This window comes from Periplaneta americana, chromosome 3 (assembly GCF_040183065.1).
Source record: "Periplaneta americana isolate PAMFEO1 chromosome 3, P.americana_PAMFEO1_priV1, whole genome shotgun sequence".
NCBI lineage: Eukaryota > Metazoa > Arthropoda > Insecta > Blattodea > Blattidae > Periplaneta > Periplaneta americana.
The window spans coordinates 44236546-44524903 of record NC_091119.1 but is presented as its reverse complement, the minus strand read 5'-3'; the positions used below and the strand labels follow the sequence as shown (position 1 = coordinate 44524903).

Here is a 288358-nt window from a genome sequence, read left to right as displayed (position 1 = left end):
TTTATTTCCATTATTATTGAAGTTTTCTCGTGCCGTATATTCCACGGAAGTTCGTACATCTAATGCACTTCTAAAAGTAGGGTCTATATATTTATTTTTATTTATTTATTATGACTTACGGGAAAGTGGGTACACAGCCTAGATGCCCATCAAAGCACCTTAATTTGATTTAGGCCTATAATTATTGATGATTCACATGGACAGCAATTATAAAATATGTACTAATATATGCAACTCTTTAGCAATAGAAATAAAAGAAATGAAAACATGAAAGAGATGTTGCTTATTATGATTAAAAAATCAGAAATTTAATAAATCGATACCGGTAATAAATTTCGGGGTCAAAACAAGGGAAAAGTTTTGACATTTGTCTCGATCTAGAGATATTAGATACTACATTTCTCCTAAGTTATATATATTTGGAGGGATATAAGCTGGAATTAGTTTGAGTATTTCAACGGAATCGGTATTATTTTTGTTCATATTTTTCTGAGAAATATCGAGTAAGTCGTTCTTGTGTCATTGAGCGTATGGGAACCAAGAATTCATCTCAGTAATTTAGTTAGGAACTGGAATGGACAAGGTATTTTGAATATCTTATAATAATATAAGAACCTAAGGGATTTATTCTGTATCAACTCGATAGAGTGGAACGTTGTTTAAGCAACGAGGATTCCAAATAAATAATTATCTTGCTTCTAACCAGGTGTAGACCTAACCTAAAAGCAGGTGGTTGCTTGAATAATTTCGAATTACAAATCCAAGTGATTTGTAAGCAGAATTAGTAATTGTTAAAATGTGGAGTGTGAAAGTTAAATTAATCTCAAATTCGATACCTAAATTAATTAGCTATTAATTTAAACAAACCATACACACACGCTATTCACAATATCTGCTTGCAAGTTGCTACAAGTTAGCATTCACACGAGGAAAGTAGTGAAGTGAAGTTGATCACTTGATGGGAAGGTGGACACAAAAGTTGACGGGTCGTCAACTCAAATTCTGCTTGACCGCCAAGTCACAACTTGACTGTCTCAACCATATCACACGGGAAAAGTCGAAGGAAAGTCGAGTTGCTTCAAGCACTTGACTCCTGTAAACTATCCCCGTGTGAATTGGCCTTAAACGCCAAGCTAGGGCATTCCCAAACCCACACCAGTTGACTACACTAAGGTTCGCTGCGTACCAAGGCTTCGGGCAGGCAACTCCACTCGTTCCTAGACCAGTCCTCTCCGTGTTTCGCCAGCGAATGTTATGGAGTGATGACGAAATGAAGAAATGTTGACGGAATTATGTAGATGCCTAATAGGATGGGGAAACGGGAGAATCGCAAGAATATCCCCAGCTGCAATTTTGTACGCCACAAGTATTACTATGGAACTTGAACTCGGCCCGTCTGCGTGACAGGCTAAAGCTCTGGACTTGTGTTTACAGTCTCAGATGCTTTATACACAGTGACCAATTTGTATGTGGAACGTAAACAGCAGTAACACTATAATCTTGTGTTATGACTGCGAGAAAGAGAGTAATTTTCCAGAAAAGCTATACCTAAGAAGACACAATTTTCTTTTGTTTCACTGGCTTCTATGATATATAGGCTATATAAATATACTTTAGACAATGCTTTATATCTTCTCCCTTCGCTGCTACATAGAAGACGTGTTTCCATACGTTGAAAAGTGCTACTGAATTTATTGCGATGACGCAATAATTTATAGAACCAAAGTCCGGCTAAATAAAAATAAATAACGAAAAATTACAACAGAAAATTCTGTTCCTTTTATATTAAGGATTTAGTCTGTGACGTTACTGTCATTGAACACTTTCTATCTGTATAGGCTAATGTATATAAGAATGAGGATTTAATATTTTTGTTTGTTTTATATCCACGAATTGCCACTGCACACAAGAATAATGAAAATGGTATTATTGCCAAAAATAGCAATATTATAAAACCTCAAGTAATGTCTAAAAGACATCTTGGAAAACACTGAGTGAAGAAGAAGAAGGTATGTGTGTGTGTGTGTGTGTGTATATATATATATATATATATATATATATATATATATATATATATATAGTTGTTCAGTCAACTGTCCGAAGACAGGTCTGGACCTCACAAGTAACACCAACAAGGCATCACTCAGGAGGCAACTAGGTCAGGAGATAATGGGGTAGGTTGGCCAATTCCTTTCCCCTTCATTGCATACATCGCCGACTAGGTATAAATTACACTAACCAGACTTCAATATATACAAACGATTGTTTTTCCTCTGACACATATCGTCAAGTGAGATGTACTGGCTGATAATAGAGATAGCTATCAGCCAACACATCAGTCAGAGGTCATATTATAATTATGTATAATGTATAATATAGAGGCATTATATATATATATATATATATATATATATATATATATATATATATATATATATATATATATATAGTATCTTCTGAGAAATGCTGTACATTGTTTATATACGTACTGTACCGGTAGTAAGTGCAAGATAATTGTAAACACTGCAGGTCTTGAAACAAAGTCACTTTCCATAGTCTTTTATTTTGCATAGCAACAATGAATTTTGTCTATTAGTCCATATCACGTCATCTCTCTGTGGGTTTGCTATTTGGAAAATGCCATTCAGAAATGAACATATTTATGATACTTGGAGAATGCCATCAGAATTGCAGAGAAGCAGCACATGTTTATGCATGTTGTCTCATCAGTCCACAGAATTCTGTGCTCGAAATATTTTATTAAAAGAAATTGCTTTTAATTTTAGGAAGAAAATATTCTGTTCGTACTTAGTATAGCTGTGTTATATTTAACAACTAGCTGTACCCGTGCGCTCCGCTGCACTTATTAGAAATAAATATAAAGTAATTACATAATTAAAATAGAACATTGGGTCCAGGAAACATTCGTGTTTGATAAAAGAATAAATCGTTTAATATGCTACTTAATTTAAATTGTATTTAAATAATTAAAATGCTATCATTTTGGTCCAGAGACCACTCATTTGCTGCAAATATAATTCGTTTAACATTTTTCTAAATTAGTCTTGAATGCATCCTTTAATAAATCACTCCAAATTAATAGAGTTGATTGTGTATGAAGATCATTTTTATGTTAACCTTACTGTGCATCTTTTTTTTGTTAAGTTTATTTTATTCACGCCTTAACATCTGTGGTCATGTCGCGTGTTTAGAATGTGTGGGTATATCAGCAGGCCGTTTTTACCCTTGTTGAGTTCCTGTTTCTATTGTGTATTGTAGATGGCTTGTGTTCATGTAACTGATTATAGACTTTGATTAATGTTTTTGGTATTGGTAATTGAGGCGGTGATGAATAATGGCATGTATCTTTCCAATCCGGCATTTGCCTTTATGACTAAGGGAAATCATGAAAAACCTCAGTCAGGTTGGTTGCCCACGGGGTTTAAACCCGGGACCCCCGAATGCGTGTCTCAAATGCTACCGCCTGAGTCAACTCGCTCGGTTGTATATCATTGTTTATGCAAATAAAAAAATGAGGTACCCTATATAAATATTATTTTAACAAACACAGGAAACGAATATGGGTAAATTATGAGCGCAGGAACGCCATTTCATGACACCTTTTAAAATAACTCAGCTCCAGTGATCTCTATGGTAAAATGAGTGTATAAAATTAGAGTATTTTATGTGGACCAAATAAAGTTGCAATAATCAAGTTATACAATATTTCGACAGAATATCAAGTTTTCTGTGCGTACAGATTTCTTTTCATCTTACCTCAGTCGTCATTTGTAGCATTACATCCATCTAGAGAAACTACAAATTTCAAACAGTGAAGGTTAATTAGCTTCTGAGATTACTTCATACAAACACACAAAATATTCTCTGTATATTAATATTGATAAATGTCAAGGCCGCCTTAAATAGATGGAGTCATTTGTTTTGATTTCATTGTAGCCATCGACGTCGTTCCTGCAATAACTCCTATGTCACATATCGATTTTCAAATTTTTGCTCTATTAAATAACTTAAATAGTGATGCAGCAAATAATACAATCTACTATGTATAACTTAATTATATTTCTTTCTTTCGAAAATGAAGAATTCACGATCTCCTATGCGCTACTGCCATAGAATGAATAAATTTGTTTTTCTTCCTACTAAAAAATTTAATATTTTGCACATAGAAGTTACGGAACAACGACATTATAATCTGAGGCGGCGGTGGAAATGTATTGTATTGTTATTTTAAAACTCTTGTATATCCTTAAATATCAGTCCTATCAAAATTTTGCCTGGAATAAAACTTATCGGAAATAATTTTTAAAGAAACTTTTGTTATGTAACATTTTTCACAAAACTCAATAATAAGCGAGATATTTGTTTATTTAATTCAGGCCCCCTTATAACTCCCCTTTTAAATAAAGTATTTTGAATGCTATATAGCCTAAAATCTAAGTTACAACGAACCTAATTTATATTCCAATTTTAATCGAAGTCCGTTCAGCCATTATCGCGTGAAAAGGTAGCAAACATCCAGACAGACAGACTTAAATATCAGTCCTATCAAAATTTTGCCTGGAATAAAACTTATCGGAAATCATTTTTAAAGAAACTTTTGTTATGTAACTTTTTCACAAAAGTCAATAATAAGCGAGATATTTCGGTTTATTTAATTCAGGCCCCCTTATAACCAACCCTTTTAAATAAAGTATTTTGAATGTCACATAGCTTAAAATCTAAGTTACAACGAACTTAATTTATGTTCCAGTTTTCATCAAAATCCGTTCAGCCATTATCGCGTGAAAAGGTAACAAACATCCAGACAGACAGACACACACACAGACAGACAGACAGACAGACATACAAACAAAAATTTCAAAAAAGCAATTTTCGGTTTCAGGATGATTAATTATACATGTTAACACCAATTATTTTTAGAAAGGCGAAAATTACCAGAAAAATTTCGCTTACAGATTTGTTATTAGTATAGATATTAAAAAAAGAAATACTTTTAATTTTTAAGGAAGATATTCTATCCGTATTTAGTAGCAGTATTATGTTTAACAATATTACGTAAAAGAACTGTTTTTAATTTTTGGAGGCAGATATCCTATCCGTATTTAGTAGCAGTGTTATGTTTAACAATATTAAAAAGAAAACTTGCTTTGAATTTTTGGAGGAAGATATTCTATCCGTATTTAGTAGTAGTAGTATTATATTTAACAATATTTTTATCATTTGCCATAATTACTTGATAATCTTCCTCACGCTGCATAATATATCTGAGAATCAAGGTGTATGATTCATTTCTAAGTATAGCAACTTGCAAGGTTTGCGATTCCTCTGCCAAGGATTATAAATGGCCGAATGAACAGGAAACGATTTGCCCCATCTATGTATATATGCATTACCTGTGGTGGTCATAAATTCGGAGAGGGCGGTGCCGATATAGCCAAGAGCAGCGAAGGGTAGGGAGGCCAGCGCCTCGCTTCTTATCGCACTGAGAGCCATTTTCTTGAACAAAATTCTTTAACTGTGGTACATTTATGATTTTAGAATGTTATCGTAACGATACCATCAGTATTAAATGTTTCCTTAGTTTAAATTATTCAGATCATCATCGTCATCGTCGTCATCAGCATTAACATCTTCATCATCACTAGAGCCAGGAAGTTAATGTCCTAAAAATCTACTTAATATGTATGGATGTATGCTTTTTGAAACTTTAAAATACGCCAATAAATATAATAATCTGTGAAGCTACAGCCCACGAAGGGCCAAGACCGACCAGCCGGCTGCTGGCCTCACGGCCACATGCCGAAGCAGAGGTGGACGATCATCCAACCAGAATGGAGGTATCGTGTGGTTAACACGATGCGCCCCCCAGCCGTTATATCTGGTTTGCGTAACCGGATTTCGCTACCTATCGTAGCTCCCCAAGTGCATCACGATGCTGGGTGGACACCGGTCCCATACACTGACCGAAATTTCATGAGAAAACTTCTTCCCCCACGAGGACTCGAACCAGAGCGCATTCCGTAACGCGAGTCCTAAGCAGGATGCCTTAGACCACGACGCCACGGCGCGGGACATGCCAATAAATATACACGATTAAAATTATAATATGTTTATTGATATATCACTAATGTAGATCAAACCAGATGGGATTAAACTTAAATTTATTATTGAGAAGTTGAAGCATGAATCATCCAAAAGAAGCGATGATTTGCAGTTAGTATAGCGCTGGCCTTCTGTGCCCGAGGTTGCGGGTTCGATCCCGGGCCAGGTATTTAAGTGTGCTTAAATGCGACAAGCTCATGTCAGTAGATTTACTGGTATGTAAAAGAACTCCTGCGGGACACAAATTCCGGCACACCGGCGACCTGATGTAACCTCGGCAGTTGCGAGCATCGTTAAAATTTAATAAAACATAACATTTTTTTTTTTTCAATCAGTGAAGAGCATCTGTTGCCTCTGAAGATGGATTTGTATCTTGAAAAGCTTCTCTCAACGTCGCAAGACGATACTGAGGCATAGTTAAACGACGGTATTTGATCATCTGAATATATGTGATTCAATTCGTGGACTTTTTAGTCTAGACCAGTGGTCGTCAGCACTCGCTGAAATGGGTAACGGGTAAGGGGTGTATCGGAATATGCACGCGTCATGCAGAAAGGAGAGAGAGAGAAACCATACCTGTGTCAGCATCCACGCATGCACGCTAGTGCATCTATTATCCGCGGATAAGAGACGCCAGTCCGAGGGTGTACTGTGCTGATGACCGCTGGTCTGGCTTACTAAATTCTGTTTTAAGCATACTTGAACAACTCGAGAACAAGAGAAACGAACACAAGCACTGGGTGAGAGCCCTTCAGCCACACGGAAAGCACTACAATGACACCACACATGAACAACCAACTGCACTCGAAAAAGAATAGAATAACCAACCGAGCAGCTGAGTGTCATGTGAGACACCGGGACTTTCCCAACCGAGCGATACACATCCCGCGCTCTACACCGATCTTCCAAGCACAGTTGTGACAAAAATTAAATTGAAGTGAACAGTAGTAAAACAGTAATGATAAAAATGTGATAAAAAGCCAAAGTATGCATTTTGAGCAACATAAATCAGTTTTAATGAGCTTAAAAGCTAAATTATGTCATAAACAAAGCTCGGAACTTGGGGACTTGTGTCTTTGAACGTGGCTAAGCGACCGGACTTCAATGTCAACAAACTCCCGCTTCCAGCACGGAGGTACTGTCAGGTCTGCTACAAAAGTGGTTTCTGGCTGCAACAACATATTGATAATATTATGGTAGGTTGAAACACGTAATTTCGTAGCATATATATAATAAAAATAAACATGAGAAATATATCAAATTTACTGTTCTGCTGTGTACATTTTATTACAGTGTATGACTACGTACAGCTGTCAAAAGAAAAAGTGGCCGTTCTCCTGAAACAAAGTTCCCTTCGGGTATCTTCGCTATAATTCGGAGACAGGCGATGTTACATGTTGTTGGACCACGTTGCCTGATATCTACAGTTATAATTGAAGTATTTTCTCTGTGATTCGATAGCGTAATGGTAGTATTCAGGCCTCTTATTCATGAGGTCCTGCGTTCGACTACAATCTCGTGCTTTTTATGTTCTTTTTTGTTATGTTTTTGAGAGAGAAAAACTACATAATGACTACTTTCTCTTTTACGATTATTTTAGTAATTAACATCAGGTTCATTAATATATTATGCCATGACTTTATCATTATGATATTGTGACTGCAAATGGAAAGAAAAACGATTTTATTCTCAATAAAAATATCTTTCGTGGCATAAACAAAACACATTTACTGGCGTCGGCCTTAAAACATTCAAACAATTAAGCGTCCAAAAAACAAAACAAAAAACCACAATTCAATATTTAGTCTATCTTCCTCTTATCTCGATCATCTTGCAGTCAAGTGGGCATGGAATCGACTAGTCTTTGCAACTAGCGACTATTCTTAGACACGATACTCCAGGCATTCTGAACATACATACATAAATGTTCTGTCCTTGGGCAGGTCTTTCATTGCAAACCCAGCAATCTCCAACCTTTCCTATTTTCTGCCTTCCTCTTAGTCTCCGCATATGATCCACATATCCTAATGTCGTCTATTATTCTTTTCAACCAGAGACCCAACATATTCCTTTTTCTCTTTCTAATCAGTTTCAGCATCATTCTTTCTTCACTCACTTTTTCAAACACAATTTTATTTCTTATTCTGTATGTCCACTTCACACGCACCGTTCTTCACCACATCCACATTTCAAATGCTTCAATTCGTTTCTCTTCATTTCGTCGTAATGTCCATGTTCCTTCCCCATACAATGCCACACTCCACACAAAGCACTTCACTAGTCTCTTCCTTAGTTCTTTTTCTAGAGGTCCGCAGAAGATCCTTCTTCTTCTATTAAAAGCTTCCTTTGTTCATGTTTGCAGTTTTTCTTGGGAAGGATAGCCCTAAATGCGGTAACATCCCGTTGCTTTCCGCACACCACTATCTCTTTCGCATCTAATTAAATTCCAGGGGACCTAAGCGTGGAGATGAGGAGAGTGGATTTGACTAATTGGCCCCGCCGGACTTCACCGAAAGTCACGGCAAGGGTTAAATATTAATTCTATCAGGATGTTTGACCCGATCAGAGACCGGGAAATCTCAATTAGCCTTTGCCCCCCGCATCCTGGACTAGCTTCTACGAATCATCAGAAAATCTTAGAGTGTGATTGGGCCAATTTTTCCGAAAATGTTTCCACACTTTTGCCCTCGTAGCTCAGCGGACGAACGTCGAAATTTAGATGTCAACGTCTGAGGTTCAATTCCTCGTTACTCCTTTTCATTTTATTGTGGTTCAAGATAGTATAATGTAATAATACAAAAAGAAAAACTAATAGCAGTATTATGCAACTGGATTTTTCCAAACCTAATATTAAATTTATGTTATTTATATCGCTAAAGAACGATTGCAATATAAATAACTTGAATATTATTTATACAGTATCACTAAAGAACGATAACAGAATATAAATTATAAATATCGGTTTGTTTAATTAATATAAGATATTATATAATACTTATTTAATTATCTAAATAAAATAACCTATTTTACAAAGAAAGATGGTTATTTGTGTTATAATAATTACTTACATAAAATACAGATTATTTATATTGCGAAAGAACAATAACAATATGAATAACTTGAATATTATTTTATAATGCTAATGAAGGAAAACAGAATATAAATGATAACTTTAATATTGTCTATATCGCTAAAGAACGATAACAATATAAAAAACGTGAATATTATTCATATCGGAATTTCACAGATTTATTACAGATGTATTAAAGAAATTGTAGAAGAATAGTAATTAGTAACAGTGTCCTATTTATTCTTCTTGGAGCCAAATTTGTAACTTTTAAAAGTGTGGTTACTATGTTGAAGTGTATGTGTTTTAACGGATGCTTGATTTGTTATGTATGTGAGTCAGTTATGTGATGCTTGTTGTCGTCGCAATGTTGTAATTATAGTTTGATTGTGTTTGTGTGACTATTGTGTATTAATTTATGATGTATGGTACGGAAAGCTGCGTATTTGTGTTATAGAAGTGTTATGTATGTGTGTTGTTAATGTTTTTGTATGTTTCAAATTGATACCTGATATTTATTTTGCAATCGCATTGCCTAATTTACGGTTTGTTTATGTTTTGTTTACATCGCGTAAGCTAATTTAATTTTCTTTTCTATTTCTCTTTATGCTTATCTTTTTTGTGTATGAAACTATAGCCCTAACATACATATGCAAAATAGGGCTAACCACCATTGGAGATACAATAATAATAATTATTATTCATATCGTTATAAAACGATAACAGAATACAAATGATGAATTGAATTTTATTCATATCTCTAAAGAACGATAACAAAATATAAATAACGTGATATCCATAAAGAATGATAACTGAATATAAATGATAATTTGAATAGCATTTACATCGCTAAAGAACGATTAAAAATAAAATGAAAACTTGAAGAAGGCCCGAACCCACAACATTTGAATCATTAAACAAGCACTCTACCGCTGGCCTACGAGGCGCAGACATGGAACACTTTGATAGTTCGGGAACTGCTTGTACAAGCACATGCATCGTGTAACATCGCCGCGACCCGAAGTGGACTTTGAAAATATTCGCTGTTCACGAGTGCGGCCACTTTTTTTTTGACAGCTGTACATTCGAAGATTTTTCGGTAGCAGACTTAAAATACTAAATATTTTCACTGTTACAGTTTTCTGTTCGATTTTCAGCAGTTGCTAGCTGATCTCGTATCTGAGAAAGATAAGTATATCCTAAATTTTTTCTCGAAAATAGTTTTCAATTAGTGTGTCACTAGTAGGGCAAGCCCCTCTACGTTTCGATCCATGGCTATGGACAGACTTTTCTACAATTTGAGGGACTGCAATGCCTTTCAATGAATTTCGTTTCCAGCCTCTAGTTTGTGTGTGGCACAACTTACAAAATATAAACTCTCCATTCGAAAAAAATAATGTATCTCCTCCGAATTCTCCACGAAATTCTGTATCTTAAATTTAAAACAAAATGTATTTTCAAACTTCTATAATACCCATTCGAAATAACACGTATTTTCTACTTCCTCAAACAGACCGTTTACCGTTAATTCTCTGAATGTCATTGGCTTCGACATAACAGTTTCTTCGTCCGTCTTCCTGTCATTAGTTGTGGCCACTTTCTTGGTACATACGACTGTCCCTGAGCACTTGCAGCGTGAGCTTTGTGTACGTTGCACCTGTAACCTTACTCATGCACACGACACAAGTCCCCAAGTTCCGAGCTTTGGTCATAAAATACAAATATCACAAAATAAGACGTATTTATATAAAAAAGCGCAAATATGGCAAGTATATGCAAAATAAAATCACGTTTCATTCATTTATAGTGTTGTAAGTCTTTCACTACAAACCCAGCATTCTCCAACCTTTCCTGTTTTATGCCTTTCTCTTAGTCTCTGCATATGATCCGTATATCTTAATGTCGTCTATCATTTGATATCTTCTTCTTTACCGAACTCTTCTCTCGTTCACCATTCCTTCCAGTGCATCCTTCAGGAGGAAGTGTCTTCTCAGCCAGTGACCCAACCAATTCCTTTTCCTCTTCCTGATCAGTTTCAGCATCATTCTTTCTTCACCCACTATTTCCAACACAGCTTCATTTCTGACTCTGTCTGTCCACTTCACACGTTCCATGTCGACATAATTATGATACTTGTGGTCATTTGTTTTCCGAGATAACTCTTTATTGCTCTATTGAAATGATTACGTTTTAAATTTGTCATTTGTGTGTATGGGTTATGTGACCAATGTAGTTAAACTCGGATACTACTTGTTCTGTAATAAAATTGCTGCTTCAAATCCGTTTTCCTCTACTTAAATTCAGGAGTACACTGCTCGTCCCAAGGTTGGTAATGTTTACCTAATCCCTGAGTACGCTCGTCCCGAAGTTGGTAATGTTCATCTTTTCCGTAAGCGCGGTTCGTTCCCGCCTTTGCATGCCACCAGTTGAATTGATCAGGTGCGGCTGATAGATGTAGTCAACTAACGTAGCGAAATCGTTCTTGTTTTAAATAATTTTAAATTTAATAAATATCGCGATCTAGCGAGTGCTGGAAGTAAGTGGCGGTGTGTGAACAAGAAGTCGAAGTCTGGAGCATATTCAAACACAAAGGGTGAGTTTAGTCTTGGATTTTTTCTGGTATTGGTCTCTTTTATTCCGGCTTCCTGTATAAGGATTTTGCATTTGTTATGTTCTAGGCAAGTCTTGTGGTAGAATCATAACAGAGAGTAGAGACTATCACAATTCACTAGCTTCATGACGAGCGAACATTAGAAAAGCAAAAAGTAGATGCTGCTGCCAAACGGAAAGCGTAGAAAACATTAGTTTATAGCCAATAAAAACTCGGAACTCCCGTTGGACGATGTAAAAACATTAGGAAATCTGCAATATATATATATATATATATATATATATATATATATATATATATATATATATATATATATATATATATACTGAAGTGCATTGATAATCGGATGGTATAAACAAATGCTACATACCACACCCCCTTCCCAGTGTATTAGTTGCAGTTGCAATCTGTGTTTACATCTTTCGACCATCAATGCCCATGACTGTATGACGCGGGAAGGAAGGTTATGTCAAATTTCCGACTAATGGGTAACATCAGTAAAGTGTTCACCGCATTTGTTAAATGAATTCTGTAATTTATTTTCTAATAATCTTGAATTTTTAACGGAATGACGAACTGCAGTATTTATATGGACGGAATATTTCAATATTGTAACATAATATATTATAATCTCTCAGTTTTTTGTCTTTTGGCAGTTGAAGTAGCAACCCACAGGAAGTGTTTTAACGCAGTTAACTTTGTCCATTGTGAAATGGTTATAGACTTTGAAGAAGCCGTTCGGAGTGCTGTGCGAATCATTTGGTCCAACGCAAGAAATAGGGGGGGGGGTGTGAACGAGTCGTTCATAATGAACGAATCATTGTTTTGAACGAACGAATCATGATCCAATAAACCAGCAGTGTCGAAAATGTGACTCACGAGCACATTGTGACTCGCAATGATAGCTGTGCATTTCCCTTGCTTCCTACCTCCCACAACCCCCACCCTCTCACTCACTGGAGTCAAATTCCGTTCCATTTGTATTTGTCTCTGACCTGCGATGTCGCAATGTCTCTCTCAAAACCATGTACTTCTACACAAACTAAAGTTTCAAGTAGGATTGGAGGACGCATTTTTTTGCTGACAATTTGATGAGAATATTAAATGTATGATTTGTTCACAAGTATTACGAGGAAAACGGTTGTATAACATAAAACGGCATTATTAATTACTACTCATGTTACTGATGAAACATTAAAAGGTTAAGTGTTATTATTATTATTATTATTATTATTATTATTATTATCATCATCATCATCATCATCATCATCATCATCATCATCATCATCATCATCATCATCATCATCATCATCTCTGTACGTCGATCCTTTTTCAGCAGATGTACGAATAATGCGGTTAGATCTTCAATTTAAACTCACAGATTTACAATGTGATGTTAAATGAAAGCTAGATGTAAGGACTTGTAACAAATGTTCAACCTTTCAAATCTTTTCTAAAAAATAAATATCCGAAGTTTCGTTCTTTCGCTTGCTCATTTGAAGCCATGTTCGCTACAACTTACGTTTGTGAAAAATTATTTTCAACAATGAAAATAGTAAAAACCAAATTTAGATCACGACTGACAGACAAATACCTTCGTGATCAACTACGACTGGCAGTAAGTGACATAATTCCTGATTTTGAAACTCTGTCGCAGAAACATTCTGAAGACAATTTTAGGTTGTGATAATGTGTCCTATGTTTTCTTGTCCATTTCTTCCTTCGTTACACGTACTAAACATTAGTTTGAGCCTTGTACTGTATAAAATTATATTTAAGTGCTTGACGTAAGGAAAATGAAAATCCGTTAATAAGTCAGACAGTTGCTTCACTTCCCCTTCAGTTGTCCGCCTCCCTCCATAGGTGCTATGCACGTTGCAGGTTACACAGTGGCTCGGCACACGATCGCATTTTCGCCACGGCTGCAGTAAACGAAACGAATCGATTCCTTTTTTAATCGAAAATACAATCGTTCGCCTTCTCGGTCGTCACTCGTTATGAATCGTTTCCTACAATGAATCTTCTGAAACAAGATTACTTCATCGCTCTGTCATCTGCGTAGGAGCGTTCACTTGTGGATGCTGACTGGAGGCACGATGTTGAGGAAGCGAAACGAAGTATTGTGTTGTGTTTGACACATCTGATGGCTCATAGAGGAACCTTATTTAGATCATCTGTTTTTATTATATGTACAAATTATAGGACGAAGATTAAACTTGTTAATGCTGTTTGTATTTAAACAAAATACTGATGTAGAATATGTACCGGTACTTTATTAATGTTTTGAAATGGTAGAAAATGATAATCGCGCAGTATATAAACTATCTTTTATTTTTTTAATTAGTTATCCAATCGAAATCGTGATTGACTCTTAATTGAATGTATATAGTCCAAAATATTCATATTTATACATCTTATTCATAAGGGTACGAATGTTATTATTGCTTATCACGTTTTTTTCTTTTAAATATATTTGTTGTAAACGGAATAAGAGACAATCTCTAACCATTTGAAATAAAATTGTACTTGAAGTTTAAAAACATAAAGTTAGGCCTGTTCCGTTAAGTCTACAGAAAAAGAAAACTTGTGAATACTATAACACGAAATGCCTAAAAGTACCATTTTTAGAAAATTTTTAGGCACTGAAATATTAAAAAAATCATAAAAAGACACACACACAGACAGACACAGAGAGACAGATAGACAGACAGACAGACAGACAGACAGACAGACAGACAGACAGACAGTAGACCTTGCTGGATTTTTCAAAGGCAAACAAAAATAAACACTAGATTGTTTTGAACTAATTTGTTATCCCGGTGCCTCAGTTTACTGGAATACCACAGAGGATGACTATCTTAATTTCTTACCGTGTCAATTTTCCACTGTTAAATCAACTGCAATATGCTGTTATCTAGTGAGGATATAGTGGAGCAAATAGTAACGAATGAAGAAACGATATTGCTGAATAGAAATGGAAATGCAGTTCCTATTAGTTCATACTGGTATCGGGTCAGCATTGAGGCATATGAACGAAATGAACGAATCTTTCTAGTGAATCATTACAATGAATCTATTCTTCCAACCCTAAAGTTCTCGATTGTCGTTTACACTGGACCCAAACTTGATGGAGGGATGTGCAATCTACAGATTGCAAGGATACAAACGAGTTGGATCAGTGGGTGGTATGGTGTTAATGTCCTTTCCTCGGATCCATCCTAAGTTGAAAACTGTTTTGTTTTTGATCTGACATTTGTGGTACCTACAAATTAAAGCTTGACAAAGTTCATGTATTCAGAGATGTGCTGGAGGGTGCTCGCAAGGGCTCGCGCGAGCCCTTTGTTAGATATTTATATTATTTTCAAGCCCTTTATTAGAATAGCTCGTGAGGAAAAACCAATAATAGTAACACACTTTTCTAATTTAACTGTATTCTACATTGTGCTAAAGCGATCAATTGAAGATATAGGAATTTAGAAGCTTTTGCACTGCTTATTGGAGACTTTCTATAATTATGATTTCCGAGAATTCGTGGAGGATAACCAGGGGCGGCTTTTATTAAGGGGCACATGGGCACGTGCTCTCCCAGCGATTTTTATTATCGTATTATGACTATATTATAATACAATTTAATTGCATTATGAAATAATAACTTAAAGAGTTTCACATTTTCATTGCTATTAATGTTTTAAGAATCTGTAGTAGTCTACGAAACCCAAGTTTTCTGAACAGGTAATAAAATGGGCTCTCTCTTCTCGTGCCCAGCGATGGACGAGGAAGGGATGGGGGTGTGAGTTGTAGGAAGGCGGAGCTCTTTGCCTCAGACCGCGTGCTTTGGGCACTGTATTTGCCGTGCCCACCAAGTCTCTTTAGTTTAGGAACAGTCCAATTAGCTGGGTGCCATTTTTAGGGGTGTTGATGCTTGCTGTATAGCAGACGACATTTTACAGCTAAGCTTGACATGAAAAACGTTAAATGTAAGTTTACTAATTTAGAAGCTCGACTCATTGTATAAATCACGTGCGTATGTATATATACTGTATGTATATATATATATATATATATATATATATATATATATATATATATATATATATATATAATTCATTTGTCACAGTTATGTTGTTAATGCTCCCTGTAAACTTTTATGCTTCCATCGTATCCAAAAAAGAAAGTTTACATTACAATACATGAAGTTGGCAGTTCTCAAAAAGCTTTGTCACTGACGATAGAGAATCTTGGCGGGCGTTTTGCCGCCTTCAGTGCACACTACAGTTTTCAACGGAGTTTCTCCAAGTCTAATGCTGCGGTAGTAAGAAGGCAGGCAGTTGCGTGATCTGTGAGTACGAACGAGTGAGAATCAGCACATTTCTGTGGATTACACTTAGAATTCCATTTAACTTTCCTCTGGGCGTAGCAGTGCTCTCAATTGAGAGAAAGATGGTACATTATATTCCGAACTTCAACAGTAGAGTTATAGAGGTTTTTGCTCGCAGAAAGAACCGAAAAATGGAGCTCATCTACAAAAATTAGAAAGGTTAGTGCACATAAATTGGTTTTATATGTTTTTAATTTTCAGGGTTCATCATTAAGGTTGTGCCCCACTTGACAGAATGGTCTTCGGCCGCCACTGAGGATAACTTAATAGGAAAGAACAATGCTCCTTTGCCATTAACTATAGCCAAAGTAGAAAAAAAATCTTGAATTCTATCACCATTAACAGCGCGGAATCTGAAAGAGGCTTTAGTGTAATGAATGAATGTGAAGGAAGTCTTCCACTTGTCAGTTTAATGACTATTGAAATTATCGGCAATTGGAAAATCTATGAAAGAATGAAACTCAGTCCCGTTTTTGCTATCCTGCTGAAACATCGGTGAACGAAATGACAGTTTGGAACCTATTTGAAGGCAAAAATTATTATTATTATTATTATTATTATTATTATTATTATTATTATTATTATTATAAAGTAACAATTAAAGTGTGTTCCCCTTTCACTGCTCCGTATTTCTCCGCTGCCCACCACTCTTTTTTTTTTTTTTTTTTTTTTTTGCTAGCCCTTTGTTAATTGTTAAATTATTGCCAGCACACTTCTGCATGTACTATTATTTAACGGACACGTAGCTGCATCTCGCTTGAAGCTGCCTTTCCACCAATCATATGGCCAGAGTTTTTTGCAGCATCGATGCGAGTCACGAACGCATGCGAAGCCTTCCACTTACACTCTACGAATCATTTTATTGTCCCAACCTTCAATAGTAATTTATATTCAAGCCTTAACCCATCAACATATCGAGACACATAATAAGTGCAATAGTATAAATGACACACAGTAAATGTAAGAAAAAGATGGCGTTTCTTGAAAATCGATTGTCTAAATATACGAGCAGAAGGTGTTCCCTCCTTCATTTTATCAAAACAGCATACTATGATACATTAAAAGAGAAGTGTATTTTTCTTTAATTCCAACATCGACAAAATAATTTGTCTGTTGCCTTACACATTTGAGGAGCAGACATGGAAAACGGTATAAGTGCCTCCGAGGTCAATTTTTTTTTTTTTTCATGGAATGTGATATACTCGTATGTAGCAGCGCCAATGTCATAGTAATGGATATATGTGCCAAACATCCTTCCATATAGTCAAACGAGTGCATTCTAGATGGCAAAGTAACATTATTATGAATATACATTCTGTAACTCAATCTCCATTTAAATTATTATCTTTGAAGAAATTAAAAATAAATTAATTTCGAAAGGAAATTAAGTTTACAGTAGTGTTAAGTAATGTGTTAAGTGTTACGAATGTACAATAATTTGATCAAAACGTATCTGATGAGACATTTTTGTTTATATTCTCCTCTGGCAAGTCTTGCGGAGTGATGAATGTCCCCCTGCGGAGCATGGTCTCAAGGGGCGTTGAAACGTTGCAACACATTACGTTTGGTGTTGTCAAAACTATTGGACGTATCAAAAAACTTATTTGACAAAACTTGTTCGCATTGACTAGATCTATTACCTCTGTGAATTGATGTAATAGATTCCCTTCCAGCTTGTACATAAGCTTTTTTCACTTTCAGATATTTTTTTTAGAAAAAAGTTGATCATATGTTGTTTTAATGGTTGTTTTAATATTCTTGCATATTTCTCGGTATTTTAGATCATGAACATGTGAACACTATCGATGAGTTGGAGATTATTGTTGAATTCACTGAACATGCAATTTCAAAACATTACTCTTTAATATCTCAAAACTGGATTAATAAAACAAGGATAGTCCAAGTAGGAAAATTGCTGAATATTTTTATCTAGTTTTAAGTAATGAACATGAGAGCGAGTTTTCTCGTCTTAATTTGTAATGCAAAAGAACAGAGTTACTTTTAATGTGCTGGCTTACACCTTCCGCCATTTCTTTCTCCGTCCCATGGACATCTTTTCAACGCATCCCCTTCCGTACCGTATGTGTTACCTAAGAGGTTATGTCCATTTTCGGCTTTTTACCTTCAAAATTTTCTAGAGCTCCTTCAGTGGAGCAACGTAACCCGGAGTGAGACAAGTGACCAGCAGACTTGGAGCTCACATACTCAGTTTCTCTCAGCCCCGAATTCTCTTTGCAAGGACGCGTTTTCGCGTACCTTTTAAATTTCTCCTCCTGTTTCTCCTCTTTTAATTCAAATTCAATTCAAAATTCTAGTTTTAATTAATAACTTACAAAAAAAGTGGCGTTTAAATGTGTGTTCAGTTTGATACATATTATTAAAAAAATTGATAGCCACCAGCGTAGCTAAGGCGGTATCGAGGAGGACTTGTGATCCAAGGCCGCTTTGGCATATTGCTTGGTTGAGTTTTTCTGGAGTTTTCCTCAATTCTAAGGCGAATATTAGGTAATCCATGGCTAATCCATGGTCTTGTCTCGCCGAGATATCGTTGCCATTACCAATTTTACCGAAGCTAGATAACCTTTTCTCAGATGATAAAGAACGTTAAATAACAGATTAGAAATAACAACAATAATAACTAGTTTATAATAATCATAAGTCGGAATTGCAAGTTTTCTTTCTTTGTGATGTATTATCATGATACTGTATTATGAAATGAATAGGATGTGTTAACATTCTGAAAATGTTGGTGATTGCTAGGTTAACATGCACAAATACACAATTCATCATACCCTAACGTGCAATTTTTCACTGACGTCAAAACAGCGTAATATGATAGCGCGGAATAAACATGGTGCTTAATCTACCAAAATATCGAATAAAATTTTATTTGAAGGTGGATTTATGTTCACATCGATGCGGGGCAGCTCACGTTCTTGTAATAAAACAATAAAGGCGTCCTTCGAAACTCTTTTGTTTTTTGTTTACTAATAGCTAATGCGGCTTTTAAAACTCTCGGTGTTTATACACTTTTTTCTCCTGTGGTCATCAATTTTAGATTATACTCTCAAATGAGGGTCACGCTTTTGTTTTGTTAGTAAATCCATCATCCATCACCGTTAGTGATGGCATTAGTGAAAGGGTTGTCAAAGAAAAGCAGAAAGCGCAAGAAATTGTGTTCATTGTTGTGAAATTTTCATTTGTCTTGCTTAAATGAAAATCTGTAATAATAGCCGGCATGGAAATATTTTTCGTTCTCGTCAGCATGTTTTCTGTATCAGTTTCCTGCTGGAAGCGGAAGGAAATATGCAGCTCGTCTCAAAATAACATAGTATTCCAAAATATTCAGAGAGTTTTCTGAAATATTTTCTTGTAGTTAGATTTGTTTGTTTGTTTTTTTTTTTTGTAAATTTATTTTGATATAAGCAGAAATTAGAAACAAAAGACAAATAAAACTAAAGAAACGAAATAAAAATGTTTAATTAATTTAGTGTTGTACCCAAGGGCAGGTCTTTCACTGCAAACCCAGCTTTTTCCAATCTTTCCTATTTTCTACCTTCCTCTTCGTTTCCTCATATGATCCATATATCTTAATGCCATCTATCATCTGATATCTTCTTCTATCCCGAACTCTTCTCCCGTTCACCATTCCTTCTAGTGCATCCTTCAGTAGGCAATTTCTTTTCAGCCAGTGACCCAACCAATTTCTCTTCCTCTTCCTGATTAGTTTCAGCATCATTCTTTCTTCACCCACTCTATCCAACACAGCTTCATTTCTTATTCTGTCTGTTCACTTCACACGTTTCATTCTTCTCCATTTCCACATTTCAAATGCTTCTATTCGCTTCTCTTCACTTGGTTGTAATGTCCATGTGTCTGCCCCATACAGTGCCACACTCCATACAAAGCACTTCACTGGTCTCGTAATTCTTTTTCCAGAGGTCCGCAGAAAATACTCCTTTTTCTAGTAAAAGCTTCCTTGGTCATTACTATCCTCCTTTTGACTTCCTGGCAGGATATAAATAAATATATTCATAAATATTTTCTTGTAGTTAGGTCTATATGATATTATATTTCATGTAAATTTATTTTCATGAAAATAAAAATTAGAAACAAAAAAGAGATCTGAAAAAGTAAAACTACAAAGAAAGAAAAATTATATTTCGAAACGAATATAGAGCCCAAAAACACTCTTTTCGCCTGTTACGTCATTTTTACGTATCAATAGCAATACAGTACTCTCAATGACGACACCACCTAGTGTTAAGCAAATGAGTGCATTTATGTTGGCGAAGTGCAGGGTTCTGGAGTCTTGTTGCTAACAACGATGCCGGCAATGGAAACTCGGTGCTCTGGTTCAAGTTAGAAAAGAAAACATGGACGTCGACAGATTAATTTTCTCGGTTTTCATTCGCGGCTCATTATTGGACCAGAAAGATAAACATCACCATGACAGATTTATTTTGGACAAATGTGGGATGAAGTGGCAATGGAATTGAATTCTACACGCGAGTAAATGAAACAGTTATTTATGCAACAAGTGGATTATCTTGATAATCATGACATGAGTGAAATTTTCACAAGTGTCATAATAGGATTATCCACGAGTTGGATGTAACACTTTATGGCATCTTAGCATTATAAATTATAGGAAATAAATTATGAAATAATTCGGCATCCATAGGTGACAAGTGTTGATATGTTCGTATCGATTAGTTGCGCCTGGCATTGGTATTGAATGAAGAGAAATGGATGACCTTGCAGGTATACCTTATTTTATTTCATGGAGTGCAGTTTCATAGAAAGGACTTTGCCGACAGACCTTCTACTGTCCCCTACTAATTGGTTGTCATAAATAAATGTCTTCCTTACTGTGACGGAAATCTTGTTTTCTCTTGTTAGTAACCAATCACAACCCTCGTTCAGAAGAATTGACAGGTGCCCGTCAAATCCACGTGGAGGCAGAGTTGCCGCATCTTTTCCGAATTTCAAGAATCCCGTCAGTTTCACTGCATAATTTCGAAGGTCACCAGGATTGTGGCAACTGTGCAATGTTGGGACGAGGGGACAGGATGGAATTGTCAGTTGTTTGTGTAGGGAGTCATAAATCTGTAAGTGGAAGTTCAAAGGAGCCACCGAACTGCACTCCTTGAAATAAAATAAGGTATATTACAAACTCTAGTTATACCTTAGGTATCAAATTTTATGTTGCAAATGTTCCTTTATTTTGTTAATATAGTTTCTCTGAACCACAGAACTGTTTCATGTAATATTACAAAAGTGATACAAAATTGCTGAAGATTGGAAATAAATGATACCTTACCTTCTGTCCTGCATTTCATTTCTTATTGCGTGGCGCGTAGACACGGTAAAGGTACGGTCACACATCGCTACTTTTGCAGCGCAACTTTTGTACTGCAGCTGCAAAAGTTGCGTGTCGTGTTCACACGTAAGCCAAAAGTAGCGCGCTGCACGCTACTTTTCGTGTTGCGCAACCAGAGTGCAGCAAAAGTTGCAACTCGAGGTTGAGAGTCTGTTCACACACAAGGCGCTACTTTTGCAGCCGCAGTCATGCTGCAGGTTTCCATCTCCGTGTTGACTTCTCAATATACATTTTGTGGTTATGTTCGCATTATTAAGAAACTCATGCGAAAGCTTCCTTATCTATTATTTGCTTTTCTGTCGTATCTAGTATTCAGAAATTGACATTATTTTTACTATAAAGCTTTTAAAAACGTCTATATACTTACACTCTTACTAATAAAAACTCTATAACTGTCTTATACTTATACAATGAGTAGTTCGTTTATAAGTCGTGTGTAAATTCCTTACTAATAATCACTACATACGTCGTGTATAACAGTATAACTGTTACACAGCTACGTCATAGTCTCGTCATTACTTCGTTACGAAAGGTAATAGAATATCTGAGGTTCTCTACTGCATCCGGTAGAGCGCTCTAGTGTGGCGTGTTAAATATCTATAGTACAACTGGCTCTGATCGATTACCACACTACAATTTGGTCAAAGAGTACAAGCTACAGCAATATTATTCTAATAATTCTATGATCTTTGGTTTGTTCTTCTGTGGTTACAAGGTAAACATCATCATAAAATGACAGTCGATACAAACAGCTGTTAGAGGGGCTGCCATTTTTTCCCTATATACAACGCTTAAACAAGGGGTTTCATGTATATGAATACTGCAAAGCAATTCCCATTGTATAGTTACAGCCTGTTTATACGTCCATAGCTTATTCACGGTTTATTAGTAACGTTTTCTGTCTCAACTCTGCATATGTCTCGTATAAAAACTATACACGGTTTATTAGTAAGACTGTTAAATGATAACCAACAATATATTCACGTAATCAATGTTGGCAACCCTCCTGTTTGGAACTACGCTACGGAAATTAAAAAAATGAATTATATCGTCAGCAATTATGCTCAGACTATGTTGTGTACTTAATAACTGTTACAAATAATTTATTTTCATCACATTTAACATTAAAATATATCCAAACAATAAAAGTATCATTGGCACATTTGGGTGGTAACACTGGTTGCAACCGCAGCAAAAGTTTCAACAAAACCGATATCAAAAATGCTGCGGCTGCAACCCTGAGAACCCTGTTCACACGTCGCTACTTTTAAGCTGCGCGCAGCATGGAAAAGTAGCGGGCAGCAGGTTCGGCAGCCGCTACTTTTCGGGTTGCACCGTTGTTCACACGTCGCAGTACAAGAGTTGCGCAGTTTTTTGTACTGCATCGCTGCAAAAGTAGCGACGTGTGACCGTACCTTAAGCAAGATAGCCTGACGAGTTGCATGAATCCCCACCCAAGCATTCCGGTATTACCTCGTAGTGAATACGCCATTGCTATTATTGGCACGCGTGCCATAATAAGCCGACTACGCACGATATTGGATGTAGTAACAACCTGTTTATAATGCTGGGATGGCATGTTATGTTCCACTTATCTATGCGAACAATTTTATTATTCCCCTTAATTAAATACGTTAAATCGGAACGTAGGTCTCATTTGAGCAATCAACATTTGTTAGCAATATTAAATATTGCTCTCACGGATGAGGAATCATATTTTTAAGACATCTGCAGGCAGTAATTAATGAGGCTACGGCTACGTACCGGAATCCGCCAGAGAACGGACCGAAACAGCTGTGTTTACATCTCCATCCCTCCCAAGTTTTCCCTGTACCACTGGTTGCTGTACTCTGAGTCGCAGGGTGCCCTTCCATGTGTTAGATGATCATCTCGTCAAAATAGCTATAACCAGGGAAAGGATTTATATGTAAATACATATTTACTTATAAAGCTAATATAATTTATATTTTGCATTATCTTTATGTTTCACAATGTGTAGGGTTGAAAAATCCTACTTTTATTTTCCATATTTTTCCATATTTTAGAGTTTAGTACATATTTTCGTTAATTTCCATATATTTTCCATATTTCATATAAAACAGTCCATATTATATTAGGTTTAACAATAAAACAAAATAAAATTCCATTAACTTTTAAAAATACATTTCAACAATAGAGATTTAAACACATGTTCAGTAATCCCTTTAACATCAGAGTTATTTGAAAATTAGCAGTCCTATCAACAATGGGAAAGTAAGTTACAAAACTGTATTAATTTAATTTAAAATTTTTAACAGACTTCAGTTGTGCAGCTCAACAGTTAAATGCCAGTCAGAGTACACATAGGTTCAGTTTTGTAAATCATACTATAAAGACGGTAAATATGCCAAAAGTACGTCATTCAGTCAATTTAAAATCAAAACTAACAAGTTACATTTCAGAATTTAAAGAAGATGGTTTATCAACTGACAATAAAATATTATTTTGTAATTTGTGTCAGTGTGCAGTATCATCTACACAAAAGTTCCTGGTGCAACAACACATTACAACTAGTAAACATCAGGCCAACAAACAACTAAATTCCAAGCAGAGACAATTGTTTTTAACACAACCAACAACATCGAATGTAAGATCTGAGTTTAACATCGACCTGTGCCGTTCTCTCATCTCTGCTGATATTCCTCTCTACAAACTAAAGAATAAGGTCTTCAGGGAATTCCTTGAAAAATATACTCAACATACAATCCCGGATGAGTCAACACTTAGGAAGACGTATGCTCCATCCATCTACGATGAGACAATACAGAAGATAAGAGATGAAATTAAAGATAGTTCAATTTGGGTTTCCATTGATGAGACTCCCGACAAAGAAGGTAGACTTGTTGGTAATGTAGTTATCGGTTTGTTAAGTGAACAATATTCTGAACGAATTCTTTTACATTGTGATGTTCTAGAAAAGTGCAATAACAAAACTATAGTTAAACTGTTCAACGAAGCTATAGGTATCCTGTGGCCAAAGGGTATTATGTACGATAATGTGTTATTCTTTATTAGCGATGCTGCCCCTTATATGGTCAAAGCTGGACAAGCATTATCTGTTGTATATCCTAAATTGACTCATTTTACTTGTGTGGCGCATGCATTTCATCGTGTGGCAGAAGTGGTCAGAGACAATTTCCCTAAAGTAGATTTGTTGATTTCATCAGTGAAAAAAGTATTTCTCAAAGCTCCCAGTAGAGTTAACGTGTTGAAAGAAATGTACCCTGAAATTCCATTGCCACCAAAGCCAATTTTAACTAGATGGGGTACATGGCTAGAAGCAGTTGAATATTATGCCGAACATATAGACTCTATTAACAATGTTCTCCTTGCATTGGACTCTGAAGATGCAGTCTCAATTGATACTGCGAAAACAGTTACCTGTGACATAAGTGTGAAGAATGACTTAGCTCACATTCAGCATACATTTTCATGCATCATAAAAACGCTCAAAAGTCTCCAAAATAGGCACCTTTCACTATCTGAAAGTTTTGAAATTATAAATAGTACTGTGGAACAACTGAATCGTGGTAGAGGTAAAGTTGCAGATGCAGTAAGAGCTAAGGTGGACACTGTACTTTAAAAAAACCCTGGATATGAAGAACTACAAAAGGTTGTTGCTGTGATGAGTGGTGAATCAACAGTGAAGATTAACTTGGACTTATCCCCAGCAGACATTGTGAAATTGAATTATGTACCAGTTACTTCTTGTGACGTCGAACGCTCTTTTAGTCAGTATAAATCTATCCTAGAGACAATAGAAGAAGATTCACTTTTCAGCACTTGAAAGAAATGTTTGTAACCTATTGTTATGGTAACAGACAATAAAAATTGTGTTTTGTTGAAACTACATTGGAAGATAAGGTACGTCCATTATATTTTTTGTTTAGTTTGATTAAAATGTACCAATATTTAACGTACATAGTCATTTTTTTTATAATTTTAAGTCCATATTTAATTCCATATTTTGGTAAAAATCCATATTTAATTCCATATTTTGGTAAAAATAACTACATATATATTTACATATTTCATATATTTTTAGTCCATATAAATCCGTTCCCTGGCTATAACACATCCATTGACGCTAAATAACAGCACATTTGGTACGGTATCATTAAATAAACGATTAAAATATCTGCAGTAGCAAAACGAGAAATAAAAATGTAACATACTAGGGCATTCGATGAGTAATGGAAACAGTGCTGTAAATCAGTGCTTCTAGCGGTGACCATTGGAATATTGTAGTACATAACAGAGTAGCGATTGTTTCATAAATCTGCATATTGAAAGTCTCGAAGTAACCATATTTTGTAAATACAGTGACTTTTTCTGATTTGTAGTAAGTAATACAGCCCTAAAAATGTTCAGTAGATGCTTCATAAAAATCGAAGTTGCAAGAGAAAAAACATGCAACTCAGTGCTTTAGGACAGCGGTCATCAGCACTGTCTGTTACCCGCAGATAAGAGATGCACTAGCGTGCATCCGTGGCTGCTGGCGGGTATGCTTTCTCCCTCTCCCTTCTGCACGACGCGCGCATATTCCGATACACTCCTTACCTGTTACCCATTTCGGCGAGTGCTGATGACCAGTGCTTTAGGGCATTACAAGAAGTTTGTGGGAGAGAAGTCGTACCATACCGAACTGTTTGAAGATGGTTGGAAGCGAGGCAGTTTCTTTCAGTCAAGAGTTGACATCCAAAGAGCTTTAAATCAATCAGTGAGAGAGATATCCAGACACGATGCTGCAGATAGGGTCTGCCGTCTTCCAAGGATTTGGCAACGTATTTTTGACATGGCAGGGAGCTATATTTCAAGTATGTAATGCCAAAAGTAACCTAAATAAATTTAGTGTGAAGTAGTAATTATGTTGCCATTACTTCTTTAAATTATGGTTTATTTAACGACGCTCGCAACTCCCGCAGGAGTTCTTTTACATGCCAATAAATCTACTGATGTGAGCCTGTCACATTTAAGCACACTTAAATGGCATCGACCTAGGCCGGGATCGAAACTGCAACCTCGAGGACAGAAGGCCAGTGCTATACTGTCTGCGCTACCCAGGTCGACGCTATTACTTTTCGAATGCCCAAGTATTTGAGATGCATTTCTAATTAATGTGGGACATGATTTACAGTATTTACACGAACGTCAAACAAGTAGGCCTACTGACGAAATGTAAAAGAGATTAAACAAATTAGAAAAGAGTGTTTTTCTTTGAACACTATTAAGTCATGAGCACCAATTGCTCCTTATTCTAGTACAGCTTCACCTTAAACTTACACAACTCAATTACTGTAGAGGAGAGAAATTTCGACTTCTCCGCCGCGAATCGAAAGTCATCTCTGCGAAGTGGATTTTTATCCAGGTACGCTGCTTCTTGAAGACCAGGTTGTGATAGGCAGTGATGTTGAATCTTTAGTAGCAAGCTGGATAATACAGTGAGGAGATCTGCTTAGCCGGAACAATATTGACACTCATTAAACACGGTGTGTCTGGTTCTAATAATTTGGCTTATGGAGATGAAATTTCTCTCTTTGCTCACTCCTGGTGAACAGAGAAGCTTCCAATTAGCCAATGCGAATTTAATTACCGAGTCGGCACCACCCCATTGTTCACAGATGAGGCCGAAGAATCCTCCAAGCCAGCGTATGACACGAGTAGATCTACAAAAGCCCTAGATTTCCAATTTGTGGACCTAAACGGTTATAGGTCTAGAAGGGATATTCTACTGACATGTAAGTCGTTTCGAATTCTCCAATTATTGTATGATTTCATCCTGTATGATTAAACATCGCTATAACCCATTGCCGACGAAAGTCATTTAAGTATAAGACCTTACTGCAAACATAATGAATGCCACACAGTAATAAAATAGGAGAGCAGTTTAAGTGTTTCAAAGAATTAAATAAAATATTTGTGGCGCGCGCTAAAAAAAGAAGAAAAAGAAATTACATTCTTACGATAATATGCCTTTTATAAACTACTGATTGAAAAAGAGGTTTTAGTCGAGACTTCTATATCGTCGTTGATTTTATGAGACTTCGTATGTGACAGTACACAACATAATTTTCCAGGAGAAAGAAAAAAATAATTAAAAATCAATAAGCCTACTTAAGAAAACGTTTGTGAATGTGATAAACATAAATGACATCATCGAGGATGAGTGTATGCCTATTTATATCTAATTAATCTTTTCTTTCTCCTAAAAAACCACTTGCTGTACTGTCACATAGGGCGATATATGGGCTTGTCCTTCGTCAGTGATGGGACATTGTTATTTATTTATTTTAGTAGTGTTGGATAAAATAATTGTCCAAATGAAGCTTTGCTTATTATTATTAATTATGCTATACTCTATTCTATATCAGGCCTCGGCGTAGATAACTCGATTGAGTCACTACAGACCACCCCTTAACTTCCCACTCCACCTTCCCGGGCTGAGACAGTAATGTTTTGGTGCGGTACGAGTAGGCAAGAAAGTCAGTGACAGGTTGTATCATGCGGGCATCATAGCTTTTACGAACTTTCGGCGTTCGCTGCTCGCCTAAAATCCACCACTGATGCACGAGTCTTACTGCGCGTTTGTTTACAAGGCAGTGTAAGCGAAAAGGACATGGGCGGGGGTTTCTCCATCCCTTTCACTTTTCCTCTTATGTTCAGGGCTATTCTGTAGGCAACAATTTCGCACGACTTTGACTGTCCACAAGTCTTAATGATTTAGATAAAGTTACCAGAGGAGCATGCAAAGAGCTTATTTGTTTTCCTCATGACTGCCCAGACGGAATGCTTTACTCCCCTAAAAAATATCGTGGTCTTTCGTTAATGAAAGCATCTTGGGAAGCTTATGTGCAACACATAAATATCTGTAATACTCTTCTTCGTGTTGATGACTCCCATCTCCACAATGTTAGGGACCTTGTAAGTGAAAAAGTTTCTGCTCTGTCAAAATTGAATATCACAGCTATTGATGCTATCAACTGGTCAGGTCGTAAAATTCGTAAACACTTAAGAAATGACGCATTCCAAACTTGGACAAACCATACCTTGCGTGGTAAAGGGGTTATTGTGTATAGTGATCTCCCCAAGGCTAACTCATGGGTAAGCAATCGAAAGGGCCTGTCTTCCTCAGAATGGACCAATGCTTTAAAAATGTCGAGCAATATTTCGGCGGTTCGCGCAATACCGGGCAGAACTCTAAGCACAACCCGCTGCCGTCATCCAGACTGTAGCGAGCTTGAAACACTTGGACACGTGCTTGGACAATGCCCCAAAGGCGAGTTGCTGATCAATGCTAGACATCATCGTGTACGACATGCTTTGGCGATATCGTTAAAAACTTTAAATAGGGAGATTCATAAGGAAGTACATTGTGTATCATCAGATGGTTCTTTTAGACGGGCAGACATTATTGCTATCAACGGACGCTTAAAACGGGCTCTTGTTCTTGATCCTACTATCCGTTTCTAAAGAAACCTAAATCAAGCCACCGAAGTTGATATTGAGAAGAAGTCCATATATGAACCTTGTCTGCCGTATCTTTCTCAAAAGTACAACGTCCCTCTTAAACAATGGTCCGTCATTGGTTTGCTGTTTGGCAGTAGAGGTTCAATCACAAAATTCACATGGAATTATCTTAAGGAACTTCACATTCCTTTTGATTATGTAATGTCTATTCTTATAAATATTGTCAAGGATTCTCTTCAAATATTACATCATCATCTCTATTTCAATTAATCAACTTATATTTGCCTTCAACAATTAACTTAATTTTTTCTTTAATGTATCACATCACATTATTGTACATGTTTATTGTATTCAGGATCCTTGTGGTCACTGAAAATTCTTTAAGCTGATGTCTATAATTTAGAAATTTATATAGGGGCGTTTGTTGTAAGCGAAACTTATACAATAAGGGAGCTTAAATTTTACTTCCGTATCTGTAGCCTACATATCAGGCACGCGACAAAACCTGTAACATTTAAATATACAAAATGCTTGTATTTTATTGTACTTTTAAAATGAAATATTTAGTAGGCTATGCTACATTCATTATAGAATGAAGCCTTATTTCCTCTTCTACAACTCACTGAAATGACTATTTTTTGAAAATATACAGGAATTCGAACAGAACTAGACCTACCTACCAAAAGTGTCAGTGATGTCTTGGCTTCCTCCCCCCACTTTATGGTTACGAACGTTACAAATAAATTGCAAATTCTTGAAAATTAATTTGCAGTTAATGAATACATAGGCTACCACAAAAATATTAGCATATATTCTTGAAGTTAAATAAAGTTTGATTAGAGAAGTATTTTTAGGTTATGTGTAAATATTTCGACATATTCTCGTGAACAAGCCGGTATTTACAGGGATTTCTCTAAATAATAATTGCACGGATTTTGTTCGTATTCAATATGTACAAGTCAATTCATCCTGGGACGATACACATAGAATATGTACATTATTTTAATGTACCGAAGTACATATGATATTTCCATGCAGATATTCTGCGACATCATACGATGAAAGAGTAATGGAACGGAGAAAAATTCTCTCCGGCGCCGGGATTTGAACCCGGGTTTTCAGCTCTACGTGCTGATGCTTTATCCACTAAGCCACACCGGATACCCACCTCGGCGTTGGATAGAATTGTCTCTGATTAAGTTCCAACTCTTGGGTTCCCTCTAGTGGCCGCCCTCTGCATTACGACATAGGTGTCTATGAACGTAGGACCGAAGTCCACACATGTGCTGAGGTGCACTCGTTATGAGTGACTAGTTGGCCGGGATCCGACGGAATAAGCGCCGTCTTAAATCACAAGTGATTTACGCATATCATATATACATTATTTTAATGTACCGAAGTACATATGATATTTCCATGCAGATATTCTGCGTCATCATACGATAAAAGAGTAATGGAACGGAGAAAAATTCTCTCCGGCGCCGGGATTTGAACCCGGGTTTTCAGCTACGTTCATAGACACCTATGACGTAGTGCAGAGGGCGGCCACTAGAGGGAACCCAAGAGTTGGAACTTAATCAGAGACAATTCTGTCCGACGCTGGGGTGGTATCCGGTGTGGCTTAGTGGATAAAGCATCAGCACGTAGAGCTGAAAACCCGGGTTCAAATCCCGGCGCCGGAGAGAATTTTTCTCCGTTCCATTACTCTTTCATCGTACATAGAATATAGTAATTTTAAAGAAGAAATCAATAGATCTTTGCTTGAAACAAACACAAAGTTTTTTTTTTTTTTCAGTTTTGTTTCTTGCATAACGTGAAGTACTAAATTAAACATCCATTGTATTATGCCCCTAGGTTTGGTGGGAATTAATTATTAACCTACATACAAAATCACTTATACTTTCGTTTGCGAACATTCCATGTCCAAACAATCCCCCTCCCCCTAGATAAAGAGAGTTAACCACTACCCTTAGTGAAGGCCTCGGTTCTTTGCAAAATAATAATAATAATAATAATAATAATAATAATAATAATAATAATAATAATAATAATAATAAATTGGAACTAGAATGGAACTCCGTTGTTTCGCGGGACGTGATCCAAAGAATTCTGGCTTAGTGTGCGATGCTCGTACGTGGGACAGCGGGCTGTCTCACAGGTCGCTTTAATGAAAGCCTGCTGATGCTGTTTGAGCGCCAGATGTGTTTAACGGCTCGCAACTGCATTCGCAGAACTTTTGAAATGGTTTGAGAGTCACGACTTAGCTTTTAAACGAGAAATATATCAACTTTGTGCCTTGATTTGGAGTGAAATATTATTTAGCCACTGAGCGTTGTAGCGTGGAGACTGTAGCAACTGGAGGATCGAATGCTGAGGCAGCAATTTGTATTCTGCAGGCTCGGAATTATAGGGAGGGAATGGGTGGTTTTATTCGTAAGGGAGATAATGTATTCCTAGGGAACTATCAGTTGTTTGGCATATGACGCTGAATAAATGTTACAAGGGTGTATGTAGTAATATTTCTGATATAGACATAGAACCTTGTAATGTAGAGTCAGCGATATGACGCTGAATAAACGTCAGTAAATTAGTGATTGAATACGTAATGTACAGAGAGGGGCAGCGAAAAGTTACCGCACTATGCAGAGGTCATGTTTATTGAGAGCACGTTATTACGCAGTGTTGCATGACTACACTAATGTTATTGAACAGGTATTGTTTGTGACTCCACTTGTCAACTAAACACTCCGTACGCTTCCTGCTGTCCGCGTACTCCATCCCCACCACTCGGGAATTCTAGGCCTATCACAATGAAACTGAACGCCCGCCCGCGCTGCTACAGCTTAAGGCTGGTTCACAATAAACCGGAAACGAGAATCGGAACGAAAACGAAAACGGTATAATTGTTAAAATGTATACATTTAAATGTGAGCATTCACAATTAACGAAAAGCTTGCCGGAGCCCGAGATTGGGAACGGAGGGTTGGCCAAGTTTCAACTTTGGCGTTCACGTTTTCGATCACAGCCCACTAGATTCATTCTATTGCCATCTAAAAGCTATTTTGTCGTCGTATATTTTGTAGCAAGAAGACCGTGACATAACCTATGCATTATTTTGTTCTGTGCTGTGCATCATGGAGCAAGTTTTATTTGATGAGATTCTAATATTGAAATCCTCACGTTTAGGATAAGCCTCGTATAAAGACGAGAAAATGAAGGAGAATACGTGGCTTTCAATAGTTGCATCTTTGAACACCGATCGGAAGCGAATCATATTTTATTACTGTATTGGTTGTATTACACACTACATATTCACGCTTCAATTCAATAACTACTGTTGTGTTCATTTTTGTTCTATTACAAATGTTCCTTCTCTAATTATTTTACGTTATGGTAGACTTAAAATAGGTTGTGTTAATAAAGATGCATGGACGTATTTATAGTACCGTACCTAATGAAATGTTTCAGTTGAAATTTCGAAGTTGGTTAACCTGTGTTTATGTTGGCTGCCTTGTACTCATGAGAGAACGCCATTGGTCAATTATATACAAATAACATCAGAATGCGTAATATCGACTTTACATATCGTTATTGACATACATATCGATATGCATAGTTGTCTACGTTCTCGGTTTATTGTGAATCAAAAATTTTCATATTCACGTCCTCTGCTTCTCGTTTTCATTCTGGTTCTCGTTCCCGGTTTATTGTGAACCAGCCTTTACCGGCGAGTCGAGCAATGGGTTGCGGGCAATCTTCGCCGACGTCCCCTGCATAGTGGGGTAACTTTTCGCTGCTTCTCTCTGTATAATTGGTTAAGTACATGAATATGAATGCACGCATGAATGATATAACCATAATGTCCCATGTTGGACAAAGGTCTCCTGTGCTGGGGGTAAGATCCCCTTTACAGGGTGGCTCATGGATACTCGCTTGGTGAGCCCATCCAGGCGAGTTGTCATAGTTACTGTCGTGGCATGGTTATTAAGGGGAGGCAGAGGTGAATATTTCAAAATCCACAAAATTTATCCGATTTGTTTGAAATTGATCATGGATACTAAGTATGTTATTAGTAATGGACAAGTTTCAACTTTCTAAGTACAATAGTTCTGTAAATATTAATAATTTTATAAAACTTTATATCGTTTGATATAAAATGCTCCATGCACCATATTGTAAGAAATTTTCAATATTTCTTTTTATTTATATGTTCAGAGAAGGTATACAAATAATGATAAGGTCCACACCTGTGGACTAACGGTCAGCGCTTCTGGCCGCGAAACCAGGTGGCCCGGGTTCGATTCCCGGTCGGGGCAAGTTACCTGGTTGAGGTTTTTTCCGGGGTTTTCCCTCAACCCAATATGAGCAAATGCTGGGTAACTTTCGATGCTGGACCCCGGATTCATTTCACCGGCATTATCACCTTCATATCATTCAGACGCTAAATAACCCTAGATGTTGATACAGCGTCGTAAAACAACCTACTAAAAATAATAAGTATTAGTTTATTATGGGAATAATATAGTAATACAGTTACCTTGGATTTAATTTCATACTTTTAAGGGCACAAAATCAAAAACTAACATCGGAATATCAAAATAAAGATAATAAAAATGGAAAAAAACAAATTTTCATTTTTTCTTCAGTTTTGTTCGAAAATTTCACCTCTGCCTCCCCCTTAACTTTAGCTAGTCCCAGCACTTTGTCCACATATTATAAACACCAATACTTTGACAATCACTGAGATTACTAGTTACAATATTTTAATTAGCACTTTCACAAACATCGATTTTACTATTTTACAGTACTTTCACACATGTTTGCTGTTTGTAGCTAGCACTTTCACAACCACTGAGTTTACTCTTGCAATATTTTAACAGTGATGCTCGCTATTTATAATTCCTTTTTATAGTTATTTCCATAACACTCTTCCTTTTCTGTCCTCGACCTCGTTCGCAAACATTCCAGACACCTGAGCCGTGGGGCGGTGATAAATTGCACTGGAATTCAAACTTCCTGTATGTAAACTGCACTGATTTTGATTGTGGTAAATTGCACCGGATGTTGTAAATTGCACTACTTCTCATTTTGTTAAGTTTTGCCCAACATTTTTGCCCGGTCTGTACACTCTCAACAATCGATACATCGCCTTGCTTGAATTTGATAGGATTTGTCTTTATGAACTGACTCCTTCATGACGTAGGCTTTTGTTGCGTATTGAAACTGATGTTTGTTTTTGAGCAGACACCAGTCACTTTAGATATGTGTCCTCTAACGGTCGGAATGCCTGTTGCTACTCTTGCTACTAGTGAAAGAGGAAGAGAGTTACTCATTATTGACGATTTAAAATTTTACAAAGATAGTGAACTTAAATCTGGTGAACTGAAATGGAGATGTACACTCCGAAAGTGTAATGCGAAAATATATACAATAGGAAACAATAACATTGTTACAATTGAGTTAGTTCATAACCATGATAAAGAAGTGAATAAGTCAGAACGCCAAACTGTGAGTGCTATTGCAAAACGTAAAGCAACGGAAGATACATCTTCGCGGCCGAGCAAAGTGATTCGGACAATTCTAAGATAACTTCCTTTTCCAGAGTAATAATTCTCTTGACAATAATGATTTAAATCGAATAAAAAGGAATGTATATACAGTGAAACCTCTCATTTACGGACATTGAAGGGACGTAACAATCTGTCCGCATCTGGGAGGTGTCCTTTATTGGGAGGGGGGCTCCCCAATCTAACAGTAAATTTATAATATGCATTATGTATCCCTTCACGCTTTAAATGAAATGTATTAATGTAGTTTAATTCTACATACAGTCTACTGAACTACAGTAAATTCTCTGCAACTCTGAACTACAATAAACAAGACCGAAAAAGGAAAATACAATACTGTGCTATGCAATTTTATTCTAGGTATACTGTTATGCAGTACTATAATTTACAGTTTTCAACTTAACCTTTACGTTCAGGTGCCATGTCTCTCGAAACAGAGTAACTGATTGAAGTGAAGAGAATAATCCTACTAACCCAATCATGTGTCGAATACAATTTCACGATCGCGGAAACCTTAGACTCATCAGACAGGTTAAATTTTGTGACTGTTTATCCATCCGCTACAAGCTGGGTGGCTGGACTAGTGGTACCCTACGAGATCCTTATTGTCTTATTTCATGTTAAGGAATTTCTGTACAGTTCTCAAGACTAAATTTTCCATTTTTGTAACACATTAGGTCTTGAAAACCAAGTTCTGTCCGCAGTCAGGAGGTAAAGCAAGCTTTTAGGACCATGAAACAGTTGTCCGTGTCCGTGTCTGAGAATGTCCGTAAACGAGAGTTAAATTTATCATTATTTCTATATTATTTCAGTTGGGACATAAAATCTGTCCGTATTTGAGGAGTGTCCGTATGTAGGGGGTGTCCGTAAGGAGAGGTTTCACTGTAATGCACGCAAGAAGATGTATCCGAAATTACCAAGCAATTGCAATGAAACTCACGATGTAATTCTTTCAAAGGCGTTGTAACTAATAAAGAAGATGAGTTTGTGTTGCACAATGACAAGGATAGCGGTATTGTTATTTTTAGTTGTCATACAAATTTGGTACTTTTACTAAACTGTTTTTCAGTGTATGTTGATGGAACTTTCAATTATTGTGCTAAATTTTTCTGCCAACTGTTTACTATTCAGTATTAGTGTTGAACAAGTGTTTGATAATCGACACGCATAATAAACTGAAGTGTTAGTACAGCCTATGCAATAAATATCAGCTCATAGCTTCAGTACAGTTTGTATCTTCTATTTCTCGGGCATCCAGTGCAGTTTACATGGTAAGTGATTAACCGTCCTGTTTCTTTTCAGTGCAATTTACAATCGCTCGAGCCGTGGTCTTCCCTGTTCTCTATTGCCGACGTAGGGGTCCCACATGGTGGCTTCATGAGTCTGTCTTCACTGGTGTAGTCTCGCCACATGCTCCCACCCCATTTCCACTTCGTTGCCGTGGCTCTCGTTCTGTTGCGTCAGAAGTGTTCGTCAGTCTTTGTGCTTCGTTTGTCATTCTGTCTCGTAGAATAATGCCCAGTATTTTCCTTTGTATCTTCTTCTGGCATCTTTGTGTGTTTGTTCGTTGTTTCTCGGACAATTTTCAAATTTGTCAGTCATGTAACAAAACGGGGATTATACATGTGTCTAGGCGTCTAGGGTCTCGAACTTGAGTCTGCAGTTGATTGTTTTGTCAATTAATGTGAACTTTAGGCTCCAAAACGTCTATATCGGGTTTTGAGTTCATTTTTGAAAAATTCAATAAGCCGAGTACGAATTCAAAAAGAATGGTATTAAATCATATGACTTATTTTAATGTAAATTGTACAGTTTATGAATTTACATTATATTTTAAAATTGTTAACATTTTCGCCATTCAGTATGGCATCTTCAGACCTAGATAATTAGAGATATCTTGTGAAAAAATACATTGCATTAAAATTGTAGTAAAGATTTTTACATAATATCAAAGTATACATTGTTGATGTCAATATTAAAAAAAAAAAAAAAAACATTAAAAACGGTGAAACACATAAGTGTACCAATTGAAATCAAAATTTAAAATATGCATATTTAGTCGGAATTAAGTTAAGTAATCATATCATATTACGCTAAAATAAATGTGCATGAATACTGTTAATCAAATGCGTATATCACTTGTATCATCATATTAAAAATAATTTAAACGGAATGCAAAAATTGTCTTTGAATGTGTTACGTACAGTAGTGACAAAAATAAAGCCGGACCGACCCTTGTAGCTGATTTCAGAGCCTTGTTCACTCCAGAGCACGATAGACTGGTAATTAAGACTTTCGTGGTTCGAATCCTGCCTGGGAAGGAAACTTTTTTTTGTTCTTTATTCAAATTTATTCCCAATACTTTTCGATTGCTGGTTAAAATCATGTTCTGGGAATAATAAGTTAATTATGTAGTAAAATATCGCTGCAATCGAAAAGTATTGGGAATAATTTTGAATAAGGAACAAAAAAAGTTTCCTTCTCAGGAAGGATTCGAAAAACGAAAGTCTTAGTTACCAGCCTATCGTGCTCTGAAGTGAACAAGACTCTCAAATCAGCTACAAGGGTCGGTCTGGTTTTTTTGTAACTACTGTACATGAAAATATGGTTATGGAATACTATTTAAATGTGTAGAATTATTAAATATGCATATTTTTACAAAAACAAAATAAGATTAAATTACAACCAGTCATATCAAAGTCATTTAATTGAACTACAATGTGAACTATATCGGGTGTTAATTAACAATATCGAACTATTTTCACTGATTATAAGGGGTCCTAGACAAGCAAGTCGAGATAGGGAACCCATAGACACCGACGTAACATGTCTATGGTAAGGAGCATTGAAGATTGTCATTCTTGATCCCGCAATCCGTTTCGAGATGCATGAGCAACAGCCACAAGAGGTGTGTCGTGAAAAACAAGTCATATATGGGCCTTGTTGTCAGCATCTCGGAGCACAATACCACATCACACATCGGACAGTTTTTGGACTCATGTTCGGTGCCCGTGGCACGATCCCACGAGAAACTTTAAATCAACTTAAACAATTTAAAATTTCTGATGCAACGATTGATGCCGTAGGATCTCATGTGTTAAAACTATCCTTAGTTATAATTAGTAATCATTTTTATCCAAGAAACTTTTATCGTAAATGATTTCCTATGTTTTCTTATCATTTATCTTAATGTTTTTTTTCTTTCAAATTGTCACTTATTGTTTTTAATTATTATTCATTGTGAATTGATTAGTAGGCCGATCTATTGAACCCTTATTCAGAGCGGCCTTTGTTAATACAAAATTATTATTTGTAGGACCCACTCATAAATCAATACTAAAGCGGTACGAGGTTAACATTTGTATTAGAATAACTTAACGATTTCTTAGTGATTGAGAGAAACCAAATTCCTACAACAACCCCTCAAAAGCGTTTTCATAATTTAGTGTTCTCATAACCTGCAAAATTTACGGACTAATCATACGAATGTACGCCACTGTGTTAGTGATGTAATGGAAACTCATTTGTTAACAATAAAATTGTTGTGGTTCTGCTTTTGTTTTAGTGTCGCGAGATATCTATCATAATCATCAGGCTTCGAGACTTCGGACCCGATAGAGCAGTTCAGTGGGAAATCTGCATAACGGCGTACTGAGTATAGTGGTAAAGCGTACAGTGGGTGGGGGTACTGTAGAATGAATGACAACAAATACGCAAAGGAAAACGCTCTGGATTTGAAGGTTCTGATGAATAATTTGGTTTTCATACAAACCTATTTTCAAACTGTGTCTGAAACTATTACACGGTTAGAAAAGTCAGAGCAAGAGGTGCCGGAAGCCCTCAAAGTAGTTGAGGAAATGACACAGAGAATTAAAGAGACACCAAGTACACCGGTTACTGAATGTGTAAAACAGAAATGGAAATCAGTTTTATGTAAAAATAACGGATATGGAGCATTGTGTAATATAAACAGAAAATTAGTGGACATAGTCACCCGAGAATGAAGGACTGTCTCTTTTTAAAAACTGCAATGATGTTAGGTTTTTTCGTTTTGCTCCTATAAAGTCATGCGACGTAGAGCGCATCTTTTCATAGTACAAACTGTGTTTGGTAGACAACTGAAAAAGATTTACGTTTGAGACACTGAAAATGTATCTTGTAATACATTGCAATTCGGTACTGTAACTGCATTTCCTAAAGACGATCAATAGGATAAATGAAGAAATTAAAATTGCTACATGTTTATTTTCACCATTAACACTGTATAATTAAACACAAATGCTTATAAAAGACAGGAGAATAAATGCTTTTCATATTGTTTTGACATTGTCATTGTGTAATGTATATTTACTTTCAGAATGTCCATATGTGTGCGTTTCCCCATACTACCGTGCTCTATTCTAAATAGCAACGTTGTTACCTCAACACATCTCTACCTTCCACTACCTGCAGCGAGTCAACAACCTATAGTTCAAGCACAGTAAACTTATTGTATCGGGTCCAAAGTCTCGAAGCCTGAATCATAGACTGTGAATTTATTCATGACATACCACAATCTTTAATAGAGCACGAGAATCTTATCGCCAGTTCCAGCAATTTCTGTAAAAAAACTGTGCGTTTTAATTTAATTTTTCTTTCCTTGTATATTTTTTAAAGAAATTTTAGTATATTCAATCTTTTACCTTCAAAATATAACTTCCGCTATTGTTTCGTGTAACTTCAATTGATAAGAGTTAGTGCATACCCTTTGGAGATTTTATGCTATAACATAGAAATTTGAATCCATAGACAGTGGACTCCGTATCTCAAGTTACTTGTTCTAGGACCGCTCTATACCCAGCAAAAATATTTCGTTGTTAATTAACACCTTATATAAGTGATTGAAAGAATAAATAAATATATGATGGAACAAAATAAATAAATGATGAAGGATGAACAGAACAGAGAAAAAATTTCTCCGACACCGGGACTCGAACCCGTGCTTTCAGCTCTGCGTGCTGACACTTTTTCCACTAAGCCACACCGGATTCAGTTCTCACTTTGGTGGCTTACCCTCGTGTACTGTGTCACAGATTATGTGACGGTGGCACAATGTCCAACGCACTTTGTACTGAGGTGCACTCATTACGAGTGACTAAGTGGCCGGGATCCGACGGGATGAGCGCCGTCTTGAATCACTAAGTGATTACTTACGCATATCATGATGTACCGAAGTACGTAGGATATTTCCGTGCAGGAATTCTGCGTTATCATATGATGAAGAATGGATAGAACAGAGAAAAATTCTCTCCTGCACCAGGACTCGAACTCGGGTTTTCAGCTCTACTTGATAACGCTTTATCCACTAAGCCACACTGGATTCAAGCTCCGATGCCGGACCGAATCCCCTCAGTTTAAGTTCTACCTCTCAGTTCTCCCTTTGGTGGAGAGAATTTTTCTCTGTTCTATCCATCCTTCATCATATGATAACGCAGAATTTCTGCACGGAAATATCCTACGTACTTCGGTACATCATAATAATAAAATAAATAAACACAAAATAAATAACTGTACACGTTAGAGATAAACTAGGAAATATATGTACACACACTATCGGTCAAAAGTTTTCGATCAGCTATGAAAACAACTATATACTTTATTTCAATCTACAAACACATCGGAAAAACTAAATAGACGAACAAAATAAATATTTTCTCTCTCTAGCATTATGATATGATAGAATATTCAAAACGAAATCCCTGTTTTAACCACAAATCCATAGTTGTGATAGGTGATCGAAAACTTTTGACCGGTAGTGTGTGTGTGTGTGTGTGTGTGTGTGTAGGCTGTAATGTATGTATGTGTGTGTGTGTGTGTGTGTGTGTGTGTGTATAATTTGCCAAAGTGAAGTATTTGTTTTCTCACTTTTTAAGTGCTGTTGGTGTTATATTGAGACTTAAAAATCTGAGATTTATTAGATAACAATTGGAAGTATTAATTACAATAATAATCAATAAAATTTACGACTATTTTAGTACATTATTTTCGGGTAATATTCAGGATGTAACCTGCCATACTTATACAAGTGGTACAACACACTCCACTTAAGATACAAGGCTAAATATTGATTTTTCTTACATCTCGTAATTTGATTTTCAATGTAGGCCTAATAAGAAACCAATGTTTGTAGGATGGAGAGCAACTACTGATGAGATCACCGATTTAATCTGTCTCAATATCTGGGCAACAGCAACAAACGTTGAGCTTGCAGAAAATCGACATAGCGGGAAAAATTCTTGATGGACTAAAGCGCTGTCCTCTCAACACCTAGCCTTTCATTAATTGAATATAACGAAACTCGTGAACAGAAAATCCACTAATCCCGTCCATATCTGTTATCTGATTTTTAAGTCTTATCCTCAATGTTATTAGCCTTTAAATGTTGCCATTCCTCTTGAATACTGATTCATCCTCCAGTAATCAAGTGAGTTTCTCAATCATATTCGTACACTGTCATCTACTTTTCCAAAAACATTTAACTTGCAAAAACTGCTTTGTTTCATTTTTCTGAGTAAATCGTTACAATTAGGACATTGAGATATCCTCTATCGCCTGAAATGATAGGAAGAGATCATGATATGTAGAGTTCTGACACTTTATCTGTGCTCAAGACCTTCCGCGTAATTTGAAAGGAAAATGAAACATTGTGATGTATTCCCGTTCAAATGGATGAATAAAGAAAAAGCATGAGTTTTATATTAATCACATTGTAGTAGCGTTTATTGACATTTTTTCACTTGTTTTGCTGTGTGATCCATTTCACTGATAGATACTGACCACAATATCACCATAACGATTAATTGTGGAGTATTGGTTCGTGTACTGACGTAAATGGAAGGCCGTAACTTTAAATAATTTCAAGGGAAAACTTGTTCCGGGGCCGGGTATCGATCCCGGGACCTCTGGTTGAACGTACCAGCGCTCTCCCAACTGAGCTACCCGGGACCTCCACCCGACACCGTCTCAACTTTTCCCTTTATATCCACACAACTCGCGTGGGCTGACGAAACGCCAGAGACCCACATCGAGTGCACACAAACTCTGTGTGACTTGGAATTGTGGTTTTCTGTTAACGTACACAGTGACGTATATATTATGCAAATCTAGTCTTTCAGGTGAAGCTCCCTGTAAAGCAGATTTGAATAATTTCAAGGGAAAAATTGTTCCTGGGCCGGGTATCGATCCTGGGACCTCTTGTTGAACGTACCAGCGCTCTCCCAACTGAGCTACCCGGGAACTCCACCCGACACCGTCTCAACTTTTCCCTTTATATCCACACAACTCGCGTGGGCTGACGAAACGCCAGAGACCCACATCGAGAGCACACAAACTGTGTGACTTGGAATTGTGGTTTTCTGTTAACGTACACAGTGACGTATATATTATGCAAATCTAGTCTTTCAGGTGAAGCTCCCTGTAAAGCAGATTTGAATAATTTCAAGGGAAAAATTGTTCCGGGGCCGTAACTTTGTTCTGCAGATTTATTCTTGGACAGCATTTTTCGAACATTCTGTACATACTCTACATACTAGAGATGAACAAAACTAACTGCCGCTCTCGCTCGCTGTGTTCGTTGCATTTGTCTTTCGAGTCTCGCTCATCATTCTCGAAATAGTATTTGGTCGGCGTGGAAACAATTCGTAACTTTGAATAACATACATCATTGAAATAAATAACATTGTAAATGTTTAAATGAGACAAAAAGACAAAACAGAACAGAATCTTAGTTCTCAAAATGTTCTGGTTCTATTATATGATATTACCTATAGTTATATAAGTAGAAAAAGGAAACAATTCTGAAATAAATTTGCATTTCTAAGAAACATAACGTTAATATATTTTTACTTGAGATTGCATACTTGATCTGAAACATACGAAAAGAAAACTCCTAGCCTTTTAATAAGGGTCTAGTAATTAAATAAAGATTGGGGATCGGATTATTATACACTGAAAGGTGTTTCAAATAGGTTATTTGATGTTTATGCATATATAACAGTTGCCAAATTAGATAAAAGTTCAGTCAGATATAAACAACTGTCGATTCAAGGCTGCTTGACGTTCGGGATTTCGGAAGTGATCAATCTCGGTGTCTCGAAACACTCACAAGCAGTCTTTACGTCAACGACGCGACGTATAGAACATTGTCGTGCGGGTTTTCGGCTTTGCGGGCGCTGTTAGTCTTGCTTTCTCGTTCGTTGTTCATCTCTACTATACGTTTAGATTATGTTTTTGTGTTTTTATTTTTATTGCAGTCATCTTCTAGGCTATAAGCAAATCAGTGCTTTGAATAAGTCTTATTACTGTATTAATTCATTCTATTTTTATGCTTACACTATTTATTTTGGATTTTCTAGTGTTTTCGAGGAAGACATTACTTTTCAACATGCCTTGTCTAAGTGTGAGTACGTATACAGTATTTAACACCAAATAATTTTCCTTATGTTTGTAATGGAAAGGAGTGGTCAATTTAAAGGCGGTAATCCATTTATGTTCCATATTTTATTTCCATAAACAATGAATTGAAGATAAACCAACGATGTATCACAAGAAAAAACATATCATTGCTACAATTATATTTTTCTTCATATATTTAAATTACATGATACTATTTTGTTGGTACATCACAGACAGTGTTCATTTGTACATCTCTGATCATTGTCTTATGATTCTGGAATAGTTTATATATAGGGGGTAAGGGTTACAACTGCATTAATTTTAAGAACAGAATCTTTAGGTGTAAGTAACCAAATAGTCGAATTTCATTTTGATATTTGAATAACGGTTTAACCGAAAAAATTAATTCTTGTCTGAAGTTTGAATCCCATTTATGGTGAAACTATTGGTTATTGAGACGTATGAATGGTAAGATATCAACGCGAAGAACAACCGGGAAAAATATTCCTGTTTCATTTCTTCGAAAAAATCCTCATTTGTGTAATGACTTATAAAATTAACTGATTAAAAACGCATTTACAGGCTGACGGAACCTTCAGGAAAATCTGGCATCGCTGCACTTAAGGGTTGCTCAGCAAGCTGTGTTCTTACGTTATACCTCAGCAGTAATAAGTCTTATGCCAGTATTTCGTAGAATTATAAAGGTGAAGTCAATGAAAGACACTGTCAAAATTTTCTAACCGTGAATGCCTAGATATGTTTTTAATTTATGGGAAATCAAGCATTGCGCTGTTGCAACGTAACCACTTCCAATCTCTCAATAGAAGCTCGATTTTTTCCATAACCTTTATAGATAGAGAAACGGTTATTCAAACTTACCTACTAGTTTTATTGATACGAGGGTGGATCAGAAAGCAACGCACAATGATTTTTTTCTACGTTGATATTGCTGCTGGGAGTTGACATTTCACCGAAATATAGTTTGAAGTTTTCACTACAGACACAATTTGTTTTGCATGTGCAGCTCTAGTGAGAGAAACGTGAACTACGCTACAAAGATGGCGCGTATGTTACTGTCGTCTACTTGTGAAGAGCAGCAAAGTGTTCTGCAATTTTTGTGGGCTAAAGGACATAACTCGAGTGAAATTCACAGGGACATGTGTGGCATGTACGGGGAAGACCGTAGCTAAGAAAGTGCTTGTGACAGTGTTCTGGGATATGCATGGTGTTTTGTTGGTGGACTTTGCTAAACACGGGATCACTTTGAATGGTACAGCCTACATTAAAACGTTGGTAAAGCTGCGTCGTGCCCTTCGTGACAAACGCCGTAACATTAATGCTGACAATGTCAAACTTCTTTATGACAATGCTCACCCCATGTTGCGGCTTCTGTTCGTGAGAAAATCAACACTTTTGGTTGGGAGGTGCTCCAGCATCCACCATACAGTCCAGACCTTGCACTGTCGGACTTTCATCTGTTTGGTCCCATGAAGAAATTCCTGGCGACCGATGCAGAACTGCAATCAACTGTCCGCAGATGGCTATACTTCAACCGAACGGACTTTTATGAACAGGATATACTGAAACTGGTACCACGATGGGAGAAATGTGTTGAGAAACTTGGCGCCTGTATAGAAAAGTAGCTAAAAGATGTGAGTTCATTTATGTATTTTATTTTTGGTTACCTATTAAACTTTTTTTTGTAAAAAATTATTGTGCGTTACTCTCTGAACCACCCTCGTATCTAGGCCTATTACTAGTTCAAATTAATGCAGTTATACCTCTTCCACTCTGTATTTCTATCTATTGTAAATACTGGGAGCTTCAAAGCACCCGTATCTTCCTTTTTTCTCCTAAACGACATGACACTGTTGGCGAAAAAAAAAAATGTATTCAAAATCTAGACATAGGAAGGATCGATTGGTGATACTTCCATTATCCGAGACAAATCGACAATAGGGATAACCGTGGTTAGTTTGGAATTTTCAAATTGGAACCTAGGTCATGTAAGAGACCTTCGGGTATGATTTTTACAAAGAAACATCTCTTACTATTTTTTTTTCTTTCATCTTTTATCCACAATCAAAGAAAAAATTAAATTGCAAATACGTTACCTCTGTTTTGGTTGTGAGACATGCTGTGATGTTACGTCAAGTGGATAACCAGCATGTGTAGTGCCTCAACACATGTTGTCACCTCTTCAAATACACCATGAGATAGGAACAATTAATGATGCAACTTACGCAGACTTCCTCGACAATATGAAGGGTTCAGAGCCATAGTGGGCCAAGCGCCATTTATCAAAAACGGAGAAAGTAAGGGTTAAAATTAAGTGAATACCATAGTTTAATGAAGATTGATATAGCATTTAGTTTTAATGTGTATACTTTATATTACTTGCTATATTTTATTTGATTGTGTTATTTTACGACGCTGTATCAACATCTCAAGTTATTTAGCGTCTGAGTGAAATGGTGATAATGCTGATGAAATGAATCCGGGGTCCAGCACCGAAAGCTACCCAGCATTTGCTCGTATTGGGTTGAGGAAAAACCCCGGAAAAAACCTCAACCAGGTAACTTGCCCCGACTGGGTTTCGAACCCGGGCCACCTGGTTTCGTGGCCAGACGCGCTGACCGTTACTCCACAGATGTGGACTTACTTGCTGTATGTTTATATTGAATTATGGTAATAACTTCATTTTAGCCCTTGTTTCCTACGATTTCAATAAATGGCGCTCGGCCCACTATGGTTCTGAACCCTTCATATGTTGTACCAACTGTTCGGTGATGCTCCTCTCGCTGTAAGGTTAACATTGTAGCTTCGACAAGCGAGAACTTGCTAACCAGTTAGGCCGGGTGCATACAGAATCAGACGCGACGCGACGCTACGTTTTGGATTGAAGGGAAAGAACCGATAGCTTGGCCATCCCGATCTTCTGACTTGTCTCCAAATTACTTTTTTTGTGGGGGCGAATTAAGGAAATCGTCTACTAGGAACGTCCAACAAGGGAAGACATGAAAGAAAGAATTATTAGAGCAGCCTGTAGGGTCTCTCAGTAGTGCTAATTTCCTTGGAGTAACCCACGAAGTAAGGAGCTTGGCTTGGCTTTTGACGTGGACTGAACCTGGGACGGATCCGTACACTTAGACACGGTTTGGCCCATTGTGCGCCCTTATATGCGATGATTGTCCAAGTCAGACAGGTGGTCTGGGTGGCATTCGTGAATCTGACGCTGACAGATGGGCCATCCTGCCTCAGCTCCTGATAGAGCCAGGCCCCGCTTCGCGAACGAGTAGCCTGATAAGCCCCAGAGAACCATATCCCCCTAACTTTAATAATACACCAGCCAAAATCATTGAGCCCTTAACAGCCGACGCTGACAGATGAGCCATCCTGCTTCAGCTCCCAATAGAGCCAGGTCTTGTCCTCATTTAAGTAACCTGATGAGCCCCAAGTACTTCCTATTATCGGCATCGGAAATGCGTACTAATCCAAAGACTTCACCCCAGCCTATTTTTATTATTGCGGATGATAGATGAAAAGAGGGGGGAAGTGGAGTGTGTTGGTGGAATGATAGAAGGAAACGGGAGTACCCCGAGAAAAGCCCTATGCAACGTCTGTTTTGTCCACCACAAATTATATCATGACCTGGTCGGATATCGAACCTGTGCCACCTGGACGGAAGCCCAGCGCTCTAGCACTGTAGTCTCAGACGCGATCGGACATAAGGAGGAGATCACAACATAGAGTGGTGAACATAGCATGTATGAAAAGTTCTATGTGAGAATAAATATTTCTAATATCACAATAATGAATTTTTCTTCATCACAGCGTATCTAATAACAAAACGGGATACGATATTTACAATTTATTTTTTTTTCCTTCGATTTTAAATGAAGAGTGAAAGTTATAAAAACAAGTTTTTTTTTTTTAAATTGGTTTCTTTTTAAAACTCCTATCCAAAGATCCCTTACAGTTACACGGCCTACGTTCTAATTTGAAAACTCAGAGTACCTCTACTTTCGATTTGTTCCGGAAAATGGATGTACCACCAATCGATTTTTGATATAGGTGTTGGTAAAGAATTTTTTTCGCAAACACCCAGCATCATGTTGTGTTAGGGGGAAAAAATTGTGTTACAAAACACCCGGCATACATTTTTTTTTGTCATTTTGGCCTTAACAGTCTTTTATACTTCTACGTCATTATGTAGAGTCTGGTAAGTTTCATGCTTTTCATCCATTGTTTGCTTACCTTGATAGTATTGAGTGATCCAGTCGGCAGTCGACCTCCGCGGAATATAATTATGTGCTATAGGCGGGCACGCCGTTATGACTTCTATTGTGGTTCACCAAGCCGCACTTCCCGTCTCACAGTATTGTAACACGGTTTTGACTTTAATAACTTTGTAGCTCTTTGCAGGGGACGTAAGTTTCTTGCAAAACGCGCTGAAGCCATTTGGTAAGAAACTTTTGAGTTGAAAGCCAGTCGTTCGAAGTCTCTCGCTTAGTAGGTTACTTCTCTTTGCTATGTTTTTATATACAGTCAACTCCGGATATAGTGAACCTCTGCGGACTTGCATATTTCGTTCACTATATCCGAGGTTCACTAAATCCAAAGTGTGTCTCCTCTAACCTTAAATTACAGAAATGAATGTAATTTTGGACAAGAAAATAAAATACTATACAGTAATTAAAATATTTCATTTTTGTGGAATGAATTACACTGTGTACTGTTACTCACAGCTGATTTACTTAAACTATTCTATAGACCAGAGGTCTCCAAAAAGCGTATCGTCATTCATGCTCTCGATGCTGCCCGCCGAACATAGTGTCCTGTAAGGCTTGAAAAGGGGAAGAGACTCGTACCTCAACAGATAGGAGCGGTCATTGGGGGATCGCGGCAACGCTGTGCTTAAATTTACAAAAATAATAACATCAAAAGAATAAGAAATATCATACGTTTGTATATTATTTTGACATACTATGAAGCTGGAGCCCCGTCTGTTACTATTTACACAAGCCATTGCAAATTCAACCTCTTCTGTTCTATGGTGCCTTTCAGTGCCTGGAAAAGATCTTCTCCAGTTGTATTTTGTAATTACATCTAGAAGACATTCAGACACAGTAAAATGTTCATTAACTCTTCGGATGAAAATGACTAGGTGAGCTTTGTCATTTCTATCTGTGCTTTCGTCCAATGCAAGTGAGTAAGCTACAAACTGGTTAATTATGGTTTCGACTTCAGATTCAATTACATTTGCAATCTTGAAATTCCTTCTCTGAACTGTAACTGGAAATATTTTAATTTTCTTAAACTTTGACTTTGTTCTGGACACAGTATTTTAGTAACAACCTGTATTCACGATTTTACAAATGATGCTTATGTAAAGGGCTTCATTGATTTTCCAATAGTCCAAGCTAAAACATAGCTAGCAAAAAGCTTTTTTTGTTTAAGACTGAGGACACGTGTGTGATTTGTGTTTGTATTTTCTTGTTTTATATTTATCGAAATATTTGTAGGCCTACGCATTTCACCTAAAATTAAACGAAAAACTATAAGTTTGTCATGCGGAACTGAGTGTAAACGTATTGTAATATACTGATTATTATGTGTAATCAACAGTCATACAGATGGCCTGAAAATAAATTATTTTCACATGTCCAACATGCCTGTAATTGTATGATATTCCTTGTGAAGAGTCGAGTAGTATCGTCACATGTTGAATTTTAACACATTCTTAAGAATTTTCGAACAAATTAAACATTTCACATTCTTCCCAAACTCAAAAAATTTTTTCTTCCTATTTATCCTTGAATGTACTACGTCCATGATTAGAAGACATTGTGAAAAGATGGAACACGCCGACCAACAGAATGATAATGGCAGTCCGCCACTGGTCTTCGTACAGTACAGTACAGTATTGAGTACAGTACAGGTGGAGATGGGTGAGGCGGAGCGCGCTCATTACGTACTGGCTTCGGTTCCGTTTTCAGGGGCTTACTCGCGAGTACGCTTTTAGAGACGTCTGCTATAGACACACGTCCGCTTGCGAAACACTACGTTCAATGTCACTTATAGTATTCGCCTTATCTTCCAAAGAAAACGCTTTACGCTTCGACATTTTTATACAGTCCTTTCACTGTTCGAATACTACAAACAGACTGATCAGGTAGAAATGACAAATACTGTTATGGCGTGACTCGTACTCAGCCTTGGAATTTCCCGGGTCACTTAATGGAAACTGGGAGGGGTTTGATATAGTTAGAAAGCCATTGGAATTTTATCTTCATTTATGTTCTGGACATAATGTCCGTCCCCTTCTAATAAAAGAAGGCAATTTAATTTTCCGTTGTTTCGATGCTATCCGTCATAATGGAAACGTTTCTGAGAACAAAAGACAACCTTTTCACGGTGGAGGATTAGAAATAACAGTAGAGTAGTGTGCCTGAGAACAGAATGGCAACCCTTCGACGGTGGAGTGAGGCAAGTTAGTCACGCGTTGCCTGGATTTACAGTACAACTTATTGTCTAGGAATCACTAATCCTACCTTTGTCCTTTGACTAAAGGAGTAAGAAACTTAGAATGTTGTTCTCAACACATTTTTTCAATTTTATACAAGAAAGTCTGACTTCAAATAAGAATTTTTCAGGATAAAACTCTTGTAACTTCAATTTTTGAGGTTCATTATAACCGAAGCGAGGGTTCACTATAAACGGAAATATTAATGTACTTTTTAATGTATGCGGATCGGGACCAACGATTTAGGTTCACTAAGCCGAATGGTCACTATAACCGAGTTCACTATATCCAGAGTTGACTGTATGCCACTCAGTTTATTTACCAAATTATAACTGTATGGAAGCTATAACTGTAGGGAACTGAACTTTGAACCTCTGTTCAAAAATTATTGAATTCTTTCAAAATTCACTCTAGTACAAAGAGAAGCTATAATTATTCGCGTCTTAACCACACGAAAACGAATAATCTTTGGTTTGTGGTATACTAGCCGACATTGTCCCGATCAGCTGCCGTCAGCACTAGTGGTATGTGGCGGTCGAACGTCAATTGGATCACTCAAAGTTTATGTATACATGGCTTTATCAATATTTACTAGAAGCCTGAATATTGAAACATAGGATGTTTCACCCCATATTTATCGAACTGAGAAATTAACGCAGACTACAAATGAGCTTTATATTTTTTATTGGCCTGAGTGACTGGAAAATCCTTATTGCCACCAGCGTAACTAAGGCTGTAGCGCGTTTGGTTACAGACCGGAGTTACACTCGGACATGGAGTCGATTCAAGATTGGGCTGATTACCTGATTGTATCTTTTCCGAGGTTTTCATCAACTGTAAGACGAATGCCAGGTAATCACAAGGCGAACCCTCTGCCTCATCACTCTTATCACCAATTCCATCGACATTAAATAACCTAGTAGTTGATAGAGCGTCGTTAAATAATCGAATCAGAATCCATATTCATATTCGTAGTGTCACTGCAAGTAGACTAGTTAGAGTTCGCTGATATGGAGCAACTGTTGTTTCTAAAGTAGATACGATCTATTTGCATATGTGTGTTGATCACGTCTAATAGTAAAATGTAACATTTCAATTTCTGAAAAGTTTAAGACAAGAATACAGTCCGTTAACTACATTATTCAGTATTTACATAGAAGGGCCGTCGCCACGGTCGCGCTGGACTCATAATCCTGCTGTGGATCTGGATTCGATCCCTGACGTACCCCGATTTATGACTTCGGTAGAGTAAGCTCGTGGTCTAGATAACACAGGGGTTTTCTCCGGGAGTTCTGGTTTCGCTGTGGCATAATCATCAAATCGGGGGTGTAGAGTACATGAACCCCTATGACGCACTCTGGGCAACGACTATGTCGATAAATTGTTCTACACAATTGGCTTCATGATCTACACTGTCAAATTCTTACAATTAGACCAAAAAAAAAAAAAAGGAAGAAACATAGAAGAAGTTTTAAAGGATTGAAAACAAATTTGCCAAGGTATGGAAATACCAGTACGAAATCAATATCTGTTTACCCTTAGTTTCGTAAATGATCAGGTAGTATTTGCACAAGACCATTTTCACTTATCATTAATTATATTAAAGAGATTAAAACGTGTAAATAGGGTTGCCAACCCTCTCGTATTTGCCCCTAATTTTTAACAGTCTCCCGGCTCCCGTATTTTTCTTCTCTTGGAGCATTTTTCTTCCTTATTTTTGCATAATGTAAAACTCATTATTCCAAACATTTGATTTTGCCGTGAATGATGACTGTTTATACGATGAATTTTGTTGTTCAAGAGATGTATTGAAATGTGCAGTCTTTTCGGAAGGTAATGCTTGCCGGAAATAGGTTTTAGTTCTTTCCTGTTTAAAATTAAACATTATTATTATTATTATTATTATTATTATTATTATTATTATTATTATTATTACAATTTTGAAAAGAAACTGACTAGTTTTGTTCTATGCATGCCGAGTTGTGATGCGCATACAAAGAGGATGTTTTATTTCATGAACATAATTGGACAGATGTTCGAAACAGGAGCACGACACATCTAATCAAATCAGAGCTGCAAACTGAATGGACTTCAACTATTATGCGAGACAAAATCTGTCTCAAAATATTCTTAATTTAAACCTAGCTGTCGAAGTGTAGAATAAAGTTGCTTTTTAGCAACTGAACTGAATAATTTGCCAATTTTCTATATGAAATGTTGTCTATTTGTTAATTTCCCGCATTTTCTTCAAAAAAAGTTCGCATCAATACATATAAGTTAAATTAATCTTAGGACCTACCAATTTATTTTAAAAAATCAGAATATTTGGCAATTAATAGCATTGAAATAGTACATTATGCAACGAGCCTGTAATGGTAGTAATTAAGACGCGAGTATGTTTATGAAACGAGCGCAAGCGAATTTCATAATTTTCATACGAGCGTCTTAATTACCACTATAGTCAAGTTTCATATGACTTTTTATGCTCGACCATATTTCTAACTTGAAATTATTCATAAGTATTCATGTTATTCTTATCTGACTGAGGAGCGGAACTGACCTTGTGCAATACCTTGTAAATTGTGAGATGTGCACAGACGCGAACGTATTGATTTTTCCCGAGAAACAAATGTCGACATTGACCTTGATATAATCTAGAGAGTAAAATAAACATTAATCTTGATATAACCTTGAAATTGAATTAGACATTGAAAAACGAGATGACAAATTGAATTTATTTGAATATTATTTACAATTAACGCTAATTATTATAGTAACAGAACTGACTTTATTTCAAATATAGGTGATTTATTGATTTATTTTTGTCTTTCGATTACATATCCGAGAATAATCGATACTTGCGCTTTCATATTGCTACATTGGTATTTTATGATTGGTGGAACACCTGAACTTTAATGAATAGGTGTACTTTAATGAGGTCCATTAAAGGGCTGCTACCAGGTGTATAATTATTACATTTCGGCATGGTCGAGCATAAAATTATTTTAATCATTGGATGCAGAAGCAAACATAAAACTGATTGAGTACTCTAAATAGAGCAATGATAAATAAAGCTGAAGAATTGGAAAAACATGAGCTATAGTAAAGTGTAGAACGAAGTAAGAGAGCCACCGGCTTAGCTCAGTCTGCTGAGGCGCTTGCCTGCCGATCCGTAGTTGCGCTCGGGCGTGGGTTCGATTTTCGCCTGGGCTCATTACCTGATTGGGTTTTTTTAAGGTTTTCCCAACCGTAAGGCGAATGTCAGGTAATCTATGGCGAATTCTCTGTTTCATCTCGCCATCATCAAACTCATCGACGCTAAATAACCGCGTAGTTGATACAGCGTCGTTAGATAACCAACTAAATAGAAAACAAAGCAAAAAGATTATGTAGGGCTATATGTATATATGTGTATGTATGTATATATACACGAGTAAATATATAATATACATATAGGCCTATATGTCTTGTTTAAATTCTATTTGGTGGGACAAACATAAAAAAAACACACACACACAAATATAAATTATTCGAAGGGTACTCGTGGAATCTGTTTTGGGATATAGAATTGCAATTTGGACATTGAATGTAAATTTATTAACGAAAATCGTGGCAGCAGAAATGCGTTACTTGCGAAAAGTGCAAGATTTTCTGGATGGGAATATATTAGAAATGAAGATATTAGGGAAAATTAAGTAAAAAGGAACGTAATAAGTACGATTGAAAGGAAAGAGCTAAATTAGTTTGTACAACTTTTGAGGATATCGGGGAAAATTAGGCCATTGCTGGTGGATTAAAATGATTTTCTAATTGTCAGGTTGAATTTTATTTTGCCAACTTTGTTTCAAATTTTGGTACTGACAAATATTACAACTGGCAGATGCATTTCAACTGTAATGTTGGCAACATCGTTTGCCTTTGAAGAATCTGCCAACATTCATGAAACGAATGTTACTAGCAAGTGTTATTTTAAATTTGAACATAATTAATATTATTAATAAATAGAAATAATTAATAAATAATATACATATGAAAGTTGTATTTAGCGTTCGGAGTTCACACTAATAATGTCATGTTGTCAAAATCAAATTTTAGATTAGGTTTCATGAATCGTAAATATTTAGTCAAACCAATGAATTTCAATAATTTCGAGGGAAAAATTGTTACGGGGCCAGGTATCGAACCCGGGACCTTTGGTTAACGTACCAATGCTCTACCAACTGAGCTACCCGGGAACTCTACCAGACACCGATCCAATTTTTCCCTCTATATCCACAGACCTCAAAGTGGGCTGATAACAGTCAAGCAACCAACGTTGAGTGCACACTAACTCTGTGCGACTTAAATTGTGGTTTTCTGTTAACGAAAACCACAATTTAAGTCACACAGAGTTAGTGTGCACTCAACGTTGGTTGCTTGACGGTTGTCAGCCCACTTTGAGGTCTGTGGATATAGAGGGAAAAATTGGATCGGTGTCTGGTAGAGTTCCCGGGTAGCTCAGTTGGTAGAGCGCTGGTACATTAAACCAAGGTCCCGGGTTCGATACCTGGCCCCGGAACAATTTTTCCCTCGAAATTATTCAAACAACTTTACAGGGAGTTATACCTGAAAGCTTGATTTGCAATGAATTTCAAGTTGCTAGATAAAATGTAGTTTAATATATAATTAGATCATTTTATAATAAATGGATGAATGAATGAATGTTGTTTGTTGTTTAGTCATCTGTCCGAAGACAGGTTTGAACGTCATAAGTGACACCTTATTGGCATCAGTCATGAGGAAACTAAGGCAGGAGATAATGGGGTAGGGTAGCCAGTTCAATGTTGTTGTTTAGTCAACTGTCCAAAGACAGGTCTGAACCTCACAAGTGATACCAACAAGACACTACTTATGAGGCAACTAGGCCAGGAGATAATGAGGTAGGGTGGCCAGTTTCTTTCCCCTCCGTTGCAAACATCGCCGATTAGCTATATATTACATTAGTCGGACTTTAGATGTATACAAACAATATTGTTCTTCCTCCGACACATATCGTCAAGTAGGGTGAACTGCCTGACAATAGATTCACATATGAGCCAGAGGCGCCAGTTCATTGAATGAATAAAAATTATTATTGTTTCAGTACATAGAATTATGATTTTACCTGTTTTGGTGATATCTGTTAACGGTTGGCAATATTGAAAATACGGCCATATTAGCTTTGTAGGAACTAATCTTACGTGAACCGTAGTGTAGTTGGCGAATAAAGGCTGGTTCACAATAAACAGGGAACGGAAACGAGAATGAGAACGAGAACGGAAATATTGTTAAAATAAATGTATTTAAATGTAAACATTCACAATTAACTTTCACGTTCCCTTTTGCGGGTTCCGGCAATCTTCTCGTTAATTGTGAATGCTCACATTTAAATACATATATTTTAACAATATTTTCGTTCTCGTCGTTTTCGTTCCCGGTTTATTGTGGATCAGTCTTAAGTCTTGTAGTATGTGTAAAACATGAAGACTGATGAATTATTTTCCTGGTGTCCTATACATTAGTACAGTATTCCCTCGCTCTGCCGTTTGTTTCAGTGCTAGCGCATCAAGTTTTGCAGTTTTGACGTTTCCTTTTTGTATGATCCGAGTTAAGATATAAGCTTATGTTAAGTCTATTATAGAGTTTTGACGTAAATATTTATGTACAGCGATTCCAATATGTAAAATTATAAGTACATACCTACCATTTTGAATTTGGATATCTTTTTAATACAGTATAATCAATAAAATGTGTGTTCATTATACTGAACACCTCAGTTAATTCAGTGAAATTAGTAAAAACAAAGGTGAAATCATTCTTAAGACAAGAAAAATTGTGATACGCTACTATAAATTATGTAGATTTTAAAAATAAATTTCCTTGTGAAAAAGTAACAGGGAATTTGCATAATCTCTATAATTGCGTGAAACTGTTTTGTTCTCGGATTTTATTGTGATATTTGGATTGTTAATGAAACAGTGCTTATTTATAAGGAATGTGAATATGGTTGAGAGTGAAAAAAGTTAATACAATTTATGTTGTATTATTATTCGTTATTTTCCTTTATTTCTTTATTGAATACATACCATAAATCTGTACAAGTATTTACAATGGAATTACTGTGTTTTATCTGAATGGTAAAGTGCTAGGTAAGTGACATCAGAACAGTAGCGCAACTCAGTTTATTCCGTTGCTAAGTGATGTCAGAATAGTATTATGTGTCTTATTCCGTTGCCGAGTAAGTACTCGGAGTTAGATTTTGCAATTTCCGTAACATTTTATTCATTTGACTCATGAGTATAAACGTTTCACGTTAGAAGTATTATTTCCTTAGATTTTATGTCAATGCAACTAACAGTCTGTGACATAATTGTGCGTACTGCATTCTGACGAAGAAATTGGGAGAACTATTAAAAATCTGCAAGGCAGTGGAGACGACTATGGTGGAACGATTATACCAAAAACGGTAACGACGACGACGACGACGACGACGACGACGACGACGATGATGATGATGATGATGATGATGATGATGATGATGATGTCGATAATGTTGACTACGACGAGGAGCTGGCAGTTGCTTTTTGAATAACAGAATGTTTCGACAAATACTGTCCAAATTTCACGAGAGAATCCCTGCGAGGGGAGTATGGTCCTTGCGGGGTAAGAGGAGAGTAAGCCAGTAACGCAGTGTTCTTGAAAGAGCAGGTGGATGGAAGTGGTGTCATTGGCCGGCTGGGACAAACAAGACTCAGTGAATGGCCGGCGGGGATAGGTCATAAGGGTGGGGGAAAAACTCGCATTCCTTGCTCGGATCTTCTCGTGAAATGCGGACTGTAGCTATGAAATCTAAATGCGTTTATTTGCGAACATCTGGTTTTGATAATCTTTACGTACTTTTTTTATTTATTGTACAAGATGTAGATCTTTGTATAAGTGAATTGTAGGAACTTTTACTTCGGAAGTATGGTATGCGCCAAAACAAACAGTATTAAAATTCTCGCACTGTTACTGCGCATATATGTATCGTATCCCTGGTGAAGTTGTTTATCTAAACTCATTGTTGTATTGTTGATACATTACATAATATAGTGAAGATTTGCTAAAATGGTTCTCACAACTGAGGAAAAAGTGTTCATTGTAAGAGTATTATTTCCGTTCATACGGACTAGAACGCGTAAAAGGCCCTAGTTTGAAACAAATTTCAGATGATTTCGTGATAAGTTTCACAAAGCTCCACCGAGTAACGCGGCTGCATAGGTCGGCCTGTTACTGTGACAACAATGCTAACCATGGGTAGCTCCTGACCCAGGTGTTACAGTCTCCGAAAATAAGTCTTCAGCGAACAACTTTGAACATTGGTATCAGTACAACGTCCATACGTCGAATTTTCAAGGGACTTGGTGGATATGCATATCGAATCCAGATTGGACAGGGTTTGAGTGATATTGATCTTCGTGACAGAACTACTGTGGACTGTGGTTCAGTGTTAGTTATGATTAGACTTCGTGGAATTGCCACGAGAATCGTAAGGTTTACTATGCACGCGGTATAGACTGTATGAGAAGGGGACGTGCAACGGATGGAGTATGCCTCTGATGTAAACACTGAGCAGTATACTGCGGTTACAATAAAACCTGTATCCTGCATTCAAGAAATATAATGAATGATCATTGAAGTAGGAAACGTCTAAACATGTAAATACACAATTATTTTGTAGTGAGATATATTAACTCTTAAAATTTAATGTAATATACTCACATCATCATTGAATATGTGCATTGCAGTGAAGAGTTACGTACATTTTGAGCGACTGCAAAGTGAACCTCCTCCGATGGTCACTTAAACAGTTTTTATATTGGGAAAATGTACTTCAACATTACACGATGTAATAGGTGCATATTTGAAGAACGGAAAGTCACTACTTTTTAGTACACCAACTTCAGATGTCTTGTCGTGATCTGATAGTAGCCTACATAATTTATAATACGAAGTTGTGAATAGGCAGAATTTTTAGCAATAATGTTTCTCAACTTACATTTCACTTTTTCTGAAATTAGTGAATTGTTATTTCTGATAACGGTTTGTGATACTTTATACACTATATTAAGGGCTTCTGAGAGTTGTAGTTTAGACGATTCTAACAGGGTGATGCTTTTGGACACGGTTTTAAAATTAGAATCGATGAATAGAATATCTTCCAATAGCTGTTCAGAAGGCAATGATTTTACAGCTGCAACAGCGGAACTGTATATGCTCTCCAATGCATAAATTACCTCCATTATTTTGCCGTAATATTGTGCATAATAATTAACAGCATCCATCCACGTTTTCAACGGGTCAAGATTGGCTGCGGGGGTAAGGGTATTCCAGGGGCAATTGTTTGGAACAGCAACACTCTCATTGTAGTATGTTTGATTTAATTCTTGTCTGCACTGAACAAATGTTAAGTTTTGACTATTCCAACCACAGTAATGCAAAAACAAGTGCTTACATAGGTATACATTAGCTGTAGCTGCTCTATCTATTTGGACCGGTCACGTCTCTTATCATGAACTGCTTATACTACGAGACCGGGAGGTCGCTAACCTCTTCTATACTACCGTACATCGGCAACCTGATTGCAGGCTGCGTGTGGCAATTCAACGAAGTCTAGTTATGATAAACGAGAATCCCACATTCTAGTCTAACATATGGTTTAGTGAAGAACTTCACATTCATCTTAATGGATACAATAATAAGCAGACAACTCTCTTCCTTTGTTTTGAACAGCCAAATGTTATTGTTCAAATACCCCTTAATTCTGAAAGTGTAACAATATAGTGTGCCATATCTGCAAAAGGTGTACTTCGCCCGTATTTTGTGGAAGACGATGGTGGACATCCTCTGACTGTTAACCAGTATAGGAATCTCATTGTCACTCCATTTCTGAGGGATCTGCAAAGACTTCGTCGTGCACGAATCATCATCATCATCATCATCTTGTTGTTCTTCTTCTTCGTCTTATTCTTCAGCGTCAGAGTTTAGGCCACAAGGTCTGTTCCGACTTTAGAGGGTTATGTAATTGTTCGGCAATGTTTTGGGTCTTCCAACACTTCTTCGTTCTTTCGGCTGATAGTTCAGGAGTATTTTTGGTCATCTATATTCTTCCATTCTTTGAATGTGTTCGTACCCATTTTGTTTTTGTTCTTCTATTCGATGGACTGGACTGTATTTAATTATCTTATTACCCCAGCAGGTAATTAGCCCAAGCGGGAATCGAATCCGCACCCGAGCGCAAATCTGGATCGATAGACAAGCGTCTTAGCCAACTGAGCTACGCCGGTGGCTTTCTCCTATATTCCGAACGCAATGTAGCCTGAGGAGCCTAATTTGCCTGTCGGTGGAATTGGAACAGGGCGATAGTATTAAGCGAGATGAGTTGGAGGATTCGCCCTGGAGCTACCTGACATTCACCGTATGTGAGGATATTCTCGGAAAAACCGAACCAGGTAATCAGTAATCAGCCCAAGCGGGATTCGCACTCACGCCCGATCACGACATGGGATATGACCAACTCGTTACCGTCGCAATGTAACATATTTACAGACATATACGAGGGTCATTTCATAAGTAATGGCAACTGTGTTATATCTTCTGAATAACCGAAAATGTGGTTAGCTCAGTATATACGTTTGAAAGCCTGTTGTACGGATGCCACTGCCAGATTGCATCTGTGCGCATTGGTGGCTAGTTGACAGCACACGCAAAAGTTATTGGTGGCTAGTTGACAGCACATGCAAAAGTTATTGGTGGCTAGTTGACAGCACACGCAAAAGTTATTGGTGGCTAGTTGACAGCACACGCAAAAGTTATTGGTGGCTAGTTGACAGCACACGCGAAAGTTACTGGTGGCTAATTGACAGCACACGCGAAAGTTATTGGTGGCTAATTGACAGCACACGCAAAAGTTATTGGTGGCTAGTTGACAGCACACGCAAAAATTATTGGTGGCTAGTTGACAGCACACGCGAAAGTTATTGGTGGCTAGTTGACAGCACACGCGAAAGTTATTGGTGGCTAGTTGACAGCACACGCGAAAGTTATTGGTGGCTAGTTGACAGCACACGCGAAAGTTATTGGTGGCTAGCCAGCACACGCAAAAGTTAGTATGCTAGGGGCTGTACTCCAAGATGGATGTAAGTAAAGTTGAACAGCAGTCATACGTGAAAATTGCATTTCTTCGTGGCAGAAATGCTCGTGAGTGTCATTCCGAGCTACGAGAAGCAATTGAAGACGCCGCTGCGTGGGAAGCGGTTTGCAAACGGGGAGAGCATCTTAACAGCGTTTCGATGAGAGGTGGTACATACAGACGAATCGCACACAGCTGATGGTATTCAACGCCTGTATTATCGTCGGCAAAGATATGTGGAAACCTTGGGAGATTATTTTGAAGGCTGTTAGCTGTGAGTAATGTACTTTGTTTCCTTTTGTGCATAATAAAACAATGACTTCTATTTACGCATCTTTCAGTTTCCCTTACCCATTCCCTCCTGTACCCGGACCCAATTTGGTACTAGCATTGCGAAGCACATTCCAGTGACCTTTAATCGAATATTATGAATTTCTATTCCTGCAGCTTTATTGGCTGATATAATATAGTTGCCATGACTTATGAAATGAGATTTGTAGTTTTAATTTTTCAAAATTAAAATTGTTTGTTTATTTTTGAGATGTTCTAACATTAATCATCCATTATGTCATTAACACAGTCTGTAATTTTCTTTATTGTATACTGATTTTAGTGGAAAAAAAATTGACGTATTTCTAGAGAAAAAAGAACGTAAAATCAAAACGAAAGCCTTTCAAGATACAACTTATATTTGACATTCCTATGCAAGAGAGAATTCTGGAGTCAAAAATGACTTAAAATGATTGAGTATACGCTATATATAATACTTACAGAGAAAAATTTAGGTGAAGTCCTGGGAACGAAGCTTTTCAAGAAATGACATATTTCAGTTTTTTACAAAAGCTTAAATTTAAGAGCCGAAAATGACGGATTATATACAATCTATAATACTTCCAGAAAAAAAATACGTTGTCTTGAAAAGAAAGCTTCTGGAGAAAAAATCCACTTTTCATCATTTTACGTCATCTCCATTTTGAAAGCCAAAAATGACCTTTAAAGTGGTGCATTAGGTACACTCTGTAATACTTCCATAAAAATGGACGTTATATTATGAAACAAGTCACATGCGTCAAAATTAGGATCGAAAAATGACGTAAGAAATGTGGATTATACTAATCTGTAGTATTCACAAAGGTGTACGTCACTTTTTAGAAAGTACACTCCTAAAGAAACAACTCAAATTTAAGTTTTTATGCAATTATTCTCAATTTAAGAGCGAAATATACTTTTAAAGGGTGGATTATACCCTATCTATAATATTTAGAGGGAAAAATGAGCATGATTCTAAGGAAGAAATCTTTTCAAAAAACTTTCTTACGAAAGGATCGATTTAAAAGTCAAAAATGGCTTTTAAATTGAGAAAATATACACAAGCTGTAATATTCCAGATAAAAATGCGCGTAAATTCTAAAAATGAATACTTTCCAAGCACAACACACACTTCAATTTCTTACTTAAGCATCAGTGTAAGAAATAAAATGACTCTGAAACTGTTGATTGCATCCAGGTACACAATATGTAATATTGCAGTAAAATAAGCGTAAGTCTAAAGAATAAATTCCTTCAATAAATAACTCACATTTTAGTTTCTTATGAAAGCGCCAGTTTAATGTCAGGAACGTCCTTTGAAATAAAGCACTATACAGAATCTATAGACCTAATATGTACTTTCAGAAAAAACATGTGCGTGAAATTTTAGAAAGAAAGTCTTTCGACATATAATTCACATTTCACTTTCTTGTGTAAAAACAATTTAGTAACCAAAGTGACCTAGAAATTAGTATAAGGTAAACATATTACAATACTGGTAGAAAAAATGTGTATGGAATATTGAAAAGAAAGCCTTTTAAGTACTAACAATACTGACATTTCTCTTTCCTGCGCAGGTGCCAATGAGAGCCAAAAATAACTCCTAAATGGCGGACTATACACAATCTGTAACATTTTCAGAGGAAAATGGGCGTGACGTCTTAGAAAGAAAGGCTTACTTTCTTACGAAAACATTAATTTGAAATTCAAAAAGACTTTTCACGGTGACATACACGCTGGCTGTAATACTTCTAGAGAATAGAAAGACTTTAAAGAACAATTTAGGTTTCATTGTCTTACGTCACTATAAGAAAAACAAAGATGTTAAAAATAAAATAATGGTTATACATATTTTATACATATTCTTGAAAACAAACCTTTTAAGAAAAAGTCACATTTAACATTCTTATGTAAGAGCCAATTTATGAGTCACAATGACTTTTAAAATGCTAGAGTGCACATAATATATAACCGTTACAAAGAAATATGTACTTACATTTTAATTTCTTACATTAGAATCATTCTAAGAGCCGAAAATGACCTTCGAAATGGCGCAAAAGACATAGTCAGTAGTATTTTCAGAGAAAAAGGTAAGTGAAACAAAAAGAAAAATATCTCACATTTCACTTTTACACGTAAGCGCCAATTTAGGAGACAAAAATTACTTTCAAACTTTGGTAATATAAACTACAGTATTTAAAGTAGTTAATAGACGAATGTACGTGAAGTATTAAAAATAAAACGTTTTAAGAGACAACTTACATGTTGAATTCTTGATGCAAGCGCCAATTTTAAGACCCAAAAGAAGGTTTTTAAGATGGCGTATTATGCACAGTCTATAATATTAAAAAAAATGGGCGTAATATATTACAGTGAAATTCTACAAAGTAAAGCTCACATTTCAATTTGTTATCAAAGCGTTAATTTAAGAGCCAAAAGTGATCGTAAAAATAGTGAAATATACACAATCTGTGATACCTCTGGAAAAAAAAAACAGGTCTATATCCTACGTGTAATCTTGAAAAAGACAGTCTTTCAAAAGTAACTCACTCTACTTTTTCAAGTATACATCAATGTGAATTTAAGAAGCAAGACTGGCTTTTAAAATAGTGGAATAGGCCTATAATTTAAAATAGACATTTGCAGGGAAATGTGCAAGTAAAATATTAGAAAAAAAAACATTTAAAGAAATGAGGTCATATTTGAGTTTCTTACGCATGCGCCAATTTAAGAGCCAAAATTGACTCTTAAAATGATAGAGTATATACAATCTACAATACTTACAGAGAAATATGTATGTGGAGTCTTATCAAGAAAGTCTTGAAAGAAGATAACTCATATTTCAGTTTCTTTACGAAAGCGCCAATTTCAGTGCCAAAAATTATTAAGAAAAGGTAGAGTAGACACATTATACACAACTTCAGAGAAAATGGGAGTGAATGTCTTAAAAAAAAAACCTTTCAAGGAAAAAAAGTAATTTCACTTTCTTACATGTTGGTAGGGGTGTGATTTTTTTGGTATTAACTATATATGCGAAATGTGTTAAAATTAAATTTTATGCATGGAAAATTCAAATTGAAAGTCCAAAATTAAGTGAACTATATCTACAAATTTTCACAAAAATTGATATAAATCCAAGAAATTACTTCATAATCACGATAAAAAAAAAAACAAATTTTATGGAGAATTCGCTCGAAAAATGACTTTTCTTCTAAATAAAACGTCAAAATTTTCGTCATGAAAATGCAAGGTCATTTTTACAATATTAATTGATCGTTCAGCATTACATGCGTGTGACATCTGGCAACGATGTACGCATAGTTTCAGGGACTACTTCCAGGGAGCAGTGCAAGCAAACAATGATTATTTCTCTTTCTCGCAACAACTGTCTTCATGAGATCAAGAAGGCAGTGCAGTCACCCCTCAAGTCGAATTAAATACAATTATGAATTTAATTAATAATGCAAACAATTCTTTTTCAGTTTAAAAGTAATTGTTTCAATAATAATTAATAATACTATTTTCTCATTTTTAAGTTTATGCGCGAAATTGCTTTTTCTTTTTTTACGAAATATTCAACGAAATAAGAATAAAATTATCACCGTAAAATCACACATCTACATATTGATTTAAAATTCGATGTACAGAATCGATAATAATTTCGAGAAAAATGTACTTGAAGTCGTAGAAAGAAAATTCATCAACGAAAAACTCGCATGCCACTTTCTTACTAAGCGTCAATTTGGAAGTCAGAAATGATCTATAAAATCGTGTAATATAAACAATCTATAATAGTTCCAGAGAAAAATACTCGTTACGTATGAAAAAGTCCAGATTTTTGCACAAGCGTCAATTTAAGAATGAATGATTACTTTTCGAATTGTGGTTTATACACAATCTATAATACTTCCCTAAAAATTAGCGGGAAGTCTTAAAAAAACAACTCACATTTCAGTATTTTATTCAAGCATCAATTTAAGAGCCAAAAATCACTTTTAAAATGGACTATACACAGTATGTAAGATAAAATGGGCGTGAAGTTTTGAAAACAGGACCTTTAAGGAACGACACACAAATTTTTTTTACCTACGTGAGCCTGAATTTAGGAGATAAAAATAGCATTTAAAATAGTGAAATATATGTAATTTAAATATCAACCTTTTTTTAATGTAGTACCTAATTTACCTGAATAATACATAAAGAAAACTATGTTTTGTTAATGTTTGTGTTCTGACACGCTTGTAAGTTGTGTTCTTTTGTTGTACATTTCATTCGAAGAACGGAAATATAAGTCAGCGTAAAGACAGGCCATGACCGTAGTTATGTTTTCTACAGTATAAATCAAATCAACTAAACGTTTTCATTCACTCTCGAATTTCTCGATTTAAATCGGTAAGCCCATATGGTTGGTAGGTATTTAAGATCATAGGGCCTATATTGCATTACGAATCTGTTAATTATGCAAGAATATTCAAAAGTCACAAAGTATTTGAAAATCCCGTAATTTTGTTAAAAAGTAAGTTTATAGAAAAAAAATAAAAACACGTTTTTTCAATTGTGTTTATTTATAGTCGTTTTAACTCCTAAGTCATATTGTGACTGACTTAATTTACTGTAAGGAATGCTTATTGCTGTTGTCTTATGGTACAGAATTTTCCCTGCCACTCCATCGATGATTAAATACCCGTGTTAGATTCGTCTGACTCTGTTCCAGCAAGGCGGGCAATTGGTTTGCTAAGGAACGCTGATGCTGAGAACCAGTTAATCTACGGGGTAGAATGTATGGCCCTATTAACCTATCACTAACACACGCAATTTAGAGTTAGTTTTTCGTAAAAACTATTAATTTTAGGACATATTTTTCTTCTTTTGATGTGTACTACCACCCCTTAAAATATTAGACCTTTTCTTAAACATCCTGTATATTAAATTCTGTAGGTGATGTATCTGAATCATTGCGTTAGTGGATTAATTCCCAGTATTTTATAATAGAATTATTAGCAGTTTTTCGCTCTCTGACGGTAATGAGACCTTGGATTATATCAGTGACTGTTTCGCTGTGTCCCTTAATCGAAATTCTTTAGACACTTAAACTTTCTGCCTTGTACTTCATACAAATGGTCTTTCCCTCCGAATGACGATCACTTGTATTTTTGATTGCGTAGCCGTTAAATTACATATATTTCACTTTAAACATTAAACGTTTTTAGTTTAGTAGAAAGTGATTTAAAACGTTTAAAACCGAACTTTGCTGGCACATAAATTGACCTAAATGCAAAGTGTTTTTAAACAGCAACTCATCTGCGCCAAAACCACAGTAATGTTTTTGTGTCGATACAAACTGTAACCACTGAAAGTTGGTTGTAAATTTCCGTCTGTAACACGCGAACGCCTGCATAATTAGCTTGCGTTCTGATTTCTGCCCCGATTTAAAGCCTGCATTGAATGTTGGATACCTAATCTGAATTTGTGGTTAGTGGGAATAGATTTGTAACAGTGATTGACTATTTTTGTGCTATGTGACCTTAGCTGCATAACTTCAGTGATTTTTATAAAGTTGTTTACTATTCGAACGTTTCTGCAGACGTGTGCTTCGCCTTCTGCGAATTTCTTGATTATACGACTTTTAAGACTATGTCACTTCGGGAAACGCATTATTTGCCTCTCTTGTGTTAAATTTTATATTACCTTGTTAACATGTTTCAGCCTGCTATTGCCACCATCATCAGAACTGGTTGTTTCTGGTCTTGGCGCCTTTTTTTTTTGGCGCCAAGACCAGAAACAACCAGTTCTGATGATGACCAGTAGCAGGCTGAAACATGTTAACAAGGTAATATAAAATTTAACACAAGAAAGACAAGTAACACGTTTTCCGAAATAGTTTTTTTTTTTCTTTCGAAATTTCGGCTTCGGCTGAAATGGATTGCTATACTGCGTTCATAATGTCTGACAATCGACGTAAACATTGCCGGCAGAGAATGGAGAAGGATAATTGCCAATCAACGAATGACAGAGGTTACACTCCAAGCTTATCTTGAAGTTGGGCGAAGGTAGAACGCTTCAGACCGCCCAACTTCAAGATAAACCTGGAATGTAACCTCTGCTATTGGTTGGTTAGCAAGTATCCTCTTTTATTCCTCTGCCAGTAATGTTTACGTCGCCTGTCAGACATAATGGAATAGAGTATAGTGGAAAGTTCGACTTTGGCGACTGTGGAATGTCGACAATTTAGAGTTTTAAAATAAATATTTTCTTTTGTAAATAGTGTTAGTACATTTCCAAGAGCAGCACTATGTTGCAGTTATTAGAAAAATGTTTCAATTCACATTTTATTGATGTCACCTCTTAGAAGATCTGGCAGAACCGTTCTTACTATCCCGATGCTTTTGAACTTGGCAGCATGAACAAGATGTTATCTATGACGTCACAAAGCATGCATTTAGAAATCACTGCATGAAGCACTCAAAATTACGGCTTTCACGTGTGTCGTCCTTTTCTCTCATTTGCGGCAATTTAGGCTCTGAATTTCTTCAGTTACTTAATTAGCCTACATAGACAGGTTGTAAACAACGTGAGCTACCAAACGCACATAAATGGCGCGACACATTCCACCGAACAAGGGAAATTAATAAAGCTTCCTTCTTTCTCGCGCTCTCGTTTTTACGTAATAAAATTCCATATTTGTAGGATGGGTATAGACCATTGGTTATCTCATGAAACCTACTTGCTCGTCAGGGGAAGAAGAAAGTGCACTGAGAAGGTTCTCTTCCTCGCTACGCTTCTACTTGTAGCTACAGAGCTCACTTACCTCCATCATAAGGTTCTTACTACTGGGTGAACAGTATAGAGCAAACCAGGTTTCACGGCCGGCCGGCTATGCGCGCGGAGGTGGGGGACTCAAGGCCACGCGAGGCCGTGAAACCTGTTCTGCTCTATACTGTTCACCCACTATATGCTACGGCGTGCACATGCATTTGGTTTTACGAGATAACGAATGACTTATAGCAGCCACTGATCAGAGCAACAACTATTCCATCGTAATTTTAATCTTTAGCTACCAGGAACATTGTATGGGTCAGAAACATGGACATTATAACGAAGCGAAGAGAAACGACCAGAAGCATTTGAAATGTGGATAAGGCGAAGAATGAAGCGTGTGAAATGGACAGGCAGAACAAGAAATGAAGCTGTTTTGGAAAGAATGGGCTAAGAAAGAATGATGCTGAAACTGGTCAGGAACAGAAAAAGGAATTTGTTGGGTCACCGGCTGAGAAGAAACTGCCTACTAAAGGATGCACTTGGAGGAAAGATAAACGGGAGAAGAGTTCGCGACAGAGGATATCAGATAATAGACGACATTTTATTTATTTATCTAAACGATAACAGCTCCCTGTATTAACAGGCTGCCACAAAGACAGAGCATCTTGTGCAATAGGCAGTTGAAAGTATAAATAACATACATATGTTTAAGTTTAATGGAGTCACACAACAATGACAAGAAATGATTGAATAAATAATTAGGTACTAATTAATTATTTGAATATCACTGTTGACCGTAGAGATGGTTTCGGAGTAGAAATGTGGATCCCCTCAGAGCTGCAAGAACGATGTCATCTATTGCCTTCCTCTGTAGGCCGGAACGTACAGTATGGATCATATGCGGAAATTAAGCGGAAGGCAGAAAATAGGAAAGATTGGAGAATGCTGGGTTTGCAGTGAAAAACCTGCTCTTGGGTAGAAAACTATGAATGACGTCAGCAGAAACAAACGTTGAACGTGCAAGAAACCGACACTGAGGTAAACGATCATCATAGACTAAATTTGAAACTTTCCTCTCACGATATACTCTTGTCTTTTCATAAATAAAGTGAAAAATATAACACTGTCCCTTACGTTTACTTCATGATATCAGGTGTTTAATAACCGGTTATAACGTGCTAACCACACGATACCTCCATTCTGGTTGAATGATCGTCCACCTCTGTTTCGGCATATGGACGTGAGGCCAGCAGCCGGCTAGTCGATCTTCGCCTTTCATGGGCTGTAGCGCCACGGATCAGGTGTTTAATGGTGCCGGTCCTATTGCTTTTTTTTACTTGGTTATTTAACGACGCTAGGATTGGTGATAGCGAGGTGATATTTGGCGAAATGAGGTCCAGGATTCGCTATAGACATCCTCCTTACGGTTGGAGAAACCTCGAAAAAAAAAACGACTAGGTAATCAGCTCAAGCGGGAATCGAACCCACGCCCGAGTGCAACTCCGGATCGGCAGGCAAGGGCTCAGCCGACTGAGCTAAGCCTTATTGTTCATACTCTCTTACATGACTGAGCTGATTTTCTCATTCATTCAATCCTATGCTGTTATTTACTTTTAGAAAAAGGTAGGACTTGAAAACAATATTTTTATTTTTTCATCATACTCGTACAAAGTATAGACCTAAATATGCTGCAAAGCTTAGTGTACATTATCAAATTTTCACTGAAATACATATTTTCAGCATCCATGATACCGAACAATCTGAGAGTTAGAATTTATGAAACAGTTATATTACCAGTTGTTCTGTATGGTTGTGAAACTTGGACTCTCACTTTGAGAGAGGAACAAAGATTAAGGGTGTTTGAGAATAAGGTTCTTAGGAAAATATTTGGGGGTAAAAGGAATGAAGTTACAGGAGAATGGAGAAAGTTACAGAACGCAGAACTGCACGATTTATATTCTTCACCTGACATAATTAGGAACATTAAATCCAGACGTTTGAGATGGGCAGGGCATGTGGCACGTATAGGCGACTCCAGAAATGCTTATAGAGTGTTAGTTGGGAGGCCAGAGGGAAAAAGACCTTTGAGGAGGCCGAGACGTAGATGGGAGGATAATATTAAAATGGGTTTGAGGGAGGTGGGATATGATTATAGAGACTGGATTAATCTTGCACTGGATAGGGACCGATGGCGGGGCTTATGTGAGGGCGGCAATGAACCTCCGGGTTCCTTAAAAGTCATTTGTAAGTAAGTATGATACCGTAAAAGTGATTTCAAACATGCCGTCCGTCTGTCGTGTACAACGATGTCTCCTAAACTACTGGACGGATTTTGTTCATTTCCCTATACACGAGCCAAGCTGTAATGATGCATATGAACTATAAAAATTGAGGTAAAAAATTAACGAGCCCTTATTTGAAATCAGAACCACACAATGGTGATCTACTATTTTGTATTACTTATAAAAGAGTATCGATTGAGATCGTGAAGTTAGTATCGACGGAAAAACGCTTTACTAAGACCCAGTTCTATGATCGCGAAATAAATCTTGGAATAACTATTCATGGAATAGCTTAACTATAGAATAAATAGAGTATCGTGTTTTATGAAGTTCGTTCATTCCAAGGTTATCTATTCTATAGTTAACCGAAATGGTACAGAGGCTCCAATTCTGTTAACTATGAAGTACATAACCCTTGAATAAACAAACGTCATACAACCGGTGTTCCATTTATAGTTGGGCTGTTCCATGAATAGCTATTTCAAGATTTATTCTGCGATCGTACAACTGGGCCGAAGTAACATACAGAAATATTTTTGCGTTTTCTTGCGGCATTAGTTTAAATTCTGTCCCCTTCTGCCGGAAGTAGGCAAAAGTGAACCACTTATTTCAAAAGAGTTACCGGGTAGTTTTAAATCAATTTTTCCCGCTTGAGAAATCACTGAAGCGAGGTTGTAGAGATTTGAAATCGGAAAGAAGTCTCAATATGTCACTAATATAATAATAATAATAATAATAATAATAATAATAATAACAATAATAATAATCCGTGGCGCTACAGCCCACGAAGGGCCAAGACCGACCAGACGGCTGCTGGCCTCACGGCACATGCTGAAGCAGAAGTGAACGATCATCCAGTCAGAATGGAGGTATCGTGTGGTTAGCACGATGATCCCCCCAGATGTTATAGCTGGTTTGCGTAACCGGTTTGCGCTAACTATCGTAGCGCCCCAAGTGCATCACGATGCTGGGCGGGCACCTGTCCCATGCACTGGCCGAAATTTCATGAGAAAATTTCTTCTCTCATGAGGACTCGAACCAGCGCGCATTCCGTAACGCAAGTCCCAGGCAGGATGCCTTGGACCACGACGCCACGGCGCGGGACAATATAATTTAAACATATTAATAAATACTAGATTCTAAAAATAGGCTAATACTTGGAATAGTTACACTATACGTATAGCTACTGTATTTAAAGTTGGGTATAATTAACCATTTAAACCATGCAATGAATAAACGAAGGAAATGCATTGCTATTGGGATTGTAGAAAATGTTTTTTGAATGTGATACAGAAAATGAAAGTTCTATTTTCTTATTTGATTTTGTATTAAATGATTTCATTTTTCTATATCTTTTGAATAACAGTTTAATAAAATAAATTATAAACAATTAGCTGAATTATTATGAAAGATGTAAAAGTTACATTCAGAAAGTATGTGTCATCTTCATGTGACTCATTTTTTACGTTTCTAATACGGTACCATTAACGAAGCTTTGTTAGGCTCTTTTGTAGGGTGGATTGTGTATACGTTTGGCAGCTATATCGTTTACGTTCTGTATTTTACATCAAATTCTTAATGATTGAAAGTTGTAGTCCTGCACAGTACGATTATTTAGTCCTGACAGTCGCCGGCAATCTGCGCCTGGGTCAGGAGAGTCCATTAAGTTACGCCGAGGGATGTTCAAGTTAGTCTTTTTCCTCCAGTCAGAGCGATCGGATGTCACGCATGCGGTATAGCTTTGTGTTTCCAATACAGTTAAGCTGTACTGCATTCCTTTACCGACTGCTCGCCCTTATCTCCACTCCGGAACTCTCCCCACTACTCCTATTACTTCCCCGCTTTCGCGTCGCTGATCTGTCAGGACTAAATAATCGGTCTGTATTGGACATGAATCGTTTTATGCACTCATTGATTGTAGACCTAATAGGCTCAGGATTGCATCGTTAAATTCTCTGCAAAGTATATATACAGTTTGTCGTGTATTATTGGGCAGGGATGTATAACTGGGCTACAATTGCGGCAGACGTCACAAGCCGGAACACGTAACTCATCCCTTCCCTTCAACCCTCCTGTCATTGAATACGGTAGGGAGAGAAGAGATATGTATTCAGTGTGCTTGCCAAACGTCGCTGATACGTCATTGAAGGCTCCGATCTTATGGACGGGGGAACAAACTTTCACTCCTCTCTTCCCCAGTTCTGCAACCCTGATTATTGGACATCGTTCTTGACAACTGGAAACTCACTTCCACAATTTTCTCACGTCAGTCGCTGGACTTACTGTACAGTACTACCGAATATTCGTGAGCTCCTCTCTGTAGCGAGGTGGTACTAAACGGTGGACAGCCCCTGCTGGCGATGAACCAAGTCCTGGCGTGACACCACCTGCACGCTCACAGATAGCGGTTGCTGTCTGTGAGAGTCGAGGCTCTCGTCGAGGTGGTTCCTCCGCGCTGGTGCTGGTGGTGATGGTAGTGGTGGTGGTGATAGTGGTAGTACTGGTCGGGCGCGACCCTTGGGTTGAGTGACTGAGCTGTGGAGACGTCTTGATCCTCGGCCGCTGCTCTCCGCATTGTATGCAGCATGTAGCACCGCCGGTGCGGACTGTGGTACGAGTCGTAGCCGCTTGACGTGGTGGCGCTTCGAAGAGGCGCTCTAATCTGCAATTAGACAGAAAATGGCGAAAACAAAACAACCGTTCTCCGACCCAGAGGTGATTTCTCACACCTTTTTCAAAAACATATACTAGATTGAATTACTGTCCATCCGAGAGGTTATGTCGCAGGGTCATCGAAACGGGGGAAATCACGTGACACTTGAAGGAGCCTTTTCTTTAATTTATTTTAAACAGTTATATAATATTAAGTAGAAGTTCAGTTCCGAACAGCTAATGTTTTCAGGAAATAGCTAAGAATCCAGCCACAAGCCTTTATAGAGGGGCTAGCAGAAACGGATGGGGGAAACCGAGATGCGTCATAACTCGGACGGACAGTAGTAACATTTACAACAAATTATGTGACATCTGGGACAAAAGGGACGGGAATATGGGAAGAATAGTACATTTCCCACAAATAATATTCTTCTTCTTTGGTTCTACAGCCGGCTTCCAGCCTTGACCGACCCAACGATGCTTCTCCATGTCCTTCGATCTAACACCTTTGTTTTCCATCCTCTAACACCTGCTGCTATTACTTCCTTCTAAGCATTTATCCTTGCAGGGTCGTCTATAATTAATCCGTCCGGCTTCCATTCGTTGAGGTTTCTTAACATTTACGTTTTGACAGGGTGGGGTTGTCAGCCCCACACCAACCCCCCCCAACCTGGAGGACCAGGTCCCATATTTATAACCACTGAGACAGGGTGACCCGGCTATACCCCCAGGCACTGGGTACCCATTTTAGTCGTCTTCTACGACATGCATGAGCTACAGTGGGACTATTCTTCAATTCCGGCCACCACACGGGATTCCCACATATTATACCCTACTTAATATTTCATGAAATTCCCCCATCCCCAGGAACTTCTGTAAAATATGAGATGGGAGGATTTTTAATTATTGAATGACAGTGGGATTAAATCTCGTATGTTCTTACATTCTCTAGAACAGTGGTTCTTAAACTGGGGCTTGTGTAAAGATATGAGAGGGGTCGCAAGATTATTTACAAAATAAAATAAAAATGCCTTATTAACAAATATTTATACAGAGTGATTTATATATAACTAATACATTTATTTATTTATTTCTAAACGAATGATGCTAACCACAATTTGTTATACCTCAAATGTAGAGTATCTTTGGGAGATTATTAACATCTACAGCAAATGTTGAAAATTCTTTATGCTCGACCATGCCGCAATGTAGTAATTATACACCTGGTAGCAGTCCTTTAATGCATGTCATTAAAGTACACCTATTCATTAAAGTTCAGGTTTTCGATTATTCTCGGATATGCAATCGAAAGACAACTAGGGAAACGTCACGGATGCTGGAAATCCAATACTGTCGCAGAAGGTTATGTTCTATTACTGTAATAATTAGCGTTAATTGTAAATAATATTCAAATAAATTTAATTGTTCATCTCGTTTTTCAATGTCGAATTCAATTTCAAGGTTATATCAAGATTAATTCTTATCTTACTCTCTAGATTATATCAAGGTCGTCGACATTCGTTTCCCGGAAAAAATCAATACTTTCGCGTCTGCGCACATCTCAAAATTTATGAGGTAGGCTATTGCACGCACTCACATAACAATAACATGAATACTTATGAATAATTTCAAGTTAGAAATATGGTCGAGCATAAAAAGTCGTATGAAACTTGCCTATAATGGTAATTAAGACGCTCGTATGAAAATTATGAAACTCGCTTGCGCTCGTTTCATAAACATCCTCGCGTCTTAAGTACTACTATTATAGGCTCGTTGCATAATGTAGTATTATATATTTGACTGGAAATTCACTTAATGACCAGTTTTTAGCATCAAATTAAGCAGCGCTTTTGATTCCCTGTCACGAGATGCGCAGATGTTTATTCTTTATTCTGTATATTTATTGTCATCAAAATCATTATTCTTTTAGAGATCCAGTTGTTTCTAATTTATTTACCAGTCCCAGTACTGTGTTTTTTGGGGGGGATTACGAAAACCAAATTCTCTCTGCTAAGTCCTTTGAGTAGCTGTAATTGAATTCGTAATCCAGTATTGCTTCACAAGGAAGAACCGTTAATTTAATGTGTACTGCATTTTCAGTGACTAAAACAGAATGTCGAAAACAGCTGCCAACAATAAGGACATCTTGTGACAGGGAATCAAAACTCCTTGTTAATTTTACGTTAAAAACTGGTCATTTAATGAATTTCCAGCCGAATAAATAAAGAATTTTCAACATTTGCTATAGAGGTTAGTAATCTCCCAAAGATACTCTACATTTGAGATATAACAAATTGTGGCTAGCATCATTCGTTTTTAAATGAAGAAAGAAAGAAAGAAAGAAAGAAAGAAAGAAAGAAAGAAAGAAAGAAAGAAAGACATGTGTTATAGGCATCCAATAAGGAAAACTCGGTGCGTAGAAACCAGCGGGCGTGACTGTCTCGCGCAGATGACGTATGCTCCCGTTTCCAGCATGCTCTCAAGCTACTGCAGGGGAGTAAGAGGGGTATAGCATGAGCGCAGCGAGGAGTCTGAGCTGAGTTTTCTTTGTAGGATACCTATAGTTCTATATAAATCACTCTGTATATTGCTTTTAGAAACATAAACAACGTTGAATATTGCTTTTAGAAACATAAACAACGTTGAATATAAAGGTAAAAGAATCTTTCTGCAATTATAAAGTAAAAAATAATTAATGTAATAAGTGTGTCTGTTTTTCAGATAGTAACCTCTCAAAGCTGGAGTAAATATTCCATACACACAGTGATATCGTTTTCAAGTACGAGATTTATCGCTTTTGTCTTGATGGTGATCAGACGAAAAGACTTAATTTGCATGAATACGAAGTTGAAAATGTTATCAGAGACTTAAGAACTTCTTGTGGAAACCCGAGGTATTTTTTTTTATTCAAAACTGGTCAACGCTCTGCGAAAAAGGGTCTAATTTCAACATTCAATCAGTAGGTACATATTTCAATGAGTAATTTCATTCATATAATATATATTTTTAATTTCATCTAGTTGAACACAATGGATTCAGTATCCATCTGTGACTGTAGTAATTGTTTTGAGTTTCTTCCTATAAATACTCAAGAACCTGTTGTTTAAAATCGTACTTCTGGTAGTATCCACTGGTTTTGAGTAAAATTATATTTGTTTACAGTTTTACAGGGATTTGTATTATTTTTGGAATGGAGTCAAGGACCGGTACAGTAGGGGGGGGCACAAACTGAAGTCTTGTCCAAAAGTGGGTCGCGCCTTCAAAAGGCTTGGGAGCCACTGCTCTAGAAGTTGTGTATGATATATGATGCCGTTCCTACATTTCCGATAAGTTTTGTGGTCTTTTTATACTCTATTCAAATTGCGAAATTTGGGATAGGTAGCATTTTGTCTGAATGGAATAAATTCTGCTGAAACGACGTATGATGCAATGTCATATCGATGATACGGAATTTCCAAGTCATGTGATATTTGAAATGTTATAGCATTTTGTATGAATTTTTAATGAGGAAAGATAATACTTAAAGTTTTCGAATATACTATATATTACGAGATCATATTCTATTTCCAATTAAACGAACCCACTTTCGACGGGAAATAAAAGTCAATGCATGTTCTCCATTGAATAAGTAGACAAAGAGTTGACAGTTCGAAAGCGTGACGTGATGAGGTACGTAGCACAGTCTAGTATATACAGTCACGAACCTCAATACGTAGTAAATATACATCCATAGATAGTTGCTAACCACTAAGATCGCTACTATCGCCTCATTATAGACAATACGAAATATTACAGGCACAATCTATTGTTCCTAGCACCCCTCACAACTCAAGCTTCGTGACTGTATATACTAGACTGTGGTACGTAGAATGACAAGGACCAAACAAGGTTGCTATGGAAACGCTTCTCACAACGTTACAAAACTGATTGCATATGTTATGATTTCATCAGCTTCGTCTGTGTAACTGTAGGACATCGTTTTTTAAACAAGAGGAAGGAAAGAAAGGGGGGGGGGGAGAGACGATTTAGAAGAGCAGGTAAATTCCTTGCTAGGGAAGGATTGGCGAACAGTTAAATATGAAAGATAGAAATGATATAATAGGTGTGGGAGGAAGTGATGATTTACGTAAAATGGTATTCAAGCAAGGAAAAACAAGAGATGATATTGCAAAAGAAATTATAATATAATGGAATAATTATTAACAGGTATACCCCTGGAACTACACGTATCATCGATGGAATACCACTTCTCTACCAGAAGATTATGCTTGCCGATTGCAGGGGATTTGCTCCGCGTGTTATATCTGTAGGTAGACATTAATTTTCTACTAACGGCCTTATTAATAAAAATTCTTATAAAGACGTTTAACTGTCTTATACTTACACATTGAATAGCTCGTATGTAAATTCCTGACTAAAAATCGCTATATGCGTCATGTATAACAGTAAAACTGTTACGCAGCTACGTCATAGTTTCGTCATTACTTCATTACGAAAGATAATAAAATATCTGAAGTTTTGTATTACATCCGATAGTGCGCGTCAGTGTGCCATGATAAGTATCGATACAGCGACAGCAATATTATTCTAATTATTCTGTGCTCTTTGGTTTGTTCTTCTGTGATTACAAGGCAGCCATAATCATTTATCTAGATTGCAAAAGGAAATCACATTTTACCTATAGATGGTATACATATTGTTAATCAGTTGCTGAAACAACATTTTTCAATAATGTTCTAAAGGCTTTCATATACAGAATTCGTGATACTATTGTGTTTGCATTATAATTGAGGCGGTAGCCGGAAAATGGGCCCATAGGTATACAAGTCCTTTTTCGGGAGAATGTTTAATTCGATTCTCCATTTTAAAATCTACTTGCTTACGTAGTTTCGTTTCAATATCTTGTAAACAGAGGGCAGGGTAGCTAATTGAATGAACCCAGGCACCCTTGCGTAGTTGTGTAACTCAGCAAACCATCAGTGAAGATGATCCTCAAAGTGAGTGTGAGTCCATACAGGATGTTCACTAAAGTGTAAACTGAGCTCTGGAGATAAACTTTGAAGTGAGTGTGAGTCCATTCTAGATTAATGCTAAATAACCCTTAATCTGTATTCTGTACCCAACAGATATTCTTGATTTTTACGTTTTCGATATAATTTATGACGTAACTACGAGATACGTGCAAGAAATATAATTTTACTAAAATGATTATAAACTTGTAAACCTCTGTAATGTGCGTTGTTCAATGTTGATGTTTAATTTCTGCTAATATACAATCATATTGAAAGTATTTTGATAAAATAAACTTGTTCTCTGGAAAAAGGGCCTATAAAATGCTCTATAATAACACTATTAAAGTCGGAATGAATTATTTAACAAAAAATTGTAGATAAATATTATTGTAACATTGTGCAAATTATTATTTTGATAAAGTTCATTCAAATCGCAATTACATATAAATAAATCTTTCAGTCTTTGTTTTCTCGAAACATGACTTTTGTTTATCGGCCCTTTTTCCGGCTACCGCGCCTCAATTAGTAAATTAGTGTCTTATTCATTATGAATGCGTATAAACTATAAAGATTTCCATGACTAAAGAAAAAACCAATCTTCATAAACCAGAGAAAAAAATCTGCAAATCGTGAAATTTCTGAAAGGCCTAACAAAATTGATTCAATGTGGCAGTGTCTGTTGTGTTTACGTGACCGACCCTACATCTCTTTCCCCTAGCTTCACAGCTGTCATGCCTCATACGTCACTCGTAACACAGAGCATAGAGGCCTAGCTTTGCGTTGGCCATGAATCCACGTATGTCCTAGCCTTGCGTTGGAAAACTTGGTAATGTTTTATTTGAGTACTCAAGATAAAGGATTTTAAATAAATTCAGTTGCGCAGTTATTAAGAGGGTGGAAGTAAAATAACCCTGCAGATTTTCGTAACAAATAGCTCTGTTGTATCTAACAAAAAAGTGTAATACCATATTGGTGGGAAATTCATAATTTTCTCAGAAAAAAAATGTCCCCCAAATGTTTAACACCCTTTCATTCGGTAACTATTGCGAGTAGGATGATTTTTGTCCATATTGATAGAAAATCTAATAAAGAATCATTCATCCCTCTCGCGCATTTCAATAGCGTGGACGGTTTTCGTGTAAATTTAATTTATAAATCACTTAATTTGAAGCCGCTTAACAACGCGACAAGATTGCAACGCTGTAGCCAGAGAGGTAGGTGGAGGCAGTTAGACAGCCTGCGTTCGCTGGCCTCTTATATGAAGAGAGAAGGGGTGTGTTAGCGGCGATGTTGCTGGACTGCTGAAACTTTAAACTTAAGTTTTAATTAATCGTGCATTTAATCATAAAACTTATTATAGATTTTCTATTCATTTAAGTGTAACTATCGCCTCTTTCAATTTGCAGGGTTCTTTCACTTCCACCATCTATAATGCAAAAAGAGTTTATAACTACAACATTGTTACCCAACAGCATTGGTATTTTGACGTGAAATTGCATAAAATATGGAACTTTATTGTAGCGTAATTAAATTATATATTGCTATAGCTACTAATTATTAATAATTATTAATTCATGGACAATGAAAGCATTTAATTTATTACGTTTTACAATTATTTACTTTACATGTCATTATCTCTTTAAAATTCCCTATATTCACTACAGTCGTCCTCAGAACTGTCACTTTCTAAATTAATAATATTACTAAAGAGCGCAAATGGAATACGTATTGAGAGAATACAAGTCTCCTTTCCTTATATTGTTATACAGGCTGTTTCAAAAATAGAGGGCATAATTTCAGGTATGTATTCCCCATATGTAGGCAATACAAAAAGTTCATTACAACATATGTCCTAAAATGTTTGGTTTCCGAGTTATGGCCTTCAAAACAGTGATATTCACCGGAAAGATTTTCTTTCCGCAGTTAGTTGCCTTTACAGCAGATGTTCAAAATGTCCACCTCCTGCTTGAATACAGGCCTCATATCGATGTCTCATGGCCCTGCGAACACGATCCCAAATTCCAGGAGTATTGCGTATTTCCTCACAATCTGCCACAATTCGATTCCGAAGGGATTCCATGTCAGGCACCGGAGACGAATACACCAATGATTTTTAATAGCCCCACAAATAGAAATCGATAGGGTTCAAATCAGGTGAGCGTGGAGGCCAAGCAATTGGGCCACCTCTACCTATCCGTCGATCAGGGTACTTCTCCTGGTACGAACGATGAGCCAGCGCAGCATTGCCGTCCGCCTTACCGTACATGAAGTGCACTTCTGCCACCTGATTTGAGTACATATCGCACAGTACGACGCCAAACACAACACTCAATATATCCTCCGTCTCGGAATTAACTGTCAGAGTGTCCTCTGTTTATATCTTCTGTGACGACCCTACCTGCGGGAAGAAAAACGTTCCGGTGAATATCACTGTTTTGAAGGCCATAACTCGGAAACCAAGCATTTCCGGACACATGTTGTAATGAACTTTTTGTATTGTCTACATAGCCTATGGGGAATACATATCTGAAATTATGCCCTCTATTTTTTAAACACCCTGTATATGTAGAACTACAGTTACAAATTTTATGTATTATGATATTCTAATAATATTGTTATAAAAATTGTTACAAAGTACATTTGTAAGTAGTACTGCCCAGTATAATTGTTTATAGACCTAAGAAAAATATTAGATTACGTTTTTACACCCTAGTGACGATACATACATACATACATACATGTTCTGCCCATGGGCAGGTCTTTCACTGCAAACCCAGCATTCTCCAATCTTTCCTATTTTCTGCCTTCCTCTTGGTCTCCGCATATGATCCACATATTATCTTAATGTCGTCTATCATCTGATATCTTCTTCTGTCCCGAACTCTTCTCCCGTTCACCATTCCTTCCAGTGCATCCTTCAGTAGGCAGTTTCTTCTCAGCCAGTGACCCAACGAATTCCTTTTTCTCTTTCTGATCAGTTTCAGCATCATTCTTTCTTCACCCACTCTTTCCAACATAACTTCATTTCTTATTCTGTCTATCCACTTCAAGGCCCGCTTCCACTTAGCGGAATCGAATCGAACAGAATTTCTCTTCACAATGTATTTAAATGGAAGATAGCAGAAAGCGGCGCTTCGAATCGAACCGAATCGAATAGAATTCATGAGCTAGAATATTTATTCCACTGGCGGAACAGAATTTCTTGTTTCGGCTATGATTATATGTTCTCGTGAAGTCTTCGTGATAAAAAAGAGTCATATCCATTTTTGATAGCGCAGTTTCTTTATTGAAAGTTATTGCTGAAATAGTATGTAGGCCTAGGCAGAAAATTACAATTAAATAATACGAACAAAGAAAAAATAATAAATCTTGTTCATAATAATTATCCACTATTGTATGGCAAAACACAGAAGTACTACTGTAATAGTTATTCCCATGATAATGCTTGAAGCGAAATAAGTAAATTACCGGCAACGGATACATTAGGTAAAAGTTAAAATCCAAAGCAGCGCTAAAGAACGGAATTTTGCCTCACCTCCGAGAACATAGTCAAATAATATGAAAATTATCTGTGTATCCAGTATTTCCTTTGCTTGTTTTAAATATTTATTTCTTCTCTTTCTGCCTCTTCACACAACTGTGCTAAAGCAAATACGCGATCCCTTTTAATCTGAACATGCTTCGGTTCGATTCCACTAGATGTGAGCGCCGGCAGATGTTTCGTTTCGATTCGATTCCGCTAAGTGGGAGCGGGCCTTCACACGTTCCATTCTTCTCCATCCACATTTTAAATGCTTCTATTAATTTCTCTTCACTTCGTCGTAATGTCCATGTTCCTGCCCCATACAATGCCACACTCCACACAAAGCACTTCACTAGTCTCTTCCTTAGTTTTTTTTTCAGAGGTCCGCAGATGATGCTCCTTTTTCTATTAAATGCTTCATTTGTCATTGCTATCCTTCTTTTGATTTCCTGGCTAGAGCTCATGTTACTACTTACAGTACACCCCAAGTATTTGAAGCTGTCCACTTGCTCTACTGCCTCATTTAGAATTCGTAAGTTTACCTTCTTTACTTTTCTTCCTATGACCATGGTCTTCGTCTTATTTGCATTTATCTTCATTTCATACTGCTCACAGCTGTCATTTAGCTCCAGTAGCATATCCCTTAGTACCATCTTCTCTTCTGCTAACAACGCCATGTCATCAGCAAATCTTATGCAATTTACTCTTCTTCCTCCTACTTTCACTCCTCTTTCTGAAAGTAGTTCTTCACAATAATACTCGTACAACATAATTCTGACCAATGTAGTTGTACGTTTGTTCTTCAGACAAACATTAAATTTTTTCCTTGCTTGGCCTGCATTGCTCCATCTAACTGACATGATGTGTGTATGAGGAGAGACTACCTTGCCAGCTGCTCTGTAAACACTGTATTATTCTATGTGTACTTAACTGCAGAATAAATGTGTCCCAACTTCGAAGTATAATGATGAGTCCTGCCTGTTTACACTCTGAAAATGCAGACGATTCTCGCAGTGATAATCTTCTGTCTTTAATCAGTAACTCATGCAGTCTGTACACATTTTAATCTGTAACCGTTGGTACGAGTCTCACGATTCACATCCGCTTTGTAATCGCTATGGTATTTGCAACATTCTGAAACAGCAGTTCTTTTCAGAGAATTACACCATAGGCTTGATTAATGACTTGAGTTTCTGAACTAGGTACTTTATCCAAGCGAAACACAGATTACAATAACGTGGACGAAATATATCATTTGAATGAACAATACATCCATATTTTGCGTACATTCTGACAAGAATATGTTAACAGTGTAAACCTACAGACATTTATGATGGTAGTAAAACATCATTATTTTAAAATACACGAGTATGTATGTCTGCTATTCACAATGCCCGTTTAATATTATTGCTGAAATTTTCTGCCATACTTCTGGAAGTTTTTGATGGTATATTGAACGTATGTGCGGAATCCGAAGCCAATAGCATACAGGGAAGAATTTTTAATATGGCGCAGGAAGGATAGAAGTGGTCGGTATCAATGTGTGAAACAGGAAACCTCTCGGTGGACAAAGAATCTCCATTCTTTAAGCTTTCTTTTTAGAAACGACTGTTTAACGAAGCTGTATCAACTGCGAGGTTATCTAACATAGGATTGATAACAGTGAAATAGTGTTTGGCGAGGCGAGTCCGAGAATTCGCCATTGAATTACCCGACATTGGCCTTAAAAGTTGGGGAAAACTTTGGGGAAAAACTCAGCCGGATAAGTGACTGAAGCAGGATTCAACGAACAAAATTTCGGGTCATGAATAGAGTCTTGCGTTACGTAGTCACTAAGCAACCCGAAATAGTGTGGTTGCGTATGGCGTATAGGTTAGTGGCATTGAACCCCAGACGCAGAGTTCAGGTCTACCTTTAGTAAAGCAGTCAACATGCCGAAACAAAACAAGAACCATTTTGTCAACAGTAATCTCACTAGACGTTTTGATTTTATCGATAAATCTGCGAGTGGAACACGAGCAGATTTATCTAGAGAAAATCAAAACTCGAGTGGGATTTAATTGACTATTACACGATTAGAAGAAAGTATATAAAGATTAGAAGTAACGAAGTACTCCAATACAATAAAATATTAATTGACTTACGAAAATACAACTGTTTCAAATGTATTATTGTACCATCTCAACATTACAAATATTACGCTAGTAGTGAGCAATGCCTTCTCGTCGGGAAGTTCTTGATCTACACGTATACACGATGGCAATGTTACTAGTCAAGAAGACTTTGTTGATTCAGTTTCATTTTTATTATTAAAACAGTTGCATTCCACTTCAATTATCCGAATCCCAGTAATCAACGTCACTTGACAGATGATTTTCAATAAATCTTAATATTAAACAATCTCTGATACGTGACTATCCATAATATCATATAGCAGAAGCTATAACATAACCTAACTAATATACTGTACACAAGTGTTAGAAAAGTTTTAATTAACGACGATGACATAAAAAATAAACATGAATAATTTTAAAAGGAATAATTATTGAATGTACAATTTTCAAATTTGAATGTGGTTGGTGGTTCAATTGATGTTATATTGGACGTGTGCGTAATAGAAGTGGAACTCGTTGATTTAGGCCTACATGGTGTATTCAACTTATTCAGGATTTCCAAATGAATAATTTTAAAAGGAATAATTATTGAATGTACAATTTTCAAATTTGAATGTGGTTGGTGGTTCAATTGATGTTATATTGGACGTGTGCGTAATAGAAGTGGAACTAATTGATTTAGGCCTACATGGTGTATTCAACTTATTCAGGATTTCCGAATTGTGCTCTTCATTTATTTGTAAATCGGATTTCAGAAGATGCATAGGTATGATCAGTGATTTTTATTAATTCTTGTTCTTGAATGCCAATGCGAGTCATATTTGAAACTGCTGTGCATCGACTGGACTGGTTTGTAATTATATATATATATATATATATATATATATTTTACGTCCAGACCAGCGCAGTTTCAAATGTTGGCAAACAAAGAAACAAATGCTAGGGACGCGATAAAATTAAACAAATGCTAGGGACGCGATAAAATTGTGCGATAAGCAGCCATGATTGGTTGAAATACGTCCTTTCGTACCGTTTTATTGGTCAAAAGTAGTATGACGTAGTAAGAGTGTAATAGTGTAAACAGTTTTGTTTTTACCGTGATTTATTGTATTATTGTAACTTCCAGCATTAATTAATACATACATTTATTTGTATTTATTTATTTATTTTATTTAGTATATATTTATTTTTTACTTTTTTATTTTTTACTTCTTTATTTATTTACTTATTTATTTGTTTCTTTATTTATTTGTTTACTTGTTTACTTATCCATTTATTTATTAATTCATTTATTTGTTCATTCGCTAATTAATTAATTAATAAATAAATATATATGTATATACAGGGTGCAAACTATATAAACTGCCAAAAAAAGTACTGGTGATAGGGCATAAATTACTGAAAAAAAGTCTAATAAAATTTTTTTGTAACTTCTGCGGTTTCCCTAGAAAAAATGTTATCTGTGGTCTAACGTTTTTGGAAATGGTAGTAGACCGTCATTATTTAGGCTACTTCGGTCTGCCATGCACATTGCAAGTGTGATGAAATATCCTTGTTTACAAATCAAGGTATTCTGTTGTCTCTCTGTTGTTCTGGTGTTAGCGTGTGTGTGTCATTGACAATGACGTTCACATTTACTCGAACAGTAAAATATTAGATTACTATCAATCCTAGAAACATAGTATTTTAGGCATTTAAAATAAAAAAATAGAAGAAAAAATTTCACTGCACATCATGTTTAGTAGACCGAGATGTACAGTCTGTATAATTTTGACAGTTCATATCGTTTACACCCTGTTTATATATATATATATATATATATATATATATACATTCATACATACATACATACATAAATTGTATCCAGTTACAACGTTCATATGTAAAACAAGTATTCATAATTATTTATTTCTATAATATGGCATTAGAGACGGTAATACATGAAGACAAAAAAAAACCTACAAACATTTTAAAATGGATGAAAGTTGAAACATCAGGGCCGAAATATATTTTATACATTTCAATATTAACTAATTTTCAGTTGTAAATATTCCGATTTAAATACTTTCAATAACTTGTCATATTATTTACTTCTAAATCATTTTAGCTTTGATTAAGTATATCTATTTCTTTTAAAAAGTGCAATTTAGTGTTAAAAATCCTGTAAAGACGAGAAAAAAAAATGAACATTTGGGTTTTACATTTTGGATGAAAAAATATATTGTGAAATAATAAGTTTCTAGGATCTAGATGTGTTTTACTTATTGTGACAAAGGTCTTCTGTTGCCCATAGGGTGGCTTTAAATAAATATTTAGTTCGTTATTAAATTTACATGACAGTATATTTTGTACGTGAGTACTGTTCCCATTGTTCAGTGCCTAATCAGGCAGACACACGGATGAGCAAAATGTAAATGGACGAAAAGGAGCGGGGGGACGGCTCATTACAGCCTTCAACAGGTCTGACTCGCAGGGCGCAACTCGTATGATCCATGTGCACTTAACTTGTACTCAAAGTAACCAAACGCAGAACTCTAGTCATGAGTCCCACTCGTTATTCCGAGACTAAGCAAGTGGCCTGTCGAAATATTCATCTTTACAGTAGGGCACATTATACCATAAAATAAAACAATGTCGTGTGAAATAAAAGTTGCCATTAAATATTTAATTTGTTCTCGAATATAAGTTTTATTGCAATATCTTGTAGAAATTTCATTATATAGGCCTACATACACTTATGGCTTTTAGAGAACTCGGAGTTTCATTGCAGCCCTTACATAAGCTCGCCATAGATCCCTACCCTGTGCAAGATTAATCCAGTCTCTATCATCATATCCCACCTCCCTCAAACCCATTTTAATATTATCCTTCCATTTACATCTCGGCCTCCCCTAAGGTCTTTCTCCCTCCGACCTTCCAACTAACACTCTATGCATTTCTGGATTCGCTCATACGTGCTACATGCCCTGCTCCTCTCAAACGTCTAGATTTAATGTTACTAATTATGTTAGATGAAGAATAAAATACGCGTAGTTCTACGTTGTGTAACTTTCTTCATTCGCCTGTAACTTTATCTCTCTTAGCCCCAAATATTTTTCTAAGCACATTATTCTCAAGAACCTTAACTGCTGTTCCTATCTGAGAATCCAAGTTTCACAACCATACAGAACAATCGATAATGTAACTGTTTTATAAATTCTAACTTCCAGCTTTTTTGAGAGCAGGCTGGATGACAAAAGCTTCTCAACCGAATAATAACAGAAGGGGGAGAAGAGAGAGAGAGAGAGAGAGGGAGAGAGAGAGAGAGAGGGAGAGAGAGAAAGAGAGAGAGAGAGAGAGAGAGAGAGAGAGAGAGAGAGAGAGGAGTTATGGAAGTAAGAATTGTGATTTTATTCGAAACTATTCAAAATTGGACAACGTTTTTCTTCACAATGATGTCAGGAATCAGATCCTAGATTATGGCACAATCTTCATGAATCACCCTGTATATTAAAGAACATAACATAAGCCGTACTACAGTATCTCACTGCCATGTGTGTGGAATGTTCGTGTGGAAGAGAAAATGTATTTTTTATATAATATTTGGTTGGGAAGAAACTTCAGAATTGAGGAACATTCTCAAAATAAAACGACACAGGTGTAGTGAGTTTGACTCGAGATCTGAGACTGCGTTAAGTTTCGCTGCGTATCGAGTCAAGCAGACAATTCAACTTGTCCGAACTAGCCTCCTCTGCTCTTCTCCAGCCGGCCCGGAGATAGAGGAATGCTGTGAAATGGTAAAGATATGAAGATCGTGACAGAATGTAGATGCCTGACATTGCGAAAAGAAGAACTAGGGTCCTATTCCACAAAAGTGTGGTCTAATACATTATTAGTTATTAGTAAAAGTTCTTGTATAGTATGGAGTTGTAACTTTCTGTTCCATTTAATATGGTACAACAGTTGTATTAGTAAAAAGTATGGCGGAGGAATGGCTGTTTGCTACATGACATCATACCTTGAATTGGGCTATGTCCACCTCCTTGGTAATAAATTTGTATTTCAGGATGCAAAAAAAAGTTTATCATAATTCCTGTAATGTTTGTCTGAATTATTTTATCAACAATAATCTCACTAGAGATTTTGATTTATCTAGAGAAAATCAAAACTCGAGTGGAATTTAATTGAATATTACACTATTAGAAGAAAGTATATGAAGATTAGAAGAAATAAAGTACTCTAATACAATAACATATTAGTTGTCTTACTAAAATTCTATTTCACTAATGTTACCTTCACCAAAATGTTTGAACGAAGCTGCCATTTTCAGTTGACTATGCGGGAAACAAATGACGATCGCAAAGCATGCTTTTTTAATATCGTAAAGAATTTGCAGTTTGAAATCTTGGCAAACAAAAAAACAAATACTAGAGAAGTTATAAAAAACAAGCAAATGTTAGGGAAGTGATAAAAACAAACAAATGCAAGGGAATTGATAAAATTGTAGCGATAAACAGCCATGATTGGTTGTATGACTTTAAAAATGTAATAGTTAGGAATAATGATAATTCAAATACTTTATCATGTACCTATTTATCAATATTTAAACGTAATCTTCCACTTTAAGATGATCTTCGTAATTTTTCGTGCGTAATTTCAGTTGATGAATGGTGCAAGTATCGATCTCTTCATATGCTTGAGTTAATTCGTGAAAATGGTGCTATTTATTTTAAAATAGCCAGAGGCTAGGAAAGACATTCTGTTCGTTACATTAAGTAAAAGTCGAAAAAAAAAAAAATGCATGTAGTTATTGACTACAATTAACCAAACAATGAAGTGTATAGTAACTGTTGCTTTGCTGATAATGATTTAATTCGATTCGTTGAATGTTTTAATTTGTGTCTAACATTAGTGAAAAGTCCTACTTCAAGTGCACTTAACCCAAAACGTTCATTGTACTCAAATACAGAGTTAAAATGGAAATTTATTCCTCCTTTTTATACACGGATATTCTCATTATCTTTATCATTACTTTTACTACTATTGTCAACTATTTACTTGAATTACACAAAAATTTCACTGGTATTTGAAGTTATTACCATTCTTTCAGTTGTAGGGAAATCTGCACAAATTACACCAGAGTAACTAACGCTAATATTTACGTGGAACGTCACAATGAAAATCACTTCTACTGTTGTAATTATGGAGTAATAAAGTACAAATGTACAAGAAATCTTTGTGGAACACAATTCTACTAGTAGCTATTAGTTATAGATCAATACACCTGTAGTCGGGCGTTCGGCTTTGTCAATCATAGAAAATTGCTTTCCAAACTTGAGAAGTATGGTGTTCGTGTTGTAGTTTCAAGATGGTTCTCACCATACCTGAGAGAGATTCAATATGTTGAAATTGTAGAAAGAACAGATAAGTATATGAAAATCTACAAATCAAACTATACTGATATTGATGTTGGTGTCTCTCAGGGCTCAATTTTGGGTTCTGCATTATTTATTTTGCTCATTATTTAAAAGCGTGTTTTCTTACTGTGTATGCTGATGATACTACGTCTATTGTGAGTGCTGAAAATGAAATAACTTTAGTACATAAGTGTAATGAGTTGTTGAAGGATATTAAATTATGGTTTACAGATGTTTTATTTGAATATCTTAAAATTTATTTTATTCAATCTCACAATATTCAAAACAAAAGTGAAAATATTGTGACAGCGACGTGAGATTCGAACTCACGACCAGCGTCCCGCAAGAGAGCAGATCGCGCGTGAGCCGACACGGGCTCTACGGAGCACTGAGGGACGGCGCGCGGCGGAGAGAAGAGAGGGTAAAGGGCCTACGCGGCGAGGGAGTTTGCGCGCGCATCTGGTGCTGGCAGAGAGGAGAGGGATCTGGATTGTTCTCTGGAGTGCTATCTCTGGACATGCGTGGAACTTTCCAGGCTACGTCGCTGTGGTTATAAAAGAAGAAACGCGAGCGAACTTGAGCAGTTTTTTCAGTTTATTCAGCCATTCAGTGAGTAAGCCAGAGCAAGCAAGCCAGTCTTGTGTACCGGAGTTCGACTCGAGTGTGAGTCCGCAACTGTGTCAGCATCCGAAGGCCTGAGTTCGAGTGCAGTGGACCGCAGTTGGAGGGACCTGAGTTCGAGTACAGTGGACTGTCTCTGAAGGTCTGTGGTTCGAGATACTGTGAACTCGAGTGACTGAGCTAGGAGAACTGTGAACTGAGAACTGACAGTTCTGATTTGTAAATAGTGCTTTGTAAATATTAGTTAAGATTAACAGTTCATTGTTGTTCGTAATAGTCCAAGTAAATTGTCATTGTCGTCGGTGGAGTGCACTAACGAATACTGTGTTACTGTGTGGAGAGCAAATCCTATTATTGAGATAATAAAGTTACATTGTTGTTAGTAAATAAAATTACAATATTTTAAACATTAGTATTAACGAGCACTAAGTGTGCCAGTCACATTCAACTAAATTTCTTGGCCTAATATTTGATGAACATTTATTTATTTATTTATTTATTTACTTTGCTAATAAGAATAGGAAATTATACTGTTCATACCTAAGTCAGAAAATGAATGTTATCTGTTACCAAATTAGACATCTGAGATCTCGTTTGTGTCGTAGAACCATACAGTCCTTTTATTATGCCGAAGTGGAATAAAGATTATAAGATTATCACATGGCATATGCATCTGAGGATCAAGTCAGAAGATGAGTGATGTTGTTATTGCTCAGAAGCATGTTGTGAGATGCATGTCAGGTGTTGATAATCATACGTCATGTAGGGAATATTTTAAGAGTTTCAATATTTTAACAGTTTATACTTTATATATTTTAAGCTTATGAAATTAATACATTCAAATAAGAACCATTTTTATCGAAATAGTGATTTGCATTATTACAACACTTGTTTCCAGGATAATTTTAATATTTCAGCACATTGTTTCACAAGTTTCAACAAAACGTATAATATATGGTTTATTTTATTGGGTTATTTTACGACGCTGTATCAACATCTAGGTTATTTAGCGTCTGAATGATATGAAAGTGATAATGCCGGTGAAATGAGTCCGGGGTCCAGCACCGAAAGTTACCCAGCATTTGCTCGTATTGGGTTGAGGGAAAACCCCGGAAAAAACCTCAACCAGGTAACTTGCCCCGACCGGGATTCGAACCCGGGCCACCTGATTTCGCAGCCAGACGCGCTGACCGTTACTCCACAGGTGTGGACTATATAATATAATATAATATATGGTCTATTGCTTAAAAATATATTATGGTTTGTCTGATGAAATTAAAAATATGAATGATTTAAGGCAGGGATCGTCAGCACAGAGCACGCTGGGGCTAGCGTCTTTTACTCGCAGAAAACGCAGTGCACCATGGTGCACTCCGTAGCTGCTAGCGGGTATGCTCTCTATCTCTCCCTGCTACACGACGGTGCACACGGGACGGCATCGCGTACCCTTTGCACATTTCAGCGAGTGCTGACGACCACTGATTTTAGGTGTTCTAAAAAATATATCAACAGAATTTTATCAAACCTCTGTCCCTACAATTTAGATTAAAGACGTGTGGGTTTACATTCGTGCTAATTTAATGTGTGTGCATCTAATGTCTACCACTTCACTTATGTGATTCAGGTTCCGCATACTGCGGATAGATGGCAGGACTGTGACCCATTTTCAAGTTGCATATCACTTCGGCGGGCCACGTTATGCATTATGTGTATTTGTGAGGAATTATGTCATGTGCTAGGGTGAGTGTATGTGTAAGTTTAGTATAGTAAATGGGTGAGGATGATGGTGAGAAAGGGAGAAGGTGAAACCCGGTGCCGGCACGTAGCCTACTCCTGTCGAACAGCACCAAGGAGGCCACTAGGCTTAACGTCCCCATCCGACGGACGAATCACTGTCAACAGTGACATATGCCTTCTCTTCATATGCACTGCGGAGAGATTTGGGATTTAACCCAGGCATATTGGTGCACAATTTAGTGATTAGAAGTTGTGCACCGCCATCTCTCCTAGTCCCGAGGTAGAAATTTTAAATGAAAATTTCTGACCCTGCCTGGAATCGAATCCGGACCGGTTAGTCTGGAGGCAGACGCTACCACATAGCTGACTCGGCGGACTGCTAACTTAATATAATTTTATATATTTTAATTATTTTCTGTTTTAATTATTGTTTTTCTTTTCTTTCTTTGACAAGTCCTATGGTTTTTAACTGTTTTATGGACAAATAAGGAAATACATCTATACTAATAATAAATCTGTAGCCGAAATTTTTCTGGTAATTTTCGATTTTCCAAAAATAATTGGTCCTATCATATATAATTAATCACCCTGAAACCGAAAATCGCATTTTTGAAATTTTTGTTTGTATGTCTGTCTGTATGTTTGTTACCTTTTCACGCGATAATGGCTGAACCGATTTATATGAAAATTGGAATATAAATTAAGTTCGTTGTAACTTAGATTTTAGGCTATATGGCATTCAAAATACTTTATTTAAAAGGGGGGTTACAAGGGGACCTGAATTAAATAAATCGAAATATCTCGCTTATTATTGATTTTTGTGAAAAATGTTACATAACAAAAGTTTCTTTAAAATGATTTCCGATAAGTTTTATTCTTTACAAAATGTTGATAGGACTGATATTTAATGAGATAAATGAGTTTTAAAATTAAAATAACTGCCGTCTAGGGCCGTGTAATGAATTAAAAAACAAATGACTTCGTCTATAAGGGGCCTTGGGCAACAACAATCGAAAAAGGGGCCTTGGACAGCAACAGTCGAAAGCTATTAAACTATTCCTATGCACAGAAAATTTGATAGGCTTTTTTGTACATTCGTTTTCTGTATTTCTTAAAATAATATTTATGTACACACTCATTTTAATCTCAGAGAATTAATGAACAACGAAAGTGTATTGATTTAGTATGCAGTAATAGTACGTTAGCTTAGCAATCCATTATTTTATAATTCAAATTTTAACTATGCTCAATTGAATCGTGTTAAAATACATAACATAGACTATATATGCAATAAATGCAATGCAAAAAAAAAAATGGGTAATGAGCCAAGCAGATTATGTTGCGCTGTTGTAAAGGTTGTTGCTTCTGAGATTCAAGAGCCCCCACAACAAATTAAAAACTTTCTTATCGGAGTACATCCATTATCAACGCACTTTTTATATAATATAATATAATATAATATAATATAATATAATATAATATAATATAATATAATATAATATAATATAATAATAAATATGTAGCCGAAAATTTTCTGGTAATTTTCCCTTTTCCAAAAATAATTGGTGTTAACATGTATAATTATTCATCCTGAGACCGAAAATCGCTTTTTTGAAATTTTTGTTTGTATGTCTGTCTGTCTGTTACCTTTTCACGCGATAATGGCTGAACGGATTTCGATGAAAATTGAAATATAAGTTAAGTTCGTTGTAATTTAGATTTTAGGCTATATGGCATTCAAAATACTTCATTTAACGGGGCCTGAATTAATTCGAAATATCTCGCTTATTATTGTTTTTTTGTGAAAAATGTTACATAACAAAAGTTTCTTTAAAAATGATTTCCGATAAGTTTTATTCTATGCAAAATTTGGTAGGTCTGATAGACTTCTAAAATAATAATACAATACGTTTTCACCGCCGCCTCAGATTGTAGCGTTGTTGTTCCTGCAGTAATTCCCATGTGCAAAATATAAAATTTTTGAGTATGAAGAAAAAACACATTTATTCATTCCATGGCAATGGTACATAGGAGACCGTGAATTCTTACATTTTCGAAAGAAAGAAATATAATTACATATCACTGTTTATGCTGTATCACTATTTAAGTTATTTGAAGGTTTCAGAACCATAGTGGGCCAAGCGCCATTTACTGAAGACGTAGAAAACAAGGGTTAAAATTAAGTTATTATCATAATTCAATGGAAACATAATATAGCAAGTAATATAAAGTATACACAATGAAACTAAATGATGTCAATCTTCATTAAACTATAGTTGCGTGTAATAACAAATAAGAAACATATTAAAGGAATTGTCATTGCACCAAATGAGTGGTCTCTGGACCAAAATGATCGCAATTTAATTATTTAAGTACAATTTCAATTAAGTAACATATTAAACGATTTATCCTTCTAACAAACACGAATGTTCCCTGGATCAAACGTCCTATTTTAATTACGTAATTACTTTATATTTATTTCTAACAGGTGCAGCGGAGCGCACGGGTACGGCTAGTAAACAAATATAAAAAACAAATGTATTAGACCATACTTGTGTGGAATCGGGCTCAGGAGGAAAGCCTCAATTGCGATCTTGTCCGCCACAAGTGTTACCAGAATTTTAAAATAAAAAATCTGTAAGGCCTCAGTAGGCATCTGTCAGGGAACGGTTGCGTGACAAGCTGATGGTTTGGCCCACACAGCTATCGCAGGGATAGAGAGGGGAATGTCAAATCGAGTGACTCTCAAAGCAAAGCTTCCGCCAGGACTGTTCAGAGACAGTTGAACTGCGTTACCTTAGGAACGGTATAAACAAGATATTCTTTGAAGTGGCTGGACAAGTTGTATAGACTTTCATCTTTGTAGACTTACAGGAAATCCGTTCCCACGCGTGTGAATCCATGCATAAACGATAAATTAGATTTAGCGACCTAATCACGTGATGGCAAACTTCCTGTGATTTAGTACCACGAAGCGGGGAAAACGGAGGCAATTCTCTGCTCGTTTAAATCAATTCATACACGCTCGCTTCCAATAAATCAGTGGGTTCCTCTAAAAGATCTGCCGCGTGGCGATATAGCTATATCAATTAAATCTCGCCAACCACTATTTTCACGCCTTAGAAGTTTATTAATGAGTTGCAAAACATTATATTGTATGAAACTCTATTATGTTATTAACGCAGAGACTGTTACTTCTACAAAATAACCTAAACCAGATACTGCTGTTGTGTACTTAGTAATTTTAAATTAACCATGGGCAGTTATGAACAGTTGTAAATTCAGAAAAAATGTGTGGAACAGTGAATTAATAATAATAATAATAATAATAATAATAATAATAATAATAATAATAATAATGATAATAATGATAATAATAATAATCACTGATTAACTTTATAACTTCTTTACTATGTTAACATTAGACAATTACCTGGCTGACTAAGCCTAGTGAAGGTGGTTTCTTGTTGTGGTGGGGTGTGTTCATGATCGTGTCGAAAAGGGTGTGTGTTTTTAAATTCAGTTGAGTGTTCAGAATGTGCTGTGGGTGTGTTTTAGTATGTTTGCAAATTTAATATTGTTCTAGTGTGTCAAGTTTCTGTTTTTTTTTTTTGGCTGGATGTGTAACTTGGTTATTTAACGACGCTGTATCAACTACGAGGTTATTTAACATCGATGGAATTGGTGATAGCGAGATGAGGCCGAGGATTCGCCATAGATTACCTGACATTTGCCTAATGGTTGGGGAAAATCTCGGAAAAAACCTAACCAGGTAATCAGCCCAAGCGGGAATTGAAGCCGTGCCCGAACGCAACTCCGGATCGACAGGCAAGCGCCTTATCTGACAGTGCTACGCCGGTGGCTTGGATGTGTAGTATTTTCATCCAGTATTTATGTTGCTGTAGTTGTGATTGAAGTATGTGCTGTGTTCTGTTCAAAACAGAAAACATTTTTTCAAAAACCTAAATTTCAAAAAGGATGGGAAGAGCAGTTTTCTTCGTGCTGTTGGCGAATTGTTGAGGTGCTTAATTTGTTAAAATATTAAACGGAGTGTAAAAAATGTACGATGTCATTATTCTTGTAATAACGATTACTGTGCCTTTACCTGTAAGTTTAATATTTAAAAATATCGGCTTCTACGTCTTAGTCAGGGTAAAATTTTTCGACTTTTTTTTTTTTTTTCAATGTATGTAATGTAATTTCTAACTTTACGATCTGTCTGGTACGTTTTTTAAATTTCAAAAGTCTGCTGATGTAAAGTACGTGTTTTCTTTCATGGTGAATAAGAAAATATATTTACTTTTATTAACAATACAAAAATAATGAATAGAAGGGGAGGAAAGTTAACACGGGAAATGTTTATGTATTATCCTTGGAAAAGGTGGAAAAATTCAAATGCTTTGGAGCAACAGTAACAAATAGGAGGCAAATTGAACGCAGAATAAATATGGGAAATGCGTGCTATTATTCGATGGAGAAGCTTCTGTCATCCAGTCTGATTTCAGAAAAGCTGAAAGTTAGAATTTATAAAACAGTTATATTACGGGTTGTTTTGTATGGTTCTGAAACTTGAATCTCAATTTCAGAGAGGAACAGAGGTTTAGGTTTGTTCGAAATTAAAGTGCTTAGGAAAATATTTGGGGCTAAGAGGGATGAAAGTACAGGAGAATGGAAAAAGTTACACAGTGCAGAACTGCATGCATTGTATTCTTAACCTGACATAATTAGGAGCATTAAATCCAGACGTTTGAGATGGGCAGGGCATATAACACGTATGGGTGTATCCAGAAATGTACATAGAGTGTTAGTTGGAAGACTTGAGGGGAAAAAGACCTTTGGGGAGGCCGAGACGTAGATGGGAGATTAATATTGAAATGGATTTGAGAGAGGTGGGATATGATGGTAGGGACTGGGCTAATCTTGCTCAGGATAGGGACCGATGGAGGGCGGAAATGAACCTCCGTGCTCTCTGAAAGCCATTTATAAGTAAATAATAATAATAATAATAATAATAATAATAATAATAATAATAATGATGGTTTATTTTAACTGGCAGAGTTAAGACCATTCGGCCTTCTCTTCCACTCAAGCAGTAGGCCTATGATGTAAAATTACTTACTGGCTTTTAAGGAACCCGGAGGTTCATTGCCGCCCTCACATAAGCCCGCCATTGGTCCCTGTCCTGAGAAAGATTAATACATTTTCTATCATCATATCCCACCTCCCTCAAATCCATTTTAATATTATCTTCCCATCTACGTCTCGGCCTCCCTAAAGGTCTACAAAAATTACTACATTGCTATAAACAAAACATGGCCCTAATTAACACAATACAATACACAGTTAATATAATACAATGACAATTCTTTTTATCTTCCCAACACACCAATAAAATAATTATGTAATAATAATAATAATAATAATAATAATAATAATAGTAATACCTAAATATAATTAAACTATTAGACTCGATCATGATTATAATATTATAACTTCAATTTGACTGCGTCCGTAAGTAATCGTTCAGTCTTTTCTTGAAAGTAGTTATTGTCTGGCAGCCCCTAATCTTGTGAGGTAGAGAATTCCATTCACGAGGGACTAAGACAGTACAAGAGGATGATTAGTGGGATGTTCTATGAGAAGGAATTACTAGTATTTGGCTCTCCTGTGACCTGGTGTTTCGATTGTGATTGGAGGATAAGTAGCTAAACCGGGAACGAAGATAATTTGCAGTAGAAATGTGGAGAACTAAAAACAAAAGAGATAGCGAATGAAGTGTTCTACGGTTATTGAGTCGCAGCCATGATAAATATTTGAACGATGGTGTAATATGGTCAAATTTGCGAGAATTAGGCCTACTGATGAATCTGACGCAATAATAATAATAATAATAATAATAATAATAATAATAATAATAATAATAATATTTTATGGCTATATATTCAGCTCTCCTTTCGGTTTGTAGGATTGTATAGAAATGCTTATATGAATGTAGGCAGATCCGTGAGATCTGTAAGTACACAGCTTCGCTCTGCGGCTGTAATCAAGGAGAATGACTCAAGTTAACGACAGACGTGCATTCTCGTCTCGTAACGATCCTGCTGCTCTACGACAGGCAATCCATTACGACTCAGGCACGTGATTCCGCTTCCAACCAGTGGAATTAACGTTCAGTTATACCCAACGTTTTTGTTCACTAATTACTTACTTAGTGTCTGCATGATAACTAAGAACACTGGCCTCTGCGCCTGAGGTTCACTTATCGATTCCAGAGGACAGATTTATAGTATTCAAAGAATCTATGTCACGGAGATGACACATACTTTATCAGAAACTTTACGCTTTTTGGAAGAATTCAATTTTTTTATCATGTTGCGTACAATACCAACGCTTATACAGTGCGCGGAATATACGACTACAACTCACCGGCATTATAACCGATAGTAACGCGCGTGTTTAGTGGGTAGATCCGACCGCTCTCTCGCACGGGAGGAAAACGAATCTGCGGTGAATGACGGTGAATGATGGTGAATTAGGCCTACAGTTCCGTACAAATAATGAAGACTCTAAAATCCCTGTCACATGTAAGAAGGAATGCACTCTGAAAGGGAATCGGTGAATAATTTTCTCAAACCTCTTATTTTCAACTAAATTCATACAACACCGAACGAATGAATGAGAGAGTGAGTGAATGGTTTGTTCTGAGCTGGGCACCCATCTGAGTTAAAATGGAATTTCTTAACACTGTGTTTTACTTCATTAGTGAGGTAGTCCAGCATGAAAGAAACTCCATTGGCCTCTTTTTTGGCCTTTCCATCGTATATGTAAAATAAATCTTACACACTGTTGTTAAGGTTGGTAGGTTCAAGATCTTGTGGATTGCTTTACACCCGTAGTTTGTATATGCAACTCTTTCACTCTTGATCTTTTAACATTGTTCCTAAGATACATTTTCGTCGCGACATTGACTTTTATTTCTTATACGGCCTCGTGTATTCCGTCTTCCATTATCCGATACTGTTATTATTAATAAGTACAGAATAATCAAAATTAAACATTTAATGTGTCAAACTGCTGACACCTAACAGTCAATCTGTACACACTCATAAAACCCGGGAGATATTGGAGTCAGAAATACTGTTATCACAGACCGGAAACCTGGAACTTTCGCAGTTCCATGTTGAAAAGAACTAATTAAAGGAGTTAGTTCCTTTCAACACCGAAAGAGAAGATTGACCCCTCAAATAAAACCCAAGGAATATGAGTAATTAGTTCGTTCCAACACCAAAAGATACAGTATACTTTCTACATTACTAATCGATAAAAAAAAAATTGACAAAATTGTGGACTTAGTTCTTTTCAACAACGAACGATTCAATTATTTAATTACTGTTGATGTTATGAAATTGCTGCGAAGGCAATGGATATTTCTCCCTAGTATATAAGTTAGATCGTTTTCCACCTTAATTTTTCCTCAATAACCACCGGAAAAGCCTTTTATTTCGCTACAATGATCTTTTAGTCCGCCCGCTGCAATAGCAATCTGAGATTTGAACCTCTTTTTAATCTTGTTAGTCTGGCTGTTTCAATAATATTTTTCAGGAGCCAGGGCGAAAATGCACTTCGCCTAGATGCCATTTAGACTTTTACTTTGATTTCGTATAATAAAAAACAAATGTATATAAATATTTAAACAAAATAATCTGCCCTCAATGAGGGTGACCATACAGATCCAGAATAAAAGCACTACAGAATAATTTAGAAAGACAGGAATTGTTTAGTAAAAATTCAGAGAAATGCAAACCCAACACAATCATCAATGGCTAAAATATAAATGGTAATGTAATATTTGGATTGAATCCTTAAGAATATCCAACAAAATTGTTTGAATTTAAAAAAATCGGAGTCCGAGTGCTTTTAAAATATCACATGTGAATTTAGGGAGTGTGCCACGTGCACCAAACAAAAGACCAGAAACACTCCACTGACTAGTGGGAATGTTGTATTTCTCACTTAGATAAGGGATGCAGGACTCATAGATGGATTTATTCTCCTCATCAACGTGTTGTGCCTGCAGGACATCCCTCTCGAACCGGATTGTAGGATCAAGGACTAATCCCTTATATTGAGTCCTGTGGATGGCTACAATATCTGCTCTTCTCTTCGAATCTAAGGATGAAACGCAGTGGATCTCCTAGTATACTTCCCATCCACGACGCTTGAGGACATCAGCAATACCGGTCCTGGCCTTATGGTGTCGATTGTTGCGCAGCATCTCCGTTTTTCGACAGAATCCCAACACGTGACCAAGAGTTTCCGTCTGGTTGCAGCGGGAATGGCGACAACGGGTTGTGTTGAAACTTCTGCCGGGCACAGATTTAACCGCAGATAGATTGATGGACATTTTAATTGCATTAATGTATACTGAAATTGATAAATTTGCTTTTGATGACATCCAGAAATTTGCCTTGGGGCACTCAGAATACAGGATAACACCTTTGCCCTTATGAGGTAATTTACACCATGATTCAAAACTTCTATTCTCCTACGACAATAAAGTCACGTATTGTTGAGATCATGAAATTGCTGCAACGACAATGCTGCTAGTGCGCTGTGATTTCATAGAAACAAAAATGTATATGTTTAAACGCTGCGACAATGAAGTCACGTGGAGTGTAAATTTTGATTTCAACAAGTCTTACTACACAACCAAGCGAACAACTAGTGCATGATCGATCTACTTACAAGTTTAACAGTCGACATGCCCAAAGAAATTTAGTTACAATAATTAAGGCGACTAAAAGTATAGTCGAAACTAGTCAACTAAGGTAATTTACTACTTAATTTTAATTCTAACACTGGAAAGTTGTTATTATAACTAAATCCTTAAGCATTACCTTAAATTACTTTAATTTATATCATATCATTTAACCAAATAAATCCCTAGAATGTATTTTTACTGCATATATTTAAGTTTCTTGCGCATATTTCAACAGTTTTTACTGCATAGTTGCATGTATATTTTAGTGCATAAAGTTCCGTGGTCTAATTATGATCTTCCCTTCTTTCGACATTATCAATAATAGCCTGAACTATCGATAATATTGGAAAAAATTTGACTATCGATAGTTTCGATACAGCAGGTAAGACTGCTCTTTTCATCAGCATCATTTTAACTTTTTTCTGCATAGATATTGTTTATTGAATTATCTGAAAATTTCTGTATGTTTGCAATGGATAGCGCACTATATTTTAATTTTTGCAGATGTTTGCGTACATTTGTAGCTCCATAAAAATACTGAACACAAAATGCGCATTCTTGCCCCATCTTACTCTATAGGCTTATATTTTACTGGATATTATTGAATTAACATTAACGGGGTTTGATGCATTTAGCCAACAATTACAGAGTATTGAAACCATTTTACTTATGTGCGTTTCCATTATTTGGAATTTTTAAAACAGCTAGGTATATATTTTTATATTTTATGATAGGCCTAATTTATATTTTTTATTTCACACTTTTGAGTACCACCAAGCAGTGTCTCACGTACCACCAGCGTTACGCGTACCATATGTTGAGAACCGCTGCATTAACATTCTGTGAACAGAACACAGCTTATGTTTCACGATGCTCAACTCGTGTTGTTGTTGCTGTTGACTATGATGATGACGATGATAATACACACAAGTAATGGTCAGAGTGCGAATTAAGAGGGCATGGAGGGGATTCCCCCCCCCCATTGGAAAGTTATCGCCCTCTCATAAATTCATATTAACATCCCTGCCAAGGATAACTCCTATCCCTCCTTACAAAATATAATTGTTTTAATAAGAGTATATGTACTTTATAAAGTATAAACTGAGGAAAGAAAATAATATTGATGTATTATCGTCAATGGCAAGCAGACAACAATCAATAACTTTGGAATTACACATCTTATCTTAAGCCTGCTCATAGATGTAATTATTATTGTGACCAAGATGCAAGACAAGCAACTCAGTGCGACCAAGCGTTGAGCCGTATCGAATGAGGATAATAATAATTTTATGTATGGCGACCGTGGCGAAAATGTGACTCACGAGCACATTGTGGCTCGCAATTATAGCTATACATTTCTCTTGCTTCCTACCTCCTCCAACCCCCCCCCCCCACTCACTGGAGTCAAACTCCGTTCCATTTGTACTGTATTTGTCTCTGACCTGCGAGTGGCGTATCGTCGCAATGTCTCTCTCGAAACCATGTACCTCTACAAAAACGAAAGTTTCAAGTAGGATAGGAGGACATATTTTTTTGCTGCCAATATGATGAGAATATTAAATGTATGATTTGTTTACAAGTATTACGAGGAAAACGGTTGTATAACCTAACACGGCATTATACTACGTGTTACTCATGAAACATTAAAAGGTTAAGTGTTATTATTATTATTATTATTATTATTATTATTATTATTATTATTATTATTATTATTATTATTATTATTATCTCTGTACGTCGATCCTTTTCAGCAGACGTACGAATAATGCGGTTAGATCTTCAATTTAAACTCACAGATTAAATGAAAGCTAGATGTAAGGACTTAACAAATGTTGAACTTTTCAAATCTTTGCCAAAAAAATAAATATCCGAAGCTTCGTTTTTTTGCTTGCTCTGTTCAAGCCATGTTCGCTACAACTTAACAATGAAATAGTAAAAACCAAATTTAAATCACGACTGACAGACAAATTACCTTCGTGATCAACTACGACTGGCAGTAAGTGACATAATTCCTGATTTTGAAACTATGTTTTCTTATTCATTTATTTCTTCGTTACCCGTACTAAACATTAGTTTGTAACCTTATGCTGTATAAAATTATATTTAAGTGCTTGACGTAAGGAAAATGAAAATCCGTTAATAAGTCAGACAGTTGCTTCACTTCCTCTTTGGGTGTCCGCTTCCCTCGATAGGTGCTATGCACGTTGCAGGTTACACAGTGGCTCGGCGGACGATCACATTTTCGCCACGGCTGATATATGGTGTTCTCTATCTAGGATTCTATCGCACTCTGGTAATGCTCCTTGAAAACGTCTTTGTAGCTCAGTTCGCAGTGCTCTGGTTTACGACAACGGCGGTTCCGAGTTCAAATCCCAGACTTATCGGGTGGAGTGGAATGCGAAGTGCCTGCCAGAACATAAGTGTTTATTGTTATAAAGAATCCCGTCCCGCCCGGTATTGCCAATGCCAAGTGCTGCACTCTTTTATCAGAAGGAGTATTTTTCATTTAATGTGTAATAATTTTGTAATGATTTCAAACACAGGTTTTAACTTTTAATGTCCATCTCCTCGTTCTTATTTTCTTTGTTTTCGTTCTTCTACATTTGAGTTAAATGTTAGTTCTCTCTTGTTAGGTACATATACATTCTTTTTGGTATTTCATAGACTTACATTGTTGACAAAACAAAAGAATGCCGCTGAGTAATAAAGTGAATAAGAGTTTATGAGTGTCGTGCGACGCTGTGCAACATTAACGTATCTCACGATTGCATTGAGGAATGAAATATGTACGTCTAGCAGCGCATATTTTATGGAGCCCTTCCTTTATGATATGCTTATAAAACAGAGAAATAGTCTTATGACATCATCTCCTGTGTGTAATTTTGTTTCAAATCGTGTTTTTATTTCACTTATGAAGTTTTATATGTCTCATATTCTAGTTAATTCTGAATATATTTAGAAACTGAAATATAGAACTTTAAATTACGACGAGAAAATGATGTTAGTAAAGAACAATATACAATGTATATCAAAACATGTGGGGAAACTCTGGGGAATTTATAGAGAACCTGAAAACAAGCAAAAAAGTTAATATAAAGGTATGGTCAATTTCGTTTAATTTTTTTAGCTACGGTCATGGTTTGTGGTGTACATAATATTTGTGATGATAAAAAAAACCAAATGTAATTTTCTTCTGTATTCAAGTTGTTGATTTGTTTTCTATTCAAAGTCACCTAATGACAGTTGCCATAACAGAATAAATACAAGGCATATGCTAGAACGTTTATTACTAATTGTGAAAATTTGTTATTCTGAGTGTAATAATTAATTACATTGTAACCAGTGGTCAAAATGGAGTACTGTAATCAGGAAATGGCAGAAATGTACCTTATGTATGCTGAACAATTTCCTAATAAACATTTACCCAACAAGTATACATGACCATCTTGTGGAAACAGGCTCTTTTAAAAAACGTGTTTCAGATGGTGGAAGACCAAAGAGAACCAGAACACCTAACGAGTCCTCAATCATAATTTAGAATAATAGCGGGAACAGCATCAGAGACATAGCGGTGTTATGCCCCAGGGCTTAAGCGAGCCCTGTAGCATCATTTCCATTTGGGAATTAATTTCGAGACAATCCAGGTAAAGTTTCACGAAGGGTGAACGCATCATATTTGTATTAAGCAAGAAACGCAAGGCAGTCCCAGCTTGCGAAGTATGTGCTTAACCAGCATTTCTCTCCTGAGCACCAAGAGAGCAGCGAACTGATGACTCGATAAAAGCTATATCGCGCGTGCTTTCGATTACCAACTGCGATAAAAGTATTCTTGCGCCACGAGTCACAACTGGACTAATCACATTGGTCCAGTGAAATTAATCATGCATTTTAATTGGTTAAATTAAAACACGCGTTGTTGGAACTCTTTTTTTTTTACGCGTAGTCCCTACAAAGTGACTTATTACTGTATTGCACAGAATCGATTTAATTGTAATAGATGATTGATTAAGATGGCATCCTGAAGTACGTATCTCACCTGCTGAGTAGTGTGGGTGATCCCACGACCGGGAAGTCGGTAAGAGAACATAAAAAGCGTTTTGTTGGAGGACAGACAGTCATAGTGAAGAAAGAGGCTGAAGGAAGGAAACAGATCGTGATGGCTTCAGCTTCGTCTAGGGATATATCATGTAAGTAATCCATCATATTAGTTTGTAAATTTAATGTCGTAAGTGTTTTATTGCTACATAATTTCTTTTGATCCGTATAGGTTCCTTTATTAAAACATCTATTATTGATTCTTACAGATTCACTACACGCTGCCATTCTATGCGTCTTGATGACTGTTGAAACTTTTTACTCTTTTAACCGTCTCTTTTACTCGTATATTTTATAAGCTGCACACATGTTTTTTGCAGACTTTATTCAAGGCATAGATTCTGTAATTTAATATCTAGACATTATAGAGGTTGAATTACTAAAACCATCTCACCTGTTTTCTAGTCATTATTTCATTTTGCCTTCTGTTTGCACTGTTATTTTAATATTGTAATATTTTTTCTCATGTCATGTATTTTATCACTTTTTATTATGTTGCATTTCATCGATGTCTTTATGTAAAAAGCACCATAATATGCTAACTAGACCTGAAGATGCCATCTTATTGGTGAAAGCGCTAGTCATATGTTTTATGTGTATAACGTAATGTAATTTCTTGTACTACGCATTAGGTTAAAAATAGACAGTTATTGAAGGATTTATGATATTTATTTTTATTTAAATATAGTTTTATTCATAATCAATTTAATCTTGAACCTAAGTTGAGAAACCAAGTAGTTTTCCTACAGCCTAATATCCTGAGAGAACTAGCTCATTCAGTACAATCGTCCCTACTTTCCATTAAGTAAAAATAGTGATGTCAGAAATCCTGATAAGTTTGAGTATGATATTTAGTGGGAGTCGAACGCAGTAGTTCTCCGTTCAGCAAAGCATCCGACCTAAGTTGTCGCGCACAACAGCAGCAGTCGAGAATGTGTCATATGGCAATGTGAGAATTCTACGACGACAACAACTCCTTTATCCATATCACCTTCGAAGAGTCCAAGGTCGATGATGCGGCGCTCAGAGGAGTGTACATTAGAGCTCATGGTGCCATTTTGAGCACTTTCTGTAGAAATTAGAAGTTTATGTAGGCCTATAAGAAAAAGTATTGTTGTCAACTGTCCGAAGACAGGTCTTAACCTCACAAGTGATACCAATAAGGCATCACCTATGAAGCAACTAGACCAAGAGATACATTGCATACATAGCCGTTTTGTAAGTTGTAAATTAAACATTATCATCGCAGATATTATGTACATCACAAACAACAACTGTAACTAAAAAACTAAGCGTAATTGGCCATATGTTTATACGAACTTTTTGCTTCTTTTCAGGTCCTCTATCAATTCCCCAGAACTTTCCCACATATTTTGATACACTGTATATTCAGTATTGAGTTCTGTGCCTCTATCAATTTGCGACACCAGCTGTAGACTTCGCACTACTAGAACTCGCTAAATTTGTGGACATGACTGGTGGGGAAAGGAGTCACGGATGCATATAACACTGTGGCCTGCAGAATTCCCTTCCCTCAGAAACGGAATCACATATTCTGCTACATTAACAAAGTTCATTAAGGTTTGATTGGTCATTATATTTGTCTGAAACCTTTAATATATAATTTAGATTGTAATGAAGGAACGCGTCCCTCTTCCAACTTCTCAAGTACAAAAACATCAACTCTTCACAACTCTCCAATTCAAGAATCTTCGCACGATTTTCTTAGTTTTTTTTTCTGCATTACATACAATAAACCGAAAATTGATGAGAGTTATTTTTAATATCAATGAAAACACGTTTGACCAAGAGAAGTTGATTATTATTCATAGATTATTTCTACTTTTCGTTGAAAATTGCTTTAAAGTCCAGCGATAAACATGTAGCTATAAAATTCGGAGAATCACTTTTTATTTACTAAAGGGTTATTATTTAGCGTCGATGGAATTGATAGTATTACAGTAGGTATTTGGCGAGTTGTGACCGAGGATTCATCGTATGATTACCTAACATTCGTCTTACAGTTGGGAAAACATAGGAATAAAGTCAACCAAATAAACAGAGGGAATTGAATCCACTCCCGAGTGGACCTTAGGATCAACGGGCAAACACGCAACCGCCTGAGCTATGCCGGCGCCGGTGGCTTGAGAGTCTCTCATTACAAACATGTATTTCCTCTGGTGTAAAAAACATGTCACGTGAGGGTGACCCTCTGAAGGGAAATTGTGATTGTTTAGATTTTTATTTTTTATTTATTTTTATTTTATTGGGTTATTTTACGACGCTGTATTAACATCTAGGTTATTTAGCGTCTGAATGATATGAAGGTGATAATGCCGGTGAAATGAGTCCGGGGTCCAACACCGAAAGTTACCCAGGATTTGCTCGTATTGGGTTGAGGGAAAACCCCGGAAAAAACCTCAACCAGATAACTTGCCCCGACCGGGATTCGAACCTAGGCCACCTGGTTTCGTGGCCAGACGTGCTGACCGTTACTCCACAGGTGGGGACGATTGTTTAGAATGAAAGGAAAGGAGATTATTCAGTCTTATAACAACCCTTTAACGTAAGCGTATTTTTAACATTCTTTTGTTGTTTAAATGTCGATTTTCATTAAAAAAAATAAATGATAAATGATTACCATGTAAGTTATTTCATATACAGGTATTAATAGGGTGACCAGACGTCCTCTTTTTTCGGACATGCCCTCCTTTTTAATCCTTTTCGCGGGCGGATTAAAAAAATCAAGAAATGTCCTCCTTTTCGTAACTTGTTTGCCTGAAATTTTGAAATTATCTGATTTGACGCCTTTTTCAAGTAATTTTCCTGTAGGTGGCAGCTGCATCGACGGACTATACTCTTTGCCAACGATCATCATAACTCTGTTTCCTCCTTGTTATGGACGTTGCCGAGAGGTAGCTAGTAAATCGAGAGATCGAAGTACGATTGTAAATCTAAATACGTATTTTCTGTCCTCTTTAATAATTATAGTTTACTTGACTTTCATAAGTAGGTAACTCTAAAATCATTATTATTATTATGTTTTTCAGAATTATTTTGTAATAAAATAGATATTAACATACTTTTAAGTATGATAAATAAGCATAAATCTCTGTACTTTAAATATTTTATAATAAAATAGATATTTAAGTAATTTAAAGTATAATATAGGTCTGAGCTAAATTTAAGTACATGTTTTCTATCCTCTTTTCTCGAACAATGTCCTCCTTTTTAAAGCTTTGTGTCCTCTTTTTTATCGACGTGAATCTGGTCACCCTAGGTATTAACATACAGTACATATGCCTATTTAAACTGTACCATTTATAAAGGAAGGCAGATGTCTTAAATTTTTGGGTTATAGAAAATACCTTCTCTGTAAAATGGAAAAATCGGAAGTTCATGTATCTACTTTGGTACATATTTAAAGATTTCATTTAGAAATATCTTATGAAAAACAGTAGGATGATATAAACTCTAAACAGTAGTAACATTCATAATATGATAAAAAAAACTGAATAATTGTGTGAAACGTATTATATGCACCATAATAGATAAAACATGAATATGTCACCTTTATGACATTCATTTTTAACTTTGTAACGTTTTATCTACGAGCCTCAGCTGTGCTTCTTTTTGACCTGATACCGGATCAACGCAAATGAGAACACGGCGAGTTATTAGAGAGGAGAGTAGCATGTGATTGTTTCCCTCCCCAAAACTCCTACAGCCGAGGCTGCGCAGATTGGAGTCGGGACAAAGTGAAGCTTGCGCCTGCCACCATGTTTTGGGAAAAGCACCGGCTATAGGAAACGTCTGTTGTTGGTGTTGTTTAGTCAACTGTTCGAAGACAGGTTTGAACCTCATAAGCAACACCAATAAGGCATCACTCATGAATAGGGCCGTGACATCGTTATGCTTGTATTAGCATGAGGTGAACATACGACGCCGGACAGAATGTAGTCGGTGCTTCAAGTATAGGCAGCTGAAGCAAATTTGACACACGCCTAAGCAAGCACGTTCCGTGTTTTGTATTATCGCCGCGCTCTCATGGTTAACATTCGGCAGGTCTTTGAGCGGCCTCGTGCATAACATTCGGCAGGTCTTTGAAATTTAATTGCATTATTGTTTTAAATTTCTTATGTCGCCGCTCCAATCACTCGCCTCAATTTCAAAATTGCAACCAATAAGCTGCTTCCATTATTAAATGACACCTACTTATCTAATCCACGTGGACTAAAACCGAGGTTGCAAGTGTTTTGTGCTGAGGACGGACATTAAGGTACGTGATTAAAAATTATTATTAAAGAGTTATTATTAATAGTTAAGAATGCCAACGTACTAGTATATGAAATAATAATAATAATAATAATAATAATAATAATAATAATAATAATAATAACAATAGCCATTTAACAATATAACAAACTAGTGCTTATTCTTATCGAGGAAGTAGACGTGACAACGTGACGCTTAGAGTGAAACCTACAGAGCAACAATCGGTCGGCAAAATTATGTTTTAAAAGCACACCGCACGATATTGTATGATGCCGACATGTTAACCATGAGAGCGCGGCGATAATATACGATTATTGCGTGTTATAAAGTTAAGACAATACAATTATTGTATATAAGGATTAATATTGGAAAAGTCTAAAATTCTGGTGAGGTAGAGAATAATTGTTGGAAATCATACTTAAATTGTCACAAAGTGGTAAAACATAAGTCTGAAAATATGTTATATATATATATATATATATATATATATATTTAGAGTTTTGCATTACAGTTTTAGAACGGATATGGCGTACAATTTTGCTTTCCCTATATTTAACTGTTACATTAATTTATTTATCATATCTATTCCGTACCGGCACAGTCTATTGTTCCTAGCACCCTCACAACTCAAGCTTCGTGACTGTATATACTAGACTGTGGCTCTACTGTAAAAACAGTCTGTCCGCCGTCTTCAGTAATGATCGTGATCGCATACTTTGGGCCACGGATAAGCATGATAATTCCGAGACCAACGAGAACCAAGTATTAAGGGATACCGAATGCGGAAACGATAAATGAATTTACTATCGATTCATGTGACAAAATTGGATGTAAGAATACAAGTGAGGACGTGGAGCGAGTGAATAATGTTCTGAACAAAAAGAAAACCGGGGAAAGAAAAGAATAGCGCGAGGATAATAGAGATTTCTTAGGGAGGACAGGTGAGAAAATAAACATTTCTTTCGGGAGTAATAATAAGATTACAGGAGACCTAATCGTATTAGATACAAATGACAAACAGAAGAGAGACTTGGGTGGAAAAACAAAACTTGGTAGTAAGTTCTTACATTACAGATGATTTGAAAGAAGAAATGTTCTATGCTTACAGGAAAAAAAAGAGCGATGAGGAGCCGTGTGTCCATTATAGTGGCCAGCTAGTATTATGATCATGACGTGATATAATGTTATATATAAAATACGTTGATATTGTTGAATTGTATATAACATTAAGGGCATTGCACTTGATTAAAACAATATTTTTTGTAATGTTTTTTTCTTAAAAAAGGAGCAAAATCATTTTAACTGCAGTCAACTGAAACCCCGTCAGCTTCCATGCGTAGGGCTACCGTTACACCGATTATTTTACATGGGCCCTTCCCATCCTTTAGCACAGGCTCAATTGACTGCAGTGGCCGGGATACGAACGTGCGATCTTACGCACGGTATGCTGGCAGGACGTATCTTGTGCGCCTCAAACCGCTCGGCTAACGAATTCAACACGAATTTACCCGATTATGCAGGCATACGAACCTCTGGTTAAGAGTTACATTTGCGTGCAATAAGGGTTAAGAGAGAAACACCGAAGAAGAAATGAAATTGTTATGTCTATAAACGTTACTGTTTACACAAAAATGCATTATTTCGAATAATTCAATAATAATGAATACTCTAAAGTGAATAGCTAAAGCTTTCATTTGTTCACACATTTCGTAGAATTTAATTGTCAGTTAACTTTCATTTGGGAATTATTTATTACACGCGTATCGTGATATGAAGGCTGCTCCTCATTTTTGTAATATGAATAAATTAGAATGGATGTACCCGGTGATGTAAGGAAGTCCATGTGCTGCATCAAATGATGAAAATAAGTGTCACTATGTAACTACTAAATGTCTATAATACGAGGCGCGTCCATAAAGTAACTTTTCCACTCGTCCCACAGCTAGCAAACCATATGTTGCGCGAAGCGACTGCGTGTGCGTGATAGAGTAATGTCCTGGCATGGCGCATGCGCTAGCGGAACTTCCCGAGTGCTCTCAGTAGCTTCGTTGCATTGGTTGAAGATGGACGTTCCTATTCCAGCTCCCACCGCGTGAAGTGCGGTCAGTGATTAAGTTTTTGAATGCACAGGGCATAGCGCTGATTGAAATTGATCGTCAGGTCTATGGACAAGCAGATGGTGCGTTGCTACTGTAGACAATTTTCAGCGGGACACCAAAATGTGCATGACGAGGAGCGCAGTGGAAGGCCAACCATTATCACAGACGATCTTGTGGAGCACCGCAGCATCTGCTTGCTCATGACGTTAGGCCATAGACCTGGCACAGCTGACGATCAATTTCAATCAGCGCTATGCCCTGTGCGTTCAAAAACTTTATCACAGACCGCACTTCACGCGGCGGGAGCTGGAATAGGAACCAATGCAACGAAGCTACTGAGAGCACTCGGAAAGTTCCGCTAGCGCATGCGCCATGCTAGGACATTACTCTATCACGTACACGCAGTCGCTTCGCGCAACATATGGTTTGATAGCTGTGGGACGAGTGGAAAAGTTACTTTATGGACGCGCTTCGTACTATGGTGTTGGTTCCTTATGCCACTCTTTCTCTTACTTTTCCTATTCTTCATGTATGGTTCGCATTACACAACTAGTTAGATAATAGCAGTATCATTACCTAACTACTTGCGTAATTAATGTGTTTACAACATTTTTATTAGTGATGTAAAGTCAACATTACATACTGTAATCAAAGTGGATAAAATATAAACTCTAATATAATTCGTAACAAGGAATATGAACTGTTAAGGAACATGAGATATAATAATGACTTGTGTGCAGTCCAGGAAATGGAAGTATATTTTTTCCTTTCTGTGGATAGTAAATGATTTTACTTTTGTGTCGTGAATAACAGTTAAAGAAAAAAAAACTGTGAACAGTAATATAATTCGTAATAAAGAAGTGAATTGTTACGGAACGCATAAACGTTTATTGAGAAATGTGTCAGCTGTGTGAAACGTTTTCTCTTTAAAGCGTATCTTGCAATTTCATTATTATATTTTCTGCATCTCATTGCAAGAAAATCATACTGTGTCCCATTTATACGACGAAATAATGCGAAAATAGCCATATATAAGCCTATATATGAAAGTAATATCAGTGACATTTCTGCATTTTCAAGAAAATCAAGTTTTCTAGTGAACACTCGTAACTTGTTACACTGAATCTCATTACAAACTTGGAATCTCTCGATATTCATTTCACTACGAACAAAACAGAAATACCACTGGCTCGCGTTGGCTGCGTTACTACGAGCGGCTTGTGTCAGCTGTCACGTAGTTACCCCGTTGTGTACTTGTGCGGCTGTTTCCGACATTCCTCGCGTCAAGGGAATTGAAACGTACGACTGCAAGCTGCCACCACATGTGGGGTGGCCTAGCATAATTTCGTAGGTAGAGGTTATCATTTCTCATATGCCGTAAAGGCATATAAACAGTGGAGTATTTTCTTCCTTGTTATTAGCAATAAACACTGCTACAGTTATTGAAGAATAAAACATGAAGTACCTACGTGCACATGATGTGAATTACATTTACTCTGTCTCTTTGCTCTTACATTCGGTATATTTTTACTTTGGGTTCAAAATCATTTGCAGAACAAATTTAATAAAAAGAGAAAATTTATTATTAAGTGCAGGGTGCGAATTAAGATTTCTGATGAGGGGGGATAGATTTCTAGATAGACGATAGGCCTACCATACAAATTTTATTATTATTATTATTATTATTGTTATTATTATTATTATTATTATTATTATTATTATTATTATTATTATTATTATCCTCATTTTATACGGCTCAACGCTTGGTCGCACTGGTTGCTTGTTTTGCATCTTGATCATAATAATTATATCCATGAGCAGGCTTAAGGGGAGGCAGAAGTGAAATTTTCGAACAAAACTGAAGAAAAAATGAAAATTTGGTTTTTTACATTTTTATTATCTTTATTTTCATATTCCGATGTTAGTTTTTGATTTTGTGCCCTTTAAAAGTATGAAATTAAAACCAAGATAACTGTATTACTATATTATTCCCATAATAAACTAATACTTATCATTATTTATATACCTTCTCTGAACATATAAATAAAACGAAACATTAAAAATTTCTTACAATATAGTGCATGGAGCATTTTATATCAAACGATATAAAGTTTTATAAAATTATTAATATTTACACAACTATTGTACTTAGAAAGTTGAAACTTGGTATGTCCATTACTAATAACTAGGGAACGGAATTTGGAGTAGTAAAAGCTAGTATTGGCATCTACACAGTCATTTGTTTACAACCCTTTATACCAAGTCCTCCCCTCCATGACATACTCGCAGGTCTCTACACGTCAACAACAGGTGAATGGGACAGTTGTCGCATAAGAACTTCAACATGCAGGTTTGCAATTCAGAGTAGTGAAGTGCAGGTACAATGCCGAAAATGAAACCAACTAACAATACAGTATTGAAAGACTATATTTGTAAAACCTCCAGATCAAGTATCAAAATTCAGGAAACAATTCCCTAAATTGTCGCTTCCCCCATGTCCAGTTCCTACGAGATGGGGGGTCATGGTTAGAAGCTTGCAATTATTACGCACGTCACCTCCAATCTGTGAAGAATGTGGTCCATTCTTTCGATACCGATGACGCGGCTGCGATTCAAATACGCCAGGAACTGCTAAATGATGAAACAATTGAGAAAGAAGTCACGGATATTAAGTCAAATTTTGGATATTTACCGGATGCCATTATTCAATTAGGAAAGTCAGGAGTAGAACTAGTTGAGCAAATAAATATTATGAGGACTATTGCAAATAAATTGAGTGCAGTCGAAGGTGAAATAGGAAAACGTGTTGGTGAAAAAATGAACAAACTTTTGATTAAAAATTATGGATACGATATTCTTAGTCGGATTTCAGATGTACTAACAAAGACGTTTCCCAATGACGTCATTCAACATGTGAATTTAATTGACGTATCTTGTTTCAAGTACTCTCTAATTGTCTCTGCAGATGGAGAGCGGAGTTTTTCCATGTTACAAAATTTCCTTCCTTGCAACAGAGCAAAGTTGTATTTTGAAAATTTGAAAATAATATTTACAATTTATTATAACAAGGCATAGCATTAATTGAAAATGCCATTTCGTTTGGATCTACATATTCAGAGGCGAGTTCCATGCAGAAGACAACTGTCTATCAACATCAATATGTCCACTGACACGCGAAGATGCAGAGGTTCATATTTAATTATGTATATTTGTAATGTTGTTTATTGGTGTCTGTGCGTTGCGAAGAAAAGCACATGTAGTTAAAAAAAAAATGCAGATTATGTATGTAGGTCACTATATGTCATTAAACTATTCCATTTGTTTATTCTGAAATATATTTACAGACGTTGCGTGTAAGTTTGTATGAAGTGGACTGTACTCTTCCATGCGCCGTGACGCAGCTCGCTTGACAGTCACTGAGCTACGAATATCTATACTACGTTTCACCATTCTTTATAATACTCCAAATCCCTTTCCCTGCTAATAACATACTTAGTATCTATGATCAATTTCAAACAAATCGGATAAATTTTGTGGATTTTGAAATATTCACCTCTGCCTCCCCTTAAGATAAGATGTATTATGCCTTAGTTATTGATTGTTGTCAGCTTGCCGGTGATGATAATACATCAATATTATTTTCTTTGCTTACTCTATCCTTTGTAAAGTATACTCGTATTAAAACAATTATATTTTATGACGGAGATAGAAGTTATCCCCGGCAGGGATGTTAATTATGAATTTATGAGAGAGGTATAACTTTCCAACACCGGGGAAATCTCCCCATCCCCCCATTAATTCGCACCCTGATTAAGTGATTCAAGTGACGAACCCAAGAAAAGACTATATGTAAATAGGATAAATTTCCATAAACTCAATTTATCTAAATTTTGTGAAAGTTTTTTAATTATCCCAGCTTCAGCAGATTATGTTCTTGAAAGAACTGGGTCTATTTTAGAACCAAAATCAAGTTTATCTGCTTTATCTAAGGAACAATTCATTACTCGTTCCGTAACAGTTCATTTCTTTATTACGAATTATATTACTGTGCAATTTTTTTCCTTTAAGGGGTTAGGTATAGCTTACGGCAGTAAAATTTTTGGAAATATTCAACATTTTTTCCTCCATTATTGTACCTTGTACAATAATGAAAATTGGTATGTATAAAACACTGTCCTTCTATATGAGAAAAATATTTTTACGATTAAAAAAATTATTTATATATATATATATATTTTTTTTTCAAAATGTTGTCAGTCCACTGTGCAGTGATGAAGCGTTTCCCTCATAACTCAAAACTTGTTAACTTTCTCATATTCTCTCTTTTTTATTTTATTGCTGAAACACATGTTTACAATATCATTCTATTTCAACTACATTCCTTAATAAATGATATTTTTTTATTTTGTGTAATAGAAAATACTGATATTTGACCATTTTTTAAAATGAATTTATTTTTTATCAAAAATGTAAATAATTTTTTTAAATCGTAAAAATATTTTTTTCATATAGCAGAAGGACAGTGTTTCACACATACTAATTTTCATTATTGTACAAGATACAATAATAGAGGAAAAAATGTTGAATATTTCCAAAATTTTATTGTTATAAGCTGTACCTAACCCCTTAACTGTTATTTATGACAAACAAAATTAAATAATTTAATTAAATACTTTAATGAATTTAATACGAATTTCCGCGAATTTAATCCATATCTGTGAAAATTTTACCATTTACTCGATAAAAGCGAGTAAAAGAATATTAATCCTGAACGTAGGGTCATGGCGGATTAAATGCAGTCCAGTTCTTAATCCGCCATCACTCACTATACAATGATTAGACATTAACGATGAGTACCACAACATATAAGTGACTCACACCTCTCTACCATTTTTTATATTAAAATATAATACTATTTAGTCTTCATTTGATAACCTAATATCACCATTTGCTAACCAATTTATACAGCTCTCCATTATCACATAATAAAAACAATGAACCCTTATATTTAAAACCGTTAATTTAACTATTTTTTTCAATATTAAATTAATTACTTAGGCCTATACATTTCCTATTACCACAGTTTAGTATATACATTCACGAAGCTTGAGTTTATGAGGGTACTAGTAACAATAGACTGTGCAGGTACTATTTCGCATTGTCTGTAATGAGGCGATAGTGGCGATCCTAGTGGTTAGCAACTATCTATGGATTTATATTTACTACGTATTGAGTTTCGTGACTGTATATACTAGACTGTGCTATTACTGTCTATATTTCTATTTAGTCTTTATGTGATAAACACCCCGCTTCATTAATAGAATTAAAAATATCCTATTATTCCATATGATCTTTTTCGATATTTTGATTGCATAGGTACTTCTCATAGCGTTATATCAGGTACCAATACTCAACAATTATAATCCCATTTCAATCAAAGCTTTAAACCTTCTCATCCCGTCTGATTTAACTCTAATTTTTTTCCTAATTTGTTCAGATTGATAGCATTTAGGGGACCATAATTTTTTATATGCACCTATAACGTCAGGGACTGCCGGACTTCATCACAATCCAAAATTAAATTGGAAAATTTTGTTTTATTTAATGCTTCTTAGATATTGCTAGAAGTGTTGATTTATGTTTTGTACTCTAGATTAAAATTGTAAGTTTTTTTGTTTATGTTAGTTAATTAGTTAGGATATAATTAATTACGATACTTAATCACTCATCCAATGTTTGTGTGACTGCAACTTGTGTATATTTTTGTGTGACTTTACTTTGTTTATAGTGTAATTTTTCTTTTTATTTCTATTATTGTATTTGTACTTCTGGTGGTTTGGAAGAGAAGGCCTGATGGCCTTAACTACACCAGAATAAATAAAAATAAATAAGTAAATAAATAAATAAATGTTCCGAAATTTTATTCAGCCAAAAATTGATCATATCATTAGTTGCCGCACAATTTCAAGTTATAATGTATTGCATCTCCGCTTGTTTGCATAATGGACATTTATCTTCCTCTACATTCCCTCTTCTCTTCTTGGGCATGCAGACGCCTTATCTCTATCATGGCATTCCTGTTCTCTCTTCTCTTGAATTTATTATAATATATTCTTCCTGTTCCCAAATTGTTTTAATCGAATTTTAATGATCCTAGGTCCCTAATATTATGGAATGCATTGTCTCGAAATTAATAAATAATTGCGAAACCAAAAAAGTCATCGTAACGCACTCACCGTAAAACTTTTTAAACATATTTTCGTGTAAAATGGAAAACTAGAAGTAACTGTGCACATTAGAACTATTTAACGTGTAACCATGCAATTAAAATATAAAATCTGATTGTGATTGTGTTGTCTGCTGTTAACTGATATTCTACTGCTGGGAATGAGAGATGTCAGCGGCGACCGCGATGCTGATGTCTCTTTTAATGTCCGCCGCAATGGGCACCATCTCTCTACAAAACTTGGAGCCCAAGTTGTGATGGGAACGAGCTCTGCAATTAGTTGCAATCGTATGTCGCTTTGGAGGTCACAGCGTCCGGCATATGTTTCCACCAGGTCTTCTTTTGATTATTCAGTCCGCAGTAAAGTTGAATTCTTGTGCGGTTTTATGCGTATATGCACACGATGAAAAGCACCACTGAGGACGTCTGACCACAGACGTTTGGTTTGTCGGATTCCACAGAAATGGCTAAAATTGTTGTCTCTGAGCTCTGAAATACGAGAGATGCTTACAACAAGGCTCATCGCGTGTGAAAAGATTGTTAACAAAGTTTCAAACCGCAGACATTGAATTTAGAGTCCGAAAGAAAATTAGGCTGTGTTAATGGCGTGACAATGAATAGCTTTTCCATGAACGTCACAAACTGGATCGAAAATTGAATCCCGATCCCTTTTGTTGTATACAGGGTGTTCCATTTATCTTGTGTACCTATTATAACTTTTTTGTTTGGTTAGGTATTGGAATTTTTGTTTTTGAGCGTTATGTTAGAACGAGAGGCTAACATGAGTGCGAAGATTTGGTGCATGTAACTACATTATAGTACAAGATACACATGACGTCATCAATTTTTCAAATATCACTGCATACTTTAATCATGTTACATTGATTACACAGATTAAGACGAGTTCAAAAATATATCACAATGTCACCTTCCTAATCAATAACAACAACAAAACGAAAGAAAAACGTACTTCCAATATGATAATGTTATGCTTTGAGAGTCACAGAAGATGTTTCAAATAGTGACCATTCACATTAATGCACATTCGAAGGCGTTCCCCGAAAGACCGTATGATTGCCCGGCATGTTTCTGGCTGAATGGACACACAAGCCTGTCGAATGCGTTGCTGCATATCGTCTGGTGTTGTCAGAATGTTCTGGTACACACTGTCCTTTACAGTTCCCCACAGGAAGAAGTCGAGCGGCGACAGGTCCGGAGAACGTGCAGGCCACTGTACTTGGATTGTGGCGTCGACAGTTGTGGTTTGTTTACATGTTAAGACAGCAAACACACAACACACGACGTGTACGGACGTCAGTCGTTTTTCGTTTTGTGTAAGTTAATGCACAAGATGAATGGGACACCACAACAAACGGTACATTCTGTTGGCATTCATTTTGCATTTTGTTGTTATTGATTGGGAAGGTGACATTGTGATACATTTTTGAACTCGGCTTAATATGTGTAATCAATGTAACATGATTAAAGTACGTAGTGCTGTTTGAAAAATTGATGACGTCACGTGTATCTTGTGCCATAATGTAGGTACATGCACCAAATCTCCACACTCATGTTAGCCCCTCGTTCTAACATAACTCTCAAAAACAAGAATTCCAATATCTATCCAAACAAAAAAAAGTTATAATAGGTGCACAAGATAAATGGGAAACCCTATATAAAGTCACCAGGAGAGATAGAAGGAACTAGGGTATTAATCAAAGAAAGAGATCATTATAAAATGAAGAAAGGGATGATAATAAGAATGAAAGAGAAAATCAGATGAGGAGAAGAATTGAGATAGAGATGGAAGGAAAGCCCAATGATACAAATAAATTAAACGAGTGAAACATAACAAAGACGGGTATATAAACGGAAGAAGGAGGAAAAAGGAACGGTGAAAGAAACATGAAAGTATAAAAGAAAAGAAATCAAATAAAAAGATCTAAATAAAGGAGAGAGAATAAGGAAAATGATTAAATAAAGATAATTGAAATTGAAAAAGAATTGAGTTAAATTATGAAATAAAGAACCGAAAACAAAATGAGGATATAAGAAAGGGAAGAGGAGAAGAATAATTGAACGAAAGAAACAAGTAAACAATAAATCGAAAGAAATAGCTTTACAAATCAAGAAATAAAGATAAAAGGAGAAATTAAGTAGGAGAAGAAAGGAACGAAAAGAAATAAATATTAGAGGGAAAATAACCACAGAAAACCATAAGAAGTATTAGGGGCTTTAGGGTTATTGCTAAGGTCACTCCCCACCCCATAAAAAGAAGAAAATGAAGGATTTAGACAGAAGGAGTAGTGAGATGCAGAACGATACCCTGATTATGAAGATGATGTTCTTACATACCCCAGAGCCATCGGACACAATTTGGGTGGCAATTTTGAAACATACATCGTGTAAAATTTTATGCTGTGTGGCAATTTTGAGACATTAATCACAAAATATTTTATACAGTGTATCTATGAACATTTTTCTTGTCAAAATAAATTATTATTTTTAAGAAAATGTGTACTGGAGACCAAAATATCGGGAGACCAAAAAGTCGAAGTGACCAAAACACCGAGTGACGACAAAATTGCAGTGACTGGATGGTACAGTGACAAGCGTTACGGTGACGAGAATTGCGTTTCCCGTTTTGCTTACTCTGAGAATAATCTTCTGCTGCCCATAAGTTAACTTTATTTAAATATTTTGTTATTAAATTCACGTCACAGTATATTTTGTATGCGAGTACTATTCTCTTTGTTCACTCGCTATTCAGCCAAATACACAAATAAGCAGATGCAAACGCAAGAAACGGAGTGGGGGACGGCTGAACTTGTCTGACTTGCAGAGCGAAGCTAGTAGTTTATATGATCCATGCACACCTAACTTGTACTCAAAGTAATCAAACGCAGGACTTTAGTTGACACAAACATACAATATCATATAAATCTGTTACATACCGGTACTCTACTTCAATTTCGCCGTGCTGTTTAGGCAACATCTTCACCATAAGTGTGATGCGGAAGAATTGCATGAGTTTAACTTTTCCCATTCGGGACTCAAAGACAGGTTTGACCTCATAAGTGACACCAATAAGGAATCACTCATGAGGGAACCAAACCAGAAGATAATGGGATAGAGTGGCCATAATACTTTTAACTAGGTCTTTCACTGCAAACCCAGCGTTCTCCAGTCTTTCATATTTTCTGCCGTCCTCTTTGTTATATCCCATATATTCATTCATAGTATTCTGCCCAAGGGCAGTTCTTTCACTGCAAACCCAGCACTCTACAGTCTTTCCTACTTTCTGCCTTCCTCTTTGTTTCCACATAATGATCCATATATCTTAATGTCGTCTATCATCTGATATCTTCTTCTGCCCTAAACTCTTCTCCCGTTCACCATTCCTTCCAGTGCATCTTCAGTAGGCAGTTTCTTCTCAACCAGTGACACAGCCAATTCCTTTTCCGTTTTATGATCAGTTTCAGCACTATTCTTTCTTCACCCACTCTTTCCAACACAGCTTCGTTTCTTACTCTGTCCATTTCACACGTTCCATCTTTCTCCATATCCACATTCCAAATGCTTCTATTCGTTTCTCTTCACTTCGCCGTAATGTCCATGTTTCTGTCCTGTACAATGCTACACTCCACACAAAGCACTTCACTAGTCTCTTCCTTAGTTCTTTCTCCAGAGGTCCGGTCTGCCAGTCTGAAGTTGCGTTCGGGTGCGGGTTCAATCCCCGCTTGGGCTGATTATCTGGTTGGGTTTTTACGAGGTTTTCCTCAACTAAGGTAATCTCGCCAGATACCTTCTCGCTATCACCAATTTCATCGACGCTAAATAACATAGTAGTTAATATAGCGTAGTTAAATAGTCAACTAAAAAAAGATTGAAACTTACGGGTGGTCCGAATCACCCATTGCTTTTCGTACGTTTTATCATTGAAGGAGTAGGAATTAATAAAAACGTTTCCTATGAAAGTTGTTTGTTTTGAAGAGCTCTATCAAATGGTACCCTAATTGACCCCGACTCTTATTTGAAAATTTAAAGTGATACGCCACTGACCCTACTTCCTGTTAAGCTGATTGATGAAATCAAGCTCAAGTGAAAGTTCACATGTGGTTTAGTTATAAATATTTTTGTCTCGAAAATTTTCATACACTAGATTCCGAAATAAATGACTGTTACGGGTGCTCTGAATCACCCTGTATATCATCTTCGTGATACCAATTCTTGTTTTGAGATCAACGTATGAGTATTATGTGAAAAATGTAGACCTATACTTTTTATCTTGAATATTATTGTCTAAGGATTTTAGAGTGTTAGACGTAATGTAAGAGAAAGCAATACATTTACTGTAGATTTCGATCGCTTGTCTTTATGTTGTCGTCTGAATAGTTTGTATGTACATTGAAGTTGTGCTGGCTGAAGGGCGTAGACGTTTTGTTTCTTTCCGTCCATCAGCCAGGAACAAGCTGCACCACCCACATTGATCTTTCCGCCTCTTGTCGTGAAATTTTTATAATATTAGCCATTACCCGCTTTCCTTATATCCTTCTCAAATTTCTAGAAGCACTTTCTGAATGAAATCCCAGCAGCCGTTACAAGCTGCTGTTGCCATAAACTTATACACGAAAGTGGAGCTCGCCGCGTGAGGCCCCTAAGGCTGCTCCGAGGCGGATAACAAAGGCCGATCTATCCAATCTCGGCGTTTTGTTTTCCGTGTCGTAGCAAATCGATTGAATTTATTAAAATAGCAACTTTTTTTTTACTGTTCTTTGAAAACGAAACAGTCTTTTAGAAGAGTGTTTCTCGAAACTTTGACCTGTCGCGTACAAGTAAATAGAGTTCTAATCCTCGTTGCGAATCTTCTACCAAAAGTAATTTAATTTCTTTTATTCATACAAATTTAGCTATATGACTACTTCGGATACGTAAAATTATAAATGTTTTACAATACAAGGAATTTTTACTCGTGTACTAACAAACACTCATCTCTAACAAGCAAACATTCTGATGGGGGCAGATAAAAATGTTAATTTTTTTTCTTCCACCATGTTAATAATGTCAAAAGAAGTGCTATACAAATTTTGGCCACTTGACCGCAATTATGGGGGCCGTAAAAGAATAAGTTCGCAAGGAGCCGTTAACAGAAAAAAACACAATTTCATTGGACAAATTTATTGGAACAGATACAGCAATTTTAGAGCTATTTTTCAACATTTTTCCATCTTAACTGAGACATTTCTGATATCATGGGATCAACAGAGAGAGGTGCAGACGCAGTCAAAAGCTGGTTCCGATCTGAGGCGGCTGACTTCTACGACACAAAAATTAATCCCATGGTATGACAAATGGCTCAATTTCAGTGGGAGATATGTTGACAAATAGCGCAACATTTCCTGTATCTGTTTCAATAAATATTTCCATGCAATTGCGTTTTTTTCTATAAACGGTCCCAGGGAAAATCACTTTCTGTACGGCCTCGTAATTGCGGTCGAGTGGCCAAAATTTGTATAAGCACTTCTTTTGACATTATTAACACGGTGGAAGAAAAACATTTTACTTTTTCATCTGCCTCCATTAGAACGTTTGCTTGTAAGATAACGATTTTTATCTTCATTTAACAGTCAAATTAGGTTTTCAAGAGAAAAGAAGTCCACCGCTGTGGAGTAAGGGTTAGAACATCAGACAGTGAAACGATCAGCCGTCCACACATGTGGAGTAACTGTTAGCGCGTCTGGCCGTGAAACCAGGTGACCCGGATTCGATTCCCGGTCGGGAAATGTTACCTGGTTGAGGTTTTTTGCGGGGTTTTCCCTCAACTCAATATGAGCAAATGCTGGGTAACTTTCAGTGCCGGACCCCGGATTCATTTCACCGGCATTATCGCCTTCATCTCATTCAGTCACTAAATAACATAAGATGTTGATAAAGCGCCGTAAAATAACCCACTAAGAAAACGAGCAGTTCTGATTCAAATCCTGGTTGGGATAGTTTACCTGTTTGAGGATTTTCCGGGGTTTTCCCTCAGCCTATTAAGAGAATATGCTGGGTAACATTCGGAGGTGGGCCCTGGACTCATTTCGCCGGCATTATCACTTTCCGACGCATTCAATCCACAGACATGCTCTAGCATTTAACATGAACCGCTCTAGTGTAGGACGAATCTATAATAATAATAATAATAATAATAATAATAATAATAATAATAATAATAATAATAATAATAATAATAATAAATTTGTAGCCGAAAATTTTCTGGTAATTTTGGATTATCCAAAAATAATTGGTCCTAACATATATAATTAACCACCCTGAAACCGAAAATCGCTTTTTTGAAAATTTTGTTTGTATGTCTGTCTGTCTGTATGTTACCTTTTCAGGTGATAATGGATGAACGGATTTCGATGAAAATTGGAATATAAATTAAGTTCGTTGTAACTTAGATTTTAGGCTATATGGCATTCAAAATGCATTATTTAAAAGGAGGGTTATAAGGGGACCTGAATTAAATAAATCGAAATATCTCGCGTATTATTGATTTTTGTGAAAAATGTTACATAACAAAAGTTTCTTTAAAAATAATTTGCGATAAGTTTTATTCCTCGAAAAGTTTGATAGGACTGATATTTAATGAGATAAATGAGTTTTAAAATTAAAATAACTGCCATCTAGGGCCGTGTAATGATTAAAAAACAAATGACTTCGTCTATAAGGGGCCTTGGACAGCAACAATCGAAAGCTATGAAAGATAGCCTACAGAGAATGTTTCTGTGTTTGTATGAAGTAATATCGGAAGCTAAATTAACCGAATTGTATTTCACCATTGGAAAGTGTAGTTTCTCTAGATGGACATAATGCTATAATGTTATTACAGTAAATTCTGCTATAATATAATATATACTATAATATAATATAATGCAATGTAATGTAATGTAATGTAATGTAATGTAATGTAATATAATATAATATAATATAATATAATATAATATAATATAATATAATATAATATAATATAATATAATATAATATAATATGTAATATTATATAATATAATTTAAGTTATTTGAAGGGTTCAGAACCATAGTGGGTCAAGCGCCATTTACTGAATACGTAGAAAACAAGGGTTAAAATTAAGTTATTACCATAATTCAATGGAAACCTATAACAAGTAAAATAAAATATACACATTAAATCTAAATGATGTCAATCTTCATTAAACTATGGTTGCATGTAATAAAAATTAGAAACATGTTAAAGGAATTGTCATTGCACCAATGAGTGTCTCTGGACCAAAATGATCGCATTTTAATTATTTGGATGCAATTTAAATTAAGTAACATGTTAAACGATTTATCCTTCTATCAAACACGAATGTTCCCTGGATCAAATGTCCTATTTTAATTATGTAATTACTCTATATTTATTTCTAACGGGTGCAGCGGAGCGCACGGGTACGGTTAGTACTGAATAAAGATGTAAAATCTCCCATACAAATGCAAATTCTGCATAAATAAATCATTAGGACTTAAATAATCGTGTAATTTTCTTGAAATATTTTTGAATGAGATCGAAAATAATGAATATACTCTTTACAATTTATGGATGTCTGATGAAGCCCACTTTAATTTAAACAGCTCCGTAAACAAACATAACTTTCGGTTTTATGCACAGGAAAATCCACAGCAACTTTATGAGCGGTTGCTGCATTCACAGAGTGCTCTCTCTTCGAAAGGAATTATTGGGCCATATTTCTTTGAGGATGCCAATTGTAATTTTCATGAAGTAGTGGTTACACGGAAATGGCACACTACAGTATATTCTATATTTTCATACAATAAAAGTTAATTTTATACAATATCTAAAGTTTCATTTCATTATTTAATTTTCATCTGAAATGTGATAAATGAATCAACTACCTTTGTAACAAATTACGTAGAAATATATATTGCTTTGTTCAATTTCGAAATTACTAACCAATGGATGTACTACATACAATTTATCTTGACTTATTTTAGTCTATAACCCAATACGGAATATTAGGATGGGGTAGTAGGCTACTTATAAAACTAACCTTAATCCACTAGATTTATTACAGAGAAGAACGGACGTGGCAAAATTTAACCGCACAATAGTAGACTGGAACAGCTTACCTGCGGCAATCTTTCAGGGTGGTCCTCTCAAAATCAATACATTTAAGGAAAGGTTGAGAAGATTAAACTGAAAATGTAATTGGAGGTGCAGTGTAATTATTTAAGTTGTGTCATGTAATTAATTGAGTTGATATATAATTAAGCTGATATGTAATCAATTAAGATGATATGTAACTTAGTTGATATGTAAATAAATTAAGGTGATATGTAATTAATTAAGATGAAATAATTAAGTTGGTATGTAATTAATTAAGGTGATATGTAATTACTTAATTGGTAATAGTTGGGTGAAACAGAATTACTTATAAGCTAGATTTACTTTTGCTTATAGTAGGCGTTATTATATAATAGTTTTTATTTTTAGTCCTAGGTTTATTGCATCTACTATTTATAGATTTACGTTTATTTTTTTTCATTTCATTTACGTTTATTTTATTTTATTTCATGTAATTGTAATTATTGTATATTATATATCACTGCCACCGGGTGTATACCCAATTATAGTGTTAATAAATACATATATATTAAAATACAGTATATCAAAAATACCTATTATCTTACCGAAAAATTGTTTTTAGAATTTAAGGTCTTGAAAATACATCAAATTTATATCAATGCATTATTAAACTTTATACATAAAAATCACACATATTTCCGATCATATACTCACAAACACAAAACCAAAGGCATGGATACAATACGTTTGTTTGAATCCAAGTGCTTAATGAGCATGCTTTCAACCATAGTATTAATATTGGCCTAGAATTTAAAACATATTAATGAAGAAATTCCCACATCTACCTTCAACAGTTTGAAATTTAAGAATGTATGTAAGCAATTTGTTGTGAGTAATTATTAATTTTTAGATGTTATTTTATTTTAATTTATTAATGTAAATTTATTATGTATCGAGCACGAGCACACTCTCTTTCATGGGAGTTTTAGAATTTTGTTAATTTACAATATCTTTGCACTGTATTTTCCTGGCATTAAACAATATATTATTATATAAAAAAACTATTTAAAAACTCCCGTGTCTTTGGCTCACCCTATACTTGTAAGTTACATAGTTTTTTTTTGTACGGAGAAGGAGACCGAACACTAGTACCGCAGCCTCGAAATTACTCGTAATGTCTTATCATTCCTTTATTTATGAACGTTTGTTGAAATCCGAACGGCCGCCTTATTTGTGGATAGCATGACAGCTGTGTGGTGCCATCTGCCGATTGGGCCATGTAGACTTAGGATTTAAGTAAAGTCTCACTACTCAACCTTCCTCCCGCTTGAAAGCTTACTGCGTCCTCAAACAGTTGCTATCTGTACGCCAGTCAACACACCGACATCATTTTGGATAATGCTGATGTAATGATGATAACACTGAATAGCAAAAAAACATTTTCGGTGGATATCTTGGTATCCAACAAGCGCTCTAAGACAATTTAAACATGCCGAATCCAAATATGCAAACCATTTTTGTGCGAGATCGTGCGTATTGGTTTCCGCACAAAACCAATCCGCGGTAAGTCTAAAATTCCACATTCAGAATTCCCAACCTAACACACATAACAATTTCCCTCTTTTTACCGCTTAAGTGACATATTGATTTTACTGCTTTAGGCTTTTAACATATTATTTTTAGAGACGTTCAATATAGTAATAATTATAAATTGGAAACTTGCCACTGCAGTTTCACCTAAATTGCCCTGTTAATTATTGTTTTTAAATATTTGCAAAAATTAAGTAAACTCTACAACTCCACTAAAGTTACTGCATTCGTGATGCAAGTAACATTAAGAAAGCCGTGAAAAAATCAACAAGATTCTAGATGCCGATGTTATTACTGCAGTATGTTATATAAATAATATTGTTAAAATATTAAAATGAAAAATAAATCATTACATAACCTTACCGGTTGCTTTAAGTTCGCATTTATAGACTGGGGGAAAAAAAAGACAGACTTATATCACGGCCTGCTGGAGTATAGTAAACACAGAAAACATTTTAAAGCAACAATGTTGAAGATAGATATTTTTGTTTTGCAAATTTGTCGTCATTGAACAGAAACCAAGATGGAGATTTCATTGCAACTAATTAGAAATTGCTCTTTCAGGTAGCCTATGTAATAAACGATCTTCGCACAAAATAATGTACGATACACGAGCGGTATGTTTTCTTTCAATTCTCGGAAATTAAAAAAGCTCAACTACGTTTCGCTTTTTCAAACTTTTCCTCGAACATGAAAACTTCAACATACCGCTCTTGTAACGCATATTACTAGTCTCTATTACCCAGCGTTCTTGAGAAATACGACATCAACCATTATGTTTAACAATTCACAGACAGGAATTTCAGCAGAGCGTTTATTGCTACATAGGGTACTAATGAACATGGCTCTAGCTAAGAAAATGGTGCAAATGCGCCACATTACACATAAGCGTAGTAGTAGTATTTCACTACCACTCTGTAAGTCTTGGAAGTGGCTGTCTGCAATGATTTTCCTTATTTGTCGACCTATGAACACACCTTCTTTCACTTTCGCGTAACTCAACTCTGAAAACTTGTTACACAGGTACCTAAAAACATCAGAGTCATTGTCTAATGCCTTCACGAAATTCTTCATGAGTTCCAGCTGTATATGAAGCGGTGGCATGATAACTTTGACGTGCTCAACCCACGGCACACGAAGGACGTTTTTACTTCCTGGCTGCATTCTATCTCTGATCGGGCCATTCTTCTTTATGTAATAATTCTTTCTATCTCTGACGTCCCACTCGCAAATGAAGCAGCAGTAGTTGATGTACCCTTTCTACATTCCCATGAGAATAGTGATAAAGTTTAAATCACCACAGATACGTCAATTGTACTGGCGATAGCGTATTTTTTCAGGAAGTAGCGACATGGTTTCGTACGTCTCTTTCATATTCATCTGGTGAAGTTCTACATAATCTGGCAAAAAAAAAAAAAAAATCGACGAACCGTGTTCCATGTGAAAATAAAATTTCGTCGATAATTTCAAAACCTGACGTGATAGCGGAAAACGGTTTTCAGATTTGAAGTCAGCATGAAAAACTACATTACAAACAGTAAACATCATATCAGATATCTACCGCTTGTTTATCAGTGCAATGAATAGACCTATTGAAATGGAGTGTAATTCTAGAAGGTTGGAAGGAAGCGGTAGAACGCCGAGAGAAACTTTGAACTATTTTGGCTTATCCATAATAAATACGTCACTGCCATTACCGGGATTGAACAAAGATCCGCAGTGATTGTAAGCCAGTTTTCTGCCAACTGAGTTCCAAAGCTCACTTTGTATTAAAGTTAGTTAACGTTTGGTTCGTGCCAATTCGACTCCAGGCAAGATATTTTTTTTCTCCCATATCGAATGTAACTCCTGGAGAATGTTTTCTTGCAAGGAGTAGGAGAAAGAAGATTTACATTATTCATTGAAGCCCATTCAGAGACGTGTCCTCTAGACTAGGAAGTATCACTCGGCCTGACCGCTCATGTCTCCGACCGAGCTGTAAAACTGGGGCACGCACTGTAATTTTTGTTCGAAGATTTTTTCCCTAGTCTTTGATGAAACAACGCCGGTCTGTGAGACAGCAGCCGTCTTTACAGCGGACCTTAGAAGGTTCTTTTAAATAAGGTTCTTATTCTTCTCTTCATTCTTTCTTAACGTGACTTGTGTCAAGAGAAAGCAGATAATACTCCTAAAAGGTGACAAATCAAGGAAATGCAAGGGTAACTTCCTCTGCGAAAAAAGGAGAGAAGAAAGGTTAGGTTAAAGAGCAAAGTGAGTTAGCTGAGTTGTGGTTTTCCACAGTATTTATTTAATAATATTTTATTTAACGAAACTTTGAACTGTTGAGGTTATTTATAATAGAAATTCAATTTAAAGGAGATATGAATGTCACGTTTTGCCGGTGGCAAAGTTTTTATTAAAAAATCTATCTATCTGTCTTTCAAACTGTGTATTATTTTTCTGTTATGAAACTTATTGAAAAATTATTTATGTAGTAGGAAAAAAAATTAATTACTCCAAAATGAATTGACTTAGATCAGTGAATTTTAGGACAGAGTTAGACATATCTGAAAGACTTCTTGTGAATCATTTCTTTTTGTTAAAACAAATTGTGCCAGTTCGTGTAGGCATTGTAATCCAGATTTTTTTTCTATAGGAAAAATTGCCATTTTCTAAAATTCTCTTGAGCTTGAAATTCGCGAAAATGGACGCGGGACCGTCAATGCGACTTACATCATAACACTGAGAGTTAGTAACACTGGACAATCAGCTTATTCCCTCCATTTTTAATAATCAGCTGTGAAGTTTTCTACAAGTGTGGCAAGGTTGGATTTCTTCCCTGAAAAAAAAAAAAAAAAAAAAGAAAATAGATCGAAATTCAATGAGTGTGAACGTGAAGTCGCAGATTATTTGGATGTGGAAGAATGACGAGATAACATCACAGTCTAGTATACATATACAGTCACGAAGCTTGAGTTGTGAGGGTGCTAGGAACAATAGACTGTGCAGGTGCTATTTCGCATTGTCCGTAATGAGGCGATATTAGCGATCCTAGTGGTTAGCAACTATCTATGGATGCATATTTACTACGTATTGAGCTTCGTGACTGTATATACTAGACTGTGATAACATTACAGTCTACTATATACAATCACGAAGCTTGAGTTTTGAGGGTGCTAGAAACAATAGACTGTGACGGTACTATTTTGCATTGCCTGTAATGAGGCGATATTAGCGATCCTAGTGGTGAGCAACTACCTAATGTTTGCATATTTACTACGTATTGAGCTTCGCGATTGTATATACTAGACTGTGATAACATCTAACTCCACTCCAAACTTCATTGATCTATGTCAACCATTCTGGAGTAATTATTTTTTTCCCTACAAAATATGTAATTTTTAACAAGTTTTCATAACAAATTGTTATATAATCCACAGTTTGGAAGATAGACAGATTGGTTTGCAGTAAAAACTTCAATTTTCACAGGCATTTGGTCCCTGTATAAACATCAGGGGAGGGGGGTGTGAAATAAGTCGAAAGAAACCTAAATCAGGCCATCGAAGTGAAGTTGATATTGAGAAGAAGTCTATATATGAACCTTGTCTGCCGTATCTTTCTCAAAAGTACAACGTCCCTCTTAAACAATGGTCTGTCATTTGTTTGCTGTTTGGCAGTAGAGGTTCTATTATAAAATTCACATGGAATTATCTTAAGGAACTTCACATTCCATTTGATTATTTAATGTCTATTCTTGGATTCTCTTCAAATATTACATCATCACCTCTATTTCAATTAATCCACTTATATTTGCCTTCAACAATTAACTTTATTTTTTCTTTAATGTATCACATCAGATTATATTGTACATGTTTATTGTATTCAGGACCCTTGTGGTCACTCAAATTTTTTGATCTGATGTCTATAATTTAGAAATATACATAACAGGAGTGGAACATCACTTATGGAGGGGTGTCCTTAAACTTTTGGTAGGGACTGTAGGGCTCCAGGCAAATTTTGTCTGACATTTTCGTCCAGGTTGAACTTCGACGTTGAATAAATTTTTCATTTGAAAGCTCATTAAAAAAATATCACTACTACTATCTCGTTGATTACGCGCAACAGTCCATAGCCTACTTATGATTATGTTATTGTTCAATGACTTATAGTTCATAAAATCCAAGTTCGAACTCGATTTTACGGTTGTCAAGTCGCCAGAGTCGACCTCGGTGTCATCCATCGTAATTTCCTGTCTTCAATCACTTTAAAGTGACATGCGTCCAAACTTTTCGTGATGTGTCCAACACACGAGCATGCGTTCAACTGAAACTTTGTTGTGGTTGGGATTATAAGGCATTTGTTGCCATCACAACTAATTTCATGCTCTTTGCTACAAAGTTCATTTTATAGGCATACTAGTGGCTTGTGCAGCAAATACTGCAAACTAACTTCATTAGGCGTTCAAATAAACATTTTTCAGATTTATTTTCAATGAAAAATACCAGACATTTTGAAAGTTGTTTGCTTCCATAACAATGAAACATACTCCCTCTGAATGATTTTTTTTATGCCAAATACTTTTTCTTGAATCTACCACCTTCAGTTTTTGAGTTTCAACGCGAAAACGCAAGTAACAATGTCAGGACGATCAGTGGGTTTTTCATGTGGGAGTAAAGCAATGGCTATTTCAGGTTATTATGGATTGTAGGTGAAAGTTAAAAAAAGTCAAGTTTTCTAAGCTTTCGAACAATAGACATAGCATCATGGTACAGTGCTACATGTAGAGCTTGAAATGTAGAGGGTAAAATCATTTTATCCTGCTAAGAGATCTTGCTGAAATGATCGGGAGACTACAAAATTTTGTAGGTCTCTTATTTTATCAGTAAGTAATACCGTCTTTTCTTAAGAACTGTAATTTTTGCGCTCTCTCGAGCCAATACTGAAGAGAATGACGCATATAAGTATCTACACCACACCGCCATTAAGTATATGAAAAGACCCAACCCCACTTGATTAATAACTATAAAAATAAAAATATTTGATTTTTAATAACAATATTATTATCTTACGCAAGTTTTGTGTGTGTCTATATATATATATATATATATATATATATATAATATATATTATATATATGGCATTAACTATAATAATATTTCATTTCTAATGGTAATAATGTCATAAAACTACTTCAAGTTTTATAGATTTTAATATCCAATACCTCCCGGTCGGCGCAAGTTACCTGGTTGAGGTTTTTTCCGGGGTTTTCCCTCAACCCAATATGAGCAAATGCTGGGTAACTTTCGGTGCTGGACCCTGGACTCATTTTACCCGGCATTATCACCTTCATGTCATTCAGACGCTAAATAACCTAAGCTGTTGATAAAGCGTCGTAAAATAACCTACTAAAATATCCAATACACAGCTGTACTCAGAAAATTACACACCGCAGAATCAGACCTGTAAATTATTTTTAGTAAGTCTTGAAGTTTATAATAACCAATTGAATTTGAACTCTAAATATGTCAGCAATCCTACAGGTGTAATAGCATATTGTTTATTGTAGTGTGTGTTTTGTTTTTTCCTTAAATGCAGTTAGTTCTCAAAACTGACGAAAGATAGATTTTTGAAAATAGGAAAATTATGTAGGAAAACTAACTCTTCACTCAAAGTTACTATTCTTCTGTAAATCCTTGGATGCCAAGCTTCAAAATGACGGGTCATTTATTAAACTTCATTCAGTCGCTTCCCCGTAATTTCCATTACCAGTTCAAATTATATATATACATTAGAACAGCAATTTACATGTAAATGGTGTGCTAAGGTATCATATTGGTCTTCATATTGCAGATGTGTAGGTTTTGTAATTTGAAATGTTTAAGAGACAATGAAATTTCACAAATGTGAGCTTGCTTTGGAGACTTTTGACGCATGAATATTATGACTGTCCCTAGTTTGAATCAGTCATTTCAGAAAGGGGATAAGTCATAAAATCTTACTTTTGAGATAATCATAAAAACTGTTTCCATCTTCCAACAATGGAGCAATCTTTATAACATATTTTCTTACTTTGTTTATGAACAATGAAGTATAATACACCATGTTAGACATCTGACATCTTAAACATTTTTGTTTAAAATTGTTTAATCGAACCATGACTTATTCCCTTTCTGCACTGAATTATTAAATGTGAAATAAAAAAATAATAATTTACAATTCTGGGAAAATGTAATATTTGAAAACAAACTAAATGGTATTAATTATAATGATTACAATGTTTTTGTGTGTAATTACTATATTACTTCCACCATTTACATAATTATTTTTTTCATTTTAATCATTATCCCCACTGTAGAAATGTACCAATACATGATTTTATATTACAGTTCTAAATTAAAAATATAATTTTAAACTAATACTTAGAAATGGCATATAGGAGAGCACAAGAATATACAAACAAATTAAAAATAAAGTATTACTACACAAAATCACTTGTTCAGATTTTACAGATTGTATTGTTAGATGTTCGAAGTCACGTCCTCTGCATATTCCTTGTCACAGGATGGCTAGTTTAGTGTCTCTTCGTAAAAGGAAGTGTGTTCAATGAGATATATTACCTCACTTTTGATACGTCTCAACTTTTTTCGTAACTCAGATATGCCTACTGTCCTATTAAAAGGACAGTGGTCAATGTTTCAAATTACCTTCTCTACAGTTAACGCATTTGCTTTTTCACAGGTGTCACTATTGCTGGTCTTAATTAGAGGCTTGCTAGGTGTGGTAAGGCTGGTAATGAGAGTTCTGGTCATCGTTGAGTCTGAGATGTGGACGTGAGAGTTGTTCGTTTATTTCAGCTGTGTCATCCGAGACGCAAATCAGATATGAAAGTTAAATACTGTTACAGTACGAAATTATTTTAAAAATTGTTGTAGATCAAATGACTCCTAATAAACATAAATATTACGTGAAACCACAATGCGTTCAAAATATCTATTCATTGCGACATTACAATGACGAAAACTTGTGTGTCCTTTTAGAAGGACAGTAGGCATATTCCCATATATTTTGAAATTGTTTCGCTTTTTCAAATTTTAGTGGATTTTCCGTGCATGAAATGCTATCTACGTTTGAAAATTATGCTACGAGCGAAATTTCATCTCAAATACTGACATATCGCTGTAATGCAGCCTACAAATGCCACTGAAGACATAACAGACGAGGATTCAGGGGGCAAACGTGATATAACACCTGCTAATCTATCTGGTTCACAGCTTGCAGCAGGAGCAGAAATATTTCAGCATAGCCTTCTTGAAGAGGAGGGGGAGGGTATAGGAATGGGGTGACAAATTTGTTGCATGTGAAGAGCAGACGCAAAGTCATAGCAATGTTTCTGCGAACACAGCAAGATCTGAATATTTTCAAGGGAAAAATTATTCCGGGGCCGAGTATCGATCACGGGATCTTTGGCTTAGCACATCAACTCTCTGCCGACTGAGCTACTCAGGAACAACACCCGATACCATCTCAACTTTTCCCTTTATATCCACATACCTCAAGTTGACTGACAAGACGCCTGAAAGCCAACTTTGAGTGCACACAAACTCCGTGTGACTTGAATTGTAGTTTTCTGTTAACTACCTCAGTGACATATATATCATGCAAATCTGGCTTTCAGGTATACGTTAACAGCCTGCAAATGATGTAAAATCTATTTGTGCGAGATCGTGCGTATTTGCTTGGTTTCCGCACAAAACCAATCCGCGGAAAGTCTAAAATTCCACATTCAGTATTCCCAACCTAACACACATAACAATTTCCCTCTTCTTACCGCTTAAGTGACATATTGATTTTACTGCTTTAGGCTTTTAACATATTATTTTTAGAGATGTTTAATATAGTAATAATTATAAATTGGAAACTTACCAATGCAATTTCACATAAATTGCACTATTAATTATTGTTTTTAAATATTTGCAAACATTAAGTAAATTCTACAACTCCACTAAAGTTACTGCATTTGTGATGCAAGTAACATTAAGGAAGCCGTGAAAAAATCAACAAGATTCCAGACTCATCATAGACTGGGGGGAAAAAAGACACGTATAATACGGCCTGCTGGAGTATAGTACATACAGAAAACATTTTAAAGCAACAATGTTGAAGATAGATATTTTTGTTTTCCAAAGTTGCCGTCATTGAACAGAAACCAAGATGGAGATTTCATTGCAACTAATTAAAATTCCTCTTTCAGGTATGTAATAAACGATCTTCGCACAAAATAATGTACGATACACGAGCGGTATGTTTTCTTTCAATTCTCGGAAATTAAAAAAGCTCAACTACGTTTCGCTTTTTCAAACTTTTCCTCGAACATGAAAACTTCAACATACCGCTCTTGTAACGCATATTACTATTTTTAAATTATTGTAAGTTTTACAGCTATATTTCCACCTATATTTCCTGTGTTTCAATGTTCCATGGTACAAGAGGGTATGATCCAAAGTACACGAACTGTTGTACCATGGAACACTTTACATGTCCCTTCGTTTTATTTTTTCATCCTTATTAGATCTGTAAAACAGGAACATACCTGTAGGAAATCTTCAATAATTCTTTCAAGCATTTTTTCATTTAAAAATTTTTATTTCCCAAAATTAAAAAAAAAAAATAAAAAGTGAAAAGTAATTCAAGGTACAACAATCTCCCCTGCCAATGTAATCGCTCGCTTCTCTGGTACGTTCTGTACAAGGAATGGAAGGAAAGTTTTGACTTCATAAACTGGGATGTTCTACTTTATTAGTTTGATCTGCAGGACAAAGTTTGTGCCTAAACTTTTCAGTGATTCAAGAAATAATGAGTTTAATTCTGTAGGGAGAGACTCAAGTGCGCCCTTAACGGTACAGGGAGTTGTGGGAAAACGGGGGTGCTTATTATGAAATGAAGCCGCGCCCAGGAGCCTCAAGATCGGAATCGATTTGCGGTGGACCCGCGTGCAATGAATTACGGCCGCGCCCCCCACCTCCAAGCCGCCCGCCTGTTCTTTATTTAGTGGCAGCCACCAATATTGACACGGTCTGTGCTGTATCGGTGTTTGGTGTTTAGCCTCTAATCCAGACAATAAGTCGTTGGCGCGTGCTCCACTTCGCAAAGAAATCAGTTTTCTGTGTGCTCTTCCCGTGCTTGCTGCTCCGTATGATAGCGCCAGTGCACTGTCTCATTTGAAGACTTGAAGAATTGAAGATCTCGGGGGTAAATAATGATAACCCTCACATTTTATATTTTCAATGTTTTTGATGCAAATAGTTATATCCAACAAGAACTTTCATTTTTTTTTTCAAGTAGTACATGAATCTGCTGGGAAATGGGATAACAATGCAGGCTATAGTTTATTACAGACCCATAACACTTCTACCAGTCTTCTCCAAAATATTTGAAAAAGTAATATATAAAAGATTATATCATCATCAAGAAAGATACAACATTTTAGTCCCAGAACAATTCGGATTTAGGAAAAATAAAGGCACAGGAAATGCAACATTTAGTTTAACTGACAAAATTCTGGAGACAGTTGATAAAAAATTACAAGTTGGAGGGATTTTCTGTGATTTATCCAAAGCATTTGACTGTATAAATCATAAAATGCTGCTGGATAAATTCGATTATTATGGAATTAAAGGTGTTGCATACCAATGGTTTCACTCATATCTCATAGATAGGAAACAGAAAGCTGAAATCAATACAACTACTGTATGAAATCTGCATTGACATGGGGAAATATTAATAATGGAATTCCTCAAGGATCAATATTAGGTCCCCTACTTTTGCCAGTGTTTATAAATGATTTGGCCCCCCTAATAAAAGATGTAGGTCATCCCATATTATTTGCAGATGACACAAGTATAGTAATTACAGCCAATAACTCCAACACATTCCAATCTTCAACAGAGGAAATTCTCTTCAAAATATGTGACTGGTTCTCAGTCAATAAATTGGTATTAAATTGTAACAAAACATAATTCAATTTAAATCCTGTGCAAATTCAACCTCGTAAATTTCTAGCGCAATAATTAACAATATATCCCTATTAGAAACAACAACAACCAAATTTCTTTGCTTAAAATCGATGATGTGTTAAATTGGAAAAATCATATTAAAGAAATTATCCCCAAACTAAATTCAGCTTGCTTTGCTATTAGATCTATGCAAAAGATAGTAAATATCAATACCTTAAAAACAATATACTTTGCATACTTCCACTCGATAATGAGTTTTGGAATAATATTCTGGGGAAATTCCACAGATAGTAACAGTATATTTCTATTACAAAAAAGAGTAATTAGAATAATGGTAGGTGCCAAATCTAGGGAATCGTGTAGGACTATTTAAAAAAAACTACAAATAATGCCCATGGCTTCTCAGTATATATTTTCATTAATAATGTTCTTCGTATGTAATCGTAAAAACTTTGTAACTAATTCAACAGTTCATAGCATAAATACACGTCAAAAATGACTTTCATACTCCATCGGCAAGTCTATCGTGCTATCAAAAAGGAGTGCGTTATATGGCAGTAAAAATGTTTAATAGCCTCCCTATCGATATAGAAAATAAACTCAAAACATAACATTATTTAAGGCCAAATTAAAGAAGTACCTAATTTCTCAAGCCTTCTATTCTGTAGGTGAATTCATGACATTCAATAACACTTCATGAAATTGATACTAAAACTTTGTGTTGTACTAGTAGACTATATTGTAAATCTCTTCTGTATAGGCCTATATTTCATCTAGACTGTGACTATAAATTAAGACTTTATAATAGTATTAAGTTTTTTGACTTGTTCCATATTCTAGCTGTAAAGCAATGTATGAATACCGTGGAATGTTAATAAATACAATACATTAACAATCCACATGCCTCTGCAGTAAATAAACACAACCCCACATTTTCAAGATGGAAGACAGTGTAGTGAAACGTAAGCGTTCAGCTAAAGATAATCTTGTTTATCAAAAGAAAAATAGTGATGACAATCTTAAAGATCCTGAGTACAGGGAAACTTCAGTTGGTATACATAATTCATCAGAAGGAGGAATACAGGTTAGTTACCCGGATAGTGTATAGCTAAGTATACCGCGTGGTTTCTGATGTGGGTTGTAATTATTTACATGCCAAAACATTAAATGATTATAAAAATACTATTAACATGACTATTGTTCAAATTATTAATAATACGTATCTCTTTATAATTTCAACACTACGCCACATTCATTGGTCATTTTAAAAACGTGATATGTGGCTTATCATTTTTTTACATTTTAGCATAGAGTTCAAATATAGGTTATGGGATTTTGTATCAGTTACCTATTTTAACGAAAAATAATGAGGTAGGCCTAAATAACTACCGCACTTAATTACGGTATGTCAAACATGTGACCTGTTTTTTTAAATTTGGCATAATTTTACAGAGAATGTGGTCTACAACAAAGTCTTTGTCTTCGTTTTCAAGGATTTCTTCCGCCAGCATTTCAACGGTCTCTGAGCAAAGAAAAGGACATAAAAGAAAGAGAGGAGAACGCTAGGAGATGATAAAATAGTATCAAGCAAAAAATTTCCGGAGAATGTTATAAACAGTATCGTGAGAAAGGAGCCGAAATGAAGTCTACGATTAAAAACATTGAATTTCATCAGCATATACTTTAGTCATTTAATATTAGATCTTAAACCAATGTAAGATATCTTATTTGTATTAATAGTTGACCACTACTTGCAACATTATTTCATGTAAACAGTTATAACCCTCATACATATAGGCACATCTGATGTTGAATATGTTAAAATGTCAATAAATTAATGATTATATGTCAGTTTCTTTATGAATAATATTGTAAAAGGAGTCATAATATTGTACAATTATATTCAGAAGTAAGATTCCAATATCAATACTTGTAGTAGCAAATATTTTTTGAAAATAAAATTCCTCATATCTCTCAACTTCATAAATGTGGGTTAACATTATTTACTCCCGAGGTCTTCAATTAAGAGTTAGCGGTGATTTACCTCACCATGAGTTGTTCTCTTTTGTTCTCACATTCAGACATTGACTGCATGATTTGCTGACAGATCGAACGACTCCTTGTTCAACTGCCAGCTCGAATGACTCCTTGTTCATTTGCCTGCAAGTACGTCTCACTCACTCACTCACTCACTCACTCACTCACTCACTCACTCACTCACTCACTTACTCAGCCCATCCTTATAGATGTCGGTAGTAATCATGAAATGATCGAACATCCCCTTTCTCTAAACTCCTGGTTACTCGCCAATTTATATTGACACTGTCATCATCGTATATTTATATAGTACACTGCTCCTACGATTTAGTAGAATGCGTTTCAGTCTAAAGAAAGCAACAAAACAGTACAACGTGGTCTGTTGTTACGAGAATAGAAACCTCCCATACCGGTAAGGTACATGTCACAAACACGTTCACGTCTGAGTATTTTTGACAAAGTAAATACGATTATCGTACTATTCAGTGCCTTGAAAACGGCACAAATATTAAGGATATTGCTGGAGAGTTTAAGGTAATATTTATTTATTTATTTACTTACCGGTATTTATTTATTTATTTACTTATTTATTTATTTTTTCTTTCTTTCCTTTTTTCTTCCTTTATGTCTTTATTAATTACTTAATTAATTACGTTATTATATTTTATAGGAAATAAAATTAATTTATATTAAATTTGTATCACATTCACTTTTTATAATGAATTGATATGATATGATATTTATTTGTGAGCCAACTTTACAATTCACAGTTATGGTGGACATTCACATTTCTGCTTTTCGATCCACCATCCCTTTATTCATACCACTCTTTTCTATTTATACATTCATTTGCCAAGTATTTCTTCATTACTTCCTATTCTTCTGTTTTAACTGAATTGTCATCTATCCTTCACTGTCGATCCTCTTCTATTTCCACTCATCCCTAAACTGTCTCCCTTCCGTTTCTCGCTTTCCTATTAAATATTCTATATTCCTTCCCTTATTAATTTACATGATTTATTTTCTTCTCTACTCTCAAATCCCGTACTCTTAATCATTATTTTCCAGTTATTTTCTCCTAAATTAATTGTGTTAGATTTCCCTTTTCTCTATTTTACAAACTTACATCACTTATTTTTTTCTCCTATTTTATCCTCTCCTTATTTACGTATTTATCTTTTCCTCTTCACTTCACTCCTAAATTTCCTTATAATGAATTAACAGCTCTTATATACCCATTCCCTTATGATATATTTTTTTACTGTCCATAATATTCTTTTACTTTCATACTCTACCTAAACATGATCCTTTCCGATTGCAGAGAACTTTCTCCGCGTATTATATCGATTCCCTTTCTCCTATATCGACGGAGCAATGTAATATCGTTAGTGACATCGACACGTAACACATTTCACTTAAGAATTTACTTATAATAATAACAACGTTATTGTGTTAAAATGAAAACTAAGTGGTAAATTACCTTAGTTGACTAGTTTTGACTTCGTGTCAGTCATCTTCAAAACTATCTAACTTCGTGTCTTTCTTCTTCAGAACTATGAGACTAGTTTTGAGGATGACTGACTCGAAATCAAAACTAGTAATCTAAGGTACAGTAATTCACCACTTAGTGTTCATTTTAACACTAGAAAGTTATTGTTAATAAACTAATTTCTGAAGTGATACAAAAAATATTAAAAGTGTGTAATCAAGATTACATTTAAACAAACACTAACATTAAATGAAAACCAAGTATTGGAAAAATTAAAGACGCACCTCAACAAACTAACATCAAGTCATTTGCTTCAGCCACAACAAAAATTAGTCGTCTTAAACCAGTTCATCGGCCCAACTTTAATATATCCAATTCAAACTGCACCTGTGGATCTGATCCCCAAAAAATTCCTCATTAAAGCTGACAATATGATTAAAAGCGCAGTAAAGGAAATACTAGAATTACCAGGTGACACTCCTAATAGCATGATATTATATACAAGTAACAAATACAAAGGATTGTCAGTGATGCGCGCTACATGGGAGCCCACGATTCAGTACATATCGGCGAAATACAACATAGAAAAAATCACAGTTACCGGTCTCTTCTTCGGAGCGAGAGGCATCATTCCGAAAGCCTTTGTAAAGTGGAGGGAAAAATACAAGCTGACGAGAGATCTTCAAGATGCCATCGTCACCACCATAATAAAATTTTCTGTAGCGATATTTCGTCAGCATCTTTATGGTGTACATTCAATTTAAATTATATTTGGTTCTATTTTCTTTTTCTTATGTCTTAATCAATTTTGTCTGAAACCTGTTTATATAATTTTTCTTTTTAAATTTTATTGTGAGCTATTCTGTGTCGCAGGGCAAACCCAAAATATTGGGTCAGACCAATAAATTAAATTAACACATTTCAATTGACTGTTCGGCTATTTAATTTGTGGGCTTATATCTTTTATACATATCAATCCTCTTTCGCCACAGGCACAGACAACATTTTCCCTTCTGTTTCAATATCGACCATGTTTTTACAATAAAAGCAATGCTCATTATCATGCATTTGATTTTACACAGTAATTCAAAACAAGCGTTTTCTCTGATCCTCGGGATGTGGAACATGAAGCTCACTACCTTTGTTGTTATTACTGACAGCGGTAATTAAGGTACTAATTATGTTAAAAATAAAATACTGATGTAACTAGTTTAGTTACTGTAAATTGAAACAAAATTCGTTTAAAAGAATCTCGTTTAACTACTGTACAACATAACATTGATTCAGTCTACAGGATGTTTTAAAAATAGAGGGCATAATTTTAGGTATGTATTCCCCATATGTAGACAATACAAAAAGTTCATTACAACATATATCCGGAAATGCTTGGTTTCCGAGTTATGGCCTTCAAAACAGTGATATTCACCGGAACGTTTTTCTTCCCGTAGGTAGGTGCCGTGACAGAAGATATTAACAGAGGACAGTTAATTCCGAGGTGAAGGGTACGTTGAGTGTTGTGTTTGGTGTTGTACTGTGCAACATGTACTCAAATCAGGATCTGACAGAAGTGTACTTCACGTACGGTAAGGCGGACGGCAATGCTGCACTGGCTCGTCGTTTGTACCAGGAGAGGTACCCTGATCGATGAATAGGTAGAGGGGCCCCAATTGCTTGGCCTCCACGCTCACCTGATTTGAACCCTATCGATTTCTACTTACGGAACCATTTAAAATCATTGGTGTATTCGTCTCTGGTGCCAAACATGGAATCCTTCGGAATCGAATTGTGGCAGGTTGTGAGGAAATACGCAATACTCCTGGAATTTGGGACATGAGACATCGATATGAGGCCTGTATTGAAGCAGAAGTGGACATTTTGAACATCTGTTGTAAAGGCAACTACTTGCGGGAAGAAAAACGTTCCGGTGAATATCACTGTTCTGAAGGCCATAATTCGGAAACCAAGCATTTCCGGATACATGTTGTAATGAAGTTTTTGTATTGCCTACATATGGGGGATACATACTTGAAACACTCTGTATAATGGTCAGTACACTGCTTCTCACTTAACTGGCTTCAGTCCTGTGGAGCACCAATCCACTTTTACCCATCACTATTACACTATTAACTAACACTTACCCTCTATTCAATCACCTCATATCCCTTCGTCTATCATCGCTTATACCCTATCCACTATCTATTAATCACCTACTACCTATCAACCCATTCTCTTATTACTCGGCTAACTACCAGATACTTACATATCACTTGTCCACCTATAACCCATTCATTCATCAATCTATCACTTGTTTACCTACCATGTATAGCCTTTCTACCTGTCGCCCATTTATCTAGTAATTATGTACCTACTGTCTGTCCTCCCACCTATCCTATTCAACAGTCCTCTATCAACTATTTATCTACCGAATATCTACTTACCTATAACCAAAGCGTTACTGTTGAGTAATGGTTAGTGCGTCTGGCCGCGAAACCAGGTGGCCTGGGTTCGATTCCCTGTCGGGACAAGTTACCATGTTGAGGTTTTTTCCGGGGTTTTCCCTCAACTCAATATTAGCAAATGCTGGGTAACTTTCGGTGCTGGACCCCGGACTCCTTTCACCGGCATTATCACCTTCATCTCATTCAGACGCTAAATAACCTAAGATGTTGATAAATCGTCGTAAAATAACCTGCTAAAATAAAAATAATAACCAAAGCCACTGTTTCTGGCGTGTGAAATAAGTAATGTGAACGTTGAGAAGGAGTATCTTATCATTGCCAGAGTCTGTGGGCGAGAAAGCTGATAACTAGTGCGATGGAAATATTGTTGACGTGACATCTGTTTAGAAGGTGATACTACTCAGTCGAAGTGGCAACATGCCACTGACTGTGCTAACATCCTTAAGCGGTTAAAACGTGAGGGGATGGGAGTGGAGGACAGCGAATATTTTTACAACAAGGCTGAACAAACACGACAGACCTCCTTCTGCAGAGCAAACTTCGCCATACTCGACAAACTTGAATCGAACATAGCACCTGTAATACACGACGCTATGTTCATAATCATGCTGTTAAAACGCACACATAAAGAATGAACTTTTGTTTTTATCAAGGTTACTGTCAGGTTAATTTGGAATCTGAGTTAGCAATAAGAACTGGAGCTATTTGCTGCCTCGTTTGTGAGGGACAGGTTATTTTATTTTGTATGATGTGTCTTCATCTTGAGAAGAGGGTGGAATTCAATTTGGTTCTCAAGTCTCGGTAGGCGTCCTTATTTTATCACGGCGGAGTTCTCATAACCTTGTTTATATTCTAATATAGCACGTCATCAGGCAGCATGCAATGCAATCACTGCGGCGCCCGTACGCTTACGTCTGACGCGACGAGAATGTGGGCTGACAATGGCCAGGTGACCACATGCAAAGTGATCCTCCTGTCACTTTTATTTGTCAATTGTTCGCCATAATACAATCACATAACTACCATTTCTTCGAGATATTATTACTTAGTTCCTGAAATTTTGTTTATTTTGTATCGGCATTGATAGCAGTATTATTCGGTCTTTGAGGTCATTCAAAGGTTAGGCTATAAGTTTACAAATAGCAGATGATTTGGAAGGAAATAAAGAACTGCAAATCGCTGTACGTAAATTATACATAATAACTAAAGATTAATTAATTCATTTAGTGTTCTGCCCAAGGACAGATCTTTCCTATTTTCTGCCTTTCTCTTTGTCTTCGCATATGATCCATATATCTATATTTATTGGAGTACAAAAACGATCTACTATTGGAGTACAAAAACGGCATCCTTTATATGATACTTCTAGTGGGGAATACCATGACAAAAATACCAAATATCAATAAGTTTTTTAGTAACAGAAAAAAATTCTCAGTATGCTCGCATAATTGCTCATGTAATGTATGAAATTGTTCTTTGAGTAAACGGTGGCTGACAATAAAATTAGCTGGACTCAGAAATGTCTATTATTTCTTTCTCAACGATATCCAAAGTACAAAACTACACATCGCAATTGCTGTCCAACCATCTTCATATACAGTCACCTACAAATTAAACGCTCGTGTGCGCGTGAAGTTTTCATCCAGAAAAATATCGGTCGTATGCGCTTTTTCAGCTACACATCAGTTAGCCTCCGACTGTCTGTCTGTTCCCTCCCTTATCCTCAAGGCAGACAGCAGGGGTTCGAATCTCCGTGGCCGCTGTCATTTTGAAGTTGATATGTTCTTCAGAGTTCTGGGACCGATGTTTTGCTTTTAAAAAAAGTGGAATTATTATTACCCATCTCCTGTAGGTCATTATTAGACTTGACCTGTCTTCTTCAAACAACAGAAGCGAAATAAAAATAAATACAATGCAAAAAAATGTGGACTACAACGTCTGTCCAAGTAGTTCTGAGACTCCGCCCTCGCACGCATACTGAAAGGTCCGCGGTTCGTAATCCTTTAGGAGAGAAAATCTTTTTGACACATTTTTTATTACAAAATTTATAAATATTCTTCTGTTATTTACAGAAAATCGATTTTCCTCGCATGATTTCGGAATGGGTTACAACATTCCAAATTGAAGAAATTTCAACATCTCCCTGAGCGAGGGCTTTCCAAGTCTAAGCATGCGCAGCGCCTTCCAACTGGGACTTGTTCATTTCAAGCGACTCAAAACTTTTTCCCAGAAGTTCATTTCAAGCGACTCAAAAAATTTTCCCAGAAGTTCATTTCAAGTGACTCAAATCTTTTTCCAAGAGTGATGCACCCAAGTACGTATGATATTTCGTGCAGGAATTCTGCATTACCATATGATGAAGGATGGGTGGAGCGGAGAAAAACTCTCTCCGGCACCGGGACTCGAACCCAGGTTTTCTGCTCTACGTGCTAACGCTTTGTCCACTAAGCCACAGTCTCTGTGCCGGAGAGAATTTTTCTTCGCTTCACCCATCCTTCATTTTACGGTAATACAGAATTCCTGCAAGAAATGTCATCCGTACTTCGGTACATCACAATAATATGATATCCGTAAATAATCACTTAGTGATTTAAGACGGCGGATCCCGGCCACTTAGTCACTCATAATGAGTGCAACTCTGCACGTAGTGTGTTGGACATTGTGCCACTGTTACACATCTGTGACACAATGCATCCACTAAAGGGAAACTAAGAGGTGAAACTTAAACTGAGAGGATTCAATCCGGCATCGGGACTGGAATCCGGTGTGGCTTAGTGGATAAAGCGTCAGCATGTAGAGCTGAAAACTCGGGTTCGAGTCCCGGTGCCGGAGAGAATTTTTCTCCGCTCCACCCATCCTTCATAATTTTTCCAAAAGTTCATTTCAAGCGACTCAAAACTTTTCCCCAGGAGTTCATAGTGTGTTAGTTGGGAGGCCGGAGGGAAAAAACCTTTGGGGAGGCCGAGACGTAGATGGGAGGATAATATAAAAATGGATTTGAGGAAGGTGGGATATGATGGTAGGGAAGGATTAATCTTGTTCAGGATAGAGACCAATGGTGGACTTATGCGAGTTCCTTAAAAGTGATTTGTAAGTAAATAAGTTAATTTCAAGGGACTCAAAACTTTTTCCCAGGAGTTCATTTCAAGCGATTCAAAACTTTTTCCCAGAAGTTCATTTCAAGATACTCAAAACTTTTCCCCAGAAGTTCATTTCAAGCGACTCAAAAGACTTTTTCCCAGAAGTTCAAGGAGTGTTATTTGGGAGGCCGGAGAGAAAAAGACCTTTTAGGAGGCCGAAACGTAGATGGGAGAATAATATAAAAATGGATTTGAGGGATGTGGGATGTGATGGTAAGGACTGGATTAATCTTGCTCAGAATAGGAACCGATGGCGGACTTATGTGAGGGCGGCAATAAACCTCCGATTTCCTTAACCCTTTGCAGCATAGTGGTTATTCAGAAGAACCACAGTTTTGTTTCTTTCTAAATTTTATGGCACAGGTATTCCACCAAGAAACCACCTCTTGAGTACTGTATATATATAGAGGTGCCATCTGTGTTTTGAAATTGTGTGCAGAGTTAAAATATTGAAAAAAATTGATTTAAGCTTCGGTATGATCCATGATACGAGAAACACAAAAAATTAATTTGTGCTTCAAAGGGTTAAAAGTCATTTGTAAGTAAGTTCATTTCAAGGGACTAAAAATTTCTTCCCAGAAGTTCATTTCAAGAGACTCGAAACTTCTTCCCAGAAGTTCTTTTCAAGCGACTGACAACCTTTACCCAGAAGTTCATTTCAAGCTACTCAAAAAAACTTTTTCCCAGAAGATCATAGAGTGTTATTTGGGAGGCCGGAGGGAAAAAACCTTTGAGGAGGCCGACACGTAGATAGGAAGATGATATAAAAATCGATTTGAGGGAAATGGGATATGATGGTATGGACTGGATTAATCTTGCTCTGGATAGGGACCGATGGCGGGCTTATGTGAGGGCGGCAATGAACCTCCGAGTTCCTTAAAAGTCATTTGTAAGTAAGTAATTTCATTTCAAGGGACTCAAAACTTTTTCCCAGAAGTTCATTTCAAGCGACTCTAAACTTCTTCCCGGAATCAATTTCATATTGTGGTATGCCGATAAGCTATTAATATTTGACTATAATTATTTATTTACTGTGCCACCTTTGCCGGTCGGTTTGGAAGTAAATCCCGAAAAGACAAAGTATATGATTATATCTCGTGACCAGAATATTGTACGAAATGGAAATATAAAAATTGGAGATTTATCCTTCGAAGAGGTAGAAAAATTAAAATATCTTGGAGCAACAGTAACACATATAAATGACACTCGGGAGGAAATTAAACGCAGAATAAATATGGGAAATGCATATTATTATTCGGTTGAGAAACTTTTATCATCCAGTCTGCTGTCAAAAAATCTGAAAGTTAGAATTTATAAAACAGTTATATTACCGGTTCTTCTGTATGGTTGTGAAACTTGGACTCTCACTCTGAGAGAGGAACATAGGTTAAGGGTGTTTGAGAATAAGGTGCTTAGGAAAATATTTGGGGCTAAGCGGGATGAAGTTACAGGAGAATGGAGAAAGTTACACAACACAGAACTGCACGCATTGTATTCTTCACCTGACATAATTAGGGACTTAAAATACAGACGTTTGAGATGGGCAGGGCATGTAGCACGTATGGGCGAATCCAGAAATGCATATAGAGTGTTAGTTGGGAGACCGGAGGGAAAAAGACCTTTAGGGAGGCCTAGACGTAGATGGGAGGATAATATTAAAATGGATTTGAGGGAGGTGGGGGTATGATGATAGAGACTGGATTAATCTTGCACAGGATAGGGACCGCTGGCGGGCTTATGTGAGGGCGGCAATGAACCTTCGGGTTCCTTAAAAGCCATTTGTAAGTAAGTAAGTAAGTGCCACCTTTGCTTATCTTAAAAGTTAATACTTTACATTAACGTTTTCGATACATGTGTATCATCTTCAGATGTAGAGTGTTAGATAAACATTTATGATGAAAACCTTGCCTTATGGTATGGAACTTATTATGATTTTCGGATTTTTTTTTAATTGCCTAAAGATTTTGCTAATTGTAAATGTAGGTCATAGAGTTTCTTGTTCAGGTAGTCTTTCTTTTTATGTAAGAATTTGATTTCGTTTTTTATACGTAATTTCTGGTATTGGTTGTTAGTTATTTGAGCTGGCTATGTATAGAATCTATTTTTAGTGATTTTTGCGTATTTTGCGGTAACTTTGTGTATTAGACATTGTTGGTTAAACCAGATATTGGTATTGGTTTTCAATATTTTTGTTTTAGTATTGGTGTATGCGTTTGTGATTTTTGCTTGGCTAGCGTTTATCAATTTCATATTGTGGTATGCCGATAAGCTATTAATATTTGACTATAATTATTTATTTACTGTGCCACCTTTGCTTATCTTAAAAGTTAATACTTTACATTAACGTTTTCGATACATGTGTACATGTGTATTGAAAACGTTAATGTAAAGTATTAACTTTTAAGATAAGCAAAGGTGGCACAGTAAATAAATAATTCTTCCCAGAAGTTCATTTCAAACGAGTGAAAACCTTTACCCAGAAGTTCATTTCAAGCTACTCAAAAGACTTTTTCCCAGAAGTTCAAAGAGCGTTATTTGGGAGGCCGGAGAGAAAAAGACCTTTGAGGAGGCCGAGCCGTAGATAGAAGGATAATATAAACTTGGATTTTAGGGACGTGGGATGTGATGGTAAGGACTGGATTAATCTTGCTCAGAATAAGAACCGATGGCGGGCTTATGTGAGGGCGGCAATGAACCTCCGAGTTCCTTAAAAGTCATTTGGAAGTAAGGAAGTTCATTTCTAGGGACTCAAAACTTTTTCCCAGAAGTTCATTTCAAGCGACTCGAAACTTCTTCCCAGAAGCTCATTTCAAGCGACTGAAAACCTTTACCCAGAAGTTCATTTCAAGCGACTCGAAACTTCTTCCCAGAAGCTCATTTCAAGAGGCTGAAAACCTTTACTCAGAAGTTCATTTCAAGCGTCTCAAAACTTTTTCTCAGAAGTTCATTTCAAGCGACTCGAAAATTCTTCCCGGAAGTTCATTTCAACCCAGTAGAAAACCTTAACCTATAAATTCATTTCAAGCGACTCGAAACTTCTTCCCAGAAGTTCATTTCAAGCGGCTGAAAACCTTTACCCAGAAGTTCATTTCAAGCGGCTGAAAACCTTTACCTAGAAGTTCATTTCAAGCGACTCGAAACTTCTTCCCAGAAGTTCATTTCAAGCGACTCGAAACTTCTTCCCAGAAGTTCATTTCAAGCGACTCGAAACTTCTTCCCAGAAGTTCATTTCAAGCGACTCGAAACTTCTTCCCAGAAGTTCATTTCAAGCGGCTGAAAACCTTTACCCAGAAGTTCATTTCAAGCGACTCGAAACTTCTTCCCAGAAGTTCATTTCAAGCGACTGAAAACCTTTACCTAGAAGTTCATTTCAAGCGACTCGAAACTTCTTCCCAGAAGTTTATTTCAAGCGACTCGAAACTTCTTCCCAGAAGTTTATTTCAAGCGACTCGAAACTTCTTCCCAGAAGTTCATTTCAAGCGGCTGAAAACCTTTACCTAGAAGTTCACTTCAAGCGACTCGAAACTTCTTCCCAGAAGTTCATTTCAAGCGGCTGAAAACCTTTACCTAGAAGTTCATTTCAAGCGACTCGAAACTTCTTCCCAGAAGTTTATTTCAAACGACTCGAAACTTCTTCCCAGAAGTTCATTTCAAGCGGCTAAAAACCTTTACCCAGAAGTTCATTTCAAGCGATTCAAAACTTTTTCCCAGAAGGTACGAAGTATTTTAATAGGCAGGCTAATGGGATGGATGCAGTGCTTACATTGCATCGCTGGTGCTGCCTGTTCGCCAGGGACACGCGGGACCGGAGCACCAACTCGCGCACCGCCCGCCGGAAGTTGCGTGTCATGAAGCAGTAGAGGATGGGGTTGATGGCGGAGTTGGCGTGGCCGAGAAGCAGGAAGAAGGAGAAGAGCTGGATGTTCTTGTTGACGCCCAGGTCGAAGAGCAGCGCCAGCACGTTGTAAGGCAGCCAGCAGAAGGCGAACAGCACCGCTAGCAGCAGCAGGATGCGGGCCACGCGCCGCCTCTCTCGCACCAGTCGCGTGCACTGCAAATGAGATTGGCACACTTCAGTACTTTCAGGTTGTTAAACGGACTGCAGTAGTAGAAAAGTGGCTTCTTTGGTCAGTGACAGACTATAAACTTTTGGACAAGAAACGAAAATACAAGAAAAAAATTGACTGCTTATAGATACGGTGAAATCTCCCCTTACGGACACCCCCAAGATACGGACACTTCTCAAATACGGACAGATTTTTATGTCTCAACTGAAATAATATAGAAATAATGATAAATTTAACTCTCGTTTACGGACACTCTCAGACACGGACACGGACAGCTGTTTCACAGTCCTAAAGCTTGCTTTACCTCCTGACTGAGGACAGAACTTGGTTTTCAAGACCTAGACTAGACGGTATTTCGGAAGGCGGTTAGCTTCTATATGCGCCGTAGCATTTCTGGTATGTGACGTCACAAGCTTGTACAGTAGAACCAATCAGAATCAGTCTATAACAAGCACTTCCCGAGTTCGTTTGTTCACGTGCGAGTGTTTCAATACATTGAATAAGTAAAACTAACATTTACTGTGTGTATGTAAAGTAAATAAATAGAAGAAGAGACTGTAAAAAGACAAGTATTACACAAGCAGGCGCGGAAAATAGTGTTTAAAGTGTATAATTATTTTAAAAACGTTAACGAACAGAACGCTGCCGGCCACCTTGATGCTGGCAGCAACGTTGCCAACATGCAAGAAACGACTGCAGAAGCATGTGGTGTGGGATTGAGAACCGTACAAAGAATATTGTTAGTGGAGGAAAGAGGGTTTGTTTGGTGTCATGCTTACAGTAATCAACGGCTAAGGTCGTTATTGTCATTTGATAATTTAAATTCTCTCCTGCGCTATTTGTATCGCACGTGCTCGTGAAGTACGATGTAGCAATGTTGTACGCTGCCTTGCTCTCTCTATCTGTCTCCCTCGACGCAAACGCTAGCAGACTACCGCCTTCCGAATTGGCATCCACTCTATAATGTGTTACAAAAATGTAAAATTTAGTACAGAAATGCCTTAACATGAAAGAAGACAGTAAGGGTCTCGTAGGCTACCACTAGCCCAGCCGGCTACCCCTTGTTAACTGGAAGAGGGTGGATAAACAAAGTCATAAAATTTAACCTGTCTGATGTGTCCAAGATTTCCGCAATCGTTAAATTGTATTCGACACATGATAGGGTTAGTAAGATTATTCTCTTCACTGCAATCAGTTGTTCTGTTTCGAGAGACATGGCACCTGAACGTAAAGGTTAAGTTGAAAACTGTAAATTACAGTACTGCATAACTGTAGACCTAGAATAATATTGCATGGCACAGTGCTGCGTTTTCCTTTTTCGGTCTTATCTACTGTAGTTCAAAGTTGCAAAGAATTTACTGTAGTAGAGCATACTGTATTTAGAATTAAACTATAGTAATACATTTAAAGCGTGAAGGGATACATAATGCATATTGTAAATTTACTGTTAGATTGGGGAGCCTCCCTCCCAATAGAGGACACCTCCCAGATGCGGACAGATTGTTACGTCTCTTCGATGTCCGTAAATGAGAGGTTTCACTGTATACCAGATAGAAAAGAACCTGCGCCACAGACCACTTACAGAAACTGCGCAGAACGTAGTGGTGGGAATCAGTTTCGTTCTAGACCCACTCCGTGACAGATCGTCTCGCATCAAGTACATTTTACACAATACTGTATTTTGTGATTCTGAGTATTTATAAATGAAGGTTTAATCTGAGTTTTTCTTTTCCTACAAATCTATTCTTTATCCATTCGTATCTGTTCACTATTTTCAATTGCCTATTTTTTTTGGGTGTCTTGTTCTTAATCATTTTTTGTAATAACTAATTTCCGTTCATATGTATAAAATTTCCTTTTAACCCCTTTTGAAACCTAAGTTCTGAAAATGTATTATCTCTTTTCATATACAGGGTGATTCACGAAGATGGTGCAATACTCTAGGATTTCTGACATCATTCTGATGAAAAAAGTTCATATATACATGTGTCCGATTTTGAATAGTTTCGGCTAAAATCACGTTTATTTCTTCCGTAACACACATTCTTGTGAACTCACTCTCTCTGGACGTCAGGCGCTCTATGTATTACAGTACAGCTGATAGCAGGGACACAGAATCTCGTAACATCAGGGTCACGGTTAGAGATAACTCAACACCGGTACAACGATCTACCTAGTATCCGAACAACGAAAGTTAGGAAATGCAGGGCGCGCAGTTCACACTCGGGCGGCTATGTATGTTTTTTGCAGAAGGTGGGGTCTTTGAAAACCGGCTTTAATACAGATTTTTCAGGTGAGTAATAACGTGGATGTTCTTCAATGAATTTATAATGCACTCAGTACCATTGTTTTTTATTGGGTTATTTTACGACGCTGTATCAACATCTAGGTTATTTAGCGTCTGAATGAAATGAAGGTGATAATGCCGGTGAAATGAGTCCGGGATCCAACACCGAAAGTTACCCAGCATTTGCTCATATTGGGATGAGGGAAAACTCCGGAAAAAAACCTCAACCAGGTAACTTGCCCCGACCGGGATTTAAATACGGACTCGCTCGTTTCACTCGCTTGGCATTTGTCCACAGCATTGGACAATTTCTTGGCTCACTTTAAAAAAAAAATTATATTATTTCAGGTAGTTCTCCAATTTTCAGTAGGTACCGGCACTGTTGGCTTTTGATTACAAATTTCGACTTTAAACTTGTAGAATGTGTGTATGTATATATATAATGTAATGTAATGTAATATAATATAATATAATATAATATAATTGGCCGGTTTGTCCAAGTATTGTTAGAAGACTTAACGACTGTTAAACCTTCAACAGGTTGTTAAATACAGTTTTTCCATTTGTTCAACACCAGTTTGGCTTAACAGATTCTTAACCGTTTGTTAACTTTAAATGTAGGATTTCAGGCCGTTAACTCTTTTAACAAACAGTTAAACATGGCGGATAACACCAAAGCTGTTCAGACAAAAGTTGTGAAAGTAACATGTTATGTTTCTCTTTGAGGAATGTTTAGAGTAAGGGACGGTTTCACCAAGCTTCAGTAAATCAGTCCAAATGAAACATTAACTAGTACTGAACATTGAAATATTTACACGATCACGTTTGTATGTGAGCTGTGTCCGTAGACTTCAAGCCTAGCAGCTATATGTGCCTCGTCGCGCTGGTTACGTCATGGTACCCAGATCGAGTAGTCAGTAGCGTGTTGGCTTGGTATCTCAGGGGCCCGTGTTCGGTTCTCGGCGGTAACTTTTTTTTAACGTAACTAATTTTTATACATGTTACCTTTCTTCATTTTTATAATTTTGTGTAGTGGAACTTATTATTTCGCAACTCTGGCTTCACTAGGAGAATTTAAAAAACTCTTGGGAGATCAATTTTCTTCCCGAAATAAAACAAAGATAAACAAACAAATTAAAGAAAAATAAAAGAAATACAAATGTGGATCTAATACATTGTCCACATGCCATCGGCGTCTATCACTGCCTGGCATTTTCGGGGCATTGAGTCCACCAGATCGCGGAAATAGTTCTGGTCCTTAGCGAAATCTTCCCAGGTAACCAGAACTTGATCCCAGAACTGATCTGGATTTTGAGGTGGGATGTCTCGATATTTGTCAATCCTTTTTTTCATGCTTTTCCGTGAACCGTCTTTGAACGTTTATGGCGGTGTGCGCGGGGTGATTATCCTGCTGGAAAATTGTATTTCCATCGGAAAGAAAATGATTATAAATTCCAAGAATCCAGCTCTTTCGCTTCTGTTTTAAAGCCAGTGCAAACATATCTTATCGCTAGCTATAATATAATTCTAATAAATTAAAGTTAATATACCAATTAAGTTTTGTTATGTTCGAATGCACATTATGTATTAATTTACTAATATTTCTTAGGTACCGGTATGTAGTTATAATAATCACTTTCATGTCTTAAATAAAACTCAGTTGTATGTTACCTAGTTGAAATAGGCCACTTGTTTCAATTCACTAGCTACTATTAACTTTAGATTCTATGTTATTAGCTCTTCAACTATAGCCGATGTCAATAGTGCTTCAAAATACGCAGTGAGTAAATAATAAAATGTTTCAGCATCAATTGCTTCTTTAGGACGAAATTACATATAATTTATACATGAACCTAAATTAGAGAATTTTATATGATACGGAATTCTCCTCGGGGTTTTCTGTACAGTTGACTACACACACATTCGTGTAATTATTGTCACCTGGTGGTCATAATGCTGAGATTTTTCTAAACAGAAATTCATATTTAGCATTATAAAATGTAACCATACATAATAATAATTATTATTATTCAATAGCAGTCAATGCAACTTTCATTTATCAATTCTCTGTACTGTATGAATCATGACTACTGTAATAGGTTACGATTTTACACATGTTTCATGACTTACTCCATAGTACAGAATTTAAATAATAATATCAGCCAATAAGAAGTTGTCTTATATATGCAAAATCATTACCAACTGCTGTTGAGTAGTTAGAATAGTATTAACGACAGTTAAAGTTAAGTGTTGGTTATTTTAAACAAAATTATGTTGGAAAAATGGAAAATATCTTAACAAAACGTTAAAAATAAACCAGCTGTTAATTTAACATTTGTTAAGCCAAATTAAACATTACTTGGAAAAACTGGCCAAATATAATATAATATAATATAATATAATATAATATAATATAATATAATATAATATAATATAATATAATATAATATAATAATACCATCACCGCGTAGCTCAGTGGGCTGAGGCGCTTGTCTGCTGCTCTGGAGTAGGTTCGATTCCCGCTTGCGTTGATTACCTGGTTGGGTTTCTTTTGCAAGGTTTTCCCCAAACGTAAGACGAATGTCAGATAATTTATGGCCTCATCCCATTACATGCCATCTCATTATCACCAATCCCACCGACGCTAAAGGACCCAGTAGTTGATATAGCTTCATTAAATAACCGATTAGAAAAAGAATGTACGAGTAGATACTGTATAAGAAATTTAACATATTATATTGTTGAAAAAAGGAATGTCACACATTTTACTGTTTTTGAAATATCAAAATGCCAAAAATATTTTCCGAGTTAGTGACATTACTTTCGACGAATATGACTCACAAATGCACTTCACAGTATGCATTGTTGTCTGGTGTTTACAGAATTTGATCGACAAATTTGTAGATCATCTTAATAGAAAAAGATATGTCGGAGATTTTGACAGAAATAATGTTAGAAAATGGAACGACCTACGTCCTACATCACTATGCCGGCTATAAAAATATTTTGCGAATTAAGTGATATTACTTTCGACGAATATGACTCTCAAATCCACTTCAAAATATGCATTGTTGTCTGTTGTTTACAGAATTTGATCGAAAAATTTGTAGATCATCTTAATAGAAAAATGTATGTCGGAGATTTTGACAGGAATAATGTTAGAAAATGGAACGACCTACGTCCTACATCACTATGCCGGCTATAAAAATATTTTCCGAATTAAGTGACATTGCTTTCGACGAATATGACTCACAAAAGCACTTCACAGTATGCATTGTTGTCTGTTGTTTACAGAATTTGATCGACAAATTTGTAGATCATCTTAATAGAAAAATATATGTCGGAGATTTTGACAGGAATGATGTTAGAAAATGGAACGACCTACGTCCTACATCACTATGCCGGGTATAAACATATTTTCCGAATTAAGTGATATTACTTTCGACGAATATGACTCACAAATCCACTTCAAAGTATGCATTGTTGTCTGTTGTTTACAGAATTTGATCGACAAATTTGTAGATCATCTTAATAGAAAAAGGTATGTCGGAGATTTTGAGAGAAATAATGTTAGAAAATGGAGCGACTTGCGTCCTACATCACTATGCCGGGTATAAACATATTTTCCGAATTAAGTGATATTACTTTCGACGAATATGACTCACAAATCCACTTCAAAGTATGCATTGTTGTCTGTTGTTTACAGAATTTGATCGACAAATTTGTAGATTATCTTAATAGAAAAATATATGTCGGAGATTTTGACAGAAATAATGTTAGAAAATGGAGCGACTTGCGTCCTACATCACTATGCCGGGTATAAACATATTTTCCGAATTAAGTGATATTACTTTCGACTAATATGACTCACAAATCCACTTCAAAGTATGCATTGTTGTCTGTTGTTTACAGAATTTGATCGACAATTTTGTAGATCATCTTAATAGAAAAGGTATGTCGGAGATTTTGACAGGAATAATGTTAGAAAATGGAACGACCTACGTCCTACATCACTATGCCGGGTATAAACATATTTTCCGAATTAAGTGATATTACTTTCGACGAATATGACTCACAAATCCACTTCAAAGTTTGCATTGTTGTCTTTTGTTTACAGAATTTGATCGACAAATTTGTAGATCATCTTAATAGAAAAAGGTATGTCGGAGATTTTGACAGAAATAATGTTAGAAAATGGAGCGACTTGCGTCCTACATCACTATGCCGGCTGCAACTCCGAGCACTGAGGTATAAATCGTAGGTCTTTTAAATGCCTCATATTTAAAATAATTATTTTGGCGTATATAGATTCGCAAATTGTTTTTGATTGTAGGCATTTATATATACCAATAAATTCTCGAGCGGTGTGGTAACTTTATCGGTATTTGCACAATTACTTTTGCATGCAATGTTCGGGGTTAACCCCTAACATGCGTCACAGTTTACGAGTTCGGTCATCGGAGTGGGGGGGATCATACTGCATGTGGAAATTAAAATGTGGTAAGAGCAATTTACAAAATTACAATTAGGCTGTACAACAGAATGAAATTCACTTCTCTCTTCTACACTATGAACGTTATAAGCTTATTACAAGGAATGTTTCAAAAGCTAATGAACTCACTTCATTAATAAATTGTGCCTTATTTCACTAAGGGCGGTTGTCACAATAGTGAGGTTTTCAGGAAAGATTATAAATCAATTTAAATTAATTGTGGATATCGCTTATGAACATGAAAACTTTTAATCATAAAGGCTGTTGTGCATGTTATCTAGGCTGCTGTCCAGTTTGTTGCATACTGACAAGGGAAACTTTTCAACACACCCCTTTCACATTTTAATGGAATATAGCTCATTTTGAAGCTCATAAATCTATACTAATAATAAATCTGTAGCCGCAATTTTTCTGGTAATTTTTGATTTTCCAAAAATAATTGGTCCTAACATATATAATTAACCACCCTCAAGCCGAAAATCGCTTTTTTGAAATTTTTGTTTGTATGTCTGTCTGTCTGTCTGTCTGTCTGTATGTTTGTTACCTTTTCATGCGATAATGGCTGAACGGATTTCGATGAAAATTGGAATATAAATTAAGTTCGTTGTAACTTAGATTTTAGGCTATATCGCATTCAAAATACATTATTTAAAAGGGGGGTTATGAGGGGGCCTGAATTAAATAAATCGAAATATCTCGCTTATTAATGATTTTTGTAAAAAATGTTACATAAAAAGGTTTCTTTAAACATTATTTGCGATAAGTTTTATTCTTTGAAAACATTTTGATAGGACTGATATTTAATGAGATAAATGAGTTTTAAAATTAAAATAACTGCCATCTAAGGCCGTGTAATGAAATAAAAAACAAACGACTTCGTCTATAAGGGGCCTTGGACAACAACAATCGAAAGCTATGAAAGATAGCCTACAGAGAATGTTTCTGTGTTTGTATGAAGTAATATCGGAAGCTAAATTAACCGATTTGTATAATTAATTATTATTTCACTATTGGAAAGTGTAGTTTCTCTAGATGGACATAATGCTATAATGTTATTACAGTAACTTCTGCTATAATATATAATATAATATAATATAATATAATATAATATAATGTAATATAATGTAATATAATATAATATAATATAATATAATATAATATAATATAATATAATATAATATAATATAATATAATATAATTTAAGTTATTTGAAGGGTTCAGAACCATAGTGGGCCAAGCGCCATTTACTGAATACGTAGAAAACAAGGGTTAAAATTAAGTTATTACCATAATTCATGGAAACATATAGGAAGTAAAATAAAGTATACACATTAAATCTAAATGATGTCAATGTTCATTAAACTATGGTTGCATGTAATAAAAATTAAGAAACATGTTAAAGGAATTGTCATTGCACCAATGAGTGCTCTCTGGACCAAAATGATCGCATTTTAATTATTTGGATACAATTTAAATTAAGTAACATATTAAACGATTTATCCTTCTATCAAACACGAATGTTCCCTGGATCAAACGTCCTATTTTAATTATGTAATTACTTTATATTTATTTCTAACGGGTGCAGCGGAGCACACGGGTACGGCTAGTATGAGAATAAGAAACAACCTGAAAAATATGTCGAAATTGCTTCTAAAGGGCGTAAATCCTAGTTAAAAGTCACTACACGCCAATAGACATACTTCAGTACTTTATCCTTACACCATTGTTTGCGTAGCTCAACCGGTTAGTAACGCGCCTTTCGAATAGAAGTTGTGGTTTTGATTCCAGGCTACTTCTTACTTTTTGTTCATTTATAAACAAAAGCCTGTAGAGGGCAGGACTTCTGAATACCGATAGAAATGTACAGATCCCTCCTCAGTTGGTTTTTGCTGAACAGGCAAGAAGATTTTTACTGTGTACCAACTTGATCTTTCAGCTTGTTTATTACGCACGGTGCATTAGATCTTGAATTGGAGACGATTTAGTGACTAGATGAATCCGTTAAATACAGTTCGTGACTTTTGCAAACTAGTGCATGATAAATTCGGAAATTTTGAAGTCTTGGAGTTCCCCAAGAGACAGCACTGTTGCCGAGTACTTGTATAAGGACTTATTACACTTAAAGGAGAGGACACGCTCTGTATATGACCGAATTAAATAAGATTGTGTGAGATGAAAGTACAAGAAGTACTGTTTAAAGTCATACCTGGTATGGGTGACCAATTAGCCCTCGTTTTGAAAATATTGGCTATTGTTTGTGACATACTTCCGTTAGGTGCTCAATAGGGAAGCATTAGACCGTGTAACAGCGTAGCCCATATGGTTTGATGCTGAGTTGTTATCCAGGGAACCTGAGTTCGAATCTTAACTGGTCCTATATTTTTTCTTTTAATAACGATTAATATTGTGATCACAGTTATCTACTTACATACCTATATCATATTTCTCATTGTATTAAATGCTTCATCATGTTTTAAACAAATTACTAATTAACTAACATTGTATTGTAAAGGATAAACAATGAAATACTGCTCACGTAGGAAGGTAAGATGTGTCACTGGTGTCTGTTCTATTTCTGTAGCAGCTATTCCATTTCATTTTGTACCCGATTCATTATGATGTCATAAAAACACACAAAACATACATATTTCCTGCACCATGCACAGCTAATGAAAGAAGGTTGTCCACAGTCACACACATTTTTCCGCACTTCTGCTGTGAAACAGATATCCTTCACATTCACAAACACTTCTCGTTCGTTTATCAATTTTGATGCATACCACGCATATTTCAACACGGCTTTGAATATAGGAACTGACAACTGAAAGAGAATAATAATAATAATAATAATAATAATAATAATAATAATAATAATAATAATAATAATAATAATAATAATATCAAGCCTTAAAGAAATGAGAAGGCATTATGATTCGAACTCGGGTTGCCTGGATGACAACTCAGCATCCAACCACATGAGCTACGCCATTACACAGTCTAATGCTTCCCTAATAGGCACCTAACGGAAGTATGTCATAAACAATAGCCAATATTTCCAAAACGAGGGGTCATTGGCCACCCATACCAGGTATGACTTTAAACAGTGTGTCTTGTACTTTCATGTCACAAAATCTGATTTAATTCGATGATATACAGAGCGTGTCCTCTCCTTGTTAGTAATTAACAGAACAAATGTTTCAAGTGTGGCATTCTGTCATTTATCTGTTGTAGAATATGCTACTATATGTGTTGTTTTTATCATTTGTTCAGTAATGAAACTTTTCACTGTCATTCATTGCAGAGTTTTTGTTCGCAAGAAAATGAGTAAAAACAATTTTATTCTATTGGTTTAGAGCAGCGGTGACCAAAACTCGAACTGCAGTGAATACATGCGACAGACAGCCTATAAAGTAAGAAGACGAAGGAAAGATACTTGGCATGAAAACTACAAGCAGTGGTGGTTCCTGTACTAACATCTTGATCAATCCCGCTGATAAAAGTCTCAAGCTTTGCTGTATCAGTAATGTCACTGCTGTCATCAAGAGCCAGTGAATAATATATAATTTTTCTTGCTTCCTTTTTTTTTTGCCTTCCTCTTGAATACAATCAGGAATTTTCTAAATTCTTCTCTCGATACTTGGTCGAGAAATTCGTAGTTTTTCAAAATTAAACATTTATTATGGACAAGTTATTTAAGCTATTTTAATCATTACTCTTTTGAGAAATTCTGTTCTATTAGAAGGCTTTAGAGCACGAGATATTTCAAACCGCATTAGGTAGCCGACTTCCTTATATTTATTTATCTCATCTTTCTCTTCCTGGCTATGATTTAAGACATGTCAATTCCTGGCATTTAACAGTTCGTTGGCACATAATATTGAATCAGTTTTTCTACAATATTATTATTAAATGGATAACTAATAAATAGTTACCCTCATCTAAATATTAAGAAGATTAAAATTGAGATAAAACCTAATAATTTTATCCTTCTAAGGAGAAGAACTAAAAATATCAATATTCATACACGTACAGAAGAATTATAGAAACACATACGTACTGGTTTGTAATAATAATAATAATAATGCTTGTAGAGGCAGAGTTTGTAGAGCGATGTAATCACGACACCCGCTTTGGTCACCGCTGATATAGAGTAATAACACCGGTTTTTTTGTCATTGGAATCCAGATAATGAAATAACAATAAAAAACTGACAAAAAGGATTACACAAGAAAACAAAACATTATAAGAAAAAAATGACAAGATGTATATTGGATTTGAAAACGGGTTCCCTATTTAACAACTAAACACGCTATCCGTTGAGCTAGCTCAATGTCTTTCCAAGGCCATTCCATGTCCATATACGTTTACATTCAACTTTGTCACGATTCTTGTATCTTTATTTAAACTATTTTAATCACAACTTCGGCATGTTTTGATTTTATATTGTGATTCAGGTCTCCCAGAGCAATAAAATAATCTATCATTTGTTAAAATCTGAAGGGGGAACAATGAAAAGTTTCTCTTGTGAGTAGGTAATAGCACAGTCTGGTATATACAGTCACGAAGCTTGAGTTGTTGAGAGTGCTAGGAACAATAGACTGAGCCGGTACTATTTCGCATTGTCTGTAATGAGGCGATAGTAACGATCCTAGTGGTTAGTAACTATCTATGGATGCATATTCCCTATGTATTGAGCTTCGTGACTGTATATACTACTGGGTGTTCAGTTCAAAATGTGTCATGGCTCGCTGTATGCCGTCATGTGGCTAGTCAATGAGCCTAGAGAATTCAATCTTCCTACACTTCCGCAGAGGTGTATTGCTTATGTGCCCGAGAAGTTTCCTAGCAAGTACGGCGTTCATTCAGAAGAGTACTTACCGATACATACGGTAACGCCGGTAGTGACAGGAATGTAAACTGTTTCGATACATGTACTGAAGTGAGTTTTTTCTTACTGTCGGGATATGGGGAGAGGGTTAAGACGATTACTTACGTATTTGTTGACATTAACTTGGACGGTCAACATGGACACGGAGCATTTGATTCGTGTTGTGGAATGTTGCCGTACGCAACCGATGATAACAAATACCCTGCGTACTTGGCCGCGCAAAACACAGTTCGAAAGAGGTTATGGTAGCACACAGACCGTACAGACCGCCATCTGTTGCTACGACGTTTAAATTATACCGTACACGTTCTCAAGTTCAGATTGAATGCCTTGATTAATAGGCAACTTCTCTGACACAAAAGCTGAAAATCGCTTCAAATCGCTGACTCGCCAACAGTGACGTCATGACACACTTTCAAATGAATACCCAGTAGACTGTGGTAATAGGTATGTAGTAGGGTGCGCTACCTGCTGTGTGCTCGCCATGGCCTCGTTGCCGGGGCCGTTGAAAGGCGGGCTGATGGCGCAGAGACGCAGCCCCATGAGCGAGTAGGCGAGCACGACGACGGAGCCGGGCACGGCGTACACCAGCACGAAGCAGAGCACGCCGTACATGAGGCGCTCGTGGCTGTCGGGCCACTTCTCGATGCAGAAGCCGGGCAAGTTGAGGTCGGGATCGATGTCAGGCACCTCCACCTGGCGCACCCAGATGAGCGGCGCGAAGATGCTCAGCGCCACGATCCACAGCACCACGATCACCTGCATCACACGACACATACTCCCGAGTTATTGTTTCATAAGAACAGAGTGATCGTAGTTTTATAAAGCTGAACTCGACGTGTTAATATTTTATAAACAAGTCCTTTTATAGTTTTAAATAAATGCGTGTATTTTAACGTGTTAAGATTTTATACTCATGGGCTTTGACATAATCGAAAGTAATAGCGGACAAAAATGGAAATTTACAATAAAACAGGCCAGAGGAAACAGAAGCTTTTAAACGTTGATAAAACAGGGTATCATAACCATGAAAAGATTTCACCATATCTAATTAAAAAAAAAAAAAAAAACAAAAACAAAAAAAAATCGTACATCATTGAAAAGGAAGGCGACAGGTGATTTATATGCAAAACTCTTGACGTTAATTATTGCCGAAATTAAAGAAAATAATAATTTTTTACATTGTTTTTCCTTAAATTGATCCGTTGAAGCAGACAATTTATAATAAACTTTGCAAATGCTTCCTCCTGTTCCTTCTTCCAGCGAAAAAATCTTATACCATGTTTCTGCCACAAATGCAGTTACACACATGGGAGAACAGTTCTTATGTGGACGGCAACAGTAAAATCTTCTTAATGACTTGTAAAACAAATCTAACTTTTCTCACGAAAAACGAATGCATTATTGTTTTGGCTGATAGTATATTTATGCTTCAAACCATTTCTGTCAAATGTACACAATACATTCGTGAGTTAATGCTTTTATAGAGTATTCCACCTTAAGAAAAAAAGCATTGGTCTTACGGGTCTTGGCTAGTACACTGTTGCCGCGAGATGCCTCTGTTAGTAGAACGAGTGAGGTGTAGTATCTCTATCTCACTCTCTTCCTAATACGTACAGCGTTCAAGCAAGTTTATCGCACAAGATAGGTACGTTGAATCCGTTGAAATGATAAAAAAAAACCTATTAATGCCACAATGATGCCTGAAAAACATACGTTATATTTTATATACATTATAACTAGACTAGCTATTAATCAACTTTCAGACACTTCAACTAGGCGCCATAATGATCGAAATTACGCATTAAAATACAGTTTTAGTGACCTAAAACATTACTGCAATTACAAATAATAATAATAATAATAATAATAATAATAATTTTATTTATTTATTTATTTATTTATTTATATTTATGTGCTGGACAACAGCGATTGGCCAATAAAAGTCCAGCACAGTGATACAATTAATACATTAAAATGAACAACTATGGTACAATTAAACACTTGAGTTAACAACAAAATAAAGAACATAGATTACAATAATTAATTTACAGGAATTAAAACTGTAAAATATTAGGGAAAGGAGTTGATTCATACTACCAATTTGTGTATAAGGATTATGCAAATAATATTAGCAAAGACATTGCCATATTCTAATACTTCTATACATTGACTGGATCGAAATCACCTACATGTTAAGTTAGCATGTTTAATACATCTGGAGACCGGCGAGGAAGATTTAGAATTTCTAATATAGAAGAGTTTGTGATGTCTCATGTCAATAATAATAATAATAATAATAATAATAATAATAATAATAATAATAATAATAATATAATAATAATATAATAATAATATAATAATAATAATAATAATAATATTAATAATAATTCATTCATAGTGTTCTGCCCAAGGGCAAGTATTTCACTGCAAACTCTGCATTCTCCAACCTTTCCTATTTTCTGCCTTCCTCTTTGTCTCTGCATATGATCCATATATTATCTTAATGTCGTCTACATTTGATATCTTATTCTGCCCCGAATTCTTGTCCCGTTCACCATTCCTTCCAGTGCATCCTTCAGAAGGCACTTTCTTCTCAGCCACTGACCCAGCCAATTCCTTTTCCTCTTTCTGATCAGTTTCAGCATCATTCTTTCTTCATCCCTTTTTTCCAACACAGCTTCGTTTCTTACTCTGTCTGTCCATCCTTTTCCATATCCACATTTCCAATGCTTCTATTCGCGCTTTCTTAATTTTTTTTTTCACTGCTCACTCTGTAATCTTAAATTACAGAGTGAACTTTCACTTAATTCATAGTTAGTTTAGGAAAATTAATTTTGTGAGACATATTCACCTATCTTTATGGTCATAGATATAGGTTGAGTCATAAGTATGTTTGGAAAACGCGTGAGCATGCTCCTGGATCAAAAATAAGAACAATTTCTTATACGAAAGTTTGACGGAAAAATTGTATCACGAGATTGAAACACATTTTCCTCTTAGTACATTTGTAGCCCTCGGTATAAATCCCTAGAGCTCCAATTGTGCACTTCGGGGAATATCATGCGTTTCTCTCCCTTAATGTATAATATAACTACTATTGGGAATTTCCTTATAATCGAAGATTAGATGTAGGCTAATTTGCTATTTTTGTTGGAAATATATTTTGTGCAGACATTTTTGTTTGTTTGTGTGAATTTTTGTTCATTTAATATATTTATAACGAACTTAAGTTTAATTCACTATACTTACTTATTTACTGGCTTTTCAGAATCCCGGAGGTTCATTGCCGCCCTTATATAAGCCCGCCACTGGTCCCTATCCTGAGCAAGATTAATCCAGTCTCTACGATCATATCCCACCTCCCTCAAATCCATTTCAATATTATCTTCCCATCTACGTCTCGGCCTTCCCAAAGATCTTTTTTCCTCCGACCTCCCAACTAACACTCTATATGTATTCCTGGATTCGCCCATACGTGCTACATGCCCTGCCCATCTCAAACGTCTGGATTTAATGTTCCTAATTATGTCACGTGAAGAATACAATGCGTGCAGTTCTGTGTTGTGTAACTTTCTCCATTCTCCTGTAACTTCATCCCTCTTAGCCCGAAATATTTTCCTAAGAACCTTATTCTCAAACACCCTTAACCTATGTTCCTCTCGCAAAGTGAGAGTCCAAGTTTCACAACTATACAGAACAACCGGTAATATAACTGTTTTATAAATTCTAACTTTCACATTTTTTTGACAGGAGACTGGATGATAAAAGCTTCTCAACCGAATAATAACAGGCATTTCCCATATTTATTCTGTGTTTAATTTCCTCCCGAGTATCATTTATATTTGTTACTGTTGCTCCCAGGTACTTTAATTTTTCCATCTCTTCAAAAGATAAATCTCCAATTTTTATATTTCCATTTCGTACAATATTCTGGTCACGAGACATAATCATATACTTTGTCTTTTCGGGATTTACTTCCAAACCTATCTCTACTTGCTTCAAGTAAAATTCCCGTATTTTCCCTAATCGTTTGTGGATTTTCTTCCAACATAGTCACGTCATCCGCATAGACATGCAGCTGATGTAACCCGTTCAATTCCAAACCCTCTGTTATCTTGGACTTTCCTAATGACATACTCTAGAGCAAAGTTAAAAAGCAAAGGTGATAGTGCATCTCCTTGCTTTAGCCCATAGTGAATTGGAAATGCATCTGACAGAAACCGACCTATACGGACTCTACTGTACGTTTCACTGAGACACATTCTAATTAATCGAATTAGTTTCTTGGGAATACCAAATTGAATAAGAATATCATATAAAACTTCTCTCTTAACCGAGTCATATGCCTTTTTGAAATCTATGAATAACTGTTGCACTGTTGAATTCGGTATTAAAAAAAAGTTAAACTAAATCAATGTCTCCAAGTCAAGCATAAATAATTCTGTACCCAACAAGCACACAGACATTAAATCTTGATTCTAATTGAAGTTTGATTATCTAAAACTATAACCTAATAGTACATTATGCAACGAGCCTATAATGATTGTAATTAAGACGCAAGTATGTTTGTTTATGAAACGAGCGCAAGCGAGTTTCATAATTTTCATACGAGCGTCTTAATTACCATTGCAGGCAAGTTTCATACGACTTTTTATGCTCGACCATATTTCTAACTTGAAATTAGTCAGAAATATTCATTTTATTTGTATCTGACAGAAGATCGGAAGTGACTTTGTTCATAGCTCGAAATTGTGAGATGTGCGCAGACGCGAAAGTATTGATTTTTTTTCCGAGGAACAATAATGTCATTGACCTTGATGTAATGCAGAGAATGTATAACCTGAAAATTGATTTAGAATTGAAAACGAGATGACAAATTGAATTTGTTTGAATATTATTTACAATTAACGCTAATTATTATAGTAACAGAACATAACCTTCTGCGACAGTATTGGATTTCCAGCCTCCGTGACGTTTCCCTCGTCTTTCTATTGCATATCAAAGAATAATCGGAAACCTGAACTTTAATGAATAGGTGTACTTCAATGATATGCATTAAAGGACTGCTACCAGGTGTATAATTACTACATTTCGGCATGGTCGAGCATAAAACTTGTTAATAAAATGCAACCCAGAAATGAATAATTAAAATTAAACCTTCTCCTGTAAAATTTGGCTTTCTAGACTTGGGCTGTTGTTTTGTTTTGAACCTCAATTACATTGCAAGTTACTTTAGAGCTTTGAGGTATTTCGTACGTTGCAACATTAATTTTGTAGCATTTGCACACCGGTACATTAATTCTGCTGAACGTGAGCAGGCGAGCGGGATTGTATGCACAAGTTTCATCAATATTTTAAAATCAAGTCCTGCAAAACGATGTGATCAACGAAGCACGTGATAATATTAGTTTAAATGTGCTGCACCTATCCTGCATTAGAGATGAGATCCACTGTCAACAAGAGCGTAATGGAATTATCCGTTCATGCGAGCTTTCAACGTCAATTTCTCGTTGCCCCTGCGATTTGATTTGTGCACGCGTCCCAGCAACACACAGATTTGTCGCTATGGAGCGGAACCCGCGTCATTCTGCTTCCTGCTTTGAAACCAAGACAGACTGATGAACACAGAAAAGCCTGTGAAGTGTGATGCATGCCCCAGATAGAGGAGCAACACAGGAGCTCCAGACGGGACTAATTTTACCTTTTGTGGTGTTATGCTCGACACAAACTGTATGTAGATCAGATATGAATGGTTACAATCATAATACCAATAAATTGTGAACCGGTTGGTATCCTCGTTAATTTATTTCTGGGTCCTAATATTGTACTTTTAATAGATTTAAAAAAGGCGTATGACTCAGTTAAGAGAGAACTTTTATATGATATTCTTATTGAATTTGGTATTCCCAAGAAACTAGTTCGATTAATTAAAATGTGTCTTAGTGAAACTTACAGCAGAGTCCGTATAGGCCAGTTTCTATCTGATGCTTTTCCAACTCACTGCGGGCTAAAACAGAGAGATGCACTATCACCTTTACTTTTTAACTTTGCTCTAGAATATGCCATTAGGAAAGTTCAGGATAACACAGAGGGTTTGGAATTGAACGGATTACATCAACTTATTGTCTATGCGGATGACGTGAATATGTTAGGAGAAAAATCGACAAATGATTAGGGAAAACGCGGAAATTCTACTTGAAACAAGTAAAGAAATAGAGTTGGAAGCAAAATCCCGAAAAGACTAAGTATATGATTGTGTCTCGTGATCAGAATATTGTACGAAATGGAACTATAAAAGTTAGAGATTTATCCTTCGAAGAGGTGGAAAAAATCAAAATATCTTGGAGCAACAGTAACAAATATAAATGACACTCGGGAGGAAATTAAACACAGAATAAATATGGGAAATGCCTGTTATTATTCGATTGACAGACGCTAAATAACGTAAGCTGTTGATAAAGCGTCGTAAAATAACCTACTAAAATAAAAAAAAATATTCGATTGAGAAGCTTTTGTCATCTAGTCTGCTGTCAAAAAGTCTGAAAGTTAGAATTTATAAAACAGTTATATTACCGGTTGTTCTGTATGGCTGTGAAACTTGGACTCTCACTTTGAGAGAGGAACAGAGATTGAGGGTTTTTGAGAATAAGGTTCTTAGGAAAATATTTGGGGCTAAAGGGGATGAAGTTACAGGAGAATGGAGAAAGTTACACAACGCAGGGCTGCACGCATTGTATCCTTCACCTGACATAATTAGGAGCATTAAATCCAGACGTTTGAGATGGGCAGGGCATGTAGCACGTATGGGCGAATCCAGAAATGCATATAGAGTGTTAATTGGGTGGCCAGAGGAGAAAAGACCTTTGGGGAGGCCGAGACGTAGATGGGAGGATAATATTAAAATGGATTTGAGGGAGGTGGAATATGGTGGTAGAGACTGGATTAATCTTGCTCAGGATAGGGACCAATGGCGGGCTTATGTGAGGGCGGCAATGAACCTCCGGGTTCCTTAAAAGCCAATAAGTAAGTAAGTAATATTGTACTTACATACGAGTATATAGCGGGTTCAAGCCTGTCGACGGAGATTGAATTTTAGGCAGAATTATCTTACTAACAAGGAATCTTGTACAAATCACCAGGACGAACTCTCTTTTGGAAGCTACATTAAATAAAAAGTTAGCTACAAAAATTAGCTGCTCTCACAAAATACAGGTTGATAATGAAACCCGGTTATCATTAATAGAAGGAAGGAAATTAAACTTATTGGTTAATACTCATCACAGTTGTTAACACTGTGATACATGTGACGGCTACCGATTTCATAGAATCCTTTGACCTGGAGGTGAACCAATGTTTAACAGCAATTTGCACCTCTTCCACCGATGGAAATGTGATTCCCATAAGACAGCGTTTCTCAAACTTTTTTGACGTGGGGACCACTTTTAAAGTTAGAACAGTTCCGCGGACCACCTTACTCTTGTTCCCTTCGAAAGCAAATTTATCATTTTTGTGGCATATTTTAATACCTGTATACATATAGTTTACAATATAATTAAGATTCGGTACTTTGGTCCTCTGTTATGAATTCGGGTGGTCCGTGGCTGGGTTACAGGCACGGCACCAGATGTGCAGGGAAAAGATGACGAGAAACACCACGTTCATAGTGCTTTAAATCCCTCTTTTGTTGCTGAGAGTAGAGTGGGAAGTCGGTAGACGGTAGGATAATAAATTTCATAAAATGTCAGTACTGGGAGAAAAAGTGAAATTCGATTGCCATGTGTCATTTCCAAACTCTGAGATTTTATGCTATAGTGCGATACGCAGTTCGTTTGAATTTTATTTTTTCTTCTGTCTTTTTTGAAGGACCACAAGGGCAGACCTCGAGGACCACAGGTGGTCCGCGGACCATAGTTTGAGAAACGCTGCCATAAGACATTTCTTTAAATTTCCAAAAATATGCTCTGGTATCCTATGACACTTTTTCTGGTCTAATTAGTACGAAGGAAAATACTAAGCAAACAAATAAGATGGATGGATGGATGGGTTTTTTAGATGCGTTGGATGAATGGGTAGGATAGATGGGTAGGATAGAATATTAAATATTATGTTTTATTTAACGACGTTCCCAACTGCCGAGGTTATATCATCGTCGCCGGTGTGACGGAATTTTGTCCCGCAGGAGTTCTTTTTAATGACAGTAAATCTGCTGACATGAGCCTGTCGCATTTAAGCACACTTAAATGCCATCGATGTGGGCCGGGATCGAACCCGCAACCTCGGGCATAGAAGGCCAGCGCTATACCAACTACGCCAACCAGCTCGACCGGTAGGTTAGATGGATGGATGGTAGGATAGATCAAGGGTGTCCAAACGCCTATATAACCAGGAGATATTGCTCTGCTAAGGTCAATAACTTTCCATATAAAATAGAAAAAACGGCCTTAAAGAATATGCGCTGCGGATTGCTTATGCCAGGGGTTACCTTGTACGAGTTACAATTGAGGAGTCAGCGCAACAGTGGTCTAACCCTCCTCAATGCGAAAAATTAAATATTGAGCCTTCTGTTGATTTTGACGTCAACTATCTTCCTACGAAGTGGAATAGACTAATAATACCATTATATAGCTTGTTAGGAAGCATGTAATTTTTCCCCTAAAAATCTCTTAGAAATATATATAACTTTTAACGTGCTTTTTCTACGTTCAAAGAAGTGGCTTAGAACACTGTTGCACTGACCTCCTGAATTGGGCATCTATGGGATAGAAGGATGGGTAGGATAGATGGATGGATGGATGGATGGATGGATGGATGGATAGATAGATGAGTAGGATTGGTGGATAGATAGACAGGCAGGCAGGCAGACAGACAGACAGATAGATAGACGGGTGGGTAGGACACATAGATGGAATGGATAGAGGTAACATATGAGCCGTTCAGAGCAGAAGTGGTGTAAGTCAAAATTGGGTAATGAGGTTTAAAGTAAAAATTCTGTAAAATACACCGCAAAGTAGCAATTAATATGTCCTTCGTGCTATCCACTGACTACTAATAGTTTAAATGAATTGAATATTAATTGCTACTTTGCACTGTATTTTAAAGAATGTTTATTTTAACCCTCATTATCCCTTTTTGACTTACACCACTTCTGCTCTGAACGGCTCATATACTTTCTCTTTATAATTTTATGTATTTCTCTACAATTCAATTCCTTACCATGTTGACAATGAAATTGCTGCTTATAGTTTGCTTTATTTTACAGCACTTTTATTTACATTATATATTATAAACTATGCAATGTATGTATGTATGTATGTATGTATGTATGTATGTATGTATGTATGTATGTATGTATGTATGTATGTATGTATGTATTGTTTGTATTGTATGGTATGTATGTATGTATTGTATGTATGTATGTATGTATTGTATGTATCTATGTATTGTATGTATGTATGTAATGTATTGTATGTAATGTATTGTATGTAATGTATTGTATGTAATGTATTGTATGCAATGTATTGTATGCAATGTATTGCATGTTATGTATGTATGTATGTATGTATGTATGTATGTATGTATGTATGTATGTATGTATGTATGTATGTATGTATGTATTGTATGTAATGTATTGTATGCATTATATGCAATGTATGTATGTATGTATGTATGTATGTATGTATGTGTGTATGTGTGTATGTGTGTATGTATGTATGTATGTATGTGTGTATGTATGTATGTATTGTATGTATATATTGTATGTAATGTATTGCATGCAATTTATTGTATGTAATGTATTGCATGCAATTTATTGTATGTAATGTATTGCATGCAATTTATTGTATGTAATGTATTGTATGTAATGTTTTGCATGTTATGTATTGTATTGTATGTATGTATGTAATGTATGACTATACAGGATGTCTCAGGACAAACGTAAAATATTTCAGGATAATTTCAAACTTCAAATTCTTTACGGTACTATAAAACATGCTTTGCGATCTTCATTTGTTCAACTGAAAATGGCGGCTCCGTTCAAACGTTTTGGTGAAGCTAACATTAATGAAATAGAATGTCAGTAAGTCAATTAATATTTCATTGTATTAGAGTACTTTATTTCTTCTAATCTTTATATACTTTCTTCTCGGCGTGTAATAGTCAATTAAATCCCACTCGAGTTATGATTTTCTCTAGATAAATCAAAACCGCTAGTGAGATTACTGTTGAAAAAATAATTCTGCACATATAACCTTTATTATTTTAGCTTCCTGCGGAAACAGATACGAAGGCGTCGTATCGCACAATTTACTTTGTATACTTGAAAGTATACTTTTGCTAAGAAATTCAGGGGTTCCTTTCGTTGCATATGCTGTTGCAAGAGGAGAGAAATGTAATACTGCTTTCCAGATCTCGATTGAAGTGTATCATGTAATCCAGGTGTCTTTCTGCAATGGCATAGGACTCATTCGCTGTCTTAACTCTGCCTCCTGCAGAGTGCTCGCTTTGCATAATAAGATTTTGACTTCATCTCGAAGATTTATTTAAATGCTGTGCGTTCTAGTCGAGAGGAGGAAATTGTTTCCTCTTGGAAGATGACTGTTGCGTTGATGTAATTAGATAACATCTGGATGGCAGCGTTATTGGAAAGGAAAAAACAAATAATTTTGGGAGTGTTACTTTAAATTGTATACCTACAATAAAATGATTTAAGCTCTTCCAGATAGCCTCTTCATCGAACATATGACTTTAATCATATGAATAATTGTAGTAATGAATGTAACAATATGAAATTATCTATTTTGTTTCAAAATTATTTTTCTCCTATACACACATGTGATAGAGATATTTTTCACGCGGGAAAATGAATATGGGATTACAGTAAAATCTTTGAAATTTTTACACGATAGACTCCTCCTTGAAGTTGTTTTTCTACACATCAACCACATACAGTAGCGTGCAAAGTAATCCGAACAACGTAATTACTTATGCAATAACACTCAAACGGGATAAAAAAAGGATCTAAGACATACCTCAGTAATCTATATGGCCTCCCTTGTTCCTAATGACAGCTCTGAGACGATTTGGCATGGATTCCACTAATTTCCCACAAATATTCTTCATTTCTTCATCGCGAAACCATACACCAATGAAGGCAGAAATCATCTTCTCCTTTGTAGAACAATCCATGTTTTGCATTCTTCTTTTGCAAATTGACCACAAGTTCTCAATGGGGTTGATGTTGGGTGAGCTGCCTGGCCAGGGGAGTACCTGAATATTCTTCTTGTTGAAGAATTCTGTAGTTTTTCGAGATGTATGGCATGGTGCCAGGTCTTGTTGGAACACACCTCTGCCATCCGGAAATGATTTTTGCAGCTGGAGTGCGATTCTGGTTTCCAATAAGTGAATATATTTGTCAGAATTCATCATTCCCTTGATAGGTATTAATGCTCCAGGCCCTTCATGTGTAAAACAACCCCAAAACATTACTTTAGGGGGGTATTTGGGTGCTTGTTGGAGATGAGCTGCTGTTACTTTTTCGGATCCTTTCCGTACGTAAGAAACACGGTGGCCGTGGACCTCGAAATGAGACTCATCAGAAAAAAGTACATTCTTCCAGTCATTCACTGTCCAGTGTTGATGTAATTTTGCCCACATTAAGCGTTTTTTGCACATAATAGGGGTTAGCAGTTGCTTCTTAATAGGCTTACGAGCCCTTCGTCCAGCTTCCAAAAGCCTACGCCGCACTGTTGTGACGTGAATATTCGCCCCAGTGGTAGCCATTAACTCGCGGGTTAAGTCGACAGCAGTTAGTCTAGGATTTAATTTACTTTTCCTGACAATTAAACGATCATCTGCAGGTGAAGTCTTCCTTTTCCGGCCACAGTTTCCTTTTTTCTGGGGTGTGATGGATCCAGTCTCCCTGTATCGTTTTATGATCGAATTAACAGTAGCCAAACCGATGTGACATTCTGCAGCAATTTGCCTCTGTGTCATAGAAGAATGCTCTGCTAATGTTATAATTTTAGACCGTTTTCGTGGAGTTGTATCCATTTGTGAAGACGACAGAATATACACAGGATTGCAGTATTAAGTCTTCAACACAACTGAAATGCTTATAAGTACAAAACGACAGGCAAAATGTCACATATTATAAAAAAAATAATGACAGACCTTCAACAATGGAATTATACGTACTACAGATGTCAATTGAAGCGGTGAGACCAACAATGACAGAAAATGTAAAAATATGTCGTGTTCGGATTAATTTGCAGGCTACTAGAGCCGTGACATCGGTATATTTGTATTAGTCTGAGGTGAACATACGACGCCGGACAGAATGTAGTCGGTGTTTCAAGTACAGGCAGTGGAAGCGAATTTGACACATGCCTAAGCAAGCACGTTCCGTGTTTTGTATACGATTATTGCGTGTTATAAAATCAAGACAATACAATCATTGTATATAAGACTTAATATCGGAAAGGTCTAAAATGCTGGTGAGATTGAGAATTGTTAAAAATCACATTTAAATTGTCACAAAGTGGTAAATCATAAATCTGAAAAGATGTTAGAGTTTTGCATTACAGTTTTAGAATGTCGAAAACGTATAGGCCTATAGCGTACAATTTTGATTTTCCTATATTTAACTGTTACATTAATTTATTTATCACATCAATTCCACACCTTACTTTTCTTGCATGTTGTTCGCCTGGTTTCGGTTCCTGCTGCAATAAACAACAACATTCATTTTCAAAGTTTCAAATGAAAATGACCGCCCAGTGTCCGAGAGTATAACCTTGTATGCGGAAAAACTGCGTTCAATATCGGCTGAAATCAAGGGCGCATAATAAAATATTTCACATCATCAATTTCATTTCTACATTAAGTTTATAACAATCGCACTTGTCATCTGATAAAACTTTTGCAATTTTGCATAATGAATTGAAACCATCGTTTTTTATATTACTGTGTTCATTTTCGCATACACCTTTTTGCTTATATCATCTTGCAAACCATTACCACATTTGTGACAATTTAAGTATGATTTCCAACAATTATACTCAACCTCACCAGCATTTTAGATCTTTCGGATATTAACCCTTCTTATACAATAATTGTGTTGTCTTGATTTTATAATATGCAATAATCGTATACAAAACACGGAACGTGCTTGCTTAGGTGTGTGTCAAATTCGCTTCCGCTGCCTGTACTTGAAACGCCGACTACATTCCGTCCGGGGCGTCTTATGTTCACCTCAGACTAATACAAATATACCGATGTCACGGCCTTGGTGATAAGGAGAAATATTGTACGTATATGCAATATATATAATTGCACACCCTTTGGGAAGAGAGGTTTTGGATGGCCGAGAAAGCATGGAGGGATCAGCTTTCAATCTGATGTGGAACAAGAGGACTAATACACGATAGTTGATGATATAGTTTTTGCAACCTCCTGGTTCGCTAAATGGTTAACACTATGTTGACGTCATTGATGAAAGCGCCAATCAGAACAATTCACCTCACATTACATCAGTAGCGGACCCGCTATTTCTAGACGGTTAACGTAGAAGTGAACGGTGTTTACCGTGGGCCTAATTCGGTGTTAAAACTTGACATGTAATTCGAAATTTTCTCGGGCTTCCAGCCAGGTCATAAGTTGGTGATCCACCTCTGGCACTATAAATTAAGGAGCTGGGTACCCTCAAATATCATTTAACCCTGAAGATGAGGAAGATGAACATCCTCGAAACGTCGGTGGATCAACTTATGACCTGGCTGGAAGCCCGAGAAAATTTCGAATTATCACGTCGCCAGGAAAGCTTCAGTAGTTATTACATGACATGTAGTTTGAGATTTACCATTGTGGACGATATTCATCTACTTAGAACACCTCAAGATGGATAAATTATTCAGATCGAAGTACAAAAAGGCTCAGGAAAGAATTTTTCGTTGAGATTCCAACAGACAACACGTTGAGAAGCGAGTATTCCGTCGAACAAAAACGCTCCTTTGTTTAACTCACCACAACTTAAAAACCAGTAAAGATTTTGAGTATTGACCACTTTCAAAGGTAATTTGCATTCTTTTTCAACATTTTTCTCGCTTTGACTCCTATCTAACGTGAAAAATAAACAAGTTTGCCGCATACCAAGGTGTTTGAAGGTGTACAATAGTGGCAAAAGAAACCGGACCGACCCTTGTAGCTGATTTCAGAGCCTTGTTCACTCCAGAGCACGATAGACTGGTAACTAAGACTTTCGTGGTTCGAATCCTGCCTGGGAAGGAAACTTTTCTTGTTTCTTATTCAAATTTATTCCCAATACTTTTCGATTGCTGGTAAAATTCATGTTCTGGGAATAATACGTTAATTAAGTAGTAAAATATCGCTGCAATCGAAAAGTATTGGGAAGAAATTTGAATAAGAAACAAAAAAAGTTTCCTTCCCAGGCAGGATTCGAACCACGAAAGCCTTAGTTACCAGTCTATCGTGCTCTGGAGAGAACAAGGCTTTGAAATCAGCTACAAGGGTCGGTCCGGTTTTTTTGCCACTACTGTACATATCTATTGTGAACAGATCATATCGAAGTTAGTATTTTTAGTAAGTTGTTTCTCTTTACGTGCATTCCATTTTCAAATTTTAATTTTATACACATACATTATATACGTTAGATACGCCTTTTTATTAGAAGTAATATTTTTGACTTAATGTATTTTGCTTGTAAATGGACGATATTATCGGCTTCCTTCCTATCTAATGTTGTGTTGTGTTACACACGTCAATATGGGTTGGTTGAGTGCGAATGTTTGTACTGTATTAATTTGTCAGTACTGACTTTAGATACTAATAACGTAAATGTAATAAATAGAGCCCTGTAATTGTTGAATTCGTCCTGTTTAATTGCTCTTTGCGATTCGTCCAAATTAATACTAAATATTTAAAACAGTGTTATGGGGTCACTTTAATGCAGTAATGCACTACAAACGTTATCGCATTTAATGCACAGTATGAGTATGTCCTAAAACGGAAATGTGAACATAAGAAAGAGCAAACATTCGAATGTTTAGAATAATTATACAGGTTTGTACGTTTTTAGAGTTTTAGGGCCATATTCATAGACATTCTTAGCGCAGGCTTCCGGTGGATGATCAGCGAACTAACGTTTTTCGTATTCATAAACCAGTGTTAGCGATATGATATGATATGAATTCTGTATAAGTAAACATTCGATAGCCGGGGCTAGTTTAGCACGTTCGTAGCGCGGGCTAGCAAAATGTCTATGCATAGCACCCTAAAGGTTTTAGTAGAATATTTAAAAGCATAGCCTAGTATGTGAAGTCTTCAAAAGACAAGACACTTTTGAATTCACAGAATATCTGTTCAAAATGGTATTCATTTGAGAGTAAAAACGAGGAATTCATTAAAAATTAAGTCAAACGTCATGGTGCTCGTTTTCACTTGCTTTTATAGCAAGCTTGGCAACGTTTGTTGTTTTTTGTTATGTTTATAAACAGAGCTTTAATTAATAAAAAAATTACTGATCTGCCGCCACATAAACATAAAAAAAGGAAAGATTTTAAACATATTTATCTGGAATGCATTATTACTATTATTATTATTATTATTATTATTATTATTATTATTATTATTATTATTATTATTATTATTATTATTGAAACCGAAACTTGGCAAGTTGAATGATAAAAAAATAATCGTTTAGAAGAAGCGGAAGTATGGATCTGGCGCAGAATGTGAAACATCAATGGAAGAAATGACTTAGAGTTATTATTATTATTATTATTATTATTATTATTATTATTATTATTATTATTATTTCCGTATAGGCCATCTTCTGTCTAATGCTTTTCCGATTTACTGCGGGCTAAAGCAAGGAGATGCACTATCATCTTTACTTTTTAACTTCGCTCTAGAATATGCCATTAGGAAGGTTCAGGATAACAGAGAGGGTTTAGAATTGAACGGGTTACATCAGCTGCTTGTCTATGCGGATGACGTGAATATGTTAGGAGAAAATCCACAAACGATTAGGGAAAACACGGAAATTTTACTTGAAGCAAGTAAAGCGATAGGTTTGGAAGTAAATCCCGAAAAAAAAAAAAACAAAGTATATGATTAGCCTATGTCTCGTGACCAGAATATTGTACGAAATGGAAATATAAAAATTGAAGATTTATCCTTCGAAGAGGCGGAAAACTTCAAATATGTTGGACTAACAGTAACAAATACAAATGACACTCCGGAGGAAATTAAACACAGAATAAATATGGGAAATTCCTGTTATTATTCGGTTGAGAAGCTTTTGTCATCTAGTCTGCAGTCAAAAAATCTGAAAATTAGAATTTATAAAACAGTTATATTACCGGTTGTTCTGTATGGTTGTGAAACTTGGACTCTCACTTTCAAAGAGGGACAGAGATTAAGGGTGTTTGATAATAAGGTGCTTAGGAAAATATTTGGGGCTAAGAGTGATGAAGTTACAGGAGAATAGAGAAAGTTACACAACGCAGAACTGCACGCATTGTATTCTTCACGTCACATAATTAGGAACATTAAATCCAGACGTTTGAGATGGACAGGGCATGTAGCACGTATGGGCGAATCCAAAAATGCATATAGAATGTTAGTTGGGAGGCGGAGGAAAATATACTTTTGGGGAAGCCAAGACATAGATGGGAGGATAATATTAAAATGGATTTGAGGTTTATGATGATAGAGACTGGATTAATCTTGCACAAGATAGGGACCGATGGCGGGCTTATGTGAGGGCGGCAATGAATCTCCGGGTTCCTTAAAAGCCATTTGTAAGTAAGTATTATTATTATTATTATTATTATTATTATTATTATTATTATTATTATTATTATTATTAAAACCGAAAGTTGGAAAATTGACAGACAAAAAATCATCGTTTAGAAGCCGCGGAAGTATGGATCAATTGAAGAAATCAATGTAAAATATCAATGGAAGAAATCACTTAGAGTTGTTATTGTTATTATTATTGCTGTTATTATTATTGTTATTATTATTATTGTTATTATTATTATTATTATTATTATTATTATTATTATTATTACCGTTGAGATAGTGTGTGGATATTTAGAAGTCGGGACACTTTTGACATCATTTTAACCTCGTTATATGACTTATAAAAATAGAAACGAAATTTAATTAATCAAATAGGCTATTGTGGTTTATGTACAATATTGTCAAAATGAGACTCCCTTTTGTTTTTTTGTTGTTTAAGTATTAATAGTCACAACTCAGTCTATTTTAGAGTTGTAAATCTCCACAAGGCATTGGAAATATTTCCATTACAGTCATAATAAGACTGAATATGACCAATTCATGTATATAGAAGCAATATCAACGTTATAAATAATAAAGTTTCGAGAAAAACTGAGTAAGAAAAAGTTTGAATAGCTTTGATTCAGTACGTATCTAAATAAACATTGACAAAACAGCAGATTGAAACAATTGAATTCAAATGTCATAACTAGGGCCTGGATTCATACGTTTTAACGTATTACATTCATTCTTTTCAAGACTTTATGTGTTCACATGCAGTGGAGCAAAATACAAGCGTGTGTGTGTTTTATTTGACCTGAATTTTCCAAATGTCACCGGCTTAAAATGACCGCAATCATTGATTTCGACACTGGAGCAAAACATGTGACATTTGTTTGGCTTAAAATACATCAAAGTGATGCCACAAACTGAAATGACTCAAATAATTGCTTTTGATGTCAGGTTTTCCTCCTCTCCCACAATTTAAGGTCTACTTTTGAGAACTAAACAATATATATTTTATAAATAAGTGTGCGTGTGTATCTTCCATTATGTACGCTGTCTCATACGCATACACACATCACAAATTCAGTCTCTCATATAGAAAGAGATGTGTGTAGTAATACATTTCAGCCATAACATTTCAATTATTGTCGATGTAACGTAGCTGAAGGAATTCATTGCTTCATCAAAAATTTTATTTTGATTACTGTATCGTTTTACTTGTGTTGCATCAATACACGTTGCTTCGCAGTTTTATTGAAGTCAATAAATCTCTGAGTATTTCAATATTCGAATCATGGTGTGGCAATGGATCGCCACCGAACTAAGCTTTTTTACTGAAGAGAGTAATATTTTGCCAGACATTCCAAAAACAAGTAAATGTTTTCAAATACTTTTGTGAAAATAATATGGGGTTCCTCGTTTTGATTTTTTCACCTCTCCCACAGTTTTAAACATAAAATATGTTCACACTATGAAATCTGCTCGTCTGTGTGACGTAAAGTGTACCAAATAGGAAAAAAAAATCCCCCACCATACGCATCCAGAATCAATAATCGCCAATCGGAATAACAACATGACATAGAATCCGAGCAGTCATTTGCACTGTAGGCGCCCCGAGCCAATAACACGTAGTTTTAGGAGCGTTAAGATGAAATCCCGCCGGTTCTACTGGTGGGAGACCTAGCGCATAAACAGATGAATTGGATACTTAACAGTAGATAAGTGCTAAGTGCCAGAATTAAACAAATGTGATATTTCACTAGAATGGTGCAAATTGTCAAGTGATATTACATATCAACAGGGCAAAGTCAACAGAAGATTGTAGAGTGTTATTAAGACCTCCAAAAGATGACAGTGGTGCAAAGTTACTATGGCTTTCTCATAGGAAAGGTGCAATGTGCCAATCGTTTTGATTTCCTTCCGTCGTTTATTTGTCGTGTTAATATTGAAGTTATGGCAAAATACATTATTAATTATATATCGTGGCCTTTTCTACAAACAGAAAGATCAGCGTAGGTAAATCTTATACACAACAAAATACGTAGGCGATGTAGAGTTATGAATCACATAGAAACTTAATGTATTACGTCTAGATAGTACAGCTGGTTTGTTTTAAACTTTTCGATTCCCAGTGTTAAAAATCCATAAAATGGGGGAAATACCATTCAATTAGCACGTTTTTCTTTATTGTAACCGGCATGAAAATGCAGAATAAAAAGCAGTGATTTAAAGCTTTATTTTCTAAGTTATATGACCAGGATTATTCAACATTATCGACATTTCTGTTGATCTCTTTACTGTCATACCAGTCAACAGTCAACGACGTCAACATAGATAATCATGATGAAATTCGGCGATATTCAGTTCCAAGTGGTTAGGGTGATTTACTTCCAGTCTGCAAAACCACTTTAAGGGAAGTATTTCCAGAAATTAACAGATCAGTGGATAATAAATGGATCATAGTACCTAGGAAATGTTTATGGGACTTAACACCTTTAATAAATTGTGAAGTTTGTTTATCTCTCAGTATGTTAATTTTATTGATGAAGATTGGTGAAAAGTTGTTGTAAGTATTATCAATTCAATTCTAAAAAAAATATATTCTTAAAATTATTCAAGATCGAAAGTTATTTACTAATACAACATTGGCACTGTTCATAAATTTGGCACTTTGCACCTTTTTACTGTTAAGTATCCAATTAATTTTTACGTGTGGCTCACCTAAGGAAGGATGGAATTAAGAACAGAGTTTAAATAATTATTGTCTAATTACTGTTGCTAAATATTACAAAAAAACTATGTAATCCTATTTGATATATATAAATCCCTCAAAAAAAAAAAAAAAAAAAGGTTTATTGGATCAAAATATCCAGGTCCTTATTATGATGTTAACCATTCCATGTTTATCGAAAGAAATTGTTTTTCATTTTTATGTAAAACATATTTTAACAAGATGTCAGTGATTTCAAAATTGGTCTTGGTTTTGCTTAACGCCTTAACCTATATTGAATATAAATAAACAAGAAATTACTATTAACTAGAGATACTTTGCATGGAAATGTACTTACGAAGAGCGTAGTGGTTCTATTGAATATCTTCCTGAAGGCCATGGGATGCCGGATCGCCAGATAGCGGTCTATACTCATTGCTGTAATGGTGAACACGCTGGCACCAACTGACACGCCTGAAATCAAGAAAATGAGGTTATACTTTATTATAGGGAAATTTTTCAATAGCGGACACCTCCTGGGAATTAGTCCTGTATTGAGAAGTATCCACTATTGGAAGAATAACATAAAATAAAACGACCGTATTTTGACACATATGTTAATAATAATTATACTAATTTTTAAGCCAGAATTTTTATATAGTAAGTTAATATATTAAAAAGTATTGAATACTGTACAGTAATTTACATTATTAAAAAACCTAAATGAATAAATTTACTGAAACATTTAACATTAGTTTTACTTTTTATATGATGTATGTATGTATGTATGTATGTATGTATGTATGTATGTATTGTATGTATTGTATGTATTGTATGTATTGTATGTATTGTATGTATTGTATGTATTGTATGTATGTATGTATGTATGTATGTATGTATGTATGTATGTATGTATGTATGTATTTGCACTGCAAGTGGGCAAGCACCCGGTGGCAGTGCTATACACATTATAAACAATGCAAAATAAAATGATAAACAATACACAATAAAATTTACAATACACAATACAATTATATACACAATACAATAAGAATACACAATACAATTTAACACAATAATTACAATTAATAATAAAACATAAATAAAATACCTAATTTTACAATACAACCTACATATGTAGGCCTATACCCCTACATAAATTTCAATAGTCTTTAACTTTACTCTCATCTCACTCACTGTAGTGGCACTTTGACGCATTTCACTGAAACTTTACGACACATTTCACTGACACTCTATAACACATTTCACTGACACTATAGAACACATTTCATTGACGCTATAAATTATCACTGATCGGAATTATTCACTGCACTGTAAAACCATAACTTCACTGACTCACCTCGCTTCATTGATACAACAGTTCAAATAAATCAAATAATTACACCCTTATGCATACTTATAAACAGAACTACATTTAAGCTAAACATTTCTAGTCTAAGGCCCTCTTACACGCTATTTTTAAATAATTTACAATTCAAACCACGGAAGTAACTCGTCAGGCTAAATAAATACATGTCACCTTAAAAAATTAAATGTTAAATGTCACCTTAATTTTAATTTGCAGTTTATACACAACTTTTTAAGTTATTCTTGAAACTCCTTAAGGAAGGACAGCCCTCAAAGACCGCTGCAGGTAGGTTATTCCAATCATTTATAGTTCTGTTTATAAATGAGAATTTACCTACATCCGTTTTCTGTTTCCTACATTTGATTTTAAAGTCATGATCGTTCCTACCATAGTACTTTGGCTTTTCTAACCGAGCCGTTATGTCTACCCATGCTTTCTGACCTAGATGTGCTCTATACAATGATGTTATTCTAGTTTTCCTACGTCTGTTTTCCAAAGTTTCCCATTTAAATTCTTTTATCGCATCGTTTCCATCTTCTCTTTTACCTTTAACAAATTTAGCTGCCATATACTGGATTCTTTCTAAGGAATTTATCTGATATATTCTATAGGGATCCCAACATGTAATTCCGTATTCCGTATACGATAAAGAAATCTGAAATCTTTGTCAGTTTCCTTGTCGCTTTCTGAATTTTATTTTCTATATCTACTATTCTACATCAGAGGTGGGATTAAATTTTTGGGAATCACCTTAGTATTTAGCATTTAGGACATGTAAGGTGTCAGCACGACTACCTCGGCTACATTACAAAGATAACAGAATATAGTGGCCCCTGGCACGGCGCGAGAAGGTAAGATAAGAGCATCGGAGGGAGACGCTTTGCAACGGACGACTCGTCTGTCATAAAAGTAGGAGAATTGTGCGATAAGATGTTACGAATTGCACGAGACACATCATAAGATTTCATAAAGTACGAATGGGGTTACTAGGTAACTGTTGAAAGTGTGTGTCTTCTTATCATCTGCTATTGAGAAATTTTAAAGAATGAATGAATGAATGAATGAATGAATGAATGAATGAATGAATGAAGTGCATTTATTAATACACAATTATACAAACTCATATACACAAGTTCCTTCGCACGAGCCTGTACGGCCGTTCGTGCTATAACTGTGCACAGTTTGCATTTTCAAAGAAAACAAAAGAATACTACTAATAATAAAATAATATAACAACAATAGTTTTTATTATTACTACTGTTAACATTAATTATCATAATTACAACTAATTTAATTTCGGAATAAGTATGATAAGAACTTTCTTGTGTTAAATATTAACGTACCTTGTTAAAATGTTTCGAACTATTTTCGGTCATCTTCGGAGTTCCGAAGATGACCGAAAATAGCTCGAAACATCTTAACAAGGTACGTTAATATTTAACACAAGAAAGTTCTTATCATACATATTCCGAAGTGATACAGTGTTAAAAGTTGTGTAATCAAGATGTATAATTTAATTTCATACCAAATTTGACAAAAATAATAAAAATAAAATAAATGTAAGATACGAAAGAAAAAAAACCACAGTGCAAAAACACACACACATATAAACAATTTAATTTAATTTCTTATTAAAATTGCAAGAAATAATCCAAATAATAAAGATAAATGTCAGACAAAAACATATAAACACGCAATAAAAAACAAATAGAAAAAGCACAATAAATTTAATACAAAAAGAACTTTATCCCCTAATTAGCTTATTCACTTAGTGTTCTCCGTCATAGAGAACGTTCGCTATCGGGAAGGTACGGACTCGACAGATATACCCATATAAACATATTTTTTACTAAAGTCAAGAAATGCCTGAAGAATATAGACAGGCAAATAACAGAAAGGGAATGTAGGGATAAGGTTGCTCTGGAGATCCAATCGATGATCAAAAAAAATTGGGGAACCGAGTTATACATCTATAGAGGAAGCAAAGAGGGCAGGCTCAGCTTAACCTGGTTTCGTCTAGGAGTTTGGAGGGCAACGAAGAATATGTCCTCTTTGCGGTAGAGGCAAAACATTACATGATATTTTATCGGAGTGTGATGTCACAGAAGCTCTGAGGAAACGATTCCTGCCAGAGTTCTTCATTACATCTAGCAGGGAGCACTTGGCAACATACGATGTGTTAAATAACGCTATATTCTCTGAGAGTGTGGAAAAAATTCACTGCACGTTTACTACTAGAGTGGGTGGGAGTGAAGTACATTAAAAAACTGAGGTACAATAAAAATTTAAGTAAAAATAAAATGATTTCCCTGTACAATAATATTACAATAATTACAGCAAAGAAAAAAGTAAAATAGACGTAAATTTAATTCTAATTGTAAATAAATAAATGCAATAAACCTAGGGATAAATGCAATGTCGACAGAAGATTCAAGGAAATGAAACAGGCGCACTGTTTGTTTCATCATTATAGGGATATAAGTCCAAATATTCTTGCATGTTTTATCCCTTATCTTATCCAAGTTTTGGCCCCTAAGTTGCTGAGGATGGACTGTTGAAGCGTACACAATACAGACGTAATCAGAATTTTCGATAGGGCACGTTATTCATGTAGCATTTGGCAAAGAGCATTAGGAACTCCAAGTTGTGTCTTGCTTATTGGGTTTACCAACTTAAGTTCGGATAGTGTCACGTATTCAGGTTTAAATTATCCCCATTTGTGAACTTCGTGTCTTGGACGTGACCGGGAACAAGATTTGGAGACTTGGAATATTCGATGTTGCTGCTGTTTGACTTCAAACCATGTTGTTGCTATAGACAGAGCCGCTGACGACAACTTTGTTTTGTATTTTTCTGCAAACATTGCGGAGTGATACCAAGAATTTCAGGAATTTCAACATCAAAGTGAGTCAATATTTTGATATCCTTATCTAAATTTGGTTTCTTCTATGAATTATAATGTTTAGTATATGTTACTAATGTATGATTTCGTATAAGGTAACTATTCACATATTGCATAATAGTTAATATGCTGTTTACAAAAATCACTTTTCACATTTTGATGGAAATATTAAACGATATTAGTGGCTCATAATGAGACTCTAGTCGTATTTATTTTTTGTCAAATAACTAACCGTACAGTGAAATAGAATAAATTCCAGAAAAAGTATAACGTTAACAATCTGATCTATTACGTGTAATCATGAACGCTGCCATCGATAAGCCATGATGATCTGGGTATCTGGCTTATAAATTATTTGTGATGAGGCAAACAGTCGGCCTGGTTGGCGCAGTTGGTATAGTGCTGGCCTTCTATGCCCGAGATTGCGGGTTCGATCCCGGGCCACATCGAGTAACGGTTAGCACGTCTAGCCGCGAAACCAGGTGGCCTGGGTTCGATTCCCGGTCGGGGCAAGTTCCCTGGCTGAGGTTTTTTCCGGGGTTTTCCCTCAGCCAAATACGAGGAAATACTGGGTAACTTTTGGTGTTGGACCCCGGACTCATTTCACCGGCATTATCAACTTCATCTCATTCAGACGCTAAATAACCTAAGCTGTTGATAAAGCGTAGTAAAATAACCTACTAAAAATCGATGGCATTTAAGTGTGCTTAAATGCGACAGGCTCATGTCAATAGATTTACTGGCATGTAAAAGAACTCCTGCGGGACAAAATTCCGGCACACCGAGACGCTGATATAACCTCGGCAGTTGCGAGCTTCGTTAAATAAAACATAACATTTATTCACTTTGTTTCCAGTGAAGCCAATTGGCTTGTAGTGAGTACGACAACTCATCCTGAGCAAGGTTTACCGTGGTTTAATAAGACAAATGTCGCGATGAGACCTAAAAGAAATGGGCCACGGACTTCTTCCTCCGTCTCCACTCTTCTCTTCCACTATTCCCACTTGTATTTTAATAAAACCTAAATTTTTTATACAGGGGAAATAAATTTACTGTAAATTCACAAGGCTAACGGCTTCAAAGCTGGGTACCTGGTTTAAATGGAGTGAACTGGTATAATAATTAACATGGAGGCATGAGATAATTGCTCTGCTTGCCATTAAAAATTTCACTTTGATTCAATGTCTCCGTTATGAGACGACGGCGCGGTCACTTTTAACCTAAGTTTTCTTTTTTTAAACATAAATGCACAGGATACATGTGGGACTTTATTGATAGAAAAGTGAAGAGTTTACAGAAAAATTAAACATTTTTATGTCCATCTATTCGTGTAACAGGTAATATTACGTTAATTAAAAAGTTAGTACTGTTTCTTGACTCCATAATACATTTGTTTAATGAAGTTTTTAAATTGGAGAGATGATTCTGAAAATTGTTACAAGGAAAATATATATTTACGTAACAGCTGGAATTATGTTAATTTTTAAAAGCAATTCATGTTGATATTTTTAAGCGCTGAGCAGTTTGTGAAAGTTTTGAATTAGGAAACTACTCGTAGGACTAATTATAGTCATAATCAGGGCGCGAAACTTGTTACCCGATGAAACAGGTTAGCTGTTCCTTGACTATAGATACGGGTTTGTTTATATGTGCGTAAGTAGTCGTGATCAGCGGTGTATAGAGATAGGCAGAGACCACAGGTTTTCGCATAATGACAAGAAGCGTAGAATGAATACGAAGTTTCTAATAATGTAAGGGAATCAGTAGGCAAATTAACCATTTCAGTTTGAACTTAAAGACTGAAAGATAAAAATTATTTAAGCATGTTAGTAAACTAGTGATTCAAAAAATTGAAAAATATGAGTTATATGATTCAGTGTTTGTAAATTTAAATGACTTATTCAACCCAGAAAATATTGTACAGATAAATATTAATAATCTTAATGCACTCATAGAAAGGTTAAAACAATGAGTTATTTCAAGGATAGGCCTATAACAAGTACTGGTTGCAGTGTAGCATTTCTTACTTTGAAAGAAATAGTTTTGAAACATTCATCCAATACTTTCAATATTAAAGTTGACGTGAATGAGGCATTACGAGTTCTCATGTTAAATTACCTGAATTTACACGTGCTGTGTTGAAATGTATCTGGGTTCCTTGTACATCTATTGAATAAATTGATATATGAAATCTTTTTTATCATTATTTTGACGCCTAATGCGTAATATAGAGTTATTTTTTCACGTAAAAATTTCTTTCAAATTTATACGAAATTTTGCGATTATCTTACAAATATTTAGCGATAAAACGCGAAATATATTTTATCACGATTTTCTTTTTCGAAATTAATATGGAATTCTGTGGTCTCTATGTAGGCCTAAGTTACTCGTCGCAGTTGATAAAGCATCGTAAAATAACCAATTAAAAACGTTATTCGTCGACTGCAACACAAAGAAAGTAAATAGCGGGCAACTAAAGCACAATAGTTCAACGGGGCACGACCCACTCCGCCTTCTTTGTACACAGTAGAGGAATTCTAGAACACAGTTAACCGGAAACCACTTGCCTCTCTGCCATCGGCAACAAGTTTCGCTCCCTGGTCATAATTAATAACTTCGACGGAAATGAGCTTGATGTTACACAAAAAAAAAAAGAGAGAAGTTTTTTCTTTCGTAAAATTTATGTACTCAGCCATGTCATACAATGAGATGATGAAACTGTCTACTTTTATTTTTCACACATTTCGTGTGTATTTAACACGCACTTTAGCCTACTCAGAATCCATTCACAAAATCTACACCCAGTTTAAATTCTTGTACCACAATATTGTAAACTCTACCCCTTTATCTCCTGGCCTAGTTGCTTCATGAATAATGCCTTGTTGATGTCACTTTGGAGTCCAGACCTGTCTTCGGACAGCTGTCTAAACAAACAGTATTTTATACCTTACGTAACTTCGTAGCCTCTCGTACGGAGATCCTCGTTTTGCTGACACCGAAGACATTTTTAGGCGAATTTTCTAGTTAGTGCGCAGTGTCATCCAGAGTTTTTCTGTGAGCACTGTACGTCATATTTTTTGTTTCTTATCCTGAACATTCCCCGTTGCACGAAATTTATTATTAGCCAAGGTATGAATCGTAGAAAGACATGGAACTCAAACACCTGGGAATTTCTCTTGAAATAATCTCCTGACAGCACGAGCGGATCCAGTACAAACATATGAACTATAAATCAACGCTCGTTCAGGAATAGAATAATTGTTTCTATTATTTTCTATTTCACACTTACTTTCCTAGCAGACCGTATACAATCACCAACAAACACGTACGTTTGTATCCACTCTCCGCGGCGTGTAGCTGCAAAATCAGATGCATCACTTTTTTTTTTTTTTTTTTTCGAAAATGAGTTAATGTTATATTTCATATCTTCATATGATTCTGCAACTGCTATAGCACTGTTTTGCTCCAAAGCTAGATACATCACATGGATATGTATGATGAAAGAGTAGGGATATCCTGAACTAGCACCAACAGATAGCGAGCGTGTACTTTGAGAGATGCGCTTTGCGTGTGCATTTGTTTTCCGATATATAAACATTAAGGATTTACGTAGTATATTAGTACATTAAATGCTCTTAAAAATAACTCATAATGCCAAATTTTTGTTATGTTCCTATTTTTAAAAACCAGGGAAAACCTTTTGCCTTCATTCAGGTCCCGAAATATTTTGAATGTATGCTTTAAAGCTTAAAAAATTTAAGTAATTAAATTGCGCCTCGAAAGTGTTAGCTATTAAACAAAAATAACTACTTCAAGTAAGGAATTGCTGGCTACAGTTTCATTTTGGAAGAAGAAAAAGAAAAATTAATAAAAACATATGCAACTTCGACAGCAAGCTGGTTAGATTATATTCAGTACTTCTAGCCTAGGAGTCGCCAGCATTTTACGCCTGCAGTAAACTCTCGATTAACTGGGATGTTTATTATCCAGGACGATCTATAATGAAATACATTTCGTGAATAATGTTTTGATGTGCTGTAGAGTAATTATTAAAACCATGTTTTTACTTCAAATTTTCAAAATCAGCCTACATAGTATTCAAAACTGCACGTCTTTAACCTACAAAACACAGGAATAATCGTGATACTACTGCGATCATATTACATCATGTTTCAAACATTGCATTTGATCTTTATGCAACTAGAGGAAAAAAATACGAGGAATTCAGTCTCGATAGTCCCTTCCCTATAAAAGAACACATTGGTGACTGCATATCCTGTTTTTAGCGTACGGTACTTACAATACTAATGACTAAAGAGGTAATATTCACCTTCGACAAAGTTCCTATTTTATTTATTTATTTTTTTTTTATTCGTGCACCTCGTTCTCAAGGTTCTCGTTTAGGTTCATGAACATTCAATTTACTCGTATCTATATTCTGCATACTGCAGATTTCCCATCCATCTCTTAAGGGGAATCGCTCAGTATTATACAAGTTTACGCTATTGTTTATTGTAAATTAAATTAAATTATGATGTACGAAAATACTAAACTATATCAAATTATACTAGGTTATACAAAATAATTATAAATATAATTTTGACACGCACAGAAAACCAACAAGCGGGAGAACGTAATCAACTGTAGCGTATGACAATATAGCCCTACAATATGTAGTGCCGCATAGAAAGCTTCTGCCATCTAACGGTAAAACTTCGCATAAGATATCCCTATGGTATTGGTTGCAAATCCTTGGTTCCTTGCAAACCTTTTCCTTCATACTGAAAAATTATGTTTTAGTGATGTATCTGATTTTGCAACTAAACGCCTCAATTGGAACCTTTTTTTTTCTCTCCTTGTACGGAGGAGAGACGCGAAGGTGAAGACTTGCACTGCAACCTGAGACTTATGTGACTATTTTAGGTTGGCAGTAACTGTGGCTAAGACAGTCACGCAGGACGAACGTCATTATTGATGCCATTTCAGTTGCAATGGATCCGTGGAACGCATCGCATCGGTCGTTGCCGTGGAGATGTTTTTCAAAACAAATGATTCAGTAGTTCTTACGCAGCGTAGGCTCCGACAGCATTTCAGTCTGGGTCGACATGGGCGAGTTCCCAGCCGTAACACAATTTTATTGTGGATAAACAATATTATAATGACTTCTTCAGCATCAAAACGTAAGTCAATAGGAAGGCCTAGGACCGCCCGTACGCCAGAGACGTGGTAGGCAGGGCAGTGCTGAACTTAAGAGTCAGGTTCCAGGAGTGTGTTAGAAAAAAGGGATGTCACAGGGTGTAATTTTCAAAACCTAATGTTGTTCTTTTGCATCAGTAAATGGCAATAATGCCTCTTTTCGATAAAAGAATAATTGTGTTGTCTTATTTTAAAAAATCGAATCTTTTTGCCGGACCCTGTACATGTACAGCACATCGCACCGTGAACGTAACCCGGGCTATGGTATGGATGATGATGATGATGATGATGATGATATGTGAATTAATGATGGCGAAATGAGTCCAAGGCCAAAAGCCGAAAGTTACCTAGCAATTCTGCTTCAATTAATTAAGGGGAAACCCCGAAAAGAAACCCAACCAGGTAACTTGTCTCAACCGAATATGAACCTGGGCCCGTTCGTTTCACGGTCAAACGCGCTAAACGTTACTTCAGACCGGTGGACTGAATGCAACCTTATTAATACCTCTCCGTATATCCCATTAGGCAGGACTCCCTCCATTCGATATGTCCGCCAAGGCCAAGCTAACTCTCCGTTGCAGTTCCGCAGTGTTCACGTTTCAAAGATAATCCGCGCACTCAGTAAAATTGATACCAATTGTGTCGGTTATTAGCAGTTGGGCATTTTTTTTTAATTTCCAAGTACAGTTCTCTTAATAATTTAGTGAAAGTTGTTGCATTCTATATTAATCACAAGAATTTGGCTCGTAGGCGAAATATGAACAGAATTCCTGCACTAATTAAGGATAAATCTCTGTAGACAGACAGACATACGGCGTGCGAAGAATGCAGTTTTTCTGTAGCTGGATATAGAAAATGTGTTCTAAATCTAAAAATCGATATTTGCGTATGAAATATATTTCTCTTTATATCTTGAATAATCGAGAAGTACGTATGCACACTATAAATGCATGAAAACTTGTATATGGTTTCTGTTTTCTTTCCTATACACAATACCACGATAAATGAAGCAGCAGGAGCTAGCAATATTATAGTACAGTGTCGAATTCACAAGATCCTATCTTGTATGGACCCAAACAAAGGACAAGCCATAGAAAATAAGAGATGAAAACACAGGGAGGAGAAGTCTGTATCATTACGAGCTCTTTGAAGTCTGAAGCTGCACTGAATGTTAATGAGACGGCGGACGCGAGGAACATCTGAACACATGAGATCTGTCGCATTTTCTCTTGTGGAATTCGTGTTCTTTTTTAGGATAAATCGAAGCAGTTGGAATCAAAAACATATTTCAGCAGTAAAATCCTTGAAATAGGATTCTGTTTTTAGTGTAGGTCAGGCACGTCCAGCGCGGAAAATTCCATCCTTTAAACGAGGTGCAACAGTGACATTTTTTAAGCATGTACCTGCATGCGATTCTGAAAATCTACGTCACTGATGCACCTCGTTTAGGGGCAAAAATTGCCCGTGATGGGCGTGCCTAGCGTAGACTGTTATGTATTAAAAATTAGAATTTTCTTGAATAAACTCATAGATAAATTTACCGTGTTTTTATCTTAGGCCTGCAATTCCAGTACAGTAGAACTTGGTTATAGCGACCTCGTTTTGTGCGACACCTCGCCTATAACGTCAAATATTATGTGGTCCCAAATAAATTCACCATAAGTCATATGCTTTCCTACCTTGCTTAATACGACAAATGAAGTAACATTAGGGACACCGAATAGAGGTTTATCAGTGGGAAGAAGTAAGGGACAGAAAACTTATAACTTAAGAGGTTGGTGCACGAGTGGCATGAGTGACAAAACGTAAGAAAGTGACAAGTGAAAAGAGTGATAGTGACAGAAAAGACGGTAAGGCAAGGGAATAATGGTGAAAAAGGATAAGATACAAGTAATAACCAGGGAGTGATAATAAGTAAGTAGTGATACAAATGTAATAAAGAAAGTGGGAATGGAAAGGTAATGAAACGGTAGAAACTACTTCGTCTGAAAATATACAGATTAGATTAATGGGAATAAGTGGTTAGTGAATGTTAGTAATTCAAGTGAATAAATAAGTTAACAACTATGGAAGAGTTTAACAAATATAAACAATGTTCGGACCAATTAATAAGAGATTGAGAAAAGTCATTGTTTAGTTAAATGAGATTAGTAAGAATAAGATAGATAACTAGGAGGGAGGGAAACAGAGGTGAGGTACGTGATAGAAAAGTGATCAGGGTCATTTATATGTACCCTAATAGCCGGAGGTTTAGAAAAAGCGTAAGCAGAAAATCATGTATCCAAGGGAGTGATGGCACTGTATACAGAAATGTGAAGAGCCATCACGACCGATGTAAGCTGGTGGAATAAATACATCTTATCATATCAATATGACAAACGCATATGCGTCTACCTCGCATATAACGTCATTTTAAACCTCAGTTTTGGAATAAGATTTTCTAAGAACCAAAATATTTTAAGAAATATTTTGTTGAAATCTGACCCTAACAAATTCTTTGCAGTCTCCTTCTGTCATAGACCTCTGGAATGCAGGCGGATTCCCCACCCCATTGTAACCTGCCCGAATTCATGCGGTATTATATCAGTTTCGACAGGAAGTTTTCACTAAGTGCACGCATTTTAACGCAGAATGTCAACTAAAAGAAGTGAGTGACGCTTTAGAAGTCATTATAATTGTGAACATGTTCTATGAAGCTAGGGAAGGGAGCAGTGAAATTGCAACTGAAATTATGAACATAGAACGTAATTTAGCCCTAGAAAGTGTGTATTGGACAAGTAGAAGACAACAGAGTAAATTGACTGATTACTTCACTTCTAAGTAAAGTATTTTGGTGAGTACTGAACAAACTGTTTTAATACAGAATACTGTATTTATAATTGTAGGCCTACGTGTATTTTATTATGTTCATTGCAGGCTTAAAAGTCAATACATAAATCTAAAATAAGTCTAGGCCTAATTGAGTTTGTTTTTTGTTTTGTTTTGTTGTTTTTTTTTCATTTTCCACCTCACTAGATTGATAATATGAATCTCGGTTACTACGACACTCGTTTATAACAACATAATTTTTAAGGTTCCTTGGATGTCGTTATAACTAAGTTCTACTGTATACTGTAGTTATTTACAAAAACGTCTTAAGCATTTTCTCTATTATATTTTGCAAATAAGTGCTGAATTTGACAAGCAATCATTGAATTCCTAAGGAGAATCTGAGATTTAAATAAAAAATTGAATAGCTAAGCGGAAGAACGTTGCAAGCGACAAATTAAAATTTTACAGGAACAGAGAAATACTTGATGCTTAGCGTTGTAATGATTTCCCACAACTTCCTAGGTTTTTAGAGACTATATTGAAGTTTGTACTTTCATTTTCATCCTACAGAATTCACTACAGAATAGAACAGAGTACGTTCGATTACAAATAATTTTAATATGATTATAAAGCATGTTGTTTTGCTATGCCGTCATACGTTAACAGCTATTCAATAGCTTAGCGGAAAGCTTGAAGAGAGACCGGGAAGGAGGTATCGATTCGCTATAACTCGATGCGAAACGTGGCTAGGCTCACCGTCACAATAATATGTTCTCTATATTGGTGTTTGTGAATGCGCTGATTTGTTGAGCGTTGGTTTAATCAAAAGTGCATGCGTGCATATGTTGTATATTAATCTTGTGTTAAATGGCTCACATTGAGAGTACATTGAGGTCATTTTGTGTAAAATTAAAAGAAACCTTTTAAAGTCGGATATATGAAACAAATATAGGATGCTTACAAATATAGGAGCTCGACACCACATTTACATATTAAAATGGAGGATGGAGAAAGATAAAATAGAAATTTTCGATTTCATGGAATAAGTAATATCCTTGGCTAGCAGGGTGCTCTGAGACAAATAAGTTTTATTCTTTTATACCTGTATTTTGTTTTGGGGTGAAAATGATTAGTCATCATCTTCTTGTGGGGTCTCATTCACAAAAAAAATTGATAGAAAAGCCGAGAAAGATCTGCTGTATAAAATGATAGAGGTCAGTAGGTCTAAGGATTTTAAGTCTAATGACAGGTCTAATTTTGTAAGTCTAATGATATTTTGTCACGATTAGGGAAAACACGGGAATTTTACTTGAAGCAAGTAAAGAGATAGGTTTGGAAGTAAATCCCGAAAAGACAAAGTATATGATTATGTCTCGTGACGAGAATATTGTACAAAATGGAAATATAAAAATTGGAAATTTATCTTGTGAAGAGGTGGAAAAATTCAAATACCTGGGAGCAACAGTAACAAATATAAATGATACTCGGGAGGAAATTAAACACAGAATAAATATGGGAAATGCCTGTTATTATTCGGTTGAGAAGCTTTTATCATCCAGTCTGCTGTCAAAAAATGTGAAAGTTAGAATTTATAAAACATTTATATTACCGGTTGTGCCTTATGGTTGTGAAACTTGGACTCTCACTTTGAGAGAGGAACATAGGTTAAGGGTATTTGAGAATAAGGTGCTTAGGAAAATATCTGGGGCTAAGAGAGATGAAGTTACAGGAGAATGGAGAAAGTTACACAACACAGAACTGCACGCATTGTATTCTTTACCTGACATAATTAGGAACATAAAATCCAGACGTTTGAGATGGGCAGGACATGTAGCACGTATGGGCGAATCCAGAAATGCATATAGAGTGTTAGTTGGAAGGCCGGAGGGAAAAAGACCTTTGGGGAGGCCGAGACGTAGATGGGAAGATAATATTAAAATGGATTTGAGGGAGGTGGGATATGATGATAGAGACTGGATTAATCTTGCTCAGGATAGGGACCAATGGCGGGCTTAGTAATGATATTTTGTCTTTGGAACCAAGTCTAATACGACCTAGTCCAATTTATAAAAATTTCTAATACTATATAGTCTAACTTGCAATGACGCCTAATACTATTATGCCTAATTTATAACAATAATACATCTGTTACCTGTATATTATTGTTTATTACCAGAGGGCGGATCAGAGTGATCAGATTCCGTGACTTCATGTTGCTGATGCAGAGAGCAGAATGTCTCGGCGCGTGTTCCCTAAAGAATTATACAGTATGTAGTAGGACTTTTTGCAGCGACTTGTATATTATAATGATCGGTGCAAATATTGCATTAAAAATAGATAATCCACACTTTCGAGACATTCTTCGTAAATCTACAAAGCGACATATTCACACGATAGGAAAGATGAACTACACAACAATGACAACTGTATTTCTAATGCCATGGACATTTTGTGGCCGACTGGTATCAAGTATAATAATGTACTTCTTTTAGTCACACATGCTGCGCCTTATATGATAAAGGCGGCCAGGCTACTGGCGTGGCTCGGTCGGTTAAGGCGCTTGCCTGCCGGTCTGAATTTGTGTTCGGGTGTGGGTTCGATCCCCGCTTGGGGTGATTACCTGCTTGGGTTTTTTTGAGTTTTTCCCCAACCGTAATGTGAATGCAAGGTAATCTTTGGGGAATCCTTGGCCTCATATCGCCAAATATCATTTCGCTATCACAAATCTCATCGACGCTAAAAATGCTAGTAGTTGATACAGCGTCGTTAAAAGCCAACTAAAAAATAAAGGCGACCAAGAACATAAAAATAATGTATCCTAAGTTGATTCACCTAACTTGCTTAGAACATGGACTCCATAGGGTGGCGGAAGTAATTCGCTTTTTTTTTATAGTGACGTCGATAGCTTTATAAGTAATGATAAGAAAATTTTTCTGAAAGCACCTTTCCGAATACAAAAATTCAAGGAAATCGTTCCCGGGCTTCCCCTTCCACCAAACCCCATAATAAAAAAATGGGGTAGTTGGCTGGACGCTGCCTTCTGTTATGCCACATATTATACTCAAATTATGGAAGTGATCAATAGGTTAGATTCTACAGACGCACATGGAATTGAAATAGCAAACTCCCTAAGTTCAGTTGATCTTTCGGGCAGTTTAGATTTCATACAGAAGAACTTTTGTCACTTACCGAAAGCCATAACCTTGTTAGAAACATCTGATTTACACATGCCAAAGGCTATAAACATATTGGAAGAAGTATCTGTAAAACTTAAGGAAACCAAAGCCGGAGAATTTACAAAAAAAGTGAACGAGAAACTTCAGAATATGTTAGCAAAAAATCATGGTTTTTCATTCATGTGTGGTATGCGAGATGTGTTGCTGCAAAAACAAATAGAGCCCTCCAGATCAAACAGCGAAAGAAATATATCATACATTGATATTGATATTCCTGATATAATATATTATTTGTATGCACCTATTACGTCTTGCGATGTCGAAAGGAGTTTTTTGTTCAAATGAGAGACGCAGAACGTTCACTTTCGACAATCTCCGCATGTACATTATTGTCCACTGCAATGCACAGACTACGTAGCATTCACTTTACACGTAAGTACAATGTAGTGTTTTATAACGGAGTACAAATTCATAGCCGTCATGTACAGCACAGTGTACGCATTCTTTTGATACAACTGTACAGACATTGCAGGTACGCGACCGCTGTGTACTTCTAGAGTCACCGTCTCTGCTTCAACATAAACAGACTGTAGTAAATGGTTAGTAAACTTGTAAGAACAGTCACTCTGATCCGTCCTTTGTTTATTACATATAACCCTAGATCATATATGTAACAGATAACTCCTCGCTACGTTAAAATCGGCAGCACTTTGAAGAGAACAACCGCCATGATCGCCATCCGTCCGCCGTAAACGAACGCGAGATGGCAGTACAGTCGCTAATGGAATTCAAATGGGAATTATGACGTGACTCCTTATGTAACAACTAGATGGCAGAGTAGTAAACCTAACAAAAGTTATTAACCTCGAAGCCTATAAGCCCGACATATCTGTTACATATATGATATAGGATATAGGTCTAACTCAAGAGTAAAATACAATAGGACTAATGTTGAAGTAGTTGAGCAATGAAAATATAGATTAATCTTCATTTTCATCTTCCGGTACAGCGTGGAATTTCAGTCTGTACCTTAAAGTTCCCAAGTACATATCAATTTCCCCAAGATCTTTATACTGCTGGTAACTTGTTACCATCCTCTCTACTTGTCTTTGATTAATTTGGTACGATTTCTGTACGGGATGCTGAACTCTTCCATGTCCTGCCAGGACACTGTATATTCTAAAAACTTCCGTATGGATGCATGATGAGATATAATAATTTTTTGGAATTTCGAGTACCATCCTTCAACACTATTTATAGTTCTTTGGAGTCCATTTAATACAAGATTAAACACATCCCACATTTTGTAGACTTGAATGTTATCCAAATCCTCATTGGTGACACGAGTAGCATTGCAATCGTCTCTGAGTGAACATCTCCAGTAGATCCTGTTGCTGGTTCTACTTCTCAATCTTAAGTGGTAGTCTAAATTATTATGAACAATATTTTTTTTTACCTTTAGGCAAATTAATAGTATATTTATTCATTTTTCTAAATTTTTTTTCTGAAACTGACAAGGTACTGTATTACTAAGGAAACCTATTTTCATTATCGCAACAATATCAGCTTTTTTAGTACGGTAAGTATTGTTAAATTTATTTGAGATTTATACATACATTTTATTTAGAAATTTACACATTAGACGTAAATTGTATTTAAACATTTAGGCATTAAACATTTTTCTTGGCCCTCCAGCTTAGGGGTTGGGCGAAGGGCTAACAACCCATCACCGTAAAAAATAGCTTGTTACGAATCCCTACAATAAGCCTCGGAATGGGACTGATTCTTTGACACGACCACAGCAAAGGAATTAGGTTATGAGATTTGGCACTTGGAAAGCAACTAGTCTTTATAGAACAGGAGTGGTAACATTAGTAGCAAAAGAACTAGCTAGTTATAGAATAGACTTCGTGAGAGTACAAGAAGTTAGGTTAGATGGGAATGGCATATCACAAATAGGAGATTACTTGTTGTATTATGGGGAAGGAAACAATAATCACCAATTAGGAACAGGATTCTTTGCTCATAAAAGAATAAAATCAGCAGTGAAAAAGGTCGAATTTATCAGTGATAGGTTATCATATTTAGTACTTAAAGGTAGATGGTGCGATATCGTAGTTATAAATGCTCACGCCCCTACGGAAAGAAAGACGACCATATAAAGGATAGCTTCTATGAGGAATTGTAACTCAGTTATCGATATCACATGAAAATTTTATTGGGGGATTTCAACGCTAAAGTAGGACGAGAGGATATTTTTAAACCAACTATTGGAAAAGAGAGTCTACACGTAACTAGTAATGACAATGGAGTTAGGTTAGTCAACTTTGCGACATCAAAAAATGTTATTGTCAAAAGTACAACATTCCCCCATAAGAATAAGTTATACATAAATATACGTGGACTTCTCCAGATGGATTGACACAAAACCAAATAGATCACATCTTCATAGATAAACGGAGACATACTAGTATAGTAGACATTCAAACTTTCAGGGGGGCAAACTGTAATTCTGACCATTATTTGGTAATTAGAGAATTAAGAGAAAGACTATCAGTAGCCAAGCGAGTAGAGCAACAAGTTAATATTAGTAGGTTAGTTGGGAGGCCGGAGGGAAAAAGACCTTTTGGGAGACCGAAACGTAGATGGGAGGATAATATTAAAATTGATTTGAGGGAGGTGGGATATGATGATAGAGAGTGGATTAATGTTGCACAGGATAGGGACCGATGGCGGGCTTATGTGAGGGCGGCAATGAACCTTCGGGTTCCTTAAAAGCCATTTGTATGTAAGTAAGACGTTTTTCTTTTAGACCTGAGTTATTACTGGCCTTTTTTATTAGACTTCATGTTTTAATGGACCTATTATCCATTAAATCTGAAACCGTATAAAAAGATACAAGGTAAGCAGATTTTTTCAGCCTATCCAGTATTTACACCTTAGCTTCGTAAAGATATAAAATTTATTAAAACATTTTCTTAGCTTTGACAAGTGCATGTTTCGTATGAAACTGCCTCTGACTCTCAGACATGTTTTGAGCTCTTTTGTGCGTTGCTAAATTAAAACTGCACGGATTTCCTGTTTTTATTATACGTGGAACCGTATGAACGAACTGTGCGCCTCGGCATCTCCCAGGGTGGAGCACATTTACCCGTCCGCCTCCCAAATATAATACCTTTGTGAGAATAATAAATTTCAGTGAAAAATATTTTTATTTGGTCGCCTGTCATCCTCGTCGTACAGGACTGCCAGGAGCTAGTCTCATTACGGCGTGCGTTTAGTGTGCTTGAGTTGTCACACGGCTCCTTGAAAAACACACAAAATAGTACATTATGCAACGAGCCTATAATGATAGTAATTAAGAAGCGAGTATGGATGTTTATGAAAAGAGCGCAAGCGAGTTTCATAATTTTCATACGAGCTTCTTAATTACTATTATAGGCGAGTTTCATACGACTTTTTATGCTCGACCATATTTCTAACTTGAAATTATTCACATGTATACACTTTATTTGTATCTGACAAGATCGGAAGTGACCTTGTTCTAGGTCGTGAATTGTGAGATGTGCGCAGAAGCGAAAGTATTGATTTTTTTCCGAAGAACAATAATGTCATTGACCTTGTGTAATCCCGTTAAACTTGGTATAACCTTGATTATTGAATTCGACATTGAAAAACGAGATGACAAATTGAATTTATTTGAATATTATTTACAATTAACGCTAATTATTATAGTAACAGAACATAACCTTCTGCGACAGTATTGGATTTCCAGCCTCCGTGACTTTTCGCCAATTCTCTTTCGATTGCATATCCGAGAATAATCGATACTTGCGGTTTTATAACGGTTCAGAGCTTACTTGTTATTGGCTGAACACCTGTAAGCTGAGTTGTCATTGGCTGAAAACACCTGTACTTTAATGAGTAGGTGTACTTTAATGACATGCATTAAAGGACTGCTACCAGGTGTATAATTACTACATTTCGGCATGGTCGAGCATAAAAATAATAAAATGAAGAAATGTATTGAATCTTCTTCCCTCGGTGATGTTAAAAGAAAACCGTAATGGAAAAGGAGGAGAATATAAAGAAATGAAGAGGAATGTATGTACCGAGAAAAGTGCATCTCTTACAAGTAAATATTCTAAAATCATTACGTCGAAACTAGACAGAAAGGTACAGTGGAACTCCACAAGTAGACACTCCACAAATAGACGCTCACTCTCATATACTTCACGATACAAGCTAAGTCAACGCATCCTGTCCCGCGCTGCACAGGGCTAACCAGTTGAACCAGTGCAGTAGTGTGCAGATACTCGTACACGTTGGCAGCAAGGCAGGGAACAAAAAATGTGTACTTATGCTGAAGCAGAAGTTACAACTATTGGAACGGTTTAAAAAAGGTGAATCAATCAGAGCCATCCCTCAAGAATTTGACATTTCGATCAGAACTGTGCATAGGATAAAACAAAATTCATCTAAATACCAGGCATTGTGTAGTGATTATAAGAAGCTTTGTTATTATCAGTTGAATCTAGGATGAAAACATAGCTTATTTTGTGTAATTTCCTATATTTAATCAATAAGGATGATTTATGTTCTCTCTTGAACGGTGTACACCATTTTAAAATAATTTAATACACAAACACAACTATTACAAAAAGTGCTGAATATGTTTTTGTATCTTTATTCTCTTCAGCTCTAATCAACAATAACAATAATCCAGGTTGCCAGGCGACGATAGAAAAGAAAGGATGCGGCAACAAATGAATGTGGTGATTAAACAATTGAATGATCTTTCATATCATCATCATCCTTCACGAATTAGGCCTCTGTAGACCTGTTTCGGCCCCATCTAGCAGTCTTCTTAAAGGTCTTCCTGGTCGACGATGTCCTCTAGGTTTATCTGTCCTTATATTGCTTGTTTGAGGCTTGAAAGTAATGTAATTTTCCCTAAGATAGGTTACTAGCCTTATCGTTAGGTAGTCCAGTAGTGGGGCTGCCACTTTTAGCCTCTGGACAGGCTTGTAATGCAGCATTTCCTCTGCATTTGATGAAACAGTTATACCGCTGTGACTCGGTCGCCATTTCCTCGTTGGTAGAAACAGAGTGGACCACGGGAAGGTGAGGATGGCATTTGGATAGGAGAGGCTGTATGTTTCGCGTCACTATCCCTTCTTCTTAAGTATAAAAATATAGGGGTGCCATTTGAAATTTCAATTTGGGAATGGCTGGGGATGGGAGGTGAAATCTAAAATGCAATTAAGCTTTCCTCTCAATATCTAAATTTACGTGTTTTTTGTTTAAATCGAATTCTATATAATTAACTAGTTATTCAGAGTGCGAAGTTTTGAAATGAAAGCCCTGTATGTAGATACATTTAGAGAGCTTTTCCTCCACAAGTTTGTTTTATGTTTCAGATGTATCACGTATATATTATACTTAATCACGGATTTGTTTTGTCACATATTTTGCATATCGTCGTCGTTCCTGCAATAACTCCTATGTGACATATTTATCGATTTTCAGATTTTTGCTCTATTAAATAACTTAAATAGTGATACAGCAAATAATAAAATCTCCTATATGTAATTATATTTCTTTCTTTCGAAAATGTAAGAATTCACAATCCCCTATATACGGCTGCCATAGAATGAATAAATGTGTTTTTTTCGTCCCACTGAAAAATTGTATATTTTGCACATAGGAGTTATTGCAGGAACAACGACGATATACTGTACTACAATATATTATTTAAAACTATGTACGTTAATTATTTGTTTCGGTCCGCACGCTATAAACAACATTGTACAGCCCTTATGTTTACCAATGTCCGCAGTACTCCGTAGAAAGACAGAGTTCGTACCTCGTCTCGCACACGAACCATTGCTGTGTCTATTTGTGGAGTTCCACTGTACTCTGAAATGTTAAATATAAAGAATTAACTAACTATATACTAACTTACTACCACAGAAATCAAATAAAGAAATATAATAATTGGTTATTAATGGAAGAAAATTGGTTCGGCGCTGGGGATTGAACCCTGGTCCCCAGTTCTACTCACTGGGCGCTCTAACCACTGAGCTACGCCGAGGCTCAATCCACAGCACCGGATCAAATCTTTCTTTTTTTGGTATTTTCTCTTAGCGGCCTTACTCAATGTTCGACATATATGTTGACACATAGGGGAGACTCGGCTAATTGCGCAATATTGAGAAGTAAATCTATCATATTTTTATCAAAATGTTTATTGAAAAATATTATCAAGGTATGTAGATATGGACGAAATCTTTCATTACCAAATGAGATAAAGAGACCTATTAAAATGCAAATATATTTAGTTGTGCGTACATTACAGTTGAAAAAGAACAACTCGGGTAATTCCACAACAGTGCGTATAAATCCGAAATAGGACTTGGCTAATTCCGCAGTAGTAAATAATTATGAAATGCATTATGAAGGTAACATAAAAGAAACAATTTATACGTAACAATGCTCACTTTCTTCACAGCAGTGTAGCAAAACTTTCGATGTTTCACTGTATTGCCGACAGAGGTGTCGACCAATATCCTTGATTTTTTTCTATAGCACTGCAGAGGACATGCCTCTTGTTGACAGCCTCTCAAAACTTACGTTCACGCTATTGTAAAGCCGCAGTAAAATCATATAAGGACTACTGCGGAATTACCTGTATTGCGGAATTAGCCTAGTTTCCCTTATATCACCATATCGAATTTTTCTCCTTAATAACCAATGGTAATCATAACAGATAATTCTGTAGGACCAACAATTAATCTTTACATAGATCATTTACGCAACAGTGCATATACTGTGGAATCCCGGCCACCAAGTCCTCAAATGTGTGTGTTCCTTGTGTGGTGACAGATGACTTAATTAGGGTCGTTCAAAAAGCGCGCCGGTTTTGAATCGCTTGGTTTTTTTTTTTTGTTTGTCGGTTGTCGACATTGTTTTATTTCATTTCGATATCCATAAATATTCCGATTGTTGCTTCAGTCTGAATTTCTCGCGTTTCTTCATTGTGTGAAGTCTATACTAAACTGGAGGCACCACCGCAATGCTCTTTTCTGTCTGAAAGCGTGTCTGTTGGTGAGGGTATTGCTTTCTCTTTCTAAGTAATGTGTTTCAATGAGTCTTTCGTGAGGTTCATGTTGCATATGCGCAGTAAGCAATAAAAATACCGTTATTGTACGATAGCATTCACTGCAAGAGAGACAAGGACAACATTATGTTAGAAAGAGATAGCAATACCCCCGGCACTTAGCATTCGCGTCACGATTTTAAAGCATTGAGTTGTGCCTCCAGTTTAGTATAGAGCTCACTGGTCTAGCCATGGAGCAGTTTACTATTGCGCAACGTGTGGTTCGTGACAGTGTGACTGTTAGTCCAATGAAATAAGTTCTTCGCCATTCCCAAGAATTAGGCATAGGATGTTCTTCAGTACGTCGAATTCTCCGATATGATCTCCATTACCACCATGGTGCCACCAGTCACTCTGCCCGCGAAACAATTGAGTTGCTCCGTGAGTGGTTCCCGGATCGTCTCATCTCGCGTAATGGTGACCACCAATAGCCACCAAGGTCATGTGATTTAATGCCATAAAATTTTTTTCTATGGGGTAATCTTAAATCATTGGTGTATGTCAATAAACCCCGAAACATTCGCGAGTTAAAAGAGGAAATTCGACGAGTTGTCGGCGAAGTCCAAGGTCTAGCGAGGACAGCGATGCCTCCCTCCCCACTCGCTCTACCCAGGTTTGTAACATCTTGCCGAATGTGATCTGCTGTTGTTCAGTCGTGCTTGCAATTATTCCAGTTCCCTCTCTTGTGGTATTTATTACGTTATGTGCATTTTCAACCTTTTCTGTTTAAAATTGTCTTTTGTTTCTTCATCGGAAATGCGAAAATCTGGGTGAGGTAAGTGTCAAACAAGTTTGGACCTCACATAGACACTTCCTTTCAGTCTCAAATTCCCTTGCAGGGACCCACGATCCCTTATAAAATGTATTTTAAATGCTTCTCCTCCCATTTCCCTTCTTTCATTGTCATTAGTCATTACTAGACTTCGTTGAATTGCCACACGCAGCATGCAATCAGGTTGCCGATGTACGGTAGTATAGAGGAGGTGAGCGACCTCCTGGTCTCGTAGTAGCAGCAGTTCATGTTAAGAGTTGTGACCGTCCACATAGATAGTGCAGCTACAGCTAATGTATACCTATGTAAGCACTTGTTTTTGCATTACTGTGGTTGGAATAATCAAAGCTTAACATTTGTTCAGTGCAGACAAGAATTCAATCATACATATTACAATGAGAGTGTTGCTGTTCCAAACAATTGCTCCTGGAATACCTTTACTCCCGCAGCCAGTCTTGATCCGTTGGGGAACGTGGTTGGATGCTGTTAATTATTATGCAGAACATTACGGCAAAATAATGGAGGTAATTGATGCATTGGATGGCACAGACAGTTCCGCTGTTGCAGCTGTAAAATCATTGCTTTCTGAACAGCTATTGGAAGATATTCTGTTCGTTGATTCTAATTTTAAAATCGTGTCCAAAAGCATCACCCTGTTAGAATCGTATAAACTACAACAGTGGATTAAGTATCACAAACCATTATCCAAAATAACAATTCACTAATTTCAGAAAAAGTGAAACGTAAGTTGAGAAACTTTATTGCTAAAAATTCTGCCTATTCACAACTTCGTATTATAAATGATGTACTATCAGGTCACGACAAGACGTCTGAAGTTGGCGTACTAAAAAGTAGTGACTTTCCGTTCTTCAAATATGCACTTATTACATCGTGTGATGTTGAACGTACATTTTCCCAATATAAAAACTGTTTAAGTGACCATCGGAGGAGGTTACTTTGCAGTCGCTCAAAATGTACGTAACTCTTCACAGTAATGTACATATTCAAGGATTATGTGAGTATCTTACATTAAATTTTAAGAGTTAATATATCTCACTATAAAATGATTGTGTATTTACATGTTTAGACATTTCCTACTTCAATGATCATTCATTATATTTCTTGAATGCAGGATACAGGTTTTATTGTAACCGCAGTATACTGCTCCGTGTTTACATCAGAGGCATACTCCATCCTTTGCACGCCTCCTTCTCATACAGTCTATACCGCGTGCGCAGTAAACTTTGCGAATCTCGTGGCAGTTCCACGAAGTCTAGTCATTACTAGAGAATGAAGTCTGGACACCAAAACATTGCCTAGGGGCGGATACAGATTTGAGGAATACTGACAATAGAATGACGTTAGCATTTCACTTCATTCATGTACGTTCAGTTTCGCATGCAAACAGAAAGATGTCACATGAAGGGAGCGCTGTTCATTCAGTCAAGTCAATTCACTTGCTCGTGCAATGTCGGTACAGTTCGGCAAAGTTCGTACAGTTTCCATATCAACTAACTTTCGATTCTGTGGCGCCTTGTTTGTGGGATGTGGCTGCAAAATAATACAGAGACAAACCAAAGAAGGGCGACTGTTTTAGAGAACTGAAATTATTATTTAACTGTTCTCGAGAATACAATAGAGAGTTTTCGCACCCTCGTCATACGCTAAACGTTAATGCTACTTTGACATCAGTAATGGTCATATTTGGTGACGTATGTTAACATTCGTAAAACTTATGAAAGAATCACACGATATTTGCCGTTCCTTTATCATTTGTCATGTCGTAGCTCCAACGATAATCAATCAATCAATCAATCAACCAATCAATCAATCAATCAATCTGTAATTTTTTTAATTGAGGTGAAATGACTGCTCTTAATTGTGTGTCTTCCTTTGATATGACAGGAAGTATTTTTTGCAGCATTATATCATTAAAATCGTGTTCTGACATTTTCAGAAAGTTTTTGATTCCAAATCGATCTTGAACTTTAAGCTCGTTTAGAATGTCTTTTGCATTGTGTCTTGTACTAAGATATTGCCGCACCCACATTCTCATTTCTTCCCTTTCAAGGCCTTCTAAGAAGCTATAGAGACAATTACAAAAGCCAAACCATCTTCATCTGAGTCCATTGTCCAAGGTTTGAAAATAAGATATTACCTATATTAAAATCTCATAAACTGTTTATGGTGGACTGCGCAAAGAAAGTCAAGTTTAACATATTTAACAGTGTATGTATGTATTTATTCACACTGCAATTGGTATATACCCGGTGGCAGTGGTAACTAATTACACTCAATAATGACAATAATAAACTTATTAATTAAAAATACAATTAATGATAATACTAATAATTAATACTAATAATAATAACAACAACAACAGGGAATATACTAAATTAAATGAAACGATCACTTAAAATAACACTTGAAATATTCTAATTTGCATCTTAAAACTAAGATCGAACTAAAACCCACGAGTATATGTTCATATCTGCACAAGTACCTTTCAACATTACACTCATTTCGCTGTCAACTCACTTACTGCACTGGAACTACGACACATTTCACTGATTCTATCCTGATTTCACTAACACTTCAAAAACATTTCACTGTTCAAATACTTTGCACTGCCACTATAACCTATACAGCTTCACTGACAGGAACACGTTTCACTTACACAGCACACTTCACTGACACGACATACTTCTTCACTGATACAACACACTTCACTGACACAACATAATTCTTCACTGATACAACACTTCAATAACAACATATCATTTACACCCTTTAAGTACTGTGTATAATTACCGTCTATTAGTAAGGTCCTTAAGCCTATTTTTAAATACATTTTTGGTTGTAGGTAAAGCCTTTAGTAAGTCTGCAGGTAAAGCATTCCAGTCCCTGATAGTACGATTGAGAAAAGAAAACTTTCCAGTGTCCGTCCTCTGCCTTCTTTCCCTCAATTTATATGAGTGGTCGTTCCTTGAAGAGTAATTTGGCGGCTGCAACCTATTTTTTATTTCTTTCCAGGCAGGCTCACCTCTGTATGTTTTGAACAGTGCGCATAGTCGAATTCGCGTTCTCCTGTCCGTGAGTGTGTCCCATTTTAATGGTGAATTTTTCCGACAACACTTAAGAGCCCGTTTTTTAATCTTTTCCAGTGTCTTAATATGTTCTAATCTGTAAGGATCCCAACATGCAGCACCATATTCCATTACTGGACGTACTAGTGATTTATATGCAATCTCTTTGGATTTATCAGAACCTTTTCTTAGTACCCTCATCACAAAGTGTAACGCTCTCCATGCTTTTCCCGCTGTGTCTGTAACGTGTTCCCCCCAGCCGAGTTCGCTGCTAAATGTTATTCCGAGGTATTTACATTTGTGGACAAAGTGTTAAATGAAATTAGCATTAACCTGTTCAATCAATAAGTTGGGATGTTAACAGTAAACAGTTTAACATTTAACATGTTGTTGCTAAGTGTTTATTAGTGGAGACAAGCCTTAAGATGTCTATACTCCTCGACACTAACACAATCTATGTAGAGTCGGGGAGAATAAAGGCAAGGTGAAGAGTTCTGCCATAAAATAATAATAATAATAATAATAATAATAATAATAATAATAATAATAATAATAATAATAATAATTCTTTATTTATACTGGCAGAGATAAGGCCATAGGGCCTTTTCTTATACTCTACCAGATCACAAAATATACAAGCAGTTAAAATTGAACAAAAAGTTAAAGAACAGATTACTAACATATAAAATAATAATAATAATAATAATAATAATAATAATAATAATAATAATAATAGTAATAATAATAACATAATAAAATCGACACTAAACAACATGAAAATAATACAATAATAGAAAAAAGAAAGTAAAATACATTGGAATATAGTAAAAGCAATTCATTTACTACAAATGGTTAATATGGAAAACGTAAGGTAAAATATAACAAAATGGAATGTAATAAAATAATAATAAAAAATAAATACGAATATTAAATAAAATTCACAATAAAAAGGCTATGATAATAAATTCATCGGCTGATAAAGAGAACAAAAAGGGGAAAGGAAAGAAAGAAATATATAGCCTATATTTTTTACAAAACTATCACAGAGAAAAGGGCTTATAACTGAAAGGAATCTGAATTGAAAAAATGCAATTTTAATTTATTTTTGAAACTAGACAATGTCCTACAGTCTCTGACATGTTGTGGTAGAGAGTTCCAGAGATGAGCTGCAGACACCGTGAAAGATGAAGAGTAGAAGGATGTTCTGTGTTTAGGTATGGAGAGTGTGATATGGTGTTGTGAGCGAGTATCTATTTCGTGATATGAGGACAAATGTTGAAAACGAGAAGCTAAGTAGCTAGGGTTAGAGGTTTGAAGAAAATTGAAGAGTAAAGTGAGAGAGTGAATAGTTCTTCGCTTTTTGAGATGGTCCCAGGACAGCATTGTAGTAAAGGTGTGATACGGTCAGATCTACGGACGTTGCAAATAAATCGAACACATGCATTATGAACACGCTGTAGTCTGTCTGTCAGTCAAGACAAGAAAATGTTCAAAACGCTTACTTCTTCTGTAAGCCTTCCCACATACTCCATTATGTTTTGAGCACTAATTTCACCTTTAAATCATTTATTAATGTTATTTCTCTTTATTTTTGTTGGTTTTGCAATAGTTAATTCAAAAGACCACATACATTGTATTCCACTTCTCTTCTACATTACTTTTTTACAAACGCATCGTTAAGTCTGAAGGAGAAAGCGTTGTTAAATTAAAGGTGAAAGAGTGATGATTCAACTGCTTAATGGATCTTGGAAGCTCGAAGCACCAATAATAGCGGAACCGGATTTCTCGGAAGAACTCGGTAAACGCTTGAGATAGTAGTTAGCAATCCTTTGCACTCTCACAAGTCAAGTTTTCGCACATCTTGCAATCTTTTACAGCTCAGTAGGCGATAAACTTTAAACTGTTTTCACTCATACCGTTAACGAACGAGAGAGAGAGAGAGAGAGAGAGAGAGAGCGAACACTTCTGAGTTTTGTGTGTGGAAAATCCCACTTAAAGTCGTTTTCTTTACACTTTACAGTAATAGGCTAACTTTCTTTATTCTCTCTTCACAGGATGCCAGTGATCCGGTAAAATGGTAAAACCTAGAGGTTTTGCAAGTACCAGGGAAGCAAGAGAAGAAATATCGAGTTTACTGGTACGTAAGATTCATGTCTGTTTATTAAGAGGGTGTAGGATTTTGAATGGTTTAGATTTCTGTCTTGATATAGTCCTCGAATTTCCTTCATCTTCTCGCTGTGTATTTACCTTTAGAGAATTAAGAACTTCAAATTTTATAACCGCGGGATAACGAGACCCTGTAGTCCTACCGCCTCGACTTGAATCCCATTGAAAATATTTGGGTTGAGTTAAAGGTGAAGTTGCAACACGAAATGTGACCTGCAAGTTACTCGTACTTAACTTTATTTCAATCAGTAATTATTTATGGAATTATAGGATGGGGTAGCTTATTTAAATTCAATTTTAATCCACTTTATTTATTGCAGAAGAAAATAATTATTGAAATAAATATTATAAAAATAAAAATAAAATAAATATTATTGATTTTCCATCTCAAAAATTGTTTTTAAACTTTAATGTTCTTAACATAAGACAAATTTATTATATTGTATTAATAAAATTCATACATGAAAATCGAAATAATTTTGAATTGTATTCTCATAGTTATGAAACAAAAGGTATGAATTCTTTAACATTGTTTGAACCAAAATGCAACTCTGCAACAGTATTTAATCATAGTAGTAATTTAGGCCCAAGAATATATAACAAATTTATATTTAAATATCCTAATCTTGTCATTCTAATAGTTCTAGTATTAAATTAAAAAAGTTATGTATGGATTTTATAAAAATTGAAAAATCGTAAATTTAAATTTGTATATTCTTATTGCGTAGTAGACATAAGACAAATTGTATTACATACAGTACTTCTTAATTTCAATTCAGGAATCCGCCCCTGAGCACGAGTTCTACTCTTTCAGGGGCTAGCTAATGTTTTTCTATATATATTAGCCTATATTTTATATTACAATTACACTAGTCAACAAGGTTTTTGTCACAAGGATGAAAATGGTCATTTTAGATCAATTTTTGTGTGCTGATAGTAGATTTAAACTTGAAAATTTTCCATCACGCACCATTTAAGAGGAAAATTGGAAATTGTAAAAAAAAAAGGATGAATTTACCAAAGAACTCGGGTATGGAACTATGGACTTTATTTAAATGGTTACACAGTAAATTCATACGTTTTATAACTTATTGTTGCTCAGGATATACTAGAAGTGTATTTTAAGGAATAGGTTCTTTCAAATACATGAGTATACATTAATAAGGTGCGTAGTGGGTGATATATATCTGTATTACTTTATTGCTTTATGGCCCTAGACCGACAGAAAGCACTGAGAGTGTGGGCTTTTAGAGTGAAGTAGATTGCATTTTAGGATTAGTTGAATATTGGTTGAGCTTGTGACAAGTTGTATCGCTGGTTTTAAGTGTTCATCTTCGCGTTCATTTACGCTTTCTAAGAATGAAAAAAATCTCGTCGTGCGTGTGTAAATTCGCCGGACAGCTTTTGTTACGTATGTGGAGAATTTACGGCAAAATCGCAGCGTCGGCCTTTATCAGATAAGTTAAAACAAGCATATTATTGCTATTATTAGGAAAGAAAATAAATAAATAAATAAATACTCGTAAATAAATAAATAAATTAACGCTAGGAGTCTCCGTGATCTCTCTCTCTTTTTTTTTTCAACAATTCTTTATTATGAACAAAGAGGAGTACTACTCCTCTTGCTATGAACTTAGTAATGGTTTTGTAATCTCGTAATGGCTGTAAACAAGTAGATATAACTTAAAAGCATAATAAATTATGAACCCGTAGCATACATTTATTTTAAAGTCATCTCTAGATTATACATTTATAATAATGATAAGTAGACCGCGGGAGAGCGGGCCCTAATACGGCGATTGCAGTTGACTATGCAGACGGGTATAGAGTATGACGTAAGTCTCTCTCGCCTTTCGCCGTACTGTTCCGTGCATCGAACCCGAAACATTCAGAGTGTGTTTAGCTGTCATACTGAAGAGTTGCGTGTGTGAAATGACACAATATTATAATGTCTAAAACAACTCGTTCACGAAGTGCAATACTAAATAATTTAGTGGAACAATTCGGACGCGATATATTTAGGCTATTATAGAAGGAGAAAGTGTCGTATGTGTCATGTGTAATTTCAGATTATTACGAACTAAGAAGTACTATTTTGAAAGACACTGTAATAGTAAAGCACACAAGGAAAATGTTGAACGCAATTCAAACAAGAACCAATCGAGTTCAAATAGTGGGTCACAATTCAACATAGTTTCATTTAACCTGGTACACACAAACATTCCATTCAGAACTTTAGACAATCCCCACTTTAGATCATTTTTGGAAAAACACACAAATCGACATATTTCAGGAGAAGCAACAATACGTAAAGAATATTTTTACCAATTTCGTACCAGAATACGATTGCCAAAATTCGAGAAAGCGTGAACGATCAGAAAATATATGGGTTTCAGTTGATCAGTCTACAGACGTTAGTGGTAGATACGTGGCAAATGTGGTGGTCGGTATACTTTCCGAGAACTGTGTAGGGAAAAAATTGTGCTAACTTCAGAGAAACTGGAATAGGTAAACCATGCAACTATTGTCCAAGTTTTTTATAAGGCTGTGAGCTTTTTATGGCCGGAAAGGATTAAATATAATAATGTACTTCTTTTTGTCACTGATGCCGCTCCATATATTATTAAGGCAGCAAAACAACTTAAAGAGCGGTATTCCAACATGGTGCATTTAACTTGTCTGGCGCACGGACTGCAAAATTCCGTCGACATCGCATCAATTACATAAATACGAAATATATGATTATTATACTCAAGACTGTACTTCTGAAGCACGCACAGTGAGTTGCTTACCTGAGAGTTCAGTACACTCGCCACGGAACGCTCCAGTCATACTTAACTTGACGGTAAAGGGCCCGCACTCCCGCGGTTTAATGATAAGAATATATCATAAGAATCAAATTAGCGGGAAAGAAATGGAATGAAACATCAATGCACAGACCAGCATTGCATTTTGAACGTTGTGTTCTCACAATCGACTTCCTTGTATTCCGAGAACATTTCTTTTTCTTCTCTTCTGTATGTTGCACAAGATGGTCCAATGGATCGTATCTGACAGAATCTGTTACCCGACTGTCTGGTGATGATGCAGGCTAAGCGGCTGTCTTCCAGCTGATTTCGGTGGTACCTGATAGAGACCGGCAAATCAGACGAGACTCACGCCCGTACCTGCTTGCCGTCAGGCTTGGGTTCCAGTGACGCTACAAAGCAAGTTAACTTCTAAGACTGAACCCATTGAGCCCGGATTTTATAGGTTCAGTCCAGGCGGGACCCAAGAAAGCCTGCCTGTTTGCTCGTATTGTAAGGTAGAGTGACTTGCATTCACGGAAGCCAGTCTGCGCTGGTTAAGATGATACAGTACTAGTTTGAAACCTAAGTTCGTTGGCTATTTAGTCACTTCAAAAAATCTTTATCGTATGGTCCAACACGGCAGATAATTCTTGGTTAAAGAAACACAGTTTTACGATTTATTGCGTTACAGAATTCATAAAATAAGACAATATTACACATTTCATATTCCTGCAAAGTGTATCTGACTCAACAAAATAGTAACATTTCGTAACTTGTGACTAGTTGAGAAGGGAAGGAAAGGAGAGGAGAGGAGAGGAGAGGAGAGGAGAGGAGAGGAGAGGAGAGGGGGTAATATGTTGAAAAGATATTGGCAATTATTATTATGAATATCAACAACTATTATAGAAAAATATTTCATTTTAACTTTTTCCTTATTAACAATTAAAAGCCTCATGAATACCTGTAAAATGTATAAAAGTTTTTTGATCTTCAGAATATTGATTTGCTATTTAACTTCTGAGGGACAGATTTCTTTTTATTTATGAAGCTGAAAGTTTGAATGGTTTGCATTAAATTTATATTACTACGATGAAAAGGAAAGTGCAAGTAATTTATAATAACTGTGGCATTTAATGGATATTATGTTGACGAGAAATAGTTTTCTTTGTCTTTATTAACGGTACGTTTCAGAAGACAACAAATTAAGTTTTCAGTAGTTTGTCTATATCTGTTGGCTTCTTGTCAAATTTGAATGACTTAGTTCATATTTATCATGCAGCACAGTATGGCGTAGGTCGGCGGAACCCAACAGTCCTTTCGGGTCACTCTTAGGACTGTTTGGGAGTCACGTGCAAACACACTGCCTGCCTGCTTGTGAGGGAAGGTTGCAGGCGTGCGAACGATACGGAGCGTAAGCCCGCTCTTGGACGTAAACAGTCATGGGCAAGCCTTACAGACATTTTGCCTGTCTCTGGTACCTGATACCTCCGCAGATAGCTACACATTAGCCACTTCTCTTCTGAAGTCCAGTTGGGAAATTGTCTGATTGTGTGATTTATTGTACAAGATCCTACTGTTCTGCATGCCAACATCGAGTAACCAGGCAACCAATGCCCAGAACCATTTTTCCCCTCGAATGCCAATACAATAGCAGCTCAGATTATCCATCTGATCGGTGCCGCCCATGTACGAATTGTACTTCGCAATCGATGTTGGTTTTGTAATAATTACTTTTCGCTTTTGTTTTTATGAAAACCTTTTCACTTGCGTATTTCTTGGGTGCCGCAAGTGGTGAATATCATGGTAACAACGGCGTTATTCATCCATCGCACATACAGAAGTCCGTCGTTCATTTCCAAAGCGGTCTCGAAATATCTTCGCTCTTTCTTCGAAAAACATTTTTTACTGATCAATGAACACTCTTTGGGAATTCGATTTTCACGAATGGTTGCCGTGTGCCCATGGAATGTTATAAAAAAAAGTTTTGCACCAGAAAACAAATTATCCATTTGAAAATTGAACTTAGGTTCTTGTTTTTATCGGGAAGTTCACCAGGTAATACAAGTAACAGACTATCAGACTTGCAGAATGCCTTCTCATAGCCCGGGTTTGATTTACATTCTTTTCCCTGGTACAGTTGAAAATTGACCAAATACTTACTTACTTACTTACTGGCTTTTAAGGAACCCGGAGGTTCATTGCCGTCCTCACATAAGCCCGCCATTGGTCCCTATCCTGAGCAAGATTAATCCATTCTCTATCATCATATCCAACCTCCCTCAAATCCATTTAATATTGTCTTCCCATCTACGTCTCGGCCTCCCTAAAGGTCTTTTTCCCTCCGGTCTCCCAACTAACACTCTATATGCATTTCTGGATTCGTCCATACGTGCTACATGCCCTGCCCATCTCAAAGTCTGGATTTAATGTTCCTAATTTTGTCAGGTGAAGAATACAATGCGTGCAGTTCTGCGTTGTGCAACTTTCTGCATTCTCCTGTAACTTCACCCCTCTTAGCCCCAAATATTTTCCTAAGCACCTTATTCTCAAAGACCCTTAACCTATGTTCCTCTCTCAAAGTGAGAGTCCAAGTTTCACAACCATAAAGAACTGGTAATATAACTGTTTTATAAATTCTAACTTTCAGATTTTTCGACAGCAGACTGGATGATAAAAGTTCTCAACCGAATAATAACAGGAATTTCCCATATTTAGTCTGTGTTTAATTTCCTCCCGAGTTAATTTATATTTGTTACTGTTAGTCCAACATATTTGAAGTTTTCCGCCTCTTCGAAGGATAAATCTTCAATTTTTATATTTCCATTTCGTACAATATTCTGGTCACGAGACATAGGCTAATTATATAGTTTGTTTTTTTTTTCGGGATTTACTTCCAAACCTATCGCTTTACTTGCTTCAAGTAAAATTTCCGTGTTTTCCCTAATCGTTTGTGGATTTTCTCCTAACATATTCACGTCATCCGCATAGACAAGCAGCTGATGTAACCCGTTCAATTCCAAACCCTCTGTTATCTTGGACGGGGTGGCTGCTGTTATAGCAACAAGAGGTGGTACCACGAGGTTCTAAAGGAGCAAAATACAGTGCCCAATTACTTTTTGGTAGATAGTGTAGATTCTGTTATTTGATAATGTAGTATCAACTATAAACATTATTCTTTGCGATGTGATATTAAAAAGATTATTATGCCATTACGCACTTTCAGTTTTACATATCATTCAAAATGTTCAAATAAACATACATAAGTCAAGTGACTTAGCGTATTTTGGAACATACTAAAAGGTTTAACAGCATTGTTACCTAGTACAATATCAATTTTCAAAAATTAAATTCTATGAATAAAGCTCACTTTTCATAATTTTTCAACACCAAAGTCTTTTTTTCAGCACCTTCAATATATTTTAATTTATAATAAATCACGTTTCCTGAGAAAGTGGCTCTTTGACTTAGCATCATTTGCAAAGTCACTCTTCATTTATTATGCAACTGAGCAGCCCTAGTTGCCAGGTAGTGCAATTTCTTCTCCAACACAACAGAAGAACGGAATTACAGAGGAATCTCAAATACGATCGGGCACGATCCGGATGATCGAAAATCCAAACAATCCGGAAAACACAGTCATCAGTGCGGTTTTAGGCGCAACAAGTCGACTACTGATAAGATTTTTTTGTATTCGACAGATATTGGAGAAAAAAGGTGAGTATAAGGGTATAGTATATCAGTTATTCATGGATTTCAAAAACGCATGTGACTTGGTTAAGAAACAAATGTTATGTAATAATCTTATTAAATTTGGTATTCCCAAGAAACTAGTTCGACTAATTAAAATGTCTCAGTGAAACTTACAGCAGAGTCCAACGGTGTACAAGTCCAGTATAACTTTTATTCATCGTTTATTAGTAATTTATAGTCACAGTCTAGTTGAAATATATTATACAGAAAAGGTTTATAATATAATCTACTAGTACAACACGAAGTTTTAGTAACAATTTCATGAAGCGCTGTTGAATGTCATGAATTCACCTACAGATTGGAAGGCGTGAGAAATTAGGTACTTCTTTAATTTGGCCCTAAATAATCTTATGTTTTGACTTTCATTTTTATATCGATAGGGAGGCTATTAAAACTTTTACTGCCATATAACGCACTCCTTTTTGATAGCACGATAGACTTGCAGATGGAGTATGAAAGTCATTTTTTGACGCGTATTTATGCTATGAACAATTGAATTAGCTACAAAGTTTTCACGATTACATACGAGGAAAATTATTAATGAAAAATATACTGACAAGCCTTGGGCACTATTTGTAGGTTTTTGAACATAGTCCTACACGATTCCTTAGATTTGGCACTTACTTTTATTCTAATTACTCTTTTTTGTAGTAGGAATATACTGTTAATATCTGTGAATTTCCCCAGAATATTATTCCAAAACTCATTACCAAGTGGAAGTATGCAAAGTATATTGTTTTCATATTTTTTATATTTGTATTTATTTTTTATATTTTTTTATATTTACTGTCCTTTGCATAGATCTAATAGCAAAAAATGCTTAATTTAGTTTGGGGGTAATTTTTTTAAAATTATTTATGCTCGACCATGCCGAAATGTAGTAATTATACACCTGATAGCAATCCTTTAATGCACGTCATTAAAGTACACCTACTCATTAGGTGTTTTCAGGCAATGACAACTCAGCTTACAGGTGTTCAGCCAATAACGATTCAGCTTTGTACCGTTATAAAACCGCAAGTATCGATTATTCTCGGAGATGCAATCGAAAGAGAATTAGCGAAAAGTCATGAGGCTGGAAATCCAATATTATCGCAGAAGGCTATGTTCTGTTACTATAATAATTAGCATTCAAATAAATTCAATTTTTCATCTCGTTTTTCAATGTCGAATTCAATAATCAAGGTTATACCAAGTTTAACGGGATTACACAAGGTCAATGACATTATTGTTCCTCGGAAAATATCAATACTTTCGCGTCTGCGCACATTTCACAATTCACGACCTAGAACAAGGTCACTTCCGATCTTGTTAGATACAAATATAATGTATCTGAATAATTTCAAGTTAGAAATATGGTCGAGAATAAAAAGTCGTATGAAACTCGCCTATAATGGTAATTAAGAAGCTCGTATGAAAATTATGAAACTCGCTTGCGCTCGTTTCATAAACATCCATACTCCATACTCGCTTCTTAATTACTATCATTATAGGCTCGTTGCATAATGTACTATTTTCCAATTTAACACATTATCGATTTTTATTCTCTTATTATTATGAGATCTCATTTCTGCAATAGCCTGTAACTGCCTGGAAGATAGATTGTCGACTACCCTGCGGAAATAAATAGAATTCAATATTATAGCCTTGGAAAAATTAAAATAAACCTAAACTAGTGGCTTGTAGCAGCAGCTGCTGCTTGATAGAGATTGAAAACCACAATAAAATGCTGCTACTTATGATGATGATGATGATGATGATGATGATGATGATGATGATGATAATGATAATAAATAAATAACACATGTACCGAACTTTGAATACGAAGTTACAACTGTCTATAGCAGTTCCGAGTTATTCTTAGGGTGCAAATAGGATGGTGTAGAAAAACTGCTATTCATGCTAATGTTGGTCTTAATACTTCAGAATAAACCACATTTTTTGTTTCACAACCATCATGTTTGGCAACGTCCCTGTTGTGATGTTGTAACCATTTTTAATTTCGCATCTTTTGCTGCTTTGACTCATTTGACATGAGTTCTTTGAGTTTTTCATTTCTATTCCGCTCAGGGAAGGAAATTAATTAAACCATTTATGGCAGCATGAACTATAATGCCCATTAACGATCTCTCCCTTAAAATGAAAGGCTTGACAAAGACTACAGTCGACCTGGTTGGCAAGTTGGTATAGCCCTGGCCTTCTATGCCCAAGGTTGCGGGTTCGATCCCGGGCCAGATCGATGGCATTTAAGTGTGCTTAAATGCGACAGGCTTATGTCAGTAGATTTACTCGCATATAAAAGATCTCCTGCGGGACAAAATTCCGGCACATCCGGCGACGCTGATATAACCTCTGCAATTGAGAGCGTCGTTAAATAAAAAGAAATAAAAAAAAAATCAAAGACTATATTTTTCGTTCATTGGACACAACATTGTTTCTATATAGTCGTTTATGAGTTCTTGATGCAGTTACATTTCTAAAAAGTTCTACCACGTTTTTTTGGTCGACCAGCTACACTAATAATAATCTATACTAATAATAAATCTATAGCCGAAATTTTTCTGGTAATTTTCGATTTTCCAAAAATAATTGGTGTCAAAATGTATAATTAATCATCCTGAAACCAAAAATCGCTTTTTGTTTGTATGTCTGTCTGTCTGTCTGTCTGTTACCTTTTCACGCGATAATGGCTGAACCGATTTATATGAAAATTGGAATATAAATTAAGTTCGTTGTAACTTAGATTATAGGCTAGATGGCATTCAAAATACTTTATTTAAAAGGGGGGGGGGTTATAAGGGATCCTTAATTAAATAAATCGAAATATCTCGCTTATTATTGATTTTTGTGAAAAATGTTACATAACAAAAGTTTCTTCAAAAATAATTTGCGATAAGTTTTATTCCTTGAAAAATTTTGATAGGATTGATATTTAATGAGATAAATGAGTTTTAAAATTAAAATAGCTGCCATCTTAAGGCCGTGTAATGAATTAAAAAACAAATGACTTCGTCTATAAGGGGCTTTGCACAGCAACAATCGGAAGCTATGAAAGATAGCCTACAGAGAATGTTTCTGTGCTTGTATGAAGTAATATCGGAAGCTAAATTAACCGATTTGTATAATTAATTATTATTTCACCATTGGAAAGTGTAGTTTCTCTAGATGGACATAATGCTATAATGTTATTACAGTAACTTCTGACATAATATAATATAATATATAATATAATATAATATAATATAATATAATATAATATAATATAATATAATATAATATAATATAATATAATATAATATAATATAATATAATATAATATAATATGTAATATTATATAATATCATTTAAGTTATTTCAAGGGTTCAGAACCATAGTGGGCCAAGCACCATTTACTGAATACGTAGAAAACAAGGGTTAAAATTAAGTTATTACCATAATTCAATGGAAACCTATAACAAGTAAAATAAAATATACACATTAAATCTAAATGATGTCAATCTTCATTAAACTATGGTTGCATGTAATAAAAATTAAGAAACATGTTAAAGGAATTGTCATTGCACCAAATGAGTGTCTCTGGACAAAAATGATCGCATTTTAATTATTTGGATACAATTTAAATTAAGTAACATATTAAACGATTTATCCTTCTATCAAACACGAATGTTCCCTGGATAAAATGTCCTATTTTAATTATGTAATTACTTATATTTATTTCTAACGGGTGCAGCGGAGCGCACGGGTACGGCTAGTGAACTAATAAAGAAGAACTAAATTCACACGTAACAACACTATTAGACTACTGTTTAATAACACCAGATAAAAACACGAAAAAATACGTGACAGTCGAAATATGAACAAACTATCAGTGGCGGCAACTTCTGGAAAACATTGGGTGGGCTCAATCTTGAGATATAAGTTAAAATAAATAAATCTCTTAAGTAATAATAATAATAATAATAATAATAATAATAATAATAATAATAATAAATTATTGGATAGGCTCAGGCCCCACGGGCCGATATTAGTTGGCGCCACTGCAAACTATTATTATCGAGGTCTCTAAAAGCATGATATTGTGACGTCAACATTTCGCATGTACAGAAGGCATCGATAACTACATTTCTGATTGTCTTAAGGAAACTCGAAGTTTTATTGTTTGAAATTTCATTATTTGAACAATAGGTTTTCCTGTACACAATGTGGGACACATTACTGACACCATTCATGACCTTCACAAACCTAACACAGCTGTATTAATATCTCAAGTGGTTATACAGTACATTTAAATTTAAAGCCAGTACGTAAATCACGGCCCTCTGCACAACAATACTAAATGAACTGCAAGATGTACTACGATATACGCTTTGCTGCGATAGACGCACATATTATTTTTAAATTTAAACCTTTTTATGAACTTCTCTAAAAACCATTTAGATTTTCCCTAAATAATAATATTATTAGCTTTCGATTGAGACATCACACAATCTCACAGGACGTATAGTTTTCATAAAATTATTTGCCACAGTTCAAATTAAATATATAGATTTTATGAGCTAAATTATTCTCATTCAAATCGTAACTTACCCTCCCCCCCCATTTCGTCTCCTGAATTCTGGTCTGTATCTACATTTGGTTCTGGGGGCTCAATAAATATGTCGATATCATCATCAATGTTGACATTATGTATAATGTCCATTTCTTCAGAGAGAGAGAAGCCTTTTCTAAAATGCAAAATATTGTTCTCGCATATTGTAAAAATCTAAATCGGACTGTATAGACGCCTGGCGTTGCCTATGGCAACGCTGAAGTAGAAAAGGGCTTAGCTGAACAACTTTCGGTTAGAAATTTTAAACTACATACATACATATATGCATGCATACATACATACATACATATATACATACATAGCCTACATACATACATACATACATACATACATACATACATACATACCAGCGGCGGTTCCTCGGGGGAGGGAAGGGAGGAACGTCCTCCTCACATTTTTCTTCTTTTGAAAGTAAATACCAAATAAAATATGTGCCTTGAAATTCGAGGAAGATTCGATAATTTTTAAGTTCTCAGCTATAAGAACACCTCGGTTGAATGAGTTTTAAACGACGCGCGTTCATGTGCTGCTAGAAAACTGTGAGAAAGATGCGAGATTGTTTGTGTGGAAGAAACGCACTCCATTCCTCCTTTACTGCAGTTAACACACGTAGATAACAGCGCACTAGCGGCCAGAGAAAGAAGCAGAGTTTTAAAGCAAGTAAATGAACGGAGAGGGAGGAGATCCTCCTCTGAATCAGCGCATGGGTGGGAAATAGAAACCGACTGGTCGTGCAGCAAGCTCGCTACTGCTGCCATCTAACGATATTGGATTCAACCAGACTATAACACATCTAGGAGGAGGCCAGAGAAAGAAGCAGAGTTTTAAAGCAAGTAAATGAACGGAGAGGGAGGAGATCCTCCTCTGAATCAGCGCATGGGTGGGAAATAGAAACCGACTGGTCGTGCAGCAAGCTCGCTACTGCTGCCATCTAACGATATTGGATTCAACCAGACTGTAACACATCTAGGAGGAGGCACAATAAAAACAGTTTTAACGCAAAGTTATGAAAGATACCATATAAACTTTTTTTTTTTTTTGAAATTATAAATCAAAAATATATTTCATTGCACTTTATATAGGCTACTATTCATGGTTTGGAACTTTCAAGAATATTTGAAAGTTAAAGTTAGGTTTATATGAAACTAAGAGGAAGTAGTTAGTATCGTAGATCTTTTTGGCCCCTGAAATTCACTTCCATTCATTGTCTACTAGACAGGACAACAGCCAAGTTGTCAGTTTTGTACAAATATATTTGAAATTGAAAGTAGGTACTCCAAACCACATTATTTTTAACATAAAAAATTAATCGGCCACCGGCAGCTTTGAACAATAATGGTAGTATGACTTTACAAGAACTGACATTCTTCAAAAGCATGTGATACTGAACTTGTAAAATGTGCATGTGGCAACACAGACCACGTGGTTGGGTGCAGTGTTCTCGCTTTCCTCAGATTATTTCCCATTCCCATTTCCGTAAAACGGTTCCGATTACGTGTTAGTAGCTACAATCTCTTCCAATGCGTGTGATGCTGTAGTGTGCTCGAAAAATGCTGCGAGGTTGTGAATTTCCTTGTAATTGTTAATTTGTGCAATTATTCAACAATGAATGGAAGTGAAAAGATATTATATTTTGGAAAATTTAGGAAACTCAGTTTACAAGAACAAATTATTGCTATACAGAAGGGAAGGCCAACCCCAACACTATCTGGTCTTACATGTATGCATATAGGCTAATTAGTAGCATGTTTCATTCAAGAAGGTGTCATTTCGTGCTGTTAACTTCTTTCCTCCTCTTAAGAAATACGCAGGAGCCGCCATTGACGTACATACGTGTTCTTCCCATGGTCAGGTCTTTCATTGCAAACCCAGCATTCTCCAATCCTTCCTATTTCCTGTCTTCCTCTTAGTTTTCGCATACGATCCATATATCTTAATGTCGTCTATCATCTGATATCTTCTTCTGCCCCGAACTCTTCTCCTGTTCACCATTCCTTCCAGTGCATCCTTCAGTAGGCAGTTTCTTCTCAGCCAGTGACCCAATCAATTCCTTTTTTCTGTTTCTGATCAGTTTCAGCATCATTCTTTCTTCACCCACTCTTTCCAATACAACTTCATTTCTTATTCTGTCTGTCCACTTCACATGCTCCATTCTTCTCCATATCCACATTTCAAATCCTTCTATTAATTTCTCTTCATTTCGTAGTAATATCCATGTTGCTATCCATACAATGTTACACTCCACACAAAGCACTTTACTAGTCTCTTCCTCAGTTCTTTAAAATATTATAATAAACATATTTATTGAAATATATTGATCATAAATATATAGAAAAGAGGCAATAAAAATATTTTACATAATAACAATGTACTTATTCAACCCTTACGTCCATTTCTTCGTAAATTGACACAGCACCAAGAACCAACAATGACCACATTAACACTATGAACAGCAGAATGAAATTGACATTACTGTGGCCTTCTGCACATGTCCACGCATCGAATAAAACATTTTCTGCATTTATATCTCGTAGTCTGACTTTTAGCGGACTATTTTAAGGTAATTCGCCTTGAAGGACTTCAAATTGTCGTACAGACAAAATAAGCAAAGACTTAGAAAAGTGAAACATTATTTTATTTTTTAGATCTAAAAATAAATTTTCCATTTTTTTTTCTTGCCGTTAATTTCACCAATCCATAGTCTTAACTGAGGAAGGAACAGGCGATGAGACCTAAATCTTAAAGATGATTACTATTATTACTATTATTATTATTATTATTATTATTATTATTATTATTATTATTATTATTATTATTATTATTATTATTACTAGCCGTACCTGCGCGCTTCGCTGCACTTGTTATAAATAAATATTTCAATTATGTAATTACTTCATAATTTCATCTGTTATTATATGACGTTATGACTGAAATACCTATGTTGTTAATTGTTTTTATTGTAACATTCGGCAATAACTGGCAGATTATATAAGATCTCGCTCAGAGGAGTGGAGTTTGGGGTTTGAGATGGCCTACAAACCACAAGTCATGGTAAAGATGTTGATTTGTTAATTATTCAATATGGAGTATTTGCACTATTTAGAACTGTTACCTCCTATACATTACCCTAGCTCACCCAAATACGTAATTAAGCAATATGTACTGTTATGTTACTGAATAATTAATACTTAATATGTGCCGCGTGTATATTTGTAAAATTATTCCATCTCTGACTTTCATTCTTTCATAAAAAACGCAATGCAAATCAGACATCAAATTTCAGTACGGTACCTCCAAATAGCGTTAAATTTAACTGCAGTACATATAGCTAATTATTAGTTTCGACAGTATATAAAGTCTTCTGTGCGTAAAGTTCTGTTTAGTCCTACCTTATATGCATTTGTGCCCAGTGCTTGATTCACTCATGAGCTTCTGTAATGATATAAAGCCTACGTCCATCTATAGGAACTGCACTTTCCAATGATGAAATAATTATTTAAATATATTAAATAGTTTTCTGAGATTGCCTCATACAAACACATACATGCTCTCTCTTTATAATATAATAATATTTAGTATATTATAAACACATTATTATATCATCCGTATATTAATCCGATTGTTGTCCAAGGACTCCAAGGCCGCCTTAAATAAATGCATAGTCATTTCTTTTATCTTTATTACTCGTATTTTAATCTGCCTGGCCATGATATAAAAAGCATTGTTATTTTAAAACGGGAATTATCTTGTCGTATGGTAATGCAGAAATTCCTGCAGGAAAATGTACTTCGGTACATCATAGTAATATTAGTCCTATCAAAATTTTTAATAGAATAAAACTTGTTGGAAATCGTTTTTAAAGAAACTTTTGTTATGCAATATTTTTCATAAAAATCAATAATAAGCGAGATATTTCGATTTATTTAATTAAGGCCCCCTTATAACCCCCCTTTTAAATAAAGTATTTTGAATGCCATGTAGCTATAATCTACAGTAAGTTACAACGAACTTAATTTATATTCCAATTTTCATATAAATCGGTTCAGCCATTATCGCGTGAAAAGGTAACAAACATACATACAGACAGACATACATACAAAAGGATGATTAATTATACATTTTGACACCAATTATTTTTGGAAAATCGAAAATTGCCAGAAAAATTTCGGTTACAGATTTATTATTAGTATAGATCAGAGGTCTGCATCGGAAGTTTTCGCTCGAGTGCCAAGTAGTTCATAGCATAATCCGATAGGTAGCGAACATGCATGATGGGTAAAATTGTCACGAGCGATAAATCCTCGAACGGTATAAGCCGAGCGTTAGACATTTGTTCTTGTTACAGTGATGAACTGTGTAGTAACATCATAGATGTTTATCATTTCAGAACTTTGCAATGTTTAACTAACCGCTCCATAGTACAACTACAAAACTTGCTTTAAAATGTAATATAAATGTTGTAGGTAAATGTGTTTTTTTTTTCCCTCCCACACAGGAGTGCTTTTGTTTTTGCCATATCTGATAGATGTTATTGGATGTAAATGTAATTATTATAAACGGAGAACACAATCACGATAATGCAAGAACTGTATCAAGTTTTCTAGTAACAACAATAATAATAATAATAATAATAATAACAATAATAATAATAATAATAATAATAATAATAATAATAATAATCTCTAATAATTAGTGTATCAATCTTTGCGTCTGTAACAGTTGTGCAACATGATTATTCGTTTTATTATATTTTCTGTGACGTTATCTTTGTACTAATATTGTTATTAATCTACTGCTCTATCAATAATATTTTGTAAAACGTTTCTACATTGTCACAGATATAGGCGGAACACTATGTATGGACCTATCGTATTATATATGTGGTAAATAAAATATTGAATAATTAATTAGCAATAATAACTGTACATCGAAGTTTTTCATACTATTTTATTTACAACTTCATGTTCCTGTTTTGGTACATTCCATTGACTGTTCCATTAAACGTTTGTCATAAACGCAGAAAATAAAGCCTTATTTTTACCGTGTGAGCAAAACATATGTGTATCTTATCTGTCGCCTTCCATACAAGATAAGACATGTCGGTGAGATGACCTTGTACTGTGCTTATATTTATTACGAGCGTATCACGACCGATCGCATCTCACTCGAGGGTGCGATACTCGACCGAGTTCAAGCGAGCGATTTAACTCCAATGCAGCACTTTGGTATTTATTATTATTATTATTATTATTATTATTATTATTATTATTATTATTATTATTATTATTATTATTATTATTATTTTAATGTGGCCTGATGCAGTCCGATTTAGGCAGACTAGGGTTGCCCTGTCTCGTTGCCTAGATGAGAATCAATACGACTGTACAATTTTTCAGCATGGCTGTTGTATGCAGAACACGACATGGTTTATAGTTAATGCGTTTCTTTATGTGTAGGTCTGTACAATATGAAACCGCGATATTAATCATGGGAAGATGCTTGGCTTATCTCCTTCTCATTCAGCCGCTTGGTGGATCATCATTCTCCACAGAAGAGAAATAGTAAAGCGGCAGTAACAAATAAAATATTTAGCTCTACCAAACACCTGCCGTTACCTCTACTTCGCATGCACTGTGATGGATTGCCCAAATCGTCCTAATATAATACTGCCACATTCAATAAATACTTTGGGATTTTTAAATTTAATTTCCTTCTCTTAATATACGCTTAGAGTTCAAATTACTCTTCAAAATTTTCGTTGTCTACTACACATGCCCCATGGAAAGAAAGGAAATAAAAATAATTTCTATATCGACCTACGAGATCGGCAGAAACATCAATATCAGGGATGTAGGCGTACTGTTGTGTTTAGATAGCTTGGTCGGTGTTATGCGCAATCATTTGAGTAGGGATGATATGAAGTGGGCCAGTTTTTCAGCCTATTCACTGGGGCAGGAGGAGGAAGGAGGTTAACTGCATGCATAGGCGGAGTTATAGTGCCCCAAACTTGACCAAACTCTTTTTTTCTATTAACGTTATAAAATATTGAATTCAAAAGATTTTTCTTACTTTTGTTTATGATTAAGTTTCTATGCTTAAATTGGCGAATTAATGTCTTCAGACCATATGTCTGGACTATAATATTTATTTTAAATATCCTAATGTTTAAGAATTTCTATACCTCATTTAAGAAATGGAAGAACTGTAATGTTTTTTTTTTGTGCGAGATCGTGCGTATTTGCTTGGTTTCCGCACAAAACCAATCCGCGGAAAGTCTAAAATTCCACATTCAGTATTCCCAACATAACACACGTAACAATTTCCCTCTTCTTACCGCTTAAGTGACATATTGATTTTACTGCTTTAGGCTTTTAACATATTATTTTTAGAGACGTTCAATAAAGTAATAATTATAAATTGGAAACTTACCACTGCAATTTCACCTAAATTGCACTGTTAATTATTGTTTTTAAATATTTGCAAAAATTAAGTAAACTCTACAACTCCACTAAAGTTACTGCATTCGTGATGCAAGTAACATTAAGGAAGCCGTGAAAAAATCAACAAGATTCCAGACTCATCATGGCGGCTACTTTGAACGAAGGAGAAATGGATCTTGAAGTTGAAGAGCCTTGGGAACAAGGCTGTGCTTCTCTGGTTCCCGACAAATCCAGGGCAAGGTATGAAAGAGCCTATAATATATTCACAAATTGGTTGGAAGGGAAAAAAGAGAAATTAATGAAAAAACAATGCTTGCTTATTTCGTGAAAAGGACCACAACTTAGAAATCTGCTAATAGTGTGTGGTCAGAATATTCAATGTTAAAAACTATGATAAATTTGAATTATCGTATCAATATTGGACAATTTTCTAGTTTGGTGAATTTTTTAAAGAAGAAAAGTTGCCGAAGTTATTACTGCAATATGTTATATAAATAATATTGTTAAAATATTAATATGAAAAATAAATCATTACATAACCTTACCGTTTGTTTTAAGTTCACATTTGTAGACTGGGGGAAAAAAAGACAGACGTATATCACGGCCTGCTGGAGTATAGTAAACACAGAAAATATTTTAAATCAGCAATGTTGAAGATAAATATTTTTGTTTTGCAAATTTGCCGTCATTGAACAGAAACCAAGATGGAGATTTCATTGCAACTAATTAGAAATTCCTCTTTCAGGTATGTAATAAACGATCTTCGCACAAAATAATGTACGATACACGAGCGGTATGTTTTCTTTCAATTCTCGGAAATTAAAAAAGCTCAACTACGTTTCGCTTTTTCAAACTTTTCCTCGAACAGGAAAACTTCAACATACCGCTCTTGTAACGCATATTACTATTTTTGTACTGATGTGTTAGAACTCTGCAGGTGTTCAATCAGCCGCTTGGAGAAATGTGAGTAACATACTGCACAACAATGCAGAAAAAAGGAAAGTGATCCCGGTATAATGTGTAAACTTAAAGACGAGATTAAGTAAAATAGAGTTTACATTAATTTGATATGACATCTTGCTGTTTTAAATCTTCAGATAGAGTAAATGTAAAATTGGTCCACCCGCTGTGGAGTGATGGTTAGCACGTCTGGCCATGAAATGAGCGGGCTAAGGTTCAAATCCTGGTTGGGACAAGTTACTTGTTTGGGGATTTTCCGAGCTTTTTCCTCAACCAATTGAAGCAGAATTGCTGAATAATTTTCAGTCTGGACTTCGGACCCATTTCGTCATTAATTCTCATATCATCATCCATACAATAGCCCGGGTTAAGTTCACGGTGCGGCGTGCTGTACTTCTACAAGAGCGCGGCCGTTCGGCTATCCAGTCATTCACAGAATAGGAGTGGTACGCACAATAAGCCACAGGCTGCAGTGTAAGCTTTCGAGTCCCTCCTCCGCACAAGAAGGGAAAAAAGTAAAATTATCTATATATTTTGTTACAGTTTTACTTTATTTTACAATACCTTTATTAAATGATTATATTCCGATATACTGTACCAAGGTCAAGCTATAACGGGGTGAGGAGATAAATGATGTCCCCCATAGTCTCGTTACATCAGGATTCTATGGTTTTTCTTTACCCCCCCCCCCCCCCCCAAGGAAACTGTTCTCTCTCCGCCTATGCTGCATAGATGCTGACGTAAATTAAACTACGTTGAAAAAAACTGGTCACGTACGTGCAATTCATGGGCGATCATAGTTTTTCCACTCACTGCTACCCAAACACTCGTATTTAACACAATGCAGTTTTTTTCTTTTTACTCTTCCACTCACAATAGAGTAAACTACAATGTCTTTATTGGCTCCATTACGGTAGTAAAGTTTTTGCAACAGTTAGTATACTGGGTGTTCATTTCAAAGTGTGTCATGACGTCACTGTTGTTGGGTCACCGATTTGAAGCGAGTTTCAGCTTATATGTTAGAGAAGTTGCCTATTATTTAAGGCGTTCTTCAATCTGAACTTGAGAACGTGTACGGTATAACTTGAACGTCGTAGCAACAGATGGCGGTCTGTACGGTCTGTTTGCTACCATAACCTCTTTCGAACTGTGTTTTGCGCCGGCAAGTCGTACGCAGGGTATTTGTTATCATCGGTTGCGTACGGTAACATTCCACAACACAAATCAAATGCTCCGTGTCCATGTTGACCGTCGAAGTTAATGTCAACAAATACGTAAGTAATCGTTTTAACCCTCTCCCCATATCCCGACAGTACGTATTTCCAAACAGTTCACATTCCTGCCACTACCGGCGTTACGTACGTATCGGTACGTACTCTTAAGAATGAACGCCGTACTTGCTAGGCAACTTGTCTGCCTCATAGATTATGCACCTCTGCGGAAGTGTAGGAAGATTGAATTCTCTAGGCTCATCGGCTAGCCACATGACGGCATACAGCGAGCCATGACACACTTTGAACTGAACACGCAGTAGTATGCACTTGCATAAGGAAAAAACTGCACAGCGACTAACCCATACATCCCTTTTCTTCTTTTTTATTATCAAATTTACTTGCCTGGTTTACTGCGCAGAATGTTATGACCGGCCAAGCTATCTAAACACAACTGTAGTTTACTTTTAGGGTGAAGGTAAGTTATGGTAGTACTTAGCGGAGACGGTAAATTGCCTCCCTAGGACAAAAATTACGTAAATTATTATTCTGCATCAATAATTAACTTATTTAGCTTTAGCATTGATGGAAATTGTAATAGAGAAGTAGTATTTGGCGAGATGAAGCCAATGATTCGTTCGTTTTGCAGTTGTAGAAAAGTTTAGAAAACTCAAACCAAATAATCAACTCAAGCGGGAATGGAATCCACTCCTGAGCTCACTCCGGATCAGCAGGCAACAGCGCCTAATGTATGATCTACACCGGTGGCCCCTTCGATGTAGGATACACGCAAAGTAATACCTCTGGTATTGAAATACAGCCATATATGGAGCCCGGATGTTTAGACATTTATAACAGTTAAAGTAGGCAGGCAAGAAAGGTAATAAAAACGTAAAAAAACAATAATCTTTGAAAAAGGCCCACATCTGGCAACTCTGATACTGCATATTAAACAGTTTTAATTCGAATTCCAGACCAACCAATCAGAGAAAGGCATTGATTGGATTGGAATTTCAAGGTTGCCCAATTTATTTTTTATTTATTTATTTTTTGGTGGTGTCAATAAAGACACATGTCATCACAAGTTCCAGGTCACATGGACCCTTGCCTTAACCAGAATATTGCTTAGAATAACATGAGTACGTAAATGAAGTGTGACCATCTTCTCCATCAGAAACGGAGACTGGTAAGCTGGACATGTAGGTAAACTTTCAGAGTCAATGATTTTTGCAGAAAAGTTAACATTACTTGATTGTTCACTGAATTATGTAATTATGGTTTAATAAGTGGATTAGGGTGTGTCTGTAGTTTCTGAAGATAATTTTTACGTAAGTGCTGCACGTAGTCACTGAATAAAATGATTTCCAGGTCACTGTACATTTGTGCGTTAGTAATGTAAAAATCAGCTCCTGTGATGGTTCTGCACACAGCTCTTTGGATGGCATCGAGTTTCTTGATGTGGCGGAGATGGGTTTGAGCCCAAATTTCTGACGCGTAGGACATGTATGATCTTATAAGTGGTGTGTACAGCAATAGTTTGGTTTTGAGGGGAATGAAGCTTTTAAGTATTGGATATAATGCTAAGAATCTTTGCAAAACTCTGTCTCGTATTAACTGTATATGTTGTCTGTATGTCAAACGACTATCCAGTACTAGACCAAGATATCTGACCGTTGTTTTGAAGGGAATGTGTTGATTCTGAACAGAGAGCGGTTTTAATAATCGTGGAAATATCCTTGTAAAAACTATTGCTGTATTTTTTTCGCCGTTAATTTTCAGTCTCCATCTTGTAGACCATTGGGTGAGTAAGTCCGAGATTTCTTGCATCTGTTGTAAAGCACATTTGATGTAGGTTGTACAATTACGAAAGTATTCACATTCATTAGCGCTATCTCTCAACGAATTATCGGAGTTTACTGTGTGGATTTTGTTGTTCGTAATAATAATTCCACACAAAAAAAGATACATTTATGAGAAAACCGATATATTATACGACATATTGAATCAAAATTTCGATACCGATATATCGAAACGAAAATATCTGTATTTCGTAAAAACCGATATATCGTTTCCATCTCTAGCCAGGATATTACATCTATACTAATAATAAATCTGTAGCCAAAATTTTTCTGGTAATTTTCGATTTTCCAAAAATAATTGGTGGTAACATGTATAATTAACCATCCTGAAACCGAAAATCGCTTTTGAAATTTTTGTTTGTATGTCTGTCTGTCTGGATGTTTGTTACCTTTTCACGCGATAATGGCTGAACCGATTTATATGAAAATTGAAGTATAAATTAAGTTCTTTGTAACTTAGATTTTAGGCTATATGGCATTCAAAATACTTTATTCAAAAGGGAGGTTATAAGAAGGCTTGAATTAAGTAAATCGAAATATCTCCTTTATTATTAATTTTTGTGAAAAATGTTACATAACAAAAGTTTCTTTAAAAATGATTTCCGATACGTTTCATTCTAAGCAAAATTTTGATGGGCCCAAATTGCATCAAAAATGGATGTTCTCTGAACCAAATGATCATATTTTAACTATTTGCATGTAATAACAATTAAGAAATATGTTAAAGGAATTATCATTGCACTAAATGAGTGGTCTCTGGACCAAAATGATCGCATTTTAATTATTTAAATACAATTTAAATTAAGTGACATATTAAACGATTTATCCTTCTATCAAACACGAATGTTCCCTGGACCAGATGTCCTATTTTAATTATGTGAGTACTTTATATTTATTTCTAACAAGTGCAGCGGAGCGCACGGGTACAGGTAGTATTACATATTTCTTAAAAGCAACTCGGTTTTCGTCCTCCAGTGCATTGTGGACCTCTTTCCGTGCGGCAATGTGCTGGAACAATAGCAGAGCAGGATGAAAGCGAAGAGGCTGAATGAATCTGTACACAACAGTAGATTTATTTTATTTCCGCAGAATGTCGTTCTAAATATGTCTGAGAAAGACACGCTACAGTCGCTTCTTTTGTTTATTTCAAACAAGTTCTGCGGAAATGCTTCCCTCTGTTGAGATAATTTAACTCTCGTTCTGCTTCGTTACGACTTCGAATCTATTGTTACATTCAAAGATGTAGAGAAAGAGGTGGATTTTTGAAAGTTTCATCGTGTGATAAAATGAGAGGTTTACTACTACTACTACTACTACTACTACTACTACTACTACTACTACTACTACTACTACTATTACTACTACTACTACTACTACTACTACTACTACTAGTACTACTACCACCATTACTACTACTGCTACTGCTGCTGCTGCTGGGTTGTTTACGATCTCTGGTAACGAATTTGAATGACGTCATGTGCGTTAGGAATCTCACCGACAGCTGAATTGCGGCGAGAGGTGACAGACCAGTAGTGAGTGATTTCATAATCAGAGTGCACAGTGTATCACAGTAGCAATGCCCAAGAAAATCGAGCCTTTTTGGGAGGGGTACATAACAACTCTTTCCGATGCCAAGTACAGTTACGTGACAATCATAGGTGCCTGCAAAAAAACGTGGTTTCGTTATTTCCAAGAAAGACATATTGTGTGTACTTAATAAGACTGGCAAAGGTCGGATGGGATTAATTCCAGAGTGGAAAAAGCAAGCAAATCCACCCCCCCCTCCCGTCACAAGTCGCCGCACCACACGGGATGATACAAATTAATCCCATTCGAGCTTTACCTGTCTTATTAAGTACACACAAAATGTCTTTCTTGGAAATAACGAAACTTCGTTTATTGCAGGCTTCTTTTATTTTCACTTAACTGTACTTGGCATCGTAAAGGGTTGTTATGTACCCCTTCCAAAAAGGCTCGATTTTCTTGGAAATTTCTGCTGTTAGTCGCCGTGCACTCTATGAGATCATTCACTACTAGTCTGTCACCTCGCGCCACAATTCAGCTGTCGTGTAACTCCTGACACACAATGCCATTCAAATTCGTTATCAGAGTTCGGAAACAACCCTGTACTACTGCTACTGCTACTGCTGCTACTACTACTACTACTACTACTACTACTACTACTACTACTGCTACTTCTACTGCTATTACTCGATGTTGTTATCTTCTAAATAAGTAAATTTGCAGTGTAAACATTCATTTCACAATATATCAACAAAGCCCCACTCTGGAACTGCCAGTCAAATACATTTATTGCAGCTATAAATTTTTTATTGTGTCTCTTTCTTCTTCCTGCTGTCTTCTTCCTTCACAATATTCAACCTTTGAGATTTTATTCTAATTAAAATAATATACAGTATAAAGAATACAGAATGTTAAACAGAACTAGATTGTTATGTAAATGCATACAATTATCCATCTTTTTTACCTTACTAGAAAATGCATAATAGTACATTATGCAACGAGCCTATAATGGTAGTAATTAAGACGCAAGTATGTTTGTTTATGAAACGAGCGCAAGCGAGTTTCATAATTTTCATACGAGCGTCTTAATTACCATTATAGGCAAGTTTCATACGACTTTTTATGCTCGACCATATTTATAACTTGAAATCATTCAGAAGTATTCATTTTATTTGTATCTGGCAGAAGGTCGGAAGTGACCTTGTTCATAGCTCGTGAATTGTGAGATGTGCGCAGACGCGAAAGTATTGATTTTTTCCGAGGAACAATAATGGCATTGACTTTGATGTAATATAGAGAATGTATAACCTGGAAATTGATTTAGAATTGAAAAACGAGATGACAAATTGAATTTATTTGAATATTATTTACAATTAACGCTAATTATTATAGTAACAGAACATAACCTTCTGCGACAGTATTGGATTTCCAGCCTCCGTGACGTTTCCCTCGTTGTCTTTCGATTGCATATCCGAGAATAATCGAAAACCTGAACTTTAATGAATAGGTGTACTTTAATGACATGCATTAAAGGACTGCTACCAGGTATATAATTACTACATTTCGGCATGGTCGAGCATAAAATATAAATTGCTTACAAAGACAGCCACACTGCTCTTGTAAGCGAATCTGTTCCACTAGGACTTTTGCGAAGACGAAGGGGAGATGGCCTGGGATTTGGAAGGATAGAGTTTCACAGAAGATGGTGACCAAACTCCTAGACTTTAAACCCGGGATTTACTCACGGATTGCACGTTTAACATTGGCTTTCACTGAAGATGTATAGTAGCAATGCTAACTCAGCCGTTCTCCGGCTACATTTAAGGTATCTACAAGTCATAACTTTATAAGGAAATTAGTTTTAGCAGGCGTTTATAATAGCGGATAATGATTTTATTCTTATTCGGCCGGAGGAAAAGTTTATTTCGAAAAACTCCTGACATCAACCTGACTTATTTTAAAGGTTTCAACTTTGTAATTAATGTTGAACAATTCTGTTTGAGAAGACTCCAACGTAATATATAAGTAAGTTTAGTTGTTTGGAGATTTATTTTATGGGATTAGGTACAGCTTACAGGAGTAAAATTTTGGAAATATTTAAAATTTTTTTCCTCCAATACTGTATTTTGTACAATAATGAAAATTAGTATGTGTAATACACTGTCCTTCTGCTATATGGAAAAAATATTTTTACGATTAAAAAAAATTATTTACATTTTTTTTTTCAAAATTCAGTTCGCTGTTTAGTGATGAAACGTTTCCCACATAACTAAAAAAACTATCCAACACTCTGCGATGAAATTTTTTGTGTGTATTTATGTATGTCATATCTACAATATGACCCAAGATCACTTCTCTACCTTTGATAGATTGTCTGATGAAAAATAAATTCATTTAAAAATGGTCAAAGATCAGTATTTTCTTCTAACACAAAATAAAAAATATTAGTTATTAAGGAATGTAGTTGAAAGAGCATGATATTGTAAACATAAGTTTAAGCAATAAAATGAAAGAGAGAGAACATGAAAAATTTAACAAGTTTGTGAGTTATGAGGGAAACGCTTCATCACTGCACAGTAAACTGGCATCATTTTGAATTTTGAAAAAAAAAATATATATATATATATATATATATATATATATATATATATATATATATATGGAGGAAAAAAATGTTGAATATTTCCAAAAAAATTACTGCTGTAAGCTGTACCTAACCCCTTAGCCCGGCGGAGCTCGTACATATTTTCCAAGCATAAATGCTCGCTCCATGTCTGTCAGACCCATTCTACATAGATTAAAAAAAGCGATGATCTTAAGGTTATTAGTCTTTTTTATATAAATGAAAATCTCAGAGATGCAGCGCGAGCTCTGTCGGGTTAAGAACTAAGAACAAATATTATTAACATCTGAGTCTATAAATAAAAATTGATTATTACACTTGGTGTTGAACCTCACAGAACATACTTGGATATTATTTATTATATTATTATTAATTTTTGTATGTTTTAAATCATAAAACCAGTTACGTAAAGTCAATTTTGTGAGAGTAGTTAAATATTGTTGTACAACTCATATTTCATTTCAAGTAAGCGGCTCATCACTGAAGTTTGGAGTTTCATCTCGTAACAATATGCTGGATCAATCTTAGAGGGTCCTTTTTTGCTGAAATTCTTGTGCTTTTCATTCACATTGTTATTCTGTCTGCACACAAAACCACGAAATTATTTATTAGAACTTTTATATATAAATCAAAGTAAACACGCTTTTTAAAAGAGTTCAAAAGTGTTTTGAACAGTTAAATTTACTTACTTTCTTCAAGTTCGCGATTGTGCGATCGCTTCAAATGGTGTAACAAATTCGAAGTACCACCACCCTTAGAGTAAATTCGCCTACAAAGTTTACAGCGTGCGATTTTATTATTGTCTTCAACCAAATTAAAGAATTCCCATGCGACGGATATACGATTTGGTGCCATTCTATTCCACTCACAACTACCCTCAGTCCGTACGCGCCGGTCGTCCTTGAGCTCTACGTCCTACAACTTCGCTTCGCTCCGAACCACCGCATCCCTCCGTATGTCCCCTGTTCCACCTACGATAGTATCGGAGATCATCGGTGGAGAGCTTTATTCGTAATCTCCGATTCCTCCGCGGTAGTAGTCACTCCGATGAGCAACACTACAGCCGAGAAATGATACACTGGAGCGCATGCAGTCCAGAATTTATAACCAGTCGGTTGAAACGTTTAAGGTTGACGCTCACTGGCACGAACCGACCGGAACGGAACGAACCGGAAATATTCTGCGAGAGACGTATGCATGTATTTTAAACGGCAAACGCTCACTTGTCAGAACGGAAGCAACCGGCTGCCGGTCCTGACGGACAGGGTTCTCGCGACACGATCCTAGCGGAATTTCCGATGACGATCGTCAGCATTCGTATGTCTTCGCTGGTCTTCGGAGAAGAGTGTGTTGGCTGTTCTCAGTACTTTCCCACTCAACATGTGCTGGTGCGTTGTCCAGACAGATTATTCTTAAAATTGGTGCTGAAAAGTTAATTTTAACAGTGGTAATCGCGCTTCTGTGCTGATTGGCCTTCGAAATGTGATGTTTCCCTTCATTATTTCAAGTACTAATAACAGATGAAGTTTTAAACATTTTTCTTCGCTCATAAAGTACTAAAAAACCATTACTCGATTTTTACACAAATCTGGGAAAAGATGTTTAAATTAATCAAAACACTTTTTATAATGTTATGACTAGAGCCCGGATTGCATGTAATTACATATTCCGTTCCTACGTATGTAGCTATAAGGAAAGCTAACAGTCCGCGAATCTTATTAAAGGAATCATTATTCCGAAGTTTTAAATGTTTTTACATATTTTGGTGTATAATAAATATTTTGGCATATATTATTTTTTTTACATATTTTGAAGGATATTGTATATTTTGAAGGAATATATACATTTTTTCACCAATTTTCTCTCTACATAATTCTTAAGTTATTTTTTAAAATTGTTTATAAAGGTTATCTCTTCCTCTCTAGTGCATAAATATAATTTAATAATTGAAAATAATAACGTATTCTGTCAAAAAATGGACATCTCTTTGCAATGCTAATAGTTTGTAGGCTATATCCCTTGAGAAGTAACGGTAAAGTAGGTACAAATACCAATGCAAATGGTGGGTCATTGTACTGCTAACGTAGTGAAGGAAAGAATGAAAATTACCCTGTGGGTATGACCGTTTCGCACAAACACCCCCAATCAGTTGCTCTAAAAGAAAACAATAGTTTTTTGTGTGTTTTTTTTAAGAAACTTATTTTGACATCAGGTAATACAAGTAGCAAGCCTACTGCCATTCGCATCCAAGTTAAAAGACTGGATTTCAATTGACGATTCCTTTACTAAAATGGTAAAATCGTGCAGTCCAAAGTGTGTGACAAACGCATTGGGTGCTCCATGAAGTTACAATTAGAACAGCATTTAAAAATTGGACTTCATGTGAGAAATAAAAAACGTGCTCCGTCGAAAAGAAACAAGTTCTTCTTACACAAGTGGTGCTGAAACATTCGTCTTCTACAAGTGAATTTAATAAAAATTTGTGCATGGCAATGGTTGCTGCAAACATACAGTGGTATAAACTTGGAGTTCCAAAGTTCCAAGCATTCCTACGCAAATACTGCAACTTCAATATTTCGCATGAATCAACACTCCGGAAAAAATATTTGAACTCCTGCTACACTGATACAATGGAAACGATTAGAGATGGACTTGATGATTCCTACGTATGGGTTGCCGTTGACGAGACGATCAATGACGGCAGAAAATATGAAAAAAGATTTAATTATTAATTGCGCCTCCAAACGATAATTAAATGAGGTTCAATCACATGTGCACCTGTAATTTTTTATTAGTGTGCAAAAATACATCTAATAAAGCTTAGATTTTAAATTACCAACGATTTTTTTTGTTTATTACATATTTATCTACATACTTCGTCATTTGTAGCTTCATATTTATGTAGTCTACATAATTCTCATTTTCACAATACATAAAATCCGGACTCTAGTTATGGACCCATATTTTCTTTTCTTCTTTTCTTCCTCATCAGCTAAAGACTCAGTACAATAAACTAGTCTTCGGAACTACTATCCCACTCCATGTTTAAACCAGACTGCCTGTCGACTGTACCGGAATATTCCGAGCAGTGAGCGTCAGAGCTTCCGCGGAAGACGGACTGCTGTAGATTTCCGTTCCGGTCGGTTCGTGCCAGTGAGCTTCAACCTTAAACTCGGTCGTTCGCGAGCGCTCGAAGTTATTGCGTTACAATTACATCGCCGTTTAATGTCCGATATCCAAAACAGCTTTTATAAGAAGATTACCATTCTCTGCCGCCTGAAGTCAAGGGCTGCCGAACTTTAATTTCCTTTAAATGTAAATTAGAAAAATATCTCATGATGAGTTGCCAGACCTAACGCGTTGCACATATTTTATGGAATGTGTTCCATTGTATTTATTTTTATTTTTATTTATTTTTTTATTTATTTTTTCTTATTTTTATTGTCATCATGTAAATCGTGTTTATTTATCACTGAACGCCAATATGTATCCCACTGTGTTGTTTTTTTATTATTAATCTTTTTTTGTATACATTTTATTCAATTGTCGGTTTCCGGTTTAATTATGTAAATCCTACTGAATTGTAATCTAATACTAATATGTATACTAATGTGTTTATTTTTATTTCTACTGTGTACATTTTTTATTGAATTAAGGGCTTCTGTCTTAATTCTGATCCAGTTGTATGTTCAACTATGTAAGCAAGTTTTAATCCTGGTTGAGTGTAAGAGAAGGCCTTACGGCCTTAACTCTGCCAGGTTAAATAAAGCCATTATTATTATTATTATTATTATTATTATTATTATTATTATTATTATTATGTTCTTATTTCAGATAACACGAAAATTAGGAAGTATTTGAACATTTAAACAATAAATTATGCTTTTAAATAACACAGTTCTTTAACTGCAATAATGCTTCATATTATCAGTTATGTTATTCAGCATCCATCTTGTCGAACTCATTATATCAGTAATGAAAATATTTAATGTAAGTTATTAAATATGTGGTTGCATAAAAAGAACAGAGATTTTGTGATGAGTCTCAAATTTCTTCCAAAGAAGACATAAAATATTTCAGTCACAGTATTTAATAACAATGAAGTAAATCTACATGGTTACTTTGCTTAACATTTTTACAATAGTATATTAAGAGAGGTTTAATTGCAAACAATGATTGACGTTGGAGGTACTTATGGTAAGGTGGATGCATATTCTATTATTCCACATTCAAAGATTATATCACGAAATATCAAAGATGCAGCAAACAAAATACATGCTGAAGTTATTCCAGAATTAAAAGAATCGATGGAAAAATCGCCACTTGATTTTAAAATTAATAATTTTTGTTCAATCGTATCTAGAATTTCCTCCTTGGTTTCTTTAATGTATTTACTTTTGTCCTATGTCATTACGAATACAACACTGTTACAAAATATTATAAGTTAACTGTTCCGTTCAACTAAAGGAGAAAGGATATAACATATTTGAAGGGTTCAGAGCCATAGTGGGCCAAGCGCCATTTATTAAAAACGGAGAAAGCAAGGGTTAAAGTTAAGTGAATACTATAGTTTAATGAAGATTGACATATCTTATAGTTTGAATGTGTATACTTTATATTACTTGCTATATATTTCCATTGAATTGTGGTAATAACTTAATTTTAACCCTTGTTTTCTACGGTTTTTGTAAATGGCGCTTGGCCCACTATGGTTCTGAACCCTACATTTATACTGTATATAATCCCGTAAAAATCTCAACCACATATCTTGTTTCAACTTGGATTTTAACCCTGTCCCGCTAGTTTCACGGTCAGCTCTATCTTGTAAATGATACAATCTAGAAAATAAACTACAAAAGTGGAATATCTTTTTGTATTACGATCAGACTGCGAGTCACCGAGTCACCATGTTGAAGTTTGGAACTCACGGAGTATAAATGACGTCATGACCCGTGGGGTGAGGTGACACTGTGAGAGTAATGTTGGGTTCGTAACAAAGTGCATTACCGTCTTTCCTATTGTAGCTTGGTCTTAATTTTCAACATATTATTCTTCAGAACAGTGTATTACAAAACAGTGAAATAGGCCTATTAACACTAATACGAATATGGATTCATAAATAATTAAATACATAAATGAAATACGATAAAATATAAACCCCTACTTGCTTACTCACAGGATCTCAAGTAGGTATGGTGCTTTTCTTTTGATGCATTGCGAACATGCCTTGTAATTCGGTCTAATGAATTGTGAAGAAATGTTTATTTTGTGCCCTACTGTGATAGAATGTTTACATATTGAGACAACGAGTAACTGCACGCTTCATCTCCCATTCCTCTCATCCACATAACACAGAACACAGTCGTCTGTGTGTTCGTAACTTCATGCGTTTCGGTACTCGGGACAGCGGTCTGATTATCACTGAACAACAAGAATTTTGCTCCGACTTAAAACAATGTGTCCCTTATGGTTTTGTGTGCGCTGAATCCGAAAATGCATCTCTTTTCTTCGTATCGCGTAACGTTTTTAAGATATATTATGATTTCACTTTTCGATAAGCGCTCACCCAGTAAACATCTGGTGCGGATTGGGGGTTGTAAACTAAAACAAAAGCTAATGCATTTTATGAGTTTATAACTTACTTTCGGTTTCTTATGATTGTTGGCATGTTCTTTTGCACTTCTTATAAGTAAACAGATATTGGTCCCTTCTATTCAGTAAATTTCATAACAGTTCAAAGTGAGGTCTACGCAATGAATATACAAGGGTGTGGTTTTCAGTATTTAAAAGAAAAGTTTACCAGTTTAAGTGAAGGTAAATTAATAGAGTGCATTTTCATCGGTCCACAAATTCACAAAGTTATGTCTGACTCTTTATTTGAGGGAAAACGTTTCGTTACAGAAAAAATGGCATGACGCACTTTCACAAACATGTTTGCTCAAAATTCCTTGAAAATTCTAGGACAGACAACTATATAAAACTTGTTGTGGAAACTATGTCAAGTGCATATGAGAAAATGGCGTGTAATATGTCTCTCAAAATACACTTTTTACATTCTCATTTGGATTTCTTTCCTCCTAAACTTGGAGCGGTAAGCGACGAGCATGGGAAAAGATTTCATCAAGAAATGTCTGAGATGAAAAGGCGATATAAAGGAAGATCATCATCCAGCATAATTGTAGACTATCGTTGGTTCCTTGTAAAAGACAATCCCTGGTCTAGTTATAAACAGAAGTCATCCAGAAAATTCTTTAAAATACAAGTTCAAATTCCTGAGATTTTTCTCATTATACGCATGAAATATTTTTATTGTTGTGTTTTAAACTATTTAACATAATTTTTGTATCCATTATATATTTTTCAAGTATTATAAGGCATTTTGAATCCATAGTGTAATTTTATCAGTAATAGTGAAAAATAAAAATAAGTAGCCTATTTTATTCATAAAACATTCAATTCATTTTTCCCGGAAAATGGTACGTGATGGGGTAATTTGGATTTTAAATTCAGATTTAGGGTACACATATTAGTATTTACCTACTTTTATTGCGGAGCAAGAAAAAAAGTAAAAATTTGTTGTCCAATGTTATGATGAAGAAGGGAATTGCTGTGATACAGGTAAAACATATATTGGGAAAGTATACCTAGGTATCTTCGTGACATTTCTTTTGTATTTTCTCCTTGATTCAATAGACCTTCTGCAGAAACAGCAGACTTACTTTGAGAACAAATTAATTTTATAAAATTGTGCCGTTACGTGCCTAACAACGGTGCTAAACGAAGTTCACTTGAATGAGTCCTCACCCATATCCGTCGCGGTCGTTTCTAGGAAATTGTTTTCATTCTTCATACAACTGGTCTTTCACGGCTGACGCTGGGGCAACCGGAAATTAAGGGTGATTTGAAGCAAGCGAAGCACTTCGAAGGCATAATTTACCACATCTATCTCATAGAGAACGTACAATAGTCGCTCAGTCATTGCCTTTCAAAATGGATGTTAGATGAAACCCTAGATTTATTAACTCATCTCGTAGCCGCCTTGGTAGCCCAGTCGGCAAAGCGGTGGCTTATGACTGTTGATCCGAGTTCAAATCTCGCCGTTGGCGGAGTTGTGATTTTTCTCAGGATTCTCCCGTTTATTCCTTGTCATTCTTAAACGTATCAACACTTCCACAAGGTGTTTAAGAACAAAACTTCAGAAAAGATTTACCAACAAGTTTTTTAAAAACAAATTTCACTGTAAAATGAAAATGAAAAAAAGGAGGAAAGGAAAAAAGGAAGAGAAAGAGAAAGAAAATGCAGTCCCCTGCAAAATTTCCGCCCTAGGCAACTGCTTTGGAAGTCAAAATTATTGCGATGTACCGAAGTACATATATTTCCGTGCAGGAATTCTGAGTTATCATATGATGAAGGATCGGTGAAGCGGAGAAAAATTCTCTCCGGCACCCGGATTCGAACCTGGGTTTTCAACTCTACGTGCTGACGCTCTATCCACTAAGCCACACCGAATTCCAATTCCGATACCGGATTGAATCATCTCAGTTTAAGCTCCACCTCTTGGAATCCGGTATGGCTTAGTGAATAGAGCGTCAGCACGTAGAGCTGAAAATCCGGATTCGAATCCCGGTGCCGGAGAGAATTTTTCTCCGCTTCACCGATCCTTCATCATAGGGAGTCAAAAGGAAGATAGCAATGACAAAATAAGCTTTTAGTAGAAAAATAAGCATCGTCTGCGGACCTCTGGAAAAAGAACTAAGAAAAGACTAGTGAAGTGCTTTGTGTGGACTGTAGCACTGTATGGGGCAGAAAAATGGACATTACGACGAAGTGAAGAGAAGCGACTATAAGCATTTGGAATGTGGATATGGAGAAGAATGAAGCGTGTGAAATGGACAGACAGAATAAGAAGCGAAACTGTGTTGGAAAGAGTGGGTGAAGAAAGAATAATGCTGAAACTGATCAGGAAGAGAAAAAGGAATTGACTGGGTCACTGACTGAGAAGGAACTGCCTACTGAAGGATGCACTGGAAGGAATGGTGAATGGGAAGAGTTCGGGCAGAAGAAGATATCTGATGACAGACTACATTAAGATATCTGGATCATATTATGCGGAGACTAAGAGGAAGGCAGAAAATAGGAAAGACTGGAGAATGCTGAGTTTGCAGTGAAAGACCTGCCCTTGGGCAGAACACTATGAATGAATGAATGAATAATTTCGGTGGCTTTTAAGACGAATCGATTAGCTGGAAGCATTTTAGTCTATTGTGTCCGAGCGAGTTGCATGTAGAACGAATGGATTTGGAGTACTGCAAATTAATGTTGCGAATTGCATGTCTGTCTGCTGGGATGGGAACGCCAAGGCACAAAAGCAGAGTCGCTGTGAGCACTCATGTGCGAAACCACGAGCTGTACTGAGGCGTGATCTCCATGATCTCCACTACTAATGTATCTCTGATTGATATTCTGCAGAAGTTAGATATCAGATCTACCGTCCGTCCATTAGTCATTTACAAGAACTGTTATCATAGAGACAGCACATACTTTTTATGCTCAAAATGGCCTATAGAACTGATTCCCAAAGCGCGGCCATTAGTCGTGAATACCCTGCATATTTATTTAAACTGTGTAATGTACAAATGAAGTCAAATGTTTTAATCTTGGGATTATAAATAAATAAATAAATAAATAAATAAATAAATAAATAAATAAATAAATAAATAAATAAATGAGTAAATAAATGAATAAATGAGTAAGTAAATGAGTAAATAAATGAATAAATGAGTAAGTGAGTAAATAAATTAATAAATGAGTCAATAAATGAGTAAATAGGTGAGTAAATGAGTAAATGAATGAATGAATGAATAAATAAATAAATAAATAAACGAATAAATAGGTGAGTAAATGATTAAATGAATAAATAGATAAATAAATGAGTAAATAGACGAGTAAATGAATAAACGGCTAAATACATAAATAAGTAAATATATGAGTAAATGAATAAATAACTAAATAAAATAATTCATTAATTAATGAGTAAATAAATGAGTAAATAAATGAATAAATGAGTAAATAAATGAGTAAATGAATTAATAAATGAGTAAATGAATGAATGAATAAATAAATGAGTAAATGAATTAATAAATGAGTAAGTAAATGAGTAAATAAATGAATAACGAATAAATAAATAAATGAGTAAGTGAAGAAATGACTAAATGAATAAATAAATGAATGAGTAAATGAGTGAATAAATGAATAAATGAGTAAGTAAATGAGTAAATAAAGTAATAAATGAGTAAATAAATGAATAATGAATAAATAAATGAGTGAGTAAATGGATAAATGACTAAATGAATAAATAAGTAAATGAGTAAATTAGTGAATAAATGAATAAATGATTAAGTAAATGAGTAAATGAAGTAATAAATAAGTAAATGAGTAAATGAATAAATAAATAAATGAGTAAATGAGTAAGTAAATGAATAAATTACTAAATGAATGAAATATATATGAAATCATCTCATCTACATGCGTATTGAAGTGATTTAATTTATGTATGTACTCGTATTTTGATTAAGGATGTGCGCGTTGTAGCATCGCGATTCAGGCGTAATGCTGTAAGCCGGAAGGTCACAGATTCGATTCCCGATCGGGTCATGGATTTTTCCATTGATATAATCCTTCCGGCCGCACTATGACCCTGGTGTTTACTCAGCCTCTTATAGAAATTTGTTTCAGGAGCATTTCCTTTTGGCTAAAGACGGCGGGCACGTAGGACTGACATTCCTGCTACCTTTTATGTTCAACTGTGTAAGCAAATTTTAATCCTGGTTGAATATAAGAGAAGGCCTTACTGCCTTAACTCTGCCAGATTAAATAAAGCCATTATTATTATTATTATTATTATTATTATTATTATTATTATTATTATTATTATTATTATTATTAAATGCTGATTGTCTGTAAAGGAGGGAGCCTTAACCTCTCGCCACCTTGTGTCCCGATTTGGCCTGTCGTGGGATTGACTTTACCTATACTTTTACTTTTGGATAGAATCGCAAGAAAGTAAAGTGTAAATAGTAACATCATTCATAACTTTATGAAATAAATAAATCGTGAAAATGTGAATCGTGTAATGAATTGATAACCATATATCACTTTCGTGCTATTCGTTTTTCCACTTATAAAAGGTTTCTTTTTTTCCTCTGTGCTTCACATCATTTTTGGGCATCATGGAAAGGTTTCCAACGTATTGAATACTGACTTACTTATTTAATTACCTTTATTAATCAAAGATGGCAGTCACTACAACTTATTCTTATTTCTGACCAATGTTATTTGCTCTGAAAATATAGCTCTGGATCTCACAGAGTGAAGGGTGATTGCGTAGTATTAGTGAAATTATGATGATGATGATGATGATGATGATGATGATGATGATGATGATGATAATGGTAAGTGAAAATAGAAGAATGTCGAGGAAAACCCTTCGTGCTATGCTTTGTCGACCATAAAATCCATCTTGGCCCAGATGAGAATGGAACTCGGGTTACCATGGAGAAAGACGGAGCGACTAACTAATCAACCACGATGTGAAGTTGAATGTATGTGATTAATTAAATAGGTTATATTCCAATAAATGCTAACATGTCGCCGCTCTTGGAAAGTAAGGAACTTTGGGCTGCTCTTTTGTTAGACCTATTTGTTGTCAATTGTGCCACTTTCTTCGTGACTCTTATTAGGAGTTATTTTACCTCTATCTTTTTTTTTTTCATGTCGACAATTATTCATCATTTCAACGAGATAAGATGGTGTAAACCAGCGTTGTCAGACAGAGCCTAAACAGAGCGGAGCACTCCACTATAACTCGTTGCGAGCTCCGGTGCTTCCACAGACATAAGCAGGTTCACGCTCCGATTGGACGTCTCTAGCTCCACAACCGGTTTCGGAGCTTACAACTCTGACACTACTGTGTAAACTGAAGTAAAAATTAATCGATTTACTCTCTAAAGATACAGAACTTCTCCCTTCTCTTAGTCTGAAACTGCTAATTCCCATGAATTGAGGTCATTTTATATTGACATTCAAATGGCGTTCAATAATAATACAACACATTTTCTGAGTCAGCTTCAGTCGGAAATCAATAATTACACTTTATGTGGACAATCCTTCACATAGACAAATAACAGATCTTTCAACTTTCCCGCGTTGTATACTATAGTTTCATCACTTTCCGTTAGGTGGCAGCAGTGTTGCCAAGTCAGCGGTTTTGTAGCTAAATCTGGTGTTTTCAGAACTATGGTCAGCTACAGAATTTTACCGTCAGCGGCTAGCTATTTATTTGGCGTTTTTGAAGATTCCGGCAGAGGGAGATGATATTTTAAAGTTTTTTTTTTCTGTAAAGATATTATAATTGTTTTTATATGCACAGGGACATCATTTTATTTTTACTAAAATTTTTAATATTAACCTGGCTATACCTTTGATCGAGAACCGGAAACACCGTTTGCTACTCCCTTCCAAGACTGGCGTTCGATGATACTGACGTAAAATACTAAAAATCACTTTACTAGGTACAGGACGGAAGAAAAGTAGTTCATCCATTTACGTAAACTAGGAAATATCGCAATTTTGAGTTTGATAATTTTCATTAGGTTTTTGTTTAATCAAAATACAGTACTGTATTAACAATAAGTGTTTTTACTCACGAACTGAACAATCCATGCGAATGTATTCATTTTGCAGGGTATATTATACTGTCTACAGCATATTAGCGTACAATATAGAGAATGAAGTTAAATTGAAAAATAATCATAATATGGATATTTAAACACATTTTTGAAAATGGTGGCCGTTCATTTCGATACAGGCTTCAGTTCTTTTGTGCATATTATCGCACAATAGACTATTGCATCTAATTCCAATTATTACCAGTTTTGTCCTCCGTACTAGTAACTCATGTTGAAATAATTCTGTACCTACTCTAAAAGAATACCTTACGTACTGTAAATTCAATCTTCACTTCTGCCCTACCCGCACAGATAAAATTATTCAGACATGCTATCTACTGTCCATTCAATTGGTTATGTCGCAGGATCGTAGAAAGGGGAAAAATCACGTGACAATTAATTACTCAACAAGGCCCTTTTATTTAAGTTATTTTAAACAGTTGTATAATATTAAGTAGACGTCCAATTCCTAACAGAAATTATTGTTTTCAGAAAAGATCTAAGACAGCCCAGCCACCAGCCCTTACAGAGGGGCGAGCAGAAGCAAGTGGGGGAAATCGGGATGCGACGTAGGCAAACGGACGACAGTACCTGTGCGAAAATATGATTCAATATTAAAAGTTCTTTCGTCACTGGAAAACGCGAACATATTTCTGAAACATACTATACTCACTAACTCACTGCGGTCTTGGTTCTGTGTGCAGATCAGTTGGAACGTCACTAGCAGAAGGGGTGGGAGTGAAGTACATTCAAAAACTCAGGTACAATAAAAATTGAAGTAAAAATAAAATGATGTCCCTGTACTTGCGGATATTAGTTAATCATAAACCAGAGATTAATATGGTATTGTCACAATTTTTCATTGTGCGAGTATAAAAATATATATCATTGTTTTATGTTAACACGATTTCGTACACCCATGTCCATTTCCTGCCTCATCCATTGTTGTTGTACAAATAAGGTACGCCACATTCGTTAAACTCTTAGTCTAATAATGTAAGCATTGTTTTTTTTTTAATTCAATTGATATGCTTAATCATAAAGAGTACATAATGAACTGAATTATTATTTTCATTTATGATAACTTATATTATGATTCAGTCATTCATTCATTCATTCATTCATTCATTCATTCATTCATAGTATTCTGTCCATGGGCAGGTCTTTGACTGCAAACCCAGCATTCTCCAGTCTTTCCTACTGTGTGCCTCCCTCTTTGTCTCCTCATATGATCCATATATTTTAATGTCGTCTTATATTATATATTATATAATTTATCATTCCACATTATAGTTTATGTAACACAGACATACTTAAAACTTACAACCACTCATTGTTGGCAGGCACGTCTCCAGTTCAGTGTGAAATCAGATTTCGAACGGACTGAATGTGAATGTGATTGTTTCCGAAGTATCCAGTATATTATTCTTGATCATTCAATTTTGAAGAAATATGCCGCGTAAAATTCCACACGTACAAAAGTTTAGAGATGTGGGGGGGGGGGACATACTGTATTGAAAGATTGGGTGGAAGAAGTTGCCGGTGATAGTTGGAAAGCTGGTGGTGTAAGGTGATACCGAATGGAAAATATTTAGATTCAATTGTCCATATGATTTTACATAGAACAAAGAGCCTACGAAGTAACACACACTTTCCATAATTTAGTCAACATTTTTATAAAATTCTCCAGTTACCTAAAACTGTATAGTTTGTATTTCAAATCTGGAAGTGATGTGTTAAGGTACGGTCACACGTCGCTACTTTTGCAGCGATGGAGTACAAAAACTGCGCAACTCTCGTACTGCGACGTGTGAACAACGGTGCAACCCGAAATGTAGCGGCTGCCGAACCTGCTGCTCGCTACTTTTCCATACTGTGCGCAGCTTAGAAGTAGCGACGTGTGAACAGGGTTCTCAGGGTTGCAGCCGCAGCATTTTTGATATCGGTTTTGTTGAAACTTTTGCTGCGGTTGCGACCAGTTTTGCCACCCAAATGTGCCAATGATACTTTTATTGTTTGGATATATTTTAATGTTAGATGTGATGAAAATAAATTATTTGTAACAGTTATTAAATGCACAACACAGTCTGAACATATTTGCTGACGATATAATTCACTTTTTTAATTTTCTATAGCGTAGTTTCAAACAGGAGGGTTGCCAACATTGATTACGTGAATATGCTGTTGGTTATCATTTAAGTATATAGGCGTTTTTAAAAGCTTTATAGTAAAAGTAATGCCAATTTCTGAATACTAGTTAGGACAGAAAAGCAAATAATAGATAAGTAAGCTTTCGCATGAGTTTATTAATAATGCGAACATAACCACAAAATGTATATTGAGAAGTCAACACGGAGATGGAAACCTGCAGCATGACTGCGGCTGCAAAAGTAGCGCCTTGTGTGTGAACAGACTCGCAACCTCCAGTTGCAACTTTTGCTGCACTCGGGTTGCGCAGCACGAAAAGTAGCGTGCAGCGCGCTACTTTTGGCTTACGTGTGAACACGACACGCAACTTTTGCAGCAGCAGTACAAAAGTTGCGCAGCAAAAATAGCGACGTGTGACCGTACCTTTAAGAAAAATCTGGAGTTTTTCAACCACAGTTTAGCGGGTTTTTTAAGCTTGTGCAGCGGTAAATGGAATTCTGAGTTGGCATCACTGGGTGGCAGCGTTACAGTTAGTTTTCAAAATGGACTATATGTGAAGTGAGGTGCCTGCAAAACACAGAGCAGTGATTCATTTTATATTGGAAGAAAATGAGATCACGAATATTCATAGGAGCGTAAAAATACTCATACCTATGGGGAGATGGCAGTGGATAAAAGCACCGTCAGTCATTGGAAGAGCTGCCATTGTCAAAAACAAGGCAGCGCAATGTCTGAATTCCCACGCTCCGGGCGGCCGCACACAGCAGTGACGGACACCTGCAGCGATGGAACGCGCCAATACTCTTTTTTGGAACAATCGGCGAATCACAACCGTAGAACGCACTGTTCAACTTGGTACGTCAACACTATTATTCACCAGTTTGGGTATTCCAAGATTTGTGCCATGTGGGTCCCTCAAACCTTCCCTAGTACAAAGGCATACTAGAATTCGCCTATACAAGACCTTGGCGAGACCTGTACAGTAGAATTCCAAATATCCGTCACCCTATTAACCGATTGGCGGATTATCCGACTGTCTATCTCTATCTCCTTTTTTATTGCAGAGAACATATGAAGTGCTGTAAGATATCTTAGTATATATTTGTTCTGAAGAGAGTTATTTTAATTACCCTTACACAGTATGTAGTAGGAGTGCTTACGTTACTGGTAATAAAAACAGTTACTTGTGAGAGGGGTTGTTTTTTTCCCCCAACTTGTAAAGTAGTCACTACATGCTTTCAAAGAAATTGTCCCAAGAACTTCAACCCATGTACCACTCAGACCTTATCTTTACTATTCGAGTGGCCGTACTGAGTACTTTTATGGAAAATGTCTTACACGGGCGTCAAAAGAAAACGTATTGTGCTAATTATCGAAAAAATACGAATACTTTAGAGATTTGAGGAAGAAACTTGGCTCATTTCGCATCAGAATACGAGATTGGCGTTACAACTGTGCGTTATTTATTAAAAAAATACAAGAATAAAATTGTACAAAGTACGAGTACATAAATCTAAAACACGAGACTTCTTCTTTTCCTATCTTTTTGCAGACAACCGTCATCCTTGGTCCTTAAAACCCGTCATTGACAACGGTATTTAAATCACTGAAGTTCTGATTCATTATCTAGCATGTTAAACACAACACTATGTAGGAAATCACGAAATTTTAGTTTAATTTATGAAAGTCTTTTATTTACGGATTATCCGATTTTTTCGATTAACCGTTCAGTCCATCACCTTCATTACCACGGATAACAGAGGTTTCACTGTACTTTGTTACGGAAGTGAGGCATGAACATTGAGGAAGAAAGACGATAGCAGAATAACGGCCAATGAAATGAAATTTATGAGATATACAGAGGGATATACGAAGTGGGATCACAAACGCAATGAAGATGTAATGGAAGAATTACAACTAGAACCTGTAATTAATCACGTAAAACATTATCGGAACAGCTGGATAAATCATCTGCTTCGCATGCGTAGAGATAGAATCCCGAAAGTCATGCTCCACTATCGTCCAAACGGGAAGAGATCTCTTGGTCATCCAAAGAAGCGCTAGATTGAAAATTCAACTGTGAGATCGTAACAGGCCATACGGCCTAATACTTGAAGGGAAGAAGAAGAAGAAGAAGAAGAAGAAGGGTCCCTCAAAGAGAACAAAGAAGAATCTGTTTGCTTGTTATGAAGTTGATGGTGACTACATATATCTTATCCAACATTGTCACGATGAAACATGTATTAAGAACTTTGAGTCTAAGGTAAAATAGTAATACCCATAGATTAAAAAATAAACACTAAAACAAAAAAGTAACTCCAACTATTTAAGTTCTAAATTAAGTTAATGAAACATTTGGTTACTTAAAGGAAACTCCAGAGATATAAATTTATATGTGAAATTGTAAGTTAAGGTACCAAATTAAAGTTTCGTAAGATAATGACAGGCCCTATGCTGACATATGCTTCTTAGGCATGGACTGTGACGAAACGGGATAGATAAAAAAAAATTGAATCAACAGAGATTTATTTTCTGAGACCTATTTCAGGAGTATGTCTAAGGTCAAAAAGTAGAGAAGACACAAGGTCGTCTGTGATGATGGTTGGCCTCCCACTGCGCTCCTCGTCATGCACATTTTGGCGTCCTGCTGAAAATTGTCTACAGTAGCAACGCACCATCTGCTTGCTCATGAAGTTAGGCTATAGACCTGGCACAGCTGACTATCAATTTCAATCGGCGCTATGCCCTGTGCATTCAAAAACTTTATCACTGATCGCACTTCACACGCGGCGGGAGCTGGAATAGGAACGTCCATCTTCAACCAATGCAACGAAGCTACTGAGAGCATTCGGGAAGTTCCGCTAGCGCATGCGCCATGCCAGGACATTACTCTATCACGTACACGCAGTCGCTTCGCACAACGTATGGTTTGCTAGCTGTGGTACGGGTGGGAAAGTTATACTTGGCTCGGAAACATGACGGCCTCACTTCTTGGAATTGGTAATCCCTCATAAACACCCATCTTCTACTCAACCCGTAGCCGCGTGGCAGAAATACAATAGACCCCAGCATTGCCAAATCTAACAGTCATTGCCTCTACCTGTTGGGTTTCACCCGTTCTCAGTGTATTTTTAGACATTTGTCGACGTGTTGTTTTATTCCGTTGTGCGCTTCAATATATCTAATTTATTCCGGCCATTATTAATAAGTGTTGGAGCAGATGATCTGCAGTCAGGTCTCCTGATTCACCTGAAGATCCAGGACCATCACAAGAACAAATAACAACGTCGAAGAAAACAGAATATCTTATTTGCAGAGGAGCGTAGCTAAGAAAACAATGTTAAAATATTGTGTCTAACGTTAGAAATTCTATGCATAGAGTAATCGAAAGTTGAGGCAGTTTGATAAGTACAATCACTTAACATCAGACGCAACTGGCGGAGTTGGTAAAAAAAATATATATGGGACATAGAAATTAAGAATTACGGTTCACCAACTAAAGAGAAAATAAACAAATTAAAACAGAATTCGGTATGATAGACGATTTTATGCGTGATTTACTTCGTCGAACAGTATATGAACAGTACGCGAAAGAGATATCGCCAACAGCAAATAAACTTGCGGAAATATTCTGGCCTGATTTGTACATTACATTTAAGAATGCAGAAAAAAATTCATTCGATTCTATCCAGAACTTTCGGAATTACCAGGAAAAGGGTTTTTAAGGAATATAGTTTGCGAAGAAGAAGAAAAAGCTCATGCCGTTTTCCACTTAACAGCTATTACAGCCAATGCCGCACTTTACATTAAAAATCATAACTTCAGAACTAATACAGAGCCACTGGCGTAACTCAGTTGGCTGAGCTAACTACCGATCTGAAGTTGCACTCGGTCATAGGTTCAGTTCCCGCTTTGGCTGATTTATCTGATTGGGGTTTTTCCGAAGTTTTTCTCAACAGTAAGTCGAATGTCAGGTAATTTATAGCAAATCCTCGCCTCATCTCGCCAAATACCATTTTGCTATCACCAATCCCATCGACACTAAATAACCTAGTAATTGATAGTGTCGTTAAATAACTAAAAACAAAAAAACTAATACAGGTTGTTTTTACCTGAATGAACTTCAATAGTTGGTGTAGAAATTTAAATTTTATATTGGGCCTATATTTTATATAACAGAATTTTAAGGTATAAGAAGTGTACATGCCCCCTTAATTAATTAAATCATATTTCGTATCTTATAACGTTCCTTAGGCCTACAGAAAATTTGCATCGAATCAGCAACTAAACTGGCAGAGAAGCAAATATATTCTTTCGTGCTTTAATATGATTTTCGTGTTATGAAAAAAATGATGATACATTTATCCATGACTGGTATCTAAACTGGTCTTTATTTCACCGTCCTTAGCAACCTAAATAAAGACATTATTCACAGCAGTGCTTAAAAGTTTTCTAATTACAGCAGTGAATTAAATGTATTTAAATTACTCTCTACATGGCAACCAACATATTGACATTAATTAAAATGAATATACAGTATATGAACTTCTTCGCCAACAACACATTACAAAGAAAAAACCTACAATTTAAAATTAGATTTATATCGGTAATGAATAAAATATTGCATAGCACACTAGAGTAAACAGATTGTATGCGCTCGTGGAAATTATCACCCAAGGCGAAGCGGATAAAATCTAATTTTACTCTCTTGTACTAAAAATTGCTATTCAATGATCACAGTTTCCGAAAATTTTACCAGCGCAACATCCTTAATTAAGTATAAAATTCTGGAACTTCAGTAACATGAGAATTTAACACTTATTATATAATTCTGCAGTTCTTTGTTTATTTAGGCAAAACATGTTAGTGAAAATATAAATATAAAGTGTTTTTAAAATAAGTTTGTTCATTTTTATACCAATTTTGTTTTAGTAATTTATAAATTAAGGTATATTTACAAAGATAATATAGTCTTGCTGAAAATCGCGGTTTCACGGAACACAGTTTGAAAAACATTCGCAAATCACAATGACTTCAAGAATTGGCAACTCGGCTAAGGGTTTATCCCTTGCGCGTGCCAGCAGTTAACTGGTGAAGGGGATGAGGGAAGGTCGTCATGTTTTCGTGCGAAGTATACTTTATGGGCGAGCCTAGTACATTCACAGTATGTCTGTCTACTAATGTTCAAGGAACTCTATAGCCAAGTTATGCGTACATTGGTTGCGAAAGTGTCCCGGATCCTAAGCCTGATCATTCCTGTAAATATTTTGTAGTTTTTTAAAATTATTAAATTTAAATTTTAAGCAATTTCATAAGTCAATACTAGTATTATATTAGAATATAGATATTACATTTGCAGTCCTGTAGATAGTAATCTGAACATTAATAACCTAGATATAGATGTAGACTTCCATGATTGTTCATTTTGATTACAAGTTATGGCATCAGTATTTTCTTTTCTAGCACACTTTTATAGCCATTAACTGTTTCAACTAGCTTAAACGTATCTTTTAACTTTATAGTTTTCATTTGTAATTCGTTTTGATTTACCGGTACTCATTTCTTTAAAATAAACTCCGTAGACAAAATAGTGATACATTCTGCGATCGTACAACTTGGATTAAAAAACCCTTAACCTGGAGGACCAGAGTTTTTTTAATCAGAGTAGGTATGGTGTGGATTGCTTTCACCGCAGCTTACAGAGTCCCTTCTACTCTAAGTTTGTAATTGGAGTCCTTTCTCTTAGCCTTTGAACCTCACGCTCCTAACTTGCAAGGCAGCAAATTAGGCTTTAGGTAAAGGTACCGCTTTCTCTACTTATCCGATATCAAAGAGGCAATTGGCAAGAGGAATGTGAACGCTTACACAGGCGAATAATCGGTTTGTACAGACAGGTCAGCAGCAAGATCTGTACCATTCGTAACCACGACGTACCGTGCCAATTAGTTATCGGGATTTTATTACTTGTAATAACATAATTGCACAAGGAAGTAGTCATCGCGAAAATACTTCTATTTCAATAGAGTAATTATCAAAACATAAGCGTCTGTAAATACCTTTTCTTTACATACTGCACATAAGTTAAATAATTCGATACATATCCTAATAAAATAACTCGTTTTCTCTATTACACATAAAATCATTTCATTTAGAAACCAAGAAAGAAAAACGTCTAACTTCAATTATAAATTTAGAGATACAAATATATGTATTTATTTTTACATAAACAATCATCTGGATTAATTGACTTAATGACCGATAGTGATAACCGCAGCTACGATCGTGGGTTCGAACCAGGGTTTAAGCTAGAAAATAAATAATTGTCACAAAATTACACAAATGAAGAATTATATTTGTGAAAATTGCGAAATGCTTGTGCAATATTATAAGTAATTGTGCAGAAAGATAAAATTAATAAAGTATACAGAAACAAAAAGTTTATCCTAATATGAAAGAAAAAGAGCGAAAAACTAAGTTTAGTTTTTAGGCTGTATTTTTCATCTCACACAATTTACTTATATGTCTAGCTTGGAAATTCTTAAAGTAAATACATAAACTTCCAGTAAAACTATCGATCTTGCGTCTGTTTAGCTTTGCTACATAAAATATGTTACAGTCTCCCCTCAGTTGTATTTCTGGTGTAAAGTTTGAGAGTTGTTATTATTTCATTAGGGTTGCAGTTTCATTGTGGTGGTTATGGTAGGTAAAGCTAGACGTACGCTGAATAATTTCAAGGGAAAAATTTTTTCGGGGCAGATATCGTACCTGGAACCATTGATTGAGCGCGCCAACGCTCTACCGACTCAATTATTTCCTTTATGTCCACATGCCTCAAGTGGGTTGACAAGACGTCAGAGACCCAACATTGAGTGCGCACTTTCTGTGTGACTTAAATTTGTGGTTTTCTGTTAACGATCAGTAACGTGTATTATACAAATCTGGCTTTCAGGTATAGCTCCCTGTAAAGCTGGCTGCACCTGAAAGCTAGAGGTACGCTGTTTCATTAAATATATATTTGTTTCAAATATGTAGTTAAATATGTTAATGTTAATTGATTTTAAGTGAAGCATTGGAAAGGCCGTTATTGTTTAACTTCATGTAAACTTATAAGAATTGTAAGAGAATACCCTTAGAATGTGTAATGCTTATTGTTTACTTACAACCTGCAGATTAAATCTATTGATGCTGGTGGTTCATGCTGAGATTATTTTACTCTGCGTACGTGAGGGTTTGTCACAGGGATCGATGGTTGATGAATTCAACAAGCCGTTACCTCTATAGACAGGTGCGGTAACTCACGGTCACCAGATCGCTGAGACAACGGGATCGCTTACAGACTTGCTGCGATCGGGACATCAAGCACCTCACCGGTAGTCCGTCAAACAGTCTTGGCAAAGTTCAACGCCAGTCCAAAGAAATCCTTAACGACAAAAGTTTGGAACTGAACATACAGAAAGTTCAACAGAGAGTTTTGCAAGCAACTGGGGTGTCAAGAGTCCAGTATCGAAGACATTAAGAGATAAGAAAAACACACAGTAGAAGGAATATCATTCAAAACACATGGCAAAAATATACCGTAGTACTCCCAAACGAATCACGGATATTGATGACTTTGAGAAATATTTTATTCGATAAACAATTCACAATTTATATGCACAAGAGGAGACTGTACCTACTATAGAGAGACTGCATATGAAATTAAAAGATACGATTAACTTTCAAGGAAGTTGCTGAAGCATAAGGCTTGTAAAAGACCTGGGTTTTAAGTGAAAGAAGAAGAAAACTAACCGTAAAGTTCTCATAGAAAAACACGAAATAAAATCCCAACTTTTTGTGTTTTCATTGTATACGCCAGTGAAATTCGTCTTTGTTACTCATATATGTTGGCCACAATTTCATGACTATCACTGTGAATTATTATTGTCTTTTCTTTTAATTTCGAAATAATTGGAAACAGTGTTTCAACACAAATAACATGTCACTTAAAATTACAAATACAATAGGCTAATAGTTGTTTATAGGATAAGTTAGTAAAGGTACTCTCTTTGGCACGAGTGTCTCTTGTTGTTTTTTATAGCGCAAATTTACATTAAATTAATATTTCAAGTTGGAGAGATTATAAGATCACAATGTCATAGCCGTCTAAACTCAGAATCATTAAGAAGTGAGTAATCCATTCCATGGATTCATGTTCACGATGTCATGGCCGTCTAAACCGGCCATATAATCAACAAAGCTGTTAAGAACAGTTGAATAATAAATCTTGTTACAATGAATACTACATATAACTTCAGAATAATGACTAAAATGTAGATATGAATGTTAAATTTGTTACTTATTTGTGTTACGTGTAATATTTAAGTAATGAAAGATGGAAGTAATGCATTAATTTCTTACTGAATAAAGTTTGTACATTGAATATTACATTTTCTTTGGAACTGCGTAAAATCAATAGCAGTGCCTAAACTGATTACTTACTTTTTAACGCACTAGTGTTTTAAAGAGTCATGTTAGGCACTGATAACAGTGGGTAAAATGCAACTTTACGTACAATCGTAAAAGAAATAAACTATATTCTCATTAAAATTAAAACGAAAGTAGATTTGCTAAAACTACCGTAAACATCTATACACCACACTGTATTAATTAAGCCGCTCTCGGACACTCCATGTGTTTACATATGAGGGAAGTACCACACTTGTAAACACTGGAGAGATCCATCGACTGGGAGGTCAAGTAAGGATATATACGTTGAAAACGATGACATCAGCCATATAGCCTAAGTCGCATATATACCTACCGAGTGAATATTCATGACCTGGTACATTTATTAACGACGATTCTACTTAGGGGAAAGACAACAATGTGTTTTATCTGAGAACCGAAGTTCCTCTGGGCTTGACATAACGTCAGGTGTACCACAAGGGTCGGTACTCAGACCGTTGTTGTTCATAATATATGTGAATGATATTACATCACTTGTAAGGCATTGTAACTATCACGTGTATGCTGAGATCTTCTGTCCTACATCTATTTCCGTTTAGACCGAGTAAACGACGCTATAGACAAATTGAATGAAGATATTGACTTCATCTCAAAATCAATCCTGAAAAGACACAACCAATTTCATTAAGACACAAAGGCAAACCGACGCTGTAAAACAACTTTACATTTCCCCCTTTAAAGTAAGTAGAGTGCATAGCCTATTCCTTTCAGTTCTTCAGTAAAGAAAACTTGACATTCACATGGATAATAACCTCAACTGGAACATGCAAATCACATAAACCTGTAGGAGAGTATATTATATTATCCATGTGCTAAAAAGATAAGTGTTCACCTCCCTCTTGTTTAAAAAAAAAAGTCCCTTGTGCAGACGCTTGTATTGCCCTATTTTAACTATGCTGACATTTTACTGACTGACCTTTCCAGCGATAACAAAACGAAACATAAAAAGTGTTCATAATTTGTTTGTACGTTTTGTAAGCAATGTTTGCAGATATGATCATATTACCCTATCGGCCCACGCCTGTGGAGTAATGGTTAGCACGTCTAGCCGCGAAACCAGGTGGCCCGGGTTCGATTCCCGGTCGGGGCAAGTTACCTGGTTGAGGTTTTTTCCGGGGTTTTCTCTTAACCCAATGTGAGCAAATGCTGGGTAACTTTCGGTGTTGGACCCCGGACTCATTTCACCGGCATTATCACCTTCATCTCATTCAAACGCTAAATAACCTAAGCTGTTGATAAAGCGTCGTAAAATAAGCTACTAAAATAAAAAAAAATATTACCCTATCACTGGAACCAAAAGGTTGGCTTAAACTAGATAAAAGAAGAGCTTTATATTCACTTCTCCTTCGCTTCGAAATCTTGAACTCTTCTATTTCTTCGTTTCTTTCGTCTCGCTTCACTTACCTTTCTTCCCACCATAATCTGAACATACGTTCTCGCCATGAAACAGTACTAACAATACAATCCCATCGCACCTCCTCATTCTCATTCTCTTTCACAATATCCTCTCCAAGACTCTAAAATACGCTACCTTCTATATCAGAGGCTGTCGAAATAAAATTGAATTCAAACACAAACTTACTAGGCACTTGGTCAGTAATTGAAACTCGTTCAGACATGGCTATTTGCAAATAGTTCCCTTATTGTAGCACAAAATATTTCAAGATCCGGTAATTTTATCACTATACAATTTTATTATTCTAGATTTAATTTGTTAGTTCTAATCTTAAAGTAGAATTTATAAAACAGTTATATTACCGGTTGTTCTGTATGGTTGTGAAACTTTAACTCTCACTTTAAGAGAGGAACAGAGATTAAGGGTGTTTGAGAATAAGGTTCATAGGAAAATATTTGGGACTAAGAGGGATGAAGTTACAGGAGAATGGAGGAAGTTACACAACGCAGAACTGCACGCATTATATTCTTCACCTGACATAATTAGGAACATTAAATCCAGACGTTTGAGATGGGCAGGGCATGTAGCACGTATAAGCGAATCCAAAAGTGCATATAGAGTGTTAGTTGTGAGGCCGGAGGGAAAAATACCTTTGGGGAGTCCGAGACGTAGATGGGAGGACAATATTAAAATGGATTTGAGGGAGGTAGGATATGGTGATAGAGATTGGATTAATCTTACACAGGATAAGGACCGATGGCGGGGTTATGTGAGGGCGGCAATGAACTTGCTGTTTCCTTAAAAGCCATTTGTAAGTAAATAAGTAAGGTTTAATTTGTACTTCAGTAATATCTATATATATATATCTTTGTTCTTAACTTCTACAATAAATTGTCTATTCTTTATTAGTCAGGTAATCTTTTCGTACTTTAATTTTTATTGTAATTGTAAGTTTAATATTAATTGTAATTATAATTTTAATTGTATTTTTTAATATTATAGTTGTAATCCCCTAGTAGAGGGGAAGAGAAGACCAGTTGGCCTTATCTCTACCAGGTGAAATGAATAAATATTAATACTAATTAAGGAACAATGTCATGTCACTGAGGCCGATATGTTATACCGAGTAGTAAATAACATGCAATTCCGCCTCCAAACATGTTTGGATCTCGGAGGCGGGGCCTATGATGCGGGAATTTTCGAACATCCTGTATTACATGACACAGCTAAAATATTTTGCGAAATTATTTTAGCGGGGCGTAATAATTGGTCTCAACCTGTCACCACGCGCAGGGAATTGTGCGACTTAATGAGAGAACACAAAGCAAGTGGAAGAGAAATTGTGTTCTTAAGTAGGCTTACTGAATTGATTAATGACAGATACGAATCAACAAGATATTTGAAGGTTCATTAGGATGGACTTAATTACACTTAATGGCAGTTTTCATTTCCGGTGAATTAAGTGCGCTAGAAAGAGAGAAACATTCCAGTTCGTTAGATATCAAATGCGAGTTCGTGGATGAAGTCTATACATTTTCATGAGTTTGTAAAGAATTTTAATGTCCCCGTCTTTCTGCTTCAGGTGTCGGAAGTCATCAGAGAGTATTTCAAGAATGTAGGGTTACGAACAAATTAAACAAGTGCAAAACATTTCACGAAAGAACGTCGCATCCACCAAGTTCTACATTATGCAAGGGTTATTTTTTCAAGTAGAAAATTATTTATAAAGAAACGACACATTCATATACGCCTTAAAGATGGAAAGTAACAGGAAGGAAGAAAGAAAATAATGACGACCTTTCACTTCCTACAGAAAATTGACGTGAGTTGGAAAGAGAGAAGACTTTTCAGTAATTTTTATATGAAACAACGAGTGAAAGTCAGGCTAGGAGAAGAAATGTCAGAAGGAAGTGACATTGGCAGAGGAGTACGTCAAGGATGTCCTTTATCACCTACCTTGTTCAACATCTACTTGAAGGATTTAGTATAGAACTGTTTTCAGAACATGGGAGGAGTGATAGTAGGAGGAAGAATAATAACGTGCGTAAGATTTTCTGACGATGTGGCGTTGTTAGCAGAGGAGGAAATGATGCTAAAGGATATGCTACTGGGGCTAAATGACAGCTGTGAGCAGTATGGAATGAAGATAAATGCAAATAAGACGAAGAGCGTGGTCATAGGAAGAAAAATACAGAAGATAAACTTGAGAATTCTAAATGAGGCAGTAGAGCAAGTGAACAGCTTCAAGTCCACACCTGTGGAGTAACGGTCAGCGCGTCTGCCGCGAAACCAGGTGGCCCGGGTTCGATTCCCGGTCGGGGCAAGTTACCTGGTTGAGGTTTTTTCCGGGGTTTTCCCTCAACCCAATATGAGCAAATGCTGGGTAACTTTCGGTGCTGGACCCCGGACTCATTTCACCGGCATTATCATCTTCATCTCATTCAGACGCTAAATAACCAAAGATGTTGATAAAGCGTCGTAAAATAACCTACTGAAAAAAACAGCTTCAAATACTTGGGGTGTACTATAAGCAGTAACATGAGCTGCTGCCAAGAAGTCAAAAGAAGAACTGCAATGGCCAAGGAAGCTTTTAATAGAAAAAGGAGCATCTTCTGCGGACCTCTGGAAAAAATACTAAGGCAGAGACTAAAGAAGTGCTTTGTATAGAGTGTGGCATTGTATGGGGAAGAAACATGGACATTACGACGAAGTGAAGAGAAGCGAATAGAAGCATTTGAAATATGGATATGGAGAAGAATGGAAAGTGTGAAGTGGACAGACAGAATACGAAATGAAGCTGTGTGGAAAGAATGGGTAAAGAAAGAATGATACTGAAACTGATCAGGAAGAGGAAATGGAATTGGTTGGGTCACTGACTGAGAAGAAAATGTCTACTGAAGGATGTACTGGAAGGAATGGTGAAAGGGAGAAGAGTTCGGGGTAGAAGAAGATATCAGATGATAGACGACATTAAGATATATGGATCGTATGAGGAAACAAAGAGGAAAGGAGAAAATAGGAAGACTAGAGAAAGCTGGGTTCGCAGTGAAAGACCTGCCCTTGGACAGAATACTAAATGGATGAATAAAGAATATATCCTCACATTGATTAAACATATTTACACTAATATACACTATTAACAAAATAAGTAGGCTACAGTAATATTAAATAAAATATCTTCCATTGCAGTGCACAGCACTGTACAGGATAGTGTAAATAATGTTCTTTATTGTTTATATAATGGCGTTGTATCAACTACTGGGTTATATAGCGTCGATTAAGTTAGTGATAGCGAGATGGTGTTTGGCGACATGAGACCGAGGATTCGCTACAGATTACCTGACATTCGCCTTACGGTTAGGGAAAATGCAACGAGGTAATTATTCCAAACGGGAATCGAACCCACGCCCGAGCGCAACTCCGGATCAGCAGGCAAACTCGCTACAGCCTGAGCCACACCAGTGGCTGTAAAAATGTTTGATCAGTGTAGGCCTACATTCTTTATGAAACTGTAAATAGTAAAAACACCGTATGTTTGTGTATATAGTGTAAATAATTTAAATTGTAAATGTTAGTGTAATTATTTAAGTGGTCCATGTTTTGTTCTGCCGAACTTGACGATACAAGAGTCGCGTGAGCAGTCTTTCAAGTACTTCGCTTGCCAGATGCACGCACATCGTCCACTTAAAAATTCTAGTAATATTTAATCTTATAGCCCGTGGGACAAGCTTGGTCCCTAATTATTATTATTAGTGGATTATTTTACGACGTTTTATCAACTGCTGTGGCTATCTAGCGTCTAAATGAGATGAAGGTGATAATGCCAGCGAAATGAGTCCAGGGTCAAGCGCCGTAAGTTACCCAGCATTTGCTCTTAATAGACTGAGGGGAAAACTCCGGAAGAGACCTCAACCAGGTAAATTTTTCTAACCAGGATTTGAATCCGGGGCAGCTAGTTTCACGATCTGGCATGCTAACCGTTACTCCACAGCATTGAACATTATTATTTACTTACTTACTGGCTTTTAAGGAACCCGGAGGTTCATTGCCGCCCTCACATAAGCCCGCCATCGGTCCCTATCCTGAGCAAGATTAATCCAATCTCTACCATCATATCCCACCTCCCTCAAATCCATTTTAATATTATCCTCCCATCTACGTCTCGGCATCCCCAAAGGCCTTTTTCCCTCCGGCCTCCCAACTAACACTCTATATGCATTTCTAGATTCGCCCATACGTGCTACATGCCCTGCCCATCTCAAACGTCTGGATTTAATGGATTTAATGTTCCTAATTATGTCAGGTGAAGAATACAATGCGTGCAGTTCTGTGTTGTGTAACTTTCTCCATTCTCCTGTAACTTCATCCAACTTAGCCTCAAATATTTTCCTAAGCACCTTATTCTCAAACATCCTTAACCTATGTTCCTCTTTCAAAGTGAGAGTCCAAGTCTCAGAACCATAAAAAACAACCGGTAATATAACTATTTTATTATTATTATTATTATTATTATTATTACTACTACTACTACTACTACTACTACTACTACTACTACTACTACTACTACTACTACTACTACTACTACTACTACTACTACCACCACCTAGCCTTTCACTTTGCACCTATATTACAGTTATGAAATAAATCACTTCTGATTATCTTGACCTTCCCTGCTACTGACTAAACAATATTACATCATTAGAATTAGGCTTTTGTGTAATCCACCGTGTCTTGGAACTTTACATTTCCAACGTTTTAGGAACTACATAAAGTTTCCATCAGCAGGATAAGGCAACAGAGGTCACCTACCCTGTCGGGTTCGTTACGCCAGGCTACTAAGCTCAGTCGTCTGGATTAACCCCTACTAGAAGCTAGTTACGTCAATTCCCATCATCAATGGCCCACCGTCTTTGATGCTACCAGAGAAAGCCAGACGGGACGTTGTAATCGTATTCTCGGGTTCAATAAAATTATCGCAGATCCGCATCCGATTCCCAGCACTAAGTTGAATATGGAGCGTGTTTATAAATAATGTTAATGAACTTTCTGTATTTCCATAAGTCAGTGTCCACTGGAGACTTTCGTAACAGTCGTTGGTTTATCATTAGAAAATGTGTTATACTGTGTGGTGCTACTACAGTGTTTGTAATTTCACAGTAAGTGTACTGAAAATACGCGATCTGCAGCCACAGGAATCCTACAGAGAACTGTTTGAAGGTAATGTAACGTTCTGTTTTTGTTTATATTGCATAATATCATGATGGTTAAAAGCAACTCTATTTTGCAGTAATGCAAATATTTATTATTTAAGTAGCCAGAATATTTAAGAATTCGGGTCTCTAGGATTGGCAATTACTTACAAATTATTAAACTATTTCTTATAATGTTAGTGATGTAATTTGAAGTTACGTTTTGTCTTTATAGTTGTATTTAAAGAAAATTGACTGCTTCTCTCAAAGAGTAAACGATACTGAGTTTTAAATTTTATAAGACATTTGAAGATTTTTTAAAACCATTTGAAGATTGTGTTTTGTTACTTTGTTTTCATTGGATTGTATTTCACCTGTTACAGACAAACCTATTTATACATTATTAGTGCAACGAATTCTAAATTAAACAAAGAAAACTTCGACGTATTTTCCTGGAAAATGTAATTATCGGCAATAGAGGGTATTTCTTTGAGACTTAATAAAGTTATTTTTTAAAATTGTGGTGGAGTGGTGTGACATTACTTACATAGGAACTGCATTTAAAAATATTGGCTAATTATGGTACACTACTGGTAAAGGAAGGGATGTTAGCGTTTTCAGTCGGAGCTTAGGGTTCATTTTATTCTGGAGGACTGTGCTGTGCTCCAACCACGAGAAAGTCTCTGCCGGATGAAACGGAGCGGTGTAATGCTGTGAATGAATGTTGATGTCATAAGGTCACACACGTGGATACTCTTATCTCTATTGGCTAGCTCTCACAGCACAAACCATAACATTGATACAGACATATTGATACTACCCTAGTTACAAAATTAGATCACAGTCAATCACTTGGTCTTTTAATCTCTTCATACAGGAAATAACATATGCAGGAGAGCGCATGGTTTTTAAACTGACGTTATAATGGTAATATTATTTATCTACTTCGTTCCAATAGATGACGCAATAGTAAGCACATTCCTTTGACGGTTGATCTACTGGTTGGAGAACAGTAGTTACTTTCTCTTGCGCTTCGGATTTAAATAAAAACTGATGAAAGTCCTTTTCAAATAAAAGATTGTAAAGATTTTTCATTATTTTTTTTCATCACGACTAGTCTCACTATATACGGGATGAACCGTAAGTAATGTCATTAGTTCCAGGGGGTTATTCTTTGAGATATTTTAAACAAAAAGTTTAATATAATTTCGCTCGTTTTTGCTTCCTTTTCGAGATAAAAATTATTTTATATGAAAAATTTCATTGTGTGTTTTGGGAAAATCGTCGATTTAATTTCCAGTATCCTCAGTCAATTTAAGAGAACAGTATATTATGATAATAAATTATTGAAAGAATTTCAGTTTTGTGCTTTAAATGTGCAGAAATTTGATCCGAGCAAATGTAGACTAATATTTTAAAATTCTTTCTCAGAACGAAAAGTTGCATTTGTTCGGATCCAATTTCTGCATATTTAAGGGCAAAACTAAAATTCTTTCAATCGCTTATTATCATAATTAGACAGCGGAAAAAAAAGTCAAAAATAAAAGTCATGTTTACGGTTTACAAGTACTGTACGCATAGACTATGGCGTGAGGTGTGCACGCTTCCCAAGTAGCTACAACACGGCACCGTCCGCAGAGAGCACCACGCGAACACCGAAAACAACTGCCAATCTGCGTTCTCAATCAGTACTCGTCCGCGCGGGAACGGAGAACATTGAGATACATAAACATATTATTCATTTGTGTTCAGTGAAGTGATCATGATGCCGAAGACAGATGTTAAAATACATAGGGTGTATTATTTAATACAAGAATATGATGTCGACATTTTTAGTAGTGATACTGGTGAAACAATTAAGTGTCGGTTGTGTATGTGTGCATTAAAAAAAGATAACAAAACAATCGAAAGAACATCAATGTAATACACAGAAACACATGAAAAATGTTGCTCTACGTTAGAAGAAAATAAGGGTTCACGCTCAAATTCCGCCTCAAATATGAAACATGACTTTTGCCAGGATTTGTGTCGAATGATGATAAGTTGCAATATTCCATTTAAATCGTTGGACAGTCCTCACTTTAAAGGTTTTTTTTAGAAAAGTACACAAAATATCAGGCACCTTCTGAATCATCGATTCGAAAACAGTTCTTACCTGCATGCGCCTCTATTATGCCTACTATGCTAATGCGAACAACAACCCTCCGACGAGACAAACTAAAGCCTGTGTGATGTATCTTGTCTCACTGTGAAAAGAGAGAGAAAGGAGATATGTCTTATTTCGTCTGTATTGTTATGGCGATGGGGGGAGTTGAGCGATGCCGTCCATCCATCCAGTGGCGGAAGAGACTAGTTGATACATTCTGTAGCACAAAATAAAATAACAAAATATATCTCTTCGTACTGTGTAGTTCCGTCACTGAGTTTGTCTTTCAAGAAACTGAGTTCCGGTAGCCTGTACAATAACAAGATTTTGAAAGAAATTCTGAAAATTTACAACCCTCTTATATCTCCACTCTCATTTGAAGGGACTTGGTTTTATTGCTACTGAGACAAGATAAACCAAAGCAGGTATAGTCGCGTTGCAGTTACCTTCAAATCCGAATGACTTTTTTTCCGCTATCTAATCATAATACATAGCTCTCTTAACCTGAGTAAGCATAATGAGAATTAAATCAATGGCTTCACCAAAATGAAGCAAGTGTTGCATATAAAGCAGTTTCTATCTTGAAAAGGAATAAAAAAAATGAGCAAAATTGTATTAAACTTTTCTGTTTGAAATATCTCAAAGAATAACCCCTTGAAATTAATGACATTACTTACGGTTCACCCTGTATAGCTTAATGAAAAACAAAAGTACCGGTATAAGAAGTGAAGCGATAATTTATCGCATGATGAACGAAGAATTTAGCTGGAGTACCGAGCTTTGTATTACAAGACGTAACAAATGGCCGATACTCACCTTGCAAGTAATAAGTCACTTTGCACATGAACTCTCCGTACAGCCAGAGCTTGATGACGGCTTGACTGATGGCCACAGGCATACAGATTACGGTCACCAGCAGGTCGGCCACGGATAGGTTCACCAGGAAGTAGTTTGTCACACTGAAACAAGGGGTGATAATTGCATTGTCAACTTCGACCCGAAATAAAGTAATTAAATTTCAGACCATGTATACATTCATTCAAAGAACTTTGGGGAGAAGCAAAACCTTAAAAACTAAAACGTACGGTATTCAATTATACCTAGAGGTAATTAGTAATTACGATACCCGGCTTGTGTAATAAAATAATGTGGTTATTAACATAAAGGCAGTCAGGTTCTTGGGGAAAGGATGGTATTTTTTGGTGAAATATTAGTAAATTAAAAAAAAAAATTCTTTGAAATACTCTGTGTTGTGTGGAACGCATAGCATAACATTTTGTGGGTATTTGTGCCCTTATCGGATGTTGAGTCGCTATTTTTAAACTTTCTGGATTATGGATTTTAAATCACTCGCACACTTTTATTGTTGTTTCCGGTAAATTAAATTAAAAAAAAAATTCTTTAAAATAGCCTTTGATATGTGTGGAATGCATTGCATAATATTTTGTGAGTATTTGTGCCCTTATCGGAAGTTGAGACATCATTTTTAAACTTCCTACGCTATGTATTTTAAATCACACGTCCGCTTTTATCGGTTTCCAGTAACTTCATTTTTTTTTTTTGCTGCATTGCCAGACAAAAATGGATTTAATTTCTGAACTATTAAAGATACATGCATGAAATTTAGAATACACATTCTTTAGTCTATTAGGAAACTTTTCTCTGTAACAGATTTTGTTAATTGATTTCATTTTAAAAATACATCCGTTTGTTTGCAAGAAAGGAAATCAGAAAATTGTTACTAAATTTTAATTGTTTATTTTACAAACGTAGGGACTAATATATAAATTCTGTTACATACAGTTTGTAGAACATGCTTTTGCAAATACATTGCAAAAACTGTTTGAATCTATCTTTAAAAATGGTTTAGATATATCGGTTTTAGTAGGCTACAATCCTGCATTGGGGGTATTTTTTCAAATTTGGGCCTCCAAATAATTTTTTTTTCAAAATATTGTTATTTGGTTGAGTTGCCACAGCTATGAACTCTCTACATACAAAAATTAATATTTTACACCAAATAGGAAAAACGTTTAAAAAAATACCATCCTCTCCCCTTAAATGTGGTATAACATAAAACCTTCAAGAGTCTCTTTTAGATATGTTAGTTCAAACAGGCAGAGTGCGAATTAACGGGGGGGGGATGAGAGGGATTTCCCCTCTGTTGGAAAGTTATCCCTCTCTCATAAATTTATATTAACATCCCTGCCAGGGATAACTTCTATCCCCCCTCACAAAATATAATTGTTTTAATACGAGTATACTTTATAAAGTACAGAATAAAGTAAGCAAAGTAAATAATATTGATGTATTATCATCGCCGGCAAGCTGACAACAATCAATAATTTAGGAATTACACATCTTATCTTAAGCCTGCTCATGGATATAATTATTATTATAATCAAGATGCAAGACAAGCAACTCAGTGTAAACCAAGCGTTGAGCCGTATCGAATGAGGATAATAATAATTGAGGCAGTAGCCGGGAAAAGGCCCCATAAGCAGAAGTCATGTTTAGAGAAAACAAAGATTGAAAGACTTATTTTTATGTAATTGCTATTTGAATGCACTTTTATTAAAATAACAATTTACATCCCGTTACAGTAATATTTGTCTACAAATTTTTATTTAACGATGCATTGCGACTTTAATAGTGTTATATATATATATATATATATATATATATATATATATATTATATGAGCATTTTATAGGCCCTTTTTCCAGAGAAAAAGTTTATTTTATCAAAATACTTTCAATATGGTTATATATTAGCAGAAATTAAACATCAGAATTGAACAGCGCACATTACAGAGGTTTACAAGTTCATAATAATTTTAGCAAAATTATATTTGTTACATACATCTCGTAGTTACGTCATATATTGTACCGAATACTTGAAATTAAATAATATCTGTTGGGTATAGAATACAAATTACAGATTATTTAGTCTTAATCTAGAATGGATTGACACTCACTCCAAATTTTATCTTCCGAGTGCAGTTTACACTTTAGTGCACATCCTGGATGGACTCACACTCACTTTGAGGATCATCTTCACTCATGTTTGCTGAATACCAGAACTACGAAAGGGTGAATCTGTTCATTCAATTAGCTACCCTGCCCTCTGTTTACAAGATATTGAAACGAAACTACGTAAGCAAGTAGATTTTAAAACGGAGAGTCGAATTAAACATTCTCCCGAAAAAGGGCCAAGAGACCTATGGACCCATTTTCCGGCTACAGCCTCAATTTGTATGTATGGTATTCTCTATCTAGGATTCTATCCCAAACTCATTAGAAATCTTAATTCGCACCCTGCAAACAGGTATTGATTAGTGTGAAATGCAAGTATAGTACTATTAGCCAGACTCGTGCTATTTATTTCTACAAGCAAGAACGAGGGAGATGAGATGTAGATCTGCACAGGGTGAATTTAAATTCAACCGACAAACTTCCAGGAGTTGTAGAGGACATCCGAGTGAACAATTTAAAATAGGGAACCAATGTCAGAAACCAATTATTATTCAAAAGGTACGAAGTGTTAATTATTTTTATTTCAAACTACTTACGCTTTATTACGTTCTTTTAATTTTACTTGCAGCATAATTCTAATTTATAATTTAGTCCACCACTGTGGAGTAACGGTTAGCCTTCTAAACCGTAAAAAGAGAGGGCCCGGCTTCAAATCCTGGTCGGGACAAGTTACCTGGTTAGGTTTTTTTTCTGAGGTTTTCCTTCAAACATTCAAAGCAGAATTGCTGGGTAACTTTCTGCGCTCAATGTCGGACTCATTTCGTCTTTATTAGTATCATTCCATTAATCATATTAATAGTTTAAAGGTCAACCGAGAGAACATAGCGGACGTGGTTAATATTGAAAGTACAACCCGTACTCGCCATCGTCACCTCGCAATGAGTAAACATCTGCATTTTACCTGAAACACCAGTTTCGTACAAGAATAGAATCAATTAGGTGGAAATTTGTGTGACGCAAATTATGGCTTTCTATGAGAAACGTCAACAGGGAAGCCTTTGTGATGACAAGAGAAATATACTAAACGCGTTATATATAGTAAATTGGCTGAGAAATGCCTTGAACCCGTAATTGATAATATTACGGGAATTACAAGTGAGTTTACTGGTGTTTCCGCTTCATTTTATTTGTACCATTATCCGGCGGAAATAGCATTACGCGGGAACAGTTGAGAGTTGTATTTTGTGTACTACATATATACTGTGCCTTTTGTATAGCCTATTACATTAGCACTGGTCCCAGAGCTCAGCTCATGCTAATAGCTCTCGAATGCAAAGGCCAATAGAAAGCGGCATCTTGCGGAGGAATATATTAGCTATCTCGTGATTTTATTTGCCCCGTAAGAGCGGCAGGAGAGTAGATTAGTATCCCAAACAGAAATACAGAGTGTTCAGAATTCAACCGAAGAAATTTAGGGGGATTATAGAGGGGTTCTAGATAAGTATCTTGAGTTAGGGAACTAGGGGTTTGAGGGTTCAAACTTGCACGTAATGGCGTGAAATATTTTTGGGCCAGTACACCACTGATTGAACCTGCACGTGACATAGGATACATTTGGAAATGTGTCGGATACAGTGTTGCTATGTTTCTGTGGCATAAGTGATAAACGTTGCAGATGGTTTCTGTCAGAGGTTGAGGTCTAAAGTTCTAACTCAGTAGTGTCAGAGTTGTAAGCTCCAAAACCGGTTGTGGAGCTATAGTCGGAGCGTGAACTTGCTTATATCTGTGGAAACACTGGAGCACGCAACCAGTCTAGTGGAGCGCTCCGCTCCGTTTAGTCTCTGTCTGACAACGCTGTTCTAACTTCAGCAAGTACTTATTTTTAACTTAAGGTATGTAACTTTGAACTAGTGTTGTAACATTAAAAAGCTAGTTCTGTTTATTTTGTAATGTGTATAATAATGACAATAATTGTTTAGGAAGGTGAAGAAGGAATGTAACTTGAGAACTGTGTATCTGTTATTCTGGACAAGTCACAGTATGTTTATCAATTAACTTGCAGTTTACATAAATTGTGCATACCAGTATTCTCTGTAATAGATAATATCTTGAAGTGAATAAATGAGAAAAGAAAGAAATTTCCCTTTACATCTTCCTTTGAGGAGAAATGAAGAAATATTCGGGAATTATTGTACACTACAGTAGACTACGTACTTATGCTGTAATAAATTTAAACAAATTATTCTTCACTACTCACTGTCAGTTCGAAAACAAGTGACAGGAATTGTTAAAAATAACCACCTCCGCCTTAAATATACACTATTTTTCTGCAACAAACTATTCTGGCCTAACCATTAGAAACTACATCAACGAATTTCATATAACTTATGTATTAAAATCGGAAAAAAAATGCATGAAAATAATAATACAGAACATAAAAAGGACATTCACCCATCCCATCGACACTAAATAACCTCGTAGTTGATACAACATCGTTAAATAACCAAGTAAAAAGCAAAGGTCATGCACTCAATTTTGCAACCAAACGGCAGCGCGTTTCTAACATATACCTGAGCTCCATAGGAGTCCAATACGCCTGACTTGATCTCAAGAGAACTGCAAAGAACTAATGGCAACTGATGCACCAAAACTTCTGACGACGCGGAAAATATGCGAACCACTACTATAGATTGACATCATATGACCACCTTTCACCCAAAGTCCCAAATCGTCATTATCAACTTGTTGATTTTCTTTCCGGTGTCTCCAGTGTTGTCACCTGCTCTTGATTAGTAGTCGACATAACATAGTTTTCATCAGACGTGGCAACACAGTAACTGACGCAATCATGAGAATCGTACTCCAGTCTCAAGTAGCTTGGCATTCCCACGCCCCAGCTGGTAGGTGATAAGTACTGCACTAGCGCTCGATTTTCTAGGTCAAAGCCAAAGAAGTTTTGGTACTACAGTAGTATTATACAAACGTATTCTTGTATCGCTGTACTAGGGATTTTGTTGATTATTCTCATTGTTTTATTGTATTTGCAAATTTTAGAAGTTATATCTGTTTCACAAAAAAATGTTACATTATAGCCAATATACGTAAACTCTTCTACTCTTTCTTTAAAATTCTTGTTTAAGCAAATTTTGCTTGCCACCGGGTATTTTCCACGAAACTCCATGACTTTTGTTTTTTCAGTATTGATTTCCAAGTCGTGTTTTGCTCTGATTATTTTTAGATTATGCACTGAATACTGAAGCTCATCTTCATTGCATGCAACTAAGCAAAGAGTAGACTGTCAAACTGTAAATTTCGACTGACAGAGATTGAACCATGACGCGTCTGTTTCCAATCTTTAATGATTTTATGCATATATATGATGAAAAGTAATGAAGACAGGCGACAGCCTTGCCTTATTCCGCTATGAATTTTCTGAAACACACTGTATAAATTAATGAGAATTTAGTTTCTTCACAGAGCTTCACGTGTTGTCGTCCTCAATTAGCAATAACGAGATTAACATAAGATTTCATGTTCACAAATTCAGGCTAATTCGTTGGCAATGGGTTTTCGAGAGATGTAGAATAATTTGGAGGGAAAGTAAAACCAATTTCTGATTAGGACGAACTCTGGAAAATTCACTCACAAGTTGTTGTTCGCCTCACAAAGTTTTCTGATTTGCGGACAGATCTGTCTGTGGTTCAGCGGCTTAGCTTTAGCCGGATATGAATAGGACCTCGAAATAAATAATAATGAAATGCCTCTGTTGAGCCCGAAGGCTCCGTTTACACTGAAAAGTTTAGTCACGTAATTTTTGTTTTAATATTCTGTTGGAATAGCTGGTTTCCCTCTCCACACGAATACACACAGCTAGAGAGTCTATACTTCTATTTATTTGTATAATTTGTCCCCTAGGCAGTAAAAATAAACGAGACTATGCCACTGCGTAGAGTTTTATTTAGTTCTATTTATATTTCATTTCGTATCTCAGTAACTCAAATATTCTACTTTTTATTGCGATGTGAAGCAAGTTGTGATATTCTGGAAAAGGACTGAATATAAACTTAAGCTTGAATGCGATCATGGGCAGAAAGAAGAGATTTTTATGACGAAAGTTAAGGACCGGTGCCATCAACAAATGTTAAAACGTTATATTGATTTAACAATAAATTTAACACAAAAAAATTTACCATGAATAGTGGCAACTTTAACAATCTATTAAACTGTTCGTTGAGAAAACATCAGAAATATTACAGATCTAAGCAAAATTGTTAAAAATGACTAAAATAAATTACTCTATACATACAGAAATGCTGTTTTTAAACTTTTTAAATGTGCAGATGGTTTTGAAAATGTTCCTTAGGACGAAATGTTACTGAAGTACAAAATCTCAAAAATAGTGTCAGGAAGATAGTAGAAGACAATTGAGGAGCTGGGTGCAAGAAGGGAATTTTAGAGGATGTGCTCTTTTTGAGTAAAACGCTTCATTGTGTTCTCTGATCTATTATGCATATGATCACCAAGTTGTAGTTCAATACTGTGATCATAGAGGTCAGGAGAAACCAAAATGTAAAGGCGTGCGTAGATCACATTTCTGTGCTCTGTTTCCTCTGTCATGAACTGAAGTAGGCACTGACTTTTCCTGCTGTAAAGTAGTTGCTTGAGGTTATGGTATACTAGTTTGGTGTTGTGCTGCTCAGTTGTGATTCGTTTTTCTAGTAATTTGGAAGAGTCATGAGTGCTACTATGGGATCCACAGCTTCTATGCACAGTGCGGCTGCTGTTGAGAAGGGAAAGGGTTTGAAGAAGCGTGTGGATAAACGTAAGTGGAAAAGAAATATAGCAAAAGTCAACTGAGCATCAGGTAAGCAATATGTTGCTACAACCGGCACAGTCATAACAAAGAAGGAATTTCAACGAATCCACAACTGCTGTAACAAACAATGTTGTAAGCACGAAACTATTGGTGAACAGAAGTCTCTTTTCCATAACTTTCTATCCATGGCTGATTAGGGGCAACAGGACATGTATCTCGCAACAATATTAATCCCTGTAGAGCCGAAAGAACGCAATGCAAAACCCAAGAATATTCCTAGGATTTTAACTGGAAATATGAAGTGATACATTTGGAACGTAAACATTCAGTTTGTAAGCAGTTTGTGATAGAACTTTTCCAGTGCGGTCCTAAGAGATTGCGAACCATCCAGCAAAAGCTGTGTGCCGGGACATCATCTGTACTTGTTGTTATTGTTGATATGAGGGGGAAGCATTCTAACCGACCGAACAAGACTGCCTCTCAAGTTTGGTATTTAGTACAAGAACATTGGTCAAGTCCACACCTGTAGAGTAACGGTCAGCGCGTCTGGCCGCAAAACCAGGTGGCCCGGGTTCGAATCCCGGTCGGGGCAAGTTACCTGGTTGAGGTTTTTTCCGGAGTTTTCCCTCAACCCAATACGAGCAAATGCTGGGTAACTTTCGGTGCTGGACCCCGGACTCATTTCACAGGCATTATCACCTTCATTTCATTCAGACGCTAAATAACCTAGATGTTCATACAGCGTCGTAAAATAACCCAATAAAAAAACATGGTTAATGCTTCCACACAAAACTACACAGTATTGTGCAGCCTCAACGTCGAGAAAATATTTTGATAAACCTGGTCTAAACGTCCGGAAATTATTCAATCTATTCTCCGAGTTTTTTTCATGAAAAGACTGGGCAGAGATTTCAGATGAAGTACGCAACATATCATCGATACTTTAGAGAAAACTCTGAGTTCTCATTCCGGCAGCCTCGCACGGATTCTTGTGACCTCTGCGCTCAATGTGAGATTTTACTCAAAGAAAATTTGAACGCCCGTACAAAGCTGACTACAAGATTCATAAGAACAATGTTAATCCATACACACAACTCAGAGACAGAATCATCAGTCTGGCTCGTGGTGATGAAAGTGTTTTGGTTTTTGAGTTTGATTATGGGCAGAATATGCCGCTGCCGAAACTGACTGTCACGTCCCAGTTTTATAAAGGGCTTATATGGATATGTGTATTTAATGTCCATTGCCACAACGATGGTAATAGTTCCATTTACTGGTTTATAGAAAATCAGGCAAAAAAGACCCGAACTCTGTATGCTCTTTCTTCTACGATGCTATTTCAAGGAAGTTACTAGACACACAAACAGTGAAGAAAATGTATTTCTTCTCAGACGCTGCCTTAGGCCAAAACAAGAACAGAACAGTGTTCCTGTTTAGTAGTTGGCTTTCCAAATCTTTACAAGTTGAGATTAAGCATATTTTTCCAGTACGCGGCCATTCGTGTTGTGTTTGCGACCGTAACTTTGGACTACGGGACTGTGAAAAAGCGGCAACAAAGACTTTGTACTCCTGAATCATACCTAACGATATTTTCTAGCTGTAGAAAAAATCCAAGTCCATTTGAAGGTTAACGTCTCATCAAGGAGTGGGGCACAGGTCTGAATACACTATTCACTGCTCAGCCAACAACCAAAACCAGTAAGTTTAAAACCCAAGAGAGTGTTCGGATACACTATTCTCATTTCGGCATAATGTCTGCATCTAAATCGTACGCAGCTGTCTTTGAGCCCTTCAAGTATTGGCAAGACCACAAGCTGGAACTTCTTGACTTCGGAGAACTTCAAGCACCATCCATAAAAAAGAGCAAGCTAGACGACCTAAGAGACCTTATGAAGTTCTTGTCAACTGAATAAAAGGAGAAAGGAAAAATTTTATTTCTAGTACTTAAAATGACGCCACTGAACATGACGACATAGATGTTGATTTAGGCAGTGACTATCAGGATGAACATCTGTAATACTTGAACACAGTAGTGTTTACAGTAAACCACTCATTGTCTTTTGTTTTTTAATTTGCTTAAGGCCCAGTGCTTGTATTTCTTCTCATAAGACCACAAATTGTTAGAGAAGTTCGATATTTTCATCTGGTATAACGTATTAAAGGTTAAAATTATTGTTTTGTTTGGATTTATTCACAACACTTGATGTTTATTGGTTTTAACGTGTTATCTGCAAGATGGGCACATTTATGGTCTTTTATTTTACTCATTTTCAGTATTTCCTTTTTATACGAGGTACAAAATATGTTTGTAAGTAGTTACTAAAGACATCTATATTCCATATGGCATAAACCTCATTATTATCAAAGATGATTCAATAACATTATTACGGTTTGAATTTTCAACATCAATTTTCTCAAAACTTGCATTTGAAAGAAGTGCCTTTCTTGCACCCAACCCCTCAATTGCGAGAGGTTAGAATGTAGAGCAGAATTATGCCTCTCTTTCTCATGCTACAGGTATTCATTCACTCATAGTTTTCTGCCAAAGAGCAGGTCTTTCACTGCAAACCCAGCACTCTTTACTCTTTTCTATTTTCTGCCTTCCTCTTTGTCTCCGCATATAATACATATATCTTAATATCGTCTACCGTCTATATCTTCTCTGTCCCGAACTTTTCTCTCCATTCAACACTCCTTCCAGTCCATCCTTTAGATGGTATTTGGCGAGATGAGGTCGAAGATTCGCCACAGATTACCTGATATTCGCCTGAAGGTTGGGGAAAACCTTGGATAAAACCCAACCAGGTAATCAACCCAAGCGGGAATCGAACACACGCCCGAGTGCAACTGCCGATCCATTTCCAGATTTTCAGCATTAAGGACGTTTGTCAAGCGTTTCATGCGAACAGTTCACCTCAGTCCGTTATGAGCTACTAAAGGATTTACTCGTCCGTGTCATTGCGTTTTTTATTATTGTTTGAAAACACTGAAGGGATTACTCATTCGTATGCAGTGTAGTGTAGGCTATTGTGCCTTTTCTAATTTTTTGAAAATATTGAAGGGATTTGAGGTATTATTCATTCTTACGCAATGCAGTGCAAGCTATTGCGCATTTTCTAATTCTTTGAGAATACTGAAGGGACTCAAGGGATTACCCATTCGTACGGAAAGTAGTGCAAGCTATTACACCTTTTGTAATTGTTTAAGAATACTGAAGAGATTGCTCAGTCGTTTTTGTGCTTGTTGGGTACGGCATAACTAAGGCTTATTTGAACTTCACTTGATACAATATTTTATATTCTCTCTTCTTTACTACCCTGAATTGAATTTTGGTTCATTATAAATAATAATAATAATAATAATAATAATAATAATAATAATAATAAAAGCCATAAATCCCCAGTGGGGCAAGGCCTCCTGCTTGTGCAGGGGTGGCTCGAGTCTTGACCATCAGAAGAGCCGACCTGATGGTCTATTTACATTCCTAGTTCTTTGTCCCCAATTTCACTAGCACTGGTTGTTGCTCCCGCCCAAAGTTGGTTGACTGCGTCCTTCCACCGTGTTCTTTGGCGTCCTATTCTGGTCCACAGTCCTCCTAGCTGCAACTTGAACTCGTCCCCCCATCTGGTTCTCGGTCGTCCACGGTTTCTCCAGCCAATTCTTGGATCCCACAGTGTCGCCGTGTGTGCCCATCTGGTAGGTTGCATTCGTACCACGTGTTCTCCCCAGCGCCATTTCATCTTATTACGTTCTCTACGCCGCTTCGTCGCCGTACTTCTTCGTTTCTGATTCTGTCCTTCAGGCTTATTCCGAGTATTTTCCTTTCCATTCTTCTTTGGCATCTTCCTAATTTTAATGCCTGTTTCTTTGTTAGTGACCAGGATTGCGCCCCATAAAGAAGTACAGGTGCAATGCAGCTGTTGAAGATCTGCCTCTTGTCCATTAAGATGAAGGACAGACTCCAAAACTTTCTCCATGCTGATGCTATTCGTCTATCAATTTCTTTATCCATGCTGTTCTGAAATGATATGGTCTGGCCAAGGTAAATGCATTGCGTGACAAATTCGATGTTCGCATTGTTGACGATCATCTGCCCTTCTGCGTCATTTGTCAGTATTTTGGTTTTGCTGGTGTTGATTTTTAGGCCTACTGCCATGCTTTCTACGCTCAATTCGTTCAGCATCTCTTGCAATCGTTTTCTGGATCTGGCAAACAGAACCACATCATCAGCGAAGCGTAGATTGGTCAGTTTTCTTCCGTCGATATATATGCCGTGCTTGCGACCCCAAGGTAACTTGCGAAAGACCTCCTCCAATACACAATTAAAGATCTTCGGTGACAGGGGATCTCCTTGTCTTACCCCTCGCTGTATGTTGAATGGTGTTCCTTCTGTATCCAGTTTCACTTTTGTTGTGTTTCTTTGTATAGCACGCCAAGCAGTCTGATATATTTGATTGGAACACCCTGATTCTTGAGTGCTTTTAAAACACTAATATGTTCTATCGAATCGAAAGCTTTTGCATAATCCACAAAGGCTATATATAATTTTAAATTGTGTTCCTCGACTTTTTCCATGATCTGCGTCAATATCTGAATGTGATCCGCCGTTGAAAATCCAGAACGAAATCCAGCTTGCTCCGGAGGTTGATTTTCTTCCAGCGTTCTAGTGATCCTGCGCAATATTATTTTCGAAAACACTTTATGCATGTTGGACATGAGACTGTTGGGCCTGTAGTTATCTATATTGTCTCTTTTGCCTTTCTTATGTAAAAGAATTATTGTATTATAGGCTACTAAATGAACAAAAGTTCACATAAATAAAAATGTCTGCACGAAACGTAGGGTTTATGCAGCGTTGTACAAATGGCCTTAACAGCTTCATAGTTTATTTCGAAGTCTTTTAGAGTGTACAGTACCTCTTGGTTTATTGCAGTCGCGTGATATGATTGTAAGAATCTGCAGCACTTCACATAACTTTGTTACACTTCTTCCAGTGCCCCAGAAATATGGTAAACAAAATTTCAATTTCTGTCAGTAGCTTCTTCACAATTGGAAGCTCCAGGATTTCGATCAACAGCATTCTGAACCGACAATATATTATCTTCATTATATGTAGGAACATAATCCCTCCACAAGTTATTTCCAGTAGGTAGGTCGACAGATTCCATTACGTATAAATATTAATCGAATTATGCTTGAACATCAGGATTGTCCAATTTAAAGCAAATACTATTTAATGAAATCATTTTAAACTACAAAATAAATGCATTTATTCATTCAGTGTTCTGCCCAAGGCAGGTCTTGTACTGCAAACCTAGCTTTCTCCAGTCTTTCCTGTTTTCTGCCTTTCTCTTTGTTTCCTCATGTGATCCATATAACTTAATGTCTTCTATCATCTGATACCTTCTTCTACCCCGAACGCTTCTCCCGTTTACAATTCCTTCCAGTGCATCCTTCAGTAGGCAGTTTCTTCTCAGCCAGTAACCCAACCAATTCCTTTTCCTCTTCCTGATCAGTTTCAGTATCATTCTTTCTGCACAACTTTTCCCAACACAGCTTCATTTCTTTTTCTGTCTGTCCACTTCACACGTTCCATTCTTATCCATATCCACATTTCAAATGCTTCTATTCGCTTCTCTTCACTTCGTCGTAATGCCCATGTTTATGCTCCATACAATATTACACTCCATACAAAGCACTTAGTCGACCTGGTTGGCGAGTTGGTATAGCTCTGACCCTCTATGCCAAGGTTGCGGGTTCGATCCCGGCCCAGGTCGATGGCATTTAAGTGTGCTTAAATGCGACAGGCTCATGTCAGTAGATTTACTGGCATGTAAAAGAACTCCTGCGGGACAAAATTCCGGCACATCCGGCGACGCTGATATAACCTCTGCAGTTGCGAGCGTCGTTAAATAAAACATAACATTACAAAGCACTTCATTAGTCTCTTCCTTAGTTCTTTTTCCAGAGGTCAGTAGAAGATGCTCCTTTTCTATTAAATGCTTCCTTGCCATTTCTATTCTCCTTTTGACTTTCTGGCAAAAGCTCATGTTACTGCTTATAGTACACCCCAAGTATTTGAAGCTGTCCACTTGCCCTATTGCCTCATTTAGAAATCTTGGGCCTTATTCATAGACATTCTTAGCGCGGGCTTCCAGTGGATGATCAGCTAACTAACATTTTTCGTATTCATAAACCAGTGTTAGCGATATGATATGATATGATATGATATGATATGATATGATATGATATGATATATGATATGAATCCCGTACAAATAACCAGTCGATAACCGGGGCTAGTTTAGCACGCTCGTAGCTCTGTCTAGCGTACTGTCTGTGAATAGCACCTCTTAAATTTATCTTCTATATTTTTCTTCCTCTGACCATGCTCTTCGTCTTATATGCATTTATCTTAATCCTGTACTGCTCACAGCTGCCATTTATCACCATAAACATATAAATTCGGTACACCAACAAGTTCGCAGGGATAACAGTATCTCAAATTGACAGATGTATGGAAAATGATTCCATTAGTGTATCTTGCCTAAGGCACCATTTTAAATCTGTTCATGATGAACTCCTACAAAGCTTTCCAAGCTTTTTATGCATAAAAAGCATTTTCCACTGATGATTGCCTTTCTAACTCATTTGATGTTAAAGCCTCTTCGCTTTTTGTACTTTAAAAGCACTTTCCAACGATGATTACCTTTTTATTATATTTGATGTTGAAGTCCCTCTGTTAGCTTCCGCAGCATGCTCTTCCGTTGTAACATGGGGTCATGCATTCTCCATTCGATCCGCACATTTCAAAATTTACAGTGCTTAATTGGAATATTTGTCATAATAAATTCGTCTTCTTCTTCTTCTGCTTCAAGCTGTAGGCTTTAAGCCCGTTGCGGCTCCTTTATTTCTTGTATCCATCTTTTTGCTGGTCGGCCGATACTTCTTTTTCCAGTGGGTACATAGTCAGCGATTATTTTCGGGGTTCTATCTTGGCTCATCCGTTGTACGTGTTCCCACCATTTCTGTTTATACTCATCTACAGTTTCTAACAGACTGTTAACTTTTAGATTGTTTCTTATTTCCTCATTCCTGATGTGATCCAGTCGAGTTACTCCTACTACACTTCGAAGAAATCGCATTTCAGCTGCCTGTAGTCGACTTCTCTCTTTCTCTCTTAACGTCCAAGTTTCACTCGCATATAAGCCCGTTGGTATTGCCATAACTTTATATAGTTTAATCTGTGTATCTTTCCTAGTTTTATTACGGAGTGTTCTTCTAATGGTCCCACATATATTGTTAAATTTGGCAATTTTATAATCAATATCTTTTTCATGGGTATATGATAGATGGCAGCCAAGGAAGTTAAAAGTATTAACTTGTTCTATGATATAGTCTTCCACTACTACCTTTGATCTCACCACCCTTTTGCCCATAAATGCCATTACTTTTGTTTTTTTCTTTCGAAATAGTTAGATTCATATCTTTCGTAATTTTATATAATTCAAATAGCCCTCTTTGTAACGTATCCTCGTCACTAGGTAATATAACTTGATCATCAGCAAAGAGGAGGTTTTTTAAGAATTTTTTGTTTTTAACGTTTTCTAATATGTTGAACTTCTGCATTTGCAACTTAAATTTCCTTTGCTTCGTCAATATAAAGATTAAAAAGTGTTGGCGACAAACTGCAGCCCTGTATTACTCCTAAATTTACTGTCTCATAATACAATTTTCCTTCTTTTGATTTGTAGCATATGGTGGAGTTTTCATATATACTTTTTACTATGTCTATTAAATGTTTAGGAATATCTCTCAATTCCATAATTTCCCAGAGTTTATCTCTTTTTATATTATCAAATGCCTTCTGATAGTCTATAAACAATAAATGGAGCTCTTTATTAAATTCTTTGGATTTTTCCATTATTTGTTTTATTGTGAATATGTTATCAATACATGATCTTCCTTTTCGGAATCCTGACTGTTCTTCCAAGAGGATGGTTTCGGTAATAACTTGTAATCGTTTTGTTATTATTTTTGCATATATTTTATATGCTTCATTTAATAAGCTAATTCCTCTGTAGTTAGTGCATTTACTTCGATCTCCTTTTTTGAATATAGGAATAATATTTGCTACTGTCCATTCTTCTGGGATTTTCTTCTGGATCCAACATTGATTTAGAGTTTCAAAAATCTCGCTTTCCACTCAGCTGGAGCGTATTTTATTAATTCTATTTGAACACCATCAATGCCTGATGATTTTCTATTTTTTGATCTCTCTAGAGCTTCTTCTAATTCCTTTAATTCAATATTATCAACTTCTGTAAAATCTGTTGATATATCCTGGTGTTTTATTCCATTATATATTTTTTATTTATCTGTCCACTATTCCTTAAAATAAAGGATCCATTCTTCTCCCGATATTACATTTATGTCTGCTTTATCTCTTTCTTGTTTGGACAGATGTTTTATTATTTTATATGCATTTACTTGTCGTCCGTGTATATCGTGTTCAATATTCGCGACGTATCTATCCCAACTTTCTTTATGTGCCATTCTTACTTTCTTTTTTGCTTGAGCTGCAATCGCTTTATATGCTAATAAGTCTTTTTCCTGTTTTGTCTGTAACCATTTCAGATATAGTAATTTCTTTTCCTCTATCAAAGTTTTAAGGTCATCATTCCATATGTAGAGTCCTTTTTTATCTTTCTTTTTATTTCTAGTCCCTAAACATTCATTTGCAGCCTTTTCTATGATTTTCTTGATATTTGTCCATTCTTCAGTAATATCATCTCGTTCTTCATTTTCTTTAGTATATAGGGATAGTCTTTTAGAGTATAGATCTCGAATGGATGGTTCTTTTAGCAAATAAGTTTTCCAACATTTCTCCAGGGGTTTTTTCTTGTCACTACCTTTAGCCCATCTTGTTTTGAGTTTTACCTTAGCTAATACTAAGTATTGATCAGTGCTAATATCTGCTTCTCTATAAGCTCTTACATCATCAGATAGATTCCACATCTTTTCATTCGCTAGGAAATAGTCAATTATTGATCTACTTCCCCTTGCTGCCCAAGTGTATGTATGTATGTATTTCTTTATGACGGAAAAAAGAATTCATGATCCGTAAATTGTTGAAGCATGCAAAGTCTCTAAGTATCTCTCCATTTTGGTTAATTATAGGTTCTCCATTAAACCCAACTATATTGGTGATTGGTACATTTCCTATCCGAGCATTAAGGTCTCCTACCAAAGCTATATAATCATTCTTATTACATTTTCCAATAACATATTGTAGTTGTTGATAAAATTTTTCGGATTCTGTTTTACGGCCATCTTCTGGGGCATATACTCCAATTATCGATTAGATACCCTCTATCTATTTTAAACTTTAATACAACTATTCGTTCACTGTACCATGTGTATGAATGTATTTTCTTTTTCCATATGGAATTTACAAGTACAGCTACACCTGCTGATGCTCTTTGTTCCATTGGAACTCCTCCGTAAATCATAGTATATTTTTCTAGATCTATCGTTCCTTGCATTTTCTTCTTTGTTTCCGTGATAACAGCTATATCAATTTTCCTGTCTGAGAGTTCATTCTGTAATTCATGTATTTTATCGGTGAGCCCACGTACATTCCATGTTGCTATTTATATATGTTGAGAGATTCCAAATCGTTTATCCTTATTCATTTGCCTAGGTTGTTGTAATAGATCAGTCCGGCTATTTCTTTGGAGCTTTCGAGTAATTGGAGTCCTCTGGTGGTGTTACCAGCACCACGCAGATCTAGATTGGTGGCAGGGCTGCTACCTTATGATATCCAATCAGGCCATCATGTATATTAACCCTGTATGAAGGGGTGCTCCCTCCGCCTTTCCAGCCATTGAAGTTTTCACCCTTGTTACCCCGGGCATGGGGTGCTAGTTTTGGTCCACCCCGAGTATTTCATTTCCTCGGTACCACCTATATATAGGAGGCATTCCCTAATCCGCCACCTAGGGAGGCACCCGATGGGAGACTAGCACAAACCCCTCACGGGATAATAAATTCGTGTTTTTCAAAATCTTCACCACATCAGTTGGCCAATTAATTTCATTTGCTAGACTTAATTACCACGTCCGCCTGGAGTTGTTAGTTTTCGCAAAAGTATTTTAATAATTTACAAATTATGTTTTGATTTTCAGATGTCAGTTATTAAATAATGTTAAAATGTTCAATCTTATGACTTATCAAATTAATATTAACATTTGTTAATATACAGTATGTTAAATATAAATAATATATAAATGTTTTCGCCTTTTACGGTACCATCAGATACAAATTTGCTTCTACGATATCTAAATTACATAGTGGAATTTTTGTTTCTCTCGTAAACCATCAAATTGGTGTTATAATAATAAGTAATAATATGCAATAATGACTTACGAGTTTTATATATTTTACTTGTTGGAAAAAAGTTTAGGTTATAAATAAGTCTACATGGCATAACTAATTATATTCTATTTAGTATTTAAATACATAAAACTCGTATTACAATGGTTTCAGTGTGTTTTAAATTGTCACAATTTTGAATTCAAATACGTTTTCAAACTATGTGTTTAAATATATGATATTGTGTTTGTATGTAAAATTTGTTGATGTAATTTGTATCTCCATTTTATATTTTTCATAATTCATAAAATAATTCGTAATATTACGTTAATGTCGTGTTATCTGTTGAGGTGTGTAATGATTCTACGTAATATAAAATGCAATTTTCGACTTCTGTTTGTTGTTTTAAAGCTTATTTATATTACGTATCTTTCATCGTCCCTGAGCTTGTTTCAAAAAAATGTTACAAAGCTACAAGGAACAAGGTAATAGTGTAAGGCAGCCGTGGCGAGAATGTGACTCACGAGACATTGTGGCTCGCAGTGACAGCTGTGCATTTCGCTTGCTTATAACCTCCGCCAACCCCCACCCTCTCACTCACTGGAGTCAAACTCCGTTCCATTTGTATTTGTCTCTGACCTGCGAGTGACATATGTCTCTCTCGAAACCATGTACGAAAGTTCCAAGTAGGATGGGAGGACGCATTTTTTTGCTGTCAATATGATGAGAATATTAAATGTATGGTTTGTTCACAAGTAGCCTATTACGAGGAAAAGGGCTGTATAACATAAAACGGCATTATACTACATCTTACTGATGAAACATTAAAAGGTTAAGTGTTATAGTTATCATCATCATCATCATCATCATCATCATCATCATCATCATCATCATCATCATCATCATCATCTCTGTACGTCGATCCTTTTTCAGCAGATGTACGAATAATGCGGTTAGCTCTTCAATTTGAACTCACTGAATTACTATGTGATGTCAATGAAAGCTAGATGTAAGACTTGACAAATGTTGAACTTTCAAATATTTGCCAAAAAATAAATATCCAAAGCTTCGTTCTTTCGCTTGCTCTGTTGAAGCCATATTCGCTACAACTTACGTTTGTGAAAAATTATTTTCAACAATTAAACTAGTAAAAACCAAATTTAGATCACGACTGACAGACAAATACCTTTGTGATCAACTACGACTGGCAATAAGTGACATAATTCCTGATTCTGAAACTTTGTCGCAGAGACATTCTGAAGACAGTTCATTTTAGGTTGTGATATTGTTCATTTATTGTTCATTTCTTTCTTCGTTGCATGTACTAAACACTAGTTTGTAGCCTTGTACTATATAAAATTATATTTAAGTGCTTGACGTAAGGAAAATGAAAATCCGTTAATAACTCAGACAGTTGTTTCACTTCCCTTTCGGGTATCCGCCTCCCTCCATAGGTGCTATGCACGTTGCAGGTTACACAGTGGCTCGGCGCACGATTACATTTTTTTATTATTATTTTTATTGGGTTATTTTACGACGCTGTATCAACATCTAGGTTATTTAGCGTCTGAATGAAATGAAGGTGATAATGCCGGTGAAATGAGTCCGGGGTCCAGCACCGAAAGTTACCCAGCATTTGCTCGTATTGGGTTGAGGGAAAACCCCGGAAAAAACCTCAACCAGGTAACCTGCCCCGACCGGGATTCGAATCCGGGCCACCTGGTTTCGCGGACGATTACATTTTCACCACCGCTGGTGTAAGGTAAGGGATACAAGCAACATGTTCTTAAAATTTCCGTTTAATTACAGTTCACTGTACACTTGTATAACTAGTACCGTCATAGTTATAACTGGAACTTGGAGAAATCAGATGGCCCAAATTTTGTTTCTGGGTCTGTAAATGCCTCACACGTGAAATCTTCAAATTTTCGGACCTAATTATCTATAGTTGATGACGAAGCCGATATTTAGCTCCGAAAATATGGGTGTTCACATATCACACGATTCAAAAACAAACATTGTCTCACAGTTTGGCTTTCGCATGGAACTTCTATTTATAGTTCGTTCACTAACTTCCATTCGAACTGAGTAGTAAAAAATCTGTGATTCGAAAGCAAAACGCATCCTCTGGTTGGTTTTTATTCGTTACTTAACCACGCTCACTCAATTATTCGGTTATCTAGCCTCGCACACTAGTGCCACTTGCATCAAAACCTGGAATAAATTAATGTTGTGTGCTTATTTATTCATTCGTTACACAGATAAAACTAATTTTAATTAACTATCAATTAATAATATGGATGGTTAAACAAATCAACTAATTTAAACAGCAATTAATTGCATAAACGAGTCTTTTTTGGAAATGGCGTTTCAATTCGAGAATGTTAATGCAGAAAAACCATATGATTTTTAACACATGTTTAAATTAAATATCCAATTTACTTAACCCAGACTATCCTATAGGCCTGTGTATTGTAAAGTTGCTATTGAAATGAATATTTAACTGGGAAACCAATTAATAACGTAGGGCAGTGTAGTTTCCTCGCTAAATATTCTACAACTCTCAAAGTTTTGTTTGTATTCAGCGCACTAAATGTGCGCTTCTCTGGTTGCCTTCAGGATTTTTTTTAAACCATAGTCCAAAAAATGCAAATTTGAGATATTAAGCATATGGTGGGCATATTGTAGCGGCCATCTACTGAATTAATTGTTAGGGGGAAAAAACATAGGCCTATGTTATAAAAGTGGAAATTGTCATTGGTTTTCATAAAACAACCACAGTTCAAATACTTTTTGTGAAACTATGTCAACTATGGGCTGCAAGATAATAACATTTAAAAAAATAGCTTAAGGGATAACTTTCTTAGGAATTCACTCTAATTACTCGTGTACTGACTTAAACGGTCACTGATTATTGTGACGTTTTGTTAAGTGACCTAAGTTCTGAACTGTCAGTCAAGTTACAGCGAGTTCAGAATATGTGCGTCAGATACGTGTGCAACATCCGACGATATGATCACACATCACCGTCCTTAGCAAGTCTTTCGTGGCTCCGACTCGAAGAACGTAGAACTTTACACTCTTTGTCTTTACTCTTTCGAATTCTGCACACCTCAACACCAAATTACCTTTCATCTCGTTTCTCATATCTATACTCTAATCACCACGTAAATACCAGATCACTTATCTGTGGCACGCTAGGTATACCTCTTCATAGAACATCTTGTTATTCATCATCTTTTACAGTCTCCACCTCGCGACAATGGAATTTCTTTTCACAAAGTATTAGGGGCTGCAAGACAATAAACATTTTTTAAATAGCTTAAAGGATAACCTTCTTAGCAATCCACTCTAATTATACTCACTTAACGGTCACTGACTATATGGTAACTTCTTTCTTTAGGCATGCATCCAGATAGAGCTATACTTTCAAAATTGTCTCTCAATAATCTCTTCCTATTATCTAACATTATTTGAAATATATTAACATTTTATGTATTTTAGTTTAATTCTGCCACACAGTTTGTTTTCATTGTTTAATTAATAGTTCATAGTATTTTACTGTTTAATTCATAAGTAACTCTTGCATACACGTAAGTTTGCTGGTTGAGTGGAAGAGAAGGCCTCAGTCTTAACTCCGCCAGCTAAAATAAATTATTATTATTAATATTATTATTATTATTATTATTATTATTATTATTATTATTATTATTATTATTATTATTATTATTATTATTATTTGAAATTGCAGTAACGTTTTAGGTCCCTAAAATATGTATGTAAAATATAAATGTAAGTTTTTGCAGGCATCATTATGGCATTAATAGGTTTTTTTTTATCATTTCAACGGACTCAACGTACCTATCTTGTGCGATAAACTTGCTAGAACGCTGTACGTGTTAGGAAGAGAGTGAGATAGACATACTATACCTCACTCGTTCTACTAACGGAGGCATCTTGCGGCAACAGCGTACTAGCCAAGACCCGTAAGACCAACGCTTTTTTCTTAAGGTATGAAAATAACTTAGTGCTTTCGTAAGGTACATTATGTATAAATAAAATTTTGTTGGTATTGTCTATGATAGGAAAAGAAATAGTATGAAAATAACTTTGTGTTTCCGCAAGATACATTACGTATAAATACAATTTTGTTGGTATTGTCTATGATAGGAAAAGAAATAGTATGAAAGTAACTTTGTGTTTCCGCAAGATACATTACGTATAAATAACATTTTGTTGATATTGTATATGATAGGAAAAGAAATACTATGAAAATAACTTAGTGTTTCCGCAAGATATATAATGTATAAATACAATTTTGTTGGTATTGTCTATGATAGGAAAAGAAATAGTATGAAGGTAACTTTGTGTTTCCGCAAGATACATTACGTATAAATAACATTTTGTTGATATTGTATATGATAGGAAAAGAAATAGTATGAAAATAACTGAGTGTTTCCGCAAGATATATAATGTATAAATACAATTTTGTTGGTATTGTCTATGATAGGAAAAGAAATAGTATGAAAGTAACTTTGTTGTTTCCGCAAGGTACATTATGTATAAATAAAATCTTGCTGTATTGTCCATGATACGATAAGAAATGATATGAAAATAACTTTGTATTTCCGCAAAGTACAGCATGTATCAATGAAATCTGAACCGCAGTCTTAGTGACGGTTACACAATTCATAAGCTTCACTTACTGTAATCTCAAGAATATGATCAAAGTGGGAAACTGAACACAAGTAACTCTATACGATTCCTGTGAAGTGGTAATGTGGTGTTAACGGTGGAGATTAATGGATATAAATACAGATCACGTCGTCTGCTTCGCTCCGGCGAGTTTCAGACTTCCACATGAAATAATCATGTAGTCGTTATGATCGTTCTTGTAACTGGAGAGCGGATCTGAATCTTGCATACAGAGCTGAATTTTTAATATCGGCAGAGATTCTGAGCACAAGCT

The 288358-nt window shown here is 36.0% G+C and overlaps 1 protein-coding gene across 1 annotated transcript; it reads right to left on the bottom strand.

Moving 5' to 3' along the window:
* Positions 1 to 69951: 69951 nt before the first annotated feature.
* LOC138697015 (QRFP-like peptide receptor) lies at positions 69952 to 268289 on the bottom strand. The gene is made up of 6 exons (XM_069822608.1): positions 268268 to 268289; positions 266042 to 266215; positions 180072 to 180187; positions 160663 to 160953; positions 148224 to 148511; positions 69952 to 71795 (listed from the first exon to the last, which is right to left on the bottom strand). The coding sequence occupies exons 1-6, from the start codon at positions 268287 to 268289 to the stop codon at positions 71529 to 71531; spliced, it is 1158 nt and encodes a 385-aa protein (XP_069678709.1). The 3' UTR covers positions 69952 to 71528.
* Positions 268290 to 288358: the final 20069 nt, after the last annotated feature.

Bases quoted from the DNA above. Each gene is read 5' to 3' on its own strand.
- LOC138697015 (XM_069822608.1), bottom strand. From the start codon at position 268,289: ATGAGTGAAGATGATCCTCAAA. The intron at 180,188-266,041 runs GTGAGTATCGGC...TCTTGATTTCAG, and splicing joins AGTGACTTATTACTTGCAAG to GCGTGTCAGTTGGTGCCAGC. The intron at 160,954-180,071 runs GTAAGTACATTT...CGTGTGATGCAG, and splicing joins ATAGAACCACTACGCTCTTC to GTGATCGTGGTGCTGTGGAT.